This window comes from Linepithema humile, chromosome 1 (genome assembly GCF_040581485.1).
Source record: "Linepithema humile isolate Giens D197 chromosome 1, Lhum_UNIL_v1.0, whole genome shotgun sequence".
NCBI lineage: Eukaryota > Metazoa > Arthropoda > Insecta > Hymenoptera > Formicidae > Linepithema > Linepithema humile.
Window position 1 is genome coordinate 35,709,506 of NC_090128.1, and position 286,596 is coordinate 35,996,101.

A 286,596-nucleotide genomic window follows, 5' to 3' on the forward strand; every position below is an offset into this window, starting at 1 on the left:
GCCGTAAGATCCATTGTTCTAGTAAACCGTCTCTTCATGGAGTGTTGGATAAACACGTTATCGTCTTCCTCATCTCGTAATTTATGGTCACGACTTCTTCACGCATCACGTCCACCTCTCTTGTTCCATGTTCGACTTCTTTCATGAACAATCGAGTAGCTTTCCTCCGGAATGGATCAGCTGTAGTTTCGTTGATCGATGTCAATCCGTTGGGTCACCGTTGCGAACTCGTCATTCGTTGCGAATCAAGCGATTCTTAGAGCGCGAACGCACTTGCACACTATCAAAGAAAAAGTCGAAATTCTGTGGATTTTTTTACGAAAATGATATAACGATGATGATTTTCGCCATCGTTTGTTATAATGTGTGAAAATCACCATTGTGTGTTATATCGTTTTTATGTCGTCCATCAATGAATTAGATGTATCAATAACTACTTCATCTTTTTTCGTTTTCATGGTTATATAAAATAATCAAATAATTTTAAAAATATAGTATATTTTTTACTGCAAAATATAAGAAGATTTAGCATTACGTAATATTTATGTAACTGCGGCGAAATAGCAATCTCTCCCTCTCTCTCTTTTACTTAAAAAAAAATTTTGATTGTGTAATAATATTAGCGAGTCACTTAATGGATTGTTTTGAATATGGCAGATTTCTTTCAAATTAAAGATTACTTTGCTCGCCTGGGTTTATCACGACAAGCTATGACCTAACGCATAATAAATGAACTTATGTGATGATCGTCATTATTTTTCTTTTGAAATGCAAAAATCCCCGAAGACAGGAAATATATCTATTTGCGCCAATCGTTTTGAATTATAATGCTAGCAATTATAAGAAATTAGAAGATTGGCGTGAAATTACAGCTAGCAAGAATAGCTTTAAGTCGCTAATTTAACGTTTAAGTATTTTACTATTAAATACTTAAGTAAAATTTATAATACTTGCTATAATTTTGTAAAATTAATTAATAGTTATATAAAATTTAAAGTAAAATACTTAAATTTACATAAGTAAAAAGTTAAATTATAATTCTGGCTCTAATTATTATTCAATAATACTATAAAATAAAAGCTATTACTATTATTGGATATATATCCAATCATGAACTGTTGTGTAGATACAATTTTATTAATAAATGGAAAAGGAGCAATTGCCACCCAGCTCGGCTCGTAATAACTTAAATTTACATTTTAATAAATCTTCAATCGCTTTAATAGAAGAAATTGCGATCTCACAGGGAAATCGTTATATATTTCATAGCTTAAATTTGATTGATGTAATTTTAACGCGTCAGTGTCAAGGAGCTCAAACGAGTTCGACTGATGTTCTTATTGACTTATAGCAAATAACGAAAATATAATATTAATATTACATGTACGAACTACTGCTTGATGATTTGAAAAGGCGTAATATCTATTTACAGGAATGCGAATGACGCGCTCCGCCGAGGAGTGTTAGTCGCTGACGTAACAATGTCAAACAAATGTTCTCTTAATTAATTATTATCGTCTTCCAGAAACCGCGTTGTGTACTCTCAGGTGTCATTAAACCGTATTATCGATCGAATTGTACATATTAAGTCGAGTGACAACACTCGTTTAATGTCCGCCGAATTTTATCGATACAATAAATGCATATACTTTTGTTGCCGCAATATTATAAGACTTAGTTTATCAGCGTTATATTTTGACGAATTCTTCGTTGATCCTCGCATATTATCAGCATCTCGGTGAGAGATAATTGCAAGCTTGCCTGTGAACCTGCCTGGGAAAACCTCAAGAGAAAAAAATTGCCGGTAATTATTGCCACGGAAGAACATGATTATTTGCTACTGAATTAAACGAATTGCCGACATGGCACTAAGCTGAACGACTACTCGCGTAAATCACGTCAGTGATTTACAATGTGCAAAGAGTTAATTGTACCTATTTTATATTGAATAATGAACGTTGACGGGCTCGCAACGTCCGAGTCTGTTTTACAATTACCATCAATTATGGATATGTGTCGGAAAAAGTAAATTTTTGATGAGCAATTTTACACGAATTAATTTTTCGTACATAATAATGGCCAATACTGTGAAAAAATTAGCTGAATTTATTAACCAAATTTTATATTGTAATTCGTTCAATCTTTTCTCCTGTTTTTTATAAAATAAAATTAAGGCAGTTTCGGGTAAAAGAAATATCTTGTCTAACGATCAAGCGCTTCAGAAGTTGCTGCTTTGCTCTTGAAGAATATACTTTGCTATCGAAAGCGAGATAAAGAATATACAGAAATGATTTTCACAATCTTCGGGGAGTGATGGTACGTCACGCTGTGTGACAGCAAACACAAGTGTTAATTCGCCATGCACACTAAGAAGCGGCAGCAGATGCGAACGCACATGGACGCGCCCGGAACGCATACGTGCGCGTCAAACCGTCAAGGTCACGTATGTACCAGGAGTTATGCTCGAACGCACGTTCATACCACGTGTAGTCTTTTGCGCCGTCCTGCTTTCGATTGAAATTACAAAACCGGTTGTAACGCACAGGTATGTAAGCTGCTGGCGCGCGACCGACGAATTAAAGAAATAATCCGCCGTCGCGCGAAATAAAGATCTCAGAAATAATTCGCTTCATGAAAACATTATATCGGAAAACGCGGATTCAAGTAACGAGTAGATTTATCTCTTCGGATATCGTTGAAAGGATATTATATTGCTCTCGATATATTAACGATTCACACAATTTTTTTTTAACGGAACGGATTTATTTCTTTATGACTATTGATATGAATATATGCAGAATGCATTACGCAAGTGAGATAATGTATCATAAAAATGTCATTATAATGCCATTTACATGCATAGATAACACAATTCATACGAAAAGTCATCACAGCAAGAACGACAAACATACGGAAGACGTCAACAACGAAATATATGCCTCGCTTCTATTTGCCGTCTCTTTTGTTCAACTTTGTGGCGTTAACATCTTCAGTTATTCCCGGAAATTGCGATGACCAATTGTCCATGCGACCACTTAGAGAGTCATTATCTTTCACAATAGACTCGCGTCGAATTTGTGACTCATTCGCGGCTTCTGCGAGCGTCGATTTCTTCCACTGCTTGCCGGCATTCTCGTTCCAGGATTCCGTCCCAGACGCGATATCGATGGTTCAGGCCCGGTAGAGTGTGCAATACCGCTTTGGAGCCCAAAACTCCGACGCTCCGATTAGCCGTACCGTAAAAGATCCGCGTGACTCTCGAGTGCAGCAACGCCATAGCGCACAAAGGACATGGCTCCATTAGCAAGAACACCCAATAACCCGTGCAGAGATACGGTCCGCATTTCTCCGTGTCACTTCCGCATTCTTCCCTCTCAGATTTGGCGCCATTATTTCTTCGACCTTTCTGCACGACTTGCGTCTCGAGGGGCGTTTGAACCGGAAACGGTAGCGAGGCTAGAGATCGTGGATAACAAAGCGGCGTTTCCTCTTCGTATCTTCTCTTGATTCTTTTTAACCGTCCCTTCGAGTTCTCACCTTCAGTCGTAGCGCACGAGTCTGCCTTCTCGTCGCCGAGCGATTCCTTTTCGTGGATAACTGAGCTTTCCGTTTGCTTCTTCGTGGCACTATCGCCACCCTCGTCATTCAATTGCCATGCACCGCCGCCGTGAAGCCTGGCAACAAGATCCACCGCCAACATGGCAGCATGCCACATAGGATGTCGATCGATTCTCGCGGCGGACACCGCCAGGATTCTTCCATCCTCGGGATCGACGACCGCCGCGGCGCCGGTGCAACGTTCGTCGCCGATCGCCTCCAGCCTGGCAGCTTCTATTACTAGCAACATAATCCGCTCGATCGCGTCCAAGCAATTCTCATCAAAGATCGAGCCGTCAATCAGGCTTTCGATCGTCTGGTCGGGATGGAAATTTACCGACCAGATCTTGGCAGCTTCGCCGGCTTGCGACTTCGTTCTTGGCGCCTTGGCTGGAACTTTTGTCACCTGAAACTTGTCCTCCAATAAGGAGAGATCAAATCCTCTTTCTTTCAACTGGTTCTTAAGTTGATCTTCATCGAGAGGAATGCCATCGTCATTTGCTCGTGATGAATCGCTCGAGCAAAGGGGAGCTAGAAGCAGCTTGCCATTGGAACAACGCTTCAGATGAGCGAATCCTGGCAAGACAGCGGATATACTTTGGATCGCTGTGGAGGTGTCCTTCCGTTGCTTCAAGACGCCTACATAGACTTCTTGTAGCGCTAGGGCTTCCGTGAAATCCGAGCCCAATATTGGTCTCGCGGTCCAGCTTCTAGTTGTAGTCTCCATTCTGCTCTCCTTGATGTTCTTCGGCGATACCATCTTCCGGCCTGAAAAGACGCTGCCTTCACTTTTTGATAGAAGATTCCTCGGCGATGATGTTTTGCGACGCGTCGCTCTATCGTTATCACACACTGAGTAGAGACTTTTACTTATCTTTAACATTATTTCTTTATTTTTCAGGAATTATTTTTTTCTTTCTTACTTCATTACACGACGTTACTATTCGTAAATTCATTATTCAAGCATGATAAATATGTAGTTTAAATACTATACTAATTTTTTTATCTACAAATCATGCTGCTTCTTTGACATTTAAATAAAATTGTTTATATTGTGTAATAAAAATTATTGCACGCGTATACAAGTATAGCTTTACACATGAAATTGGCGCAACTGTTTTTATTTTATGTTTTAATATTCGGCACAGCTATTTAACGTTATGAAACTCTATTTTAAAGTTTAGTACATTTTTCTTGTCTGTGTGATTAGGTACAAGGATTTTCTGAGTATCTACATTTTAATTTGCTACACAATAGCTAAATCTTTGAACAGATTTCTGTATAAAAAATATAAAGAATCATAAATTTCGTCGCAAAACATGGCGAGAACAAGAATAATCGACATTGAAATGTTTCGAAATATCAAACGATTGCGAGAGTGTCTTAAGGACACTTTCACGGCCTTAAATATCAATGAGATTTCGACGAGAATAAAAAAGAGAGCGGAGATGATCCTCCGCCACCGGCGCGAAAATTTTAATATCATAATCGAAGCTACTCCGCAATGCATCTTCTAAGGAGAGTAGAAGCGATTTTAAATTGCTGTCAACGTGGGCCACGGCCGGATCGATTGTCAGAGTTAGACGCAATTATATGATATCGCCGTTTGCGCGCGAGAAATAAGCAAGGCGTCGCGTTAAGAAGTTCGAAGTTCGAGCCAAAGTTTCCTTTAATTTCGATTGTATGATAAACAAGCACAAAACTTGGCTGTTAATCACCAATCGCAGTGAACTTAGCAATTATCATTATATCATAAAAACACGAAATGCGCGATACATGGAAATCTTTGATTCTCATACAAACATTTTTGAATCCATTTTAAGAAATATAATATATAAATATATGAAGCGATAAATATATATAATTGAACAATAAATATTTATAAATAAGCATCAAGAATGCGCGAGCATAAAACTTATATAAAAAATGTCAAGATTGCTAAGAAGAGTGAATTATTTAAATTAATAAGCGAATTATAACCGCATAGAAAAATTCCTACGCAAAGGTCTTTGCTAGTTGTGTAATTCACTGTTCTTGTGTGTAGTTTATGAATTGCTATTGAAAACTGTTGATTCGCAACGTCCATCGCGTCATCAATCGATCATAAATAATATCCAGCAAATCTTTACGCAAAATCTTGATTTTCCGAGAAAACTACATCTGAATAAGCAGCGCATACTAACACGTTGCTGGTGATAGACCTACTTTGCACGTTATATCAGCTGTCTGATATCTCTTATGATACCGTAATATACATTTTTCATTAGCCAAACTAAGACTTGGATTTATTGCTTAAACTTGGAAAAACACAAATTGAAAAAAACTGTTGCGCATTTTTACGATAAATGTTTAAGTACGTTTTGTTTTTTAGCAAAGAATACTTGAATTCAATTTTTATCTTCTGACTTTTATGAAGTACGCTCTTTAATCATTTTTACGACGGTCTCTAATAACAATAGCCGTCATCATCATTTGTAGTTTAATCTGTTTTGCGTTCTTCAATAACAATGTTTTCTTCCGTCAATTATTGTAATGTGTATTAACACAATTTATGATAATGCTGTTTAAGCAAACATTTCGCGAAAAAGTAGAATACCGACACGCCAAGAAGGAAATATGCATAAATTATTTTTACTTGTCATTGCGATAACTAAAACGTGATAATTAACGTAAAATGTTTATTTACTGCAATACTTCAATTACAAGAGAAATTAAATCGACCGAAATTAATCGATGAGATGGGATTTTGTTTCTAATTGAAACACAATAAACTTTTGTCTATTTTTGCATTGTATTCGAATCGAAGTGATTCGAAAATTTTCGCAAATTTTCGCAAATGCAATATTCTGGCACCAATCGCACAAACGCATTACGTTTGTTAAGATGGCGTTCGATTGTATATTCACGAAGCGTGTTCCTTATATAACAGAAAACGAACAACAAGCGAAACCCGCTTGACATCTTAGCCGCGCCGTCAATGTACCATGCGTCGCGACGCGCATTATTTCCGCGGAAATTTTCCTTTTCTCTTTTCCTCTTTTCTTTCGCGTAAGATCCACTTGCTGTAGCTTATTCGAACGTAAGCGGGAAATCGCACACGGCGACTTCGAGGGATCGAGTTCGAACGGCAACATGTCCCCCGTTGGCCTTGAGCCGTGACGTGTCGCATGAACTTTGACCGTTAATTGTTAGCGTTGCGATGTCCATAAACGCTCTGAAGCGACGCAAAGCGTCGATCCGTCGCGTCTGCGACGCGCCGTCCCGACGCCACGTGTTCGTCGTGCGCGCGCACGTATCTCACTCGAGAAATTCTTACCTGCTGCTGCTGCTGCTACTGCGACACAAAATGTGCTCCAGTTTTTCCAAATTTTTCCTCAGTCTCGATGGTCGAATGTTCGTCGAAGTTCAATGAAAATCAAAATCTTCAAACGCTGCGATTTTGCGTTGCTGATCACGTCACGTAACGAGTGAAATGCACGTGAGAATTGCACGTCGAAGTGCTCCGTTTGCGTCGTCGCGACGGCTCGTGTCTCTTTGTGGTATGCAGCATGTAGCTGTTTATCAGCAGGTCTACGATAGCGACGCCTTCTGCCGGCGAGATGAAAGACTTCGCCAAAAACAAGGACAGTCGGCCTCGGTCGTCATCGTCAGTTTCGCAGATTTTTCTTTTTTGTGTGTGAACACCGAAATTCGTAGCGAGTCGCTCATGGTCGCTGAAATAGAATTTCGAAAAGGAGATTCATTCAATACAAATATCTGATTTGTAATGTGGCAGCACGGGTTGCATCCGCAACATTGCATTTTGAAGTTCTTATGAAGATAGAATATATCAGTAGTTTTTAACAGTTGATTTTTTTATTGTATTATTTTCTTTAATAGTTTTGAAACGCTTATTGATAACAAAATAAAAAAATTTTGCTTAATAATTAAAATTAACATTCATTATGAGAAATATATTTGATATATTGACTTATATTTAATATATTTGACATATACGTGACATTGTATATGTCATTATGAAAATTATTAAATGCAAATAACAATAATTTAAGGTTAATAATGATGTAGGTTTCTATAAAAAGTTTCTTATATAATTGACTAAACTATAATTGAGATTAATTAATTACAGTTAGTTACATTTTTCATGATTTAATTATAATTACATTAATATTATAACATAACATCATGCAGTTTTTATAAACTATATTTATTTAAATTTTAAATATTTTTTATATACGTTGAAAATCATATTTAATCATTTCTCTTGTAATACGTGTGATAAATCTTAACAATTTTATGGACTTCATGCGGATCATTTATTTTCTGCAAATAAATCTGATAACATGATAGTAACACTGCGGTATTTGCACTGCTGATGGACAAGCTGACTGCAAGCATGTCTACAAGAGGTTTGAACACGTGAACACACATTCACTTAAAAGAACTTTAACGTAATCGCGCGGTATGATAAACATTTACGCGTTGCGATATTTTAATGATGATATTGTCATCACGTAACCCATTTTGATTGCTATGATAAAAAAAAATATGAATTGAAGAAATTTATCACAGAATATTAGACGCGAAACAGTTTTGATTCATATTCATATATTTAATTGATGTATATTTTATTTATTATTTATTTTATTTATAAGTTACATAGTTTATATAAGAAAGTGTGATGATACATATTATTAATATAACTATAATTCACTAGCGGATCCTGATGTCGATAATAAGGGGGGTTTTGACCTGCTTTAATGTATTTTTTACCAAGATTTTTGAAACGGATCCAGCAAAATTGATTTTTTTTTAACTTGGAAGGGGGAGGTTTTAACCCCAAAAAACCCCGCCCCCAGAATCCGCCAGTGCTATAATTAAACGAAAAAAAATTAAATAAAAAAATAAAAATGATTGTAATTAATTTAACTTATTGAATATACATTATGAGTAATCCATTTTATTATACAAACTATTGTCGAATATATAGTGTCCTAAAAAGGAAACAGTATAAATTTAAGTCTAGACGATATATTTAAAAGGATTGCAGACAGTGCTTACTTAGATGTTCCTTTAATTTATTTTTAGAAAAAATATATTAGATTTATATATACTCTATATAATATACTATATACTTTAATAATTTTTTTAACATTAAATTTAATTATATGTGTGTATGTGCATTGTCAACGTAAAACATCGTGAGATCATCGTTGCACATATCACGATAATACATGCATAAGTATAAAAGTAGTTTACCTTGATCGTACAATAATAGTAAAACTAAGAAAAACGCAGAAATATTGCTATAAATTTTTACAATAATTTTACATGTTCCTTGTTAGAATAAAGTACAATATTTATTTCTATAATTGCAAGCGCAAATTAATATTTGATATAAATGTATAGCCATATACACGTATACAGCTATCGCACATTTGGCTTTCTATTATAATATAACTCTGTTGTATTATACAATATCACATTAGCAAGATTTCTATTTTACGAGAAATTTGCATAGGTTTCGAAGTACTTCAAATATGCTTCTGCGGCGTCATATAGATATTCCAGTTGTTCCTATAAATAAATTTAATAAAATAATTCTGACTCGACTTGAGCATATTTTAAAATTTTTTATAATATGTATATTTAAGTACATGATATTTAAAAATAATATTTTTAAATACACAATAGTATAATTGACTTTGGTTTTTATTGGAACTAAAAATTAATAAAACCTTACCAAAGATTGAACAAAATCTGATCTTGACCGTCTAACCGCTCGCACTGCTAAACAAACATCGCACTCCCTTTCGACGGCCATTCGCTCCAACAGAAAACTCAACGCTAGATAGAGACCGCATCCAGTTACTCCATCACTGTAAAATAATTTTTTTTGCTTTTCGACGAATGTTTTGCGGAATATTTTTTTAAAAACATAGATTTCATTAGTTGCTAAAGATTATTTTACATTGGATCGTTTATTGTTGAAGGATTATTTGTTTAGAAATAAGGAAATATAAAATATAAATACGTCATTTTTTAAGAAAGACATAAAACTTTAAATTATGAGAAATTTTAACATTTCTTTGAATTTTTGATAATAATTTAATAATAAAATTTTTACTGGCAAAGCGTGACAGTAGGTCCATCGCCTCTTGCGATTCTTTCCGTGGCTTGCCAAAAAGTTACCATCGACATAACTGATGGCAGTGGTTGATCCTTTCCAGGTTTCCACTCCGTTAAACACAATATAGTGACAAATTGTTCTCTCGGAGGTTTCTGCAACACGAAACGTTATCGTCTTCATTGAGTTGTCAATAACAAATGAATGAAAAATATCAAATAATCAAATCGAATCTACCTCAGAATTATCAACGAGTAACAATTTTTTTGATGTATAATATTCCAATTCCACAGTGTCCTTTGTTGTAATGTTTAAGTATGGCGTTGGTGTAAACTCGTCGCTCATAGGAACGATTGCACAACAAGTCTGAAAATTCAAAAATAGATATTTATATTTATCTCTACAGAATAATATTTTTAATTAATTAATTATTACGATCTCGATATATGTAACATAGAAATTAACTATTTCTTATCTCAGTTGATTTACTTCAACTAAATGATTAAACGCGAAAAAAAACAAATTTAAATAAAAATATTTTGTAAATTTCTGTTTATACCCTGCAAATATGTTCACACTGGATTGATAAAGATACATAGAGATATGTAGAAAATATTTGCATACAGGATCTTGAAGATCAGGCGGTTGTAACATAAGAATAAGTTCCACTTTGAATTCGGCAATCATCCGCCAGAAATCGTTAATCGTTGATGGCATAGGTAGCTGTGTGGCTATATACTGATTTTGAAGTTTCACTCCATCTACGTACACGGCAGATAGATAATCGCTGTCCTCATCCGATGTCGGATATCTTTTCAAATACACTCTGCTGACTTTATCTGCATAATAAAATTAATTTTTTCTTTATTTTTATTCTGACAGTTCCATCAAAAGGATAGCCTTGATAGCAAAATGTTAGCAATATTGGCAGATTGACAGCAAAGTTGATCAAATTTACGGTCAATCTGTCAATTTATTATTAATGTCAATTTATCGTTAATTACGAACACTTTAGGTTTGTTTTCTTTATTTTGTGGTTAAATAATATTGTATTTCTTATGTTATATTTGTTTGGACTTAAAGACTTCGTGAGATAATTTTCATGTAATTAGGATATTTTCGAACCTGAAATCAGTTCTGGAAATCTGTTTTTGGCACGATTACGCTCTGATAATGGATATGAAACCGTCACTTGCCGTAGAGCTTCGTTCTGCCACGCAGTATTTTGTAGTCTAAAAATTAGGTAGTTTTATGTTTTTGTTACATTATTAACACAAGGATCGAATGCTATAATAATTACGATATACCTTTGCTGTTGAACTAATAGTTGTTTCTTTAATTCATTGATTCGTGTTGGTAACATATTACATGGCAATGCGGTCGGAATGGAAAGCAAACATTCCACCAATGCTAAATGCGCCAAAAGATATTGCTGCTTATTATCTACCATGTTCGCTCTTTCGCTTCTAATGGATGCCGTTTCAGCGAAAACGTCGACGAACTAAACAATTGTATTTTTCGGTATTGTCAACTTCGTGTTAAGATAAATATCGAATTGAATTCATTGGTGTCAGAACATTAAAATGACGATGACATATCATTACCCCTTCGGCCGCTGCACGACGGAGACAAATGTCGCACAAAATGATGGTTCCAGTTCTTCCAATACCAGCACTGCAATGAACAACAACAGGCCCATTTCCAGGTGGTGTCGCCAATAGTTTCTTCAAATACGTTACTACAGAATGTGTGTACAATGGCACACCATGGTCCGGCCAGGCTGTATAATGCAGATGTTCTATCTGTTGTATATATATGGGATTTAGCAAAAGTTATTGCGTTCGATATTGATTGAAAATGTGGATACCTTTCGAGTTTCATCTCCGCAAGTGACTTGAAAAATTCTAAAGCAATAATCCGCGAAAACGTTGTGCTTTGCATTTAGTACAATGACATCACCGTATTTCTTCTTCTTGCCAATGTCGGGCCAATATTGCTCGCATTTTGTCTATAAAATTCATAAGAATAGAAATACTCGAGAAAGTGCGCATGCTTATTATCAATCAAAGTAAATATAATTAATAATGTTTTGTCTTCAATATTCTGTCAGATCTTATAATATGCAACTTTGCAAAAGTTATTGCGCGTTTTAAATTTGATCTAAAAATTATAATAATATTCAAAACATATAAAAGCACATACCTTTCCATTTTCGATCACATTAGCCAACATACAAATAATAAGAACACGTTCTTGCCAAATCATGCGCCAAAAATCAATGACTGTGTTGGGTTTGGGTCCTTGTGTCGCTATGTAATGTTTCTTTTTCTTATAACCCTTTTTGAATAATTATTAATATTAAGTATTTAGTACTTTAATTAAAGTCACAAAAAGTTTGTATCAAATTTTTTTAAATATTTAAATGCGTTAATATTTTATAGGATTTATATTTACTTAAAATGATAACTTTAATTTCATTTTTCGGATATTTTAATAACAATTTGGACAATATTCTTAAATTATTAAAACTTTTAATTTTTTAATTTCCATTACAATTGAAATATTTGTCATTGACTTACAGTGATGTAATTGGCGTTGATATAATCTGAGTAAGCGTCATCCGGAAGTTTATTCAGTATCACACGCGTTTTATCATCTATTATCATAAACCAGTATATTCATGCTGTATGTTATAATGCAAATATAACAAGTTTACGGTCGTTTTTGTACTTACATGCTATAAGATTTCCGTATCGATTTTTAGATTTGTTCTCTGGTAATTTGCCATAATCCCACGGTTGAGTTTGTCCTCTTGGAAACGTCTTGAAAAAGAATTGCGAAATAATATTATTGTATTGTTGCGTAACTATATCTTGCAATCAATATAGTTGTTTAGAGCAATAAAAGTAATATTTGGTAGATGGCAAAATGTTCTATATATTTATATTATGGAAATATTAAATTAGTTAACATAAACTTACTTCGTACTGTTTGTCTAACAATCCTGATTGTATTGCCTGTCTGACATAATCCTCAAAATCTTTCACTTTAATCAATGATGCCGTCTCTTTCTTCTCTTCGCTACTCTCGATTGCAATCAGTGACATTTCCGGAGTGGCTGCCCGCGATAAAGACTGTCTGTCGGAAGGCGTCGATGACTCCTGCTTTGAGGTTGATATCACGGAAGTTTCATGCTCGTAATTTTCAATGTTTTGCGACAAAATTATTTCATCCTGCGGCATTACCTGCTTATCTAATTGCTGCTTTCTTCTATGAAAATCAATATATTACAGCAAAAATATAGATAATCTATATGTAATCAACACTTTATTTAACAGATAATTCTATTTAAATCATTTACACTTTGATAAGTATTAATAAATATATGTAGTCGAGAATATAACACTCGAAGATTTTATAAAAAGAATATTTTATAAAAAGTAAAGAGAAGATCATTACCTTTGATAAAAATAAAAAATTGCGCCTACCAGAATCAGACATATTATTGGTATAAACCACACTTCGTGACGCATTGATGGATCAACAGAATCAACAGGATTATCAAGATTTGTTGTATCTTCACGTTTTAATATTGTAAACGCAGTCCTTATAACAGTTAAATTCCCTTCGATTAAGACAACTGTTATATTATACGATCCTTCAGGTTTTAGTGGGCAATTCGTAGCATTACCGTAAGTATTATTGTTGCCAACAATAAATTCCTGGTTAGCAAATTCGCTGATCTGTCGCCAATTGAAAAACAAACATTGAAGATATCTAATTTTCTAAATATACAAAACAATATCATTGCTACTAACATTGCAGTTATGTGTATGTTATAATAAACTTCATTCCTAAATATATTGAATAAATTATAGTTAAATATATCAAATAAATTCTTTTAATTTAATAACTGCACTTATATATATATATATATACCTAATTATTGAAAGTTTATTTCTTACAAAAATTTTTTATTAATATAAAAGTTATATATATTGTAATTCTATGACATGTACATACCGAACCTTCTGCAGCCTGCCAAGCACTTTCATCAATCTTTATTTTTATTTGCGTTCTTAAAATTGGAGGCACTTCTAAATGTTTGCAAGGTTCTTTAGGTCCTTTTACTATGATGTGTATTCTACTATGTTGCGTATCGTTTAGGACAGGCGGAATCTTTAATGATATCGTGGAATCAAATTTCTTTACGTCTGCCATCAGATTCCCATCAAAATCGATCGTGGTAGGTGTTTGCAATATTTTGGTATTAGTGCTGCTAGATTTGTTTGCTATTGTCACAGCTTGAATTTGAATATTATACAGCGTTGATGGAAACAAATATAATTCTTGTTTATAATAACGCGCGTAATTTTTAAGAACTTTTTTATCAGATACTATTGAAATGTTCTTCGTCAAATTTGAAGAAACTTTATGTATTTGAATAAGAAAATACTGCAGGTGTCTGCCTGTCTTCCAAGGATGATCCCATTTTACGTCAATTACACTATTGTTCTTGACTGTCAAAGTGAAATTCCCAGGTGCATCTGGTGCTAAAAAATTTTATGGTCACAATATTGTCTAATCGACACAATAATAAATTTAATTTAGTCATATTTTAATGTTTTTTTGATTCGTATAATATTAGCTATATAAATGATAAGCATATAATGCTTTTTTAGCATTTTCTGAATTATATAGCAAATAATCATGACATGGATTTGTTAATTATAGTAAGAAAATCGTAAAATATAATTATATACAAAAATTATAGTTTAACTATAATCTATGTTTAATTTAAAACGCATTTGAAATTTCACAATATACTAAGCTTTCAAGTTTTGTTGAATGATAAAGTCTTACTTGTATTATGTAGCATTGTTTCGGTAACATAAACGGGAACACTTGATTCAGTAACATTTATATTGTAGGCTAAAATCTGTAAAATTTGTTTCAATATGTATTAACTTTATATATATTTTTTCTTAGATAATTTTTGTTTATTACATCACATTTATGAAACACACGCGCGCGATTTTTTGTAGACACGCAAAAAATATTTTTTTTTTACCTGAATTTCTAAATGTGTAGAATCTATAGTAGCGCAGATGTAATCATCCCACAGGTCACAGGTGTTGTTAACATTAACTTTATAGTGGTTAAAGCAACTTAAATAAAGCAAATCACAGATTCGAATGACGTAATGACTCAACTTTCCATTCGTAGGTGGAACTGGACTTTTCCATCTCAAATGTATGATTTCACGGCGATGGCGGGTATCAATTTCCACAACATCCAGATTAGTTATCGGAGGTGGAGCTGTTATTTCCATCATATTATATTTGTGAAGCAAATTATAAAGCAATTTAATAATTAATTAATAAAAAATTTACCTGTTGGCGGAAGTGTAAACAAACGTTTTTGATAAGCGGAAGCATTTTCCGAACTGTTCTCATCTCTTACTACATAAACTCTTACCATGTATTGTTCAGCGCCATAAAGTTCTGATATCTTTTTTAAATCAAAATAATTTAATTGGTCTTGACTGGGCTGGGCTTGACTCACAAAACTGAAATTTTTGACAGCGTCGCTCACGCCGTCTATTTTTATTCTAGCCTTTAATCGTCCCGAAATCGTTTTGCAATCTTCAGGTTTACTCCACGACAATATCAATTTCGTAGATAAAGTCAATGGGCCAAATGTCTCCGTTGGTATCTCTATTGAATTGATGACTGTTATTGTTTAATGTGATAAACATATATACATATATTTTTACTTTTAATAAGATATATGTACATATTCTTTTGTGACAAGTAGATTCCTGCGATGTCATTGAAAATTAATAAATGATTAATTAAACAAATTAACTTTATTAAAATGATATTAACTATGATCATTGTTATTCGATATCGAGTATTAATATTTGTGATAAATGATACGAATGTGCTTATGTACCGGATTCCTTTGTCTCAAAAGTTATCTCTCTACTTGTGCCGCCATGTCGCGAATTGTGAGCTGTAACTTGTGCCCTGTAATTTGCATATGGCTGTAAATTAGATATTGTGATTGTTTTGTTTGTTGTCCATTTTTCAATAGTATGATTACTTGACTCAAATTCACCAACATCCATACAGCCGTAGTATTCTTGAATCTGGCATTAAAAAGTTATTTACGTAAGTAATGCAAGTTCGTTGCAAGTTGGCTGAATAAATATCAAATTAAAGTGGTCTTTTGGCTTATATTTATAAAAGCTATACTGTTATAAACTAAATGTGAAAAAAAATTATACTTACTTTTAACATTATATGATACTGTGTTATATTTCCATTTGGTTCTTTTGGAGCCCTCCAAGTTAGAGTTATGTTATTGTTGGATAGCAGAGTTGTGTGAAGATCTAATACTTCAGATGGAACTGTTGATATTTGTACAATGCATTTACAACGATTATATGTGCAAATGCATGTGAATAAATGCATTTTATATTTTGTATATATATGTTTTTTTTTAATATTATTAAACTCACCTCCTTCAAGTGTATGTATTTCCTTGAAAAATAATGTTTGATCTTTATAAAATATGGTTACGTTGTATAAAGTGTGTGATGTTAAAGATGATACTTTATAAGGAAAAGATGTAGCAGTTTCATTAACAATTTGCTCCAATTTATCAACACGGTTCACTATGAGGTGATATTTATTTGCTGGACATGGATATAATTGCTGGCATGGAAAAGCAGAAAACAAGTTAGATTCTGTTAAAAATATTTAAAAATCAAATATACTAAATGCAAGAACTGGTTAGTGAAATATCTACGTACTTGTTTGTCGATTCGCCAGTTAATCATCAGGCTTGTTTCTTCTGTCGTTACATTGAAGTCTCGAGTCGCTAAATAATTACAAAATACTTTAAACAATGTATGTAACAAAACTTTATAAAGAAGCTAGATTGGTATTATTATTAAAAATTTACTAATAATAGTGTTGTAAATCGTAATGATTCGGTCTTTACATATTTAGTTTGTGAACTTTTACACTTCTTTTTTTATGTCGTTATTTATTGAACCACACATACTTGAAGTAACTGATTATTTTACATCATTGTAATATAAAACAATAATAATCTTATTTCATAATTTGGAGTCTGTGGCATATTATATTGGACATAATAAAGTATATGTAAATTTTAAGTTTGAACGTGTATTGCACAAACTTATATACACTCACCCGAAAAAAAAGCGGTACACTGAAAATGTGGGAAAAATTCATCAAATTTCAACTGACGATAACTTCGTAAATAATAAAGATAGAAAGTTCTATAAAATATGGAAATGAAGCTAAAAATCTCTACTTTAAGAATCAATTTATTTCAATGTTGCAAAATAAATTTATTGAAAATGGCGGATGACAAAGCGCGAGCATGCAAAATTGAAAAATAATGGTTCGAGTTTGCGACGGTGCACGGTATAAACAAAAAATTGTAGCTTATTGGGATCAAAAGCGTACGAAAGTACAGAGTCTCCTCTTTAAAATGCTTTTTTATGCATCTCGATACGATGATTTTTCGCCGAGAGATTCGCATTTGAAGAAAAAGGCAGATTCTTACTTCAAATGCGAATCTCTCAGCGAAAAATCATCGTATCGAGATGCATAAAAAAGCATTTTAAAGAGGAGACTCTGTACTTTCGTACGCTTTTGATCCCAATAAGCTACAATTTTTTGTTTATACCGTGCACCGTCGCAAACTCGAACCATTATTTTTCAATCAATTGTTTTGCATCCGAAGGAGATGTCTGCAGATCTTTTGTGATTTCTCCGCCCTGACTTTTTGTTTATGCTCGACCGCACATTGCGAGAAAAGTGCTTGATTTCTGCGATGAAGTTGGCATAAATCGACTCGAATGGCCAGCAATGAGTCCAGATTTAAATCCCATTGAACACCTATGGGACAATATTAACAGAAAAGTACGAAATCATATACCTGCTCCTCAGTCATTGCCAGAACTTCGAAGAGTTCTTGAAATAGAGTGGAATGACATTACGCAGTCTGAAATTAGAACATTAATAAAGAGTATACCTCGTCGCATGAATGAGGTAATACGCGCACGAGGAGGTCATACCCATTATTAATATACGCGCGCGCACACGCAATTGTACACGCACCACCGGGAGGGTTTGGAGTCGTTAAATATCGTGGACCTGACGAGCCATGAGGTCCTTATCCCAGTGGTGCACGCACACACACACACACACGGGATCAGATTTCTGCCACGTCCACGCCGTTGATCCTGGGTAACGCTAAAAGCAGAATTGACACTTACAACCGTAAGAAGAGTTTGGAGTTTTAAAATACCGCGGAGCTGATGACCACGGAATTCTTATTCTTGCAATTCGGTCTGGTTCAAAATTGAATATCTCGGCACGTAATACAGCTAGCAGGATTTTTTAAAAACCATTTTAAAAGTTTGGATGTCTAGTGTTCGAAAATTCATAACGCAATAATGTGCAACAATTTTCTCCAAAATGGCGGATGACAAAGCAAAAGCATGCGAAATTGAAAAATAATGGTTCGAGTTTGCGACGGTGCACGGTATAAACAAAAAATTGTAGCTTATTGGGATCAAAAACGTACGAAAGTACAGAGTCTCCTCTTTAAAATGCTTTTTTATGCATCTTGATACGATGATTTTTCGCTGAGAGATTCGCATTTGAAGTAAGAATCTGCCTTTTTCTTCAAATGCGAATCTCTCGGCGAAAAATCATCGTATCGAGATGCATAAAAAAGCATTTTAAAGAGGAGACTCTGTACTTTCGTACGCTTTTGATCCCAATAAGCTACAATTTTTTGTTTATACCGTGCACCGTCGCAAACTCGAACCATTATTTTTCAATTTTGCATGCTCGCGCTTTGTCATCCGCCATTTTCAATAAATTTATTTTGCAACATTGAAATAAATTGATTCTTAAAGTAGAGATTTTTAGCTTCATTTCCATATTTTATAGAACTTTCTATCTTTATTATTTACGAAGTTATCGTCAGTTGAAATTTGATGAATTTTTCCCACATTTTCAGTGTACCGCTTTTTTTTCGGGTGAGTGTATATAATAAATATTAACTTACGATTGCAATCAGTCTCAGCTTCTTGCCAATTGCTTCTTACTGACAAATCTCCAACACGTATCACGTAGCAGACTTTATATTCAGTATTAGATTTTAAATTTTCAAAATTTCCTATTACATACGTCGTATTTGGGAGTATATTACTCCATTCTGAGTAATAACAAGAAATATTTCTACAATTTTGTTCATTTAATTGTTGCTGTAAAAAATAAATTGGAAAATTGTATATGGCCTTCTATTTTCTTTTAAATAATATTAGATAAAAAAACTTTTACAATTTTTAAATTGTTTTTGCTTTTTTTTAAATATTGTTTTTGAAATGCTAGTATTTATTTTAAATTTTGTTTAATTATTAAAGTCTAAAAAAATTTTATCGCTTAAAATATTAAAAGGTGTAATATTTACTTACTTTTTCTATAATGTAAAAGATATATTTAATTTCATCTTCCTTGTATTCATCTTTCCATGTTATAGGAACTGTGGCTCGGATATTTGTAGTGCTTCTATAGTTAATTACAGGCAAGACTGAAGCGTCTATGGCTTGAGAAAGTATATAGTATATTATGCATTAGAGCATTATAAATTATCTCAATAATAATAAATATTTTATCTCTAAATATAATTTGAAATTGGCATACTACATATCGAAAAATGTTACCAGTTTTACACAAAGGGCGTATGTATAATTTTTCGTTTTCTACTTTGCACCCTTTAAGACATGCGCCAGTTGTTTTGTCACATAGATTTGATTCCACAGAACTAATTGTAGACATAGGATTAATTTTTCTGCATGAACCGCACGATTTTTTGCAGTTATGTCCATATTTATTTGGTCCACAAGCTGAAAAAAGCAATTGATACCATTAAGTGTATACAAGCTTTGTGTAAATAACAAATAACAATACAAACAACACAGTATTATATGTTACTCACGATTAGAACATTTAGGTCCTAGAAAACCTGGAAGACATGTGCAACCGTTTTTGTAACAAATTGCATTTTCGTTGCAGTCAGCGCTACCAAACATGTAATATGTGCAAAAGAATAAGCATTGCGGTCCTAGTTTTCCGTTCTCACAATTTTCATCATCTGAGAGAAGATGTGATCTTATTTATTATAATATAATTTTACTTGTGTATTACGTTAGTTGCATAAATATTTTATCAATAATGATAATAACTTTATTTAAAAAATGTGTACATATTAAGACAAATGTTTAATTATTACCTAATGCAACACCTTCTTTAGCAAAATGTATAGCATTCACAACGGTATGTTCATTATAAAACAGTTTCTGACATGTTAGAGAATCTTTCAAATTATCTTGTTCTACTAAATCTTGATTAGTAACAACAGAATTCACTCTCCAAGATACTAAAAAGAAATAAATTAACAATATGTAACGAATATACAAAGCAAGAAATTGATGTTTATAAGTATAAAAGAACTAGATGTTAAAAGTTCGTACCAGTTGAAGGACATTGACGAACATTCGCTATGGCCCACAGCGGATTCGAGGTGATTGTGCTAAGTTCAGGAATCACTTGAACAACTAAGCTACTAGTCGATGTAAGATTTTTCTTGATTTTGACTGATTGCCACGTAGGCAAGCCATGAATTGCGGGCTTTAATGAGCCTTTTGCCGTTACCATCTCTAACACTTCATTACTTGTAGAATCACGTAAGAATACTTGTGCATCGCACTCTGCACAGAGACCGATAAACATTTGTATGCATACCGTTGTACTGTTGACTTTTAAGATGGGACTCGTTAAGTTTGCACCTGTAGTAGTCGTGTGCAGAAAATTGTCTAAAAGAGATATTCGTGGATAATTTTTTTTTCTTATCGCTGTATATGAAACTATTTTAATTAACTGAAAGTTTAGAATTTATTCACCCACATTGATGAAAGCGGAATAACATTTTATCAGTGCTTCGAATAAATACTTGATAATCCAATCTTTCAATTGTTCTGTTTTTTTTCAATTCTTCTTTGTCCACATATGTCATAATCATATTATCCGTATCATAAACGGTAATATTACGAGTCACAGAATTTAACGTAATGACGAATGATCGCCATTCGCTGGCAGATAATGGCGTGTGCTGTATTAATTATTAATTTTTAATTAGATGAGTGTATATAAAACTTAGAAATAAGTTAGTTGATTGTGTTCTATTTTTAAATCATTATTGTAACAATATATACAGATATATATATATATATATATATATATATATATATATATAACGTATAAGAAGCATTGATTAGTGTTTCTTTGAGAATATAATATATGCAAAAATATTTTAATTATGTAAAAGTGTGATTTTGATTATAAGAAATTTGTGTATCTTACATTAATTTGAGATAATATATCTGCACATGGTGGAACTGGCCATGATCTGCGAGTATCTTTCAGAAAATCCAATCCTTGTGAACATTTTCGGATGGCAGATCTTGTATTGCCCCAACCGCCTATTATGACCCAATAGCAAAGATTTTCCTTATAGTATTTGTCTTTGCAAAACAATATATGTAGATCTGTTTGTGCACGGATCGAAAACGAAAGTACTGCAGAAGTTTGTATAGAGCCAACATGTTCATACTGAGAACTAAATTCATATTCTTTAAATTCTGAAAATTTTTACAGTAATTTATTAGTGTTGTCATTTAGAACCAGGTATACTCGGGTATGTGGATAGTCGGGTATTACCCGAGTAATCCGATTATCTCTGGTAATATTTAGCTATCCGGGTTCCTAGGTACACAAAATATAATAATTACACACACATATTGCATTGCAATTGCATTGCTAATACAGAATTATTGCATATAATCGTATTACTCTTATTAAAATAATATAAATAGTAAATTATAAATTGTAAATTTTTATAATGTTATTTGTTACATGTAATACGATTATATGCGATAATTTTGTATTAGCAATGCAATTACAATGCAGTATGTATGTATAATTGTCATATTTCAAATACCCGGTTATCTCGGATACCCGGGTATTCGAAGATATTGACAGCACTATAAGTTATATACACTATCGGTCAAAAGTTTTTGGATTTTTTCCGTAAGTATTTTTTTGGATTCTATTTCCGTTAACCCGTTAAAGAGAATATATATCAATACATTTTTGAAAATATTTATTTTAAGTATGGTTACATGGATTAAAAAAAATTACACAGTATCAAGCAATAAATTCAACTATATTTTTTGTTTAAAAAACTTTTAACCGGCAGTATAGATACATATCTTTGATGTAAATAATTAATTAGTATTGGTATGTTTGATAAATCGACATGCATTTTGTAATATTACTGTCGTAAATATTGCGACTTTTTTCCAAGTAGAAATTTCTTACCTTCCCATCGTTGATCAAATACTAGGGCCATAGGCGTTGCAAAGGAATTTGTAATAGTCCAGTTTTTGCTTGACCATAATTTTAAACAACCTTCGGAATCGTTCATTTTGCAGTCTATTTTATTATTATTAAATGCATTTTTGCTAAAAGCCACTGAAATTATAGCGTATCTATAGTAAGTGTATTATATTGCAAATAATATAATAAAATTATTTTACGAATGAGTGTTTAATAGACATTAACAAAATTCTAATATTTAATCAAATATTAGATGCTTGCAATAAAAAAAAATTTGTTATTAAATTTGCAAATACTGTATCTACTTGATCACAAAAATGTAAAACCGATTGTTTTTGTTTTGACAACTTACGTATATTAGGTTTTACAGATTCTGCATTCCATATTAAATGATTCCATACAAGAGCGCTGCCATCATCTTCTGAGAGACATATTAATGTTCTTAATTGTGAGTTTGATTCTGGCGCACCGCGCAATACAATCACTTTTCCAAAAATGTGTAACACTTGACACGCGAGAAAAGTAAACATCAATACGGTTATCGTCGTTTCTTTCATTGTGAACAGATTATATGCGCCATTTAAAAATCGAACAATTATCAAAAACGATATTGATAAAATAATATAATAAAATAAAAACACACACACACACACACTATAACTTATCAACTTGTTTTATATTATCACAGCAAAGTCTGAATGTCACATTACTGCACGATTTTGTGTATCAAATATACTTGAAAAGATCAATTACGACTTTTTAAAGGAAAACGACTTGTGCTTTAGTCATGAATTTAATTTAAGTTAAACAAACAATATATTAATAAGAGATTTTGTGTCGAAGTAATGTGTCTTGTTTCCGTTTACTAGTCAGACTGTTGGACGACAGTGATTTGAAACGGCAAGTGGTTGAAAGGAACTTGACTTCCTTCTAGTGAATCCGCGATAACAAATCCTCTATCTACTAACGCAACTGACGAATCAGGAAATGACGATTCTACGGAACTTTTATATTTATATCATTTTATATTAAACTAACATGAATATTAAACAGTTTTATCATCAATTACACATATTACATGCTACTTATTTGTAAAATGGGGAAGGTTGATAAGTAAATGTTTATAATATTATATAACTGGATTACGTATGATCTTATTTTTATTTTTCGTAAAGTAATTTGTATTTTACAAAAATATGTCGTTAATCTATATTTATTCTACACAATATATTCAAATAATTGATAAGCGTCGTTTATATAACTCAAAGCAACATTTTAACTAGATTTTAAATCTCAAACTTATTATGCGGCAACTTTTCAATAGAAACGAGACAAACCAAAATTGTGAATGTCTCATGAATCATCACGTATCTTTATATCGTATATCACTTACTTCTTAAAGATTGCATATGTATTTAAACTATCAAACTTTTGAAACACAAACACGTTAATAGAATTATAACAAAATTTTAGAATGGCATAGAATTTAAGATTGTTTGACATTTGAGAGACATATTAATTTTCTTGAGACATTGCTATTACAACTATCTAAAAATAGTGAATCGCGCAATATGATTACTTTCCCGACATAAAGCATCTGACTCGCAAAAAGAGATAATGTTAACGCATCTATTCTAGCTTTCACACAAGCATTAATCTTTATACTAAGTTATTACATAAAATAATTACTTTCGCATATATTGAATATGTATGAATGAATTACAACATTTAAACGAATCGCAATCTATTTATTGTTTTTGAGAAATTTAATTTGCATTTTTTTATCTAATTTAAATTAAAAAAAAATAGTAACATGAAGCTTTCTATAGAAATATTTTGTGCTGTTTTCGTCTTAAACTATTGAAATTGTCAGAATATTTTCAAGTAACCACAAGTGGTAAAAGGCAAACACCACTTCCTTTTAGCGAACTTGCGATAACAGATTACTGATAAATGCAACTGATGCATCGAAAAGCAAAGATTCTATCAGAATTCTACATATATATTATATTTTATATAAAAATATCAATCAATGTATAATATATTTTGCATAAACTATCTAAAAAGAAATGTGAGAATAAAAATAGATTTTCTGGGAAATAATATTTAAAGAGCTATTATATTTAAAGAGCTATTCAATAAATGAGCGTATAATTTATTTTTGTCATAAGCGTAGAACTTAATAAAATTAAATTTTACGGTTATTTGTTGATTAATTTGATTAAGCAAAAATCAATGATTTTAGTGCATTTTACAAGTGTGCTTTATTGATCGCATGTTTTATTTATTTAAAAAACATTTATTTTGATGTATATTGCGAGCATCAATCATATTTTATTATTTTTTGTTTTATCCAAAATTATTCTATCTTAATATTGAATTGGAAAACATTTATTTTATTGCGAAAATAAATTATGATTCATAATTCTGTTCGGTAAATGGTCCGTTTTTGAAAACAAACGTCCTAAAAAATTAAAAGAAGACATCTTAAAAACCTGCAAGAAAATTAACAAAGGACGTCTCCATTCATGCTGCTTGCTACTTGCGTTTCAAAGCTGGCGTCACTGGTATTATTCGACAAATAAAGCGGTTCTTCTTTTGCAAGCACTCTGATTATGAAAATTTGATGATTAGAAGAACCACTTTATTTGTTCTTTCGGATAATAGCGTTCATAACGTTTGGCAGCGCTGATTTTTACTACTGCAGCGCGCGTGGTTAGAAGAGAAAATAGACGTTCACATACAATAATCGCTTAAAATGTACAACCAATTTCGAGCACTGAATTAGACCATGGGATCATAGATGGATAGGCTAGGAAAGATAATTCAGATAAAATTAATTCAAGCAAAAATAAATACATTCAATAATCGTGCAACATAAAGTCCACATATTTCAGGATTAAAGATGATGAATCATTTAATCTAAATCTTTTGCCTACTTATTTTAAGATAGTGAAACTATGAAATAATATAATTTTTATTTTTATTTGTAATATTTGTATTGCCACATTTAAACTTAATCATGCATATTAACGTCCATTTTTAAGTCATAGTAAAATTATCGTATCGCGATAATGCATAAGAATAAAGATGGTTTATTGTACAATTGAATAAAACTAAAAATCAGGCTGAAATACTAGCTTTTATTCTAGCTTTTATTCTTCACACGGCCGCATTTACCATAAGGCGTATTAGGCGCAAGCTGGAGCCTCATTTTAAAATATTACTCCTCACAAATGACAAAATTAAAAATATCCTAGTTATTGTTGCAAAATAAAATACTTACTTTTAAATATTAAATTCATAATATAAAAACTAGAGGCCACTGAAAAATTTGTAAGCGGTAATTGTTTATTAAATTTTGCCTTTTTACATCATGTAATGCATGTTAACTTTTATTTTCAATAAACACTTAAAAAAAAATGCGTATGAATTTGATTAACTAAAATAGACTTGTTCTTTTGAGGCCTCATAATCATGTTGCGCCTAGGGCCTCTAAAAGTATAAATGCGGCTCTGTGAGTTATAAAGGTTTGAGTAAAGAAAATCGAGAAGACTCAATACTTCTTGTAAGACTATTATGTGTGTGTGTGTGTGTGTGTGTGTGTGTGATTAAAGAATCTTGACAAGTTTAAAAGTTTTAAAAGTCTTAATGTCTTCAATATCTTGAATGATATCAATGTGAAATTATTTTCGTAAATTATCACACATTCATATACACAAACACACATGAATATACACTGAAAAAAAAAAATAGTTGAAATAATTATAATTTCACTAAAATTGATAGTAAAAAGTTTCATTATTTCTCGGAACCATGCGAATAAGGTTATATAACTAGTATTATAGTAGAATTTACTATAAAAATGAGTATTCCGACTATAATTTTTTTACCATGCAATTATAGTTTATTTTATCATCGATTTTTTTTTCAGTGTAAGGAAGGATGTTAAAAATAAATCGATTTTGGCCCATGGTGTGGAACCAAAACTACAAATGGTTTCTTATAGATTTTATACCGTAGAATCACGTGGTAAAGTCTGTTTTCCTCTAGACAGCGGGGAAAGTACGGAAAAATTGAAAAAAGACCATGAAAAATGCAGTTTCTCGAGCTGGTTGAAGTTTGAAACGTTCCTGGAGCGATTTTTTAAAAATGATTTGTCGCTCTTGTCCTTTTGCAGGGAGGAAGTTTCGAGACTAACAAACAAAGTACAAAAGAGACCGATCCGATACGTGCGTCGGAAGACATCCTCATATCCGAAAAACCACCCCTAAAATCACTCAAACAATTCTAGCCAAGCTAAAAATGATTTGTCGCTCTTTTCATTCCGCACGGAGAAAATTCCGAGGCCCTCACACGACATGCAAAAGAGACCGATCCGATACATGCGTCGGAAGACACCCTTACACTCGAAAAACCCTCCCCAAAATCACTTAAACGATTCTCGCCAAGCTAAAAGTGTCTTCCGACGCATGTATCGGATCGTACTTTTTTGCATGTCGTATGAGGGCCTCAGAACTTTCTGTATGCCAAAGGAGAAAAGCGACAAGTTATTTTTTGCTAGGCGAGAATTTTTTAGGCACTCTGGGGTGGTTTTTTGAGTATAAGGGTGTCTTCCGCATGTATCGAATCGGTTTTTTTTGTATGTCATGTGAGAGCCTCAGAACTTTCTCTACGCAAAAGGAGAAGAGCGACAAATCATTTTTAGCTTGGTGAGAATTGTTTAAGTAATTTTGGGGGTGGTTTTTCGGGTATAAGGGTGTCTTCCGACGCATATATCGAATCGGTCTCTTTTGCATGTCGTGTGAGAGCTTCGGAACTTTCTCCGTGCAGAATGAAAAGAGCGACAAATCATTTTTAGCTTGGCGAGAATTGTTTAAGTGATTTTGAGGGTGGTTTTTCGGGTATAAGGGTGTCTTCCGACGCATGTATCGGATCGGTCTCTTTTGTACTTTGTTTGTTAGTCTCGAAACTTTCTCTCTGCAAAAGAACAAGAGCGACAAATCATTTTAAAAAAATCGCTCTAGGAACGTTTCAAACTTCAATCAACTCGGGAAATTGCATTTTTCATGGTCTTTTTATCAATTTTTCCGTACTTTCTTCGCTGTCTAGAGGAAAACAGACTTTATCACGTGATTCTACGGTATAAAATCTATAAGAAATCATTTGTAGTTTTGGTTCCACATCATGGGCCAAAATCCTTCTTTAAGACTTTCATGCTTTCAAGATTTTTCAAACTTCTTAATTAAAACAGTCAGATGTTTTAAAATTTTTAATTTTTAGTTATTCTTGGCTTGATTAAAAATTTGCAAGTATGTCTTGAAATCACATTATTAAATAAATACATATATAATTTTGTGTTTTAAAATGTATACAAAAATAATAATATCGACGAAGATCGATAAATTATATGTATACTCGTCAAAGAATATAAAAAATTCAAAAGTTTTAAAATCGGTCATATCAGATATTTTTATATAAGTTACATTTTGTTGTTGTGAATGTTAAATATAATAAATTAATCATACCTTCTTAAATCCATATCAGCTATTATTTCAGCACATTCTGATGAACAAGCATAACATTTAAACCATGCATTGGAAATATTTTCTGATACATTAAATTTAACATTTAGCATTGAAACATACTTATAAAAATTTATGAAGCGTTTTTCATAATAACGAAAACATGGAGTTTCACATAAGAAGCAATATTTTTTATTATCCAAATATCTGACAAATACTTTACGTAATACGTTTGTGTAATTCCATCTATAATCGTCAAAATTATTAAAAATATTGAAATAATTTTGACTTATACAGTATTTTTCAAGAGTCAAATTAAATATAATTAAAAACATTTAAATAATAGCAGCAAACCCAGATTTTAGGATAATGTCAGCTGAACATTCCATAAGACTTAGCACTTCCAAATTCGTAGGCACCGTAGGCAAATCATCGTCACTATCGTCATCTAAATTAAATGGATTCCCATCAACATTTATATGCAACCGTAAATGTGCCACTGAGAGAGAGAGAGAGAGAGAGAGAGAGAGAGAGAGAGAGAGAGAGAAAGAGAGAGAGAGGGAGAAAGAAAGAGAGAAATTCTTTTATAGCGAATAAAAAAGTTTATCTTGTTATGCATTGCAGCGTGTTTCTCTTTTGATATTTCAACAAAAAAATTTATAAGAGTATCAAGCGCTGGCAATATAGAGATGATGTATCAAAAAAGTCATTTTCGTATATTAATACTTTATCTATGTTGCGCAAATCGTAAACAGTTTTGTATAGTTTAATTGTATGTCATAAAGTTGATCATTCAATCCACGATTAAAAAACATATTACAATAATTTGACTTCTTCACATAAATAATATTCAATAATTGACGAAATGTGTTATTTACTTAAATTAATAAATAATAAATAAATAAATAGTACGTTGGCATGTATAGAATCTAAATAGAATAAAAGTTAATTTGCCAAATATTCCACATAATATATGAATTATAATATTCCAGTGCATTTTTCTGCTGAGGAAACGGTGATTTTTCAAACTTCACTACAAGAATCACGCTGACGAAATGTTTTATTTTTTCAAATAATAATGTTATTATACTTAGTAAATATCATAATTTTTTAATATTGCATTGTTTAACGTACAAAATTGTGATTCATGTTTAAGCATAATAAATTATTTCTAATAGAGAATAGCTTGAGCCATTTCCAGATTCCATTTGTAGATCGAGTGAATTTTGCACAATAATTGAGCAAAAATAAAAGATAAAAATAAAAAATAAAAGACGGAAAGTGAGACAAAGTATCTAGCTCCTTTGGCAAAAAAAAGATGTTATTTCTCTTTAATGTTAAATTTATTAAATTTTGAACAGTTGCGACAATTGTGTAGCAATCGTAAATAGATTTTCTTACAGTTAGTATTTTTATTTCTTTTCTTAAAAACTGACTACATTTTTTATTTTTAATATTGTTATAATCATACCTTCATCTCGTACCACTGAGCTACTAATTTGAAGAAAAAGTTATAAACTCTGTTTGTTCAATGTTTGATATTCTTCTTTCTAGAATAAAAAAGATGTCAAGTTTTGCGAAAATTACAGAAAATATTAAAAATTGTTGATATTAATGTACTTTGTATAAAATAAATGTCCTATTTAACTCCCAATGCATTGAACAAAAATCTTATTTAATGTTATTTTAAATATTTAAATTATCCTGTTTCTTCTGTTGTATTTATAAAAAAATGTAGAGCGTTATTGCCAATAAACTTCTATCCAACTTACAACAAAACACAATTATCTGTTCAAAAGAAGTTTTAAATGTTTTAAAAGTACTGTTCCGTTGTCGACGTTAAAACTACAGTATAACCTCAATTAAATGTTTATTTGTTTCGCGAGATATTATTGACACAAGAATATACGATTGTACGAAAAGCAACTTTAATTTAAAAATTTTATCAAAGTGATAATGACATTATGCTACACCTGAGAAACTTTTTTACTCCATTCGATAATAATAATGGTACGTCCGTTGAGCATCTTCTAATTAATCCGACTATTTTCTCCAGATACATCGAGTATTACCAACGACAATATTTATTAATTTCTTCAATAAATATATAAAAAATTACAAAAAAAATTTTTTTTCCTATAAAAATATATTACTAATATTATAAGAAAAGACAGCAAAAAAAGACGGGAGAAAAACAGAGGCAGAGAGAGAGAGAGAGAGAGAGAGAGAGAGAGAGAGAAAGAAAGAGAAAGAGAGAAAGAGAGAGAGAAAGTGAGCATAATAAAAAACATGTAAACATAAGTATATGTTATGTAACATATTTATATGTAAAAAAAATTTATTAATTTTCTCCATTAGCACACTTGGTTTTGTTGAAGTGTACAAATTAAAATAACAAAATTATTATTTAGTTTTTTAAGAAATATATTCTTAATGTTACAAATCGATGCATATCATATGTACTTTAATTTCATGAAACATATTGCAGTTGATATTAAGGCTTAGAAATATGTCGATTACACGTATTAATATTTTATTTTTACTAATCACGCATGTTATAAAAAAAAAAAGATACATAAACTTAGTAATACAGCATAAAAATCATGTAAAAATATCTTGAGTTAAAGGCTTGAGTCAAAACAATCAAAAAGGTTCAATACATTTTGTAAGACTGACACAATAAAATAATCTTGAAAATCTTAAAAATTTTGATAGCTTTAATGTCTGGAATGCTTTGAGTGGTATAAATGTGTGATATATTTTACATAATTTAACACATATACATAACCCAAAGACATGTATATATACAATATACACGCACACACATATGTATATATATATATATATAAATATACACACACACACAAACATATGTATGCAAATTCAATACGTTAAAGCTATTAAGATTTTTCAAAATTTTCAATGAAAACAGTTTGCAAGATGTTTTAAGATTTTTGATTATTTTTGATTTGATTAAAAATTTGCAAGTACGAATCTATTTGTGGTAGTGATAGTATATCCTATCACTAAATATATATATAATTTTGTGTTTTAAAATATATACAAAAATAATAATATCCACAAATATCGATAAATTATATGTATATTCGTCAAAGAATGTATAAAATTCAAAAGTTTTGAAATTGGTCATATCAGATATTTTTATACAAGTTTCATTCTGTTGTAAATTTTAAATCTAATAATTTAATCATGTATTCTTAATTCCTTAACATTTCAGCACAATCTGATGAACAAACATAACATTCAAAACTTGCTGTCTGAATACTTGAAGATCCATAAAATTTAATATGTAATATTTCATGATACTCAGGATAATTTATGAAGCCTTTTTCATAATAACGAAAACATGGATTATTACAAAGGAGGCAATGTCTTTCATTATCCATATATCTGATCAATCCTTCAGGTAAACCATAATTTGCATAATCTAATCTATAATCGTCAAGATTTTAAAAAATATTGAAATAATTTTGATTTACACAGTATTTTTCAAGAGCCTAGTTAAATATAATTAAAAACGTCAAAATAATAGCAACAAACCCATATTTCAGGATAATTTCAGCTGAACAATCCACAAGACTTGGCACTTCCAAATTCGTAGTCAAATCATCACCACTATTATCATCACTATCGTCATCACTATCGTCATCTATCATCAAATTAAATGGATTCCCATCAACACATATATACGCCTTTAAATGTGACACACTTCCTGGTAAATATAACAAATCATTGTCGGACAAATCAAAAAGTCTTAAATTTTCGAGATTTGCGATACTTTCTGGTAAACATTTTAACTTATTGCCAGCAAGCCATAAAGTAAATAAAGCATTTAGTTTTCCAATTTGTGGCGGTAATTCCGTTAACTAGAAATAATTAATAATTATATAATTTATTGGTAGATAATAAATATAAACTAACGTTTTTATTTTTTTATAATAATTTTGGTTTTTTTTATGATGTTTTGATAAATAAATAGTGCAAGTCTTACCAGATTGTCCGACAGATATAATCTTAACAATTTATTTTTAACTTCAGTTTGCTCTAGCCATTCCCACGCTTTGCGATTATACTTTCCAAGGTGATTAGATGAAAGATCAAGATACATAAGATGCGGCAAAGTACCCAACTCTTTTGGTAAGAACTTGATCTTATTATTGAATAAGTATAAGAATTGTAAGTTTTCCACATTAATTAATTTGTAATGGTAATGTAGTGATATACATGGAGAAATTTTTATATCAGAAATTACTATGTACGGAAGTAGCCGCGGATCATGAAAGAATTATAAAAATGTTTACTATGTTTTTTACATGTGAAACATAGGACAAATTTTCGATCCGCGGTTATTGCCGTACATAATAATTTTTAATATAAAAATTTTTGCGTGTACAAATAAGATCAATTTATTAATATGGTTGACTTTTTATGCGTTGTCAATAAAAAGTATATGTAATTTAAATGTTTCATTTTTAAGAAAATTTTTCAAGATTAATTTCATTTTTGTTAGTTAACATCATAATATTTTAGTTTTCAATATTATAACTTACATAATTATGATTTAAGTTGAGTTCTCTTAAATTATTTCTAATAGGAGCTTGCATTAACCATTCCCATGCGAATTGTTCAGATCCTCGAAGATTATTATACGATAAATCAAGATGCAAAAGAGGCAAATTACCAAACTCCTTTGGTAAAGAACTGATTCTCAAACTTGTCATATATAAATTTGTGAGATTTTTCAAACATGTGATTTGTAAAGGTAATTCTGGTAGCTGTAAATAACAAAATAATTCAAGAACATAACGATAAATGGTGGAAAGGTAAAGTGACTTTTTCATTTTTTAAATAAAAACTTCTTTCTGTTAATTAGTAGTTAATATCATAATATCTGAGTAAATTGATAGTGTAACTTACGTCATAATGCATTATTTTCATTGATTTCAAATTATTTCTCATAAAATCTTGCTCTAACCATTCCCATGCAGATTGAATAGTATTCACGACGTAATTACTGGATAATGTAATCTCTTGTAGATGATGTAATGTACCAAACTCTTTTGGCAAGAAATTAAATTTACATTCATGTAAAGTTACATGTACTAGATTCCGAAAAGGTGTATGTATTGTCAAAGGATAGTACAAAGCATAGTACAAAGATTCTCTTGCAACCATCATCCTTATTTTTTTCTTCTTTAAAACTATATGAAATTTTATTTTACTTGATGTTTTCTGAAAAATACCTTTTGCATTTTGCATTACTGTAAAAATTTAATGCTATTCAAAATTGAAATGGGTTGGATATTATATGCATTTTTAAATATCAAGTGTTGTGTTATACTAGAACAATCATTCTGGAAAGTGTAGTTATAGATATTATTTGATCGAACAAAGTTATGTACTCTGAATTTTGCTTAAAGAAATTCTATTATTTTTGACAAATAAATAATTTATGTACATTTCTACCTGGTCTATTCATATTTTCAAAAGAATCATAAAGGAAATATTACTTTAATATGTGCTTTCAAGATGAAAAAGATCTACAAAGTATAAATGTCGCAATGATATAGAAAATGTTATAAAATGTATGTTGAAATTAATTTAACTCATATAAATTTGGTATTTTGTTCGCGCGCGATAAAAATAATTCTGAATTAAACGTGTGGTGAATATTACCTCGTTCCTTCTCTTATGTTAAAAGCGGTTTGTGAACGATAAAAATGCGAATTTTTAGACGTTGTTATATGCTTCATGTGACGGTTGCTAATTGTACTGCTCTGTTACATACGTCCAAGCTGCTATACATAAAGTCAATGATGTTTATTATTTCGTGCGTTGATGTGGGGAAAATCGTACGCGCTTTTGCCAAACGTTACATAAAATTGGAATCCGTCGAAGTAAACGATTTCTATATTGCAGAATTGACATATAATTTGTGAATTAGAAAGATTTATTATTTAATTGAAGAAAAATTTTTTTATGATAGCGAATAAAAGAGTTTATCTTGTTATGCATTGCGGTGTGTTTCTATTTTAATTTTCAACAGAAAAATTTCTAAGAGTATCAAGATGGCAATATAGAGATGATGTATCAAAAAAGTCATTTTTGTCTATTAATACTTTATCTATGTTGCGCAAATCATAAACAGTCTTGTATAGCTTAATTGTATGTCCACCTGTATGTATTACCAACGACAATATTTAATAATTTCTTCAATAAATATATAAAAAATTACAACAAAAATTTTTTCCTTATAAAAATATATTACAATAAGAAAAGACAAAAAAGGAGAAAGAAAGAGAAGAGAGAGAGAGAGAGAGAGAGAGAGAGAGAGAGAAAGAAAGCATAATAAAATACTTGTAAATATAAAAATTTGTTATGAAACATGTTTATATGTAAAAAAAATTTATTAATTTTCTCCATTAGCACACTTGGTTTTGTTGAAGTGTAAAAATTAAAATAACAAAATTATTATTCAGTTTTCTAAGTGTTCGCGATCGAAATGAGACTCCGATCGGAACAGAGAGGTGCCGGGTGCGCTCAGAGAGAGCGAAGGGTAAAGCCGAGAGCACAAGCTTTTACATAAAGCATAACGCATAAGCATAAGGAAATTGATTGGTCTATATATAAGCATAAGCAAATGCATAAGGAAATGGACCAATCAATTTCCTTATGCTTATGCGTTATGCTTTATGCAAAAGTCTGTGCTCCGGCCATAAGATTGGCGACAAGGAAAGAACGGAGCGAGCAGCGAAAGGAACGAGAAGGAGAGAGAACGCTGGCGGTCGCACGAACCGGCAACCGAGCGAGAGAGAGAGAGCTAAATGGAATTAAGTGAGCGAAAAGTGAGGACCCGCAGGCGCGGGGAAACGGATCAAATCGTATGAGCGCGATAAATGTTTGTAGAGCGATGATACTTGCAGAATAATGCACTTTATTGTCAATACTTAATCAAACGAAATTAACAAAAGTTCGCTGGCGATTAAGCCCGTCGATTACGTTCACGCGACAAGCGTCTAAATCTCGCAAAAAAGAAAAGATTCGAGAAACAGCTGATTTCGAAGCCCGAAACTAAGCTTTCGTACGCTTGAGACGAAAAATGAGAAAACTAATTAATAGCACTCAGCGAATTGAAGCGTCTTCTCACTCGGAATTGAAGAAAGCTTCTGGTTTTGCAAAAATGACCGAGTGAAACGCCTGTCCGGTTGACCGGCTTGCGACCGCCTTTTTCACATCGGAGAGAGGGCCAGATGATCGATGATGATTCGTACAGATCTAAACTCAAGCGCCAGAGAGGGGAACGCTATCTCTGATGATTTTGAAATTTTCGTCTTTTCAACGCTTCTCTCGTGGCCTTCGCTGTTAGAAGTAAAATTAAAAACAATAGCAGCGGCTCACTCGAGATTGTTTACCGAGGCATGTTTTTCCGCTGCGAACGCTAAACATGGTCATATTCTGCCCGTTAAGAGGATGCTGAAGTTATATTGTTACCGACCGAAACTTCAATTTTCTAAAAAGGGTGGCGTTTTTTATTGCTTTAATAGAATTACAAATTCTTTGGTGTAAATAAAGTACATATGCTAATCTTTCGGCAGGTGGTCAAATTTAAACCAAAAAATAAAAAAAATTTTTTAAAATTTACCGACAATGTCACCTCAAAGAATTATATCTTTTATATCAAAATTATACTGCTTCAATCTGCAAAACAAGACCATGTGCCGAAGAAGAGCGTATGAAACAATAATGGAAAACCAAAAAAATAGAGCTTAGAGACTTATTTTCAAAACGCCACCCTTTTCCAGATTTATGTAAAGCATGGTGCAATATAGAAAGAATAAGGTAAAAAAGAGCTATAGATTAGTTCCGAGATTTTGGGATAGAGGCGCTATACAGTTCTCAGTGCTATCTGTCATATACAGAATCTTTTAAGTTAGTTATGTGTGTGTTAGTTGTGCGTGTGTGTGTGTTTGTGTTATGTGCTACGAAACCCGGCTGAAAAAAATGGGTTGAAGGCACTCTGAAGGATAAAAAAGTGTATGTATTTTACATAAATTTTACAACATTTTTGCAAACATTTATATTATTTAATTACATACATTCATATTCTAATTTCTACAAAATACTTTTATTCATGTGCTTTATGTGTATATATTATGTATATTATGTGCTCCATATTATGTATATTCACATCAAAGTATCTATGTAAAAAGTTAATATCATTTTGTATATTGTATATATTTTTATAATAAATGTATATGTCATATAACTTATTTATAAAGCATGAAATATAAAGGTATTTTTAGTTTCTTGTATGTATCATTTGTAAAAAAATCTTGATAAAAAAAACATTAATTTTGTGACTTGCAATTATCTGTTTCAATATATACTTCTTTTAAATACTTACAACTAGTCTTATTTTATGCGTTTTTCTTGGTATCTAAAATACACATCAAAATATAAAATTAATTTCTAGTTCAGTAGAAAAAAAACATTGTAGTCTTACACCAGAAAGGAATGGTAAAATATCATGTATATGTAATAACAAATAAATCACTTTTCCACTGACATTATACACAACTTTGCAGAAATAAATTTATTCTGTGAATTTTGAATGTGTAGTGCAGTTTAAAACACACAGTCGAAATATATCTATATTTTTGAAATAATAATTCTGATTTTTCATGAATCACAGTGGTTTTATAAAATGTTCAATTTTAACAGTTTTTATTGGACTGTACTTTAGACAATATTATATTTTGCCATTTCTCTCTGTTGTAAGACAAGAATGTTTCGTTTCTACTGTAATAGAAATACATTTTCGATTTTGATACGTATTTTAAATACCAAGTTAATCACATAAAATAAGGCTAAGTGTAAGTATTTAAAAGAAGCATATAATGAAACAGATTATTGCAAGTCGCAAAATTAATGTTGTTTCTTTTATCAAAATTTTTTTACAAATGATAGACACAAAAAAATAAAAATATCTTTATATTTCATGCTTTAGAAATAAAAAATATGGCATATATCATATACATTTATTGTAAAAAGAGTATACAAAATGATGTCAATTTCTTAGAAAAATATTTTGATATAAATATAGATAATGTGGAGCATATAATATACATTATATATATATATATATATACATAAAGCATATGACGTAATAAAAGTATCTTACAATAAAGAATAAGACAAGCCAGAGGCGGTTTCCTCGTGGACTGGCAATATATAATAAGACAAGCCAGAGGCGGTTTTCTCGTGGACTGGCATTAGAAAACTCTTATTCTTGTCTTCAAGCCAGAGGCGGTTTCCTCGTGGACTGGCAATATAGAATAAGACAAGCCAGAGGCGGTTTTCTCGTGGACTGGCATTAGAAAATTCTTATTTTTGTCTTCAAGCCAGAGGCGGTTTCCTCGTGGACTGGCAATATATAATAAGACAAGCCAGAGGCGGTTTTCTCGTGGACTGGCATTAGAAAACTCTTATTCTTGTCTTCAAGCCAGAGGCGGTTTCCTCGTGGACTGGCAATATAGAATAAGACAAGCCAGAGGCGATTTTTCGTGAGCTGACAATTTTAAATAAATATAGTCAGAGGCGATCTAACGTCAGCTGACAGTTTAGAAGAAAGAGAGCTAAAGGCGATTTATTCGTGAACTGACAAATTGTAAGAAATATTGTCAGAGGCGATCTATCGTGAGCTGACAATTTTAAATAAATATTGTCACAGACGATCTAACGTCAGCTGACAGTTTAGAAAAAAGAGAGCTAAAGACGATTTATTCGTGAACTGGCAAATTGTAAGAAATATTGTCAGAGGCGATCTATCGTGAGCTGACAATTTTTAATAAATATAGTCAGAGGCGATCTAACGTCAGCTGACAGTTTAGAAAAAAGAGAGCTAAAGACAATTTATTCGTGAACTGGCAGATTTTAAGAAATATTGTCATAGGCGATCTAACGTCAGCTGACAGATTTGAAGAAATACGTATTTATTTTAGTTAGCAATTTACTGCACGTGTGGTCTGTTTATATTTTATCAGATAATTTATAAGGTCATTTAACCTTTTTTCTCGCAATTAAAATTCTATCGTATGGCTGAATGATGTACATACGAGACAAAATAGACTTATACAAGGTGTCTAATAGATATAAGTTAGATATGATAAAATATTTTATTTGAAAAATGTATGTATAATACTATATATCTAATTGGAAAAATATGTTATATGCTTTTCCTATTTTTATTCTTATGTAATAAATACAAAATAAATAAATAAGTTAATTAATTATTGAATACATACATATACATATTGAATATAGTTATCTTTATTTTGTATTTTATATAACTGAAATAATATATACTTTCATTATTTTAGTCATTATCATATAAAATACAAAATAAAGATAAATATTTATTGAATATATGTGTATATGTATATATTAATTAATTGATTAATTAGTTATTTAGTATTTACTACATAAGGATAAAAGTAAGAAAAGTATATGACATTTTTCTTCAATGATATATATAGTATTATATGTATATTTTTTATTTATTATTTTGTCATATTTAGTTTGTATTTATTTGACACCTTGTATACGCTTATGTTTTCTCGGACATTATATTGCAGCTTTGCGACGAAATTTCAGTCGAGGAAACAAGCGCAAGCATCGTTTGTTTACAAACTTCCGATGACACACGTACACAGACCACACGTCAGTGTAGTGAGTCACCACTACAAACAAATGCGTACACACGGACCTACGCGGCATAGGTCCGTAGGCTGCGCCGATAATGTCATTTCATTTTTAGTACCATCGAAATGATAGCGCTTTCGCGTCGGAGTTTGCCCGTCACTTCAGCATCCTCTTAATGTGAATTTGTTACAACGTATACGATAACGAATTATAAAGACAAAATTATAGAAATATATGACGAAAAAGAAATTATAAAAACGACATAACGCACGCAGCGCGAAGCTCGATCGTTAACACTAAGAAATATATTCTTAATGTCACAAAGCGATGCATATCATATGTACTTTAAATTCATGAAAAATATTGTAGTTAATATTAAGCCTTAGAAATATGCCGATTAAACGTATTAATATTTTATTTTTACTAATCACTCATGTGTATAAAAAAAAGGATACATATACTTAGTGATAAAGCATAAAAATCGTGCAAAAATATCTTGAATCAAAGGCTTGAGTCAAGAAAATCAAAAAGGTTCAAATACATTTTGTAAGACTGTTATAATAAAAAAAGTTTAAAAATCTTAAAAATTTTGATAGCCTTAATGTCTGGAATGCCTTGAGTGGTATAAATGTGTGATATATTTTACATAATTTAACACATATATGTACCAGAGACACATGTATATATACAATATTCATATACACATATGTATATATATATAAGTATATAAGAAATATTAATTAATTAAACATTTCTGATCCATTTTAAGGCTCCTAGGTAGTCACCGCAGCCATATTAGATTCGTGACGTCAGAAGCGAGAAATGACACGCCGAGAATTCTTGCGTGCCATTTCTAAATAAAATGATAATTTAACAAAGTAACACTCTGGATCGCTTTAAGACACCTGTAAAATTGTCCGAAAACTATGCTTTTTCCTTGACAGGTTATAAACAATTGTTAAATCAACAGTGAAACGAAGCCTAATTATGCGAGAAAACACACGGTTGACAGCTGTCTGTATGAGTAGAAAATTCTCCTTCTACGTTGGGCTTTCCCTGCTAATCTTAGTTTTCGGATAATTTTACAGGTTTCATGAACACGTCACATATCACAGTACTAACATTTAACGAATATTAATGAAATGGCACGCAAGAATAAATTGGGTAGTCAACATGTCATTTTTTCACGCCTAATAGTTCATCGATTCTCCACCTAAGACGCTGCATAAGAATTTCTGTCATATGGACATGTCGGTAACGGTACTAAGCTATATATATTCTGTATTTATCGCGTTTATTTTTTTGTAAACAAATTTTTAAATTATAAATTAACATTTTGTATGTTATTCAGTAATTTACTTTTATCGAATCAATTGATTAGGTCAAACTGTTACACTATTTATTTATACGATAAATCAACTGGGTAAATTCGACTAGGTTTTTATTCCTACCACAATTATGTCGCTACTGTCAACGCGGAGTTCACGGCTGCGGGACCAGGAGCCTTAACCGAAATTATCAGTTTATAGGAATGTGAAAATCCAAATTTTATAGTAATGGGACATTAATAAGAAACTGTTAATTAACAAAACGTTTTATTTGTGATTATTTGGTCTGATTTGACTTAAAAAATATAATAATAATAAGAGAGACATATGTACCTTTTCCATTTCTATTTTCTATAAAAAAAAATAACTTTTTATCACAATTGAATACAACTTTAAATTCAAAAGTAACACCTTTATATTAATTATAATATATAGTATATTAATATAATACGTAAATTATAGGCAGTCTTAAAGCATGGCCATCGAAAGGCTAAAAATATAAAACAAAATCAAAACGATAATACAGAAGATTTATTTTTCCGAATTACTATCTGAATTGTTGTTTTCTTCATTGGAATCCTCCCTTTCATTGTTTCTCTGGAAAACAATTTGTTGCCCTCTACCATATCTCTGTTCGATTTCACGTTCGATTTGCTGCCTTGGACCCAGTGGGAGCCTTTCCCGTCGTTTTTTGTCTCGACCTCGCTGTTTAGCAATGCGCAAAACCTCCTGCATTGTCTGCGCGAATTCACGACTCTCTACTCTCCTATTGCACAGTACTAGACCATCTGCAAATGATAAATAAAAGTGGTTTGTTCAATATTATTAAAAAGTGAAGAAAGAGACCCCGCGTAAATCTTATGGAAACGTTCTTTTGGTCAAATTCGCTAAAATTGAAATATGTTAAAATTCGGAAGTTCTTGAAGAAAAGTGTCAATAGACACAACCTCGTGGTATGGTTAGTTTCGGAAATATACGCGGTCAACGATCGCTACGTCATTGTGTCGATGCACCCATACACGTGATTATGAACTTTTTAAATCGTTATTGAGAATATATAAAAGTCCGTTCTATTTATAAATAATGTACACTTTCTATTAATAAAGGTTCACAAAATTTGAATACAAATACAGTTTATCATAATTTTTCGTACATATTTTGCCAACGGGAATACAATATGTAACTTAAAAAGAGTAGTACATACTACATTACCAAAATATATCTCTGCCATTTTAGAGTTGTACATAGAATGGGTTCCTTCAACTCTAATCCATGTAAAATTTGTCACCAACTCCTCATGAAGGGTTTCTTTCAGAAATTGGTTCAGCGTTTCCTTGACAGTTCCTCCGCCGACGGACGATAGATACAATTTCTGCATAACATATATTTCCATTAATATGTTACAATTGTAATAAATGTTTTTTTTTCGTGCATTTATTAATTATACACTCATGAAAAAAAATAAGAATCTCCTGTTTTTTTGTGAAAAAAGGCTCATTTTTCAGACGTCGTAACATTGGAATGGGAAGATGTAGAAAGACGTATAAAAATGGAATTTTAAACTTGAACTGTATACTTTACACTGCTTTACAAAGCTTACTAAATTTTCTATTTTGCCTGTTTTAAACATTTAAACAAAAAATGTCCACGTGCAAAGCATCAAGACAATAACTTCCAAATTTCGCCACTTATTTCAATGTTACATAACTTTAAGGCTAATCGTTTTAGACCTTGTCAGTTCAAATCAGTGTAAAGTAGACAGTTAAAGCTTTAAAGTCAATTTTTATACGTCTTTCTACGACTTCCCATTCCAATGTTACGACGTCTGAAAAAGTAGCCTTTTTTCACAAAAACAAAAACAGGTAATCCTTATTTTTTTCCATGAGTGTATTAATATTATTATATAAAACATTGACAAACACTGAAATACAACATTAACTATTCTATTTTATAATGACAAAATGTTTTTAACACAACTTTAATTGTATAGTAAAATCTGTTTACCAAGTTTTGTATTTGGTCAGCATTTTGAAGGAAGGCATCCAGCTGCTCCAACGTTCGCAAAGGAAGCCCATCCGGTGGTTTATAGGACTGATGTGGCTGTTGAGCATTACGATCAACCATTCGCCTAACAAAACACATTATTGTTTATGTAATTTTTAGTTAAAATTGTGAAATAATTGATAGAAAAATTAGAAAGGAGGTCATGTAAAAATTCAAAGAATATGAAACAAAAAAGAAACACTTACTGCAGTAGATCTTTCCGTAACTTATCGACATTCTCAAATATATGTTTTTTGAATCCATCGAGTCGTTTATTAATTTCGTCTCGGATTGCATATACTGCAGTGCCCACCTTCTCGATTGCATCCAACATTGTCTTTAGAAAGTCATCTATTTGTCCATTATTATTCGGACTTCCATGATGGTGATATGGAAATGGCGGTGCGTAACCGGATAGAGCAGGAACGGTGTTCATGTTGGTGTACTGCGGTGAGTGCATTGAGTTCGAATGTTGCTTTGGATTCGAGTACTGTATCGAGTTGTAATTGTGCAGCGGTTCAATATTTGAAGGGTAGGACACATTGCTTTGTGGTGGTGTTTCGGATGCGATGGTGCTTGGCGCTGACGACTCCGCCGAGTTAGTATATGCAGAAGGTGCACAATTTAACGACGAGACCATCTTGCCAATTTCGTATTCCATATTAATATTATCAGGTCTATCATTAATCATTTTCGTTGTAGTATTCTCCTCAAAAGAGCTGCAATATTTTGCCGGTATATATATATTCCGACCTTTCCGATCAGTTCCAGATATTTTCGATTTCTTCATTAATGCTCCTGTAAAACATAAAAATAAATGCGGTATCTTCTTGTCGTTCCTTACAAATAATGATTTAATTTATTAATATCAATATTATTTTTTATGTAACAAATTATTTTGATTTAAAAAAATTGTATCTTTGTTAATTCTAATTATTTTCTAAAACGGTTATGACAATTTGTGGCAAATTATTTGTAGAATACGTCGGAATTTTGACGATTGCGTTTGCATGAATAGCTTTGAAAATATCTTGCGCGCTGTAAGAAAACTATACTTTTTCAAATATTTGATTTCTGAAGTAAATTAGCATAATGTATTCAAAAATATAAGTGAAATGCATTGCATTCTATAGAAAAAAGTGATAAGTTATTTAAAACTTGTTCCAAAACTCTCAGAATATTCTCTTCACGTCTAGTCGCATATTCTTTCCGACCGCTTCAAAACGCATTAATTAGGTAGACAGCCCCCTTAAGTTTTGAACGGGAAGACACTGTTTCAATTCGTAAATAAAATAATTGTATGAAACAAAAAAATTATGTGCCATGGTGTAACAGTGTCATGATAATTAGCTCATCAGTTGATTTTTCAGTAATGTTATTCAGCGAATTTGTTCGTTTCTACAACGGCATTTTGTAACATTTGCCACAAACATCGGTAATGTCGATCATCGTGGACTCTGCACTAAATTGGGAGCATTTAAAAGTTCCAATTAATGTAGATGGAACGATATTGTCGTAAAAGTTTTCGACGACCACATATGTTCGTACTATAAAACAGTACGATTGACTTGTCTTTACAATACCCACAATTTTACATAATCTTCCGTCTTTTAATCTGCAATAACAATTTTTGTCATCAATACTGAAACGGAAATTATCATATTCAATACGTTTGTACTGAATAGAAGATTCTGGCAACCCGGAATGCCTGCACTGTCGCGTTGAAATACCTGAAACGATGATTCCATTACTGTCTGATCGTTTAGTCGATACGTGTTGGACGTTTCGTTCCAATAATCAAAGAGCAAATTGTTGCAAAGGGCGATGCTGATTTCGTACGTATTTTTGAAAAAATAACATATTATTTTCATATGGAAACGCGGAATAATCATCAAGTGGACCTAATTCTCTCACATCGTCGACAATATGCAGCAAACAATGAGTATTATAGCTCATAAACGAAGAACCATACAGATTGACAGCCTTGTCCACGAATAACTTTAAACAATCCTCGGCTAATTTGAGATCATTATCTGAACGTGTTGGCATTGTAAGAAGACGCATAGCTACGTGAAGAAGCATGAAATGTAGATAATAATTGTCATCCAGGATGCCATAGAGTACAACTGATATCCTGCATACAGTAAAAGATGTCGAAATTCGGTTGCTTTGTACTGCTGGAACTCTGACAGAGCTCGAGGTCGCCGAGTAAAGTTTCCAGAACAGGTATTGTCCAATTCTTTTAAACGAACGTCGATTGCCTCAATGTCGGCAGCACGTAACTTGCCATTTTTACAACCAAACTTTCCCAACACCCATGCTTCGATGCACTTTTTCATTATGCCAAGGCAAATGGAGTGCATATATTCAAATGGTACTCGTGTAACCATGCGTATATTTAAGTCTTCTAAAGGGCTTTTCATGTCCTTATGATGGTCAGTGTCAGTCCTAAAATTATAGTTTTCATCTGTCCGTTTTACGTGATTAACGCCAAGGAATACATTATGTCGAGTGCCCTCAATTACTGTACCCGTAACGTTGCGTTTTGAGCATGGCATCGAAGACATATGTCCTTTGTGTTGTAATACAAAGGCCCGGGCAGGGGCATCAGCAATAAAGCACTCAAACGTTACGGGAATAAGTTTATCCTTAAACCTAATTCCTCCACTATTAATCACGACTTTCATCTCTTCAACGAGCATTCGAAAAAAGCTATTAGGATCTTGTGGTTTCTTTTTCCCGCGGTATACACCTACAATTAAAGGTTTGCTGTTTTTCAAATTGACAATTCTGATTTGGAGAGGCCAATACTGAACAATGCCTTTTTTGTCCGCGGAAGCACCGTCTGTACTGATATGCAATTTTAAGACATCAGGAATATTGCATTCATGAGATAATTGTTGGATTACACAATGTATAAATCCCACATGCCAATACTGCCCAGGCTCAACATCTTACAACCTGCACGCGTGATTTAGGTGTGTGCACAAGTGTTCGCATATCTTTAGGTAAATATTCAAAACAAGGGTGTGAACGCAATAACTTCAGAATGGCATTACCTTGAACGGCCGTAAGATTGATAACAAGGAAGCATTTTGCCAAGTTTTTAGCGAACGTATTTTCCGATCCAAAAATATCATTGACTGTACTACTATCATCAGAACTGATTTCACATTCCTGTAAATCGGGAAACGTACTATTAGCATCAATAGTCTCATAGTCAGACGATGCAACTGATGACTCAGAATACGCGACGCTTTCGATAAAATCGTCAAAATTCGAACAAAAAGACGAAATATCATCGACGAGTTCAACACGAGGTAAAGAAGAATCAGATGAAGAAGTAATATCACCTTGACCTACTCGAATACGATTTCTCTTTTGCCTATTTGTTAAGTTTTCGAAACGTTTGTGATACACCCTTTTCATTGTTGCTAAGAAATGTGTATTTTAAGAAAAACAAAATACCCACGGTGGACAAATGAATTTTCAAGAGACGAAAAGCAATTTCAAGCGACACGAGAGAAAATTATATTTTTGAAATGGAATTAATGTCACAAATGTCAGAAGATCACAAAGTCGACTTTATCGTATATGAATAACTGCGTTATTTTTCGATTGAGCGAGGCACATATGAAAGGCAGACTAGTCGACGATGTGGAACAAAAATGAATTTCAACCGACGATGATTGTGAATAATATGTTACGCGCACTGAATTGAATAAATTGAATTTTAAAAGCAATAATTATAACTGGCAAAAATGAAATATAATACCCACGGTGGATATACGAAAAAGCAATTTCAAGCGACACGAGATAGACCATTCTATTTTTTAGAAAAAAGTGAAGTGCCTCAAATGTATCACGATGAAGTCGACTTCTTTCACACAAACTGAAAAAGACTTACTTTACTTACTTACTTACTTACTTACTTACGGTACTTTCTGGATTATGGTAAATAGCGTATCTAAACCGCTGCACCGGCCGTTGTTGCCACTGCTGCTGCTGCTGCACAAAGCACAATGGCGACCAGTGATGCAAGATCGAGCATCCTGCATCAAGCACTACATGAGGGGAAGAGCCCCCACCATGGCAGCACCAAACAAGCGAGCATCGCTGACGTCACGCGTCCGTGTGCGCTCGCCGTTCCAATAGCGTATGAGTCGTACGCTGTGGAATGGCGAGCGCACACGGACGCGTGACGTCAGCGATGCTCGCTTGTGTGGTGCCGTCATGGTGGGGACTCTTCCCCTCATGTGATGCTTGATGCAGGATACTCGATCTTGCATCACTGATGGCGACTAAGGCGAAGCATGCACGAAGCACGAAGGACAAGTCGCGCGCAGTGGACGATGGGAAAATTTTCACTCGAATCGAGCTCTCCTATTGGCTGAGGCGAGCGTACATATAAGTATCGCGGCAAGGACCGCGGTTTTTGACAGCTCGAATCTGCTGGAAATCTTGCAGCAGTCTTGCAACAGATCGCTGCTAGGGGAACAGATTCTGCATGAGATCTGCACAAGATCTGCACGTAACTTTTGCTGCATGAGCCTTTTAAAAATCTGCTGAGCAGATCTGTGCAAGATCTGCGCAGGATCTGTACAAGACTTTTGCTGAAAGAATATTGCGTATTTTACCTGTTGCGAATTGTATGTTGACTGCTGACAGAATCTTGCAATGATCTGCTGCGAATCTTGCAGCAATCTTGCAGCAGATCGCTGCTAGGGGAACAGATTCTGCACGAGATCTGCACAGGATCTGCACGTAACTTCTGTTGCATGAGCCTTTCAAAAATCTGATGAGCAGATCTGTGCAAGATCTGCGTAAGATCTGTACAAGACTTCTGCTTAAAGAATCTTACGACACACTGCTGACAGACTGCGTGTTACGGAAAGAATCTTCCTCAAATCTGCTCGATTTCTGCAGCAAATATCTGCAAACAGATTCATGCACTTCAAATGCATGAATCTTATAGCGGACTGCTGACAGACTGGCAGCACCGACCGTTATGGACAGAATCTGCTGCAAATTCCCTATCATTTCTGCTGCAAGTAAACTGATGCAAGGCTCTGCTTGGCAGAAAATGTTACAGGGGATTATCTAAAATATTGCAGGAAATACTACGGAAATATTGCAGAATTAAGCAGAAAAAACTAAATTATATTGCAATTATGTGCAAACATCTTTTATTATTGCAGTGATTGCAATACATCAATGTATAATAACATCGTTTAACATTTCGAAATGAAAATTAAACTACCAAGCCATTAAAACAAATAGTAATAATCCATCATTGTAATCATGTTATCAGTTGTCGTCAATCATCGTTTATCAATAATCTTCTATACGAAATATAGATAATTTGATTCCGTCTCGAGATCGTAGTAAAATATCATTTGTTAATTTGATATCTTTTACACTGCCAGTTGCTACAAAGCGAAACCGCCGCAATAAATTTACTATTGCTGCTCCCACGGACAGAAAAGCATATCGTTGACCTTAAGCAAAAATATAAACAAAGTATAAAAAAAAAGTATAAAAAAGTTGTTAAAACAACATACTACAATATCTATACGTAAGTATGAGTATACTAAATATTCAATCAAACTCTTTTATTATTTATTTCAAAATATTCAAAATCTAATAGTTTTAAAACATTAAAAATTTAAATTTAAAAAATTATAAACTTCAATAAAATAATAAACGTGTACGTTACGTGTCACGTGTATCACTGATGGTCCACGCTGCTTTCCACTCAGACTGTTTAATATATTAAGTATAAAATGACTACATTCTTATAAAACATTACACAACTTATTTCTTTTGTTCTACATTATTTTGATAATACATCAATATTAAATTTATTACAATACATATATTTTGAGCTCAAATAATAAATTTTAGAATTTTTTATGCCCATACATCGTGATTTAATAAGACACTGTCGCGCGTAATAAAAGAGTAATTATAAATTTTTATATTATTTTATTACCTTCTTGGAGTAATATACACTCACCCGAAAAAAAAGCGGTACACTGAAAATGTGGGAAAAATTCATCAAATTTCAACTGACGATAACTTCGTAAATAATAAAGATAGAAAGTTCTATAAAATATGGAAATGAAGCTAAAAATCTCTACTTTAAGAATCAATTTATTTCAATGTTGCAAAATAAATTTATTGAAAATGGCGGATGACAAAGCGCGAGCATGCAAAATTGAAAAATAATGGTTTGAGTTTGCGACGGTGCACGGTATAAACAAAAAATTGTAGCTTATTGGGATCAAAAGCGTACGAAAGTACAGAGTCTCCTCTTTAAAATGCTTTTTTATGCATCTTGATACGATGATTTTTCGCCGAGAGATTCGCATTTGAAGAAAAAGGCAGATTCTTACTTCAAATGCGAATCTCTCGGCGAAAAATCATCGTATCAAGATGCATAAAAAAGCATTTTAAAGAGGAGACTCTGTACTTTCGTACGCTTTTGATCCCAATAAGCTACAATTTTTTGTTTATACCGTGCACCGTCGCAAACTCGAACCATTATTTTTCAATTTTGCATGCTCGCGCTTTGTCATCCGCCATTTTCAATAAATTTATTTTGCAACATTGAAATAAATTGATTCTTAAAGTAGAGATTTTTAGCTTCATTTCCATATTTTATAGAACTTTCTATCTTTATTATTTACGAAGTTATCGTCAGTTGAAATTTGATGAATTTTTCCCACATTTTCAGTGTACCGCTTTTTTTTCGGGTGAGTGTATAATAAAATATCAATTATTATAAAAAGAACAAAGAAGAATCTAGCATCTCATTCCTATCAACATTTATCAGAAGACCAGAATTCTCTTTGCTAATCTTATTAAACGGTAAAAACATTAAATATGATATTCTTTTCATGCCTCCATATTTCTTTAACTTACATGCATATAAAATAACGCATTTTAATAATTTATAGGATAAAGAAATAATAAAATCATTATTTTATATGCGTATTAAATATGGATCAATATATTTAATTATTAAATACAGCTACGTCAAAATATCAGACTAACTGCACTCATAGTTTTTTTATGTTTCTATATAAATTGCATAATACAAAATACATTCAACATTTTTATATTAGTTTTATCTAAAAAAAGAAGTAGATATGGAAATTCCGTCGTTATTTCCTAATGTGTCAGACACGTGTAGCACAGATAGAAAATCTGTTATCGCGGTTTGAACAAAAGGAAACCAAGTTCCTTTCAACAACTTGTCGTTAAAAAACCACTGCCACCCAATAGACTGAATAGTGAGACGGATACAAGATAAATTACTTCAACGCAAATTTTCTTGTCATTATTGTATTCGCTCAACTTAGATTGTCATGACTAAAATACAAATTGTTTTTATCAATATAAAAAATCGTGATTTGACCGTTTAAATATATCTGATAAGCAAAACTGCTATCGCCTAATAACAAAGTATCAAGATTTTCTGTGACAAGATGAAACAACCTGATAAATTATAGTGTTTATTTTGCCATATTATTCCATTAATATCGTTTCTGATAATCGTTCGACTTTTAAAAAGCGCAAATGTGTTCGTTTACAATAAAAACAACGACAATAGCCGCGTTGGTGTTTTCTTTTCTTGCGGGTCAGGTGCTACATATTTTTGGAAATGTAACTGTATTACGCGGATCACCAAATTCCCTCAAAGTTAGATCCTTAAGCTGTATCACAGAAGATGATGGCAGCGCTTTAGTATGGAATAAACCAAATCAGAACTCTGAAAGACTTGAGCGTAAGTTGTAAAAAAAAATTTGTTTTACATTTTTGTAGCAAAATAGATATATTATTTGCAAATTTAATAAAAGATTTTTTATTATTATAAGCATACTAACATTTTACTAAATATTAAAATTTTATTAATGCCTTCTAAATATTCACTTACACACAAAACAATCTTATTATATTATTCGTAATAATATATTTACTGGTTTAGAAGTTAACTACTACTACTACTACTACAATATTTACTGTAAACACGCAATACACTTTCAGGATTACCTTTACCGTTATTGACAGAAACAGACATAAATTATCAACATATTAATAATCATGAAAACATAAACTGTAAAATGAACCGTTCGGAAAAATGTTTCAACTTATGGGGGACAAAACACTGGAGTTTTACCCATTCTTCAAAAACGCCAATGGCTCCAGTATTTGATCAACGATGGGAAGGTAAGAATCTTGTAGTTTGAAAAATGTTACAATATTTACGAAAAAAGTATCACAAAGTGTATTCACGTGCATCAAACATATTTATAAAATTATTTTAAAAACTTTCAGAATTTGAAGAACATGAAAATCCTTATAAATTTAAACATGTAGATGTTGGTTCTTTAGACACTTCCACAGTAGCGCTTTCATTTTCGGCTCGTGCACAAAAAGATGTGGATATATTGCTTTGCAAAGACAAAGAATATACGAAAAACTTTTGCTATTGGATTAAAATAGGCGGTTGGGACAATACAATATCTGTCATCCGAAAATGTCCACAAGGATTAGATTTTCTTACTCGCAAATTATCATGGCCAGATTCACCATGTGCAGATAGATTATCTCAAATTGATGTAAGACACACAAATTTCTTATAATCAAAATCACACTTTTACACAATTAAAATATTTTTGTATATGCTATATTCTCAAAGAAACACTAATCAATGCTTCTTATACGTCATATATATCTGTATATATTATTACGATAATAATTTAAAAATAGAACACAATCAACTAACTTATTACTAAGTTTCATATACACTCATCTAATTAAAAATTAATAATTAATACAGCACACTTCATTATCTGCCAGCGAATGGCGATCATTCGTCATTACGTCAAATTCTGTGACTCGTAATATTACCGTTTATGATACGGATAATATGATTATGACATATGCGGACAAAGAAGAATTGAAAAAAAACAGAATAATTGAAAGATTGGATTATCAAGTATTTATTGGAAGCACTGATAAAATGTTATTTCGCTTTCATCGATGTGGGTGAATAAATTTTAAACTTTCAGTTAATTAAAATAGTTTCATATACAGCGATAAAAAAAACAAAAAATTATCCACGAATACCTATTTCAGACGATTTTCTGCACACGACTACTACAGGTGCAAACTTAACGAGCCCTATCTTAAAAGTCAACGGTACAACGGTATGCATACAAATGTTTATCGGTCTCTGTGCAGAGTGCGATGCACAAGTATTCTTACGTGATTCTACAAGTAATGAAGTGTTAGAGATGGTAACAGCAAAAGGCTCATTAAAGCCCGCAATTCATGGTTTGCCTACGTGGCAATCAGTCATAATCAAGAAAAATCTTACATCGACTAGTAGCTTAGTTGTTCAAGTGATTCCTAAACTTAGCATAATCACCTCGAATCCACTGTGGGCCATAGCAAACATTCGTGAATGTCTTTCAACTGGTACAAACCTTTAACTTCTGGTTCTTTTATATTTATAAACACATCAATTTCTTGCTTTATATATTCGTTACATATTGCTAATTTATTTCTTTTTAGTATCTTGGAAAATGAGTTCTATTTTTATTAATCAAGATTTAGTGAAACAAGATAATTTGGAAGAGTTTCTAACATGTCAGAAACTGTTTTATAATGAACATACCGTTGTGAATGCTATACTTTTTGCTACAGAAGATGTTGCATTAGGTAATAATTAAACATTTGTCTTAATATATATACATTTTTTAAATAAAATTATCATCATTATTCATAAAATATTTGTGCAATTGACGTAGTACACAAATAAAATTATATTATAATAAATAAGATTACACTTTCTCTCTTTCAGATGATGAAAATTGTGAAAATAGAAAGCTAGAACCTCAATGCTTATTGGCTCACAAATATTATAATAATATGCTTGACTGCAAAGGAAACGCAATTTGTTATAAAAACGGTTGCACATGTCTTCCAGGTTTTTTAGGACCCACATGTTCTAATCGTGAGTAATGTATAATATTGTTGTTATTGTTATTTTTTTATTTACACAAAGCTTGTATACATTTAACAGTATCAATTGCTTTTTTCAGCTTGTGAACGAAATAAATATGGACATAACTGCAAAAAAACGTGCGGTGCATGCAATAAAATATTTATTTTTGGAAGGAGTCTGTGTGACCATGTAACTGGAGCTTGTTTTGCAGGATGCAATAATACAATAAAAGACAACAAAAAATTATACATACACCCTTTGTGTCAAACTGGTAACAATTTTTGATGATGCGTAGTATACCGTTTTCAAATTATACTTAGAGATCAGATATAAATTATTATTGAGATAATATGTAATACTATAATGCACAATGTACTATCTTCTTTTTTTCAAGCTATAAATGCTTCCGTCTTACTTAAAATTGACTATACGAGCAATACAAGTATTCAAGCCACAGTTCCTATAATATGGAAAGACGAATACAAAAATGCAATAATTCGTTATTTTTTCTCTATTCAGGTAAATGACGTTAATTTTACGCTTTATTAATATTCTAGATAATGAGAAAATTATTCTTTTAGTGGTTAATAATTGAATACAATTTGCAATCTTAATATTTTTCAAGTAATAATTTTTAAAAAATAAAAAAAAAAAATTATTTTACAAGATTCATCAAATTCATTATAAATAATTTTCAAATTTGTTTATTACAGAAGCAGTTAAGTAAAAATCATGAATCCCAAAACTGGAATATAATATTTCCAAATACAACGCATTTAATAGGTAATTTTAAAAATTTAGAACCTGGTACTATTTATCACATCAGATACAGCTTACAGATTGCGGATTCGATAGTACACAGCGACTGGCAAGAAGCTGAGACTGATTGCAATCGTAAGATCATTATTAATTTTGTATGCAATCCTTGATGAACACATTTAAATTATTTTTAATGTACTTACTATTTTCTCAATATAATAAAACATAATCTTTGGATCTTTTATTAAAGAAGATTATCATTGTTTGGTAATATAATGATGTAGAATATTCAGATACTTCATAAAATTTCATGCACTGCAATACATTTATTGTAAGACATAAAGAGAGACATAAAGTATATGTTAAAGTTTGTATACTAAAAAGAAAAAGTTAGTTTCTTTTCGTATACTAAATATGTAAAGATAAAGTCATTTACTGACAATTTTATTACTCGTAAACTCTTAATAATAACACTAGCATAGTTTTTTCAATAAATTTTTATATGTGTTGTTTAAAGTATTTTGTAATCATTTAGCGACTCGAGATTTCAATGTAACGACAGAAGAAACAAGCCTGATGATTAACTGCCAAATCGACAAACAAGTACGTAGATATTTCACTAACCAGTTCTTGCATTTGGTATATTTGATTTTTAAATATTTTTAACAGAATCTAACTTGTTTTCTGCTTTTCTATGCCAGCAATTATATCCATGTCCGGCAAACAAATATCATTTCATAATAAGAATGAAACAAGATGATAGTTTGGAGCAAATTCTTATTAAAACTGCTATATCTTTTCCTTGTGAAGTATCATCTTTAACATCACACACTTTATACAACGTAACCATATGTTATAAAGATCAAACATTATTTTTCAAGGAAATACATACGCTTGAAGGAGGTGAGTTTATTAATATTAAAAAAAAAAACATATATATACAAAATAAAAAATGCATTCGTTCTCATGCACATATAAATCTAATCGTTCTAAATGCACATATAAATTTAATCATTGCATTCTACAAAAATCAACAGTTCCATCTGAAGTATTAGATCTTCACACAACTCTGCTATCCAGCAATAACATAACTCTAACTTGGAGGGCCCCAAAAGAACCAAATGGAAAAATAGTACAGTATCATGTAATGTTAAAAGTAAGTATAATTTTTTTCACATTTAGTTTATAACAGTATAGCTTTTATAAATATAAGCCAAAAGACCACTTTAATTTGATATTTATTTAGCCAACTTGCAACGAGCTCGCATTACTCACGTAAATAACTTTTTAATGCCAGATTCAAGAATACTACGGCTGTACGGATGTTGGTGAATTTCAATCAAGTAATCATACTATTGAAAAATGGACAACTCACAGAACAATCACAATATCGAATTTACAGCCATATGCAAATTACAGGGCACAAGTCACAGCTCACAATTCGCGACATGGCGGCACAAGTACAAACATAACTTTTGAGACGAAGGAATCCGGTACATGAACACATTCGTATCATTTATCACAAATATTAATATCGAATAATAGTGACGATAGTTAATGTCATTAATGAAGTTAATTTGTTTAATTAATTATTTATTAATTTTCAATAACATCACAAATATATGATGGAAATAACAGCTCCACCTCCGATAACTAATCTGGATGTTGTGGAAATTGATACCCGCCATCGCCGTGAAATGATACATTTGAGATGGAAAAGTCTAGTTCCACCTACGAATGGAAGGTTGAGTCATTACGTCATTCGAATATGTAATTTAAGCTGCTTTAACCAATATGAAGTTAATGTTAACAACACCTGTGACTTGTGGAATGATTACATCTGCGCTACTATAAATTTTACACATTTAAAAATTCAGGTAAAAAAAAAATATTTTTTGCGTGTCTACAAAAAATCGCGCGTGTGTGTTTCATAAATGTGATGTAATAAACAAAAATTATCTAAGAAAAATATAAAGTTAATATAATTTGCATCAAATTTTATAGATTTTAGCCTACAATATAAATGTTACTGAATCAAGTGTTCCCGTTAATGTTACCAACACAATGCTAGATAATACAAGTAAGACTTCATCATTCAACAAAACTTGAAAGCTTAGTATATTGTAAAATTTCAAATGCGTTTTAAATTAAGCATAGACTATAGCTAAACTATAATTTTTGTACATAATTATAATTTACGATTTTCTTATTATAATTAACAAATCCATGTCATGATATAATTTGTTATATAATTCAGAAAATGCTAAAAAGCATTATGCTTATCATTTATATAGCTAATATTATGCTAATTAAAAAAACATTAAAATATGACTAACTTAAATTTATAATTGCCTTGATTAGACAATACTGTAACCGTATAATTTTTCAGCACCAGATACACCTGGGAATTTCACTTTGACAGTCAAGAACAATAATGTAATTGACGTAAAATGGGATCATCCTTGGAAGACAGGCAAACACCTGCAGTATTTTTTTATCCAAATACATAAAGTATCTTCAAATTTGACGAAGAACATTTCAATAGTATCTGATAAAAAAGTTCTTAAAAATTACGCGCGTTATTATAAACAAGAATTATATTTGTTTCCATCAACGCTGTATAATATTCAAATTCAAGCTGTGACAATAGCAAACAAATCTAGCAGCACTAATACCAAAATATTGCAAACACCTACCACGATCGATTTTGATGGGAATCTGATGGCAGACGTAAAGAAATTTGATTCCACGATATCATTAAAGATTCCGCCTGTTCTAAACGATACGCAACATAGTAGAATACACATCATAGTAAAAGGACCTAAAGAACCTTGCAAACATTTAGAAGTGCCTCCAATTTTAAGAACGCAAATAAACATAAAGATTGATGAAAGTGCTTGGGAGGCTGCAGAAGGTTCGGTATGTACATGTCATAGAATTACAATATACAGGGTGTCCCAAAGCACCCTTAACAACTCTCGTGAGGTGATAGAGGAGATCGAGACGAACAAAAAAGTCTAATACCATTTTGCGATATTTGCAATAATAACAGAGATATTTAATGTTAAAGTCAGGCGAATAAGAGCGCGCCGCGAGAAGCGCTCGAGCCGCCTGAGCCGTAGGACGGCCCAGTGTGTACCATTATAGGCCGTCGGCGCGCGGTAAGGGGAAGGCAGCGCGCCACTGCCCATGGTTACGTCGTCGTTCCCGCGTCTTACCGCGCCGCGCCAAAAGACTCGATAACCGATAGTACAAAATAATAAATAATGAAAATAATAATAAATAATAACAAATATAAATTAATAATTAAATAATAATATGTATAAAATGTTTGAGCACGTTTTCCGTAAAATATCGTATAGTATTTCAATACATGAGATAACGATTACAACTTGCATTCTGCTCTGCTTCACATAATTCTAGTGTCTACAGAATTGGCAAAACGCTCTACACTGAGAGAATTTTCTCTTAGACTTTATCCTGAAAATCCATACACATGTTTGATTAACTTTACTATATAAACTACATAGTAAAATTAATTAAACATATTTTATATTTTATTGTGATAGATATTTTTATTTTTTATTGTGATAAATATTAATCATAAAAATTCTTATAAAATTCTTTCCAAATTGTCCCACGATTATCATGATTTTTAAAGTATAAATTATAAGAGAAAATTCTCCCTGTGTACGAATTAAAAAAAATACTAAGAGTTCCAATAGCACTTTTAATAGTTTTTTGATAAAAATTAAAAGATTCTATGTACATACACATTTCTTATTAAAAGAATTAAAAAATTAATTTATTAAAAATTAAAATTAAAAAATATCGTTTTAACTTTGTAAATCTAACACGACATTCTCTTCCCTAATTACTAACACGCATTAAATATTATAATTTGTAGCAAGACTTCCTGATAGCTGTTCAACTGCCAAAATGCTTCTTGCCAAAAATGATAGTATTTAATGTGTTTTAGTGCTTAGAATTAGAGGAGAGGAGTACGACACTTCGCAAATTTAACACGACGTTAGATTTGCGAAGTTAAAATATTTTTCAATTTCGATTAATTTAAAATAAAGAATGCGGAACTTTATAATTTTTATCGAAAATTGTAGAACTATAAAAGTGATATTAGAACTCTTAAATTTTTTTTTAAATTTGTTAAACGTCGTGCTCTCTCTCTCTCTCTCTCTCTCTCTCTCTCTCTCTCTCTCTCTCTCTCTCTCTCTCTCTCTCTTTCTTTCTCTCTCTCTCCCTCTCTCTCTCCCTCTCTCTCTCTCTTTCTCTCTCTTTCCCCCTCTCTCCACAGATAAATTCTATTAATATTTTTTCGAAATAAAATTATTTCGTAGCAAAAAAACGCTATCGTTTTCACACCACTCTGAGGTAGATAGCTTGGCGCGTTTTTTTTATAGTGGTTTTTCCAGTAGACCTAATCCACTCTCAAAATTTAATTCAATAATTGTTCGAAGTGCCTTCCTCGTGCTTGTAAGCAGAGGTCGGCTCTTCGAACAATTTGTCGCGTTGCACGGTGCGCTATTTCGGGGGTAATAGTGTTGAAGGCTGCTATGATCGCCTCGCGTACCTCATCTTCGGTACCATTGCGACAATGTTCTACCGCAGCTTTTATGTATCCCCAAATAAAGTAGTCCAGTACGTTCAAATCTGGCGAACGTGCTGGCCAATTGATTGGGATATTCTGTCGCCGTATAATTCATTTTTAAAGCACTTTGATACAACCCGTACACAACGTGCAACCTATACGCCTACACGTATACGTGTAAAAACATGAAAAAACAATTGAAAATCGGCACATTGCCTGTGCTGCTCTCTCAACAAAACGTGCACTCGATGTACCGCGATCCACGATACATCGTATTTTAAAGGAGAATGGGTTGCATCCATTCCACTATCAACGGGTGCAACAACTTTTTCCAAGAGACGAAATACAACGCATCACCTTTTGCGAAGGTATTTTCATTATTATAATTTTAATTTTTCTTTTTTAATTAAATTTATTGTAGATTATTCAGTAATTATTAATAAAACATGCGCAGGATTTCTCGCACAATGTCGGCGAAATGATACATTTCCCGATTTTATTTTGTGGACAGACGAGGCCACATTTACGCCAAATGGCGTATTTAATTTGCAGAACTTTTTAATATGGCAAGAGGAGAATCCTCACGCCATTCGTCAGTGCGCCTTTCAATATCGATGGACGATAAATGTATAGGCAAGCGTAATTGCGAATAAAGTGGTAAATATATTTTTGTTAATTGAAAAATTTTTTTCGAGTAATGTCCTTGTATACAGTATCTCTATTGTCGATTTTGAGATTGGGCCATATTTCCTTCCGCCGCGTCTCAACGAACAGACGTACGCGCAGTTCATTGAAAATGAATTGCCCGTACTTCTGGAAGATATACCTTTACAAACGCGGCTAAGGCTGATTTATCAGCATGATGGAGCTCCCGCACATTATTCCCGTCGTACGCGGGAAATTTTAGATGCGCGATATCCTGACAGGTGGATAGGTCGTGGCGGCCCAATCAATTGGCCAGCACGTTCGCCAGATTTGAACGTACTGGACTACTTTATTTGGGGATACATAAAAGCTGCGGTAGAACATTGTCGCAATGGTACCGAAGATGAGGTACGCGAGGCGATCATAGCAGCCTTCAACACTATTACCCCCGATATAGCGCACCGTGCAACGCGACAAATTGTTCGAAGAGCCGACCTCTGCTTACAAGCACGAGGAAGGCACTTCGAACAATTATTGAATTAAATTTTGAGAGTGGATTAGGTCTACTGGAAAAACCACTATAAAAAAAACGCGCCAAGCTATCTACCTCAGAGTGGTGTGAAAACGATAGCGTTTTTTTGCTACGAAATAATTTTATTTCGAAAAAATATTAATAGAATTTATCTGTGGAGAGAGGGAAAGAGAGAGAAAGAGAGAGAGAGAGAGAGAGAGAGAGAGAGAGAGAGAGAGAGAGAGAGAGAGAGAGAGAGAGAGAGAGAGAGAGAGAGAGAGAGAGAGAGAGAGAGAGAGAGAGAGAGAGAGAGAGAGAGAGAGAGAGAGAGAGAGAGAGAGAGAGAGAGAGAGAGAGAGAGAGAGAGAGAGAGAGAGAGAGAGAGAGAGAAGGCACGACGTTTAACAAATTTAAAAAAAAATTTAAGAGTTCTAATATCACTTTTATAGTTCTACAATTTTCGATAAAAATTATAAAGTTCCGCATTCTTCATTTTAAATTAATCGAAATTGAAAAATATTCTAACTTCGCAAATCTAACGTCGTGTTAGATTTGCGAAGTGTCGTACTCCTCTCCTCTAATTCTAAGTACTAAAACACATTAAATACTATCATTTTTGGCAAGAAGCATTTTGGCAGTTGAACAGCTATCAGGAAGTCTTGCTACAAATTATAATATTTAATGCGTGTTAGTAATTAGGGAAGAGAATGTCGTGTTAGATTTACAAAGTTAAAACGATATTTTTTAATTTTAATTTTTAATAAATTAATTTTTTAATTCTTTTAATAAGAAATGTGTATGTACATAGAATCTTTTAATTTTTATCAAAAAACTATTAAAAGTGCTATTGGAACTCTTAGTATTTTTTTTAATTCGTACACAGGGAGAATTTTCTCTTATAATTTATACTTTAAAAATCATGATAATCGTGGGACAATTTGGAAAGAATTTTATAAGAATTTTTATGATTAATATTTATCACAATAAAAAATAAAAATATCTATCACAATAAAATATAAAATATGTTTAATTAATTTTACTATGTAGTTTATATAGTAAAGTTAATCAAACATGTGTATGGATTTTCAGGATAAAGTCTAAGAGAAAATTCTCTCAGTGTAGAGCGTTTTGCCAATTCTGTAGACACTAGAATTATGTGAAGCAGAGCAGAATGCAAGTTGTAATCGTTATCTCATGTATTGAAATACTATACGATATTTTACGGAAAACGTGCTCAAACATTTTATACATATTATTATTTAATTATTAATTTATATTTGTTATTATTTATTATTATTTTCATTATTTATTATTTTGTACTATCGGTTATCGAGTCTTTTGGCGCGGCGCGGTAAGACGCGGGAACGACGACGTAACCATGGGCAGTGGCGCGCTGCCTTCCCCTTACCGCGCGCCGACGGCCTATAATGGTACACACTGGGCCGTCCTACGGCTCAGGCGGCTCGAGCGCTTCTCGCGGCGCGCTCTTATTCGCCTGACTTTAACATTAAATATCTCTGTTATTATTGCAAATATCGCAAAATGGTATTAGACTTTTTTGTTCGTCTCGATCTCCTCTATCACCTCACGAGAGTTGTTAAGGGTGCTTTGGGACACCCTGTATATAACTATTATATTTATAAAAAATTTTAGTAAAAAATAAACTTTCAGTAATAATTAGGTAAGTGCAGTTATAAAATTAAGGGAATTTATTTGATATATTTAACTATAATTTATTTAATATATATTTAGGATTAAAGTTTATTATAACATACATATAACTGCAATGCTAGTAGCAATGATATTGTTTTGTTTATTTACAAAATTAGATATCTTCAATGTTTGTTTTTTAATTGGCGACAGATCAGCGAATTTGCTAACCAGGAATTTATTGTTGGCAACAATAAAACTTACGGTGATGCTACGAATTGCCCACTAAAACCTGAAGAATCGTATAATATAACAGTTGTCTTAATTGAAGGGAATTTAACTGTTATACGGACTGCGTTTACAATATTAAAACGTGAAAATACAACAAAGCTTGATAATCTTGTTGATCCTGTTGATCCTGTTGATCCTGTTGATCCACCGATGCGTCACGAAGTATGGTTTATACCAATAATATGCTTGATTTTAGTAGGCGCAACTTTTTATTTCTATCGAAGGTAATGATCTTTTCTTTACTTTTTATAAAACATTCGAGTATTATATTCTCGATGCATATTTTTATTAATACTTATTAAAGTGTAAGTGATTTAAATAAAATTATCTGTTAGATAAAGTGTTGATTACATACAGATTATCTATATTTTTGCTGTAATCTGTTGATTTTGATAGGAGAAAGCAGCAATTAACTAAGCGGTTAGTACTGCAAAATGAAATAATTTTGCCGCAAAACATTGAAAATTTCGTGCATGAAAACCGTGAAGGCGAAACAACATTTGTGATATCAACTTCAAAGCAAAATTTATCGATGCCTTCCAACTGGCAATCTTCGTCGTCGGTAACCGCTTCGGAAATATCATTGAATGCATTCGAGAATATCAAAGAGAAGATGAAAATGGCGTCCTTAATCAAAGTGAAAGATTTTGAAGATTACGTCAGAGAGGCGATACAATCCGCATTGCTGGATAAACAGTACAGAGTGAGTCTCAAATTTTGTTTACAAACTTTTAAGTATTTATTAAGTATTTTATTCCTGGAATTTTTCGAAAAATTTGATAATTGCATATGAAGTATACATTAACTATGTTGAAATCCTTATTATATAAAAATATAGAGCAAAATTTTGTCATTTAACAAATATTACTCTTATTCCTTTATAGCTGGTCATTACAATTTATAATTATAAGACAATATAATAATTCAATTTCGTAATTTTTCTTTAAGATGCTTCCGAAAGGTCAAACTCAGTCGTGGGATTACGGCCAATTGCCACAGAACAAATTGAAAAATCGATATGGGAATCTTATAGCATGTAAGAAATTAATGGTAGTTTTGCATTATAAAGTAACGAATAATATTCCACATATATAGTATTCTGATTTAAATAGATGATAAAACACGCGTGAAACTGAAGAAACTTCCAGATGATCCTTACTCCGATTATATCAATGCCAATTATATTACTGTAAGTCAGTGACAAATATATTTTAATTGTAATCTTAATCAAACAAAATTCATAAGTGTGTTGACTTCCAAAAATTTTCTATAAATTGCAATTAAAAACTTTTTGAGTTAAAAATTTAATTGCAATAAAAAAAGTAATTAACTATTCATAAATTCCTTCTTTCTTATTCATTCAATTTATTGATAAAATCATCAACTTGAAGTAATTATGGATGCTATACAAAATTCACTTATTTAGACAGTTTACAAAGTTCAATAATATATGTATATAAGTTTAATATACAAACATCTTAATTATTACGTACTTATCATCAAACATTATTTCAAAGGGTTACAAGACACAGAAACGTTACATAGCGACGCAAGGACCTCTACCTAACACGGTTATCGATTTTTGGCGCATGATTTGGCAAGAAAATGTTCTTATTATTTGCATGCTGGTTAACGTAAGCGAAGATGGAAAGGTATGTGCTTTTTGCTTGATACGATGTATTACAATCTACATAAAAATCATTGCATAAAAAATTTTGGAATATATAACAAAAACTGTTAAAATACGGAAGAAAAACCAGATTTAATCGTATTTATTTTCACCGCGCAACAATAAACACACGCTTTTTCAATTTTCATAAATTTTGCAGGTAAAATGTGAGCAATATTGGCCGGACATTGGCAAGAAGAAAACGTACGGCGATGTTATTGTACTGAACGCAAAGCATAATGTTTTTGCTGATTATTGCTTTAGAACTTTTCAAGTCACTTGTGGAGATGAAACTAGAAAGGTATCCATATTCTCAATCAATACCATAACCAATAACTTTTATTAAACTTCTGCTACACAGGGTGTCTGTCATAACGTGTCTCACCAAAAAGATACAAGTAGATCTCGTTATTCTGGACAAAAAAGTCTTATATCATTTTGCAAACAACCACGTAAAATTTCGAGTAATTAATTTAAAAAGATTGGCCAATAAGCGCGCGATCGGACAGTGAACTGACCGTAGCGGCGATGGCGATAACGCGCGCCGTTGTTGACACATCTGGTCGTACGGCCCATCCATTGAGTTCTATAACATACTGGAGCGAGCCTTTCAGGAGTGGGGATGTCTCCATCGGTCGAAAAAGACAGATAGATTTACGTGAGGCTAGTCTTCCTTGTCCAGCGTATGTTTTGAGCATAACGTAAAAAGAGACAGAAATCCTCACATTGCTATATGTGTCCTTTTCTAAATCGCGTACGCAGTTTTCTTTGTTCGGGATAGGAAGGCTCGCTCCAGTATGTTATAGGCCGGTATTCATAGTCCGTTCTTATATTCAAGATCGTCTTAAGCACGAACTTATATTCGCTCTCTTTGTCAGACACAATCTATGTGTAACGAAGAGAGCGAATATAAGTCCGTGCTTAAGACAATTTTGAATATAAGAACGGACTATGAATACCGCCCATAGAACTCAATGGGCCCATCGCCTGCCCGAAACGCGCGACTGTTGCTCGCGACGAATCGGGCGGAAGACGGCACAAAAAGGCGACGCATAAACAATAACTTTTCGTCTAGTGCGCTGTCGTGTCCGAGATCGCGCGCTTATTGGCCAATCTTTTTTAATTAATTACTCGAAATTTTACGTGGTTGTTTGCAAAATGGTATAGGACTTTTTTGTTCAGAATAACGAGATCTACTTGTATCTTTTCGGTGAGACACGTTATGACAGACACCCTGTATATATCAATAACAGATAGAACACTTGCATTACACGGCTTGGCCGGATTATGGCGTGCCATTGTATACACACTCCATAGTTATGTATTTAAAAAAATTATTGGCGACATCACCTGGAATTGGGCCCGTAGTGGTCCATTCTGGTGCTGGCGTTGGAAAAACTGGAACCATCATTCTGTGCGATGTTTGCCTCCGTCGAGCAGCAGCCGAAGGGGTAATTGTATTTCATTTCATCGTTATTTTATTTTTGCACCGATGCATCAGATTCAATATTTATTTGAAGAAATAATGATAAGAATAAAATTATTTAGTTCGTCAACGTTTTTGCTGAAATGGCATCCATTAGAAGCGAAAGAATCGACATGGTAAATAATAAGCAGCAATATTTATTAGCGCACTTGGCATTAGTGGAATGTTTGCTTTTTATCCCAATCACATTGCCGTGTAATGAGATGTTGCCGACACGAATCAACGAATTAAAAAAGTTACTTCCAATTCAACAGCAAAGGTATATCGTAATAACTTTGCTATTCGATCCTCGCGTCGATTGATAACGTAATAGAAACACAAATTATTTTTAGACTACAGAACACTGCATGGCAGAACGAAGCTCTACGACAAGTGACGACTTCACGTCCGTTATCAAAGAATAATCATGCCAAAAACAGATTTCCAGAACTAATTTCAGGTTTGTCAAAATAAATAAGCAAAACATCAGAAATATTTTTTGTACAACATCATGTTAAAAGAATTAAAATTTTTTAATTTTTGTGTAATATTTTTGATGCCATAAAAATGAAGAAGAAATTTATTTTATTCTGCAGATAAAATCGGCAGAATATATTTGAAGAAGTATCCGATATCGGACAAAAACAGCGATTATCTATCCGGTGTATATGTGGATGGAGTAAAACTTCGGGATCAATATGTAGCCACACAGCTTCCCATGTCATCAACGATTAACGATTTCTGGCGAATGATTGCCGAATTCAAAGTGGAACTTATTCTTATGTTACAATCGCCGGATCCTCAAGATCCTGTATGTGGGCATTTTTTACACATTTCAACGTATCGAGTTAATGAGAACGTAATCGCAAAGAGTAAAATTTACGAGATATTTTTTATTTATTTTTCTAATACATGTCCGAGTATTTAATAAAAGCCAATAAATTAAGATAAATTAAAAATATTTTATATCCATGTTATAAATTATGATAATTAATGAAATATATAGTTGTGTAGAGAGAAATGCAAATATCCGATTTTAATTTTTAAGACCTGCTGTGCAATTACTCCTACGAAAGGCGAGTTTAAACCAGTACCGTTCTTAAATATCACAATAAAAGAGACTGTGGAATTGGAATATTATATATCACAAAAATTGTTACTCGTTGACAATTCCGAGGTAGATTTGATTCGATTAATTGATATTTTTTGGTTGCTATTACATACTCATTCAATAAATGCATCGATGCTCTCTTTGTCTCTCGTGTAGAAACCTGCAAGAAAACAATCTGTCACAATATTGTGTTTGACGAAGTGGAAACCTGGAAGAAATCAACCACCGCCACCAATTATATCGATGGTGACTTTTTGGCAAGCCACGGAAAGAATCGCAAGAGGCGATGGGCCCATTGTTACGCTTTGCCAGTAAAAATTTAATATTATTATCAAAAATCCGAGAAAATGTTAAAATTTCTCATAATTCAAAGTTTTTCACGTCTCTTTTAGGACATAATTCATTTATATTTTATACTTCTTTACTTTTAAACAAATAACTCTCCAATAATAAAAAATTTAACGTAAAATAATCTCTTACTACCAATTAAATCTATTGTTTTTCAAAAAATATTTTTGATACATTTGTTAAAAGAGCAAAAAAAATTAATTTTTCAGTGATGGGGTAACTGGATGTGGTCTCTATCTTGCGTTGAGTTTCATGCTGGAGCGAATGGCCGTCGACAGAGAATGCGATGTTTGCTTGGCGGTGCGAGCAATTAGACGATCGAGACCAGATTTTGTGTTCAATCTTTGGTAATATATTAATTTTTTATTAATAGAGAAAACGAGAGTCAATTGTGTATTTATTGTGAAAAATATACTATAAATAATAATTAAAAAATATTAATTGTAAAAATAATTATAAAAAAGTTTATAATATGTTCAATACAGAAATATTTTATGTACATTTTAATTTATAGGAACATCTGGAATATCTATGTGATGCTGCAGTGACATATTTCAAGTGTTTTGAAACTTATGCAAATTTCTCTTAAAATATCAATCTTATACGCGAATGCGATATAATATAATATTATAATTATAAATATTACAATCAATATATACTCATGCTTACTAATATACAACTAAATATTTTATTGTTTTTGTAATCAGATGTATGTGAAATATTATAGTGAAGAATCAGGTCCGCATTTATACTTTTGGAGGCCCCAGGCGCAACATCATTATGAGGCCTCAATAGAACAAGTCTATTTCAATTAATCAAATTCATATGCATTTTTTTAAAGTGTTTATTGAAAATAAAAGTCGACATGCATTACATGATGCAAAAGGCGAAATTTAATAAACAATTACCGCTTACAAATTTTTCAGCGGCCTCTAGTTTTTATATTATAAATTTAATATTTAAAAGTAAATTTAAATTAAGTATTTTATTTTGCAACTATAAGTAGGCTGTTTTTCATATTGTCATTAGTGAGCAGTAAGATTTCAAAATGAGGCCCCAGCTTGCACGTAATGCGCCTTATGGTAAATGTGGCCGTGATAACTCAAGATATTTTTTAATGGTTTTAATCTTATTATTATGTATATTATTATATTTTTTATAATAGCAAGCAAGGTACACACCTTGCAAGTTCTTTTGCGCAAAAATATGAATAGATGTGATACAAGCTTGACAACTTGGAGATTAATTTCTCAATATTTTTGTCTATATTTATTGAGCACAATTAAGACTGTGTGTCTTTTTGAAAAAAAAATTAATACATTTTCTCAGTAACGCTAATAACATATATAACTTTCTTGTTGTTTAATTTTAAACGACATTCGAACTTTGTATTGGCTATTCTTGCACGATTGCAGTCTTACAAAATGTATTGAAATTTTTTGATTTCCTTAACTCAAGTCTTTAACTCAAGATATTTTTGCACAATTTTTATACTTTATCATTAAGTTTATGTATTTTTATTTTTAACACACATGTTTCGTAAAAATAAAATATTAATATACGTTTAATTGACATATTTTTAAGGCTTAATATTAAGTGCAATATTTTTCATGAAATTAAAATACATATGACATCGTTTTGTGACATGAAGAATATATTTCTTAGAAAATTGAATAATAATTTTGTTATTTTAATTTTTACACTTCAACAAAACCAAGTGTGCTAATGGAGAAAATTAATAAATTTTTTTACATATAAATATGTTTACATAACAAATTTTTATGTTTACAAGTTTTTTATTATGCTTTCTCTCTTTCTCTCTCTCTCTCTCTCTCTCTCTCTCTCTCTCTCTCTCTTTCTCTCTCCTTTTTTGTCTTTTCTTATTGTAATATATTTTTATAGGGAAAAAATTTTTGTTGTAATTTTTTATATATTTATTGAAGAAATTATTAAATATTGTCGTTGATAATACATACAGGTGGACATACAATTAAGCTATACAAGACTGTTTATGATTTGCGCAACATAGATAAAGTATTAATAGTCGAAAATGACTTTTTTGATACATCATCTCTATATTGCCATCTTGATACTCTTAGAAACTTTTCTGTTGAAAATTAAAATAGAAACGCACTGCAATGCATAACAAGATAAACTCTTTTATGCGCTATCATAAAAAAATTTTTCTTCAATTAAATAATAAATCTTTCTAATTCACAAATTATATGTCAATTCTGCAATATAGAAATCGTTTACTTCGACGGATTCCAATTTTATGTAACGTTTGGCAAAAGCGCGTACGATTTTCCCCACATCAACGCACGAAATAATAAACATTATTGACTTTATGTATAGCAGCTTGGACGTATGTAACAGAGCAGTACATTTAGCAACCGTCACATGAAACATATAACTACGTCTAAAAATTCGCATTTTTATCGTTCACAAACCGTTTTCAACATAAGAGAAGGAACGAGGTAATATTCACCACACGTTTAATTCAGAATTATTTTTATCGAATAAACTACCAAATTTATATGAGTTAAATTAATTTCAACATACATTTTATAACATTTTCTATATCATTGCGACATTTATACTTTGTAGATCTTTTTCATCTTGAAAGCACATATTAAAATAATATTTCCGTTATGATTCTTTTGAAAATATGAATAGACCAGGTAGAAATGTACATAAATTATTTATTTGTCAAAAATAATAGAATTTCTTTAAGCAAAATTTAGAGTACATAACTTTGTTCGATCAAATAATATCTATAACTACACTTTCCAGAATGATTGTTCTAGTATAACACAACACTTGATATTTAAAAATGCATATAATATCCAACCCATTTCAATTTTGAATAGCATTAGATTTTTACAGCGATGCAAAATGCAAAAGGTATTTTTCAGAAAGCATCAAGTAAAATAAAATTTCATATAGTTTTAAAGAAGAAAAAAATAAGGATGATGGTTGCAAGAGAATCTTTGTACTATGCTTTGTACTATCCTTTGACAATACATACACCTTTTCGGAATCTGGTACATGTAACTTTACATGAATGTAAATTTAATTTCTTGCCAAAAGAGTTCGGTACATTACATCATCTACAAGAGATTACATTATCCAGTAATTATGTCGTGAATACTATTCAATCTGCATGGGAATGGTTAGAGCAAGATTTTATGAGAAATAATTTAAAATCATTGAAAATAATGCATTATGACGTAAGTTACACTATCAATTTACTCAGATATTATGATATTAACTACTAATTAACAGAAAGAAGTTTTTATTTAAAAAATGAAAAAGTCACTTTACCTTTCCACCATTTATCGTTATGTTCTTGAATTATTTTGTTATTTACAGCTACCAGAATTACCTTTACAAATCACATGTTTGAAAAATCTCACAAATTTATATATGACAAGTTTGAGAATCAGTTCTTTACCAAAGGAGTTTGGTAATTTGCCTCTTTTGCATCTTGATTTATCGTATAATAATCTTCGAGGATCTGAACAATTCGCATGGGAATGGTTAATGCAAGCTCCTATTAGAAATAATTTAAGAGAACTCAACTTAAATCATAATTATGTAAGTTATAATATTGAAAACTAAAATATTATGATGTTAACTAACAAAAATGAAATTATTCTTAAAAAATTTTCTTAAAAATGAAACATTTAAATTACATATACTTTTTATTGACAACGCATAAAAAGTCAACCATATTAATAAATTGATCTTATTTGTACACGCAAAACTTTTTATATTAAAAATTATTATGTACGGCAATAACCGCGGATCGAAAATTTGTCCTATGTTTCACATGTAAAAAACATAGTAAACATTTTTATAATTCTTTCATGATCCGCGGCTACTTCCGTACATAGTAATTTCTGATATAAAAATTTCTCCATGTATATCACTACATTACCATTACAAATTAATTAATGTGGAAAACTTACAATTCTTATACTTATTCAATGATAAGATCAAGTTCTTACCAAAAGAGTTGGGTACTTTGCCGCATCTTATGTATCTTGATCTTTCATCTAATCACCTTGGAAAGTATAATCGCAAAGCGTGGGAATGGCTAGAGCAAACTGAAGTAAAAAATAAATTGTTAGGATTATATCTGTCGGACAATCTGGTAAGACTTGCACTATTTATTTATCAAAACATCATAAAAAAAACCAAAATTATTATAAAAAAATAAAAAGGTTAGTTTATATTTATTATCTACTAATAAATTATAAAATTATTAATTATTTCTAGTTAACGGAATTACCGCCACAAATTGGAAAACTAAATGCTTTATTTACTTTATGGCTTGCTGGCAATAAGTTAAAATGTTTACCACAAAGTATCGCAAATCTCGAAAATTTAAGACTTCTTGATTTGTCCGACAATGATTTGTTATATTTACCAGGAAGTGTGTCACATTTAAAGGCGTATATATATGTTGATGGGAATCCATTTAATTTGATGATAGATGACGATAGTGATGACGATAGTGATGATGATAGTGATAATAATAGTGGTGATGATTTGACTACGAATTTGGAAGTGCCAAGTCTTGTGGATTGTTCAGCTGAAATTATCCTGAAATATGGGTTTGTTGCTATTATTTCGACGTTTCTAATTATATTTAACTGGGCTCTTGAAAAATACTGTGTAAATCAAAATTATTTCAATATTTTTTAAAATCTTGACGATTATAGATTAGATTATGCAAATTATGGTTTACCTGAAGGATTGATCAGATATATGGATAATGAAAGACATTGCCTCCTTTGTAATAATCCATGTTTTCGTTATTATGAAAAGGGCTTCATAAATTATCCTGAGTATTATGAAATATTACATATTAAATTTTATGGATCTTCAAGTATTCAGACAGCAAGTTTTGAATGTTATGTTTGTTCATCAGATTGTGCTGAAATGTTAAGGAATTAAGAATACATGATTAAATTATTAGATTTAAAATTTACAACAGAATAAAACTTGTATAAAAATATCTGATATGACCGATTTCAAAACTTTTGAATTTTATACATTCTTTGACGAGTATACATATAATTTATCGATATTTGTGGATATTATTATTTTTGTATATATTTTAAAACACAAAATTATATATATATTTAGCGATAGGATATACTATCACTACCACAAATAGATTCGTACTTGCAAATTTTTAATCAAATCAAGAATAATCAAAAATCTTAAAACATCTTGCAAACTGTTTTCATTGAAAATTTTGAAAAATCTTAATAGCTTTAACGTATTGAATTTGCATACATATGTTTGTGTGTGTGTGTGTGTGTGTGGTGTGTGTGTGTATATTTATATATATATATATATATATATATATATATACATATGTGTGTGCGTGTATATTGTATATATACATTTCTCTGTGTTATGTATATGTGTTAAATTATGTAAAATATATCACACATTTATACCACTCAAAGCATTCCAGACATTAAAGCTATCAAAATTTTTAAGATTTTCAAGATTATTTTATCGTAACAGTCTTACAAAATGTATTGAACCTATTTGATTGTTTTGACTCAAGCCTTTAACTCAAGATATTTTTACATGATTTTTATGCTGTATTACTAAGTTTATGTATCTTTTTTTTTTATAACATGCGTGATTAGTAAAAATAAAATATTAATACGTGTAATCGACATATTTCTAAGCCTTAATATCAACTGCAATATGTTTCATGAAATTAAAGTACATATGATATGCATCGATTTGTAACATTAAGAATATATTTCTTAAAAAACTAAATAATAATTTTGTTATTTTAATTTGTACACTTCAACAAAACCAAGTGTGCTAATGGAGAAAATTAATAAATTTTTTTTACATATAAATATGTTACATAACATATACTTATGTTTACATGTTTTTTATTATGCTTACTTTCTCTCTCTCTCTCTCTCTCTCTCTCTCTTTCTCTTTCTCTCTCTCTCTCTCTCTCTCTCTCTCCCTGCCTCTGTTTTTCTCCCGTCTTTTTTTGCTGTCTTTTTTTATAATATTAGTAATATATTTTTATAGGAAAAAAAATTTTTTTTGTAATTTTTTATATATTTATTGAAGAAATTAATAAATATTGTCGTTGGTAATACTCGATGTATCTGGAAAAAATAGTCGGATTAATTAAAAGATGCTCAACGGATGTACCATTATTATTATCAAATGGAGTAAAAAAGTTTCTCAGGTGCAGCATAATGTCATTATCACTTTGATAAAATTTTTAAATTAAAGTTGCTTTTCATACAATCGTATATTCTTGTGTCAATAATATCACGCGAAACAAATAAACATTTAATTGAGGTTATACTGTAGTTTTAACGTCGACAACGGAACAGTACTTCTAAAACATTTAAAACTTCTTTTGAACAGATCATTGTGTTTTGTTGTAAGTTGAATAGAAGTTTATTGGCAATAACGCTCTACATTTTTTTATAAATACAACAGAAGAAACAGAAGAAACATAATTTAAATATTGAAAATAACATTAAATAAGATTTTTGTTCAATGCATTGGGAGTTAAATAGGACATTTATTTTATACAAAGTACATTAATATCAACAATTTTTAATATTTTCTGTAATTTTCGCAAAACTTGACATCTTTTTTATTCTAGAAAGAAGGATATCAAACATTGAACAAACAGAGTTTATAACTTTTTCTTCAAATTAGTAGCTCAGTGGTACGAGATGAAGGTATGATTATAACAATATTAAAAATAAAAAATGTAGTCAGTTTTTAAGAAAAGAAATAAAAATACTAACTGTAAGAAAATCTATTTACGATTGCTACACAATTGTCGCAACTGTTCAAAATTTAATAAATTTAACATTGGAGAGAAATAACATCTTTTTTTTGCCAAAGGAGCTAGATACTTTGTCTCACTTTCCGTCTTTTATTTTTTATTTTTATCTTTTATTTTTGCTCAATTATTGTGCAAAATTCACTCGATCTACAAATGGAATCTGGAAATGGCTCAAGCTATTCTCTATTAGAAATAATTTATTATGCTTAAACATGAATCACAATTTTGTACGTTAAACAATGCAATATTAAAAAATTATGATATTTACTAAGTATAATAACATTATTATTTGAAAAAATAAAACATTTCGTCAGCGTGATTCTTGTAGTGAAGTTTAAAAAATCACCGTTTCCTCAGCAGAAAAATGCACTGGAATATTATAATTCATATATTATGTGGAATATTTGGCACACACACACAAATTAACTTTTATTCTATTTAGATTCTATACATGCCAACGTACTATTTATTTATTCATTATTTATTAATTTAAGTAAATAACACATTTCGTCAATTATTGAATATTATTTATGTGAAGAAGTCAAATTATTGTAATATGTTTTTTAATCGTGGATTGAATAATCAACTTTATGACATACAATTAAACTATACAAAACTGTTTACGATTTGCGCAACATAGATAAAGTATTGATATACGAAAATGACTTTTTTGATACATCATCTCTATATTGCCAGCGCTTGATACTCTTATAAATTTTTTTGTTGAAATATCAAAAGAGAAACACGCTGCAATGCATAACAAGATAAACTTTTTTATTCGCTATAAAAGAATTTCTCTCTTTCTTTCTCCCTCTCTTTCTCTTTCTCTCTCTCTCTCTCTCTCTTTCTCTCTCTCTCAGTGGCACATTTACGGGTGCATATAAATGTTGATGGGAATCCATTTAATTTAGATGACGATAGTGACGATGATTTGCCTACGGTGCCTACGAATTTGGAAGTGCTAAGTCTTATGGAATGTTCAACTGACATTATCCTAAAATCTGGGTTTGCTGCTATTATTTAAATGTTTTTAATTATATTTAATTTGACTCTTGAAAAATACTGTATAAGTCAAAATTATTTCAATATTTTTAATAATTTTGACGATTATAGATGGAATTACACAAACGTATTACGTAAAGTATTTGTCAGATATTTGGATAATAAAAAATATTGCTTCTTATGTGAAACTCCATGTTTTCGTTATTATGAAAAACGCTTCAATTAAATTTTTATAAGTATGTTTCAATGCTGAATGTTAAATTTAATGTATCAGAAAATATTTCCAATGCATGGTTTAAATGTTATGCTTGTTCATCAGAATGTGCTGAAATAATAGCTGATATGGATTTAAGAAGGTATGATTAATTTATTATATTTAAAATTTACAACAACAAAATGTAACTTATATAAAAATATCTGATATGACCGATTTTAAAACTTTTGAATTTTTTATATTCTTTGACGAGTATACATATAATTTATCGATCTTCGTCGATATTATTATTTTTGTATACATTTTAAAACACAAAATTATATATGTATTTATTTAATAATGTGATTTCAAAACTTACTTGCAAATTTTTAATCAAGCCAAGAATAACTAAAAATTAAAAATTTTAAAACATCTGACTGTTTTAATTAAGAAGTTTGAAAAATCTTGAAAGCATGAAAGTCTTAAAGAAGGATTTTGGCCCATGATGTGGAACCAAAACTACAAATGATTTCTTATAGATTTTATACCGTAGAATCACGTGGTAAAGTCTGTTTTCCTCTAGACAGCGGAGAAAGTACGGAAAAATTGATAAAAAGACCATGAAAAATGCAATTTCCCGAGTTGATTGAAGTTTGAAACGTTCTTGGAGCGATTTTTTAAAAATGATTTGTCGCTCTTGTTCTTTTGCAGAGAGAAAGTTTCGAGACTAACAAACAAAGTACAAAAAAGACCGATCCGATACATGCGTCGGAAGACACCCTTATACCCGAAAAACCACCCTCAAAATTACTTAAACAATTCTCGCCAAGCTAAAAATGATTTGTCGCTCTTTTCATTCTGCACAGAAGAAGTTCCGAAGCTCTCACACGACATGCAAAAGAGACCGATTCGATATATGCGTCGAAAGACACCCTTATACCCGAAAAACCACCCCCAAAATTACTTAAACAATTCTCACCAAGCTAAAAATGATTTGTCGCTCTTCTCCTTTTGCGTAGAGAAAGTTCTGAGGCTCTCACATGACATACAAAAAAAACCGATTCGATACATGCGGAAGACACCCTTATACTCAAAAAACCACCCCAGAGTGCCTAAAAAATTCTCGCCTAGCAAAAAATAACTTGTCGCTTTTCTCCTTTGGCATACAGAAAGTTCTGAGGCCCTCATACGACATGCAAAAAAGTACGATCCGATACATGCGTCGGAAGACACTTTTAGCTTGGCGAGAATCGTTTAAGTGATTTTGGGGAGGGTTTTTCGAGTGTAAGGGTGTCTTCCGACGCATGTATCGGATCGGTCTCTTTTGCATGTCGTGTGAGGGCCTCGGAATTTTCTCCGTGCGGAATGAAAAGAGCGACAAATCATTTTTAGCTTGGCTAGAATTGTTTGAGTGATTTTAGGGGTGGTTTTTCGGATATGAGGATGTCTTCCGACGCACGTATCAGATTGGTCTTTTTTGTACTTTGTTTGTTAGTCTCGAAACTTCCTCCCTGCAAAAGGACAAAATCGACAAATCATTTTTAAAAAATCACTCCAGGAACGTTTTAAACTTCAATCAGCTCGAGAAATTGCATTTTTCATGGTCTTTTTTCAATTTTTCCGTACTTTCCCCGCTGTCTAGAGGAAAACAGACTTTACCACGTGATTCTACGGATAAAATCTATAAGAAACCATTTGTAGTTTTGGTTCCACACCATGGGCCAAAATCGACTAATTTTTAACATCCTTCTTTACACTGAAAAAAAAAATCAATGATAAAATAAACTATAATTGCATGGTAAAAAAATTATAGTCGGAATACTCATTTTTATAGTAAATTCTACTATAATACTAGTTATATAACCTTATTCGCATAGTTCCGAGAAATAATAAAACTTTTTACTATCAATTTTAGTGAAATTATAATTATTTCAACTATTTTTTTTTTTCAGTGTATATTCATGTGTGTTTGTGTATATGAATGTGTGATAATTTACGAAAATAATTTCACATTGATATCATTCAAGATATTGAAGACATTAAGATTTTTAAAACTTTTAAACTTGTCAAGATTCTTTAATCATAATAGTCTTACAAGAAGTATTGAGTCTTCTCGATTTTCTTTACTCAAACCTTTATAATTCACAGGGCCGCATTTATACTTTTAGAGGCCCTAGGCGCAACATGATTATGAGGCCTCAAAAGAACAAGTCTATTTTAGTTAATCAAATTCATACGCATTTTTTTTAAGTGTTTATTGAAAATAAAAGTCGACATGCATTACATAATGTAAAAAAGCAAAATTTAATAAACAATTACCGCTTACAAATTTTTCAGCGGCCTCTAGATTTTATATTATGAATTTAATATTTAAAAGTAAGTATTTTATTTTGCAACAATAACTAGGATATTTTTAATTTTGTCATTTGTGAGGAGTAATATTTTAAAATGAGGCTCCAGCTTGCGCCTAATACGCCTTATGGTAAATGCGGCCGTGTGAAGAATAAAAGCTAGAATAAAAGCTAGTATTTCAGCCTGATTTTTAGTTTTATTCAATTGTACAATAAACCATCTTTATTCTTATGCATTATCGCGATACGATAATTTTACTATTACTTAAAAATGGACGTTAATATGCATGATTAAGTTTAAATGTGGCAATACAAATATTACAAATAAAAATAAAAATTATATTATTTCATAGTTTCACTATCTTAAAATAAGTAGGCAAAAGATTTAGATTAAATGATTCATCATCTTTAATCCTGAAATATGTGGACTTTATGTTGCACGATTATTGAATGTATTTATTTTTGCTTGAATTAATTTTATCTGAATTATCTTTCCTAGCCTATCCATCTATGATCCCATGGTCTAATTCAGTGCTCGAAATTGGTTGTACATTTTAAGCGATTATTGTATGTGAACGTCTATTTTCTCTTCTAACCACGCGCGCTGCAGTAGTAAAAATCAGCGCTGCCAAACGTTATGAACGCTATTATCCGAAAGAACAAATAAAGTGGTTCTTCTAATCATCAAATTTTCATAATCAGAGTGCTTGCAAAAGAAGAACCGCTTTATTTGTCGAATAATACCAGTGACGCCAGCTTTGAAACGCAAGTAGCAAGCAGCATGAATGGAGACGTCCTTTGTTAATTTTCTTGCAGGTTTTTAAGATGTCTTCTTTTAATTTTTTAGGACGTTTGTTTTCAAAAACGGACCATTTACCGAACAGAATTATGAATCATAATTTATTTTCGCAATAAAATAAATGTTTTCCAATTCAATATTAAGATAGAATAATTTTGGATAAAACAAAAAATAATAAAATATGATTGATGCTCGCAATATACATCAAAATAAATGTTTTTTAAATAAATAAAACATGCGATCAATAAAGCACACTTGTAAAATGCACTAAAATCATTGATTTTTGCTTAATCAAATTAATCAACAAATAACCGTAAAATTTAATTTTATTAAGTTCTACGCTTATGACAAAAATAAATTATACGCTCATTTATTGAATAGCTCTTTAAATATAATAGCTCTTTAAATATTATTTCCCAGAAAATCTATTTTTATTCTCACATTCCTTTTTAGATAGTTTATGCAAAATATATTATACATTGATTGATATTTTTATATAAAATATAATATATATGTAGAATTCTGATAGAATCTTTGCTTTTCGATGCATCAGTTGCATTTATCAGTAATCTGTTATCGCAAGTTCGCTAAAAGGAAGTGGTGTTTGCCTTTTACCACTTGTGGTTACTTGAAAATATTCTGACAATTTCAATAGTTTAAGACGAAAACAGCACAAAATATTTCTATAGAAAGCTTCATGTTACTATTTTTTTTTAATTTAAATTAGATAAAAAAATGCAAATTAAATTTCTCAAAAACAATAAATAGATTGCGATTCGTTTAAATGTTGTAATTCATTCATACATATTCAATATATGCGAAAGTAATTATTTTATGTAATAACTTAGTATAAAGATTAATGCTTGTGTGAAAGCTAGAATAGATGCGTTAACATTATCTCTTTTTGCGAGTCAGATGCTTTATGTCGGGAAAGTAATCATATTGCGCGATTCACTATTTTTAGATAGTTGTAATAGCAATGTCTCAAGAAAATTAATATGTCTCTCAAATGTCAAACAATCTTAAATTCTATGCCATTCTAAAATTTTGTTATAATTCTATTAACGTGTTTGTGTTTCAAAAGTTTGATAGTTTAAATACATATGCAATCTTTAAGAAGTAAGTGATATACGATATAAAGATACGTGATGATTCATGAGACATTCACAATTTTGGTTTGTCTCGTTTCTATTGAAAAGTTGCCGCATAATAAGTTTGAGATTTAAAATCTAGTTAAAATGTTGCTTTGAGTTATATAAACGACGCTTATCAATTATTTGAATATATTGTGTAGAATAAATATAGATTAACGACATATTTTTGTAAAATACAAATTACTTTACGAAAAATAAAAATAAGATCATACGTAATCCAGTTATATAATATTATAAACATTTACTTATCAACCTTCCCCATTTTACAAATAAGTAGCATGTAATATGTGTAATTGATGATAAAACTGTTTAATATTCATGTTAGTTTAATATAAAATGATATAAATATAAAAGTTCCGTAGAATCGTCATTTCCTGATTCGTCAGTTGCGTTAGTAGATAGAGGATTTGTTATCGCGGATTCACTAGAAGGAAGTCAAGTTCCTTTCAACCACTTGCCGTTTCAAATCACTGTCGTCCAACAGTCTGACTAGTAAACGGAAACAAGACACATTACTTCGACACAAAATCTCTTATTAATATATTGTTTGTTTAACTTAAATTAAATTCATGACTAAAGCACAAGTCGTTTTCCTTTAAAAAGTCGTAATTGATCTTTTCAAGTATATTTGATACACAAAATCGTGCAGTAATGTGACATTCAGACTTTGCTGTGATAATATAAAACAAGTTGATAAGTTATAGTGTGTGTGTGTGTGTGTTTTTATTTTATTATATTATTTTATCAATATCGTTTTTGATAATTGTTCGATTTTTAAATGGCGCATATAATCTGTTCACAATGAAAGAAACGACGATAACCGTATTGATGTTTACTTTTCTCGCGTGTCAAGTGTTACACATTTTTGGAAAAGTGATTGTATTGCGCGGTGCGCCAGAATCAAACTCACAATTAAGAACATTAATATGTCTCTCAGAAGATGATGGCAGCGCTCTTGTATGGAATCATTTAATATGGAATGCAGAATCTGTAAAACCTAATATACGTAAGTTGTCAAAACAAAAACAATCGGTTTTACATTTTTGTGATCAAGTAGATACAGTATTTGCAAATTTAATAACAAATTTTTTTTATTGCAAGCATCTAATATTTGATTAAATATTAGAATTTTGTTAATGTCTATTAAACACTCATTCGTAAAATAATTTTATTATATTATTTGCAATATAATACACTTACTATAGATACGCTATAATTTCAGTGGCTTTTAGCAAAAATGCATTTAATAATAATAAAATAGACTGCAAAATGAACGATTCCGAAGGTTGTTTAAAATTATGGTCAAGCAAAAACTGGACTATTACAAATTCCTTTGCAACGCCTATGGCCCTAGTATTTGATCAACGATGGGAAGGTAAGAAATTTCTACTTGGAAAAAAGTCGCAATATTTACGACAGTAATATTACAAAATGCATGTCGATTTATCAAACATACCAATACTAATTAATTATTTACATCAAAGATATGTATCTATACTGCCGGTTAAAAGTTTTTTAAACAAAAAATATAGTTGAATTTATTGCTTGATACTGTGTAATTTTTTTTAATCCATGTAACCATACTTAAAATAAATATTTTCAAAAATGTATTGATATATATTCTCTTTAACGGGTTAACGGAAATAGAATCCAAAAAAATACTTACGGAAAAAATCCAAAAACTTTTGACCGATAGTGTATATAACTTATAGTGCTGTCAATATCTTCGAATACCCGGGTATCCGAGATAACCGGGTATTTGAAATATGACAATTATACATACATACTGCATTGTAATTGCATTGCTAATACAAAATTATCGCATATAATCGTATTACATGTAACAAATAACATTATAAAAATTTACAATTTATAATTTACTATTTATATTATTTTAATAAGAGTAATACGATTATATGCAATAATTCTGTATTAGCAATGCAATTGCAATGCAATATGTGTGTGTAATTATTATATTTTGTGTACCTAGGAACCCGGATAGCTAAATATTACCAGAGATAATCGGATTACTCGGGTAATACCCGACTATCCACATACCCGAGTATACCTGGTTCTAAATGACAACACTAATAAATTACTGTAAAAATTTTCAGAATTTAAAGAATATGAATTTAGTTCTCAGTATGAACATGTTGGCTCTATACAAACTTCTGCAGTACTTTCGTTTTCGATCCGTGCACAAACAGATCTACATATATTGTTTTGCAAAGACAAATACTATAAGGAAAATCTTTGCTATTGGGTCATAATAGGCGGTTGGGGCAATACAAGATCTGCCATCCGAAAATGTTCACAAGGATTGGATTTTCTGAAAGATACTCGCAGATCATGGCCAGTTCCACCATGTGCAGATATATTATCTCAAATTAATGTAAGATACACAAATTTCTTATAATCAAAATCACACTTTTACATAATTAAAATATTTTTGCATATATTATATTCTCAAAGAAACACTAATCAATGCTTCTTATACGTTATATATATATATATATATATATATATATATATATATATATATCTGTATATATTGTTACAATAATGATTTAAAAATAGAACACAATCAACTAACTTATTTCTAAGTTTTATATACACTCATCTAATTAAAAATTAATAATTAATACAGCACACGCCATTATCTGCCAGCGAATGGCGATCATTCGTCATTACGTTAAATTCTGTGACTCGTAATATTACCGTTTATGATACGGATAATATGATTATGACATATGTGGACAAAGAAGAATTGAAAAAAAACAGAACAATTGAAAGATTGGATTATCAAGTATTTATTCGAAGCACTGATAAAATGTTATTCCGCTTTCATCAATGTGGGTGAATAAATTCTAAACTTTCAGTTAATTAAAATAGTTTCATATACAGCGATAAGAAAAAAAAATTATCCACGAATATCTCTTTTAGACAATTTTCTGCACACGACTACTACAGGTGCAAACTTAACGAGTCCCATCTTAAAAGTCAACAGTACAACGGTATGCATACAAATGTTTATCGGTCTCTGTGCAGAGTGCGATGCACAAGTATTCTTACGTGATTCTACAAGTAATGAAGTGTTAGAGATGGTAACGGCAAAAGGTGGTAACGGCTCATTAAAACCCGCAATTCATGGCTTGCCTACGTGGCAATCAGTCAAAATCAAGAAAAATCTTACATCGACTAGTAGCTTAGTTGTTCAAGTGATTCCTAAACTTAGCACAATCACCTCGAATCCGCTGTGGGCCATAGCGAATGTTCGTCAATGTCCTTCAACTGGTACGAATCTTTAACTTCTAGTTTTTTTATACTTATAAACATCAATTTCTTGCTTTGTATATTCGTTACATATTGTTAATTTATTTCTTTTTAGTATCTTGGAGAGAGAGTTCCATTCCTACTAATCAAAAATTAGTGAAAGAAGATAATTTGGAAGAGTTTCTAACATGTCAGAAACTGTTTTATAATGAACATACCGTTGTGAATGCTATACTTTTTGCTACAGAAGATGTTGCATTAGGTAATAATTAAACATTTGTCTTAATATATATACATTTTTTAAATAAAATTATCATCATTATTCATAAAATATTTGTGCAATTGACGTAGTACACAAATAAAATTATATTATAATAAATAAGATTACACTTTCTTTCAGATGATGAAAATTGTGAAAATAGAAAGCTAGGACCGCTATGCTTATTTACTTGCAAATATAGTACGTTTAATCGCACTGACTGCAAGGAAAATGCAATTTGTTACAAAAACGGTTGCACATGTTTTCCAGGTTTTTCAGGACCCACATGTTCTAATCGTAAGTAATGTATAATATTCTGTTGTTTGTTATTGTTATTTTTTTATTTATACACGAAGCTTGTATACATTTAACAGTATTAATTGCTTTCTTCAGCTTGTGGACCAAATAAATATGGACATAACTGCAAAAAAACGTGCGGTTCATGCAAAAAAATTAATCCTATGTCTGCAATTAGTTCTGTGGAATCAAATCTATGTGACAAAACAACTGGCGCATGTCTTAAAGGGTGCAAAGTAGAAAACGAAAAATTATACATACGCCCTTTGTGTAAAACTGGTAACATTTTTCGATATGTAGTATGCCAATTTCAAATTATATTTAAAGATAAAATATTTATCATTATTGAGATAATTTATAATGCTGTAATGCATAATATACTATATACTTTCTCAAGCCATAGACGCTTCAGTCTTGCCTGTAATCAACTATACAAGCACTACGAATATCCGAGCCACAGTTCCTATAACATGGAAAGATGAATACAAGAAAGATGAAATTAAATATATCTTTTACATTATAGAAAAAGTAAGTAAATATTACACCTTTTAATATTTTAAGCGATAAAATTTTTTTAGACTTTAATAATTAAACAAAATTTAAAATAAATACTAGCATTTCAAAAACAATATTTAAAAAAAAGCAAAAACAATTTAAAAATTGTAAAAGTTTTTTTATCTAATATTATTTAAAAGAAAATAGAAGGCCATATACAATTTTCCAATTTATTTTTTACAGCAACAATTAAATAAACAAAATTGTATAAATATTTCTTGTTATTACTCAGAATGGAGTAATATACTCCCAAATACGACGTATGTAATAGGAAATTTTGAAAATTTAAAATCTAATACTGAATATAAAGTCCGCTACGTGATACGTGTTGGAGTTTTGTCAGTAGCAAGCAATTGGCAAGAAGCTGAGACTGATTGCAATCGTAAGTTAATATTTATTATTTATATAAGTTTGTGCAATACATGTTTAAACTAAAATTTGCATATACTTTGTTATGTCCAATATACTATGCCACATTCTTCAAAATTATTAAATAAGATTATTATTGTTTTATATTACAATGATGTAAAGTAATCAGTTATTTCAAGTATGTGTGGTTCAATAAATAACGACATAAAAAAAGGAATGTAAAAATTCACAAACTAAATATGTAAAAACCGAATCATTACGATTTACAACATTATTATTAGTAATTTTTTAATAATAATACCAATCTAGCTTCTTTATAAAGTTTTGTATACATTGTTTAAAGTATTTTGTAATTATTTAGCGACTCAAGACTTCAATGTAACGACAGAAGAAACAAGCCTGATGATTAACTGGCGAATCGACAAACAAGTACGTAGATACTTCACTAACCAGTTCTTGCATTTAGTATATTTGATTTTTAAATATTTTTAATAGAATCTAACTTGTTTTCTGCTTTTCTATGCCAGCAATTATATCCATGTCCGGCAAATAAATATCACCTCATAGTGAACCGTGTTGATAAATTGGAGCAAATTGTTAATGAAACTGCTACATCTTTTCCTTATAAAGTATCATCTTTAACATCACACACTTTATACAACGTAACCATATTTTATAAAGATCAAACATTATTTTTCAAGGAAATACATACACTTGAAGGAGGTGAGTTAAATAATATTAAAAAAAAACATATATATACAAAATATAAAATGCATTTATTCACATGCATTTGCACATATAATCGTTGTAAATGCATTGTACAAATATCAACAGTTCCATCTGAAGTATTAGATTTTCACACAACTCTGCTATCCAACAATAACATAACTCTAACTTGGAGGGCTTCAAAAGAACCAAATGGAAATATAACACAGTATCATATAATGTTAAAAGTAAGTATAATTTTTTTTCACATTTAGTTTATAACAGTATAGCTTTTATAAATATAAGCCAAAAGACCACTTTAATTTGATATTTATTCAGCCAACTTGCAACGAACTTGCATTACTCACGTAAATAACTTTTTAATGCCAGATTCAAGAATACTACGGCTGTACGGATGTCAGTGAATTTCAATCAAGTAATCATACTATTGAAAAATGGACAACTCACAGAACAATCACAATATCGAATTTACAGCCATATGCAAATTACAGGGCACAAGTTACAGCTCACAATTCGCGACATAGCGGCACAAGTACAAACATAACTTTTGAGACAAAGGAATCCGGTACATAAGCACATTCGTATTATTTATCACAAATATTAATACTCGATATCGAATAACAATGATCATAGTTAATATCATCAATAAAGTTAATTTGTTTAATTAATTATTTATTAATTTTCAATAACATCACAAAAATCTATTTGTAACAAAAGAATATGTACATATATCTTATTAAAAGTAAAAATATATGTATATATGTTTATCACATTAAACAATAACAGTCATCAATTCAATAGAGATACCAACGGAGACATTTGGCCCATTGACTTTATCTACGAAATCGATATTGTTGTGGAGTAAACCTGAAGATTGCAAAACGATTTCGGGACGATTAAAGGCGAGAATAAAAATAGACGGCGTGAGCGACGCTGTCAAAAATTTCAGTTTTGTGAGTCAAGCCCAGCCCAGTCAAGACCAATTAAATTATTTTGATTTAAAAAAGATATCAGAACTTTATGGCGCTGAACAATACATGGTAAGAGTTTATGTAGTAAGAGATGAGAACAGTTCGGAAAATGCTTCCGCTTATCAAAAACGTTTGTTTACACTTCCGCCAACAGGTAAATTTTTTATTAATTAATTATTAAATTGCTTTATAATTTGCTTCACAAATATAATATGATGGAAATAACAGCTCCACCTCCGATAACTAATCTGGATGTTGTGGAAATTGATACCCGCCATCGCCGTGAAATCATACATTTGAGATGGAAAAGTCCAGTTCCACCTACGAATGGAAGGTTGAGACATTACGTCATTCGAATCTGTAATTTGTTTTATTTAAGCTGCTTTAACCAATATGAAGTTAATGTTAACAACACCTGTGACCTGTGGGATGATTACATCTGCGCTACTATAGGTTCTACACATTTAGAAATTCAGGTAAAAAAAAAAATATTTTTTGCGTGCTACAAAAAATCGCGCGTGTGTGTTTCATAAATGTGATGTAATAAACAAAAATTATCTAAGAAAAAATATATATATATATAAAGTTAATACAATTTGAAACAAATTTTACAGATTTTAGCCTACAATATAAATGTTACTGAATCAAGTGTTCCCGTTTATGTTACCGAAACAATGCTACATAATACAAGTAAGACTTTATCATTCAACAAAACTTGAAAGCTTAGTATATTGTGAAATTTCAAATGCGTTTTAAATTAAACATAGACTATAGTTAAACTATAATTTTTGTATATAATTATATTTTACGATTTTCTTACTATAATTAACAAATCCATGTCATGATTATTTGCTATATAATTCAGAAAATGCTAAAAAAGCATTATGCTTATCATTTATATAGCTAATATTATACGAATCAAAAAAACATTAAAATATGACTAAATTAAATTTATTATTGTCTCGATTAGACAATATTGTGACCATATAATTTTTCAGCACCAGATACACCTGGGAATTTCACTTTGACAGTCAAGAACAATAGTATAATTGACGTAAAATGGGATCATCCTTGGAAGACAGGCAGACACTTGCAGTATTTTCTTATTCAAATACATAAAGTTTTTTCAAATTTGACGAACAACATTTCAATAGTATCTGATATAAAAGTCAAAGTTCTAGTCAAAAATTATGAGCGTTATTATAAACAAGAATTATATTTGTTTCCATCAACGCTGTATAATATTCACATTCAAGCTGTGACAATAGCAAACAAATCTAGCAGCACTAGTACCAAAATATTGCAAACACCTACCACGATCGATTTTGATGGCAATCTGATGGCAGACGTAAAGAAATTTGATTCCACGATATCATTAAAGATTCCGCCTGTCCTAAACGATACGCAATATAGCAGAATACACATCATAGTAAAAGGACCTAAAGAACCTTGCAAACATTTAGAAGTGCCTCCAATTTTAAAAACGCAAATAAACATAAAGATTAATGAAAGTGCTTGGCAAGCTGCAGAAGGTTCGGTATGTACATGTCATAGAATTACAATATATATAACTATTATATTTATAAAAAATTTTAGTAAAAAATAAACTTTCAGTAATAATTAGGTAAGTGCAGTTATAAAATTAAGGGAATTTATTTGATATATTTATAACTATAATTTATTTAATATATTTAGGATTAAAGTTTATTATAACATACATATAACTGCAATGCTAGTAGCAATGATATTGTTTTGTTTATTTACAAAATTAGATATTTTCAATGTTTGTTTTTTAATTGGCGACAGATCAGCGAATTCGCTAACCAGGAATTTATTGTTGGCAACAATAAAACTTACGGTGATGCTACGAATTGCCCACTAAAACCTGAAGGATCGTATAATATAACAGTTGTCTTAATTGAAGGGAATTTAACTGTTATACGGACTGCGTTTACAATATTAAAACGTGAAAATACAACAAAGCTTGATGATCCTGTTGATCCTGTTGATCCGATGCGTCACGAAGTGTGGTTTATACCAATAATATGCTTGATTCTAGTAGGCGCAACTTTTTATTTCTATCGAAGGTAATGATCTTTTCTTTACTTTTTATAAAACATTCGAGTATTATATTCTCGATGCATATATTTATTAATACTTATTAAAGTGTAAGTGATTTAAATAAAATTATCTGTTAGATAAAGTGTTGATTACATACAGATTATCTATATTTTTGCTGTAATCTGTTGATTTTGATAGGAGAAAGCAGCAATTAACTAAGCGGTTAGTACTGCAAAATGAGATAATTTTGCCGCAAAACATTGAAAATTTCGTGCATGAAAATCGTGAAGGCGAAACAACATTTGTGATATCAACTTCAAAGCCAAATTTATCGATGCCTTCCAACTGGCAATCTTCGTCATCGGTAACCGCTTCGGAAATATCATTGAATGCATTCGAGAATATCAAAGAGAAGATGAAAATGGCGTCCTTAATCAAATTGAAAGATTTTGAGGATTACGTCAGAGAGGCGATACAATCCGCATTGCTGGATAAACAGTACAGAGTGAGTCTCAAATTTTGTTTACAAACTTTTAAGTATTTATTAAGTATTTTATGCCGGAATTTTTTGAAAAATTTGATAATTGCATATGAAGTATACATTAACTATGTTGAAATCCTTATTATATAAAAATATAGAGCAAAATTTTGTCATTTAACAAATATTACTCTTATTCTTTTATAGCTGGTCATTACAATTTATAATTATAAGACAATATAATAATTAAATTTCGTAATTTTTCTTTAAGATGCTTCCGAAAGGTCAAACTCAGTCGTGGGATTACGGCCAATTGCCACAGAACAAATTGAAAAATCGATATGGGAATCTTATAGCATGTAAGAAATTAATGGTAGTTTTGCATTATAAAGTAACGAGTAATATTCCACATATATAGTATTCTGATTTAAATAGATGATAAAACACGCGTGAAACTGAAGAAACTTCCAGATGATCCTTACTCCGATTATATCAATGCCAATTATATTACTGTAAGTCAGTGACAAATATATTTTAATTGTAATCTTAATCAAACAAAATTCATAAGTGTGTTGACTTCCAAAAATTTTCTATAAATTGCAATTAAAAACTTTTTGAGTTAAAAATTTAATTGCAATAAAAAAAGTAATTAACTATTCATAAATTCCTTCTTTCTTATTCATTCAATTTATTGATAAAATCATCAACTTGAAGTAATTATAGATGCTATACAAAATTCACTTATTTAGACAGTTTACAAAGTTCAATAATATATGTATATAAGTTTAATATACAAACATCTTAATTATTACGTACTTATCATCAAACATTATTTCAAAGGGTTACAAGACACAGAAACGTTACATAGCGACGCAAGGACCTCTACCTAACACGGTTATCGATTTTTGGCGCATGATTTGGCAAGAAAATGTTCTTATTATTTGCATGCTGGATAACGTAAGCGAAGATGGAAAGGTATGTGCTTTTTGCTTGATACGATGTATTACAATCTACATAAAAATCATTGCATAAAAAATTTTGGAATATATAACAAAAACTGTTAAAATACGGAAGAAAAACCAGATTTAATCGTATTTATTTTCACCGCGCAACAATAAACACACGCTTTTTCAATTTTCATAAATTTTGCAGGTAAAATGTGAGCAATATTGGCCGGACATTGGCAAGAAGAAAACGTACGGCGATGTTATTGTACTGAACGCAAAGCATAATGTTTTTGCTGATTATTGCTTTAGAACTTTTCAAGTCACTTGTGGAGATGAAACTAGAAAGGTATCCATATTCTCAATCAATACCATAACCAATAACTTTTATTAAACTTTTGCTATACAGGGTGTCTGTCATAACGTGTCTCACCGAAAAGATACAAGTAGATCTCGTTATTCTGAACAAAAAAGTCCTATATCATTTTGCAAACAACCACGTAAAATTTCGAGTAATTAATTAAAAAAGATTGGCCAATAAGCGCGCAATCGGGCAGTAGGCTGACCGTAGCGGCGGTGGCGATAACGCGCGCCGTTGTTGACACATCTGGGCGTACGGCCCATCGCCTGCCCGAAACGCGCGATAGTTGCTCACGACGAATCGGGCGGAAGACGGCACAAAAAGGCAACGCATAAACAATAACTTTTCGTCTAGCGCGCTGTCGTGTCCGAGATCGCGCGCTTATTGGCCAATCTTTTTTAATTAATTACTCGAAAATTTACATGGTTGTTTGCAAAATGGTATGGGACTTTTTTATTCAGAATAACGAGATCTACTTGTATCTTTTCAGTGAGACACGTTATGACAGACACCCTGTATATATCAATAACAGATAGAACACCTGCATTACACGGTTTGGCCGGATTATGGCGTGCCATTGTATACACACTCCATAGTTATGTATTTAAAAAAATTATTGGCGACATCACCTGGAATTGGGCCCGTAGTAGTCCATTCTGGTGCTGGCGTTGGAAAAACTGGAACCATCATTCTGTGCGATGTTTGCCTCCGTCGAGCAGCAGCCGAAGAGGTAATTGTATTTCATTTCATCGTTATTTTATTTTTGCACCGATGCATCAGATTCAATATTTATTTGAAGAAATAATAATAAGAATAAAATTATTTAGTTCGTCAACGTTTTTGCTGAAATGGCATCCATTAGAAGCGAAAGAATCGACATGGTAAATAATAAGCAGCAATATTTATTAGCGCACTTGGCATTAGTGGAATGTTTGCTTTTTATCCCAATCACATTGCCGTGTAATGAGATGTTGCCGACACGAATCAACGAATTAAAAAAGTTACTTCCAATTCAACAGCAAAGGTATATCGTAATAACTTTGCTATTCGATCCTCGCGTCGATTGATAACGTAATAGAAACACAAATTATTTTTAGACTACAGAACACTGCATGGCAGAACGAAGCTCTACGACAAGTGACGACTTCACGTCCGTTATCAAAGAATAATCGTGCCAAAAACAGATTTCCAGAACTAATTTCAGGTTTGTCGAAATAAATAAGCAAAACATCAGAAATATTTTTTGTACAACATCATATTAAAAGAATTAAAATTTTTTAATTTTTGTGTAATATTTTTGACGCCATAAAAATGAAGAAGAAATTTATTTTATTCTGCAGATAAAATCGGCAGAATATATTTGAAGAAGTATCCGATATCGGACAAAAACAGCGATTATCTATCCGGTGTATATGTAGATGGAGTAAAACTTCGGGATCAATATGTAGCCACACAGCTTCCCATGTCATCAACAATTAACGATTTCTGGCGAATGATTGCCGAATTCAAAGTGGAACTTATTCTTATGTTACAATCGCCGGATCCTCAAGATCCTGTATGTGGGCATTTTTTACACATTTCAACGTATCGAGTTAATGAGAACATAATCGCAAAGAGTAAAATTTACGAAATATTTTTTATTTATTTTTCTAATACATGTCCGAGTATTTAATAAAAGCCAATAAATTAAGATAAATTAAAAATATTTTATATCCATGTTATAAATTATGATAATTAAAGAAATATATAGTTGTGTAGAGAGAAATGCAAATATCCGATTTTAATTTTTCAGACCTGCTGTGCAATTACTCCTACGAAAGGCGAGTTTAAACCAGTACCGTTCTTAAATATCACAATAAAAGAGACTGTGGAATTGGAATATTATATATCACAAAAATTGTTACTCGTTGACAATTCCGAGGTAGATTTGATTCGATTAATTGATATTTTTTGGTTGCTATTACATACTCATTCAATAAATGCATCGATGCTCTCTTTGTCTCTCGTGTAGAAACCTGCAAGAAAACAATCTGTCACAATATTGTGTTTGACGAAGTGGAAACCTGGAAGAAATCAACCACCGCCACCAATTATATCGATGGTGACTTTTTGGCAAGCCACGGAAAGAATCGCAAGAGGCGATGGGCCCATTGTTACGCTTTGCCAGTAAAAATTTAATATTATTATCAAAAATCCGAGGAAATGTTAAAATTTCTCATAATTCAAAGTTTTTCACGTCTCTTTTAGGACATAATTCATTTGTATTTTATACTTCTTTATTTTTAAACAAATAACTCTCCAATAATAAAAAATTTAACGTAAAATAATCTCTTACTACCAATTAAACCTATTGTTTTTCAAAAAATATTTTTGATACATTTGTTAAAAGAGCAAAAAAAATTAATTTTTCAGTGATGGGGTAACTGGATGTGGTCTCTATCTTGCGTTGAGTTTCATGCTGGAGCGAATGGCCGTCGACAGAGAATGCGATGTTTGCTTGGCGGTGCGAGCAATTAGACGATCGAGACCAGATTTTGTTCAATCTTTGGTAATATATTAATTTTTTATTAATAGAGAAAACGAGAGTCAATTGTGTATTTATTGTGAAAAATATACTATAAATAATAATTAAAAAATATTAATTGTAAAAATAATTATAAAAAAGTTTGTAATATGTTCAATACAGAAATATTTTATGTACATTTTAATTTATAGGAACATCTGGAATATCTATGTGATGCTGCAGTAACATATTTCAAGTGTTTTGAAACTTATGCTAACTTCTCTTAAAATATCAATCTTATACGCGAATGTGATATAATATAATATTATAATTATAAATATTACAGTTAATATATACTCATGCTTACTAATATACAACTAAATATTTTATTGTTTTTGTAATCAGATGTATGTGAAATATTATAGTGAAGAATCAGGTCCGCATTTATACTTTTGGAGGCCCCAGGCGCAACATCATTATGAGGCCTCAATAGAACAAGTCTATTTCAATTAATCAAATTCATATGCATTTTTTTTAAGTGTTTATTGAAAATAAAAGTCGATATGCATTACATGATGCAAAAGGCGAAATTTAATAAACAATTACCGCTTACAAATTTTTCAGCGGCCTCTAGTTTTTATATTATAAATTTAATATTTAAAAGTAAGTATTTTATTTTGCAACTATCAGTAGGCTGTTTTTCATATTGTCATTAGTGAGCAGTAAGATTTCAAAATGAGGCCCCAGCTTGCGCGTAATGCGCCTTATGGTAAATGTGGCCGTGATAACTCAAGATATTTTTTAATGGTTTTAATCTTATTATTATGTATATTATTATATTTTTTATAATAGCAAGCAAGGTACACACCTTGCAAGTTCTTTTGCGCAAAAATATGAATAGATGTGATACAAGCTTGACAACTTGGAGATTAATTTCTCAATATTTTTGTCTATATTTATTGAGCACAATTAAGACTGTGTGTCTTTTTGAAAAAAAAATTAATACATTTTCTCAGTAACGCTAATAACATATATAACTTTCTTGTTGTTTAATTTTAAACGACATTCGAACTTTGTATTGGCTATTCTTGCACGATTGCAGTCTTACAAAATGTATTGAAATTTTTTGATTTCCTTAACTCAAGTCTTTAACTCAAGATATTTTTGCACAATTTTTATACTTTATCATTAAGTTTATGTATTTTTATTTTTAACACACATGTTTCGTAAAAATAAAATATTAATATACGTTTAATTGACATATTTTTAAGGCTTAATATTAAGTGCAATATTTTTCATGAAATTAAAATACATATGACATCGTTTTGTGACATGAAGAATATATTTCTTAGAAAATTGAGTAATTGTTTTATTATTCTAATTTTTGCACTTTAACAAAGCCAAGTGTGCTAATTGAGTATATTAATAAATTTTTTTTACATGGTAAGTTCTGTGTAGAGTTTGAGAGTTCTGGACGCCCCCCGAAGAGTTCTAACGATAATTATTAATACTCGAAGCGCTCAGAGGCGAAATAAAAAAGTTCTCGGTGGTTGAAGATTCGGATTCGAAAAATTTCTAAGTCCTACAAAAAAAAAATTTTTTTCTCGGTAACCGGCAGTTCTGTTGAGAGTTCTGGACGCCCCCCGAAGAGTTCTAACGATAATTATTAACACTCGTAACGTTCAGAGGCAAAATAAAAAAGTTCTCGATGGTTGAATGTTCGGATTCGAAAAATTTCTAAGTCCTACAGGAAAAAAAATTTTTTCTCGGTAACCGGCAGTTCTGTTGAGAGTTCTGTATAGCCCCTCACGAGTTCTAACGATTATCCTTAAAGCTCGAAACGCTAAAATCAAAATTGAATGAGTTCTCGCTATTTTTCGTTTTCTAAGTCGAGAACTTCAAATATAATTTACGTAGTATTTCGTGCAGAACTACTTTTGAAACTTATCTAAAACTATAGAACTATTTGAAATCTACTCAGAACTATAAAAAAATTTGGATTTTTTACTTAATGGGGGGCGCCGTGAAGTTAGCCCCCCGATTTTTCAAATGGTGTTTTCTTTACTTAAAATGGCAGAACTCTTTCTAAAATGGTCTGAGAACTCTAGAACTCCTCGGGGGGCATCCAGAACTCTAATCATTTTTTTCAATTTTAAAAAATGGGGGGCCAACTTCACAGAGGTCAGAAAGTATGGAAGAGCTAGAGAAAGATATTGTCTCACAATTCGACTTTCACGTTCATGATAAAATTATTTTATTATAAATTAAAACCGAAGTGTCAAAGATAAAAAAAAATAAATAGGTAAACTAAGTCGAATGGTTAAGAAGGTAATGTGCAGACAAAATTCCAGTTCCGATTTTTTATGATACCTTTTGTAATATCTATTGCTAATGATTTCATCTCGATTGCTAGAAACTCGGATTTCAAATTAGCCTTTTCAATTCCGAAAAATCTTAAAAGATTCACTGTACAAAATTGCCTAAAAATTCAGACACATTTTTGTCTGAATTTTCAGATCTGGGTGCCTGAAAGTAATTTCAGACAATCTGTCTTAATTATCAGAGTAGTTTCTCTGAAATTTAGAATAGTGGCGCGTTTGTCCGAAATATTTAGAATTGGTGTCCAAAAAATTAGACAACATATTTGAAAACAGTTGCTTTGTACTGCTGGAATTCTGACAGAGCTCGAGGTCGCCGAGTAAAGTTTCCAGAACAGGTATTGTCCAATTCTTTTAAACGAACGTCGATTGCCTCAATGTCGGCAGCACGTAACTTGCCATTTTTACAACCAAACTTTCCCAACACCCATGCTTCGATGCACTTTTTCATTATGCCAAGGCAAATGGAGTGCATATATTCAAATGGTACTCGTGTAACCATGCGTATATTTAAGTCTTCTAAAGGGCTTTTCATGTCCTTATGATGGTCAGTGTCAGTCCTAAAATTATAGTTTTCATCTGTCCGTTTTACGTGATTAACGCCAAGGAATACATTATGTCGAGTGCCCTCAATTACTGTACCCGTAACGTTGCGTTTTGAGCATGGCATCGAAGACATATGTCCTTTGTGTTGTAATACAAAGGCCCGGGCAGGGGCATCAGCAATAAAGCACTCAAACGTTACGGGAATAAGTTTATCCTTAAACCTAATTCCTCCACTATTAATCACGACTTTCATCTCTTCAACGAGCATTCGAAAAAAGCTATTAGGATCTTGTGGTTTCTTTTTCCCGCGGTATACACCTACAATTAAAGGTTTGCTGTTTTTCAAATTGACAATTCTGATTTGGAGAGGCCAATACTGAACAATGCCTTTTTTGTCCGCGGAAGCACCGTCTGTACTGATATGCAATTTTAAGACATCAGGAATATTGCATTCATGAGATAATTGTTGGATTATACAATGTATAAATCCCACATGCCAATACTGCCCAGGCTCAACATCTTACAACCTGCACGCGTGATTTAGGTGTGTGCACAAGTGTTCGCATATCTTTAGGTAAATATTCAAAACAAGGGTGTGAACGCAATAACTTCAGAATGGCATTACCTTGAACGGCCGTAAGATTGATAACAAGGAAGCATTTTGCCAAGTTTTTAGCGAACGTATTTTCCGATCCAAAAATATCATTGACTGTACTACTATCATCAGAACTGATTTCACATTCCTGTAAATCGGGAAACGTACTATTAGCATCAATAGTCTCATAGTCAGACGATGCAACTGATGACTCAGAATACGCGACGCTTTCGATAAAATCGTCAAAATTCGAACAAAAAGACGAAATATCATCGACGAGTTCAACACGAGGTAAAGAAGAATCAGATGAAGAAGTAATATCACCTTGACCTACTCGAATACGATTTCTCTTTTGCCTATTTGTTAAGTTTTCGAAACGTTTGTGATACACCCTTTTCATTGTTGCTAAGAAATGTGTATTTTAAGAAAAACAAAATACCCACGGTGGACAAATGAATTTTCAAGAGACGAAAAGCAATTTCAAGCGACACGAGAGAAAATTATATTTTTGAAATGGAATTAATGTCACAAATGTCAGAAGATCACAAAGTCGACTTTATCGTATATGAATAACTGCGTTATTTTTCGATTGAGCGAGGCACATATGAAAGGCAGACTAGTCGACGATGTGGAACAAAAATGAATTTCAACCGACGATGATTGTGAATAATATGTTACGCGCACTGAATTGAATAAATTGAATTTTAAAAGCAATAATTATAACTGGCAAAAATGAAATATAATACCCACGGTGGATATACGAAAAAGCAATTTCAAGCGACACGAGATAGACCATTCTATTTTTTAGAAAAAAGTGAAGTGCCTCAAATGTATCACGATGAAGTCGACTTCTTTCACACAAACTGAAAAAGACTTACTTTACTTACTTACTTACTTACTTACTTACGGTACTTTCTGGATTATGGTAAATAGCGTATCTAAACCGCTGCACCGGCCGTTGTTGCCACTGCTGCTGCTGCTGCACAAAGCACAATGGCGACCAGTGATGCAAGATCGAGCATCCTGCATCAAGCACTACATGAGGGGAAGAGCCCCCACCATGGCAGCACCAAACAAGCGAGCATCGCTGACGTCACGCGTCCGTGTGCGCTCGCCGTTCCAATAGCGTATGAGTCGTACGCTGTGGAATGGCGAGCGCACACGGACGCGTGACGTCAGCGATGCTCGCTTGTGTGGTGCCGTCATGGTGGGGACTCTTCCCCTCATGTGATGCTTGATGCAGGATACTCGATCTTGCATCACTGATGGCGACTAAGGCGAAGCATGCACGAAGCACGAAGGACAAGTCGCGCGCAGTGGACGATGGGAAAATTTTCACTCGAATCGAGCTCTCCTATTGGCTGAGGCGAGCGTACATATAAGTATCGCGGCAAGGACCGCGGTTTTTGACAGTTCGAATCTGCTGGAAATCTTGCAGCAGTCTTGCAACAGATCGCTGCTAGGGGAACAGATTCTGCATGAGATCTGCACAAGATCTGCACGTAACTTTTGCTGCATGAGCCTTTTAAAAATCTGCTGAGCAGATCTGTGCAAGATCTGCGCAGGATCTGTACAAGACTTTTGCTGAAAGAATATTGCGTATTTTACCTGTTGCGAATTGTATGTTGACTGCTGACAGAATCTTGCAATGATCTGCTGCGAATCTTGCAGCAATCTTGCAGCAGATCGCTGCTAGGGGAACAGATTCTGCACGAGATCTGCACAGGATCTGCACGTAACTTCTGTTGCATGAGCCTTTCAAAAATCTGATGAGCAGATCTGTGCAAGATCTGCGTAAGATCTGTACAAGACTTCTGCTTAAAGAATCTTACGACACACTGCTGACAGACTGCGTGTTACGGAAAGAATCTTCCTCAAATCTGCTCGATTTCTGCAGCAAATATCTGCAAACAGATTCATGCACTTCAAATGCATGAATCTTATAGCAGACTGCTGACAGACTGGCAGCACCGACCGTTATGGACAGAATCTGCTGCAAATTCCCTATCATTTCTGCTGCAAGTAAACTGATGCAAGGCTCTGCTTGGCAGAAAATGTTACAGGGGATTATCTAAAATATTGCAGGAAATACTACGGAAATATTGCAGAATTAAGCAGAAAAAACTAAATTATATTGCAATTATGTGCAAACATCTTTTATTATTGCAGTGATTGCAATACATCAATGTATAATAACATCGTTTAACATTTCGAAATAAAAATTAAACTACCAAGCCATTAAAACAAATAGTAATAATCCATCATTGTAATCATGTTATCAGTTGTCGTCAATCATCGTTTATCAATAATCTTCTATACGAAATATAGATAATTTGATTCCGTCTCGAGATCGTAGTAAAATATCATTTGTTAATTTGATATCTTTTACACTGCCAGTTGCTACAAAGCGAAACCGCCGCAATAAATTTACTATTGCTGCTCCCACGGACAGAAAAGCATATCGTTGACCTTAAGCAAAAATATAAACAAAGTATAAAAAAAAAGTATAAAAAAGTTGTTAAAACAACATACTACAATATCTATACGTAAGTATGAGTATACTAAATATTCAATCAAACTCTTTTATTATTTATTTCAAAATATTCAAAATCTAATAGTTTTAAAACATTAAAAATTTAAATTTAAAAAATTATAAACTTCAATAAAATAATAAACGTGTACGTTACGTGTCACGTGTATCACTGATGGTCCACGCTGCTTTCCACTCAGACTGTTTAATATATTAAGTATAAAATGACTACATTCTTATAAAACATTACACAACTTATATATTTCTTTTGTTCTACATTATTTTGATAATACATCAATATTAAATTTATTACAATACATATATTTTGAGCTCAAATAATAAATTTTAGAATTTTTTATGCCCATACATCGTGATTTAATAAGACACTGTCGCGCGTAATAAAAGAGTAATTATAAATTTTTATATTATTTTATTACCTTCTTGGAGTAATATATATATTAATTCTAATTATCTAAAATATTGCAGGAAACACTACGAAAATACTGCACCAGCGTGGGCCATCAGTGGTCAAAACGGCGGAAAAACGGCTTGGAACGTGTTAAATGTGCAAATATTTAAATATGCTATTGGTGTAATATTGATATTTTTTTAATTTTTTAAAATTGATTTACATCATTTTCAAAGTAAAAAAACTTTAAAAAATTTACCTGGGCAATCTCTAAGACCTGTGCCAAATGGAATGTGCGTGTAACGTTGACGACTTGACGAGTTTTCGGGCGAGAATCGTTCAGGAATAAATTCCTCTGGTTTATTCCAATATGCAGGATTACGATGAATAGCAAACACTGGTATTAGAACGTAACACCCATTCGGCAAGACGCACGATTCTGAAATCAACGCGTCTTTGTAACTCACAAACTTGTTTTTCTTTATTGTGACTGTTGTGTTACAAAAAAATATTGCACTATACAAATACCCAGTTTAATATCTCCCGTAAGTTGTCGCGCAATTATAGGTGCTACAGGAAACAATCTTAGTGTTTCTTGAATCACCATATTAAGATATCGAATGCTCGTAAGACGCTTAGCATCAATCTTTTCGTTTCCGAATGTAAGCAATATTGCTTTTCGCAGCTTTTCCTAAATAATGAAATACATAATTAATAAAACAGACATCTAAAATAATATTTTAAAAATTAACTAACGTGTCTCATAAGAAATGTAAAAAATAAAATTAATAATTTTAATCTATATATTATATAATTATACATATATGTATACATATGTACAAAATAATTTATGATTATAGTGCAAAGACAAATACAATTTTTCTTGTTTTATGTTCTGCATATCACATTACAGTTTCACTAACTTGTATTTCTGTATGCATTCCCAACAATAGAAAAACAAAGGATGTCAATTCCATAACTGTATTTTGTATCTGTAAAAGATAAATTTATAGTAATCTAAATGTACTTGTACAATTTTTTACTATTTATACGATAAATGACATTACAGCCGCATACAGATTGCGAATATCGTCATTTACGTCTTCATCGCTCACTGCGCGGGATTCACCCGTAGCATCATCAGACAGTTGCTTTACATAGTTCAAATAATTGCTAGCAACGGATTTTGGCTTTTGGAGGATCTCATTATCATAATTTAGAGTATCGCGTTCCACTGATTTCTGCATTATCTACACATTAATGAAATAATATGGTATATTAATTAATAATATGTGTTGACAAAAATTGCTATTATATGTAATATCATTAGAATTATCATGTTTTAGTTAATAATGTTCAATGGCATACGTACGCATATTTTTTTCATCAAAATGAAAAATATGATAATGTAATAAAATAAGTTATATTGTAATTCACGAATCTTATTATCAACTTTTATATGTATTATTATATGCTTGTTGCATTGATAAAAAATAAAAATTTCAAAAATGTGGTATAATATTATAAAACAAAATATAACATAAAAAATTTTGATTAATACCAAATGCACTAAATGTTTTATATGATTAAACAATTAAACAAAAGAAATATTTGAAGCTTACTTTATGAACAAAATTTTGTATTATTTTTTGACCAAAGGATTGTTGTTTCGCGTTATCGCTCAGAGAAAAAATCCATTCCAATTGTAGCCATGGTGTTGCCACTTTTTTATACATATATTTCATCAATCTAAAAAAATAATATATTAATAATTGAAATATAAATCATACGTATTCAATAATACGAGATCTATATACCTTTCTTGCCAGTACAGTAGTTCATCATATTCACCTTCATACGCCGTTCCTTCTATACCTCCAATTGATGCTGTAATATTTTTTAACTTTTATATTTAATTACATCTATAGCATTAATTGTAATTGTATCTATAATAGCAACTTGTTACAAAAATTTGTTATAAATCAACATATGTCATGTTTGCACAATTTTCACCTAAATATATATCAGTCACGTATCGCCCTATGTACGGTTTCATGTCAAACGTATGACCACCAACTTCTTTTTCCAAATAATCCCCACAATAATTGCTATAATTATCAAAAAATTTTACGTAATCAGACACTGACTTGGCATTCAAAGAGGATTGTATTATTTTGCGCCGTAACCTATGAGTTGCACCTACAAATATTAATTATAGTATTCAATAGTAAAAAGTGTAATATTTTATCAATATATTATTATAACTATATAAACAAATATATAAACAAATTAAATAAACATTCGTTGTATTTGAACATAGGCGTAATACCTGAAACTCTGATAATTCCGTTCCCAAGAAGTGGGGAATACAGTTTCATAACTGAGCTTTTGTAATTGCCGTCCACGTTCGCAAGTACGACCTGCGTATTAAAATTCAATATATTATTACAATTAATATTAGGTTATTTCACTTTCTTATTAAACAAAATAATAGAGTTAACATAAAGCAAATAGAGCAAGAGCCGGATCGAGTTGCTCAAAAATTTATTTTTTATTACAAATTATTACATACGTTTCGGCCAATGGATGTGGCCATCTGTGATAAGAACCATTAAGCGTTCTTATCAACGCTTCTCTACTTATGTACTAAAAAATTTTTTTTGTTGTCAATTTTACACTGAAGATGGCCACATCCATTGGCCGAAACGTATGTAATAATTTGTAATAAAAAATAAATTTTTGAGCAACTCGATCCGGCTCTTACTCTATTTGCTTTATGTTAACTCTATTATTTTGTTCAATATATTATATCAGCGCTCGGAATTAGTTGCACATTTCGGGCCAATTCAAGAGACGACGCCTCCTGTTCCCCCACTACCGCCCGGCCGCTGGCGGTCGAGCCGCCAATAGCTCTGGCGCAGGAGCGTTTTATATAAGAAATAGGCTCGGTTGTTGAGGCACCTCTCAAAAAATAGTAATATTTTCTTTGCTACATAAATAATGTTTATTTTCATTAATAATTAAATATATATATTATGTATTAATGAAAATAAACATTATTTATGTAGTGAAGAAAATGTTACGATTTCCTGAGAGATGCCTAAACAATCTAGCCTATTTCTAATATAAAACGCTCCTGAACCAGAGCTATCGGCGGCTCGGCCGCCAGCGGTCGGGCGGTAGTGGGGGGGACAGGAGGCGTCGTCTCCAGAATCGGCCCGAAATGTGCAATTAATTCCGAGCGCTGTATTATATTATTAAAATAATTATTTTTTCTAAACTTACCTTATAATCCTCGGGTTTTGCGAGTAGTACAAATAAATCTGTTCCAAAACAAAAACGGCTAGGGCTTCCATATTTTTTGTTAAACGTTAACAAATAATTTACTAATTCTGCAACGTTATATTTTACATTTGATATTGTTTACACAAATGTGATTGTTATTGTTTGAACATAAATTATTTTTCCTTGTATTATAAAGTTACATTAATTAATTAAATAAATAAAAATATAATATTTAAATTATAAACATGAGAAAATATATTTTATGTTAAAATATTAATATTAAGTTTGGTTAATCTATTGTAACATTTTATAATTAAGAGCATTTTATTTACCTTCATATTTCCAAGCAATTTGCAGCGTTTTGACAAACACTGTCAATATAGATTCACCAGGCAACGAAAAGGCAAATTGCAAATTTCTTTTTAATTTGTAATATTTTTTCTTGTTAAGTTCGAAAAAATACACAAGCAACAATATTATGACTATTACGAAAAGCATATCTGTAAAGATGTGTCTGAAATAAATATTAAATATTAAATCTTTTTTAAACTTAACTTGTAATATTTGTAGTATAAATATGCAATAAATAAAAAATTAACAAATAATCTGGAGTAAAGGGCGAAAAGAGCCGTTGCTAGGTGTTTGTGCATAAAATTCAAATTATATTATGAGAATTACAAAGTTACAATCAAACGTTTATGCCTATGTTAGGCCTTCTTCAGTGTCATTACGAAAAAATATATAATAAAACGGTGTCTTGCTTGTCGAAACATTAAGAAAATAAATAAACAACGCAGAGAATTCTTCTTTGTAACTAAAATCCAATATAGGAAGATAGACAAATGGAACTGCAACAATATTGTCCTTGTGAACTGACATTTTTGGTATTATTTTATAAATAATTGTGCAAACAACAATACATACTTATAATCAACCTCTGTTCCGTATGTCCAGAAAGTATGGAAGAGCTAGAGAAAGATATTGTCTCACAATTCGACTTTCACATTCATGATAAAATTATTTTATTATAAATTAAAACCGAAGTGTCAAAGATAAAAAAAAATAAATAGGTAAACTAAGTCGAATGGTTAAGAAGGTAATGTGCAGACAAAATTCCAGTTCCGATTTTTTATGATACCTTTTGTAATATCTATTGCTAATGATTTCATCTCGATTGCTAGAAACTCGGATTTCAAATTAGCCTTTTCAATTCCGAAAAATCTTAAAAGATTCACTGTAAAAAATTGCCTAAAAATTCAGACACATTTTTGTCTGAATTTTCAGATCTGGGTGCCTGAAAGTAATTTCAGACAATCTGTCTTAATTATCAGAGTAGTTTCTCTGAAATTTAGAATAGTGGCGCGTTTGTCCGAAATATTTAGAATTGGTGTCCAAAAAATTAGACAAGATATTTGAAAACAGTTGCTTTGTACTGCTGGAACTCTGACAGAGCTCGAGGTCGCCGAGTAAAGTTTCCAGAACAGGTATTGTCCAATTCTTTTAAACGAACGTCGATTGCCTCAATGTCGGCAGCACGTAACTTGCCATTTTTACAACCAAATTTTCCCAACACCCATGCTTCGATGCACTTTTTCATTATGCCAAGGCAAATGGAGTGCATATATTCAAATGGTACTCGTGTAACCATGCGTATATTTAAGTCTTCTAAAGGGCTTTTCATGTCCTTATGATGGTCAGTGTCAGTCCTAAAATTATAGTTTTCATCTGTCCGTTTTACGTGATTAACGCCAAGGAATACATTATGTGTCGAGTGCCCTCAATTACTGTACCCGTAACGTTGCGTTTTGAGCATGGCATCGAAGACATATGTCCTTTGTGTTGTAATACAAAGGCCCGGGCAGGGGCATCAGCAATAAAGCACTCAAACGTTACGGGAATAAGTTTATCCTTAAACCTAATTCCTCCACTATTAATCACGACTTTCATCTCTTCAACGAGCATTCGAAAAAAGCTATTAGGATCTTGTGGTTTCTTTTTCCCGCGGTATACACCTACAATTAAAGGTTTGCTGTTTTTCAAATTGACAATTCTGATTTGGAGAGGCCAATACTGAACAATGCCTTTTTTGTCCGCGGAAGCACCGTCTGTACTGATATGCAATTTTAAGACATCAGGAATATTGCATTCATGAGATAATTGTTGGATTATACAATGTATAAATTCCACATGCCAATACTGCCCAGGCTCAACATCTTACAACCTGCACGCGTGATTTAGGTGTGTGCACAAGTGTTCGCATATCTTTAGGTAAATATTCAAAACAAGGGTGTGAACGCAATAACTTCAGAATGGCATTACCTTGAACGGCCGTAAGATTGATAACAAGGAAGCATTTTGCCAAGTTTTTAGCGAACGTATTTTCCGATCCAAAAATATCATTGACTGTACTACTATCATCAGAACTGATTTCACATTCCTGTAAATCGGGAAACGTACTATTAGCATCAATAGTCTCATAGTCAGACGATGCAACTGATGACTCAGAATACGCGACGCTTTCGATAAAATCGTCAAAATTCGAACGAAAAGACGAAATATCATCGACGAGTTCAACACGAGGTAAAGAAGAATCAGATGAAGAAGTAATATCACCTTGACCTACTCGAATACGATTTCTCTTTTGCCTATTTGTTAAGTTTTCGAAACGTTTGTGATACACCCTTTTTATTGTTGCTAAGAAATGTGTATTTTAAGAAAAACAAAATACCCACGGTGGACAAATGAATTTTCAAGAGACGAAAAGCAATTTCAAGCGACACGAGAGAAAATTATATTTTTGAAATGGAATTAATGTCACAAATGTCAGAAGATCACAAAGTCGACTTTATCGTATATGAATAACTGCGTTGTTTTTCGATTGAGCGAGGCACATATGAAAAGCAGACTAGTCGACGATGTGGAACAAAAATGAATTTCAACCGACGATGATTGTGAATAATATGTTACGCGCACTGAATTGAATAAATTAAATTTTAAAAGCAATAATTATAACTGGCAAAAATGAAATATAATACCCACGGTGGATATACGAAAAAGCAATTTCAAGCGACACGAGATAGACCATTCTATTTTTTAGAAAAAAGTGAAGTGCCTCAAATGTATCACGATGAAGTCGACTTCTTTCACACAAACTGAAAAAGACTTACTTTACTTACTTACTTACTTACGGTACTTTCTGGATTATGGTAAATAGCGTATCTAAACCGCTGCACCGGCCGTTGTTGCCACTGCTGCTGCTGCTGCACAAAGCACAATGGCGACCAGTGATGCAAGATCGAGCATCCTGCATCAAGCACTACATGAGGGGAAGAGCCCCCACCATGGCAGCACCAAACAAGCGAGCATCGCTGACGTCACGCGTCCGTGTGCGCTCGCCGTTCCAATAGCGTATGAGTCGTACGCTGTGGAATGGCGAGCGCACACGGACGCGTGACGTCAGCGATGCTCGCTTGTGTGGTGCCGTCATGGTGGGGACTCTTCCCCTCATGTGATGCTTGATGCAGGATACTCGATCTTGCATCACTGATGGCGACTAAGGCGAAGCATGCACGAAGCACGAAGGACGAGTCGCGCGCAGTGGACGATGGGAAAATTTTCACTCGAATCGAGCTCTCCTATTGGCTGAGGCGAGCGTACATATAAGTATCGCGGCAAGGACCGCGGTTTTTGACAGCTCGAATCTGCTGGAAATCTTGCAGCAGTCTTGCAACAGATCGCTGCTAGGGGAACAGATTCTGCATGAGATCTGCACAAGATCTGCACGTAACTTTTGCTGCATGAGCCTTTTAAAAATCTGCTGAGCAGATCTGTGCAAGATCTGCGCAGGATCTGTACAAGACTTTTGCTGAAAGAATATTGCGTATTTTACCTGTTGCGAATTGTATGTTGACTGCTGACAGAATCTTGCAATGATCTGCTGCGAATCTTGCAGCAATCTTGCAGCAGATCGCTGCTAGGGGAACAGATTCTGCACGAGATCTGCACAGGATCTGCACGTAACTTCTGTTGCATGAGCCTTTCAAAAATCTGATGAGCAGATCTGTGCAAGATCTGCGTAAGATCTGTACAAGACTTCTGCTTAAAGAATCTTACGACACACTGCTGACAGACTGCGTGTTACGGAAAGAATCTTCCTCAAATCTGCTCGATTTCTGCAGCAAATATCTGCAAACAGATTCATGCACTTCAAATGCATGAATCTTATAGCAGACTGCTGACAGACTGGCAGCACCGACCGTTATGGACAGAATCTGCTGCAAATTCCCTATCATTTCTGCTGCAAGTAAACTGATGCAAGGCTCTGCTTGGCAGAAAATGTTACAGGGGATTATCTAAAATATTGCAGGAAATACTACGGAAATATTGCAGAATTAAGCAGAAAAAACTAAATTATATTGCAATTATGTGCAAACATCTTTTATTATTGCAGTGATTGCAATACATCAATGTATAATAACATCGTTTAACATTTCGAAATGAAAATTAAACTACCAAGCCATTAAAACAAATAGTAATAATCCATCATTGTAATCATGTTATCAGTTGTCGTCAATCATCGTTTATCAATAATCTTCTATACGAAATATAGATAATTTGATTCCGTCTCGAGATCGTAGTAAAATATCATTTGTTAATTTGATATCTTTTACACTGCCAGTTGCTACAAAGCGAAACCGCCGCAATAAATTTACTATTGCTGCTCCCACGGACAGAAAAGCATATCGTTGACCTTAAGCAAAAATATAAACAAAGTATAAAAAAAAAGTATAAAAAAGTTGTTAAAACAACATACTACAATATCTATACGTAAGTATGAGTATACTAAATATTCAATCAAACTCTTTTATTATTTATTTCAAAATATTCAAAATCTAATAGTTTTAAAACATTAAAAATTTAAATTTAAAAAATTATAAACTTCAATAAAATAATAAACGTGTACGTTACGTGTCACGTGTATCACTGATGGTCCACGCTGCTTTCCACTCAGACTGTTTAATATATTAAGTATAAAATGACTACATTCTTATAAAACATTACACAACTTATTTCTTTTGTTCTACATTATTTTGATAATACATCAATATTAAATTTATTACAATACATATATTTTGAGCTCAAATAATAAATTTTAGAATTTTTTATGCCCATACATCGTGATTTAATAAGACACTGTCGCGCGTAATAAAAGAGTAATTATAAGATTTTAAATTATTATATTACCTTCTTGGAGTAATATATATATATTAATTCTAATTATCTAAAATATTGCAGGAAACACTACGAAAATACTGCACCAGCGTGGGCCATCAGTGGTCAAAACGGCGGAAAAACGGCTTGGAACGTGTTAAATGTGCAAATATTTAAATATGCTATTGGTGTAATATTGATATTTTTTTAATTTTTTAAAATTGATTTACATCATTTTCAAAGTAAAAAAACTTTAAAAAATTTACCTGGGCAATCTCTAAGACCTGTGCCAAATGGAATGTGCGTGTAACGTTGACGACTTGACGAGTTTTCGGGCGAGAATCGTTCAGGAATAAATTCCTCTGGTTTATTCCAATATGCAGGATTACGATGAATAGTAAACACTGGTATTAGAACGTAACACCCATTCGGCAAGACGCACGATTCTGAAATCAACGCGTCTTTGTAACTCACAAACTTGTTTTTCTTTATTGTGACTGTTGTGTTACAAAAAAATATTGCACTATACAAATACCCAGTTTAATATCTCCCGTAAGTTGTCGCGCAATTATAGGTGCTACAGGAAACAATCTTAGTGTTTCTTGAATCACCATATTAAGATATCGAATGCTCGTAAGACGCTTAGCATCAATCTTTTCGTTTCCGAATGTAAGCAATATTGCTTTTCGCAGCTTTTCCTAAATAATGAAATACATAATTAATAAAACAGACATCTAAAATAATATTTTAAAAATTAACTAACGTGTCTCATAAGAAATGTAAAAAATAAAATTAATAATTTTAATCTATATATTATATAATTATACATATATGTATACATATGTACAAAATAATTTATGATTATAGTGCAAAGACAAATACAATTTTTCTTGTTTTATGTTCTGCATATCACATTACAGTTTCACTAACTTGTATTTCTGTATGCATTCCCAACAATAGAAAAACAAAGGATGTCAATTCCATAACTGTATTTTGTATCTGTAAAAGATAAATTTATAGTAATCTAAATGTACTTGTACAATTTTTTACTATTTATACGATAAATGACATTACAGCCGCATACAGATTGCGAATATCGTCATTTACGTCTTCATCGCTCACTGCGCGGGATTCACCCGTAGCATCATCAGACAGTTGCTTTACATAGTTCAAATAATTGCTAGCAACGGATTTTGGCTTTTGGAGGATCTCATTATCATAATTTAGAGTATCGCGTTCCACTGATTTCTGCATTATCTACACATTAATGAAATAATATGGTATATTAATTAATAATATGTGTTGACAAAAATTGCTATTATATGTAATATCATTAGAATTATCATGTTTTAGTTAATAATGTTCAATGGCATACGTACGCATATTTTTTTCATCAAAATGAAAAATATGATAATGTAATAAAATAAGTTATATTGTAATTCACGAATCTTATTATCAACTTTTATATGTATTATTATATGCTTGTTGCATTGATAAAAAATAAAAATTTCAAAAATGTGGTATAATATTATAAAACAAAATATAACATAAAAAATTTTGATTAATACCAAATGCACTAAATGTTTTATATGATTAAACAATTAAACAAAAGAAATATTTGAAGCTTACTTTATGAACAAAATTTTGTATTATTTTTTGACCAAAGGATTGTTGTTTCGCGTTATCGCTCAGAGAAAAAATCCATTCCAATTGTAGCCATGGTGTTGCCACTTTTTTATACATATATTTCATCAATCTAAAAAAATAATATATTAATAATTGAAATATAAATCATACGTATTCAATAATACGAGATCTATATACCTTTCTTGCCAGTACAGTAGTTCATCATATTCACCTTCATACGCCGTTCCTTCTATACCTCCAATTGATGCTGTAATATTTTTTAACTTTTATATTTAATTACATCTATAGCATTAATTGTAATTGTATCTATAATAGCAACTTGTTACAAAAATTTGTTATAAATCAACATATGTCATGTTTGCACAATTTTCACCTAAATATATATCAGTCACGTATCGCCCTATGTACGGTTTCATGTCAAACGTATGACCACCAACTTCTTTTTCCAAATAATCCCCACAATAATTGCTATAATTATCAAAAAATTTTACGTAATCAGACACTGACTTGGCATTCAAAGAGGATTGTATTATTTTGCGCCGTAACCTATGAGTTGCACCTACAAATATTAATTATAGTATTCAATAGTAAAAAGTGTAATATTTTATCAATATATTATTATAACTATATAAACAAATATATAAACAAATTAAATAAACATTCGTTGTATTTGAACATAGGCGTAATACCTGAAACTCTGATAATTCCGTTCCCAAGAAGTGGGGAATACAGTTTCATAACTGAGCTTTTGTAATTGCCGTCCACGTTCGCAAGTACGACCTGCGTATTAAAATTCAATATATTATTACAATTAATATTAGGTTATTTCACTTTCTTATTAAACAAAATAATAGAGTTAACATAAAGCAAATAGAGCAAGAGCCGGATCGAGTTGCTCAAAAATTTATTTTTTATTACAAATTATTACATACGTTTCGGCCAATGGATGTGGCCATCTGTGATAAGAACCATTAAGCGTTCTTATCAACGCTTCTCTACTTATGTACTAAAAAATTTTTTTTTGTTGTCAATTTTACACTGAAGATGGCCACATCCATTGGCCGAAACGTATGTAATAATTTGTAATAAAAAATAAATTTTTGAGCAACTCGATCCGGCTCTTACTCTATTTGCTTTATGTTAACTCTATTATTTTGTTCAATATATTATATCAGCGCTCGGAATTAGTTGCACATTTCGGGCCAATTCAAGAGACGACGCCTCCTGTTCCCCCACTACCGCCCGGCCGCTGGCGGTCGAGCCGCCAATAGCTCTGGCGCAGGAGCGTTTTATATAAGAAATAGGCTCGGTTGTTGAGGCACCTCTCAAAAAATAGTAATATTTTCTTTGCTACATAAATAATGTTTATTTTCATTAATAATTAAATATATATATTATGTATTAATGAAAATAAACATTATTTATGTAGTGAAGAAAATGTTACGATTTCCTGAGAGATGCCTAAACAATCTAGCCTATTTCTAATATAAAACGCTCCTGAACCAGAGCTATCGGCGGCTCGGCCGCCAGCGGTCGGGCGGTAGTGGGGGGGGACAGGAGGCGTCGTCTCCAGAATCGGCCCGAAATGTGCAATTAATTCCGAGCGCTGTATTATATTATTAAAATAATTATTTTTTCTAAACTTACCTTATAATCCTCGGGTTTTGCGAGTAGTACAAATAAATCTGTTCCAAAACAAAAACGGCTAGGGCTTCCATATTTTTTGTTAAACGTTAACAAATAATTTACTAATTCTGCAACGTTATATTTTACATTTGATATTGTTTACACAAATGTGATTGTTATTGTTTGAACATAAATTATTTTTCCTTGTATTATAAAGTTACATTAATTAATTAAATAAATAAAAATATAATATTTAAATTATAAACATGAGAAAATATATTTTATGTTAAAATATTAATATTAAGTTTGGTTAATCTATTGTAACATTTTATAATTAAGAGCATTTTATTTACCTTCATATTTCCAAGCAATTTGCAGCGTTTTGACAAACACTGTCAATATAGATTCACCAGGCAACGAAAAGGCAAATTGCAAATTTCTTTTTAATTTGTAATATTTTTTCTTGTTAAGTTCGAAAAAATACACAAGCAACAATATTATGACTATTACGAAAAGCATATCTGTAAAGATGTGTCTGAAATAAATATTAAATATTAAATCTTTTTTAAACTTAACTTGTAATATTTGTAGTATAAATATGCAATAAATAAAAAATTAACAAATAATCTGGAGTAAAGGGCGAAAAGAGCCGTTGCTAGGTGTTTGTGCATAAAATTCAAATTATATTATGAGAATTACAAAGTTACAATCAAACGTTTCTGCCTATGTTAGGCCTTCTTCAGTGTCATTACGAAAAAATATATAATAAAACGGTGTCTTGCTTGTCGAAACATTAAGAAAATAAATAAACAACGCAGAGAATTCTTCTTTGTAACTAAAATCCAATATAGGAAGATAGACAAATGGAACTGCAACAATATTGTCCTTGTGAACTGACATTTTTGGTATTATTTTATAAATAATTGTGCAAACAACAATACATACTTATAATCAACCTCTGTTCCGTATGTCCAGAAAGTATGGAAGAGCTAGAGAAAGATATTGTCTCACAATTCGACTTTCACATTCATGATAAAATTATTTTATTATAAATTAAAACCGAAGTGTCAAAGATAAAAAAAAATAAATAGGTAAACTAAGTCGAATGGTTAAGAAGGTAATGTGCAGACAAAATTCCAGTTCCGATTTTTTATGATACCTTTTGTAATATCTATTGCTAATGATTTCATCTCGATTGCTAGAAACTCGGATTTCAAATTAGCCTTTTCAATTCCGAAAAATCTTAAAAGATTCACTGTAAAAAATTGCCTAAAAATTCAGACACATTTTTGTCTGAATTTTCAGATCTGGGTGCCTGAAAGTAATTTCAGACAATCTGTCTTAATTATCAGAGTAGTTTCTCTGAAATTTAGAATAGTGGCGCGTTTGTCCGAAATATTTAGAATTGGTGTCCAAAAAATTAGACAAGATATTTGAAAACAGTTGCTTTGTACTGCTGGAACTCTGACAGAGCTCGAGGTCGCCGAGTAAAGTTTCCAGAACAGGTATTGTCCAATTCTTTTAAACGAACGTCGATTGCCTCAATGTCGGCAGCACGTAACTTGCCATTTTTACAACCAAATTTTCCCAACACCCATGCTTCGATGCACTTTTTCATTATGCCAAGGCAAATGGAGTGCATATATTCAAATGGTACTCGTGTAACCATGCGTATATTTAAGTCTTCTAAAGGGCTTTTCATGTCCTTATGATGGTCAGTGTCAGTCCTAAAATTATAGTTTTCATCTGTCCGTTTTACGTGATTAACGCCAAGGAATACATTATGTGTCGAGTGCCCTCAATTACTGTACCCGTAACGTTGCGTTTTGAGCATGGCATCGAAGACATATGTCCTTTGTGTTGTAATACAAAGGCCCGGGCAGGGGCATCAGCAATAAAGCACTCAAACGTTACGGGAATAAGTTTATCCTTAAACCTAATTCCTCCACTATTAATCACGACTTTCATCTCTTCAACGAGCATTCGAAAAAAGCTATTAGGATCTTGTGGTTTCTTTTTCCCGCGGTATACACCTACAATTAAAGGTTTGCTGTTTTTCAAATTGACAATTCTGATTTGGAGAGGCCAATACTGAACAATGCCTTTTTTGTCCGCGGAAGCACCGTCTGTACTGATATGCAATTTTAAGACATCAGGAATATTGCATTCATGAGATAATTGTTGGATTATACAATGTATAAATTCCACATGCCAATACTGCCCAGGCTCAACATCTTACAACCTGCACGCGTGATTTAGGTGTGTGCACAAGTGTTCGCATATCTTTAGGTAAATATTCAAAACAAGGGTGTGAACGCAATAACTTCAGAATGGCATTACCTTGAACGGCCGTAAGATTGATAACAAGGAAGCATTTTGCCAAGTTTTTAGCGAACGTATTTTCCGATCCAAAAATATCATTGACTGTACTACTATCATCAGAACTGATTTCACATTCCTGTAAATCGGGAAACGTACTATTAGCATCAATAGTCTCATAGTCAGACGATGCAACTGATGACTCAGAATACGCGACGCTTTCGATAAAATCGTCAAAATTCGAACGAAAAGACGAAATATCATCGACGAGTTCAACACGAGGTAAAGAAGAATCAGATGAAGAAGTAATATCACCTTGACCTACTCGAATACGATTTCTCTTTTGCCTATTTGTTAAGTTTTCGAAACGTTTGTGATACACCCTTTTTATTGTTGCTAAGAAATGTGTATTTTAAGAAAAACAAAATACCCACGGTGGACAAATGAATTTTCAAGAGACGAAAAGCAATTTCAAGCGACACGAGAGAAAATTATATTTTTGAAATGGAATTAATGTCACAAATGTCAGAAGATCACAAAGTCGACTTTATCGTATATGAATAACTGCGTTGTTTTTCGATTGAGCGAGGCACATATGAAAAGCAGACTAGTCGACGATGTGGAACAAAAATGAATTTCAACCGACGATGATTGTGAATAATATGTTACGCGCACTGAATTGAATAAATTAAATTTTAAAAGCAATAATTATAACTGGCAAAAATGAAATATAATACCCACGGTGGATATACGAAAAAGCAATTTCAAGCGACACGAGATAGACCATTCTATTTTTTAGAAAAAAGTGAAGTGCCTCAAATGTATCACGATGAAGTCGACTTCTTTCACACAAACTGAAAAAGACTTACTTTACTTACTTACTTACTTACGGTACTTTCTGGATTATGGTAAATAGCGTATCTAAACCGCTGCACCGGCCGTTGTTGCCACTGCTGCTGCTGCTGCACAAAGCACAATGGCGACCAGTGATGCAAGATCGAGCATCCTGCATCAAGCACTACATGAGGGGAAGAGCCCCCACCATGGCAGCACCAAACAAGCGAGCATCGCTGACGTCACGCGTCCGTGTGCGCTCGCCGTTCCAATAGCGTATGAGTCGTACGCTGTGGAATGGCGAGCGCACACGGACGCGTGACGTCAGCGATGCTCGCTTGTGTGGTGCCGTCATGGTGGGGACTCTTCCCCTCATGTGATGCTTGATGCAGGATACTCGATCTTGCATCACTGATGGCGACTAAGGCGAAGCATGCACGAAGCACGAAGGACGAGTCGCGCGCAGTGGACGATGGGAAAATTTTCACTCGAATCGAGCTCTCCTATTGGCTGAGGCGAGCGTACATATAAGTATCGCGGCAAGGACCGCGGTTTTTGACAGCTCGAATCTGCTGGAAATCTTGCAGCAGTCTTGCAACAGATCGCTGCTAGGGGAACAGATTCTGCATGAGATCTGCACAAGATCTGCACGTAACTTTTGCTGCATGAGCCTTTTAAAAATCTGCTGAGCAGATCTGTGCAAGATCTGCGCAGGATCTGTACAAGACTTTTGCTGAAAGAATATTGCGTATTTTACCTGTTGCGAATTGTATGTTGACTGCTGACAGAATCTTGCAATGATCTGCTGCGAATCTTGCAGCAATCTTGCAGCAGATCGCTGCTAGGGGAACAGATTCTGCACGAGATCTGCACAGGATCTGCACGTAACTTCTGTTGCATGAGCCTTTCAAAAATCTGATGAGCAGATCTGTGCAAGATCTGCGTAAGATCTGTACAAGACTTCTGCTTAAAGAATCTTACGACACACTGCTGACAGACTGCGTGTTACGGAAAGAATCTTCCTCAAATCTGCTCGATTTCTGCAGCAAATATCTGCAAACAGATTCATGCACTTCAAATGCATGAATCTTATAGCAGACTGCTGACAGACTGGCAGCACCGACCGTTATGGACAGAATCTGCTGCAAATTCCCTATCATTTCTGCTGCAAGTAAACTGATGCAAGGCTCTGCTTGGCAGAAAATGTTACAGGGGATTATCTAAAATATTGCAGGAAATACTACGGAAATATTGCAGAATTAAGCAGAAAAAACTAAATTATATTGCAATTATGTGCAAACATCTTTTATTATTGCAGTGATTGCAATACATCAATGTATAATAACATCGTTTAACATTTCGAAATGAAAATTAAACTACCAAGCCATTAAAACAAATAGTAATAATCCATCATTGTAATCATGTTATCAGTTGTCGTCAATCATCGTTTATCAATAATCTTCTATACGAAATATAGATAATTTGATTCCGTCTCGAGATCGTAGTAAAATATCATTTGTTAATTTGATATCTTTTACACTGCCAGTTGCTACAAAGCGAAACCGCCGCAATAAATTTACTATTGCTGCTCCCACGGACAGAAAAGCATATCGTTGACCTTAAGCAAAAATATAAACAAAGTATAAAAAAAAGTATAAAAAAGTTGTTAAAACAACATACTACAATATCTATACGTAAGTATGAGTATACTAAATATTCAATCAAACTCTTTTATTATTTATTTCAAAATATTCAAAATCTAATAGTTTTAAAACATTAAAAATTTAAATTTAAAAAATTATAAACTTCAATAAAATAATAAACGTGTACGTTACGTGTCACGTGTATCACTGATGGTCCACGCTGCTTTCCACTCAGACTGTTTAATATATTAAGTATAAAATGACTACATTCTTATAAAACATTACACAACTTATTTCTTTTGTTCTACATTATTTTGATAATACATCAATATTAAATTTATTACAATACATATATTTTGAGCTCAAATAATAAATTTTAGAATTTTTTATGCCCATACATCGTGATTTAATAAGACACTGTCGCGCGTAATAAAAGAGTAATTATAAGATTTTAAATTATTATATTACCTTCTTGGAGTAATATATATATATTAATTCTAATTATCTAAAATATTGCAGGAAACACTACGAAAATACTGCACCAGCGTGGGCCATCAGTGGTCAAAACGGCGGAAAAACGGCTTGGAACGTGTTAAATGTGCAAATATTTAAATATGCTATTGGTGTAATATTGATATTTTTTTAATTTTTTAAAATTGATTTACATCATTTTCAAAGTAAAAAAACTTTAAAAAATTTACCTGGGCAATCTCTAAGACCTGTGCCAAATGGAATGTGCGTGTAACGTTGACGACTTGACGAGTTTTCGGGCGAGAATCGTTCAGGAATAAATTCCTCTGGTTTATTCCAATATGCAGGATTACGATGAATAGTAAACACTGGTATTAGAACGTAACACCCATTCGGCAAGACGCACGATTCTGAAATCAACGCGTCTTTGTAACTCACAAACTTGTTTTTCTTTATTGTGACTGTTGTGTTACAAAAAAATATTGCACTATACAAATACCCAGTTTAATATCTCCCGTAAGTTGTCGCGCAATTATAGGTGCTACAGGAAACAATCTTAGTGTTTCTTGAATCACCATATTAAGATATCGAATGCTCGTAAGACGCTTAGCATCAATCTTTTCGTTTCCGAATGTAAGCAATATTGCTTTTCGCAGCTTTTCCTAAATAATGAAATACATAATTAATAAAACAGACATCTAAAATAATATTTTAAAAATTAACTAACGTGTCTCATAAGAAATGTAAAAAATAAAATTAATAATTTTAATCTATATATTATATAATTATACATATATGTATACATATGTACAAAATAATTTATGATTATAGTGCAAAGACAAATACAATTTTTCTTGTTTTATGTTCTGCATATCACATTACAGTTTCACTAACTTGTATTTCTGTATGCATTCCCAACAATAGAAAAACAAAGGATGTCAATTCCATAACTGTATTTTGTATCTGTAAAAGATAAATTTATAGTAATCTAAATGTACTTGTACAATTTTTTACTATTTATACGATAAATGACATTACAGCCGCATACAGATTGCGAATATCGTCATTTACGTCTTCATCGCTCACTGCGCGGGATTCACCCGTAGCATCATCAGACAGTTGCTTTACATAGTTCAAATAATTGCTAGCAACGGATTTTGGCTTTTGGAGGATCTCATTATCATAATTTAGAGTATCGCGTTCCACTGATTTCTGCATTATCTACACATTAATGAAATAATATGGTATATTAATTAATAATATGTGTTGACAAAAATTGCTATTATATGTAATATCATTAGAATTATCATGTTTTAGTTAATAATGTTCAATGGCATACGTACGCATATTTTTTTCATCAAAATGAAAAATATGATAATGTAATAAAATAAGTTATATTGTAATTCACGAATCTTATTATCAACTTTTATATGTATTATTATATGCTTGTTGCATTGATAAAAAATAAAAATTTCAAAAATGTGGTATAATATTATAAAACAAAATATAACATAAAAAATTTTGATTAATACCAAATGCACTAAATGTTTTATATGATTAAACAATTAAACAAAAGAAATATTTGAAGCTTACTTTATGAACAAAATTTTGTATTATTTTTTGACCAAAGGATTGTTGTTTCGCGTTATCGCTCAGAGAAAAAATCCATTCCAATTGTAGCCATGGTGTTGCCACTTTTTTATACATATATTTCATCAATCTAAAAAAATAATATATTAATAATTGAAATATAAATCATACGTATTCAATAATACGAGATCTATATACCTTTCTTGCCAGTACAGTAGTTCATCATATTCACCTTCATACGCCGTTCCTTCTATACCTCCAATTGATGCTGTAATATTTTTTAACTTTTATATTTAATTACATCTATAGCATTAATTGTAATTGTATCTATAATAGCAACTTGTTACAAAAATTTGTTATAAATCAACATATGTCATGTTTGCACAATTTTCACCTAAATATATATCAGTCACGTATCGCCCTATGTACGGTTTCATGTCAAACGTATGACCACCAACTTCTTTTTCCAAATAATCCCCACAATAATTGCTATAATTATCAAAAAATTTTACGTAATCAGACACTGACTTGGCATTCAAAGAGGATTGTATTATTTTGCGCCGTAACCTATGAGTTGCACCTACAAATATTAATTATAGTATTCAATAGTAAAAAGTGTAATATTTTATCAATATATTATTATAACTATATAAACAAATATATAAACAAATTAAATAAACATTCGTTGTATTTGAACATAGGCGTAATACCTGAAACTCTGATAATTCCGTTCCCAAGAAGTGGGGAATACAGTTTCATAACTGAGCTTTTGTAATTGCCGTCCACGTTCGCAAGTACGACCTGCGTATTAAAATTCAATATATTATTACAATTAATATTAGGTTATTTCACTTTCTTATTAAACAAAATAATAGAGTTAACATAAAGCAAATAGAGCAAGAGCCGGATCGAGTTGCTCAAAAATTTATTTTTTATTACAAATTATTACATACGTTTCGGCCAATGGATGTGGCCATCTGTGATAAGAACCATTAAGCGTTCTTATCAACGCTTCTCTACTTATGTACTAAAAAATTTTTTTTTGTTGTCAATTTTACACTGAAGATGGCCACATCCATTGGCCGAAACGTATGTAATAATTTGTAATAAAAAATAAATTTTTGAGCAACTCGATCCGGCTCTTACTCTATTTGCTTTATGTTAACTCTATTATTTTGTTCAATATATTATATCAGCGCTCGGAATTAGTTGCACATTTCGGGCCAATTCAAGAGACGACGCCTCCTGTTCCCCCACTACCGCCCGGCCGCTGGCGGTCGAGCCGCCAATAGCTCTGGCGCAGGAGCGTTTTATATAAGAAATAGGCTCGGTTGTTGAGGCACCTCTCAAAAAATAGTAATATTTTCTTTGCTACATAAATAATGTTTATTTTCATTAATAATTAAATATATATATTATGTATTAATGAAAATAAACATTATTTATGTAGTGAAGAAAATGTTACGATTTCCTGAGAGATGCCTAAACAATCTAGCCTATTTCTAATATAAAACGCTCCTGAACCAGAGCTATCGGCGGCTCGGCCGCCAGCGGTCGGGCGGTAGTGGGGGGGGACAGGAGGCGTCGTCTCCAGAATCGGCCCGAAATGTGCAATTAATTCCGAGCGCTGTATTATATTATTAAAATAATTATTTTTTCTAAACTTACCTTATAATCCTCGGGTTTTGCGAGTAGTACAAATAAATCTGTTCCAAAACAAAAACGGCTAGGGCTTCCATATTTTTTGTTAAACGTTAACAAATAATTTACTAATTCTGCAACGTTATATTTTACATTTGATATTGTTTACACAAATGTGATTGTTATTGTTTGAACATAAATTATTTTTCCTTGTATTATAAAGTTACATTAATTAATTAAATAAATAAAAATATAATATTTAAATTATAAACATGAGAAAATATATTTTATGTTAAAATATTAATATTAAGTTTGGTTAATCTATTGTAACATTTTATAATTAAGAGCATTTTATTTACCTTCATATTTCCAAGCAATTTGCAGCGTTTTGACAAACACTGTCAATATAGATTCACCAGGCAACGAAAAGGCAAATTGCAAATTTCTTTTTAATTTGTAATATTTTTTCTTGTTAAGTTCGAAAAAATACACAAGCAACAATATTATGACTATTACGAAAAGCATATCTGTAAAGATGTGTCTGAAATAAATATTAAATATTAAATCTTTTTTAAACTTAACTTGTAATATTTGTAGTATAAATATGCAATAAATAAAAAATTAACAAATAATCTGGAGTAAAGGGCGAAAAGAGCCGTTGCTAGGTGTTTGTGCATAAAATTCAAATTATATTATGAGAATTACAAAGTTACAATCAAACGTTTCTGCCTATGTTAGGCCTTCTTCAGTGTCATTACGAAAAAATATATAATAAAACGGTGTCTTGCTTGTCGAAACATTAAGAAAATAAATAAACAACGCAGAGAATTCTTCTTTGTAACTAAAATCCAATATAGGAAGATAGACAAATGGAACTGCAACAATATTGTCCTTGTGAACTGACATTTTTGGTATTATTTTATAAATAATTGTGCAAACAACAATACATACTTATAATCAACCTCTGTTCCGTATGTCCAGAAAGTATGGAAGAGCTAGAGAAAGATATTGTCTCACAATTCGACTTTCACATTCATGATAAAATTATTTTATTATAAATTAAAACCGAAGTGTCAAAGATAAAAAAAAATAAATAGGTAAACTAAGTCGAATGGTTAAGAAGGTAATGTGCAGACAAAATTCCAGTTCCGATTTTTTATGATACCTTTTGTAATATCTATTGCTAATGATTTCATCTCGATTGCTAGAAACTCGGATTTCAAATTAGCCTTTTCAATTCCGAAAAATCTTAAAAGATTCACTGTAAAAAATTGCCTAAAAATTCAGACACATTTTTGTCTGAATTTTCAGATCTGGGTGCCTGAAAGTAATTTCAGACAATCTGTCTTAATTATCAGAGTAGTTTCTCTGAAATTTAGAATAGTGGCGCGTTTGTCCGAAATATTTAGAATTGGTGTCCAAAAAATTAGACAACATATTTGAAAACAGTTGCTTTGTACTGCTGGAACTCTGACAGAGCTCGAGGTCGCCGAGTAAAGTTTCCAGAACAGGTATTGTCCAATTCTTTTAAACGAACGTCGATTGCCTCAATGTCGGCAGCACGTAACTTGCCATTTTTACAACCAAATTTTCCCAACACCCATGCTTCGATGCACTTTTTCATTATGCCAAGGCAAATGGAGTGCATATATTCAAATGGTACTCGTGTAACCATGCGTATATTTAAGTCTTCTAAAGGGCTTTTCATGTCCTTATGATGGTCAGTGTCAGTCCTAAAATTATAGTTTTCATCTGTCCGTTTTACGTGATTAACGCCAAGGAATACATTATGTGTCGAGTGCCCTCAATTACTGTACCCGTAACGTTGCGTTTTGAGCATGGCATCGAAGACATATGTCCTTTGTGTTGTAATACAAAGGCCCGGGCAGGGGCATCAGCAATAAAGCACTCAAACGTTACGGGAATAAGTTTATCCTTAAACCTAATTCCTCCACTATTAATCACGACTTTCATCTCTTCAACGAGCATTCGAAAAAAGCTATTAGGATCTTGTGGTTTCTTTTTCCCGCGGTATACACCTACAATTAAAGGTTTGCTGTTTTTCAAATTGACAATTCTGATTTGGAGAGGCCAATACTGAACAATGCCTTTTTTGTCCGCGGAAGCACCGTCTGTACTGATATGCAATTTTAAGACATCAGGAATATTGCATTCATGAGATAATTGTTGGATTATACAATGTATAAATTCCACATGCCAATACTGCCCAGGCTCAACATCTTACAACCTGCACGCGTGATTTAGGTGTGTGCACAAGTGTTCGCATATCTTTAGGTAAATATTCAAAACAAGGGTGTGAACGCAATAACTTCAGAATGGCATTACCTTGAACGGCCGTAAGATTGATAACAAGGAAGCATTTTGCCAAGTTTTTAGCGAACGTATTTTCCGATCCAAAAATATCATTGACTGTACTACTATCATCAGAACTGATTTCACATTCCTGTAAATCGGGAAACGTACTATTAGCATCAATAGTCTCATAGTCAGACGATGCAACTGATGACTCAGAATACGCGACGCTTTCGATAAAATCGTCAAAATTCGAACGAAAAGACGAAATATCATCGACGAGTTCAACACGAGGTAAAGAAGAATCAGATGAAGAAGTAATATCACCTTGACCTACTCGAATACGATTTCTCTTTTGCCTATTTGTTAAGTTTTCGAAACGTTTGTGATACACCCTTTTTATTGTTGCTAAGAAATGTGTATTTTAAGAAAAACAAAATACCCACGGTGGACAAATGAATTTTCAAGAGACGAAAAGCAATTTCAAGCGACACGAGAGAAAATTATATTTTTGAAATGGAATTAATGTCACAAATGTCAGAAGATCACAAAGTCGACTTTATCGTATATGAATAACTGCGTTGTTTTTCGATTGAGCGAGGCACATATGAAAAGCAGACTAGTCGACGATGTGGAACAAAAATGAATTTCAACCGACGATGATTGTGAATAATATGTTACGCGCACTGAATTGAATAAATTAAATTTTAAAAGCAATAATTATAACTGGCAAAAATGAAATATAATACCCACGGTGGATATACGAAAAAGCAATTTCAAGCGACACGAGATAGACCATTCTATTTTTTAGAAAAAAGTGAAGTGCCTCAAATGTATCACGATGAAGTCGACTTCTTTCACACAAACTGAAAAAGACTTACTTTACTTACTTACTTACTTACGGTACTTTCTGGATTATGGTAAATAGCGTATCTAAACCGCTGCACCGGCCGTTGTTGCCACTGCTGCTGCTGCTGCACAAAGCACAATGGCGACCAGTGATGCAAGATCGAGCATCCTGCATCAAGCACTACATGAGGGGAAGAGCCCCCACCATGGCAGCACCAAACAAGCGAGCATCGCTGACGTCACGCGTCCGTGTGCGCTCGCCGTTCCAATAGCGTATGAGTCGTACGCTGTGGAATGGCGAGCGCACACGGACGCGTGACGTCAGCGATGCTCGCTTGTGTGGTGCCGTCATGGTGGGGACTCTTCCCCTCATGTGATGCTTGATGCAGGATACTCGATCTTGCATCACTGATGGCGACTAAGGCGAAGCATGCACGAAGCACGAAGGACGAGTCGCGCGCAGTGGACGATGGGAAAATTTTCACTCGAATCGAGCTCTCCTATTGGCTGAGGCGAGCGTACATATAAGTATCGCGGCAAGGACCGCGGTTTTTGACAGCTCGAATCTGCTGGAAATCTTGCAGCAGTCTTGCAACAGATCGCTGCTAGGGGAACAGATTCTGCATGAGATCTGCACAAGATCTGCACGTAACTTTTGCTGCATGAGCCTTTTAAAAATCTGCTGAGCAGATCTGTGCAAGATCTGCGCAGGATCTGTACAAGACTTTTGCTGAAAGAATATTGCGTATTTTACCTGTTGCGAATTGTATGTTGACTGCTGACAGAATCTTGCAATGATCTGCTGCGAATCTTGCAGCAATCTTGCAGCAGATCGCTGCTAGGGGAACAGATTCTGCACGAGATCTGCACAGGATCTGCACGTAACTTCTGTTGCATGAGCCTTTCAAAAATCTGATGAGCAGATCTGTGCAAGATCTGCGTAAGATCTGTACAAGACTTCTGCTTAAAGAATCTTACGACACACTGCTGACAGACTGCGTGTTACGGAAAGAATCTTCCTCAAATCTGCTCGATTTCTGCAGCAAATATCTGCAAACAGATTCATGCACTTCAAATGCATGAATCTTATAGCAGACTGCTGACAGACTGGCAGCACCGACCGTTATGGACAGAATCTGCTGCAAATTCCCTATCATTTCTGCTGCAAGTAAACTGATGCAAGGCTCTGCTTGGCAGAAAATGTTACAGGGGATTATCTAAAATATTGCAGGAAATACTACGGAAATATTGCAGAATTAAGCAGAAAAAACTAAATTATATTGCAATTATGTGCAAACATCTTTTATTATTGCAGTGATTGCAATACATCAATGTATAATAACATCGTTTAACATTTCGAAATGAAAATTAAACTACCAAGCCATTAAAACAAATAGTAATAATCCATCATTGTAATCATGTTATCAGTTGTCGTCAATCATCGTTTATCAATAATCTTCTATACGAAATATAGATAATTTGATTCCGTCTCGAGATCGTAGTAAAATATCATTTGTTAATTTGATATCTTTTACACTGCCAGTTGCTACAAAGCGAAACCGCCGCAATAAATTTACTATTGCTGCTCCCACGGACAGAAAAGCATATCGTTGACCTTAAGCAAAAATATAAACAAAGTATAAAAAAAAAGTATAAAAAAGTTGTTAAAACAACATACTACAATATCTATACGTAAGTATGAGTATACTAAATATTCAATCAAACTCTTTTATTATTTATTTCAAAATATTCAAAATCTAATAGTTTTAAAACATTAAAAATTTAAATTTAAAAAATTATAAACTTCAATAAAATAATAAACGTGTACGTTACGTGTCACGTGTATCACTGATGGTCCACGCTGCTTTCCACTCAGACTGTTTAATATATTAAGTATAAAATGACTACATTCTTATAAAACATTACACAACTTATTTCTTTTGTTCTACATTATTTTGATAATACATCAATATTAAATTTATTACAATACATATATTTTGAGCTCAAATAATAAATTTTAGAATTTTTTATGCCCATACATCGTGATTTAATAAGACACTGTCGCGCGTAATAAAAGAGTAATTATAAGATTTTAAATTATTATATTACCTTCTTGGAGTAATATATATATATTAATTCTAATTATCTAAAATATTGCAGGAAACACTACGAAAATACTGCACCAGCGTGGGCCATCAGTGGTCAAAACGGCGGAAAAACGGCTTGGAACGTGTTAAATGTGCAAATATTTAAATATGCTATTGGTGTAATATTGATATTTTTTTAATTTTTTAAAATTGATTTACATCATTTTCAAAGTAAAAAAACTTTAAAAAATTTACCTGGGCAATCTCTAAGACCTGTGCCAAATGGAATGTGCGTGTAACGTTGACGACTTGACGAGTTTTCGGGCGAGAATCGTTCAGGAATAAATTCCTCTGGTTTATTCCAATATGCAGGATTACGATGAATAGTAAACACTGGTATTAGAACGTAACACCCATTCGGCAAGACGCACGATTCTGAAATCAACGCGTCTTTGTAACTCACAAACTTGTTTTTCTTTATTGTGACTGTTGTGTTACAAAAAAATATTGCACTATACAAATACCCAGTTTAATATCTCCCGTAAGTTGTCGCGCAATTATAGGTGCTACAGGAAACAATCTTAGTGTTTCTTGAATCACCATATTAAGATATCGAATGCTCGTAAGACGCTTAGCATCAATCTTTTCGTTTCCGAATGTAAGCAATATTGCTTTTCGCAGCTTTTCCTAAATAATGAAATACATAATTAATAAAACAGACATCTAAAATAATATTTTAAAAATTAACTAACGTGTCTCATAAGAAATGTAAAAAATAAAATTAATAATTTTAATCTATATATTATATAATTATACATATATGTATACATATGTACAAAATAATTTATGATTATAGTGCAAAGACAAATACAATTTTTCTTGTTTTATGTTCTGCATATCACATTACAGTTTCACTAACTTGTATTTCTGTATGCATTCCCAACAATAGAAAAACAAAGGATGTCAATTCCATAACTGTATTTTGTATCTGTAAAAGATAAATTTATAGTAATCTAAATGTACTTGTACAATTTTTTACTATTTATACGATAAATGACATTACAGCCGCATACAGATTGCGAATATCGTCATTTACGTCTTCATCGCTCACTGCGCGGGATTCACCCGTAGCATCATCAGACAGTTGCTTTACATAGTTCAAATAATTGCTAGCAACGGATTTTGGCTTTTGGAGGATCTCATTATCATAATTTAGAGTATCGCGTTCCACTGATTTCTGCATTATCTACACATTAATGAAATAATATGGTATATTAATTAATAATATGTGTTGACAAAAATTGCTATTATATGTAATATCATTAGAATTATCATGTTTTAGTTAATAATGTTCAATGGCATACGTACGCATATTTTTTTCATCAAAATGAAAAATATGATAATGTAATAAAATAAGTTATATTGTAATTCACGAATCTTATTATCAACTTTTATATGTATTATTATATGCTTGTTGCATTGATAAAAAATAAAAATTTCAAAAATGTGGTATAATATTATAAAACAAAATATAACATAAAAAATTTTGATTAATACCAAATGCACTAAATGTTTTATATGATTAAACAATTAAACAAAAGAAATATTTGAAGCTTACTTTATGAACAAAATTTTGTATTATTTTTTGACCAAAGGATTGTTGTTTCGCGTTATCGCTCAGAGAAAAAATCCATTCCAATTGTAGCCATGGTGTTGCCACTTTTTTATACATATATTTCATCAATCTAAAAAAATAATATATTAATAATTGAAATATAAATCATACGTATTCAATAATACGAGATCTATATACCTTTCTTGCCAGTACAGTAGTTCATCATATTCACCTTCATACGCCGTTCCTTCTATACCTCCAATTGATGCTGTAATATTTTTTAACTTTTATATTTAATTACATCTATAGCATTAATTGTAATTGTATCTATAATAGCAACTTGTTACAAAAATTTGTTATAAATCAACATATGTCATGTTTGCACAATTTTCACCTAAATATATATCAGTCACGTATCGCCCTATGTACGGTTTCATGTCAAACGTATGACCACCAACTTCTTTTTCCAAATAATCCCCACAATAATTGCTATAATTATCAAAAAATTTTACGTAATCAGACACTGACTTGGCATTCAAAGAGGATTGTATTATTTTGCGCCGTAACCTATGAGTTGCACCTACAAATATTAATTATAGTATTCAATAGTAAAAAGTGTAATATTTTATCAATATATTATTATAACTATATAAACAAATATATAAACAAATTAAATAAACATTCGTTGTATTTGAACATAGGCGTAATACCTGAAACTCTGATAATTCCGTTCCCAAGAAGTGGGGAATACAGTTTCATAACTGAGCTTTTGTAATTGCCGTCCACGTTCGCAAGTACGACCTGCGTATTAAAATTCAATATATTATTACAATTAATATTAGGTTATTTCACTTTCTTATTAAACAAAATAATAGAGTTAACATAAAGCAAATAGAGCAAGAGCCGGATCGAGTTGCTCAAAAATTTATTTTTTATTACAAATTATTACATACGTTTCGGCCAATGGATGTGGCCATCTGTGATAAGAACCATTAAGCGTTCTTATCAACGCTTCTCTACTTATGTACTAAAAAATTTTTTTTTGTTGTCAATTTTACACTGAAGATGGCCACATCCATTGGCCGAAACGTATGTAATAATTTGTAATAAAAAATAAATTTTTGAGCAACTCGATCCGGCTCTTACTCTATTTGCTTTATGTTAACTCTATTATTTTGTTCAATATATTATATCAGCGCTCGGAATTAGTTGCACATTTCGGGCCAATTCAAGAGACGACGCCTCCTGTTCCCCCACTACCGCCCGGCCGCTGGCGGTCGAGCCGCCAATAGCTCTGGCGCAGGAGCGTTTTATATAAGAAATAGGCTCGGTTGTTGAGGCACCTCTCAAAAAATAGTAATATTTTCTTTGCTACATAAATAATGTTTATTTTCATTAATAATTAAATATATATATTATGTATTAATGAAAATAAACATTATTTATGTAGTGAAGAAAATGTTACGATTTCCTGAGAGATGCCTAAACAATCTAGCCTATTTCTAATATAAAACGCTCCTGAACCAGAGCTATCGGCGGCTCGGCCGCCAGCGGTCGGGCGGTAGTGGGGGGGGACAGGAGGCGTCGTCTCCAGAATCGGCCCGAAATGTGCAATTAATTCCGAGCGCTGTATTATATTATTAAAATAATTATTTTTTCTAAACTTACCTTATAATCCTCGGGTTTTGCGAGTAGTACAAATAAATCTGTTCCAAAACAAAAACGGCTAGGGCTTCCATATTTTTTGTTAAACGTTAACAAATAATTTACTAATTCTGCAACGTTATATTTTACATTTGATATTGTTTACACAAATGTGATTGTTATTGTTTGAACATAAATTATTTTTCCTTGTATTATAAAGTTACATTAATTAATTAAATAAATAAAAATATAATATTTAAATTATAAACATGAGAAAATATATTTTATGTTAAAATATTAATATTAAGTTTGGTTAATCTATTGTAACATTTTATAATTAAGAGCATTTTATTTACCTTCATATTTCCAAGCAATTTGCAGCGTTTTGACAAACACTGTCAATATAGATTCACCAGGCAACGAAAAGGCAAATTGCAAATTTCTTTTTAATTTGTAATATTTTTTCTTGTTAAGTTCGAAAAAATACACAAGCAACAATATTATGACTATTACGAAAAGCATATCTGTAAAGATGTGTCTGAAATAAATATTAAATATTAAATCTTTTTTAAACTTAACTTGTAATATTTGTAGTATAAATATGCAATAAATAAAAAATTAACAAATAATCTGGAGTAAAGGGCGAAAAGAGCCGTTGCTAGGTGTTTGTGCATAAAATTCAAATTATATTATGAGAATTACAAAGTTACAATCAAACGTTTCTGCCTATGTTAGGCCTTCTTCAGTGTCATTACGAAAAAATATATAATAAAACGGTGTCTTGCTTGTCGAAACATTAAGAAAATAAATAAACAACGCAGAGAATTCTTCTTTGTAACTAAAATCCAATATAGGAAGATAGACAAATGGAACTGCAACAATATTGTCCTTGTGAACTGACATTTTTGGTATTATTTTATAAATAATTGTGCAAACAACAATACATACTTATAATCAACCTCTGTTCCGTATGTCCAGAAAGTATGGAAGAGCTAGAGAAAGATATTGTCTCACAATTCGACTTTCACATTCATGATAAAATTATTTTATTATAAATTAAAACCGAAGTGTCAAAGATAAAAAAAAATAAATAGGTAAACTAAGTCGAATGGTTAAGAAGGTAATGTGCAGACAAAATTCCAGTTCCGATTTTTTATGATACCTTTTGTAATATCTATTGCTAATGATTTCATCTCGATTGCTAGAAACTCGGATTTCAAATTAGCCTTTTCAATTCCGAAAAATCTTAAAAGATTCACTGTAAAAAATTGCCTAAAAATTCAGACACATTTTTGTCTGAATTTTCAGATCTGGGTGCCTGAAAGTAATTTCAGACAATCTGTCTTAATTATCAGAGTAGTTTCTCTGAAATTTAGAATAGTGGCGCGTTTGTCCGAAATATTTAGAATTGGTGTCCAAAAAATTAGACAACATATTTGAAAACAGTTGCTTTGTACTGCTGGAACTCTGACAGAGCTCGAGGTCGCCGAGTAAAGTTTCCAGAACAGGTATTGTCCAATTCTTTTAAACGAACGTCGATTGCCTCAATGTCGGCAGCACGTAACTTGCCATTTTTACAACCAAATTTTCCCAACACCCATGCTTCGATGCACTTTTTCATTATGCCAAGGCAAATGGAGTGCATATATTCAAATGGTACTCGTGTAACCATGCGTATATTTAAGTCTTCTAAAGGGCTTTTCATGTCCTTATGATGGTCAGTGTCAGTCCTAAAATTATAGTTTTCATCTGTCCGTTTTACGTGATTAACGCCAAGGAATACATTATGTCGAGTGCCCTCAATTACTGTACCCGTAACGTTGCGTTTTGAGCATGGCATCGAAGACATATGTCCTTTGTGTTGTAATACAAAGGCCCGGGCAGGGGCATCAGCAATAAAGCACTCAAACGTTACGGGAATAAGTTTATCCTTAAACCTAATTCCTCCACTATTAATCACGACTTTCATCTCTTCAACGAGCATTCGAAAAAAGCTATTAGGATCTTGTGGTTTCTTTTTCCCGCGGTATACACCTACAATTAAAGGTTTGCTGTTTTTCAAATTGACAATTCTGATTTGGAGAGGCCAATACTGAACAATGCCTTTTTTGTCCGCGGAAGCACCGTCTGTACTGATATGCAATTTTAAGACATCAGGAATATTGCATTCATGAGATAATTGTTGGATTATACAATGTATAAATTCCACATGCCAATACTGCCCAGGCTCAACATCTTACAACCTGCACGCGTGATTTAGGTGTGTGCACAAGTGTTCGCATATCTTTAGGTAAATATTCAAAACAAGGGTGTGAACGCAATAACTTCAGAATGGCATTACCTTGAACGGCCGTAAGATTGATAACAAGGAAGCATTTTGCCAAGTTTTTAGCGAACGTATTTTCCGATCCAAAAATATCATTGACTGTACTACTATCATCAGAACTGATTTCACATTCCTGTAAATCGGGAAACGTACTATTAGCATCAATAGTCTCATAGTCAGACGATGCAACTGATGACTCAGAATACGCGACGCTTTCGATAAAATCGTCAAAATTCGAACGAAAAGACGAAATATCATCGACGAGTTCAACACGAGGTAAAGAAGAATCAGATGAAGAAGTAATATCACCTTGACCTACTCGAATACGATTTCTCTTTTGCCTATTTGTTAAGTTTTCGAAACGTTTGTGATACACCCTTTTTATTGTTGCTAAGAAATGTGTATTTTAAGAAAAACAAAATACCCACGGTGGACAAATGAATTTTCAAGAGACGAAAAGCAATTTCAAGCGACACGAGAGAAAATTATATTTTTGAAATGGAATTAATGTCACAAATGTCAGAAGATCACAAAGTCGACTTTATCGTATATGAATAACTGCGTTGTTTTTCGATTGAGCGAGGCACATATGAAAAGCAGACTAGTCGACGATGTGGAACAAAAATGAATTTCAACCGACGATGATTGTGAATAATATGTTACGCGCACTGAATTGAATAAATTAAATTTTAAAAGCAATAATTATAACTGGCAAAAATGAAATATAATACCCACGGTGGATATACGAAAAAGCAATTTCAAGCGACACGAGATAGACCATTCTATTTTTTAGAAAAAAGTGAAGTGCCTCAAATGTATCACGATGAAGTCGACTTCTTTCACACAAACTGAAAAAGACTTACTTTACTTACTTACTTACTTACGGTACTTTCTGGATTATGGTAAATAGCGTATCTAAACCGCTGCACCGGCCGTTGTTGCCACTGCTGCTGCTGCTGCACAAAGCACAATGGCGACCAGTGATGCAAGATCGAGCATCCTGCATCAAGCACTACATGAGGGGAAGAGCCCCCACCATGGCAGCACCAAACAAGCGAGCATCGCTGACGTCACGCGTCCGTGTGCGCTCGCCGTTCCAATAGCGTATGAGTCGTACGCTGTGGAATGGCGAGCGCACACGGACGCGTGACGTCAGCGATGCTCGCTTGTGTGGTGCCGTCATGGTGGGGACTCTTCCCCTCATGTGATGCTTGATGCAGGATACTCGATCTTGCATCACTGATGGCGACTAAGGCGAAGCATGCACGAAGCACGAAGGACGAGTCGCGCGCAGTGGACGATGGGAAAATTTTCACTCGAATCGAGCTCTCCTATTGGCTGAGGCGAGCGTACATATAAGTATCGCGGCAAGGACCGCGGTTTTTGACAGCTCGAATCTGCTGGAAATCTTGCAGCAGTCTTGCAACAGATCGCTGCTAGGGGAACAGATTCTGCATGAGATCTGCACAAGATCTGCACGTAACTTTTGCTGCATGAGCCTTTTAAAAATCTGCTGAGCAGATCTGTGCAAGATCTGCGCAGGATCTGTACAAGACTTTTGCTGAAAGAATATTGCGTATTTTACCTGTTGCGAATTGTATGTTGACTGCTGACAGAATCTTGCAATGATCTGCTGCGAATCTTGCAGCAATCTTGCAGCAGATCGCTGCTAGGGGAACAGATTCTGCACGAGATCTGCACAGGATCTGCACGTAACTTCTGTTGCATGAGCCTTTCAAAAATCTGATGAGCAGATCTGTGCAAGATCTGCGTAAGATCTGTACAAGACTTCTGCTTAAAGAATCTTACGACACACTGCTGACAGACTGCGTGTTACGGAAAGAATCTTCCTCAAATCTGCTCGATTTCTGCAGCAAATATCTGCAAACAGATTCATGCACTTCAAATGCATGAATCTTATAGCAGACTGCTGACAGACTGGCAGCACCGACCGTTATGGACAGAATCTGCTGCAAATTCCCTATCATTTCTGCTGCAAGTAAACTGATGCAAGGCTCTGCTTGGCAGAAAATGTTACAGGGGATTATCTAAAATATTGCAGGAAATACTACGGAAATATTGCAGAATTAAGCAGAAAAAACTAAATTATATTGCAATTATGTGCAAACATCTTTTATTATTGCAGTGATTGCAATACATCAATGTATAATAACATCGTTTAACATTTCGAAATGAAAATTAAACTACCAAGCCATTAAAACAAATAGTAATAATCCATCATTGTAATCATGTTATCAGTTGTCGTCAATCATCGTTTATCAATAATCTTCTATACGAAATATAGATAATTTGATTCCGTCTCGAGATCGTAGTAAAATATCATTTGTTAATTTGATATCTTTTACACTGCCAGTTGCTACAAAGCGAAACCGCCGCAATAAATTTACTATTGCTGCTCCCACGGACAGAAAAGCATATCGTTGACCTTAAGCAAAAATATAAACAAAGTATAAAAAAAAGTATAAAAAAGTTGTTAAAACAACATACTACAATATCTATACGTAAGTATGAGTATACTAAATATTCAATCAAACTCTTTTATTATTTATTTCAAAATATTCAAAATCTAATAGTTTTAAAACATTAAAAATTTAAATTTAAAAAATTATAAACTTCAATAAAATAATAAACGTGTACGTTACGTGTCACGTGTATCACTGATGGTCCACGCTGCTTTCCACTCAGACTGTTTAATATATTAAGTATAAAATGACTACATTCTTATAAAACATTACACAACTTATTTCTTTTGTTCTACATTATTTTGATAATACATCAATATTAAATTTATTACAATACATATATTTTGAGCTCAAATAATAAATTTTAGAATTTTTTATGCCCATACATCGTGATTTAATAAGACACTGTCGCGCGTAATAAAAGAGTAATTATAAGATTTTAAATTATTATATTACCTTCTTGGAGTAATATATATATATTAATTCTAATTATCTAAAATATTGCAGGAAACACTACGAAAATACTGCACCAGCGTGGGCCATCAGTGGTCAAAACGGCGGAAAAACGGCTTGGAACGTGTTAAATGTGCAAATATTTAAATATGCTATTGGTGTAATATTGATATTTTTTTAATTTTTTAAAATTGATTTACATCATTTTCAAAGTAAAAAAACTTTAAAAAATTTACCTGGGCAATCTCTAAGACCTGTGCCAAATGGAATGTGCGTGTAACGTTGACGACTTGACGAGTTTTCGGGCGAGAATCGTTCAGGAATAAATTCCTCTGGTTTATTCCAATATGCAGGATTACGATGAATAGTAAACACTGGTATTAGAACGTAACACCCATTCGGCAAGACGCACGATTCTGAAATCAACGCGTCTTTGTAACTCACAAACTTGTTTTTCTTTATTGTGACTGTTGTGTTACAAAAAAATATTGCACTATACAAATACCCAGTTTAATATCTCCCGTAAGTTGTCGCGCAATTATAGGTGCTACAGGAAACAATCTTAGTGTTTCTTGAATCACCATATTAAGATATCGAATGCTCGTAAGACGCTTAGCATCAATCTTTTCGTTTCCGAATGTAAGCAATATTGCTTTTCGCAGCTTTTCCTAAATAATGAAATACATAATTAATAAAACAGACATCTAAAATAATATTTTAAAAATTAACTAACGTGTCTCATAAGAAATGTAAAAAATAAAATTAATAATTTTAATCTATATATTATATAATTATACATATATGTATACATATGTACAAAATAATTTATGATTATAGTGCAAAGACAAATACAATTTTTCTTGTTTTATGTTCTGCATATCACATTACAGTTTCACTAACTTGTATTTCTGTATGCATTCCCAACAATAGAAAAACAAAGGATGTCAATTCCATAACTGTATTTTGTATCTGTAAAAGATAAATTTATAGTAATCTAAATGTACTTGTACAATTTTTTACTATTTATACGATAAATGACATTACAGCCGCATACAGATTGCGAATATCGTCATTTACGTCTTCATCGCTCACTGCGCGGGATTCACCCGTAGCATCATCAGACAGTTGCTTTACATAGTTCAAATAATTGCTAGCAACGGATTTTGGCTTTTGGAGGATCTCATTATCATAATTTAGAGTATCGCGTTCCACTGATTTCTGCATTATCTACACATTAATGAAATAATATGGTATATTAATTAATAATATGTGTTGACAAAAATTGCTATTATATGTAATATCATTAGAATTATCATGTTTTAGTTAATAATGTTCAATGGCATACGTACGCATATTTTTTTCATCAAAATGAAAAATATGATAATGTAATAAAATAAGTTATATTGTAATTCACGAATCTTATTATCAACTTTTATATGTATTATTATATGCTTGTTGCATTGATAAAAAATAAAAATTTCAAAAATGTGGTATAATATTATAAAACAAAATATAACATAAAAAATTTTGATTAATACCAAATGCACTAAATGTTTTATATGATTAAACAATTAAACAAAAGAAATATTTGAAGCTTACTTTATGAACAAAATTTTGTATTATTTTTTGACCAAAGGATTGTTGTTTCGCGTTATCGCTCAGAGAAAAAATCCATTCCAATTGTAGCCATGGTGTTGCCACTTTTTTATACATATATTTCATCAATCTAAAAAAATAATATATTAATAATTGAAATATAAATCATACGTATTCAATAATACGAGATCTATATACCTTTCTTGCCAGTACAGTAGTTCATCATATTCACCTTCATACGCCGTTCCTTCTATACCTCCAATTGATGCTGTAATATTTTTTAACTTTTATATTTAATTACATCTATAGCATTAATTGTAATTGTATCTATAATAGCAACTTGTTACAAAAATTTGTTATAAATCAACATATGTCATGTTTGCACAATTTTCACCTAAATATATATCAGTCACGTATCGCCCTATGTACGGTTTCATGTCAAACGTATGACCACCAACTTCTTTTTCCAAATAATCCCCACAATAATTGCTATAATTATCAAAAAATTTTACGTAATCAGACACTGACTTGGCATTCAAAGAGGATTGTATTATTTTGCGCCGTAACCTATGAGTTGCACCTACAAATATTAATTATAGTATTCAATAGTAAAAAGTGTAATATTTTATCAATATATTATTATAACTATATAAACAAATATATAAACAAATTAAATAAACATTCGTTGTATTTGAACATAGGCGTAATACCTGAAACTCTGATAATTCCGTTCCCAAGAAGTGGGGAATACAGTTTCATAACTGAGCTTTTGTAATTGCCGTCCACGTTCGCAAGTACGACCTGCGTATTAAAATTCAATATATTATTACAATTAATATTAGGTTATTTCACTTTCTTATTAAACAAAATAATAGAGTTAACATAAAGCAAATAGAGCAAGAGCCGGATCGAGTTGCTCAAAAATTTATTTTTTATTACAAATTATTACATACGTTTCGGCCAATGGATGTGGCCATCTGTGATAAGAACCATTAAGCGTTCTTATCAACGCTTCTCTACTTATGTACTAAAAAATTTTTTTTTGTTGTCAATTTTACACTGAAGATGGCCACATCCATTGGCCGAAACGTATGTAATAATTTGTAATAAAAAATAAATTTTTGAGCAACTCGATCCGGCTCTTACTCTATTTGCTTTATGTTAACTCTATTATTTTGTTCAATATATTATATCAGCGCTCGGAATTAGTTGCACATTTCGGGCCAATTCAAGAGACGACGCCTCCTGTTCCCCCACTACCGCCCGGCCGCTGGCGGTCGAGCCGCCAATAGCTCTGGCGCAGGAGCGTTTTATATAAGAAATAGGCTCGGTTGTTGAGGCACCTCTCAAAAAATAGTAATATTTTCTTTGCTACATAAATAATGTTTATTTTCATTAATAATTAAATATATATATTATGTATTAATGAAAATAAACATTATTTATGTAGTGAAGAAAATGTTACGATTTCCTGAGAGATGCCTAAACAATCTAGCCTATTTCTAATATAAAACGCTCCTGAACCAGAGCTATCGGCGGCTCGGCCGCCAGCGGTCGGGCGGTAGTGGGGGGGACAGGAGGCGTCGTCTCCAGAATCGGCCCGAAATGTGCAATTAATTCCGAGCGCTGTATTATATTATTAAAATAATTATTTTTTCTAAACTTACCTTATAATCCTCGGGTTTTGCGAGTAGTACAAATAAATCTGTTCCAAAACAAAAACGGCTAGGGCTTCCATATTTTTTGTTAAACGTTAACAAATAATTTACTAATTCTGCAACGTTATATTTTACATTTGATATTGTTTACACAAATGTGATTGTTATTGTTTGAACATAAATTATTTTTCCTTGTATTATAAAGTTACATTAATTAATTAAATAAATAAAAATATAATATTTAAATTATAAACATGAGAAAATATATTTTATGTTAAAATATTAATATTAAGTTTGGTTAATCTATTGTAACATTTTATAATTAAGAGCATTTTATTTACCTTCATATTTCCAAGCAATTTGCAGCGTTTTGACAAACACTGTCAATATAGATTCACCAGGCAACGAAAAGGCAAATTGCAAATTTCTTTTTAATTTGTAATATTTTTTCTTGTTAAGTTCGAAAAAATACACAAGCAACAATATTATGACTATTACGAAAAGCATATCTGTAAAGATGTGTCTGAAATAAATATTAAATATTAAATCTTTTTTAAACTTAACTTGTAATATTTGTAGTATAAATATGCAATAAATAAAAAATTAACAAATAATCTGGAGTAAAGGGCGAAAAGAGCCGTTGCTAGGTGTTTGTGCATAAAATTCAAATTATATTATGAGAATTACAAAGTTACAATCAAACGTTTCTGCCTATGTTAGGCCTTCTTCAGTGTCATTACGAAAAAATATATAATAAAACGGTGTCTTGCTTGTCGAAACATTAAGAAAATAAATAAACAACGCAGAGAATTCTTCTTTGTAACTAAAATCCAATATAGGAAGATAGACAAATGGAACTGCAACAATATTGTCCTTGTGAACTGACATTTTTGGTATTATTTTATAAATAATTGTGCAAACAACAATACATACTTATAATCAACCTCTGTTCCGTATGTCCAGAAAGTATGGAAGAGCTAGAGAAAGATATTGTCTCACAATTCGACTTTCACGTTCATGATAAAATTATTTTATTATAAATTAAAACCGAAGTGTCAAAGATAAAAAAAAATAAATAGGTAAACTAAGTCGAATGGTTAAGAAGGTAATGTGCAGACAAAATTCCAGTTCCGATTTTTTATGATACCTTTTGTAATATCTATTGCTAATGATTTCATCTCGATTGCTAGAAACTCGGATTTCAAATTAGCCTTTTCAATTCCGAAAAATCTTAAAAGATTCACTGTAAAAAATTGCCTAAAAATTCAGACACATTTTTGTCTGAATTTTCAGATCTGGGTGCCTGAAAGTAATTTCAGACAATCTGTCTTAATTATCAGAGTAGTTTCTCTGAAATTTAGAATAGTGGCGCGTTTGTCCGAAATATTTAGAATTGGTGTCCAAAAAATTAGACAACATATTTGAAAACAGTTGCTTTGTACTGCTGGAACTCTGACAGAGCTCGAGGTCGCCGAGTAAAGTTTCCAGAACAGGTATTGTCCAATTCTTTTAAACGAACGTCGATTGCCTCAATGTCGGCAGCACGTAACTTGCCATTTTTACAACCAAATTTTCCCAACACCCATGCTTCGATGCACTTTTTCATTATGCCAAGGCAAATGGAGTGCATATATTCAAATGGTACTCGTGTAACCATGCGTATATTTAAGTCTTCTAAAGGGCTTTTCATGTCCTTATGATGGTCAGTGTCAGTCCTAAAATTATAGTTTTCATCTGTCCGTTTTACGTGATTAACGCCAAGGAATACATTATGTCGAGTGCCCTCAATTACTGTACCCGTAACGTTGCGTTTTGAGCATGGCATCGAAGACATATGTCCTTTGTGTTGTAATACAAAGGCCCGGGCAGGGGCATCAGCAATAAAGCACTCAAACGTTACGGGAATAAGTTTATCCTTAAACCTAATTCCTCCACTATTAATCACGACTTTCATCTCTTCAACGAGCATTCGAAAAAAGCTATTAGGATCTTGTGGTTTCTTTTTCCCGCGGTATACACCTACAATTAAAGGTTTGCTGTTTTTCAAATTGACAATTCTGATTTGGAGAGGCCAATACTGAACAATGCCTTTTTTGTCCGCGGAAGCACCGTCTGTACTGATATGCAATTTTAAGACATCAGGAATATTGCATTCATGAGATAATTGTTGGATTATACAATGTATAAATTCCACATGCCAATACTGCCCAGGCTCAACATCTTACAACCTGCACGCGTGATTTAGGTGTGTGCACAAGTGTTCGCATATCTTTAGGTAAATATTCAAAACAAGGGTGTGAACGCAATAACTTCAGAATGGCATTACCTTGAACGGCCGTAAGATTGATAACAAGGAAGCATTTTGCCAAGTTTTTAGCGAACGTATTTTCCGATCCAAAAATATCATTGACTGTACTACTATCATCAGAACTGATTTCACATTCCTGTAAATCGGGAAACGTACTATTAGCATCAATAGTCTCATAGTCAGACGATGCAACTGATGACTCAGAATACGCGACGCTTTCGATAAAATCGTCAAAATTCGAACGAAAAGACGAAATATCATCGACGAGTTCAACACGAGGTAAAGAAGAATCAGATGAAGAAGTAATATCACCTTGACCTACTCGAATACGATTTCTCTTTTGCCTATTTGTTAAGTTTTCGAAACGTTTGTGATACACCCTTTTTATTGTTGCTAAGAAATGTGTATTTTAAGAAAAACAAAATACCCACGGTGGACAAATGAATTTTCAAGAGACGAAAAGCAATTTCAAGCGACACGAGAGAAAATTATATTTTTGAAATGGAATTAATGTCACAAATGTCAGAAGATCACAAAGTCGACTTTATCGTATATGAATAACTGCGTTGTTTTTCGATTGAGCGAGGCACATATGAAAAGCAGACTAGTCGACGATGTGGAACAAAAATGAATTTCAACCGACGATGATTGTGAATAATATGTTACGCGCACTGAATTGAATAAATTAAATTTTAAAAGCAATAATTATAACTGGCAAAAATGAAATATAATACCCACGGTGGATATACGAAAAAGCAATTTCAAGCGACACGAGATAGACCATTCTATTTTTTAGAAAAAAGTGAAGTGCCTCAAATGTATCACGATGAAGTCGACTTCTTTCACACAAACTGAAAAAGACTTACTTTACTTACTTACTTACTTACGGTACTTTCTGGATTATGGTAAATAGCGTATCTAAACCGCTGCACCGGCCGTTGTTGCCACTGCTGCTGCTGCTGCACAAAGCACAATGGCGACCAGTGATGCAAGATCGAGCATCCTGCATCAAGCACTACATGAGGGGAAGAGCCCCCACCATGGCAGCACCAAACAAGCGAGCATCGCTGACGTCACGCGTCCGTGTGCGCTCGCCGTTCCAATAGCGTATGAGTCGTACGCTGTGGAATGGCGAGCGCACACGGACGCGTGACGTCAGCGATGCTCGCTTGTGTGGTGCCGTCATGGTGGGGACTCTTCCCCTCATGTGATGCTTGATGCAGGATACTCGATCTTGCATCACTGATGGCGACTAAGGCGAAGCATGCACGAAGCACGAAGGACGAGTCGCGCGCAGTGGACGATGGGAAAATTTTCACTCGAATCGAGCTCTCCTATTGGCTGAGGCGAGCGTACATATAAGTATCGCGGCAAGGACCGCGGTTTTTGACAGCTCGAATCTGCTGGAAATCTTGCAGCAGTCTTGCAACAGATCGCTGCTAGGGGAACAGATTCTGCATGAGATCTGCACAAGATCTGCACGTAACTTTTGCTGCATGAGCCTTTTAAAAATCTGCTGAGCAGATCTGTGCAAGATCTGCGCAGGATCTGTACAAGACTTTTGCTGAAAGAATATTGCGTATTTTACCTGTTGCGAATTGTATGTTGACTGCTGACAGAATCTTGCAATGATCTGCTGCGAATCTTGCAGCAATCTTGCAGCAGATCGCTGCTAGGGGAACAGATTCTGCACGAGATCTGCACAGGATCTGCACGTAACTTCTGTTGCATGAGCCTTTCAAAAATCTGATGAGCAGATCTGTGCAAGATCTGCGTAAGATCTGTACAAGACTTCTGCTTAAAGAATCTTACGACACACTGCTGACAGACTGCGTGTTACGGAAAGAATCTTCCTCAAATCTGCTCGATTTCTGCAGCAAATATCTGCAAACAGATTCATGCACTTCAAATGCATGAATCTTATAGCAGACTGCTGACAGACTGGCAGCACCGACCGTTATGGACAGAATCTGCTGCAAATTCCCTATCATTTCTGCTGCAAGTAAACTGATGCAAGGCTCTGCTTGGCAGAAAATGTTACAGGGGATTATCTAAAATATTGCAGGAAATACTACGGAAATATTGCAGAATTAAGCAGAAAAAACTAAATTATATTGCAATTATGTGCAAACATCTTTTATTATTGCAGTGATTGCAATACATCAATGTATAATAACATCGTTTAACATTTCGAAATGAAAATTAAACTACCAAGCCATTAAAACAAATAGTAATAATCCATCATTGTAATCATGTTATCAGTTGTCGTCAATCATCGTTTATCAATAATCTTCTATACGAAATATAGATAATTTGATTCCGTCTCGAGATCGTAGTAAAATATCATTTGTTAATTTGATATCTTTTACACTGCCAGTTGCTACAAAGCGAAACCGCCGCAATAAATTTACTATTGCTGCTCCCACGGACAGAAAAGCATATCGTTGACCTTAAGCAAAAATATAAACAAAGTATAAAAAAAAAGTATAAAAAAGTTGTTAAAACAACATACTACAATATCTATACGTAAGTATGAGTATACTAAATATTCAATCAAACTCTTTTATTATTTATTTCAAAATATTCAAAATCTAATAGTTTTAAAACATTAAAAATTTAAATTTAAAAAATTATAAACTTCAATAAAATAATAAACGTGTACGTTACGTGTCACGTGTATCACTGATGGTCCACGCTGCTTTCCACTCAGACTGTTTAATATATTAAGTATAAAATGACTACATTCTTATAAAACATTACACAACTTATTTCTTTTGTTCTACATTATTTTGATAATACATCAATATTAAATTTATTACAATACATATATTTTGAGCTCAAATAATAAATTTTAGAATTTTTTATGCCCATACATCGTGATTTAATAAGACACTGTCGCGCGTAATAAAAGAGTAATTATAAGATTTTAAATTATTATATTACCTTCTTGGAGTAATATATATATATTAATTCTAATTATCTAAAATATTGCAGGAAACACTACGAAAATACTGCACCAGCGTGGGCCATCAGTGGTCAAAACGGCGGAAAAACGGCTTGGAACGTGTTAAATGTGCAAATATTTAAATATGCTATTGGTGTAATATTGATATTTTTTTAATTTTTTAAAATTGATTTACATCATTTTCAAAGTAAAAAAACTTTAAAAAATTTACCTGGGCAATCTCTAAGACCTGTGCCAAATGGAATGTGCGTGTAACGTTGACGACTTGACGAGTTTTCGGGCGAGAATCGTTCAGGAATAAATTCCTCTGGTTTATTCCAATATGCAGGATTACGATGAATAGTAAACACTGGTATTAGAACGTAACACCCATTCGGCAAGACGCACGATTCTGAAATCAACGCGTCTTTGTAACTCACAAACTTGTTTTTCTTTATTGTGACTGTTGTGTTACAAAAAAATATTGCACTATACAAATACCCAGTTTAATATCTCCCGTAAGTTGTCGCGCAATTATAGGTGCTACAGGAAACAATCTTAGTGTTTCTTGAATCACCATATTAAGATATCGAATGCTCGTAAGACGCTTAGCATCAATCTTTTCGTTTCCGAATGTAAGCAATATTGCTTTTCGCAGCTTTTCCTAAATAATGAAATACATAATTAATAAAACAGACATCTAAAATAATATTTTAAAAATTAACTAACGTGTCTCATAAGAAATGTAAAAAATAAAATTAATAATTTTAATCTATATATTATATAATTATACATATATGTATACATATGTACAAAATAATTTATGATTATAGTGCAAAGACAAATACAATTTTTCTTGTTTTATGTTCTGCATATCACATTACAGTTTCACTAACTTGTATTTCTGTATGCATTCCCAACAATAGAAAAACAAAGGATGTCAATTCCATAACTGTATTTTGTATCTGTAAAAGATAAATTTATAGTAATCTAAATGTACTTGTACAATTTTTTACTATTTATACGATAAATGACATTACAGCCGCATACAGATTGCGAATATCGTCATTTACGTCTTCATCGCTCACTGCGCGGGATTCACCCGTAGCATCATCAGACAGTTGCTTTACATAGTTCAAATAATTGCTAGCAACGGATTTTGGCTTTTGGAGGATCTCATTATCATAATTTAGAGTATCGCGTTCCACTGATTTCTGCATTATCTACACATTAATGAAATAATATGGTATATTAATTAATAATATGTGTTGACAAAAATTGCTATTATATGTAATATCATTAGAATTATCATGTTTTAGTTAATAATGTTCAATGGCATACGTACGCATATTTTTTTCATCAAAATGAAAAATATGATAATGTAATAAAATAAGTTATATTGTAATTCACGAATCTTATTATCAACTTTTATATGTATTATTATATGCTTGTTGCATTGATAAAAAATAAAAATTTCAAAAATGTGGTATAATATTATAAAACAAAATATAACATAAAAAATTTTGATTAATACCAAATGCACTAAATGTTTTATATGATTAAACAATTAAACAAAAGAAATATTTGAAGCTTACTTTATGAACAAAATTTTGTATTATTTTTTGACCAAAGGATTGTTGTTTCGCGTTATCGCTCAGAGAAAAAATCCATTCCAATTGTAGCCATGGTGTTGCCACTTTTTTATACATATATTTCATCAATCTAAAAAAATAATATATTAATAATTGAAATATAAATCATACGTATTCAATAATACGAGATCTATATACCTTTCTTGCCAGTACAGTAGTTCATCATATTCACCTTCATACGCCGTTCCTTCTATACCTCCAATTGATGCTGTAATATTTTTTAACTTTTATATTTAATTACATCTATAGCATTAATTGTAATTGTATCTATAATAGCAACTTGTTACAAAAATTTGTTATAAATCAACATATGTCATGTTTGCACAATTTTCACCTAAATATATATCAGTCACGTATCGCCCTATGTACGGTTTCATGTCAAACGTATGACCACCAACTTCTTTTTCCAAATAATCCCCACAATAATTGCTATAATTATCAAAAAATTTTACGTAATCAGACACTGACTTGGCATTCAAAGAGGATTGTATTATTTTGCGCCGTAACCTATGAGTTGCACCTACAAATATTAATTATAGTATTCAATAGTAAAAAGTGTAATATTTTATCAATATATTATTATAACTATATAAACAAATATATAAACAAATTAAATAAACATTCGTTGTATTTGAACATAGGCGTAATACCTGAAACTCTGATAATTCCGTTCCCAAGAAGTGGGGAATACAGTTTCATAACTGAGCTTTTGTAATTGCCGTCCACGTTCGCAAGTACGACCTGCGTATTAAAATTCAATATATTATTACAATTAATATTAGGTTATTTCACTTTCTTATTAAACAAAATAATAGAGTTAACATAAAGCAAATAGAGCAAGAGCCGGATCGAGTTGCTCAAAAATTTATTTTTTATTACAAATTATTACATACGTTTCGGCCAATGGATGTGGCCATCTGTGATAAGAACCATTAAGCGTTCTTATCAACGCTTCTCTACTTATGTACTAAAAAATTTTTTTTTGTTGTCAATTTTACACTGAAGATGGCCACATCCATTGGCCGAAACGTATGTAATAATTTGTAATAAAAAATAAATTTTTGAGCAACTCGATCCGGCTCTTACTCTATTTGCTTTATGTTAACTCTATTATTTTGTTCAATATATTATATCAGCGCTCGGAATTAGTTGCACATTTCGGGCCAATTCAAGAGACGACGCCTCCTGTTCCCCCACTACCGCCCGGCCGCTGGCGGTCGAGCCGCCAATAGCTCTGGCGCAGGAGCGTTTTATATAAGAAATAGGCTCGGTTGTTGAGGCACCTCTCAAAAAATAGTAATATTTTCTTTGCTACATAAATAATGTTTATTTTCATTAATAATTAAATATATATATTATGTATTAATGAAAATAAACATTATTTATGTAGTGAAGAAAATGTTACGATTTCCTGAGAGATGCCTAAACAATCTAGCCTATTTCTAATATAAAACGCTCCTGAACCAGAGCTATCGGCGGCTCGGCCGCCAGCGGTCGGGCGGTAGTGGGGGGGGACAGGAGGCGTCGTCTCCAGAATCGGCCCGAAATGTGCAATTAATTCCGAGCGCTGTATTATATTATTAAAATAATTATTTTTTCTAAACTTACCTTATAATCCTCGGGTTTTGCGAGTAGTACAAATAAATCTGTTCCAAAACAAAAACGGCTAGGGCTTCCATATTTTTTGTTAAACGTTAACAAATAATTTACTAATTCTGCAACGTTATATTTTACATTTGATATTGTTTACACAAATGTGATTGTTATTGTTTGAACATAAATTATTTTTCCTTGTATTATAAAGTTACATTAATTAATTAAATAAATAAAAATATAATATTTAAATTATAAACATGAGAAAATATATTTTATGTTAAAATATTAATATTAAGTTTGGTTAATCTATTGTAACATTTTATAATTAAGAGCATTTTATTTACCTTCATATTTCCAAGCAATTTGCAGCGTTTTGACAAACACTGTCAATATAGATTCACCAGGCAACGAAAAGGCAAATTGCAAATTTCTTTTTAATTTGTAATATTTTTTCTTGTTAAGTTCGAAAAAATACACAAGCAACAATATTATGACTATTACGAAAAGCATATCTGTAAAGATGTGTCTGAAATAAATATTAAATATTAAATCTTTTTTAAACTTAACTTGTAATATTTGTAGTATAAATATGCAATAAATAAAAAATTAACAAATAATCTGGAGTAAAGGGCGAAAAGAGCCGTTGCTAGGTGTTTGTGCATAAAATTCAAATTATATTATGAGAATTACAAAGTTACAATCAAACGTTTCTGCCTATGTTAGGCCTTCTTCAGTGTCATTACGAAAAAATATATAATAAAACGGTGTCTTGCTTGTCGAAACATTAAGAAAATAAATAAACAACGCAGAGAATTCTTCTTTGTAACTAAAATCCAATATAGGAAGATAGACAAATGGAACTGCAACAATATTGTCCTTGTGAACTGACATTTTTGGTATTATTTTATAAATAATTGTGCAAACAACAATACATACTTATAATCAACCTCTGTTCCGTATGTCCAGAAAGTATGGAAGAGCTAGAGAAAGATATTGTCTCACAATTCGACTTTCACATTCATGATAAAATTATTTTATTATAAATTAAAACCGAAGTGTCAAAGATAAAAAAAAATAAATAGGTAAACTAAGTCGAATGGTTAAGAAGGTAATGTGCAGACAAAATTCCAGTTCCGATTTTTTATGATACCTTTTGTAATATCTATTGCTAATGATTTCATCTCGATTGCTAGAAACTCGGATTTCAAATTAGCCTTTTCAATTCCGAAAAATCTTAAAAGATTCACTGTAAAAAATTGCCTAAAAATTCAGACACATTTTTGTCTGAATTTTCAGATCTGGGTGCCTGAAAGTAATTTCAGACAATCTGTCTTAATTATCAGAGTAGTTTCTCTGAAATTTAGAATAGTGGCGCGTTTGTCCGAAATATTTAGAATTGGTGTCCAAAAAATTAGACAAGATATTTGAAAACAGTTGCTTTGTACTGCTGGAACTCTGACAGAGCTCGAGGTCGCCGAGTAAAGTTTCCAGAACAGGTATTGTCCAATTCTTTTAAACGAACGTCGATTGCCTCAATGTCGGCAGCACGTAACTTGCCATTTTTACAACCAAATTTTCCCAACACCCATGCTTCGATGCACTTTTTCATTATGCCAAGGCAAATGGAGTGCATATATTCAAATGGTACTCGTGTAACCATGCGTATATTTAAGTCTTCTAAAGGGCTTTTCATGTCCTTATGATGGTCAGTGTCAGTCCTAAAATTATAGTTTTCATCTGTCCGTTTTACGTGATTAACGCCAAGGAATACATTATGTGTCGAGTGCCCTCAATTACTGTACCCGTAACGTTGCGTTTTGAGCATGGCATCGAAGACATATGTCCTTTGTGTTGTAATACAAAGGCCCGGGCAGGGGCATCAGCAATAAAGCACTCAAACGTTACGGGAATAAGTTTATCCTTAAACCTAATTCCTCCACTATTAATCACGACTTTCATCTCTTCAACGAGCATTCGAAAAAAGCTATTAGGATCTTGTGGTTTCTTTTTCCCGCGGTATACACCTACAATTAAAGGTTTGCTGTTTTTCAAATTGACAATTCTGATTTGGAGAGGCCAATACTGAACAATGCCTTTTTTGTCCGCGGAAGCACCGTCTGTACTGATATGCAATTTTAAGACATCAGGAATATTGCATTCATGAGATAATTGTTGGATTATACAATGTATAAATTCCACATGCCAATACTGCCCAGGCTCAACATCTTACAACCTGCACGCGTGATTTAGGTGTGTGCACAAGTGTTCGCATATCTTTAGGTAAATATTCAAAACAAGGGTGTGAACGCAATAACTTCAGAATGGCATTACCTTGAACGGCCGTAAGATTGATAACAAGGAAGCATTTTGCCAAGTTTTTAGCGAACGTATTTTCCGATCCAAAAATATCATTGACTGTACTACTATCATCAGAACTGATTTCACATTCCTGTAAATCGGGAAACGTACTATTAGCATCAATAGTCTCATAGTCAGACGATGCAACTGATGACTCAGAATACGCGACGCTTTCGATAAAATCGTCAAAATTCGAACGAAAAGACGAAATATCATCGACGAGTTCAACACGAGGTAAAGAAGAATCAGATGAAGAAGTAATATCACCTTGACCTACTCGAATACGATTTCTCTTTTGCCTATTTGTTAAGTTTTCGAAACGTTTGTGATACACCCTTTTTATTGTTGCTAAGAAATGTGTATTTTAAGAAAAACAAAATACCCACGGTGGACAAATGAATTTTCAAGAGACGAAAAGCAATTTCAAGCGACACGAGAGAAAATTATATTTTTGAAATGGAATTAATGTCACAAATGTCAGAAGATCACAAAGTCGACTTTATCGTATATGAATAACTGCGTTGTTTTTCGATTGAGCGAGGCACATATGAAAAGCAGACTAGTCGACGATGTGGAACAAAAATGAATTTCAACCGACGATGATTGTGAATAATATGTTACGCGCACTGAATTGAATAAATTAAATTTTAAAAGCAATAATTATAACTGGCAAAAATGAAATATAATACCCACGGTGGATATACGAAAAAGCAATTTCAAGCGACACGAGATAGACCATTCTATTTTTTAGAAAAAAGTGAAGTGCCTCAAATGTATCACGATGAAGTCGACTTCTTTCACACAAACTGAAAAAGACTTACTTTACTTACTTACTTACTTACGGTACTTTCTGGATTATGGTAAATAGCGTATCTAAACCGCTGCACCGGCCGTTGTTGCCACTGCTGCTGCTGCTGCACAAAGCACAATGGCGACCAGTGATGCAAGATCGAGCATCCTGCATCAAGCACTACATGAGGGGAAGAGCCCCCACCATGGCAGCACCAAACAAGCGAGCATCGCTGACGTCACGCGTCCGTGTGCGCTCGCCGTTCCAATAGCGTATGAGTCGTACGCTGTGGAATGGCGAGCGCACACGGACGCGTGACGTCAGCGATGCTCGCTTGTGTGGTGCCGTCATGGTGGGGACTCTTCCCCTCATGTGATGCTTGATGCAGGATACTCGATCTTGCATCACTGATGGCGACTAAGGCGAAGCATGCACGAAGCACGAAGGACGAGTCGCGCGCAGTGGACGATGGGAAAATTTTCACTCGAATCGAGCTCTCCTATTGGCTGAGGCGAGCGTACATATAAGTATCGCGGCAAGGACCGCGGTTTTTGACAGCTCGAATCTGCTGGAAATCTTGCAGCAGTCTTGCAACAGATCGCTGCTAGGGGAACAGATTCTGCATGAGATCTGCACAAGATCTGCACGTAACTTTTGCTGCATGAGCCTTTTAAAAATCTGCTGAGCAGATCTGTGCAAGATCTGCGCAGGATCTGTACAAGACTTTTGCTGAAAGAATATTGCGTATTTTACCTGTTGCGAATTGTATGTTGACTGCTGACAGAATCTTGCAATGATCTGCTGCGAATCTTGCAGCAATCTTGCAGCAGATCGCTGCTAGGGGAACAGATTCTGCACGAGATCTGCACAGGATCTGCACGTAACTTCTGTTGCATGAGCCTTTCAAAAATCTGATGAGCAGATCTGTGCAAGATCTGCGTAAGATCTGTACAAGACTTCTGCTTAAAGAATCTTACGACACACTGCTGACAGACTGCGTGTTACGGAAAGAATCTTCCTCAAATCTGCTCGATTTCTGCAGCAAATATCTGCAAACAGATTCATGCACTTCAAATGCATGAATCTTATAGCAGACTGCTGACAGACTGGCAGCACCGACCGTTATGGACAGAATCTGCTGCAAATTCCCTATCATTTCTGCTGCAAGTAAACTGATGCAAGGCTCTGCTTGGCAGAAAATGTTACAGGGGATTATCTAAAATATTGCAGGAAATACTACGGAAATATTGCAGAATTAAGCAGAAAAAACTAAATTATATTGCAATTATGTGCAAACATCTTTTATTATTGCAGTGATTGCAATACATCAATGTATAATAACATCGTTTAACATTTCGAAATGAAAATTAAACTACCAAGCCATTAAAACAAATAGTAATAATCCATCATTGTAATCATGTTATCAGTTGTCGTCAATCATCGTTTATCAATAATCTTCTATACGAAATATAGATAATTTGATTCCGTCTCGAGATCGTAGTAAAATATCATTTGTTAATTTGATATCTTTTACACTGCCAGTTGCTACAAAGCGAAACCGCCGCAATAAATTTACTATTGCTGCTCCCACGGACAGAAAAGCATATCGTTGACCTTAAGCAAAAATATAAACAAAGTATAAAAAAAAGTATAAAAAAGTTGTTAAAACAACATACTACAATATCTATACGTAAGTATGAGTATACTAAATATTCAATCAAACTCTTTTATTATTTATTTCAAAATATTCAAAATCTAATAGTTTTAAAACATTAAAAATTTAAATTTAAAAAATTATAAACTTCAATAAAATAATAAACGTGTACGTTACGTGTCACGTGTATCACTGATGGTCCACGCTGCTTTCCACTCAGACTGTTTAATATATTAAGTATAAAATGACTACATTCTTATAAAACATTACACAACTTATTTCTTTTGTTCTACATTATTTTGATAATACATCAATATTAAATTTATTACAATACATATATTTTGAGCTCAAATAATAAATTTTAGAATTTTTTATGCCCATACATCGTGATTTAATAAGACACTGTCGCGCGTAATAAAAGAGTAATTATAAGATTTTAAATTATTATATTACCTTCTTGGAGTAATATATATATATTAATTCTAATTATCTAAAATATTGCAGGAAACACTACGAAAATACTGCACCAGCGTGGGCCATCAGTGGTCAAAACGGCGGAAAAACGGCTTGGAACGTGTTAAATGTGCAAATATTTAAATATGCTATTGGTGTAATATTGATATTTTTTTAATTTTTTAAAATTGATTTACATCATTTTCAAAGTAAAAAAACTTTAAAAAATTTACCTGGGCAATCTCTAAGACCTGTGCCAAATGGAATGTGCGTGTAACGTTGACGACTTGACGAGTTTTCGGGCGAGAATCGTTCAGGAATAAATTCCTCTGGTTTATTCCAATATGCAGGATTACGATGAATAGTAAACACTGGTATTAGAACGTAACACCCATTCGGCAAGACGCACGATTCTGAAATCAACGCGTCTTTGTAACTCACAAACTTGTTTTTCTTTATTGTGACTGTTGTGTTACAAAAAAATATTGCACTATACAAATACCCAGTTTAATATCTCCCGTAAGTTGTCGCGCAATTATAGGTGCTACAGGAAACAATCTTAGTGTTTCTTGAATCACCATATTAAGATATCGAATGCTCGTAAGACGCTTAGCATCAATCTTTTCGTTTCCGAATGTAAGCAATATTGCTTTTCGCAGCTTTTCCTAAATAATGAAATACATAATTAATAAAACAGACATCTAAAATAATATTTTAAAAATTAACTAACGTGTCTCATAAGAAATGTAAAAAATAAAATTAATAATTTTAATCTATATATTATATAATTATACATATATGTATACATATGTACAAAATAATTTATGATTATAGTGCAAAGACAAATACAATTTTTCTTGTTTTATGTTCTGCATATCACATTACAGTTTCACTAACTTGTATTTCTGTATGCATTCCCAACAATAGAAAAACAAAGGATGTCAATTCCATAACTGTATTTTGTATCTGTAAAAGATAAATTTATAGTAATCTAAATGTACTTGTACAATTTTTTACTATTTATACGATAAATGACATTACAGCCGCATACAGATTGCGAATATCGTCATTTACGTCTTCATCGCTCACTGCGCGGGATTCACCCGTAGCATCATCAGACAGTTGCTTTACATAGTTCAAATAATTGCTAGCAACGGATTTTGGCTTTTGGAGGATCTCATTATCATAATTTAGAGTATCGCGTTCCACTGATTTCTGCATTATCTACACATTAATGAAATAATATGGTATATTAATTAATAATATGTGTTGACAAAAATTGCTATTATATGTAATATCATTAGAATTATCATGTTTTAGTTAATAATGTTCAATGGCATACGTACGCATATTTTTTTCATCAAAATGAAAAATATGATAATGTAATAAAATAAGTTATATTGTAATTCACGAATCTTATTATCAACTTTTATATGTATTATTATATGCTTGTTGCATTGATAAAAAATAAAAATTTCAAAAATGTGGTATAATATTATAAAACAAAATATAACATAAAAAATTTTGATTAATACCAAATGCACTAAATGTTTTATATGATTAAACAATTAAACAAAAGAAATATTTGAAGCTTACTTTATGAACAAAATTTTGTATTATTTTTTGACCAAAGGATTGTTGTTTCGCGTTATCGCTCAGAGAAAAAATCCATTCCAATTGTAGCCATGGTGTTGCCACTTTTTTATACATATATTTCATCAATCTAAAAAAATAATATATTAATAATTGAAATATAAATCATACGTATTCAATAATACGAGATCTATATACCTTTCTTGCCAGTACAGTAGTTCATCATATTCACCTTCATACGCCGTTCCTTCTATACCTCCAATTGATGCTGTAATATTTTTTAACTTTTATATTTAATTACATCTATAGCATTAATTGTAATTGTATCTATAATAGCAACTTGTTACAAAAATTTGTTATAAATCAACATATGTCATGTTTGCACAATTTTCACCTAAATATATATCAGTCACGTATCGCCCTATGTACGGTTTCATGTCAAACGTATGACCACCAACTTCTTTTTCCAAATAATCCCCACAATAATTGCTATAATTATCAAAAAATTTTACGTAATCAGACACTGACTTGGCATTCAAAGAGGATTGTATTATTTTGCGCCGTAACCTATGAGTTGCACCTACAAATATTAATTATAGTATTCAATAGTAAAAAGTGTAATATTTTATCAATATATTATTATAACTATATAAACAAATATATAAACAAATTAAATAAACATTCGTTGTATTTGAACATAGGCGTAATACCTGAAACTCTGATAATTCCGTTCCCAAGAAGTGGGGAATACAGTTTCATAACTGAGCTTTTGTAATTGCCGTCCACGTTCGCAAGTACGACCTGCGTATTAAAATTCAATATATTATTACAATTAATATTAGGTTATTTCACTTTCTTATTAAACAAAATAATAGAGTTAACATAAAGCAAATAGAGCAAGAGCCGGATCGAGTTGCTCAAAAATTTATTTTTTATTACAAATTATTACATACGTTTCGGCCAATGGATGTGGCCATCTGTGATAAGAACCATTAAGCGTTCTTATCAACGCTTCTCTACTTATGTACTAAAAAATTTTTTTTTGTTGTCAATTTTACACTGAAGATGGCCACATCCATTGGCCGAAACGTATGTAATAATTTGTAATAAAAAATAAATTTTTGAGCAACTCGATCCGGCTCTTACTCTATTTGCTTTATGTTAACTCTATTATTTTGTTCAATATATTATATCAGCGCTCGGAATTAGTTGCACATTTCGGGCCAATTCAAGAGACGACGCCTCCTGTTCCCCCACTACCGCCCGGCCGCTGGCGGTCGAGCCGCCAATAGCTCTGGCGCAGGAGCGTTTTATATAAGAAATAGGCTCGGTTGTTGAGGCACCTCTCAAAAAATAGTAATATTTTCTTTGCTACATAAATAATGTTTATTTTCATTAATAATTAAATATATATATTATGTATTAATGAAAATAAACATTATTTATGTAGTGAAGAAAATGTTACGATTTCCTGAGAGATGCCTAAACAATCTAGCCTATTTCTAATATAAAACGCTCCTGAACCAGAGCTATCGGCGGCTCGGCCGCCAGCGGTCGGGCGGTAGTGGGGGGGGACAGGAGGCGTCGTCTCCAGAATCGGCCCGAAATGTGCAATTAATTCCGAGCGCTGTATTATATTATTAAAATAATTATTTTTTCTAAACTTACCTTATAATCCTCGGGTTTTGCGAGTAGTACAAATAAATCTGTTCCAAAACAAAAACGGCTAGGGCTTCCATATTTTTTGTTAAACGTTAACAAATAATTTACTAATTCTGCAACGTTATATTTTACATTTGATATTGTTTACACAAATGTGATTGTTATTGTTTGAACATAAATTATTTTTCCTTGTATTATAAAGTTACATTAATTAATTAAATAAATAAAAATATAATATTTAAATTATAAACATGAGAAAATATATTTTATGTTAAAATATTAATATTAAGTTTGGTTAATCTATTGTAACATTTTATAATTAAGAGCATTTTATTTACCTTCATATTTCCAAGCAATTTGCAGCGTTTTGACAAACACTGTCAATATAGATTCACCAGGCAACGAAAAGGCAAATTGCAAATTTCTTTTTAATTTGTAATATTTTTTCTTGTTAAGTTCGAAAAAATACACAAGCAACAATATTATGACTATTACGAAAAGCATATCTGTAAAGATGTGTCTGAAATAAATATTAAATATTAAATCTTTTTTAAACTTAACTTGTAATATTTGTAGTATAAATATGCAATAAATAAAAAATTAACAAATAATCTGGAGTAAAGGGCGAAAAGAGCCGTTGCTAGGTGTTTGTGCATAAAATTCAAATTATATTATGAGAATTACAAAGTTACAATCAAACGTTTCTGCCTATGTTAGGCCTTCTTCAGTGTCATTACGAAAAAATATATAATAAAACGGTGTCTTGCTTGTCGAAACATTAAGAAAATAAATAAACAACGCAGAGAATTCTTCTTTGTAACTAAAATCCAATATAGGAAGATAGACAAATGGAACTGCAACAATATTGTCCTTGTGAACTGACATTTTTGGTATTATTTTATAAATAATTGTGCAAACAACAATACATACTTATAATCAACCTCTGTTCCGTATGTCCAGAAAGTATGGAAGAGCTAGAGAAAGATATTGTCTCACAATTCGACTTTCACATTCATGATAAAATTATTTTATTATAAATTAAAACCGAAGTGTCAAAGATAAAAAAAAATAAATAGGTAAACTAAGTCGAATGGTTAAGAAGGTAATGTGCAGACAAAATTCCAGTTCCGATTTTTTATGATACCTTTTGTAATATCTATTGCTAATGATTTCATCTCGATTGCTAGAAACTCGGATTTCAAATTAGCCTTTTCAATTCCGAAAAATCTTAAAAGATTCACTGTAAAAAATTGCCTAAAAATTCAGACACATTTTTGTCTGAATTTTCAGATCTGGGTGCCTGAAAGTAATTTCAGACAATCTGTCTTAATTATCAGAGTAGTTTCTCTGAAATTTAGAATAGTGGCGCGTTTGTCCGAAATATTTAGAATTGGTGTCCAAAAAATTAGACAAGATATTTGAAAACAGTTGCTTTGTACTGCTGGAACTCTGACAGAGCTCGAGGTCGCCGAGTAAAGTTTCCAGAACAGGTATTGTCCAATTCTTTTAAACGAACGTCGATTGCCTCAATGTCGGCAGCACGTAACTTGCCATTTTTACAACCAAATTTTCCCAACACCCATGCTTCGATGCACTTTTTCATTATGCCAAGGCAAATGGAGTGCATATATTCAAATGGTACTCGTGTAACCATGCGTATATTTAAGTCTTCTAAAGGGCTTTTCATGTCCTTATGATGGTCAGTGTCAGTCCTAAAATTATAGTTTTCATCTGTCCGTTTTACGTGATTAACGCCAAGGAATACATTATGTGTCGAGTGCCCTCAATTACTGTACCCGTAACGTTGCGTTTTGAGCATGGCATCGAAGACATATGTCCTTTGTGTTGTAATACAAAGGCCCGGGCAGGGGCATCAGCAATAAAGCACTCAAACGTTACGGGAATAAGTTTATCCTTAAACCTAATTCCTCCACTATTAATCACGACTTTCATCTCTTCAACGAGCATTCGAAAAAAGCTATTAGGATCTTGTGGTTTCTTTTTCCCGCGGTATACACCTACAATTAAAGGTTTGCTGTTTTTCAAATTGACAATTCTGATTTGGAGAGGCCAATACTGAACAATGCCTTTTTTGTCCGCGGAAGCACCGTCTGTACTGATATGCAATTTTAAGACATCAGGAATATTGCATTCATGAGATAATTGTTGGATTATACAATGTATAAATTCCACATGCCAATACTGCCCAGGCTCAACATCTTACAACCTGCACGCGTGATTTAGGTGTGTGCACAAGTGTTCGCATATCTTTAGGTAAATATTCAAAACAAGGGTGTGAACGCAATAACTTCAGAATGGCATTACCTTGAACGGCCGTAAGATTGATAACAAGGAAGCATTTTGCCAAGTTTTTAGCGAACGTATTTTCCGATCCAAAAATATCATTGACTGTACTACTATCATCAGAACTGATTTCACATTCCTGTAAATCGGGAAACGTACTATTAGCATCAATAGTCTCATAGTCAGACGATGCAACTGATGACTCAGAATACGCGACGCTTTCGATAAAATCGTCAAAATTCGAACGAAAAGACGAAATATCATCGACGAGTTCAACACGAGGTAAAGAAGAATCAGATGAAGAAGTAATATCACCTTGACCTACTCGAATACGATTTCTCTTTTGCCTATTTGTTAAGTTTTCGAAACGTTTGTGATACACCCTTTTTATTGTTGCTAAGAAATGTGTATTTTAAGAAAAACAAAATACCCACGGTGGACAAATGAATTTTCAAGAGACGAAAAGCAATTTCAAGCGACACGAGAGAAAATTATATTTTTGAAATGGAATTAATGTCACAAATGTCAGAAGATCACAAAGTCGACTTTATCGTATATGAATAACTGCGTTGTTTTTCGATTGAGCGAGGCACATATGAAAAGCAGACTAGTCGACGATGTGGAACAAAAATGAATTTCAACCGACGATGATTGTGAATAATATGTTACGCGCACTGAATTGAATAAATTAAATTTTAAAAGCAATAATTATAACTGGCAAAAATGAAATATAATACCCACGGTGGATATACGAAAAAGCAATTTCAAGCGACACGAGATAGACCATTCTATTTTTTAGAAAAAAGTGAAGTGCCTCAAATGTATCACGATGAAGTCGACTTCTTTCACACAAACTGAAAAAGACTTACTTTACTTACTTACTTACTTACGGTACTTTCTGGATTATGGTAAATAGCGTATCTAAACCGCTGCACCGGCCGTTGTTGCCACTGCTGCTGCTGCTGCACAAAGCACAATGGCGACCAGTGATGCAAGATCGAGCATCCTGCATCAAGCACTACATGAGGGGAAGAGCCCCCACCATGGCAGCACCAAACAAGCGAGCATCGCTGACGTCACGCGTCCGTGTGCGCTCGCCGTTCCAATAGCGTATGAGTCGTACGCTGTGGAATGGCGAGCGCACACGGACGCGTGACGTCAGCGATGCTCGCTTGTGTGGTGCCGTCATGGTGGGGACTCTTCCCCTCATGTGATGCTTGATGCAGGATACTCGATCTTGCATCACTGATGGCGACTAAGGCGAAGCATGCACGAAGCACGAAGGACGAGTCGCGCGCAGTGGACGATGGGAAAATTTTCACTCGAATCGAGCTCTCCTATTGGCTGAGGCGAGCGTACATATAAGTATCGCGGCAAGGACCGCGGTTTTTGACAGCTCGAATCTGCTGGAAATCTTGCAGCAGTCTTGCAACAGATCGCTGCTAGGGGAACAGATTCTGCATGAGATCTGCACAAGATCTGCACGTAACTTTTGCTGCATGAGCCTTTTAAAAATCTGCTGAGCAGATCTGTGCAAGATCTGCGCAGGATCTGTACAAGACTTTTGCTGAAAGAATATTGCGTATTTTACCTGTTGCGAATTGTATGTTGACTGCTGACAGAATCTTGCAATGATCTGCTGCGAATCTTGCAGCAATCTTGCAGCAGATCGCTGCTAGGGGAACAGATTCTGCACGAGATCTGCACAGGATCTGCACGTAACTTCTGTTGCATGAGCCTTTCAAAAATCTGATGAGCAGATCTGTGCAAGATCTGCGTAAGATCTGTACAAGACTTCTGCTTAAAGAATCTTACGACACACTGCTGACAGACTGCGTGTTACGGAAAGAATCTTCCTCAAATCTGCTCGATTTCTGCAGCAAATATCTGCAAACAGATTCATGCACTTCAAATGCATGAATCTTATAGCAGACTGCTGACAGACTGGCAGCACCGACCGTTATGGACAGAATCTGCTGCAAATTCCCTATCATTTCTGCTGCAAGTAAACTGATGCAAGGCTCTGCTTGGCAGAAAATGTTACAGGGGATTATCTAAAATATTGCAGGAAATACTACGGAAATATTGCAGAATTAAGCAGAAAAAACTAAATTATATTGCAATTATGTGCAAACATCTTTTATTATTGCAGTGATTGCAATACATCAATGTATAATAACATCGTTTAACATTTCGAAATGAAAATTAAACTACCAAGCCATTAAAACAAATAGTAATAATCCATCATTGTAATCATGTTATCAGTTGTCGTCAATCATCGTTTATCAATAATCTTCTATACGAAATATAGATAATTTGATTCCGTCTCGAGATCGTAGTAAAATATCATTTGTTAATTTGATATCTTTTACACTGCCAGTTGCTACAAAGCGAAACCGCCGCAATAAATTTACTATTGCTGCTCCCACGGACAGAAAAGCATATCGTTGACCTTAAGCAAAAATATAAACAAAGTATAAAAAAAAAGTATAAAAAAGTTGTTAAAACAACATACTACAATATCTATACGTAAGTATGAGTATACTAAATATTCAATCAAACTCTTTTATTATTTATTTCAAAATATTCAAAATCTAATAGTTTTAAAACATTAAAAATTTAAATTTAAAAAATTATAAACTTCAATAAAATAATAAACGTGTACGTTACGTGTCACGTGTATCACTGATGGTCCACGCTGCTTTCCACTCAGACTGTTTAATATATTAAGTATAAAATGACTACATTCTTATAAAACATTACACAACTTATTTCTTTTGTTCTACATTATTTTGATAATACATCAATATTAAATTTATTACAATACATATATTTTGAGCTCAAATAATAAATTTTAGAATTTTTTATGCCCATACATCGTGATTTAATAAGACACTGTCGCGCGTAATAAAAGAGTAATTATAAGATTTTAAATTATTATATTACCTTCTTGGAGTAATATATATATATTAATTCTAATTATCTAAAATATTGCAGGAAACACTACGAAAATACTGCACCAGCGTGGGCCATCAGTGGTCAAAACGGCGGAAAAACGGCTTGGAACGTGTTAAATGTGCAAATATTTAAATATGCTATTGGTGTAATATTGATATTTTTTTAATTTTTTAAAATTGATTTACATCATTTTCAAAGTAAAAAAACTTTAAAAAATTTACCTGGGCAATCTCTAAGACCTGTGCCAAATGGAATGTGCGTGTAACGTTGACGACTTGACGAGTTTTCGGGCGAGAATCGTTCAGGAATAAATTCCTCTGGTTTATTCCAATATGCAGGATTACGATGAATAGTAAACACTGGTATTAGAACGTAACACCCATTCGGCAAGACGCACGATTCTGAAATCAACGCGTCTTTGTAACTCACAAACTTGTTTTTCTTTATTGTGACTGTTGTGTTACAAAAAAATATTGCACTATACAAATACCCAGTTTAATATCTCCCGTAAGTTGTCGCGCAATTATAGGTGCTACAGGAAACAATCTTAGTGTTTCTTGAATCACCATATTAAGATATCGAATGCTCGTAAGACGCTTAGCATCAATCTTTTCGTTTCCGAATGTAAGCAATATTGCTTTTCGCAGCTTTTCCTAAATAATGAAATACATAATTAATAAAACAGACATCTAAAATAATATTTTAAAAATTAACTAACGTGTCTCATAAGAAATGTAAAAAATAAAATTAATAATTTTAATCTATATATTATATAATTATACATATATGTATACATATGTACAAAATAATTTATGATTATAGTGCAAAGACAAATACAATTTTTCTTGTTTTATGTTCTGCATATCACATTACAGTTTCACTAACTTGTATTTCTGTATGCATTCCCAACAATAGAAAAACAAAGGATGTCAATTCCATAACTGTATTTTGTATCTGTAAAAGATAAATTTATAGTAATCTAAATGTACTTGTACAATTTTTTACTATTTATACGATAAATGACATTACAGCCGCATACAGATTGCGAATATCGTCATTTACGTCTTCATCGCTCACTGCGCGGGATTCACCCGTAGCATCATCAGACAGTTGCTTTACATAGTTCAAATAATTGCTAGCAACGGATTTTGGCTTTTGGAGGATCTCATTATCATAATTTAGAGTATCGCGTTCCACTGATTTCTGCATTATCTACACATTAATGAAATAATATGGTATATTAATTAATAATATGTGTTGACAAAAATTGCTATTATATGTAATATCATTAGAATTATCATGTTTTAGTTAATAATGTTCAATGGCATACGTACGCATATTTTTTTCATCAAAATGAAAAATATGATAATGTAATAAAATAAGTTATATTGTAATTCACGAATCTTATTATCAACTTTTATATGTATTATTATATGCTTGTTGCATTGATAAAAAATAAAAATTTCAAAAATGTGGTATAATATTATAAAACAAAATATAACATAAAAAATTTTGATTAATACCAAATGCACTAAATGTTTTATATGATTAAACAATTAAACAAAAGAAATATTTGAAGCTTACTTTATGAACAAAATTTTGTATTATTTTTTGACCAAAGGATTGTTGTTTCGCGTTATCGCTCAGAGAAAAAATCCATTCCAATTGTAGCCATGGTGTTGCCACTTTTTTATACATATATTTCATCAATCTAAAAAAATAATATATTAATAATTGAAATATAAATCATACGTATTCAATAATACGAGATCTATATACCTTTCTTGCCAGTACAGTAGTTCATCATATTCACCTTCATACGCCGTTCCTTCTATACCTCCAATTGATGCTGTAATATTTTTTAACTTTTATATTTAATTACATCTATAGCATTAATTGTAATTGTATCTATAATAGCAACTTGTTACAAAAATTTGTTATAAATCAACATATGTCATGTTTGCACAATTTTCACCTAAATATATATCAGTCACGTATCGCCCTATGTACGGTTTCATGTCAAACGTATGACCACCAACTTCTTTTTCCAAATAATCCCCACAATAATTGCTATAATTATCAAAAAATTTTACGTAATCAGACACTGACTTGGCATTCAAAGAGGATTGTATTATTTTGCGCCGTAACCTATGAGTTGCACCTACAAATATTAATTATAGTATTCAATAGTAAAAAGTGTAATATTTTATCAATATATTATTATAACTATATAAACAAATATATAAACAAATTAAATAAACATTCGTTGTATTTGAACATAGGCGTAATACCTGAAACTCTGATAATTCCGTTCCCAAGAAGTGGGGAATACAGTTTCATAACTGAGCTTTTGTAATTGCCGTCCACGTTCGCAAGTACGACCTGCGTATTAAAATTCAATATATTATTACAATTAATATTAGGTTATTTCACTTTCTTATTAAACAAAATAATAGAGTTAACATAAAGCAAATAGAGCAAGAGCCGGATCGAGTTGCTCAAAAATTTATTTTTTATTACAAATTATTACATACGTTTCGGCCAATGGATGTGGCCATCTGTGATAAGAACCATTAAGCGTTCTTATCAACGCTTCTCTACTTATGTACTAAAAAATTTTTTTTTGTTGTCAATTTTACACTGAAGATGGCCACATCCATTGGCCGAAACGTATGTAATAATTTGTAATAAAAAATAAATTTTTGAGCAACTCGATCCGGCTCTTACTCTATTTGCTTTATGTTAACTCTATTATTTTGTTCAATATATTATATCAGCGCTCGGAATTAGTTGCACATTTCGGGCCAATTCAAGAGACGACGCCTCCTGTTCCCCCACTACCGCCCGGCCGCTGGCGGTCGAGCCGCCAATAGCTCTGGCGCAGGAGCGTTTTATATAAGAAATAGGCTCGGTTGTTGAGGCACCTCTCAAAAAATAGTAATATTTTCTTTGCTACATAAATAATGTTTATTTTCATTAATAATTAAATATATATATTATGTATTAATGAAAATAAACATTATTTATGTAGTGAAGAAAATGTTACGATTTCCTGAGAGATGCCTAAACAATCTAGCCTATTTCTAATATAAAACGCTCCTGAACCAGAGCTATCGGCGGCTCGGCCGCCAGCGGTCGGGCGGTAGTGGGGGGGACAGGAGGCGTCGTCTCCAGAATCGGCCCGAAATGTGCAATTAATTCCGAGCGCTGTATTATATTATTAAAATAATTATTTTTTCTAAACTTACCTTATAATCCTCGGGTTTTGCGAGTAGTACAAATAAATCTGTTCCAAAACAAAAACGGCTAGGGCTTCCATATTTTTTGTTAAACGTTAACAAATAATTTACTAATTCTGCAACGTTATATTTTACATTTGATATTGTTTACACAAATGTGATTGTTATTGTTTGAACATAAATTATTTTTCCTTGTATTATAAAGTTACATTAATTAATTAAATAAATAAAAATATAATATTTAAATTATAAACATGAGAAAATATATTTTATGTTAAAATATTAATATTAAGTTTGGTTAATCTATTGTAACATTTTATAATTAAGAGCATTTTATTTACCTTCATATTTCCAAGCAATTTGCAGCGTTTTGACAAACACTGTCAATATAGATTCACCAGGCAACGAAAAGGCAAATTGCAAATTTCTTTTTAATTTGTAATATTTTTTCTTGTTAAGTTCGAAAAAATACACAAGCAACAATATTATGACTATTACGAAAAGCATATCTGTAAAGATGTGTCTGAAATAAATATTAAATATTAAATCTTTTTTAAACTTAACTTGTAATATTTGTAGTATAAATATGCAATAAATAAAAAATTAACAAATAATCTGGAGTAAAGGGCGAAAAGAGCCGTTGCTAGGTGTTTGTGCATAAAATTCAAATTATATTATGAGAATTACAAAGTTACAATCAAACGTTTCTGCCTATGTTAGGCCTTCTTCAGTGTCATTACGAAAAAATATATAATAAAACGGTGTCTTGCTTGTCGAAACATTAAGAAAATAAATAAACAACGCAGAGAATTCTTCTTTGTAACTAAAATCCAATATAGGAAGATAGACAAATGGAACTGCAACAATATTGTCCTTGTGAACTGACATTTTTGGTATTATTTTATAAATAATTGTGCAAACAACAATACATACTTATAATCAACCTCTGTTCCGTATGTCCAGAAAGTATGGAAGAGCTAGAGAAAGATATTGTCTCACAATTCGACTTTCACGTTCATGATAAAATTATTTTATTATAAATTAAAACCGAAGTGTCAAAGATAAAAAAAAATAAATAGGTAAACTAAGTCGAATGGTTAAGAAGGTAATGTGCAGACAAAATTCCAGTTCCGATTTTTTATGATACCTTTTGTAATATCTATTGCTAATGATTTCATCTCGATTGCTAGAAACTCGGATTTCAAATTAGCCTTTTCAATTCCGAAAAATCTTAAAAGATTCACTGTAAAAAATTGCCTAAAAATTCAGACACATTTTTGTCTGAATTTTCAGATCTGGGTGCCTGAAAGTAATTTCAGACAATCTGTCTTAATTATCAGAGTAGTTTCTCTGAAATTTAGAATAGTGGCGCGTTTGTCCGAAATATTTAGAATTGGTGTCCAAAAAATTAGACAACATATTTGAAAACAGTTGCTTTGTACTGCTGGAACTCTGACAGAGCTCGAGGTCGCCGAGTAAAGTTTCCAGAACAGGTATTGTCCAATTCTTTTAAACGAACGTCGATTGCCTCAATGTCGGCAGCACGTAACTTGCCATTTTTACAACCAAATTTTCCCAACACCCATGCTTCGATGCACTTTTTCATTATGCCAAGGCAAATGGAGTGCATATATTCAAATGGTACTCGTGTAACCATGCGTATATTTAAGTCTTCTAAAGGGCTTTTCATGTCCTTATGATGGTCAGTGTCAGTCCTAAAATTATAGTTTTCATCTGTCCGTTTTACGTGATTAACGCCAAGGAATACATTATGTCGAGTGCCCTCAATTACTGTACCCGTAACGTTGCGTTTTGAGCATGGCATCGAAGACATATGTCCTTTGTGTTGTAATACAAAGGCCCGGGCAGGGGCATCAGCAATAAAGCACTCAAACGTTACGGGAATAAGTTTATCCTTAAACCTAATTCCTCCACTATTAATCACGACTTTCATCTCTTCAACGAGCATTCGAAAAAAGCTATTAGGATCTTGTGGTTTCTTTTTCCCGCGGTATACACCTACAATTAAAGGTTTGCTGTTTTTCAAATTGACAATTCTGATTTGGAGAGGCCAATACTGAACAATGCCTTTTTTGTCCGCGGAAGCACCGTCTGTACTGATATGCAATTTTAAGACATCAGGAATATTGCATTCATGAGATAATTGTTGGATTATACAATGTATAAATTCCACATGCCAATACTGCCCAGGCTCAACATCTTACAACCTGCACGCGTGATTTAGGTGTGTGCACAAGTGTTCGCATATCTTTAGGTAAATATTCAAAACAAGGGTGTGAACGCAATAACTTCAGAATGGCATTACCTTGAACGGCCGTAAGATTGATAACAAGGAAGCATTTTGCCAAGTTTTTAGCGAACGTATTTTCCGATCCAAAAATATCATTGACTGTACTACTATCATCAGAACTGATTTCACATTCCTGTAAATCGGGAAACGTACTATTAGCATCAATAGTCTCATAGTCAGACGATGCAACTGATGACTCAGAATACGCGACGCTTTCGATAAAATCGTCAAAATTCGAACGAAAAGACGAAATATCATCGACGAGTTCAACACGAGGTAAAGAAGAATCAGATGAAGAAGTAATATCACCTTGACCTACTCGAATACGATTTCTCTTTTGCCTATTTGTTAAGTTTTCGAAACGTTTGTGATACACCCTTTTTATTGTTGCTAAGAAATGTGTATTTTAAGAAAAACAAAATACCCACGGTGGACAAATGAATTTTCAAGAGACGAAAAGCAATTTCAAGCGACACGAGAGAAAATTATATTTTTGAAATGGAATTAATGTCACAAATGTCAGAAGATCACAAAGTCGACTTTATCGTATATGAATAACTGCGTTGTTTTTCGATTGAGCGAGGCACATATGAAAAGCAGACTAGTCGACGATGTGGAACAAAAATGAATTTCAACCGACGATGATTGTGAATAATATGTTACGCGCACTGAATTGAATAAATTAAATTTTAAAAGCAATAATTATAACTGGCAAAAATGAAATATAATACCCACGGTGGATATACGAAAAAGCAATTTCAAGCGACACGAGATAGACCATTCTATTTTTTAGAAAAAAGTGAAGTGCCTCAAATGTATCACGATGAAGTCGACTTCTTTCACACAAACTGAAAAAGACTTACTTTACTTACTTACTTACTTACGGTACTTTCTGGATTATGGTAAATAGCGTATCTAAACCGCTGCACCGGCCGTTGTTGCCACTGCTGCTGCTGCTGCACAAAGCACAATGGCGACCAGTGATGCAAGATCGAGCATCCTGCATCAAGCACTACATGAGGGGAAGAGCCCCCACCATGGCAGCACCAAACAAGCGAGCATCGCTGACGTCACGCGTCCGTGTGCGCTCGCCGTTCCAATAGCGTATGAGTCGTACGCTGTGGAATGGCGAGCGCACACGGACGCGTGACGTCAGCGATGCTCGCTTGTGTGGTGCCGTCATGGTGGGGACTCTTCCCCTCATGTGATGCTTGATGCAGGATACTCGATCTTGCATCACTGATGGCGACTAAGGCGAAGCATGCACGAAGCACGAAGGACGAGTCGCGCGCAGTGGACGATGGGAAAATTTTCACTCGAATCGAGCTCTCCTATTGGCTGAGGCGAGCGTACATATAAGTATCGCGGCAAGGACCGCGGTTTTTGACAGCTCGAATCTGCTGGAAATCTTGCAGCAGTCTTGCAACAGATCGCTGCTAGGGGAACAGATTCTGCATGAGATCTGCACAAGATCTGCACGTAACTTTTGCTGCATGAGCCTTTTAAAAATCTGCTGAGCAGATCTGTGCAAGATCTGCGCAGGATCTGTACAAGACTTTTGCTGAAAGAATATTGCGTATTTTACCTGTTGCGAATTGTATGTTGACTGCTGACAGAATCTTGCAATGATCTGCTGCGAATCTTGCAGCAATCTTGCAGCAGATCGCTGCTAGGGGAACAGATTCTGCACGAGATCTGCACAGGATCTGCACGTAACTTCTGTTGCATGAGCCTTTCAAAAATCTGATGAGCAGATCTGTGCAAGATCTGCGTAAGATCTGTACAAGACTTCTGCTTAAAGAATCTTACGACACACTGCTGACAGACTGCGTGTTACGGAAAGAATCTTCCTCAAATCTGCTCGATTTCTGCAGCAAATATCTGCAAACAGATTCATGCACTTCAAATGCATGAATCTTATAGCAGACTGCTGACAGACTGGCAGCACCGACCGTTATGGACAGAATCTGCTGCAAATTCCCTATCATTTCTGCTGCAAGTAAACTGATGCAAGGCTCTGCTTGGCAGAAAATGTTACAGGGGATTATCTAAAATATTGCAGGAAATACTACGGAAATATTGCAGAATTAAGCAGAAAAAACTAAATTATATTGCAATTATGTGCAAACATCTTTTATTATTGCAGTGATTGCAATACATCAATGTATAATAACATCGTTTAACATTTCGAAATGAAAATTAAACTACCAAGCCATTAAAACAAATAGTAATAATCCATCATTGTAATCATGTTATCAGTTGTCGTCAATCATCGTTTATCAATAATCTTCTATACGAAATATAGATAATTTGATTCCGTCTCGAGATCGTAGTAAAATATCATTTGTTAATTTGATATCTTTTACACTGCCAGTTGCTACAAAGCGAAACCGCCGCAATAAATTTACTATTGCTGCTCCCACGGACAGAAAAGCATATCGTTGACCTTAAGCAAAAATATAAACAAAGTATAAAAAAAAGTATAAAAAAGTTGTTAAAACAACATACTACAATATCTATACGTAAGTATGAGTATACTAAATATTCAATCAAACTCTTTTATTATTTATTTCAAAATATTCAAAATCTAATAGTTTTAAAACATTAAAAATTTAAATTTAAAAAATTATAAACTTCAATAAAATAATAAACGTGTACGTTACGTGTCACGTGTATCACTGATGGTCCACGCTGCTTTCCACTCAGACTGTTTAATATATTAAGTATAAAATGACTACATTCTTATAAAACATTACACAACTTATATTTCTTTTGTTCTACATTATTTTGATAATACATCAATATTAAATTTATTACAATACATATATTTTGAGCTCAAATAATAAATTTTAGAATTTTTTATGCCCATACATCGTGATTTAATAAGACACTGTCGCGCGTAATAAAAGAGTAATTATAAGATTTTAAATTATTATATTACCTTCTTGGAGTAATATATACTTTTTGAAAAGTTTTTTATGATATATACAACTTTTTTTGGAAAGGTTTTTTGTGAGAAAAACTTTTTTTTAATATAATATATTTTTGAAAGTACAGTTCTTTGAAAAGGTTTTTTATGAGGAAAACTTTTTAAAAAAAAAACAATTTTTTGGAAAGGTTTTTTTATGAGGATTTTTTTTACTTGGATATTTTTTTGCTAAAAACTAAAGATGGGCATAAAATGAAGAGGCCGGCATTTATAGTCTCCGACTACTTTGCTGACTTAGCTGTTTTCATGTGCAAAGTAATGCGCGAAGTTTCACCCGTTGACTAACGAATGATAGTTACAATAAAAGGAATGAAAGCAAAGAATATTGCGTTATCTTCTTTTCTTCCTTTTTACAGAGACAGGTGTGTTGTATAATATCGTGCATTTATCATATCAAAAATAAAAATAAGTTATGGCTAATAAAATCGAGAATATTTTTTCCACGATAAAATTACTTGCTAAAATTAAAATTAAATGGCTATTCCAACATACACGACTTGCACAATTGGTAAGTTAAAATATCTCCATTTTATGTAAAAACTGGCAAGAGAAATTTAGTTGACCGAATATAGCGATAATGCGATTTACATAGCGCACTAAAATATAACAAAAGTAAAGTGACAACTTTAATTACATTTATCTGCTTAAACGAACCAAAAATTCTATCATACGCAATATAGAAGCATCCAAATATTTCCTCTTGTTTGATATACATCGATTTCAAATATTCGTGTGAGAAATTTTGTTCTCAAATATTATAGTGCTTAATTAAACAGAAACGTAATAATAAGATCTAATTAAAGTAAAAGCTGAATTTTGCTAAAGTTTATTAATAGAAAATATTCCACGACGTGCAAATATAGCAATCCGCGCTACTTCGCTCAATTCCGAGAAGAGGCGTGTTATTACGATGTTGTATATACACTCACAATCAGTTACTCGCAATCACTGCGGTGATAAACGGGTGCAACGAAGTACGCTACACTCACGGTTTCGAGGCACGTTTCATCAGTTACTGCTACGTTGAGTTAACGCGACTAATTGTACGTATAATGATGCGCGAGCGTCGTTGTAAGTTTACATTACACGGTGCTTATGCGACTTACGTAACTGCTTATGTCTGAAGTTTCAGTCTTATTCGATCGCGTTCACATCCGAGAACTCTCTCTCGGCGTGGCCCTTGCAATTCTCGAAAACGACTAAATTACTCCATGACTTGTTAACTACATCAGGAAACTCAAAACTATTACAATAATTTTCAGTTTTCTTCAACAAATATTGCGAAATTCTTAACGTTTACAAAAAATATAAAATAACCATTAAAAAACAGTTATAATAATTTTTTACCGCATTTTCTGTCTCTTGTAAGAAACCAAAATAAATCACCGAAAAATTATGTCGTAATTTTTAGTTCAAAGTACAATAATATTCTTAAGAATCTACTTTTATGTTTTATTACCAGCGATATTAGAGTATTTATCTTTGTTCATACAAGCGGCAGCACACAAGACACATGACGGTTCAGCGTCTTTTGCCGGTAGTTGGGATAATTATAGGCGCGGATGCATAATTCCGCGCGTGCTTTAAGCTTACATTCATCTGTCACGCTCCGAAAAGGTTCACTGCACTCGGATCTACTGTGGCACCGACTGATACCATGGTGTGCGATCCGACGTTTTAATATAGTTATAACAAGAATAGTGACATTCTTGCCTTCAATTATATCTGTGACAATGATATCGATAATTAATAAGAATTATCTTATTATGACAACCTTGCAAAGATAGCGTGCATAAAATATGACACATATTTATTATCTATAAAATTAAAAATTAAAAAGTTATTTATAATATTTGATAATTTATTCTTGGATAATTATATTTTAATATTAATTGAATCATATAAATTTACTATATTTGAATATTTTATACTTTTTCTAAAAAAACATCATATCTCGGTATCTGCTTTATATTTTTGCCTTTTCGACTCGTGGACAAATTATTTGAATGGATTTACTTCAGAAAAAAAACATTTCATTTGCTAAAATATCCAACTTTACGAGAAAAATATTTTTATACCTTTCTTTTTTCGTTGCTGTACAAGATGTAGTAACAGAATCTAAATAAACTTATACCTACGTTTAGTAAACATTTCTCTCTGACTGGTATGCTGATATATTTTTAGTAAAAATATTAGTCAAAAATATAAGTTTAACTTGTCAACAAATTTTAGAAAATTGTTCAAAACGGTTTAAAAAGTACGTAAATAAAAACTTCAATTTTTGAAATTCTTTTTTAATTTTTTATCTGCAATGATTTTTCACCGAATTTCAAGTTTAAAAATTACTCAATTTTGTACGTCTAAAAAGTGTTCCCTATTTTTTTATCAAGTAGTGTAATGAATTATTTCAGTACATAAACTTTGATAATATAGATATTAAACAATTTTTTAAAAGAATTAATATAAAACTTTTATAAAAATTGCAAATAACAATTTGTTACGCGAACATCTTTTTATATTACAGACTATTACAGACAGATTAAAAATAAATCAAATTTAATTAATGTAAAAATTAAATTATGTAATACTATTGTTCTTAAAAATAAAACTTTTTTCAATATCATTCTATGTATATCATAGTTTATTGATTGCTTATTGATAGCTTATTGATTTACACGCAAGCTGAATGAGCTATTCAACCCATAATAACTACATATCATTAGCGTAAATATTTCAAAGTTTGCGGATTAGTGACAGATCGTTTTTATCGCACACGTGACGGTACTCATTTGCAAACTAGTTCGAGAGCCCGGGCTGTCAAGCCGACGCAAAGAGCGAGAGAAGTGCTTCTGCGAGCGAGGCGCGTGTGCCGGAAGCTCTCGCCTTTTTGAGGATCGTAGACGCAGTTAAATAGCCAATTCGCTGTTTTGTCGTGAACGAGATCCACGCCACAAGGCGTGTTTCAAATGCAAATACTGAGTCTGCTGCGCGCACAAACCGACCGGCTTAACTGTTCCGTTGGCGGCAGTTAAAGTTTGAGCCCCAATAAAAAAGCAAAAGGTAATTTCCTACTCGTTCGCGCGCGGAACTCGCGAAAGCGAAATTTCATCAACATGGGAAAAAAATGAAGAAAACATAAACCAGCGGAGTACACAAATGCATACGAGACAGAATTATGACGCTCGGCGAAACATCGAGCTCGCGTGTATGACAAATTTTGAAGCACAGAAATCTCGAGAATAATTCGAAAGAATAAAAAAAATTTATGCAAAAATGAGATAATGATAATTCCCGCTTTATTTTTTGTCTTTCAAAAATTTCTTTATTGTATCTAGTAATCGAAAGCAATAATTATCGAATTCTAAAATTCAAAATTTTAAAAAAGTTTATATTATTTTAAGTATAATATATTACATTCAAAACAGTAATTTTGACACCGTTTAAATAATCTCACAAAAAAACCTTTTTTTTTAAAAAAGGTAAAAAAAGGGCGCCAAGTACACGCCTTGTTATATTTAAAAAAAGTTTTTCTCATAAAAAAACCTTTCCAAAAAATTGTTTTTTTTTTAAAAGTTTTCCTCATAAAAAACCTTTTCAAAGAACTGTACTTTCAAAAATATATTATATTAAAAAAAAGTTTTTCTCACAAAAACCTTTCCAAAAAAAGTTGTATATATCATAAAAAACTTTTCAAAAAGATTGTATTTCCAAAAATATATTATAAAAAAATCTTTTTAAAAAAATTATATATATTTATTATAAAAAACCTTTCCAAAAAATTGTACTTTTAAAAAAGTTGTATATATTAAATAAAAATTTGCTACATATTCTGTCTATAAAAGAGGTGATATCAGAAAATGACGCCAAGTTTAAATAAAGAACCTTTCAAAAAAAGTTGCATGTATATCTAATTATTTATTTAAAAATGATATTTATGTTTATATCTAGTTAATTCTTTTTAAGTATACTTTTTAAAATAATTGCATTTGTATCTAGTTATTTTTTTTATATCTGTATCTAGTTAAATAAAAAAATTTTTCAAATTTAATCAAAATAAAAAAATATTACAAAATTTTGCAAAAAACTTGGCGCTGCTATAAAATAGCCTTAAAATATTATTATACATCTTAAAATATTATAGAGCAATGAAGGCTATTTTATAGCAGCGCCAAGTTTTTTGCGAAATTTTGTAATATTTTTTTATTTTGATTAAATTTGAAAAATTTTTTTATTTAACTAGATACAGATATAAAAAAAATAACTAGATACAAATGCAATTATTTTAAAAAGTATACTTAAAAAGAATTAACTAGATATAAACATAAATATCATTTTTAAATAAATAATTAGATATACATGCAACTTTTTTTGAAAGGTTCTTTATTTAAACTTGGCGTCATTTTCTGATATCACCTCTTTTATAGACAGAATATGTAGCAAATTTTTATTTAATATATACAACTTTTTTTAAAAGTACAATTTTTTTGGAAAGGTTTTTTATAATAAATATATATAATTTTTTTAAAAAGATTTTTTTATAATATATTTTTGGAAATACAATCTTTTTGAAAAGTTTTTTATGATATATACAACTTTTTTTGGAAAGGTTTTTTGTGAGAAAAACTTTTTTTTAATATAATATATTTTTGAAAGTACAGTTCTTTGAAAAGGTTTTTTATGAGGAAAACTTTTTAAAAAAAAAACAATTTTTTGGAAAGGTTTTTTTATGAGGAAAACTTTTTTTAAATATAACAAGGCGTGTACTTGGCGCCCTTTTTTTACCTTTTTTAAAAAAAGGTTTTTTTGTGAGATATCATTTCTTTTTTTAGTAAAAATAATTTTAATAAATATGATTCTTTTTTTTTAGTAAAAATAATGGTAATAATATCCCACCATCACTCCCGTCATATTTTCAATACGACAATCCTCTTTTTGATTATAGAAATCTTAATTTATACAAACCTAATAATTTTTTTTTATATTTTACAACATGTTTTATAAGAAAATTATTAGTGATCATAAAAAGGGTATAAAAAACCATTTGTATTTCTAAGTTATTGCGTTTTTTCATATATAAAAACAGATTACTTTTGATCAAATTTCTGTAAGAATGACAAAAACATCTTTAGCACCTCTAGGCCATTGTCTTTTTTTAATTAGCGTATCGTCAGCTTCAATCCAAGTGTTAGACATTTCTTCTCTATAAACATTACATACCTGCCGATTCCACCAATGTGCACAAAGTACACTTTCTGTCCACTAACTACAAAATACTAACAAGGGAACGTTCACAAGTGTCCCCTCCCCCGATTTGATTTTCCTTGAAATATGTTGTAAAACATACAATTTGAGGAGACACGTATTTTTTTATAGCGGCCCTAACTCAAATTTAAGGGATCAAACACTCCTTTGAAAAAAAAACGATTTTTTTCTTTGTGTGTAACTATCGCCAAAACCGTAGGAGATAAAAAAATATTTCAAATAGAAGTTGTATGGCTTGTAATGGACTTTATAACTGTGTAGTAAAATTTTCAAAAAATGAAATTTTTTTTAATTTACCCCCACCCCTTGTTATTATTTTTTCAAATTTCAAACTTTTTGTAATGACAAAAGTTGTAGCATTTTTTACGCTGAATTCAACCATATATGATTTTATTATGTTTCGAAATCACATCTTTCAAAAATGAGTCATCAGTATCACATTATATGCGTCGCGCTGCATGACCGTTTATACCGCACTTGTGTTGTGCATAGTCGCAAAACAAATATAAAAATGACATGTTATTATATATTTGAGAAAGAAAAGTTAACTAAAATTGTTGCTAAAGCATCTCTTTCACATTACACTCTTATAGATAATCGCTGCATTTCGTGCGCAGCGCGTTGTTATATGCAAGTTAGCTATCAGCGCATATTACACTTTGAAGTTTTGCTTGCAGTGACCACGGGAAAATAATTTATGAAACGAAAACAGTGAATGAATCAATCTATTCAACATATATCTACCCTGACTCTACCTTCTTGGCCCGACTTGACTGAGAATGAAATAAAATATAAAATTCTGTACAGTTTACTCTTTTTCAATAATTTTAATATACTGTGATTCTACATGCTATTACATTCCACTAAATTACTACGATTTTTTTAAACTATGGTATATAAAATGTATATTATAAGTATAATTATAATATATATAAATAAGCTTATATATATATAAAAGCTTATTTATTGTATCAATATATTATAATTATACTTATAATATACATTTTATATTTCAAGATTTTATATACCATAGTTTAAAAAAATCGTAATAATTTAATAGAATGTAATAGTATGTAGAATATATCGCAGTATATTAAAATTATTGAAAAAGAGTATGTACAGAATTTCATTCATTGTCAGTCAAGTCGGGCCAAGAGAGTAGAGTCAGGGTGGATATATGTTGAATAGATTGATTCATTCACTGTTTTCGTTTCATAAATTATTTTCCCGTGGTCACTGCAAGCAAAACTTCAAAGTGTAATATGCGCTGATAGCTAACTTGTATATGACAACGCGCTGCATACGAAATGCAGCGATTATCTATAAGAGTGTAATGTGGAAGGGATGCTTTAGCAACAATTTTAGTTAACTTTTCTTCCTTAAATATATGATAACATGTCATTTTTATATTTATTTAACGACTATTGCGCAACACAAGTGCGGTATAAACAATGCGTCATGCAGCGCGACGCATATAATATGATACTGATGACTTATTTTTGAAAGATGCGATTTCGGAACATAATAAAATCATATATGGTTGAATTTAGCGTAAAAAATGCTACAACTTTTGTCATTACAAAAATTTTGAAATTCGAAAAAATAATACCAAGGGGTAAGAGTAAATTAAAAAAAATTACATTTTTGAAAATCCAACTACACAGTTATAAAGCCCATTACAAGCCATACAACTTCTACTTGAAACATTTTTTTATATCTCCTACGGTTTTGGCGATAGTTACACACAAAGAAAAAACTCGTTTTTTTCAAAAGGGTGTTTCACCCTTTAAATTTGAGTTAGGGCCGCTATAAAAAAATACGTGTCTTCTCAAATTGTATGTTTTACAACATATTTCAAGGAGAATCAAATCGGGAGGGGACACTTGTGAACGTTCCCTTTAAGAGTGTTGTCAGCATGTGTGTTGCTACACTTCTGCACTTCAAGACGAGAAAAATTTTTTTTATAAAGAATACTATTATTTTGATATACACTATCTCTATTCGTCTCCACAACACGTTACATATACATTTTACGACCGATATTAATTATATCAATGTGATTAGTGTCATCAAAGCTGCGAGCTGACAGGTCTGAGCGCCGCCATGTTGAAAAAGGACAGACATCTTTTAGAAAAAGAAAGGAAAGAAAAAAGACGCTCTTATGCGGGAATTGACATTTCACGGGATGTAGAAAAGGACAACCATGTTGCATTTTGATGCTTCTAGTTGACAAAGGAAAAACTTATATATTAGAGAAGGATGACGAACAGACGACGACGACCAAGCTTACATAGATTTCGGCATATTTCGACTTTGGCAAACTTTGGCAAACTTTGGCAATTAATATAGTTTTTTAGAAAGCATGTACAAAAAAAGTAAAGATACTTTTATTATGTAAATCGCATGTGCTCTATCGATTGAGCCTATTATAAATTCGATCGGTCCACGCATTATTGAGATATGAAAATCTCGACTCCTATCAGCTCATGTGCTCGCGTAAAGATACACGGTCGGTCTTGCGCTGCGCGTGAACTTGGCGCGAGACACTACCGTGTCTCTTGATAAATAAATGCAAATGCCAACGTAAGCGCGCGCCGCGCGGCTTCTCAGCGCCATCAGCGCACCTAACGTCAGAAATCGGAACATGGACATTTTAGCTGGACATTTTTATCGTACTATTTTAGACATTTCGACTTTGGACTATTATAACTTTTTTTCTACAGCACCTACAGTAAAAACAAGCATACTTTTCTTATGTAATTTGGGTATGCGCTATCGATTGAGCCTAACAACAACTCAATCGGCCCAGCCGTTATTGAGATCCGATAATCTCGGCTCGTCTCAACTTTCGGGCTCGCGTAAAGATACACGGTCGGTCTTGCGCTGCGCGTGAACTTGGCGCGAGACACTACCGTGTCTCTTGATATATTAATTCTAATTATCTAAAATATTGCAGGAAACACTACGAAAATACTGCACCAGCGTGGGCCATCAGTGGTCAAAACGGCGGAAAAACGGCTTGGAACGTGTTAAATGTGCAAATATTTAAATATGCTATTGGTGTAATATTGATATTTTTTTAATTTTTTAAAATTGATTTACATCATTTTCAAAGTAAAAAAACTTTAAAAAATTTACCTGGGCAATCTCTAAGACCTGTGCCAAATGGAATGTGCGTGTAACGTTGACGACTTGACGAGTTTTCGGGCGAGAATCGTTCAGGAATAAATTCCTCTGGTTTATTCCAATATGCAGGATTACGATGAATAGTAAACACTGGTATTAGAACGTAACACCCATTCGGCAAGACGCACGATTCTGAAATCAACGCGTCTTTGTAACTCACAAACTTGTTTTTCTTTATTGTGACTGTTGTGTTACAAAAAAATATTGCACTATACAAATACCCAGTTTAATATCTCCCGTAAGTTGTCGCGCAATTATAGGTGCTACAGGAAACAATCTTAGTGTTTCTTGAATCACCATATTAAGATATCGAATGCTCGTAAGACGCTTAGCATCAATCTTTTCGTTTCCGAATGTAAGCAATATTGCTTTTCGCAGCTTTTCCTAAATAATGAAATACATAATTAATAAAACAGACATCTAAAATAATATTTTAAAAATTAACTAACGTGTCTCATAAGAAATGTAAAAAATAAAATTAATAATTTTAATCTATATATTATATAATTATACATATATGTATACATATGTACAAAATAATTTATGATTATAGTGCAAAGACAAATACAATTTTTCTTGTTTTATGTTCTGCATATCACATTACAGTTTCACTAACTTGTATTTCTGTATGCATTCCCAACAATAGAAAAACAAAGGATGTCAATTCCATAACTGTATTTTGTATCTGTAAAAGATAAATTTATAGTAATCTAAATGTACTTGTACAATTTTTTACTATTTATACGATAAATGACATTACAGCCGCATACAGATTGCGAATATCGTCATTTACGTCTTCATCGCTCACTGCGCGGGATTCACCCGTAGCATCATCAGACAGTTGCTTTACATAGTTCAAATAATTGCTAGCAACGGATTTTGGCTTTTGGAGGATCTCATTATCATAATTTAGAGTATCGCGTTCCACTGATTTCTGCATTATCTACACATTAATGAAATAATATGGTATATTAATTAATAATATGTGTTGACAAAAATTGCTATTATATGTAATATCATTAGAATTATCATGTTTTAGTTAATAATGTTCAATGGCATACGTACGCATATTTTTTTCATCAAAATGAAAAATATGATAATGTAATAAAATAAGTTATATTGTAATTCACGAATCTTATTATCAACTTTTATATGTATTATTATATGCTTGTTGCATTGATAAAAAATAAAAATTTCAAAAATGTGGTATAATATTATAAAACAAAATATAACATAAAAAATTTTGATTAATACCAAATGCACTAAATGTTTTATATGATTAAACAATTAAACAAAAGAAATATTTGAAGCTTACTTTATGAACAAAATTTTGTATTATTTTTTGACCAAAGGATTGTTGTTTCGCGTTATCGCTCAGAGAAAAAATCCATTCCAATTGTAGCCATGGTGTTGCCACTTTTTTATACATATATTTCATCAATCTAAAAAAATAATATATTAATAATTGAAATATAAATCATACGTATTCAATAATACGAGATCTATATACCTTTCTTGCCAGTACAGTAGTTCATCATATTCACCTTCATACGCCGTTCCTTCTATACCTCCAATTGATGCTGTAATATTTTTTAACTTTTATATTTAATTACATCTATAGCATTAATTGTAATTGTATCTATAATAGCAACTTGTTACAAAAATTTGTTATAAATCAACATATGTCATGTTTGCACAATTTTCACCTAAATATATATCAGTCACGTATCGCCCTATGTACGGTTTCATGTCAAACGTATGACCACCAACTTCTTTTTCCAAATAATCCCCACAATAATTGCTATAATTATCAAAAAATTTTACGTAATCAGACACTGACTTGGCATTCAAAGAGGATTGTATTATTTTGCGCCGTAACCTATGAGTTGCACCTACAAATATTAATTATAGTATTCAATAGTAAAAAGTGTAATATTTTATCAATATATTATTATAACTATATAAACAAATATATAAACAAATTAAATAAACATTCGTTGTATTTGAACATAGGCGTAATACCTGAAACTCTGATAATTCCGTTCCCAAGAAGTGGGGAATACAGTTTCATAACTGAGCTTTTGTAATTGCCGTCCACGTTCGCAAGTACGACCTGCGTATTAAAATTCAATATATTATTACAATTAATATTAGGTTATTTCACTTTCTTATTAAACAAAATAATAGAGTTAACATAAAGCAAATAGAGCAAGAGCCGGATCGAGTTGCTCAAAAATTTATTTTTTATTACAAATTATTACATACGTTTCGGCCAATGGATGTGGCCATCTGTGATAAGAACCATTAAGCGTTCTTATCAACGCTTCTCTACTTATGTACTAAAAAATTTTTTTTTGTTGTCAATTTTACACTGAAGATGGCCACATCCATTGGCCGAAACGTATGTAATAATTTGTAATAAAAAATAAATTTTTGAGCAACTCGATCCGGCTCTTACTCTATTTGCTTTATGTTAACTCTATTATTTTGTTCAATATATTATATCAGCGCTCGGAATTAGTTGCACATTTCGGGCCAATTCAAGAGACGACGCCTCCTGTTCCCCCACTACCGCCCGGCCGCTGGCGGTCGAGCCGCCAATAGCTCTGGCGCAGGAGCGTTTTATATAAGAAATAGGCTCGGTTGTTGAGGCACCTCTCAAAAAATAGTAATATTTTCTTTGCTACATAAATAATGTTTATTTTCATTAATAATTAAATATATATATTATGTATTAATGAAAATAAACATTATTTATGTAGTGAAGAAAATGTTACGATTTCCTGAGAGATGCCTAAACAATCTAGCCTATTTCTAATATAAAACGCTCCTGAACCAGAGCTATCGGCGGCTCGGCCGCCAGCGGTCGGGCGGTAGTGGGGGGGGACAGGAGGCGTCGTCTCCAGAATCGGCCCGAAATGTGCAATTAATTCCGAGCGCTGTATTATATTATTAAAATAATTATTTTTTCTAAACTTACCTTATAATCCTCGGGTTTTGCGAGTAGTACAAATAAATCTGTTCCAAAACAAAAACGGCTAGGGCTTCCATATTTTTTGTTAAACGTTAACAAATAATTTACTAATTCTGCAACGTTATATTTTACATTTGATATTGTTTACACAAATGTGATTGTTATTGTTTGAACATAAATTATTTTTCCTTGTATTATAAAGTTACATTAATTAATTAAATAAATAAAAATATAATATTTAAATTATAAACATGAGAAAATATATTTTATGTTAAAATATTAATATTAAGTTTGGTTAATCTATTGTAACATTTTATAATTAAGAGCATTTTATTTACCTTCATATTTCCAAGCAATTTGCAGCGTTTTGACAAACACTGTCAATATAGATTCACCAGGCAACGAAAAGGCAAATTGCAAATTTCTTTTTAATTTGTAATATTTTTTCTTGTTAAGTTCGAAAAAATACACAAGCAACAATATTATGACTATTACGAAAAGCATATCTGTAAAGATGTGTCTGAAATAAATATTAAATATTAAATCTTTTTTAAACTTAACTTGTAATATTTGTAGTATAAATATGCAATAAATAAAAAATTAACAAATAATCTGGAGTAAAGGGCGAAAAGAGCCGTTGCTAGGTGTTTGTGCATAAAATTCAAATTATATTATGAGAATTACAAAGTTACAATCAAACGTTTCTGCCTATGTTAGGCCTTCTTCAGTGTCATTACGAAAAAATATATAATAAAACGGTGTCTTGCTTGTCGAAACATTAAGAAAATAAATAAACAACGCAGAGAATTCTTCTTTGTAACTAAAATCCAATATAGGAAGATAGACAAATGGAACTGCAACAATATTGTCCTTGTGAACTGACATTTTTGGTATTATTTTATAAATAATTGTGCAAACAACAATACATACTTATAATCAACCTCTGTTCCGTATGTCCAGAAAGTATGGAAGAGCTAGAGAAAGATATTGTCTCACAATTCGACTTTCACATTCATGATAAAATTATTTTATTATAAATTAAAACCGAAGTGTCAAAGATAAAAAAAAATAAATAGGTAAACTAAGTCGAATGGTTAAGAAGGTAATGTGCAGACAAAATTCCAGTTCCGATTTTTTATGATACCTTTTGTAATATCTATTGCTAATGATTTCATCTCGATTGCTAGAAACTCGGATTTCAAATTAGCCTTTTCAATTCCGAAAAATCTTAAAAGATTCACTGTAAAAAATTGCCTAAAAATTCAGACACATTTTTGTCTGAATTTTCAGATCTGGGTGCCTGAAAGTAATTTCAGACAATCTGTCTTAATTATCAGAGTAGTTTCTCTGAAATTTAGAATAGTGGCGCGTTTGTCCGAAATATTTAGAATTGGTGTCCAAAAAATTAGACAACATATTTGAAAACAGTTGCTTTGTACTGCTGGAACTCTGACAGAGCTCGAGGTCGCCGAGTAAAGTTTCCAGAACAGGTATTGTCCAATTCTTTTAAACGAACGTCGATTGCCTCAATGTCGGCAGCACGTAACTTGCCATTTTTACAACCAAATTTTCCCAACACCCATGCTTCGATGCACTTTTTCATTATGCCAAGGCAAATGGAGTGCATATATTCAAATGGTACTCGTGTAACCATGCGTATATTTAAGTCTTCTAAAGGGCTTTTCATGTCCTTATGATGGTCAGTGTCAGTCCTAAAATTATAGTTTTCATCTGTCCGTTTTACGTGATTAACGCCAAGGAATACATTATGTCGAGTGCCCTCAATTACTGTACCCGTAACGTTGCGTTTTGAGCATGGCATCGAAGACATATGTCCTTTGTGTTGTAATACAAAGGCCCGGGCAGGGGCATCAGCAATAAAGCACTCAAACGTTACGGGAATAAGTTTATCCTTAAACCTAATTCCTCCACTATTAATCACGACTTTCATCTCTTCAACGAGCATTCGAAAAAAGCTATTAGGATCTTGTGGTTTCTTTTTCCCGCGGTATACACCTACAATTAAAGGTTTGCTGTTTTTCAAATTGACAATTCTGATTTGGAGAGGCCAATACTGAACAATGCCTTTTTTGTCCGCGGAAGCACCGTCTGTACTGATATGCAATTTTAAGACATCAGGAATATTGCATTCATGAGATAATTGTTGGATTATACAATGTATAAATTCCACATGCCAATACTGCCCAGGCTCAACATCTTACAACCTGCACGCGTGATTTAGGTGTGTGCACAAGTGTTCGCATATCTTTAGGTAAATATTCAAAACAAGGGTGTGAACGCAATAACTTCAGAATGGCATTACCTTGAACGGCCGTAAGATTGATAACAAGGAAGCATTTTGCCAAGTTTTTAGCGAACGTATTTTCCGATCCAAAAATATCATTGACTGTACTACTATCATCAGAACTGATTTCACATTCCTGTAAATCGGGAAACGTACTATTAGCATCAATAGTCTCATAGTCAGACGATGCAACTGATGACTCAGAATACGCGACGCTTTCGATAAAATCGTCAAAATTCGAACGAAAAGACGAAATATCATCGACGAGTTCAACACGAGGTAAAGAAGAATCAGATGAAGAAGTAATATCACCTTGACCTACTCGAATACGATTTCTCTTTTGCCTATTTGTTAAGTTTTCGAAACGTTTGTGATACACCCTTTTTATTGTTGCTAAGAAATGTGTATTTTAAGAAAAACAAAATACCCACGGTGGACAAATGAATTTTCAAGAGACGAAAAGCAATTTCAAGCGACACGAGAGAAAATTATATTTTTGAAATGGAATTAATGTCACAAATGTCAGAAGATCACAAAGTCGACTTTATCGTATATGAATAACTGCGTTGTTTTTCGATTGAGCGAGGCACATATGAAAAGCAGACTAGTCGACGATGTGGAACAAAAATGAATTTCAACCGACGATGATTGTGAATAATATGTTACGCGCACTGAATTGAATAAATTAAATTTTAAAAGCAATAATTATAACTGGCAAAAATGAAATATAATACCCACGGTGGATATACGAAAAAGCAATTTCAAGCGACACGAGATAGACCATTCTATTTTTTAGAAAAAAGTGAAGTGCCTCAAATGTATCACGATGAAGTCGACTTCTTTCACACAAACTGAAAAAGACTTACTTTACTTACTTACTTACTTACGGTACTTTCTGGATTATGGTAAATAGCGTATCTAAACCGCTGCACCGGCCGTTGTTGCCACTGCTGCTGCTGCTGCACAAAGCACAATGGCGACCAGTGATGCAAGATCGAGCATCCTGCATCAAGCACTACATGAGGGGAAGAGCCCCCACCATGGCAGCACCAAACAAGCGAGCATCGCTGACGTCACGCGTCCGTGTGCGCTCGCCGTTCCAATAGCGTATGAGTCGTACGCTGTGGAATGGCGAGCGCACACGGACGCGTGACGTCAGCGATGCTCGCTTGTGTGGTGCCGTCATGGTGGGGACTCTTCCCCTCATGTGATGCTTGATGCAGGATACTCGATCTTGCATCACTGATGGCGACTAAGGCGAAGCATGCACGAAGCACGAAGGACGAGTCGCGCGCAGTGGACGATGGGAAAATTTTCACTCGAATCGAGCTCTCCTATTGGCTGAGGCGAGCGTACATATAAGTATCGCGGCAAGGACCGCGGTTTTTGACAGCTCGAATCTGCTGGAAATCTTGCAGCAGTCTTGCAACAGATCGCTGCTAGGGGAACAGATTCTGCATGAGATCTGCACAAGATCTGCACGTAACTTTTGCTGCATGAGCCTTTTAAAAATCTGCTGAGCAGATCTGTGCAAGATCTGCGCAGGATCTGTACAAGACTTTTGCTGAAAGAATATTGCGTATTTTACCTGTTGCGAATTGTATGTTGACTGCTGACAGAATCTTGCAATGATCTGCTGCGAATCTTGCAGCAATCTTGCAGCAGATCGCTGCTAGGGGAACAGATTCTGCACGAGATCTGCACAGGATCTGCACGTAACTTCTGTTGCATGAGCCTTTCAAAAATCTGATGAGCAGATCTGTGCAAGATCTGCGTAAGATCTGTACAAGACTTCTGCTTAAAGAATCTTACGACACACTGCTGACAGACTGCGTGTTACGGAAAGAATCTTCCTCAAATCTGCTCGATTTCTGCAGCAAATATCTGCAAACAGATTCATGCACTTCAAATGCATGAATCTTATAGCAGACTGCTGACAGACTGGCAGCACCGACCGTTATGGACAGAATCTGCTGCAAATTCCCTATCATTTCTGCTGCAAGTAAACTGATGCAAGGCTCTGCTTGGCAGAAAATGTTACAGGGGATTATCTAAAATATTGCAGGAAATACTACGGAAATATTGCAGAATTAAGCAGAAAAAACTAAATTATATTGCAATTATGTGCAAACATCTTTTATTATTGCAGTGATTGCAATACATCAATGTATAATAACATCGTTTAACATTTCGAAATGAAAATTAAACTACCAAGCCATTAAAACAAATAGTAATAATCCATCATTGTAATCATGTTATCAGTTGTCGTCAATCATCGTTTATCAATAATCTTCTATACGAAATATAGATAATTTGATTCCGTCTCGAGATCGTAGTAAAATATCATTTGTTAATTTGATATCTTTTACACTGCCAGTTGCTACAAAGCGAAACCGCCGCAATAAATTTACTATTGCTGCTCCCACGGACAGAAAAGCATATCGTTGACCTTAAGCAAAAATATAAACAAAGTATAAAAAAAAAGTATAAAAAAGTTGTTAAAACAACATACTACAATATCTATACGTAAGTATGAGTATACTAAATATTCAATCAAACTCTTTTATTATTTATTTCAAAATATTCAAAATCTAATAGTTTTAAAACATTAAAAATTTAAATTTAAAAAATTATAAACTTCAATAAAATAATAAACGTGTACGTTACGTGTCACGTGTATCACTGATGGTCCACGCTGCTTTCCACTCAGACTGTTTAATATATTAAGTATAAAATGACTACATTCTTATAAAACATTACACAACTTATTTCTTTTGTTCTACATTATTTTGATAATACATCAATATTAAATTTATTACAATACATATATTTTGAGCTCAAATAATAAATTTTAGAATTTTTTATGCCCATACATCGTGATTTAATAAGACACTGTCGCGCGTAATAAAAGAGTAATTATAAGATTTTAAATTATTATATTACCTTCTTGGAGTAATATATATATATTAATTCTAATTATCTAAAATATTGCAGGAAACACTACGAAAATACTGCACCAGCGTGGGCCATCAGTGGTCAAAACGGCGGAAAAACGGCTTGGAACGTGTTAAATGTGCAAATATTTAAATATGCTATTGGTGTAATATTGATATTTTTTTAATTTTTTAAAATTGATTTACATCATTTTCAAAGTAAAAAAACTTTAAAAAATTTACCTGGGCAATCTCTAAGACCTGTGCCAAATGGAATGTGCGTGTAACGTTGACGACTTGACGAGTTTTCGGGCGAGAATCGTTCAGGAATAAATTCCTCTGGTTTATTCCAATATGCAGGATTACGATGAATAGTAAACACTGGTATTAGAACGTAACACCCATTCGGCAAGACGCACGATTCTGAAATCAACGCGTCTTTGTAACTCACAAACTTGTTTTTCTTTATTGTGACTGTTGTGTTACAAAAAAATATTGCACTATACAAATACCCAGTTTAATATCTCCCGTAAGTTGTCGCGCAATTATAGGTGCTACAGGAAACAATCTTAGTGTTTCTTGAATCACCATATTAAGATATCGAATGCTCGTAAGACGCTTAGCATCAATCTTTTCGTTTCCGAATGTAAGCAATATTGCTTTTCGCAGCTTTTCCTAAATAATGAAATACATAATTAATAAAACAGACATCTAAAATAATATTTTAAAAATTAACTAACGTGTCTCATAAGAAATGTAAAAAATAAAATTAATAATTTTAATCTATATATTATATAATTATACATATATGTATACATATGTACAAAATAATTTATGATTATAGTGCAAAGACAAATACAATTTTTCTTGTTTTATGTTCTGCATATCACATTACAGTTTCACTAACTTGTATTTCTGTATGCATTCCCAACAATAGAAAAACAAAGGATGTCAATTCCATAACTGTATTTTGTATCTGTAAAAGATAAATTTATAGTAATCTAAATGTACTTGTACAATTTTTTACTATTTATACGATAAATGACATTACAGCCGCATACAGATTGCGAATATCGTCATTTACGTCTTCATCGCTCACTGCGCGGGATTCACCCGTAGCATCATCAGACAGTTGCTTTACATAGTTCAAATAATTGCTAGCAACGGATTTTGGCTTTTGGAGGATCTCATTATCATAATTTAGAGTATCGCGTTCCACTGATTTCTGCATTATCTACACATTAATGAAATAATATGGTATATTAATTAATAATATGTGTTGACAAAAATTGCTATTATATGTAATATCATTAGAATTATCATGTTTTAGTTAATAATGTTCAATGGCATACGTACGCATATTTTTTTCATCAAAATGAAAAATATGATAATGTAATAAAATAAGTTATATTGTAATTCACGAATCTTATTATCAACTTTTATATGTATTATTATATGCTTGTTGCATTGATAAAAAATAAAAATTTCAAAAATGTGGTATAATATTATAAAACAAAATATAACATAAAAAATTTTGATTAATACCAAATGCACTAAATGTTTTATATGATTAAACAATTAAACAAAAGAAATATTTGAAGCTTACTTTATGAACAAAATTTTGTATTATTTTTTGACCAAAGGATTGTTGTTTCGCGTTATCGCTCAGAGAAAAAATCCATTCCAATTGTAGCCATGGTGTTGCCACTTTTTTATACATATATTTCATCAATCTAAAAAAATAATATATTAATAATTGAAATATAAATCATACGTATTCAATAATACGAGATCTATATACCTTTCTTGCCAGTACAGTAGTTCATCATATTCACCTTCATACGCCGTTCCTTCTATACCTCCAATTGATGCTGTAATATTTTTTAACTTTTATATTTAATTACATCTATAGCATTAATTGTAATTGTATCTATAATAGCAACTTGTTACAAAAATTTGTTATAAATCAACATATGTCATGTTTGCACAATTTTCACCTAAATATATATCAGTCACGTATCGCCCTATGTACGGTTTCATGTCAAACGTATGACCACCAACTTCTTTTTCCAAATAATCCCCACAATAATTGCTATAATTATCAAAAAATTTTACGTAATCAGACACTGACTTGGCATTCAAAGAGGATTGTATTATTTTGCGCCGTAACCTATGAGTTGCACCTACAAATATTAATTATAGTATTCAATAGTAAAAAGTGTAATATTTTATCAATATATTATTATAACTATATAAACAAATATATAAACAAATTAAATAAACATTCGTTGTATTTGAACATAGGCGTAATACCTGAAACTCTGATAATTCCGTTCCCAAGAAGTGGGGAATACAGTTTCATAACTGAGCTTTTGTAATTGCCGTCCACGTTCGCAAGTACGACCTGCGTATTAAAATTCAATATATTATTACAATTAATATTAGGTTATTTCACTTTCTTATTAAACAAAATAATAGAGTTAACATAAAGCAAATAGAGCAAGAGCCGGATCGAGTTGCTCAAAAATTTATTTTTTATTACAAATTATTACATACGTTTCGGCCAATGGATGTGGCCATCTGTGATAAGAACCATTAAGCGTTCTTATCAACGCTTCTCTACTTATGTACTAAAAAATTTTTTTTTGTTGTCAATTTTACACTGAAGATGGCCACATCCATTGGCCGAAACGTATGTAATAATTTGTAATAAAAAATAAATTTTTGAGCAACTCGATCCGGCTCTTACTCTATTTGCTTTATGTTAACTCTATTATTTTGTTCAATATATTATATCAGCGCTCGGAATTAGTTGCACATTTCGGGCCAATTCAAGAGACGACGCCTCCTGTTCCCCCACTACCGCCCGGCCGCTGGCGGTCGAGCCGCCAATAGCTCTGGCGCAGGAGCGTTTTATATAAGAAATAGGCTCGGTTGTTGAGGCACCTCTCAAAAAATAGTAATATTTTCTTTGCTACATAAATAATGTTTATTTTCATTAATAATTAAATATATATATTATGTATTAATGAAAATAAACATTATTTATGTAGTGAAGAAAATGTTACGATTTCCTGAGAGATGCCTAAACAATCTAGCCTATTTCTAATATAAAACGCTCCTGAACCAGAGCTATCGGCGGCTCGGCCGCCAGCGGTCGGGCGGTAGTGGGGGGGGACAGGAGGCGTCGTCTCCAGAATCGGCCCGAAATGTGCAATTAATTCCGAGCGCTGTATTATATTATTAAAATAATTATTTTTTCTAAACTTACCTTATAATCCTCGGGTTTTGCGAGTAGTACAAATAAATCTGTTCCAAAACAAAAACGGCTAGGGCTTCCATATTTTTTGTTAAACGTTAACAAATAATTTACTAATTCTGCAACGTTATATTTTACATTTGATATTGTTTACACAAATGTGATTGTTATTGTTTGAACATAAATTATTTTTCCTTGTATTATAAAGTTACATTAATTAATTAAATAAATAAAAATATAATATTTAAATTATAAACATGAGAAAATATATTTTATGTTAAAATATTAATATTAAGTTTGGTTAATCTATTGTAACATTTTATAATTAAGAGCATTTTATTTACCTTCATATTTCCAAGCAATTTGCAGCGTTTTGACAAACACTGTCAATATAGATTCACCAGGCAACGAAAAGGCAAATTGCAAATTTCTTTTTAATTTGTAATATTTTTTCTTGTTAAGTTCGAAAAAATACACAAGCAACAATATTATGACTATTACGAAAAGCATATCTGTAAAGATGTGTCTGAAATAAATATTAAATATTAAATCTTTTTTAAACTTAACTTGTAATATTTGTAGTATAAATATGCAATAAATAAAAAATTAACAAATAATCTGGAGTAAAGGGCGAAAAGAGCCGTTGCTAGGTGTTTGTGCATAAAATTCAAATTATATTATGAGAATTACAAAGTTACAATCAAACGTTTCTGCCTATGTTAGGCCTTCTTCAGTGTCATTACGAAAAAATATATAATAAAACGGTGTCTTGCTTGTCGAAACATTAAGAAAATAAATAAACAACGCAGAGAATTCTTCTTTGTAACTAAAATCCAATATAGGAAGATAGACAAATGGAACTGCAACAATATTGTCCTTGTGAACTGACATTTTTGGTATTATTTTATAAATAATTGTGCAAACAACAATACATACTTATAATCAACCTCTGTTCCGTATGTCCAGAAAGTATGGAAGAGCTAGAGAAAGATATTGTCTCACAATTCGACTTTCACGTTCATGATAAAATTATTTTATTATAAATTAAAACCGAAGTGTCAAAGATAAAAAAAAATAAATAGGTAAACTAAGTCGAATGGTTAAGAAGGTAATGTGCAGACAAAATTCCAGTTCCGATTTTTTATGATACCTTTTGTAATATCTATTGCTAATGATTTCATCTCGATTGCTAGAAACTCGGATTTCAAATTAGCCTTTTCAATTCCGAAAAATCTTAAAAGATTCACTGTAAAAAATTGCCTAAAAATTCAGACACATTTTTGTCTGAATTTTCAGATCTGGGTGCCTGAAAGTAATTTCAGACAATCTGTCTTAATTATCAGAGTAGTTTCTCTGAAATTTAGAATAGTGGCGCGTTTGTCCGAAATATTTAGAATTGGTGTCCAAAAAATTAGACAACATATTTGAAAACAGTTGCTTTGTACTGCTGGAACTCTGACAGAGCTCGAGGTCGCCGAGTAAAGTTTCCAGAACAGGTATTGTCCAATTCTTTTAAACGAACGTCGATTGCCTCAATGTCGGCAGCACGTAACTTGCCATTTTTACAACCAAATTTTCCCAACACCCATGCTTCGATGCACTTTTTCATTATGCCAAGGCAAATGGAGTGCATATATTCAAATGGTACTCGTGTAACCATGCGTATATTTAAGTCTTCTAAAGGGCTTTTCATGTCCTTATGATGGTCAGTGTCAGTCCTAAAATTATAGTTTTCATCTGTCCGTTTTACGTGATTAACGCCAAGGAATACATTATGTCGAGTGCCCTCAATTACTGTACCCGTAACGTTGCGTTTTGAGCATGGCATCGAAGACATATGTCCTTTGTGTTGTAATACAAAGGCCCGGGCAGGGGCATCAGCAATAAAGCACTCAAACGTTACGGGAATAAGTTTATCCTTAAACCTAATTCCTCCACTATTAATCACGACTTTCATCTCTTCAACGAGCATTCGAAAAAAGCTATTAGGATCTTGTGGTTTCTTTTTCCCGCGGTATACACCTACAATTAAAGGTTTGCTGTTTTTCAAATTGACAATTCTGATTTGGAGAGGCCAATACTGAACAATGCCTTTTTTGTCCGCGGAAGCACCGTCTGTACTGATATGCAATTTTAAGACATCAGGAATATTGCATTCATGAGATAATTGTTGGATTATACAATGTATAAATTCCACATGCCAATACTGCCCAGGCTCAACATCTTACAACCTGCACGCGTGATTTAGGTGTGTGCACAAGTGTTCGCATATCTTTAGGTAAATATTCAAAACAAGGGTGTGAACGCAATAACTTCAGAATGGCATTACCTTGAACGGCCGTAAGATTGATAACAAGGAAGCATTTTGCCAAGTTTTTAGCGAACGTATTTTCCGATCCAAAAATATCATTGACTGTACTACTATCATCAGAACTGATTTCACATTCCTGTAAATCGGGAAACGTACTATTAGCATCAATAGTCTCATAGTCAGACGATGCAACTGATGACTCAGAATACGCGACGCTTTCGATAAAATCGTCAAAATTCGAACGAAAAGACGAAATATCATCGACGAGTTCAACACGAGGTAAAGAAGAATCAGATGAAGAAGTAATATCACCTTGACCTACTCGAATACGATTTCTCTTTTGCCTATTTGTTAAGTTTTCGAAACGTTTGTGATACACCCTTTTTATTGTTGCTAAGAAATGTGTATTTTAAGAAAAACAAAATACCCACGGTGGACAAATGAATTTTCAAGAGACGAAAAGCAATTTCAAGCGACACGAGAGAAAATTATATTTTTGAAATGGAATTAATGTCACAAATGTCAGAAGATCACAAAGTCGACTTTATCGTATATGAATAACTGCGTTGTTTTTCGATTGAGCGAGGCACATATGAAAAGCAGACTAGTCGACGATGTGGAACAAAAATGAATTTCAACCGACGATGATTGTGAATAATATGTTACGCGCACTGAATTGAATAAATTAAATTTTAAAAGCAATAATTATAACTGGCAAAAATGAAATATAATACCCACGGTGGATATACGAAAAAGCAATTTCAAGCGACACGAGATAGACCATTCTATTTTTTAGAAAAAAGTGAAGTGCCTCAAATGTATCACGATGAAGTCGACTTCTTTCACACAAACTGAAAAAGACTTACTTTACTTACTTACTTACTTACGGTACTTTCTGGATTATGGTAAATAGCGTATCTAAACCGCTGCACCGGCCGTTGTTGCCACTGCTGCTGCTGCTGCACAAAGCACAATGGCGACCAGTGATGCAAGATCGAGCATCCTGCATCAAGCACTACATGAGGGGAAGAGCCCCCACCATGGCAGCACCAAACAAGCGAGCATCGCTGACGTCACGCGTCCGTGTGCGCTCGCCGTTCCAATAGCGTATGAGTCGTACGCTGTGGAATGGCGAGCGCACACGGACGCGTGACGTCAGCGATGCTCGCTTGTGTGGTGCCGTCATGGTGGGGACTCTTCCCCTCATGTGATGCTTGATGCAGGATACTCGATCTTGCATCACTGATGGCGACTAAGGCGAAGCATGCACGAAGCACGAAGGACGAGTCGCGCGCAGTGGACGATGGGAAAATTTTCACTCGAATCGAGCTCTCCTATTGGCTGAGGCGAGCGTACATATAAGTATCGCGGCAAGGACCGCGGTTTTTGACAGCTCGAATCTGCTGGAAATCTTGCAGCAGTCTTGCAACAGATCGCTGCTAGGGGAACAGATTCTGCATGAGATCTGCACAAGATCTGCACGTAACTTTTGCTGCATGAGCCTTTTAAAAATCTGCTGAGCAGATCTGTGCAAGATCTGCGCAGGATCTGTACAAGACTTTTGCTGAAAGAATATTGCGTATTTTACCTGTTGCGAATTGTATGTTGACTGCTGACAGAATCTTGCAATGATCTGCTGCGAATCTTGCAGCAATCTTGCAGCAGATCGCTGCTAGGGGAACAGATTCTGCACGAGATCTGCACAGGATCTGCACGTAACTTCTGTTGCATGAGCCTTTCAAAAATCTGATGAGCAGATCTGTGCAAGATCTGCGTAAGATCTGTACAAGACTTCTGCTTAAAGAATCTTACGACACACTGCTGACAGACTGCGTGTTACGGAAAGAATCTTCCTCAAATCTGCTCGATTTCTGCAGCAAATATCTGCAAACAGATTCATGCACTTCAAATGCATGAATCTTATAGCAGACTGCTGACAGACTGGCAGCACCGACCGTTATGGACAGAATCTGCTGCAAATTCCCTATCATTTCTGCTGCAAGTAAACTGATGCAAGGCTCTGCTTGGCAGAAAATGTTACAGGGGATTATCTAAAATATTGCAGGAAATACTACGGAAATATTGCAGAATTAAGCAGAAAAAACTAAATTATATTGCAATTATGTGCAAACATCTTTTATTATTGCAGTGATTGCAATACATCAATGTATAATAACATCGTTTAACATTTCGAAATGAAAATTAAACTACCAAGCCATTAAAACAAATAGTAATAATCCATCATTGTAATCATGTTATCAGTTGTCGTCAATCATCGTTTATCAATAATCTTCTATACGAAATATAGATAATTTGATTCCGTCTCGAGATCGTAGTAAAATATCATTTGTTAATTTGATATCTTTTACACTGCCAGTTGCTACAAAGCGAAACCGCCGCAATAAATTTACTATTGCTGCTCCCACGGACAGAAAAGCATATCGTTGACCTTAAGCAAAAATATAAACAAAGTATAAAAAAAAGTATAAAAAAGTTGTTAAAACAACATACTACAATATCTATACGTAAGTATGAGTATACTAAATATTCAATCAAACTCTTTTATTATTTATTTCAAAATATTCAAAATCTAATAGTTTTAAAACATTAAAAATTTAAATTTAAAAAATTATAAACTTCAATAAAATAATAAACGTGTACGTTACGTGTCACGTGTATCACTGATGGTCCACGCTGCTTTCCACTCAGACTGTTTAATATATTAAGTATAAAATGACTACATTCTTATAAAACATTACACAACTTATATTTCTTTTGTTCTACATTATTTTGATAATACATCAATATTAAATTTATTACAATACATATATTTTGAGCTCAAATAATAAATTTTAGAATTTTTTATGCCCATACATCGTGATTTAATAAGACACTGTCGCGCGTAATAAAAGAGTAATTATAAGATTTTAAATTATTATATTACCTTCTTGGAGTAATATATATATATTAATTCTAATTATCTAAAATATTGCAGGAAACACTACGAAAATACTGCACCAGCGTGGGCCATCAGTGGTCAAAACGGCGGAAAAACGGCTTGGAACGTGTTAAATGTGCAAATATTTAAATATGCTATTGGTGTAATATTGATATTTTTTTAATTTTTTAAAATTGATTTACATCATTTTCAAAGTAAAAAAACTTTAAAAAATTTACCTGGGCAATCTCTAAGACCTGTGCCAAATGGAATGTGCGTGTAACGTTGACGACTTGACGAGTTTTCGGGCGAGAATCGTTCAGGAATAAATTCCTCTGGTTTATTCCAATATGCAGGATTACGATGAATAGTAAACACTGGTATTAGAACGTAACACCCATTCGGCAAGACGCACGATTCTGAAATCAACGCGTCTTTGTAACTCACAAACTTGTTTTTCTTTATTGTGACTGTTGTGTTACAAAAAAATATTGCACTATACAAATACCCAGTTTAATATCTCCCGTAAGTTGTCGCGCAATTATAGGTGCTACAGGAAACAATCTTAGTGTTTCTTGAATCACCATATTAAGATATCGAATGCTCGTAAGACGCTTAGCATCAATCTTTTCGTTTCCGAATGTAAGCAATATTGCTTTTCGCAGCTTTTCCTAAATAATGAAATACATAATTAATAAAACAGACATCTAAAATAATATTTTAAAAATTAACTAACGTGTCTCATAAGAAATGTAAAAAATAAAATTAATAATTTTAATCTATATATTATATAATTATACATATATGTATACATATGTACAAAATAATTTATGATTATAGTGCAAAGACAAATACAATTTTTCTTGTTTTATGTTCTGCATATCACATTACAGTTTCACTAACTTGTATTTCTGTATGCATTCCCAACAATAGAAAAACAAAGGATGTCAATTCCATAACTGTATTTTGTATCTGTAAAAGATAAATTTATAGTAATCTAAATGTACTTGTACAATTTTTTACTATTTATACGATAAATGACATTACAGCCGCATACAGATTGCGAATATCGTCATTTACGTCTTCATCGCTCACTGCGCGGGATTCACCCGTAGCATCATCAGACAGTTGCTTTACATAGTTCAAATAATTGCTAGCAACGGATTTTGGCTTTTGGAGGATCTCATTATCATAATTTAGAGTATCGCGTTCCACTGATTTCTGCATTATCTACACATTAATGAAATAATATGGTATATTAATTAATAATATGTGTTGACAAAAATTGCTATTATATGTAATATCATTAGAATTATCATGTTTTAGTTAATAATGTTCAATGGCATACGTACGCATATTTTTTTCATCAAAATGAAAAATATGATAATGTAATAAAATAAGTTATATTGTAATTCACGAATCTTATTATCAACTTTTATATGTATTATTATATGCTTGTTGCATTGATAAAAAATAAAAATTTCAAAAATGTGGTATAATATTATAAAACAAAATATAACATAAAAAATTTTGATTAATACCAAATGCACTAAATGTTTTATATGATTAAACAATTAAACAAAAGAAATATTTGAAGCTTACTTTATGAACAAAATTTTGTATTATTTTTTGACCAAAGGATTGTTGTTTCGCGTTATCGCTCAGAGAAAAAATCCATTCCAATTGTAGCCATGGTGTTGCCACTTTTTTATACATATATTTCATCAATCTAAAAAAATAATATATTAATAATTGAAATATAAATCATACGTATTCAATAATACGAGATCTATATACCTTTCTTGCCAGTACAGTAGTTCATCATATTCACCTTCATACGCCGTTCCTTCTATACCTCCAATTGATGCTGTAATATTTTTTAACTTTTATATTTAATTACATCTATAGCATTAATTGTAATTGTATCTATAATAGCAACTTGTTACAAAAATTTGTTATAAATCAACATATGTCATGTTTGCACAATTTTCACCTAAATATATATCAGTCACGTATCGCCCTATGTACGGTTTCATGTCAAACGTATGACCACCAACTTCTTTTTCCAAATAATCCCCACAATAATTGCTATAATTATCAAAAAATTTTACGTAATCAGACACTGACTTGGCATTCAAAGAGGATTGTATTATTTTGCGCCGTAACCTATGAGTTGCACCTACAAATATTAATTATAGTATTCAATAGTAAAAAGTGTAATATTTTATCAATATATTATTATAACTATATAAACAAATATATAAACAAATTAAATAAACATTCGTTGTATTTGAACATAGGCGTAATACCTGAAACTCTGATAATTCCGTTCCCAAGAAGTGGGGAATACAGTTTCATAACTGAGCTTTTGTAATTGCCGTCCACGTTCGCAAGTACGACCTGCGTATTAAAATTCAATATATTATTACAATTAATATTAGGTTATTTCACTTTCTTATTAAACAAAATAATAGAGTTAACATAAAGCAAATAGAGCAAGAGCCGGATCGAGTTGCTCAAAAATTTATTTTTTATTACAAATTATTACATACGTTTCGGCCAATGGATGTGGCCATCTGTGATAAGAACCATTAAGCGTTCTTATCAACGCTTCTCTACTTATGTACTAAAAAATTTTTTTTTGTTGTCAATTTTACACTGAAGATGGCCACATCCATTGGCCGAAACGTATGTAATAATTTGTAATAAAAAATAAATTTTTGAGCAACTCGATCCGGCTCTTACTCTATTTGCTTTATGTTAACTCTATTATTTTGTTCAATATATTATATCAGCGCTCGGAATTAGTTGCACATTTCGGGCCAATTCAAGAGACGACGCCTCCTGTTCCCCCACTACCGCCCGGCCGCTGGCGGTCGAGCCGCCAATAGCTCTGGCGCAGGAGCGTTTTATATAAGAAATAGGCTCGGTTGTTGAGGCACCTCTCAAAAAATAGTAATATTTTCTTTGCTACATAAATAATGTTTATTTTCATTAATAATTAAATATATATATTATGTATTAATGAAAATAAACATTATTTATGTAGTGAAGAAAATGTTACGATTTCCTGAGAGATGCCTAAACAATCTAGCCTATTTCTAATATAAAACGCTCCTGAACCAGAGCTATCGGCGGCTCGGCCGCCAGCGGTCGGGCGGTAGTGGGGGGGGACAGGAGGCGTCGTCTCCAGAATCGGCCCGAAATGTGCAATTAATTCCGAGCGCTGTATTATATTATTAAAATAATTATTTTTTCTAAACTTACCTTATAATCCTCGGGTTTTGCGAGTAGTACAAATAAATCTGTTCCAAAACAAAAACGGCTAGGGCTTCCATATTTTTTGTTAAACGTTAACAAATAATTTACTAATTCTGCAACGTTATATTTTACATTTGATATTGTTTACACAAATGTGATTGTTATTGTTTGAACATAAATTATTTTTCCTTGTATTATAAAGTTACATTAATTAATTAAATAAATAAAAATATAATATTTAAATTATAAACATGAGAAAATATATTTTATGTTAAAATATTAATATTAAGTTTGGTTAATCTATTGTAACATTTTATAATTAAGAGCATTTTATTTACCTTCATATTTCCAAGCAATTTGCAGCGTTTTGACAAACACTGTCAATATAGATTCACCAGGCAACGAAAAGGCAAATTGCAAATTTCTTTTTAATTTGTAATATTTTTTCTTGTTAAGTTCGAAAAAATACACAAGCAACAATATTATGACTATTACGAAAAGCATATCTGTAAAGATGTGTCTGAAATAAATATTAAATATTAAATCTTTTTTAAACTTAACTTGTAATATTTGTAGTATAAATATGCAATAAATAAAAAATTAACAAATAATCTGGAGTAAAGGGCGAAAAGAGCCGTTGCTAGGTGTTTGTGCATAAAATTCAAATTATATTATGAGAATTACAAAGTTACAATCAAACGTTTCTGCCTATGTTAGGCCTTCTTCAGTGTCATTACGAAAAAATATATAATAAAACGGTGTCTTGCTTGTCGAAACATTAAGAAAATAAATAAACAACGCAGAGAATTCTTCTTTGTAACTAAAATCCAATATAGGAAGATAGACAAATGGAACTGCAACAATATTGTCCTTGTGAACTGACATTTTTGGTATTATTTTATAAATAATTGTGCAAACAACAATACATACTTATAATCAACCTCTGTTCCGTATGTCCAGAAAGTATGGAAGAGCTAGAGAAAGATATTGTCTCACAATTCGACTTTCACATTCATGATAAAATTATTTTATTATAAATTAAAACCGAAGTGTCAAAGATAAAAAAAAATAAATAGGTAAACTAAGTCGAATGGTTAAGAAGGTAATGTGCAGACAAAATTCCAGTTCCGATTTTTTATGATACCTTTTGTAATATCTATTGCTAATGATTTCATCTCGATTGCTAGAAACTCGGATTTCAAATTAGCCTTTTCAATTCCGAAAAATCTTAAAAGATTCACTGTAAAAAATTGCCTAAAAATTCAGACACATTTTTGTCTGAATTTTCAGATCTGGGTGCCTGAAAAGTAATTTCAGACAATCTGTCTTAATTATCAGAGTAGTTTCTCTGAAATTTAGAATAGTGGCGCGTTTGTCCGAAATATTTAGAATTGGTGTCCAAAAAATTAGACAACATATTTGAAAACAGTTGCTTTGTACTGCTGGAACTCTGACAGAGCTCGAGGTCGCCGAGTAAAGTTTCCAGAACAGGTATTGTCCAATTCTTTTAAACGAACGTCGATTGCCTCAATGTCGGCAGCACGTAACTTGCCATTTTTACAACCAAATTTTCCCAACACCCATGCTTCGATGCACTTTTTCATTATGCCAAGGCAAATGGAGTGCATATATTCAAATGGTACTCGTGTAACCATGCGTATATTTAAGTCTTCTAAAGGGCTTTTCATGTCCTTATGATGGTCAGTGTCAGTCCTAAAATTATAGTTTTCATCTGTCCGTTTTACGTGATTAACGCCAAGGAATACATTATGTCGAGTGCCCTCAATTACTGTACCCGTAACGTTGCGTTTTGAGCATGGCATCGAAGACATATGTCCTTTGTGTTGTAATACAAAGGCCCGGGCAGGGGCATCAGCAATAAAGCACTCAAACGTTACGGGAATAAGTTTATCCTTAAACCTGAACATATATCTTTAGGTATATTTTTACTATACAATCAAGAATTAAAGAAAATAATAAAGGTTCGAGCGGCTCACCAATGTCGTACACCAAAATATTTGATTAAATTAATACTTCCAATTTATTCGTTTCTTCTTCTTTAGATTTCACCTGTCGGAATATTATGTTAGGTTATGAGTATTCCTCTGTGTTTTATGACCTGAAAGGAAAAGAAACAAAACATGGCCTTTCGACAGAATGATTAAACAAAAGCCGCTTTGTGTCGTAAGCGTGATGAAATCGCACGATGCCACGTTGGCCTTGACCGATAATACAATGCCACTTTGGCTGGACGATAGTTCAATGCCACTTTGACCTTGACCGATAATACAATGCCACTTTGGCTGGACGATAGTCTAATGCCACTTTGGCCTTGACCGATAATACAATGTCACTTTGGCTGGACGATAGTCTAATGCCACTTTGGCCTTGACCACGCGGTGACTCGATAAATGTCTCGGACCGTCCCGATGTTTGTTGAGAAACAACGGGATGGAATCTGGGCTCAAGTCCGAGAAATAGGTTCCCACGCCATTAAGGACTTTCTGTCGAGATCACCTTGATAACTTTGCCCATTTACGCATCGAGGACACTTCGTCCGTTTTTCGTACCGAGGACACGTTGCCCTTTTACGCAGAGATCTCAGACGCACGCAGAAAAACAATAGAATAAACAACTGCTTCTTTTTCGGAAGCGAGACATCGGACGTTCGCGTCACGCCGGTGCCACTCGCTGTCGCACACAGCGCCGCAGTACCGAGCGCCGCCTACATCCTTTTTTATTTCTAACATTCTGCCCGCCTTCGTAAACCTGGTTGACGAACGAAGAAGGCTAATCCTTATCAGTTGGAAGTAGGCAGAGTTTCGTAATTGGTCTCTTCATCTCGGAGGTTTGTGTCTTGACTGTAACTACTCTCACTAATCCGTCCGAGCCAGGGTGAATCTTGACGACCCGTCCCATAGGCCACTTTGCAGGTGGGTATCTCTCATCTACGACCAGCACCATTGACCCTTCAGTGATGGAGCGAGTAGCCTGATTCCACTTATAAATGGAGTGATAACGTTGGAGGTACTCAGTGGACCATCGTGTCCATAATGAGTCAAGCATCTTTCTAAGGAGTTGCCATCTTGATAGGCGAGAGGTTTTTTCGTTGTCAAGAGATGGTTCAGGGATCACGGTAGGTGCGCAACCCATCAAAAAATGGCCAAGTGTCAGGACTGTTAGATCGTCCGGATCGTCTGTCAACGCACTCAATGGCCTGGAGTTTAGGATCGCTTCGACTTGTATTAAAAGGGTATTCATTTCCTCATACGTGAGTAGGGTGTTTCCAACTACCCTTTTTAGATGGTACTTCATAGATTTGACTCCCGCTTCCCATTTGCCTCCAAAATGAGGAGCTGATGGAGGGTTAAATTTCCAGAGTGTTCCGTCCTTTGATAATAACGTTGCCAAATTTTGTGCTTCCTTAGACGCTGAGGAAAAGAGTCGTTGAAGTTCTGCGTTTGCTCCCTTGAGATTGGTGCCGCAATCACTGGTAAGAGTGGCGCAGACTCCCCGTCTACTTGTGAAGCGCTTGTACGCCGCTATGAAAGCGTCAGCTGTATAGTCAGTGACTAACTCCAAATGCACCGCCGAGGTAGAGAAGCATACGAAAAGAGCTACGTAGGCCTTGTATGTACGAGCGTTCTTTGCCCTCCATGTCTTAATGATGACAGGGCCTGCATAGTCCACTCCCGAGTGTAGAAACGGTCGTGATGGAGTGACTCGCTCAGGAGGCAATTGCCCCATCAGCTGTTGCGCCTTTTTTTGTCTGAATCTGGCACAGATGACGCATTTGATGATGTGACGTCTTACTGAGGCTCGACCTCCGATAATCCAGAATTCCTCTCTAATGAAGGACGTTGTAAGCTGAGTTCCTCCGTGAAATGATCGAAGGTGGGATTCGGCTATCACAAGAGATGAGAGCCTTGAGTTCCGTGGTAGTAGTGCAGGATGCTTGGCATTATCAGACAAGTTTGATGAGCGAAGACGTCCTCCGACCCGAAGTATTCCAACGGCATCAATATAAGGTGTGAACCGAATTAGAGAGTTGGATTTGGGTAGCACCTTACCTTCAGACAGTAACTTCAATTCACGTTGGAATGTGGCACGCTGTACTTCTCTGATCCAAAACTGTTTAGCTAAATGGAGTTCCGTTGGGGATATCGGAGTATGAGTCGGCGTGTTAGGTAGTAGTTTAAACCTTGCTACCGCTCTCTGGCATATGACAGTAATACGCAACAGTCTGCTTAGGTCTGAATACCGATCTAAAAGGTCCCATGGCTGGGGTGATGCTATATGAGCATTATTGACCCTAATGGGTCGCTCTTCAAGCTGTTCTCCGGTAAAATTTCTCTCTGGAGCTGAAGGCCAAAAAGGTGATGACTGAGAGAGCCATGTCGGACCATGCCACCACATGGTCATGTGTGCAAGTTGAATGGGTGTCATTCCTCTAGTGGCAAGGTCGGCTGGATTCTCGTTGCCGGGAACAAAACTCCATTTTGCCTGAGGCAATGTATCCTGTATGAAGTATGTTCGATTCTGTATAAACTCCTTCCAACGTGATGGACAACCTTTAATCCAAGTGAGCGTTATGGACGAATCTGTCCATAAATAGACCTTAATTTCTTTCCTGTTGAGCACTCGTAGTACTTGAGAGACCAGTTTTACTAACAGGACAGCTCCTGAGAGTTCTAAGCGAGTTATGGTTAGCTTTTTCAAAGGAGCTACTTTGGTTTTAGAACACACGAATTGAATTGCGACTTGTCCTTCTGAAGAGGTGGATCTGCTATAGACCACGGCGGCCATAGCGTCAGATGATGCGTCACAAAACCCATGAATTTCTAACAGAGAAGACGCATCGGTACCAATCCATCTTGGAAACCTGAGTTTGTTCATATCTTGACAACTAGTGATGAATTTAGTCCACTTGCTATTTGCGATAGGTGGTAAAGGATCATCCCAGTCAATTTTCATTGACCACGTTTCTTGAATTAATATTTTCGCGGTTATGATGACGGGTGAGAGAAATCCGAGTGGATCAAATATTCTTGCAGTTGTTGAGAGCATGATTCGTTTTGTGATGGTGTCCGTGGGGACCAGATCTAAATGAAAATAAAAGATATCCTTGCTTGGATCCCACATTGAACCAAGGGAATATATCATGAGATTGTCGTCAGTCTTAATTTTGTGAGAATCAAGGTGATTCTCAGGTGAAATTTCCTCCAAAATGTTAGGATTATTACTAATCCACTTTCGTAATGGGAAACCGCCCGCCATGCAGAGCTGATTTACTTGTTTCACGCATTCTTTAGCCTCAGTGATTGAATCAGCGCCTCCGAATAGATCATCTACGTAGCGACCTTTGGTCATAGTGAATATTGCTTGAGGAAATCGTGTACCTTCATCTTTGGTGAGCTGTTGAATAACTCGTAGCGCTTGGAAAGGTGCACAGACCAATCCGTAAGTAACAGTTGTAAGTTCAAAGGGAACTAATTGATGGTTCTGATCCTCCCAGATAATACGTTGATATTTCCAATCATCAGGATGTACGTTAATCTGTCTGAACATTTTTTCAATGTCAGCCGAGAAGACGTAACGAAATTGTCTGAACCACAACAACACGTCGAATATATCCACTTGTAATTTCGCACCTGAGTGTAAGATATCATTCAAGGAGTACCCTGATGTCGTTGATTTCGATCCGTTGAAGACAACTCGTAATTTGGTGGTGTTACTAGTCTCCTTCCAGACACCATGATGAGGTAGATAGTAGGCATGTGGGGGAACGTATGTCGAGTCCGATACTTGTCTCATGTGTCCTAGTTTCTGATATTCCGTCAAAAATTCGACGTATGCTTGTGCATACTTAAGATCTGTAGCACAACGTCGAAGTAACTTGTTACAGAGAAGGTTAGCCCTCTGTCTAGAGTCACCTAGCTTCTCGACTGAGTTCTTGAATGGTAGTCTAACGATGTATCTTCCAGTGGAGTTTCGAGAATGTGTTGTTTTAAAATGTGTCTCACACTCTTGTTCCTCAGGTGTCAATGATGAACGATGTATTGCTGGAACGGACTCTAGCTCCCAAAATCTTTGCAAGATTATACAAAGATTTTTATCCGGAGAAACATGATAGCTTGAAAAGGACGATTGAGAGAGACCTGTGCCTGTTGGGCCTGAAACGATCTAGCCTAATGTGGTAGATTGGGCTATAGGAGTGTTTGCCTGACCTCTAATGATTCCTTCATTTAGAATCTGAGCGTATACCTCTGCTCCCAGCAAGAGATCTATCGGACCTGGTGATGAGAAGTGAGGATCGGCCAACTGTAGTCCTTTTAGATGAGTCCATGAATCTTGATGACTTTCCATGGTAGGAATTGAGGAAGTGAGGCTGGGCAATATATGTGCGGAAATGGTAGTCTCAAAATTTGAGTCAAAGTGTGGCTTAATCCTGAAGTGAACGAGCCCTTTGGTCTTGTTAGAAGATTGAGCTCCAATTCCGACCAACGGAACCGAAGAGCGCTGGCGTGATATTTTAAGTCGTTGGACTAATCGTTCCGTTACCAATGAAACCTCAGAGCCTTGGTCTAACAATACCCTTGCTTTAGTAGTGTGTCCATCAAGACTTATGATCCGAATTTGAGCCGTTGCTAACAGTGTTTGCGCTTGAAGCGATCCATGACAAATATTGGAATGTAAAACTCTCGCTTCCGTTGTTCGTTCAGTGCTATCTGATGACTTAGTAGGTTTTTCATCCTTATCTCCTGATGCAGTTGCTTGCGAAGGATCATTGTGTATTGAGGTGTGATGCTTTTTGCCACATTTCCTACATCGTCTAGTAGAAGGGCAGTTAGCGATTCGATGGGATCCTAAGCAGTTATAGCACAGTCGATATCTCGCAATTAAAGAAAGCTTTTGAGTTCGAGACTTGCTGGTAAATTCATTGCACATAGCAGTTTGATGTTTGCCGGTGCAGATGTTACATCCGAGAGTATTGTCTGATTTATTCTCCTTTTGCTTCCCTTGGAAATGAGTTTTAAGGCCTTGAGAATGTGAGTCAGATTTCCCAATTTTTGATTTCTCAAATGCTTGTAGTGTTCGTAGCCGGGTGATCAGGAATCCCATGAACTGAGTCCACGTGGGTGGATCCGTAGTATTTTCTAGATACTGTTCCCATGCCTTTATTGACTCGTTGTCAAGTTTCTGGGTGGCAATAAAGACTAAAAAATCGTCACAAGCCGAAACCGGTCTGCCCAGGAGTTCCAAAGAGCTGTAGACTTGCAATATATTAGTATACAATTGTTCCAGCTCCCTTGCTGACTCTTTTATGATCTTCTTCAAATTTAGAAATGCATGTAAAGCTGCATTGACCAGAAGACGCTTGTTCTCATAGAACGATGTCAGATTCTGCCATGCTTTCTCAAAGTTGTCTCCACTAATCGAAACATTTTTGAGATGACGAGCAGCAGATCCAACTAGACTCGTTTTCAAGTATTGCAATTTCTCGACTGCTGTAAGCGTGGGATGATTCAAGACCAGTGATTGAAATAAATCCTTGAAAGAGAACCAGTCAGATGGTGTTCCGTTGAATTTCGGAATGTCTATCCGTGGTAATCTCGCTTGATAAGATACCACTATAGGATTAGAAGATGTCGTGCATAACGATTGAGAGGGTGTACTCTCCTTGCCGATTATTTGATCAGATTCCAATAGAGATTGTAGTCTTCCACAGTTGGTTATGTAATTCTTCCGTGTTGTGGTGAACAAGTTGTCGGAAAAATAGATGTGCTCCCTTATTTGATTTTCTTCCTCTAATTTCAACTTTGTTATTGCAATATTTATCGCGTCATGTATCGTGGCAAATTTCTGCCAATCTTCTCTTAATACATTTAAACGTAGAAGTATTTCATGATATGAAGTATGAGTTATGTCATGTTCAATCAAATCATCATAAGTATCGGATATTAACTTTGTCAACTCAATTTGCTGCTCTATACGAGCTTCGATGTGAGAAAGTCTCATTTTTAAAAACTATTTAATGTCGAATCAAAAGAATCCGGCTCGAAGGACCAAAATATGTATAGACATGAGCTAGTGCGCTTAATGACCATCAGAAAAAAGGGTGAGAAATGCAGAATGGAATTATACCGAATGATCTGATAACTCGTCGAAGCAAAAGAAAACCATTCATATACTATAATCAAGATAATTATTATTTTAAGATTGAGTTGACAAAATTACAAATGCACAGATTAGCATATATCATAAATTACAATGCAAAACATAAAAATGATAACGCATGGTATTGAACAATCAAAGACAATGAAAATCTTGTTATTGTTTTTAAGAAAGTATAAAATTATAGATACTTTATGGCGCCATGGCAAAACTAGCATTTGAATGCGTAACAATTGTAATATAACTAAGTAGGAGAACGAAAGCGCCTGCAATCGGCTATTATTTATAATCAGTTATGTATCAAAATTAAGAAACTAACATTTAATTAAAAGGATGTGAGAATTCTGTCTCAGAGATACGTTAATAAAGCAAGTGACAATGCGTTATCCACCAATGAACATATATCTTTAGGTATATTTTTACTATACAATCAAGAATTAAAGGAAATAATAAAGGTTCGAGCGGCTCACCAATGTCGTACACCAAAATATTTGATTAAATTAATACTTCCAATTTATTCGTTTCTTCTTCTTTAGATTTCACCTGTCGGAATATTATGTTAGGTTATGAGTATTCCTCTGTGTTTTATGACCTGAAAGGAAAAGAAACAAAACATGGCCTTTCGACAGAATGATTAAACAAAAGCCGCTTTGTGTCGTAAGCGTGATGAAATCGCACGATGCCACGTTGGCCTTGACCGATAATACAATGCCACTTTGGCTGGACGATAGTTCAATGCCACTTTGACCTTGACCGATAATACAATGCCACTTTGGCTGGACGAAAGTTCAATGCCACTTTGACCTTGACCGATAATACAATGTCACTTTGGCTGGACGATAGTCTAATGCCACTTTGGCCTTGACCGATAATACAATGCCACTTTGGTTGGACGATAGTCTAATGCCACTTTGGCCTTGACCACGCGGTGACTCGATAAATGTCTCGGACCGTCCCGATGTTTGTTGAGAAACAACGGGATGGAATCTGGGCTCAAGTCCGAGAAATAGGTTCCCACGCCATTAAGGACTTTCTGTCGAGATCACCTTGATAACTTTGCCCATTTACGCATCGAGGACACTTCGTCCGTTTTTCGTACCGAGGACACGTTGCCCTTTTACGCAGAGATCTCAGACGCACGCAGAAAAACAATAGAATGAACAACTGCTTCTTTTTCGAAAGCGAGACATCGGACGCTCGCGTCACGCCGGTGCCACTCGCTGTCGCACACAGCGCTGCAGTACCGAGCGCCGCCTACATCCTTTTCTATTTCTAACATAACTAAAATCCAATATAGGAAGATAGACAAATGGAACTGCAACAATATTGTCCTTGTGAACTAACATTTTTGGTATTATTTTATAAATAATTGTGCAAACAACAATACATACTTATAATCAACCTCTGTTCCGTATGTCCAGAAAGTATGGAAGAGCTAGAGAAAGATATTGTCTCACAATTCGACTTCCACGTTCATGATAAAATTATTTTATTATAAATTAAAACCGAAGTGTCAAAGATAAAAAAAAATAAATAGGTAAACTAAGTCGAATGGTTAAGAAAGAATGTGCAGACAAAATTCCAGTTCCGATTTTTTATGATACCTTTTGTAATATCTATTGCTAATGATTTCATCTCGATTGCTAGAAACTTGGATTTCAAATTAGCCTTTTCAATTCCGAAAAATCTTAAAAGATTCACTGTAAAAAATTGCCTAAAAATTCAGACACATTTTTGTCTGAATTTTCAGATCTGGGTGCCTGAAAGTAATTTCAGACAATCTGTTTTAATTATCAAAGTAGTTTCTCTGAAATTTAGAATAGTGGCGCGTTTGTCCGAAATATTTAGAATTGGTGTCCAAAAAATTAGACAACATATTTGAAAACAGCATCTGTCTAAAATTTCAGACATGCTGTGGTTTTATAACCCGATGCGTAAATGTTTGCGCAGTAGCAGTGTAACAAATGCAGTTGAAGCAGTCTTAACTGACGTCGCGTCGTGGAATCCAGTACGGAATATTAATTAGGCTGATGGCACAGAACGAGATGTAAGGCGTAGTCGTGGACGTATGGTAAGGCAGAGAAAAACGTAAGTCGTGAAAAGTTATTGTGTAAATACGTTTCACGACTTACGTTTTTCTCTGCCTTGCCATACGTCCACGACTACGACTTACATCTCGTTCTCTGTTGTAGGCGTCAAAGAATTAAAAAGCCGACCGGGTTTTGAACTCGGGATCCCTCGTACCACAATCTAGCACTTAGCTTGCTGCCCCACAACAGCTCCACTACTTTCCTATTTAATTCAACCGCCTACCAAATATCTAAACAAGTCTTACTAGACTTTATACTCCTACACTGTCATCAGTCTTACATCCAAAAAGTTTTATGATCACGTGGTGTTTGTGTTTTTTAATGAAATATATGTATACCAGTGAAAAACAAGTTTGATTATAAGTATGTATTGTTGTTTGCACAATTATTTATAAAATAATACCAAAAATGTCAGTTCACAAGGACAATATTGTTGCAGTTCCATTTGTCTATCTTCCTATATTGGATTTTAGTTACAAAGAAGAATTCTCTGCGTTGTTTATTTATTTTCTTAATGTTTCGACAAGCAAGACACCGTTTTATTATATATTTTTTCGTAATGACACTGAAGAAGGCCTAACATAGGCAGAAACGTTTGATTGTAACTTTGTAATTCTCATAATATAATTTGAATTTTATGCACAAACACCTAGCAACGGCTCTTTTCGCCCTTTACTCCAGATTATTTGTTAATTTTTCGGAGTCTTAATATTATTATTAAAATAAAAAATGGTTATTAAATACTCATTTTTCTTGTAAATTGTTCGATAATTCCTTATTTTTAAATTTTTAATAGACTAAAATATTCGTGTAGACTAATTTTCTAAACTATTATGTAATTAATTTAATAAATTAAAACTAATTTAATTATTACATAGGTTTTATACGATTATTGCTTTTTAAAATTTACTGTTTGAAATGATAGACAGTTTAAATGTGACAAGCAGATAGTGCACACCGCGGTAGTTACATTGCAACTGAAAATCCAGTTGTAGAACCAGTCTTTTATAAATACTGGAACAATATAGGCGCGCGCACTTATTTATTCATCATAACTCTCTAGTAGAGAATTCTAGTAGAGAGATCTATAGTATAGATCTTGACCGTCTCTCTATAGATCTTGGTGTGAATGTGCGTGTGGGCTGGCGCAAAAGATGCATGCGATCAGCTGATTGGGCCAGCTGGCTGACCGTGCGGACGGGGGACTACCGATAGAGAGGAAGTACAGAACTACTTCGGAATCCGACGAATAAAGAATAAGAAAAGGAATCTCTGTCTAGTTTGTTCGTGTCCTGACAATCCACCTACATATGTATATGTATATACATATATATATATATTGTATATATATATATATATATATATATATATACACACACAAACACAAACATATGTATACAAATTCAATACTTTAAAGCTATTAAGATTTTTCAAAATTTTTAATAAAAACAGTTTGCAGGATGTTTTAAGATTTTTGATCATTCTTGATTTGATTAAAAATTTGCAAGTACGAATCTATTTGTGGTAGTGATAGTATATCCTATCACTAAATATATACATAATTTTGTGTTTTAAAATATATGCAAAAATAATAATATCGACAAATATTGATAAATTATATGTATACTCATCAAAGAATGTATAAAATTAAAAAGTTTTGAAATCGGTCATATCAGATATTTTTATATAAGTTACATTCTGTTGTAAATTGTAAGTCTAATAATTTAACCATGTATTCTTAATTCCTTAACATTTCAGCACAATTTGATGAACAAACATAACATTCAAAACTTGCTCTCTGAATACTTGAAGATACTTGGAATTTAAAATGTAATATTTTATAATACTTAGGATAATTTATGAAGCGCTTTTCATAATAACGAAAACATGGATTATTACAAAGGAAGCAATGTCTTTCATTATCCATATATCTGATCAATCCTTCAGGTGAACCATAATTTGTATAATCTAATCTAAAATCGTCAAGATTATTAAAAATATTGAAATAATTTTGATTTACACAGTATTTTTCAAGAGCCCAGTTAAATATAATTAAAAACATCGAAATAATAGCAACAAACCCATATTTCAGGATAACTTAAGCTGAACAATCCACAAGACTTGGCACTTCCAAATTTGTAGTCAAATCATCACCACTATCATCATCACTATCATCATCAGTATCGTCATCACTATCGTCATCTATCATCAAATTAAATGGAATTCCATCAACATATATATACGGCTTTAAATGTGACACACTTCCTGGTAAATATAACAAATCATTGTTGGACAAATCAAGAAATATTAAATTTTTTAGATTTGCGAGACTTTGTGGTAAACATTTTAACTTATTGCCACCAAGCCATAATGTAATTAAAGCATTTAGTTTTCCAATTTGTGGCGGTAATTCCTTTAACTAAAAATAATTAATATTTTTATAATTTATTAGTAGATAATAAATATAAACCAACCTTTTTATTTTCTTATAATAATTTTGGTTCTTTTTATGATGTTTTGATAAATAAATAGTGCAAGTCTTACCAGATTGTCCGATAGATATAATATTATCAATTTATTTCTGACTTCAGTTTGCTCTAGCCATTCCCACGCTTTGCGATTATACTTTCCAAGGTGATTAGATGAAAGATCAAGATACATAAGATGCGGCAAAGTATCCAACTCTTTTGGTAAAAAATTAATTTTGTTTCTGCTTATGTTTAACGACTGTAGATTTTTCAAACACGTAATTTGTAATGGAAATTCAGTCAACTATGTATAATAGTACATTGTTAGTGTCTCAATAAACGGTCTCAGTAAATTCTATTAGAGTTATACCCTTTATTTTTAAATAGCAATTTATTTAACCAGTTGAAATAATAAAATGCCAGTAATTAAACAGCGCAACTTACAAAATTGCCACATATGTTTAAGTGTCTAACAAGGAAAGGGACCCAAGTGTCCCCCTCCGATTTTAACGAGCTTTAAATATGTTGTAAAGTAGCTCAAAATAAGAGACACGTATTTTTTTTTATGTGCTTTCTCGCACGTTTAGGGTTGAAACAACCCCTACGAGTTAAAACGGTTTTTTTGGTTTTGACTGAATATCGTCAAAACTGTAAGAGATATCAAAAAATGTTTCGAATAAAAGTTGCATGGTCTTTTATGAGCTTTATAACCGCGTAGCTCGATTTTTAAAAAATTTTATACTTTTTAATTTATCCTCACCCCTTCTAATTATTTTTACGAATTTCAAAATTTTTGCTATGACAAAAGTTGTAGCATTTTTTACGCTGAATACAACCATATATGATTTTATTATGTTTCAAAATTGCATCTTTCAAAAATGAGCTGTCAATGTCGCACTATATGCGTCGCGCTGCGATATATGCATATATATGCATAACGCATCGTTTGTGCCGCTTGTGTAATCGATGTTTGTCGCGCATGTGTAATTGATAAGATGAATAAAATTAGAAATAAAGATTAGCATGTTATGAAGTATTCGGAAAAATGTTCTGATCAAAGAACAAAGTTCACTAAAGTTGTTGCCAAGGCATCTCCTCTATATTACACTTTTATAGTTATACTAGAACAATACAAGCGCGCGCTGCGCCCGTGCACTTATTATAATAATTTAATAATTATGAAATCTAAATATTTTAATAAAATTTTTAAAATTTTAAATAACCGTCAAAATAATCTTTGCTCTTAAACTGTCAGAATAATCGAGATAACCAATCAGCGTCGCGGATAAGCGTCAACAATACTTTTGATACATTCAAGTATCGATTTTTCATGCCTTTTTTAAGAGTGGATTATATCGAAAGAGAAATAAATAAATAAAAATCTTACAATTAAAATGCAATTTATTGTTTTTCAATGGTAATGCAAAAAAATCCAATTAATTTCAGGTTTTTCTATTAATCAATACTAGAAACATTTGTTTGTTTATTATTTTATTTCTTTTATAATAATATATGTCGAAACAATTACAACTTTACCTTCAACAATAACATACTACATATATTGAATATAATACATATATTAACATATATTAAAAACAGATGAATTTATGGAACAAACGTATCACAAAGGTGATGTTCGTGAAAAAAGTGATTTATACAAAGTAACTTTTTGCACCATGCGCAAGTAATTATTGCAGGTGCGCTACAAATATCGCATGTTGGTTTTGACTGTTTATGAAAACAAAATTCCACTGGTGTTTCGAATTCTTCGGGCTTATTTATTACGTACCCGCTTTTATACCATGCGTATTTCAATAAATTTCTGAATCTTGGCGATGAAAATTGATTATGAGTCAATGACTGTAATTTTAAAATGGTGTTTCTTACATGCAGATTGACTTCCAGACCTAAAAGCATTACAGTATCAGAAAAGTGTCTAATAAAATTCTTCCACAAACGAAAACCATATACATCCAATGGTTGTATTTTTCCTGTTGTTCCAGCTGGTATAGTCAACAAAATAATATCTTCTGTGGATTCTGGTTTAGATTCTTGAATAATATTTGGACAATGACCAAAGTTTAGTCCATGAATCTAGTAGTAAAACAGATTTTGGACCTACATTTGGAAAAAGTACGTCTTGCAACCAAATTTTAAATAATGCGCTGTTAATTTTCCGGATTTCGAAGCCGTAACAAAAATATTAGGTGCCTTAAACATTGTTTCTTGCACTCTGGGACCAAATGTTCCACTAACTTCTTTCAGTACAATAAAAAGAGGCGATAATAATCTACCATCGGCTGAAACAGTAGGTTATATAGTATAGCTATGCGTAGTTGCCGATACGGATTGTACTGCAGATTCAATCTTTTTTGTTCCTTTATATGCCAATGTACAACCAGCATGAAGTTCTAATTGGAATCCGCTTTGATCACTGTTGTAAATATTTTCAACTCCATATTCTATTATTTGATATTTAACGTTTTCAATAAATGTGTTACATTTTTCTTCAAAATCGACGTTAGGCATTATAGATGTTTTTCTTATAAATTTTGTTATTTTACGAGATACAATATTATGTATTATTTTAAATTTTTGTATCCATCGCGATAAAGCTGTAAATTCTGGTACATTTAAATTTTCCTGTGCCCGAATAGCCCATCGAGCTAAATCAGCGTCGTGAACAATAATTCTATTTTCAAGAGCTGTATGAAAATTATTTAATGTATATTCCGAAATTTGTTTTAATTTTTCGAATCTACTGCCACCTTGATTCACTTGAATTTCTCATCGTCGTAATTGACATAATGAATATTGTTGGAAAGACTTGCGAAAAGATTTTTATTTGTTTTTCCCGCGCCGTAGCCTAATAGTAAGCAAACGCCTATCCGATGGCGCTTTTGTATGTTTTCCGTTTCCGACAATAAAGCTCTCTCTTAGATTGACCGCAAGTGAGTGCACACGTTTTCTTTGTACCTTTGATAAATCATAACAGGTTATGGGCTTAGTACACTCATTGTCAGTTATATTCAGTATTAATTAAAATCGAGTTTTTCAAAGTCGAGCTTCTAGAACACAACAAAAAAAAAGGAAGGAAAAGCGTGGGTTAAGCGACAAACGCGAGAGACAGGTTAACCTGAACCTGAACACGTGGCAAACATGGCAGAAGCAAGCACACAAAATTTAGGTCTAATTGAAAAGTTAATAGGCCGAGAAAATTACAGTACGTGGAAGTTTGCTATGCGAGCGTGCCTAGAAGCCGAAGATCTCTGGGGCTGTATACTCGGTGAAGAAGCGTACACAACGGACACAAAGAAAATGTCTAAGGCAAGAGCAAAAATCGTCCTATCGGTACAAAAGCAAAACTATGGCCACATACAGAACGCGGAAACCCCAAGACAAGCGTGGGAAAATCTGAAAAACGCATTCGAAGATAAGGGACTTACGTGAAAGGTAGGCTTATTACGTACCTTAACCTCAACTAAACTACAAGATTGTAATACTATAGAAGAATACGTTAACATAATAACGACGACAGCTCATACACTAAAAGAGCTTGATTTTGAGGTTAAAGAAGAAATGATAGGCGCATTATTATGCGACGACTTTTCCGTCGGGCAGAAGTAGACCCGCCGGTAAGCGTATCAAACCTCGTTGCTTTATTTACTGGATGTTAACAATTTCGACAAGTCTTATGATTGGGCGCCAGGCGCGGATTAACGCGCCGCACGAACAAATTACGTCAAACAATATTTTATTTATTTGAAAGCAACGGCGATAAGCGCGACTAGCCCACTCTACAAATGGCAGAGGGGCGAGGTTCTTTAGAGATGCTAACCCGGTTTGGAGAGAGGAGTCTGAAATAGACGGTTATTAAGAACACACTAATCAGTAATAAATAACATGTATTTCCAGTAATGAGGTGATATAGATAATTGAGTAATCAAGTGAGTTTGACGCCGGGTGATCGACGCCTTAACAATTCCGTGGAGCGGAGACATAAATTACCTCGGAGAGAGGCTCTATGATTTTGGATATTCGACTCGCGGAAGTCCGCGTACTTCCGTCTCACGCGGTATAATATTTTCGACGTACCAGTTCTATACTTCTCATTGGGTACGGTCGTTGCTATTCACTCTACGTTAATCTCTCTTGATAATAGTCAGCGTGCAACGCAATTCTTTCCTTACGCGATTCTTAATGGTTCTTAGTATTAACGCTCAACAGAAGGTCAAGATGAGAAATACACGACAGGCTAACTTCAATAAGTTCTTACGCTCGGTACACTATTACGAGAATTGACGCGAAATTATTACTTATACAAAAGACATTATACTATACAAAGCGACCGTCGGCTCGGCAGCCCCGAGGGGAATAGCATGGTGGAATCTTATTCTATAGAAGCGGTAGTCAGCGGGGCCCGGCCTAAATCTAACCTCGCACCATATCGCGAGACATTTCGATACTCTTAATACTCTTTCACGAAAACCAGGCGGGTTCTTATTTCCGCGAGGCTCGGGCCGCCTACTGATACCGCTCTTACCGCGAAGTCGAAGTGGTGGCCTTACAAAACGTCGGTACGCCCGTTGTGGTCCTTGAGGTTCCTCTCAGGTTGCCGACTCGCCGAACAGTGACGACAGCGAGGCTCGCCGGACAGCGGTGACATTCCGCGCATCGTCCTGCGCATGTAGATCCGCGCTATCGATTAGCGCTACTTGATCCTTCGATATATTTAGCGATCTCGATCCTCGCGTCGCTCCTCGATATTTCGGCCCTCCGTGACGCTTTTCCGAGGTGACCCCGGTCTCTTTCTTTTGGCAGCTGCCGTTAACGCCCTTCGTGGCCTTCTCCGTTTCCAGATCCGAACCTTCTTTGAATCGGTCGGGAACTGGCCAGGTTCCGACCGGATTCTTCTTTCCTGGCTCGTTACAACAGCTCCTTGTTCGGGTACTCCACCCCGGGTCTTCGGCGTGTGAGAGCGCGCTTCCCTCTCGGGCGTCATCTCTCTCGGTGCGTTCACCGGCCTCGATATGCTCCGTATCTGAAATCGTAACTGCGGTAGCGACTGTGTCTGGAATCGAATGATATTTGCAAGGGTGTTTTTACTTGCCCTTATCCTGGATCCGTCTGCACGCCGTCCGGGCCTCCGTCGTCCTGCCTGCTGAGTCCCTCGCAGGTCCCACGAAGGCTGCTCCACGGTAATTCACAATATGGGAGTTTGGCCACTCACCACGACTCGCTTAATTCGCTACAACGCAAAATCTAAAATCTCCAAAAGAGAATTAAGAGGGAGAGGCCGTCGCCCCCCGCGGTGGGGTCTCCGACCTCAAATTTCCCTCCTCAATCGGGCTTTCTCGCCCTTGTGACGGACGTCAAAAATGTCACGTCACAATTATTATCCGGATTACCCGATGAGTATAGGCCAATGATTATGGGTCTAGAGAGCTCTGGCACAGCCATTACGTCGGACGCAATAAAAGTAAAGTTGCTTCAAGAGGTAAAATACAGTGGAAAACATACAGGAGAAACGGAAGCGGCATTATACTCGAAGACAAAGGCAATACGTAAAAAGGGGCAAGAAAAGACGAAAAGCAAGTGTTACTCATGCGGCAAGATCGGACACTATGCAGCCAAGTGTCGTAATAAAACAAAAGATGAACCCAAGGAGAAGGATAGTTTGACACACAAGGTATTCACAACATTTGAAGCCCAAGCAAGCACGAAATGTGACGAGTGGCATCTAGACTCCGGGGCATCTACCCACATGACGGGATGGGCCAGCTGTTTGAAAGAAATGAAGAAGTGCGATAAAATTATAACAGCAGCCAACCAAGGACAACTAAAGGCTGTAGCTCGTGGAACAGCAGAAGTCAAAGTCACGGTAAACGAAAACGAAAAGATTATTTGCGTTGAAAATGTATTATATGTTCCAGGTCTAGCTGCAAACTTGCTCTCAGTAGATACTATAGTACAAAAAGATTACAAAATTTACATTACCAAGAGCGGATGCACCATACGTGACGCAAACGGAGAACTGGTTGCAACGGCCAAACCAAACGAAGGAGTGTATGTACTCTATAAGGCATCAGAAACTGCCTTGGCTACAATGGAAACAGAACCTCGAGGAGGCCTATGGCATAGGCGCATGGGGCACCTAAGCAGAGGAGGAATGCACCAACTAATCAAGGGTCCCGCCAAAACAATAAGAGGTTTCGAAACGACTAAAGAAGAATGTAATGTATGTATTCGAGGCAAGCAAAGTAGGAAACCTTTTAAGTATAGCGGTAAACGAGCGCGCGTTCCTTTAGAGCTAATACATTCGGACGTGTGCGGACCAATGTCCACCGAATCGTTAGGCGGCGCCAAATATTTTTTAACCTTTATAGACGATTTTAGCCGTAAAAAGTTCGTTTACTTTCTAAAACATAAAAGCGAAGCGATCGAAGCATTCAAAAGGTTTAAGGTATACGCGGAAAATAAACTAGATAAAAAAATAAAAACGATTCGAACAGATAACGGTCGCGAGTATATAAATAAAGAATTTAAAGAATTATTACAATTCTCAGGAATAGCCCATCAGACAACGGTTCTGTATAGTCCACAGCAAAACGGTTTAGCCGAACGCGCAAACCGTTCTATAGTAGAGCGAGCCAGATGCATGCTGATAGACGCAAATTTGCCAAAAGGGTACTGGGCTGAAGCGACGTCCACGGCGGTCTATTTATTAAACAGAAGCCCTGCTAGTGCACTACAAGGAAAATCACCGGAAGAACTCTGGAGCAAAAGAGAACCCAGCATAAGGCACCTACGAGTTTTTGGAAGCAAGGCTCTGGTATATGTACCACAAGAAAAAAGAGATAAATGGGATCCGAAGGCGCAAGAACTGATATTTATCGGATACGACGAGAATATCAAAGGATATCGACTAATTAATCCAAAAACAAAGAAAATAATCGTGAGCAGGGACGTTATATTTCGAGAAGATGGTTACAACGAAACTGCTAAAGAGGATAAAAGGACACAAAAAGAAACAGTCTATCAATTAGAAAGAAATTTGCAAGAAGAGCGTGAACGAGACGAAAATCTTAGTTTAGATTTCTTAGACGAAGAAAACACCGATGAGAGCCAAAGTGACGTTTTCTTAGAAGCAAATGAAGACGCGGAAGAATCTGAAGAACCCGCACGGGAAGGCCAAGCCGATCAAACACGCGAACGCCGAAGGCAACAAGGCGAAGCTACACCTAGAAGATCCGAACAAAAATGGAAGCCAGTAACCAGACCAGGATACGTAACATATATGGCAACGGAAGAACCTGCAGAAGACCCAAATACAATGGAGAAAGCATTGGCAAGCCCAGAAAATCAGAACTGGAAAAGGGCAATGCAAGAAGAAATTTACTCGTTGCAAAAAAACGACACATGGGAAGAGGTGGACCGACCACACAAAATAAAACCATTAGCGGTTAAATGGGTCTACAAAAGAAAACAAACGGAATCAGGAGAAATGCGGTATAAAGCGAGATTGGTGGCAAAGGGCTGTGCACAAATAGAAGGAAGAGACTACAATGAAGTTTTTTCGCCAGTGATAAGGTACGAGACAATAAGGTACCTCTTAGCCCTCGCAGCAAAACGTGGATGGACGGTAAGTCACACAGACGTAGTGACAGCCTACTTGAATAGCGAATTGAAAGAGGAAATCTACATCACACCACCAAAAGGTATTCCTGAAACAGATAATACAAAAAGAGTCTGGAAACTAAAGAAAGCAATATATGGATTAAAACAGAGCAGACGAGCTTGGAACGATACAATTGACAAGAGACTAAAAGAATATGGAATGTATAGACTAAAAGCAGACCCATGTGTGTATCTAAAAAGAGAAGAGAACAAAATTCTAATAATCGCCATATACTATACGTAGATGACTTACTGATCCTGAGTAATTACAAAGGCGAACAAAGAAAATTAAATAATTTCTTGAACCAATTTTTCGAAATAAAAGATTTGGGAGAAGCCAAATATTTCCTAGGTTTGGAAATATGCCAAGATAGACCGAAAGGTGAAATAAGAGTTAAACAAGAAAAGTATATACAACGGACGCTCAAGAAACACGGCATGGACAATTGTAAGCCAATCGGTACACCAGCTGATCCAAATGTCAAACTAACAGAAAGCAACGAAGAATGCGATGAACCGAGTGACGACGACGACTTCAAATCCCAGTACCTCGAGGCAATAGGCTCATTACTATATATAAGTCAAATCAGTCGTCCGGACATAGCACAAGCTGTAAACGCGGTTAGCAGCTTCTGTCAGAATCCTAAGAAAATTCATTGGACAGCCGTAAAACGAATTTTTAGATACCTAAAGAGTACTGCGAGTTGTTATCTTAAATACAGTAAAGAAAATAACGACAATGTTATAGGCTATAGCGATGCCGATTGGGGCAACGACAAACGGGATAGAAAGTCTATAAGCGGTTGTGTATTTACGTTGAATGGAGGAGCTATCATATGGCATAGTAAAAAACAACACACGGTAGCTCTATCCACGGTAGAGGCCGAGTACATTGCACTTGCATTTACTAGCCAAGAAGCTATATGGTTAAGAAACCTTATGTACGAAGTTACAGGAATCGCTAACGAAGCAATAGAAATTAAGTGCGATAACAGCGGAGCTATAAGCTTATCAAAGAACAACTGTAATCATCAGCGAACCAAACACATAGATATCCGCCATCACTTCATACGGGAAATACTTACCCAAAAATACATAAAGATATCTCACATACCCAGCGATGAGATGACGGCCGATATCTTAACTAAGCCTTTGCCGAAACCGCAGCACATAAGATTAGTGAGTAAGTTAGGTTTAAGTGATTTATAAACGAAACATAAAATACTTTCGAGAGGAGGTGTTGGAAAGACTTGCGAAAAGATTTTTATTTGTTTTTCCCGCGCCGTAGCCTAATAGTAAGCAAACGCCTATCCGATGGCGCTTTTGTATGTTTTCCGTTTCCGACAATAAAGCTCTCTCTTAGATTGACCGCAAGTGAGTGCACACGTTTTCTTTGTACCTTCGATAAATCATAACAAATATACTTTCCGAAATCTTTGTTTTACTCCTTCTAATGTTCTTGGCCTTGTTGTACTGCTTTTCCAAAATTCGACTGCATTTTTTTTATATTCATACGGAATACGTCCATCTGTAGTACATATAACTTTAGGATTTGCGTCCATAGCTCACCTTCTTCCTCTTTATCTCCTAGTTCGAATTGCTCTGCTGTTGGAATATTGTTATCGTTTTCATAATCTAAAGATTCTTCTACTTCCATTTTGTATCTCTCATCGCGCATTTCTTTCAGCATAGATTTTATTTTATGTGCCATTTCTCGTTCTTCAGATGTTATCGGACTTGTTGATAGATTAAGGGCCGAAAAAGTTACGTATACTAACATTATTACGTTAAATGGATTTAATTGAACCATTCTGAAAAATATAACAATTAAATATTTCTCCTTATTTGTGTACAAAAAAATAATACTTACTTTATAGTGAATTTGCTGTTCTTTCTTTGATGCTGTTTTATATATTGTTTTTTCGTAATCACTAACAAGCGCACAACTTTAAAGCGTAATATGCACTGACGGGATATGACAACGCGCTGCGCTATAAATGCACTCGAAATGCGAATAGAAAAGTGTAAAAGAGAGGGGATGTTTTGGCAACAACTTTAGTGAACTTTGTTCTTTGATGAGAACATTTTTCCGAATGTTTCATAACATGCTAATCTTTATTTCTAATTTTATTTGTCTTATCAATTACACATGCACGACAAACATCGATTACACAAGCGGCACAAACGATGCGTTATGCATATATATGCATATATCGCAGCGCGACGCATATAGTGCGACATTGACAGCTCATTTCTAAAAGATGCGATTTTGAAATATAATAAAATCATATATGGTTGTATTCAGCGTAAAAAATGCTACAACTTTTGTCATAACAAAAATTTTGAAATTTGTAAAAATAATAAAAAAGGGTAAAGGTAAATTAAAAAATATAAAATTTTTTAAAAATCGAGCTACGCGGTTATAAAGCTCATAAAAGACCATGCAACTTTTATTCGAAACATTTTTTGATATCTCTTACAGTTTTGACGATATTCAGTCAAAACCAAAAAAACCGTTTTAGCTTGTAGGGGTTGTTTCAACCTTAAACGTGCGAGAAAGCACATAAAAAAAAATACGTGTCTCTTATTTTGAGCTACTTTACAACATATTTAAAGCTCGTCGAAATTGGAGGGGGACACTTGGGTCCCTTTCCTTGTAAGTGATAAATTATCTCTAATGGGCATTTCTAACCATTCCCATGTAGAATGTTGACATGTTCCGAGCAAATTATCCATTAAATTAAGTACTGTCAGTTGAGATAAAATACCAAATTCTTTTGGTATGAACTTGATCTTATTTTTGAATAAGTATAAGAAGTGTAAATTTTTCAAACAAATAATTTGTAATGGTATTGCAGTGATCTATAAACAATGTTAATTTATTAATAACAGTTAATAGTAACTGTAATTTTATTAAATACAATATAATAAAAGAACATTAAGAGTTGTTGCAGGATGTTAGTGCAAAACTTTTAATTTTTCTTAAAAAAATTAATTAGTCTACATGAGACAGTTAAATTGTACACCGATCTCAGATCGAGATACATAAAGCGTACGAAAAGTGAAGTACATTGTTCTCACATATGGAGAATCATAATGTACTGATAGGAATTATTGGAAAGAAAGGAAGAGAGAGAAAAGAGATCAGGGTGCGAGTGGCTGTAATTGTATTGTTTTTGTTTTTTAAAAAAAAATTTTGTTTTTGTTAGTTAATATCATGATATTTTAGTAATTCGATATTATAACTTACATAATTATGACTTAAGTTGAGTTCTCTTAAACTATTTCTAATGGGAGCTTGCATTAACCATTCCCATGCAGATTGATTAGATCTTCCAAGATCATTATTCGATAGATCAAGTTCCAAAAGAGGCAAATTACCAAACTCTTTTGGTAAGAAACTGATTCTCAAACTTGTCATATATAATATTGTGAGATTTTTCAAACATGTGATTTGTAAAGGTAATTCAGGTAGCTGTAAATAACAAAATAATTCAAGAACATAACGATAAATGGTGGGAACGTAAAGTGACTTTTTCATTTTCTGTTAATTTGTGGTTAATATCATAACATCTGAGTAAATAGATAGTGTAACTTACGTCATAATGCATTATTTTCAATGATTTCAAATTATTTCTCATAGAATCTTGCTCTAACCATTCCCATGCAGATTGAGTAGTATTCACGACATAATTACTGGATAATGTAATCTCTTGTAGATGATGTAATGTACCGAACTCTTTTGGCAAGAAATTAAATTTACATTCATGTAAAGTTACATGTACTAGATTCCGAAAAGGTGTATGCATTGTCAATGGATAGTACAAAGCATAGTACAAAGATTCTTTTGCAACCATCATCCTTATTTTTTTCTTCTTTAAAACTATATGAAATTTTATTTTATTTGATGTTTTCTGAAAAATACTTTTTACATTTTGCATCGCTGTAAAAATCTAATGCTATTCAAAATTGAAATGGGTTGGATATTATATGCATTTTTAAATATCAAGTGTTGTGTTATACTAGAACAATCATTCTGGAAAGTGTAGTTATAGATATTATTTGATCGAACAAAGTTATGTACTCTGAATTTTGCTTAAAGAAATTCTATTATTTTTGACAAATAAATAATTTATGTACATTTCTACCTGGTCTATTCATATTTTCAAAAGAATCATAAAGGAAATGTTACTTTAATATGTGCTTTCAAGATGAAAAACATCTACAAAGTATAAAAGTCACAATGATATAGAAAATGTTATAAAATGTATGTTGAAATTAATTTAACTCATATAAATTTGGTATTTTATTCGATAAAAATAATTCTGAATTAAACGTGTGGTGAATATTACCTCGTTCCTTCTCTTATGTTGAAAACGGTTTGTTAACGATAAAAATGCGAATTTTTAGACGTAGTTATATGTTTTATGTGACGGTTGCTAAATGTACTGCTCTGTTACATACATCCAAGCTGCTATACATAAAGTCAATGATGTTTATTATTTCGTGCGTTGATGTGGGGAAAATCGTACGCGCTTTTGCCAAACGTTACATAAAATTGGAATCTGTCGAAGTAAACGATTTCTATATTGCAGAATTGACATATAATTTGTGAATTAGAAAGATTTATTATTTAATTGAAGAAAAATTTTTTTATGATAGCGAATAAAAGAGTTTATCTTGTTATGCATTGCGGTGCGTTTCTATTTTAATTTTCAACAGAAAAATTTCTAAGAGTATCAAGATGGCAATATAGAGATGATGTATCAAAGAAGTTATTTTCGACTATTAATACTTTATCTATGTTGCGCAAATCATAAACAGTCTTGTATAGCTTAATTGTATGTCCACCTGTATGTATTACCAACGACAATATTTAATAATTTCTTCAATAAATATATAAAAAATTACAACAAAAATTTTTTCCCTATAAAAATATATTACAATAAGAAAAGACAAAAAAGGAGAGAAAAAGAGAGAGAGAAAGAGAAAGAGAGAGAGAGAGAGAGAGAGAGAGAAAGCATAATAAAAAACTTGTAAACATAAAAATTTGTTATGTAAACATATTTATATGTAAAAAAAATTTATTAATTTTCTCCATTAGCACACTTGGTTTTGTTGAAGTGTAAAAATTAAAATAACAAAATTATTATTCAGTTTTCTAAGAAATATATTCTTTATGTCACATAACGATATCATATGTATTTTAATTTTATGAAAAATATTGCACTTAATATTAAGCCTTAAAAATATGTCGATTAAACGTATTAATATTTTATTTTTACTAATCACTCATGTGTATAAAAAAAAAGATACATATACTGTGACGTGACGCTTTTCGAGCGCCGTCACAAGGGCGATAGCCCGGCCGAGGGAGCAAGGAGCCCTGGTGTTGCTCCTCGCGTGGAGAGAGCAACCCGCGAGACTCCACAATTTTTGCGCGTCGTTTGTATCGTAATTCCTGTTTTTGTACCGTAATACCGTTTTTGAATTGTAAGGCAAGACCCCGTGCGGGCGGCGTTGCGTGTTTTGTGCCTCAGGGCGAAGATAGCATCGCCAGGGAAGCCGGACACCGGGGGATCATCCGCAGGGGCCACGCATTAGTGACCCCACGAAAAAGGTCAGGTACCGCGATTCCGTCGCCTCCGCCATCCAAGCCCTATCTAACTCCGCTTTGGTTTCAGCCACAAAGTCAAAAGCAACACAAAGACACGCAGCAGCGGACCTCGCCCGGCTGCAGACGGCTTCGAGGACCCCGAAGATGCTGCACCCGGAAGGACCGGAGTATGGCCCGGCCAGCCTAACCAGTCTCTTCCGGGAACATCGACTTACCGACACGTTATCAGCCGAAAGACTTGAGGAAACCACAGTGAGCGGAAGGGGGCGCCCTGGATGAACTGTGGGCGGTTCTCAGGGACCCCCCTTTTCGGAAAATCGGCAGGATGCGCAGGAAGGCGACGCGAATCTGGAAGGACCTAGAGGCAGAGCCGAGAAGAGTCACTGTTCGGTGTGACACAAGTGCGCGAGGACGACATCAGGGACTCAGCCCGACGACACCGAAGACGCCAAGGACGTCCAATCGTTGTAAGCCGCCTCTCGTGTAGCCGTAGAGTTCCGTCCGGTGATAGCTGGTAGCGTGAGTTCGTTTAATATGTAGTGTCTCTCACATTAACCGTAGTGTTTGATATCGTGAGCGCTCAATTACGCTCAATTACCGCATGTCCAGCCGGCCCCGGATATCGCGTAACAGTCTCTCTGTCTTGTGGGAATTCAGCGCCGACAGTCTTTTCTCGTTGCCGTTTCGTTACCGTTCGTTTAGTTACCGTACCGTCCTGCCGTTACCGTCTTTTAAAAGAAAAGAAAAACCGATTGCTACCGTTTTCTTGCGATACCGCTCCGTTACCGTTTGCCGCGTTATCACCGTACCGGAAGTACCGTGAATGTCTGCGGGCGGATTTTGATCCGGGAACGTTCTCCGCGAGATTGCGGTTACCGCCAAGTTCGCGTCTCGGCGAGAAACGGGAAAGCCCGCGAAAAATAGCCGTTCCGCGACATCTCAGTCCTGGCCGTTAGGCCCCCGTCGCTTAAAGTCTGTTTATTTGGCCTTCACCGGCCGTATCGAATGATCAGAGTATAAGTCCCGTGTTTACCGGATAGAGTCGGATCAGCGGCGAACTATCGTGATCGCATCTCCGTGATTTCGCGTATTTGTCTAACTTTATTCTTGTTATCGAGTAATTGGGCGAACGGCCCTGCTACCGCATTGAACCGTCTCCGCCGTATCGGCTCAGGCCGAACGCTGCACATCTTTAACCTTGTAAGCCAAATTATGGAAATACATTATTGTTAACTATTAAGTATTGAGTTGTCCTTGTGTTCGCCTCTCACTCCAGATATCTACGTTAAGTAAAAGAACTGCGCCCCTCTGCCATACTGAGCGGGGAGCGGCCGAGCAAATTTTGAGAACTATTAAAGTTACCGATACCGCGGTGCGATTATTCGCACCTGGCGCCCATTTCCGGTTTCCGTTATCGCGTGAGTTACCTTGCTCCCGAATTGTGTGGAGTACCGCGAGTTACCGAATTAAGCATCTGTTTCTGATACCGTAAGTTACCGAGTCGAGCAGTTATTGCCGATGCCTCGAGTACCGATTTCCATTGGGCGTGCTCCCTCGGATCTGGCGTGATTCCGAGGCTAGTTCACGTCGCAATACTTAGTGATAAAGCATAAAAATTGTACAAAAATATCTTGAGTTAAAGGCTTGAGTCAAGAAAATCAAAAAGGTTCAAATACATTTTGTAAGACTGTTATAATAAAAAAATTTTGAAAATCTTAAAAATTTTGATAGCTTCAATGTCTGGAATGCTTTGAGTGGTATAAATGTGTGACATATTTTACATAATTTAACACATATACATACCACAGACACATGTATATACAGGGTGTCTGGCAATAATTGCCCCACCGGTCATATACAGGTAGAGGAGGTCAAATCGAGTAGAAAAGTCCTTTACCATTTTTTAATTTTCATAATAAGTACTGAGTAATTAACGAAAAAAGATCGGCGAATCCGCGCAAGTAAAGCGCGCGCGGTGAGAAGGACATCCCACTGCTACGCGATCACTAGGACACAAGGATCTAGCGTTACGCTCGTATGTTGCCATTGTCATTTGTAGAGCGCTCCTCCCAACGCTTCATCGCGCGCCTAGTGATCGCATAGCAGTGGGATGTCCTTCTCGCTGCGCGCGCTTTACTTGCACGGATTTACCAATCTTTTTTCGTTAATTACTTAGTACTTATTTCAAAAATCAAAAAATGGTAAAGGACTTTTCTACTCGATTTGACCTCCTCTACCTGTATATGACCGGTGGGGCGATTATTGCCAGACACCCTGTATAATTGATGAATACAGAATCTAAATGTACAATGTAATCAGCGTAATGTGTAATAATAGTAATAAAGTACTTTTTTCACATAAAGAAGACAAATGCAACAAATGAAACTTTGAATTATTGACGTTGATTTTTTTAAATTGTAATACTAATATCTTACAGTGTTCAGCTCGATGGCGTCTTTTAATTTCGTATCGAAGCGAGTAGATGCAGCGCAATGAAATACCACATGTACTTCGTTTATCAGACGTTCTCGCTGCTCTTCAGTGAGACCCAAATTGTCCGAAGTTATGTCGCCGTTTAACGGTATCACTTTTTGAAGGACATTAGGTTTCTCGATTTTAATTCTTTGAAACAACTATAGAAATATCAATAATTATTACCATTATTTGTTATTAATTTACATAATGTGTACTTTTATTTGTAAAAGTTTCATACCTGATTTAAAAAATCATGAATTATTTAAGATTAAAATTAAGTAATGGAATTCCCACAATATCTTACAGGTAAATCAAATATGTTGCTGAGTCGAGTATCGATGTTGTGACCTTTCTTGCTTCGTATAATGATGTAAATTTTGTCAATTTCCGAGCAAGAATACAGCAACTTTTCCAAGAGAACCTTGCCCATAAAGCCGGAAGCGCTGGTGAAAAAAATGGTCTTGTTTTTGTAATAGGATTGAATTTCGCTCTTTTTCTTGTCCATTATCGCTGAAACACAAAAATTTGACCGTTATAACATTACATACAACATAGGATACAACATATAAGCATATATAAAGAATAGAGAGGGGTTCAACTGCCTACATTCCCATTTGCCAACAGCTTCGTTTGCCCACAACATTTTGCCGACAGCTTCAATTGCCGACATTCCCGATTGCCTACAGAGCGATTGCCTACAAGCATTATTGCGCACATTTAAAAATTAAAAATACAAACGTACGTTTGCACACAAGATATTATTGCACACATACACATTGCACACATGATATTATTGCGCATATACACATTGCACACATGACATTATTGCGCACATACACATTGCACACATGACATTATTGCGCACATACACATTGCACACATGACATTATTGCGCACATACACATTGCACACATGACATTATTGCGCACATACACATTGCACACATAATATTATTGCGCACATTTAAAAATTAAAAATACAAATGTACGTTTGCACACAAGACATTATTGCACACATACACATTGCGCACATGACATTATTGCGTTTTGTGTAGAAACTCGTAAACCCATGTTGAACCTCGCTTTGTTTGAAATTTCACGCGTAGGCGGCGGAGGACTTCGCCCCTACGGGGCGAAACCTCTCCCCCGCGTAAAACAAATAACAAATTCTACTCAGGTTATACCTAACAAGGTAAACCTAACAAGGTTAACCAAAGTTCACAAACAGAGTAGTAAACCCATGTTGAACCTCGTTTCGCATGGAAAGAATATGCGCAATAATATTATGTGTGCAATGTGTATGTGCGCAATAATGTCATTTGTGCAATGTGTATGTGTGCAATAATGTCTTGTGTGAAACGTACGTTTGTATTTTTAATTTTTAAATGTGCGCAATAATATTATGTGTGCAATGTGTATGTGCGCAATAATATTATGTGTGCAATGTGTATGTGCGCAATAATATTATGTGTGCAATGTGTATGTGCGCAATAATGTCATGTGTGCAATGTGTATGTGCGCAATAATGTCATGTGTGCAATGTGTATGTGCGCAATAATGACATGTGTGCAATGTGTATGTGTGCAATAATGTCTTGTGTGCAAACGTACGTTTGTATTTTTAATTTTTAAATGTGCGCAATAATATTATGTGTGCAATGTGTATGTGCGCAATAATGTCATGTGTGCATTGTGTATGTGCGCAATAATGTTATGTGTGCAATGTGTATGTGCGCAATAATGTCATGTGTGCAATGTGTATGTGCGCAATAATGTCATGTGTGCAATGTGTATGTGCGCAATAATGACATGTGTGCAATGTGTATGTGTGCAATAATGTCTTGTGTGCAAACGTACGTTTGTATTTTTAATTTTTAAATGTGCGCAATAATATTATGTGTGCAATGTGTATGTGCGCAATAATGTCATGTGTGCATTGTGTATGTGCGCAATAATATTATGTGTGCAATGTGTATGTGCGCAATAATGTCATGTGTGCATTGTGTATGTGCGCAATAATGTTATGTGTGCAATGTGTATGTGCGCAATAATGTCATGTGTGCAATGTGTATGTGCGCAATAATGTCATGTGTGCAATGTGTATGTGCGCAATAATGTCATGTGTGCATTGTGTATGTGCGCAATAATGTCATGTGTGCATTGTGTATGTGCGCAATAATGTCATGTGTGCAATGTGTATGTGCGCAATAATGTCATGTGTGCATTGTGTATGTGCGCAATAATGTCATGTGTGCAATGTGTATGTGCGCAATAATGTCATGTGTGCATTGTGTATGTGCGCAATAATGTCATGTGTGCAATGTGTATGTGCGCAATAATGTCATGTGTGCAATGTGTATGTGTGCAATAATGTCTTGTGTGCAAACGTACGTTTGTATTTTTAATTTTTAAATGTGCGCAATAATGCTTGTAGGCAATCGCTCTGTAGACAATCGGGAATGTCGACAATTGAAGCTGTCGGCAAAATGTTGTGGGCAAACGAAGCTGTTGGCAAATAGGAATGTAGGCAGTTGAGACCCTCCCAATTCAACTATAGGATATGATTTTATGTTTCGAAACCGCATCTTTCAGAAATGATCCGTGAATATCGCACTATATGCTCCGTGCTGCATGATGCATCGTTGATGCTGCGCTTGCGTTGCGCAATCATCGTAAAAAAGTAAAAATAAAAATGTCACGTTAATGTCGTCAAGTATTTAAAAAGCAAAGTTCTAATCAAATGACAAAGCTTACTAAAGTTATTGCAAAGATACCTCTTTTACATTACACCCTTATAAATAATTGTTACAACGCGCCACAACATATACACATATATATGTTGTAACCGATAACAAACACGAAAAAATTAAATGATTAAAAAAGAAGACAAATTAAAAGACAAACAAATAAATAAAAATCTCGAAATTTTAAATGCTATCTATTATTTTATATTAGTAACACAGACGATTCAAATTAATTACAGGATCTTCTATTTTTCAATAGTAAAACTATTTGCTCGTTTATTGTATTTCTATCATTCTTTTCACATTTATAATAATATATATATATATGTCGATACAATTAAAACTTTAATTTCAACAACGACATATAACATAACATATTGTTGTGCCCGTACTATTTCGCCGCTGATGCTGTGTGTGTGTTACAGCTGACGGACCGATCGATAATATCGATCGGTCATTAGAGAGTTGAAGCCATATGGCATTTATTAATAATCTTTCTTATATTCGTTGTCAAGACAACGTTGTCAAGACAACGAATATTGATTAACAGTTTAAAGGGTCTCTATGACAGTTATAAACAAACTGTCATATGTCAGATCTGAGATAGCTGTCTGCTCGGGCGGACGTATACGACAGTTACGGTCTTTAAATCATATTTCCGGTTTCTTATTGTAAAGTTCTGTGTTGTTTATTAAAGTGTTCTCTGTTTATTCGAAGTGTTGTGTTGTGTTGTTTGATTTCGTGAGTTTCGTTGTCGTGCGTGAAATACCGGTTCGCGGACGCAACAATATAACATACAACATATATAAAATATATAAAGAATACATGAATTTTAACGGAATGAACGTATCACAAAGATAAGGTGTATGTGCACATCACAAAAATTCATGTATTCTTTGGGAGGGTCTCAACTGCCTACATTCCCATTTGCCAACAGCTTCGTTTGCCCACAACATTTTGCCGACAGCTTCAATTGCCGACATTCCCGATTGCCTACAGAGCGATTGCCTACAAGCATTATTGCGCACATTTAAAAATTAAAAATACAAACGTACGTTTGCACATGACATTATTGCGCACATTTAAAAATTAAAAATACAAACGTACGTTTCACACAAGACATTATTGCACACATACACATTGCACAAATGACATTATTGCGCACATACACATTGCACACATAATATTATTGCGCATATTCTTTCCATGCGAAACGAGGTTCAACATGGGTTTACAACTCTGTTTGTGAACCTTGGTTAACCTTGTTAGGTTTACCTTGTTGAATCTACCTGAGTAGAATTTGTTATTTGTTTTACGCGGGGGAGAGGCTTCGCCCCGTAGGGGCGAAGTCCTCCGCCGCCTACGCGTGAAATTTCAAACAAAGCGAGGTTCAACATGGGTTTACGAGTTTCTACACAAAACGCAATAATGTCATGTGCGCAATGTGTATGTGTGCAATAATGTCTTGTGTGCAAACGTACATTTGTATTTTTAATTTTTAAATGTGAACAATAATATTATGTGTGCAATGTGTATGTGCGCAATAATGTCATGTGTGCAATGTGTATGTGCGCAATAATGTCATGTGTGCAATGTGTATGTGCGCAATAATATCATGTGTGCAATGTGTATGTGTGCAATAATGTCTTGTGTGCAAACGTACGTTTGTATTTTTAATTTTTAAATGTGCGCAATAATGCTTGTAGGCAATTGCTCTGTAGGCAATCGGGAATGTCGGCAATTGAAGCTGTCGGCAAAATGTTGTGGGCAAACGAAGCTGTTGGCAAATGGGAATGTAGGCAGTTGAACCCCTCTCGTTGAATTTAGCGTAAAAAATCCAATAACTTTTGTTATTACACAAAAATCTTGAAATTCGTAAAAATAATAACAAGAAGGTAAATTAAAAAATATAAAATTTTTATAAAAATCCAGCTGCGCGGTTATAAAGCCCGTATAATACCATAAAATTTTTATTTAAAACATTTTTTTATACTTTTTACAGTTTTAACGATATTTTGTCAAAACCAAATAGAATAGACCGCTTCAGCTTGTAAAAATTGTTTCAACCCCTAAACGTGCGAGAACACAAAAAAATATACGTGTCTTTTATTTTGAGATACTCTACAACATATTCAAAACTGATTAAAATTGAAGGGGGACAATTCTGTCACTTTCTCGTTAGCAAAAGGTTACGCAAAAATCGGCAATAATTTGAATGCCAAATAATGATATAATACAAAAATATACTGGATACCTGTTGGTGTTGCACACGTTCGATTGAATCCTATGGTTTAATTCTGTTATCACTTGCAATTAATGTAATGTTTTGTTTCACTTTTGCTATTTTGTGAGAATAGATCCTGTGTACTCCGTGCTCACGAACTTAATGAGCTTCGTTGTAATCCGTGATGAAATATGTTCTGTTGTAGAATGACTTGTCAATGTTTTTTTCTTTTCTTCTTTTTCTCTCTGTTCCTTTTCCCACATAGTGTACACTACAACAAAAAATCTTATGCGTTTCGTTCTTGCTAGAGGCAAAAAGCTCGCTTCTAACCGCAAGACAAATTGGTTTTTTTTTCATTTTCACGTTCCTAAAAACAATTCATGAACATTTCATGAACGTCATCGTTCTTAGATGCGCGTAAAACTATCGAAGGACGCTGTATGCCATTACATCTCGACTGTTGATGAATCCGGAATATGCAAAATCTGGTTAAATTTTATCTACTTGTCGATTTTGTAGGATATTTAGAAATAGTATCAAAATACTAAACTTTCTAAAACTTTGTTTTTTTTTGTAAAAGTTTGATGGATTGAATTTGTATAAATCTTGTTTTTTACGCAAAAAGTAACTAAAAAATAGATATAATAAAAATGTTAGTGTTCACTTTGTCTTGAACAAATAAATAAGAGGAAAGAAATATTACGTTGTTCTAATTGTTTTATTATAATTATAATTATAATTTATATAATTTATATAATTTAATTTATTATAATTATAATTATAATTATAATTATTATAAATGTAAAAAAATATAAAAATTATTTATTTATTTTCACTTATTTTATTTTCTCATATATTCTTTTAGATTTATATAAGAATAATATTATTTTAAAGAAAAGCGTTTGAGCTAGTGAATAGAAAATAATAAAATAAAGTAGTCATGCATAATGTATTGATGATAATCTATCTTGATATCTATGATATTTATCTTATGTTGTCATTTTCTTGGAAAATACGAGGAGTCCGTAATAAATGCAATTATTACATCATTACACAATATAAAGAAAGAAAAATATTTAAACTTATGCACTTGCACACGCTTATTAGTATTATTTAACCTTTGATTCTTGCGTCAGTCTTCTATTTACGACGTAGAATGTACTTCACATTTACTATAATAAATTATATTTAATCGATATTTTTAATGACGTTTCTTTCTTTCTTATAACATAAAGATAGTGCGCATTAACAAAGTATAATCTTGCTTTGCAACAAATAGATGAATGTTAAAATGTAAAAACTTTTAAAGAATTGAGTCTTACGTCAAAATAAAGAATTACCTTGTTTGCTCTATTTCAAGGACTTATATCTATGTTTAGCAAGCAGATTGTAGTTATTGTTTTAAAAATATTATATTTGTGTTATTTTGCGTGTAAACTTAACTTTTTTCTCATATTTTCAATAAATAGTTTGACGTAGAAATCTGAAATATAAATCTACTTATTGTTTTATTAATCTTAATAGTTTATTTTTAATTTTTAAATAGAATCCACTATTAAAATGCATATCAAATATCACCTTTATAATTAAAAAATCATTTTTTCTTTTTATGTAATAATTCTTTTACGTAAAACATATTCTTAATAATATGAAGAAAAATCTTTTACTAGCGCTTTGTGTCACACTGTTGCATTTATCACGGCATTTGTCACAGCTTCATTTATTTCTCCGTGATAATGTAACAAGTGTATATAAAAGTTAGTTTTATTGATAAGTCATTATTGTGCTGCGTTATTCTTACTATCGTAGTTTGCAATTAATCACCAAAAGAGATCTAATGTAAGCTGACAATTTTTAATATGTCTTCTTTTTGTTAGTAATTTACTACACGTGTGGCCTGAGTATGTTTTTTCGTATGGTTTGCATTCTTTTTCTCAAACAAAATTCTATTCCACGTCTATGACCCAAGACAAAACAGGCATATATAAGATGTTTAATAGATTATATAAGCTATATATGAGTCAGATATAAACTAAAATATTTAATTTAAAAATACACATATTGTTTATAACACCATACATCTAACTGGAAGAAAATGTCATATACTTTTTTCGTTTTTATCCTTATGTATTTATAAATCGCGACAAAACATGTGACAGAATTTTATTTACTTCTTTCTGCGCCGCATAATGTAGAAAAGGTAGAGAAAAGAATCAGGACGAAGTACACAATATACAGAATCCTGGCCCGAATCATATAGATCGTTTAAAATAAAATTTTTTATATACGTTTTACAAAATGATAAATTTTACTGACAATCTCAGCAATACCAAGGAAAAATTGTGAGGCATATTTTTATTAATTTTACAAAAAAGATTGAAATTTCGTTTCTGGATTCTGACCATACTGTTAGAAAGAACGAAAAGAAAGAAAATAACAATTAAAATAGATCACATAATATTATGTCATTATATAAAACATTATGTAATGAGTAATGATTAATGGATAAACATTTTCATAAAGAGTACTCAGAACTTACAATCTTTTTTGTCAGAATATCAGCATCAAGAAGTCGATAAGGTATGCGGGTATAATGTGGAAAAAGAAGACGAATAAATTGTGCACAAATTTGTTGCTACGTATATTGCCGTCAGGATACCAAATCTGTCCTTCAAAAGGATATTTGTAAAAAACACGCCTACCCATTTCAAGTATCTCACCGAATTTGGCCTCTGTTATTCTGCCTTGCGTTACGTTGAACACGAGTATACTTTTTGATCTATAAATGGATTAACAATTGTAAGCTGGCAAAAGAGAAATTTAAACGTTACGAATTTTTTCAAAATTAATAATAACATTATTTTATATTAAATATTATAAGAAATAGTAGTAGAAAAGAAATAGTTTATAAATTATAGACATATTGCATATTAAATTTACTTCAGACAATTAATTTGCAACAAAATTTGAGATAGATATCTACTTATAATTTTACGTAACATAAAAACATTTAAAAACTAGAAATACGCACAAAATGAATAATTCTTACATGTGTATATATTGATTTTTTAATTTTTTTTTATATTTTAAGCACATAAAATAATAAATAAAATGTTATCTCATATTGTGTTGCAATTGTTCAAAGCGAGCTTTGAATAACATACTCTGATTTGAATATTTTTTCGGTATGTTTAATAATGCAAAAAAAAAAATTGCACATTGCGGAATTACATACTTTTCCTGCTTGGTACCGACTCTGTATGCAATTACAATTAGATTATTAATCGCAATGTCAACCGGTATAATTTCAGCATGATAACTGCCATTGCAGTGCATTGATCTGACGACACCTTTGCCCGCAGCGACGAGCAATCCTACAGGACTATTCAGATTGTCCACCCAACCTGGTAACGGCTCTTTTATAGCTGGTAATACTAAACAAATTTAAATTATTTTTTTTTTTATTTTAATGTATTCTATATTGTACTGGCTTATTCAAGCAAATTGCATGCAGACGTGAACAGAAATTCTGTATTTTTCCCGAGTTTTTCAGTGCATTGAAAAAAAAAACAGTGCAGATCTGTTAAAATTTGTGTGTATATCGCGCCGAGAGATTTTTTCTTATGATTTCTGAATGTTGGAAGTTTTTAATTTTTATCATATGAGTGGATTTATTCAATGAAACACTTATCGGGTAAAAAAGAAAAGTATATTTCTAACAAAAAGTTAATATACAGTTCTTACACGTTTCACACAATTTTAATTCTTCCCTCGCTAAAAAGTGATTTTGCCTATCACTTTTACTCTAGGAACGCTCACAGACGTTAGGCCGACGTCCTACACGTCACCGCAACTATAAATGTACACACGTCAGTGTATACACATGCACCCTATTTCTTTTAGAAGAGGTAAAACTCTCAGCGCTTTATTTAAAAATAAGATTACCAAATTCAACACTGAAAAATTATAAAATATACCAATAATTACCGAGTGATGGTCTCACAATGCAGCAAGGCAGATTAGGATACTCGTTTACCACCAATGTTTCAGCTAGACACTTCGAATACGTGTAGCTATTTGGATGCGGATGCATCAATCTAGAATTATAACAATAAACAAATACGTTATTGCACAGACATTTTTTATTATTGGATAATTCAATGAGTTATTTAATAAACAATTATTTAGTGTTTTTGAGTCTTTATAATTTTTTTAATATTTAATTAAATCACTAAAGAAATAATTATTTTATAATTTTATTTTATAATTAGTTTTATAATAAATATACTTATCAATATGTTATCATTAATGATTAATAAGATCGTTAATTTAATTACTTTGGTGTAAGAAGATCGATAGCTTCTTCGTCCAGCCATTGAACGATTTTCATAACATCGTGGGGATTATGAGGGGAATCATATATACGTTCGGCAAGTTCCTCTTGTTCGACGTGACTAAAAGTCGTGCTTACGTGTAGGAAACATTCCAGTTGCTTCATTTGCTTTGCCAAGTCCAGTACTCTTTTTGTACTTATCTGCAGGATTAAATCAGATATCATGCATTTTAGATATTGTGTAAAATATTATGCATAAATTTAGGTTTGGAAAATAGATTCGCGAAATTAAGTAAGTTTTATTTGCTTTGGCATTTAAATGTCAACACGTTTTTTATATAACGTTAAGTATATAATTCATGAATACAAAATCTAAATGTAAGTACAGTGTAATCAGCGCAACGTAAAGACATTTTTTCAGATAAAAAAAAAAAACAAATGTAACCTTAAGTTATTGACGTTGATTTTTTTTAAATTGTAGAGCTAATATCTTACAGTGTTCATTTCGATGGCGTCTTTTAATTTCAAATCGAAGCGAGTAGATGCAGCGCAATGAAATACCACATGTACTTCGTTTATCAGACGTTCTCGCTGCTCTTCAGTGAGACCCAAATTGTCCGAAGTTATGTCGCCGTTTAACGGTATCACTTTTTGAAGGACATTAGGTTTCTCCATTTTGATTCTTTGAAACAACTATAGAAATATCAATAATTATCACCATTATTTGTTATTAATTTACATAATGTGTACTATCATTCGTAAAAGTTTCATACCTGATTTAAAAAAACATGAATTATTTATGATAAAAATTAAGTAATAAATTTTTATGGTAGCAAAAATTATAGTTGTAATTAAAAGATTATTATAGAATAATATAAACATAAACATTATTATAAATATGTTAAACTTAAGTGTCTTTAAAAATTAAAAAAAGGGAATACTAAATTAATAAAATCATGTAAATAAAATCACTAAATTTTGTAAACTAATTATGATTATTGCAAATCTTTTTTTGTTGTTTTAATATTATTGTGTAATAATTAATAATTGATTACTAAGTAGATATAAAATTTAATTAAGTGTTAAAAAATATAACAAATGTAGCTAAAGGTACAAATATATTGCAACATTTGCAAATATTCGAAATACATATCATGATATTTTGTTACGCGACATTAGATAAAAAAGAGTTAACGGGATTTCCACAATATCTTACAGGTAAATCGAATATGTTGCTGAGTCGAATATCGATGTTGTGACCTTTTTTGCTCCGTATAAGGATGTAAATTTTGTCGATTTCTGAGCAACAGTACAGCAGCTTTTCCAATAGGACTTTGCCCATAAAGCCGGAAGCGCCGGTGACAAAAATGGTCTTGTCTCTGTAATAAGATTGAATTTCGCTCCTTTTTGTATCCATTATCGCTGAAACATCACAAAAATTTAAACGTTATAACGTTACATACAGCATAAAATACAACATATGAGCATATATAAAGAATACATGAATTTTTGTGATACCTTATCTTTGTGATACCTTCATTCTGTTAAAATTCATGTATTCTTTATATATTTTATGTATGTTGTATGTTATATGTTATGTTATATGTTGTTGTTGAAATTAAAGTTTTAATTGTATCAACATATATACATATTATTATAAATGTAAAAAGAATAATAAAATACAATAAACGAGCAAATAGTTTTAGTATTGAAAAATAGAAGATTCTATAATTAATTTGAATTGTCTGTGTTAATATTGTAGGATTATTTCAGTAGAAAACAATTTTATATTATATAAAAAGGATATTAATAGCGCGTGTCTTACGACTATATCTCACTAACTACTAAACTAACTCATTCGCCACCTCGCAGGGTCCCGTAGGTACTAGAGTGGGGAGGCAAGAACGGTTCCCAACGCGATTCAAGGCGCGCAATACAAATAAACAAATAAATAGAATATTGCCATGACTAATCGAGATCAGTCCCCCTACACTCGGCCGTCCTGAATAATCATTTGGCCCAAGTGATTACAATACGTTAGCCCATGGCTTCATGTACTCGGCACATGTGCTGGTTTTCATGGGTCCTTCCCCAGGCATTTCGCGTTTAACATCATAAGAGTTGTTAGATTTAACCCTTACAACCTTATAAGGACCAAGATATTTGGCACAAAGTTTTTTGCCAGGTCCCATCTGTACTCTCTTAATCGCAACTAAATCGCTAATTTTGTACTTAGTCGGTTCACGTCTTCTTAAATTGTAGGTCTTACGATTTTTGTTTTGTACTTTTAGAATCTGATTCTTAGCTTGAAGTCTCAGTTGGTTACGATCCTGCTCGAAATGCGACTGGAATTCTCTTTCGAGGGCATCTTTAACTGCTAAATCGTCTTTTTGTTTCATTTTAACTCCAATTAGTAACTCGAACGGGGTCATACCAATGCTTCTCTGATAAGTAGTGTTTAATGTTTGTTGAACTCTAGATACGTGTTTATACCACTTGGTAGGATCATTCATTGATAATTTTGTTAAGACCGGAATAATAGTTCTGTTAACTCTTTCAATCTGACCATTTGCTCGTGGTAGACCGGTGGTAATCATTGAATGTTTAATTCCCTCATCTTTACAATAATCTTGAAATTCTGAAGAAGAGAATGCAGTACCTCTATCAGTGATAATGCTAGATGGATTACCAAAAACCTGACTCTGTAGTTGTAATTTCGCAATTACTTCTTTGGACGTCGTCGACTTAGTCGGATACAACCAGATAAATTTGGTGAAACTATCAATAACAGCTAAAATATGATTATAATTCTTATTAGTTGAATCTAATGGTCCCAGATGATCTAAGTGATAAGTATACAACGGGACATCGCTCTTAACCAATGGGTTCAGAAAACCTTCCTGTTTACCCGCTTTCTTATTACCTAAAATACAAGGTACGCAATTGGCGATTACATTTTCAATCTTCTTTGTTAACATAGAAATATAAAATTCCTGTTTAATAATTTCCTCTGTACGCTTTACTGAAAAATGACCTTTGCCATGAGCCATCTGGATAATTTTGTTTTGCATGTCTTGTGGTATAACAAGCAATTCGCGGCCATCTTTGTACTTATACAATACGTTATTACGTAAAAAGTAATCATCGTAATTCTTTTGCTTCAATATTTCCATAATAGCTCGTAACTCTGGATCATTTTTTTGTACATTTGTAACTCTAGTTACAATGCTGTCCTCTTTACTGATGGCCATAATCGGATAACGACTAAGAGTATCTACATGTTTCATTCTAGAACCAGCTCTATGCTCAACGATTGCGTCAAATTCTTCAATTAACAGGGCCCATCTTGCAACTTTAGCAGATAACTTAACTTTATTCATAGTCTGTTTAAAAGCTACGCAGTCCGTGATGATTTTAAATTTCATGCCCAATAAGTAGTGGCGAAATTTCTCTAAAGCTCTTATCACGGCTAAAATTTCAAGCTCATAACTGGTATACTTAGATTCTGTTTCTGACGTCTTACGACTCATGTAATATACGGGATGCAATTTATCATCATCAGGACTTCTTTGCAATAAAATTGCTCCGAAACCGTCTTTACACGCGTCAGTGTGCAACTCTGTGTCGAATTTCTCATTGAAGATCTTCAATACCGGGCTGTGACTTAAATCCGATTTTAATTGTTCGAAAGACTCCCTTTCTTTAAAGCTAAACTGAAATGTATTTTCTTTTCTTAGCATGTCACTCAAAGGTCTTGCTTTAATTGCATAAGACTCAATAAATTTTCTAAAATAGCCCGAGAGTCCGAGAAAACTTTGGACATCTTTCAATGAACGTGGTTCAGGGAAATTCAAAACAGCTTGCACTTTACTAGGAGACGGATGTACCTCTCCATTTTCTATGATATGTCCGAGATATTCTATTCTTAATTGCAACAGCTGACATTTACTTTTATTTATATCTAATCCGTAATCACTTGCGACTTGGAGTACTTTTTGTAAGTGTATAATACCTTCTTTGATATTAGGCGCAATTATAATCAAATCGTCTAGATAAATCAACAGAATACCGTCATTGACCAAAGGTCGAAAAACATGATTTATGTGTCTTTGAAAAACAGGTGGTGAATTACACAAACCAAAGGGTACTTTTAAGAACTGATATTGGCCTCGATGGGTAACAAAAGCAGTATATTTGCGACTTTGCTCTGCTACGTTCACATGAAAAAATCCATTCCTAAGATCAATTGTACTGAATACACGAGCTTCTGCTAATCGGTCGATTTGGTCCTCAATTACCGGTAACGGATATTTGTCTTTGATCATTACTTTATTTAATCTTCTATAATCAATGCAAAATCGCGGTGAACCATCTTTCTTTTTAGCAACTACCACGGGGCTTGCATATTCGGATGAACATGGCTCAACAATTCCTTCGTTTATCCAATCATTCACCTGCTTTTCAACGATGTCTCTTTCTTTCGGCGGTAATCGTCGTGGAGTTTGATAAATAGGCGTCTCATCTTTCAACATTACACTTAATTCAATATTGGTCGTCTTAACCTTATTGGGCTTATACGTCAGCATCATGTTTTTTACAGTGCTTCTAGATTCCTTGTCAATCATCAAATCCGTGTAAATTGTTTCATTCTTTTCTGGCTGCAACTTGATCTGTGAAAGGAAAACTAAAGCGCTAGGTTTATTAACTGTAATACCATTCTGATCAATTATTACTTCAGCCTGGTTAATAAAATCAGTACCTAAAATTATAGCAACGTCCAAGGCTTTTGAAGGAATCACATAAAATGTTAACGGAAAATTAAAACTATCTACTACGATTGTCGTTTGAAAATGTCCGAGCGTCTTAACTTGACCTTGAGCAATACCGGTCAAAAGCACTTTTGACTCACACAGCCTTGAGGCATTAATAGACATAAAAATATCCTCGCGCATCAAAGAGAGATGACTACCTGTGTCTAATAGTGCATAGAAACTTCTGCCTTCAATCACAATTTCTTTAAACATTCGGCTTACATTGACAGATTTTAGAAGAACGTTAGTTGTTACCTGCGTATTTTTTTAATCGTCTTTATCCGGACAATTCTTAGACTCATGACCAAAGCTATTGCACTTAAAACATTTTTTCACTTGGTTCTTAAATTTACACATGTTCGCTTTATGTCCACTCTCGCCGCAGTTATAACGATATGTCGCCCTCGTCTGCTTTTTTTGGTCATCCTTTGTCGGCTTAACGTCGTCCTTGGCTGGCTTACCTGCTAATTCTTTCTTTTGATTGCTTCTGCTGCTGATGGCACCTCGTTCCTGTATTCTTTCGTACGTACGCAGGCGAGCTCTAAATTCGTTATAGTCTCGAGCCCCGTACAACACTACTTTGCTGCTATTCTCCGGGATACCATCGACAATGTACTGGATAACTGACTCGACATCGATATTTCCTTGAGAAGCCAATTCCCTCATGGCCAGATAATATTCTTGGAGATTCTCATCTTTCTTTAACTTCCTTTTGGCCAGTTTCCGGTGTATATCGGCACTACTCACTTTGCGACTGAACTCCTCTTTTAACGCAGCTTTCAATTTTTCCCAGGACTGCGTGATACTCAGCCCACGAACAAATACTTTAGCAACACCCTTGAGAGACTTGCGGGCAAACACTAACTTTTGTATATTATTCCACTCAAACAAAGCTGCCAACTCCTCGAAATCTAAAATCCACTTTTCGATAGGATAGTGGTCGCTCCCATCAAATGCACGAATAGTGTCCTTTACATCTTTAAAGTTAAAAGTGATCCTTGAGCTATTTTGCCCTCTATGTCTCGGTATGTTTTGGTCACTGCCCTCGGAATCATTGCCGCTAAGCGAAGAAAGATCATCGTTCGTTCGTCGACTGCCTACGTTACCAATTCGCTCGACTCTTACTTGTTGTCGTTGTTGCGGCTCTTCTAGTGCTTCTGGTTCGTCAAATTCATCTTCGGCTTCAGCATCATCGTCGTCTTCTTGTAATGTTAACGATTGAATGTCCATTAGCGCCCGTATAATTTTCTGTCGCAACTCTTCCTTGGTACCGGCGTAATCCAAGCCCAGAATATTGCACATGGACGTCAAATCACCTATCGAAAAAGCAGCGGAATACTCAAGTTTTGTTCGGAATCTATCCGATGCATCGTCAAAGTCAAAGCCGCGGAAACTACGCAACTGTTTACGGCTGGTGCGGTCACCATCCTTTTCGAACACGAGCCGATAAAGCGCGTATATAGCTAGGCGTGGCGATGTTCTTATTTTGTCAGCCACTGGCTTGATTTGTCCAAGCGTTTCCATTACTTCTTGATTATAGTTCATGTCGTGTATAAGCGATCGTCGTCCTGTCTTGTTATCGCTAAACAATGGCTAATGCTTGCACTCGCGCACACGTCTTTTTGCAAATATGTCGGTTATATGTCTTTCGTAATCTTTCGGCGTAACGTAGATCAACCGGCGTTTTTGTCGTTTCTGGCGTCGTACCTCGTTGTTCCTGACGTCGTATCTCGTCGTTCCTGGCGTCGTACCTCGTCGTTCCTGGCGTACCTCGTCGTTCCTGGCGTCGTACCTCGTCGTTTCTGGCGTCGTACCTCGTCGTCTTAGGCACAACCAGCTTCTTTCTATCTTTTTAGCCACAGCGTCGTTAATCGTCGCGAAGCGTCGTATTCGTCGTAAGTCGTCGTAATCGTCTTAAATCGTTGTAATCGTCGTAAATCGTCGTAATCGTCGTAATTGTCTTCAAGCACGCGGCTCTCTGCGAGAGGTCTGGTTACATCGCGGCTGAGCCCCCAACTTATGTAGGATTATTTCAGTAGAAAACAATTTTATATTATATAAAAAGGATATTAATAGCGCGTGTCTTACGACTATATCTCACTAACTAACTACTAAATTAACTCATTCGCCACCTCGCAGGGTCCCGTAGGTACTAGAGTGGGGAGGCAAGGGCGGTTCCCAACGCGATTCAAGGCGCGCAATACAAATAAACAAATAAATAGAATATTGCCATGACTAATCGAGATCAGTCCCCCTACAATATTATAAAAAAATAGATTGAATTTAAAATTTCAAGATTTTTATTTATTTGTTTGTCTTTTAATTTGTCTCCTTTTTTAATTGTATAATTTTTACGTGTTTGTTATCGGTTACAACATATATACGTGTATATGTTGTGGCGCGTTGTGGCAATTATTTATACGGGTGTAATGTGAAGCGAATATCTTAATAATAACTTTAGTAAACTTTGTTTTTCAATTAGAATCTGCTTTTGAAATACGTGACGACAATAACGTGACATTTTTATTTTCACTTTTTTACGACGATTGCACGATGATTGCAACGCAAGCGCGGCATCAACGATGCATCATGCAGCGCGGTGCATATAGTGCGATATTCACGGATTATTTCTGAAAGATGCAATTCGAAACATAAAATCATATATAATTGAATTTAGCGGAAAACTATAATTTTTATCATTACAAAAATCTTGAAATTCGTAAAAATAATAACAATGAGATAAATTAAAAAATGTTTTAAAAACCCAGTGCGCAATTATAAAGCCTGTTAAATACCATAAAACTTTTATTTGAAGCATTATTTTATACTTTTTACAGTTTTAACGACATTTTGTCAAAACCAAATAGAATAGACAGCTTCAGCAGGAATTGTTTCAACCCATAAACGTGCGAGATCACAGAAAAAAATACGTGTTTCTTATTTTGAGCTACTCTACAACATATTCAAAACCCATCAAAAGCGGTGAGGGACAACTCTGTCACTTTCCTTGTTAGCAAAAGGTTACGCAAAAATCGACAATATTTTTGATGCAAAATAATGATATAATATCAAAATATACTGCATACCTGTTGGTGTTACACACGTTCGATTGAATCCTATGGTTTAATTTTGTTATTACTTACAATTCATGTAATGTTTTGTTTCACTTTTGCTGTTTTGTGGGAATAGAGATCCTGTGTACTCCGTGCTCATGAACTTAATGAGCTTCCTTGTAATCCATGATAAAATATATATTGTTGTTGAATAACTCGTCCATCTTTTTTCTTCTTCTTCTGTTTGTCTCTGTTTCTCCTTTTACATGTTTGCAAATATAGTTGCAACTAGGGAAAGGTGGGGTAAGACGGACCGCGGGGTAAAATGGTCCATTTGCTAGATCTTATTAGTACGTACCTCTATCTGCTGAATAAACATAAAATTAATTTCCTTTTTGATGCTTTTTAACTGTTTAAAAATTACGTCATTATATCATAAGACTATCGTAAGTTATTTATAAAGAAACGTCAAATTCTTGCAAATAGATCTCGTGATCTAATTTCTTAGTATTACATTTTAAGTGACTAAGATTGCAAAACTTAAAATTTTTAAATTTTTCTACAAGTTCCATATTTCTGGTTATTTAGAAGTAATATTTCATCAGTTACATTTAAAAAATAATTTTGATACAGGTAAATAAAAATAAGATAATATTAATGTTGTTATGTGGGGTAAAATGGACCAATTTAAATGGGGTAAAACGGACCAATTTATATATTTGTTCTACTTATATTTTCTACTTATACTTTCTACTTATAGTTTTTTGCTTATATATTTGCTCTGATTTGAGAAATATTTTACATTTCATTTTTTTTTTTACTGGAAAAAGCTATGAAAAATAAAAAACGCACTGTTAAAAGTAGAAGAAACTTGAAATTTATTGAAAATAATGTCTCCAAATAAAAACAGATTTTATAATAATTATTTATTTTATTTACATGCTTTATTTTAAAATGTTATATTTAATGTTATATTTAATATAAACGTTAAAAATTATAAAGATTATAATTATTTTAAAGATTTGTGTGTATAATACAATGATTAATGTTAAATTAATTTCTATTCTTATTCAAAAATATTTAATAAATAATATATAGTTTTGATTTTGAGTTAATCAGTTAAATTATTTCTTGGTCCATATTATCTCGGCTTGGTCCGTTTTACCCCATGGGTGGGGTAAAATGGACCAAAATTAAGTTTTTAAAAATCTTAATAATAATTCAAACTTTTGCAAATTTTGAAAATTTAACATTATAATCTTATAATAAACATTCTACAGTTTCTTCATGCTAAATTTCAGTTATTTTTTGTCATTAATATAAAAAATATAGCCATTTTCGCTTAGGGGATCCGTCTTACCCCACCTTCCCCTACAACAAAAAATCTTGTGCGTTTCGTTCTTGCAAGAGGCAAGAAGCCCGCTTCTAATCGCAAAACAAATTGGTTTTTTTTTATTTTCACGTCCCTGTAAACAATTATGAATAGTTCATGAATGTCATCGTTTTTATATGCGTGTAATACTATCAAAGGACGCTGTATGTCATTACATTTCGACTGTTGATGAATTCGAAATATGCAAAAGCTGGTCTCTCTCTCTCTTTTATTTTCTCATATATTCTTTTAGATTTATATAAGAATAATATTATTTTAGAGAAAAGTGTTTGAGGTAGTTAGAATAGAAAATAATAAAATAAAGTAATTAAGCATAAAGTATTGATGATAATCTGTCGCTTATGTCGTCATTTTCTTGAAAAATACGAGGAGTCCGTAATAAATGCAATTATTACATCATTACACAATATAAAGAAAGAAAAATATTTAAACTTATGCACTTGCACACGCTTATTAGTATTATTTAACCTTTGATTCTTGCGTCAGTCTACTAGTAATAATGTGGAACTCCACATTTACTATAGTAAATAATATCTAATCGACATTCTTAATGACGTTTTTTTCTTCCTTATAACATAAAGATAGTGCGCATTTACAATGCAAATTCTTGTTTTGCAACAAATAGATGAATGTTGAAATGTAAAAACTTTTAAAGAATTGAGTCTTACGTCAAAATAAAGAATTACTTTGTTTGCTCTATTTCAAGGACTTATATCTATGTTTAGCAAGCAGATTGTAGTTATTGTTTTAAAAATATTATATTTGTGTTATCTTGCGTGTAAACTTAACTTTTTTCTCATATTTTCAATAAATAGTTTGACGTAGAAATCTGAAATATAAATCTACTTATTGTTTTATTAATCTTAATAGTTTATTTTTAATTTATAAATAGAATCCTCTATTAAAATACATATTGTTACGTCCCTACGGTGTTCTCGATTGTTCATCGAGTCAGCATGGAAATTTATTAAAAGAAAATCGAACGTCTCGTTGTCATGTTGTTGTCACATTGTTGATAACAACGACAGGAGTCTCGCGACAGCTGTCGTTTCGTACAGATGTGTTTATACGACGGCTATTATTATTGTAATTATTTTTGTTCTGAGTTTATATATTCGTTGAGTTACATTAAAGTTATAGTTATTTTATTAAAAAGTGTCTCTTATTTCGGAGTGAAAGCGTGAGTCAACGGTTGTGTTACGTGCTTTAATATAAATCGAACTGGTGAACGTAACAATATCAAATATCTCCTTTATAATTAAAAAATCAGTTTTTCCATTTATGTAAAATACATATTCTTAATAATATGAAGAAAAATCCTTTACTAGCATTTTGTGTCACACTGTTGCATTTATTACGGCATTTGTCACAGCTGCATTTATTTTTGTTTGTGATAATGTAATAATGTGAAAATTATTTTAGCAATAATTCATAATATACTCGATGGACAAGTGTATATAAAAGTTAGTTTTATTGATAAGTCATTATCGTGCTGCGTTATTCTCACTATCGTAGTTTGTAATTAATCACCAAAGGTGATCTAATGTAAGCCGACAATTTTTAATACGTCTTTTTTTTGTTAGTATTTTACTACACTTGTGGCCTGAGTATGTTTTTTCGTATGGTTTGCATTCTTTTTCTCAAACAAAATTCTATTCCACGTTTATGACCCAAGACGAAACAGACATATATAAAATGTTTAATAGATTATATAAGCTAAATATGAGCCAGATATAAGCTAAAATATTTAATTTAAAAAATACATATATATATATAACATTATACATCTAACTGGAGAAAAATGTCATATATTTTTTTCATTTTTATCCTTATGTATTTATAATTTGCGACAAAACAGAATTCTATCACTGAGAAAAATATCCAGCGACTCTAATCGGAAAAAAACCGTTTGAACATCTTATCCGATTGATTTTGATTGGATTTGGGGCTATCCGATGAAATGATGGATGCCTTTATCCGATGAAATAAAATTTCCAATGAAATATGAACGGATAATGAGCTGCGATTTACTTATCCGTTTAAATTGATATATAATATGATCGGACATTGCACTTGATCGGATAAAAATAAGGTATTTTTTCCGATCAAGCTGAATGTCCGATCTAATGTACTACATTCGATTAAAATATTATCCGATAAAGTGTAATATCCGATGAAATACAATTTATCTGTTCAGAAGTCCGATGAAATACATGTGTACACATTTCGAAGTCGCACTGGTAACTCGATTGTGATTGGTCGTGCTAACAGTCGTACCGATGGGCCCAGCGTGCATGAGCCTGTACTCTATTGTCTCGTGTTCGTCATCGAAGCAGCGTGAAGGCAGTGTGACGCAATATTGTGTGCAATATTTTGTATATAATAGTGTATTACGTGTCAATTATTAAGAAGTGAAAGAAATGAATTGTAATACAGTTAGAACTGTTCTTGAAGAACTCAAAGTAGAAGAAGAAGTGATACAAATTAATATTAATATTAATTGGTATATTTAAGGGGAAAATTCCGATCAGATTCCGATCAGATTCCGATTAGATCTATTGATCGGACATAATATAATCGGACTATTCGTTCAAAAAGTAACAAACGGATATTTTCTAATCGGATATTTTTGATCGGTTATTTCAGTCTTCATCGGTTATTTTTTCCGATTGAAGGGATCGATAATATCCGTTTGTTACTTTTTGAATGGATTTTCCGATCAATTTTAACCGGATTTTTCTCTCAGTGTATTTATCTCTTTCTGCGGTGTGTAATGTAGAAAAGATGTGAAAAAGGAATCAGCACTTACGTGCATCGAAGTACACAATATACAGGATTTTGGCCCAAATCATATAGATCGTTTAAAGTAAATTTTTTTATATACGTTTTACAAAATAATAAATTTAACTGAAAATATCGGGAATATCAAGGAAAAATTGTGATGCATATTTTTATTAATTTTACAAAAAAATTAAAATATTTATAAAATATACATATATTCTTATTTGTATATTTAACGAATTAATATAATATATACTTAATTAATAAATATCATATAATGGATTTGGAATATAATAAATTCTTCATTCCCAAGCAACATACATTTCTATGTATGTATATCATGACTGCAGTGAATATATTCATAAATATGTATATGCGTACTATATAAAATGCAGTAATACATTTTTATTGAATTACAAATAAACTTGTACACATATGTTTCACCAATTAAAGTCAGTAATCTTTTTAAAAAAGCACACCTTTACTTTTTGGTTGAATAACTAATATAGATCATTCAATTTTATAATTTTTACGACCTAGTCTTTGTCTCTATTTTGAAATTATATCTAATATCAACAGTCACAATAAAGTATTTATATTGATAATATATTAAGACTATCTTCCACCCTGTAATATGTGCTCTATGGAATAGAATTACAAGTAGCTCAAAAAACTCTAAACAAATTATTGGATAATAAAGTCAAAGGGAGTGTCAAACGGATTATCCTTCTGCTCTTTGTTAGTTGCGTTGTAAATTATATATGTATGGTGCGGTAAACGTGAAAAGAATGCATTCTTATAAATGCGCCTTCTCCACAAATCCGCCTATAATCGGCAGCAATTTCAATTTCTCCGTGATGTAATCCAGACTGATTTTCATTATCTCAAAGTTGTTGTAAATGTAATATAATATGCCGAAGTAAAATAGGTACACTGTTGTAATATGAAGAACGTACATTCTGAAACATACACATTTCACATATACGATGAATTATATGATATCAAGTTTTCGACAAGTTGCATACAAATCGAAAAAAGATAAAAAATTAAAATATATAAAATTTAAGTCAATTTTAGTTAAATTTTAATATTATTGATGCAAATTTAATTTAATGTAAATAAATTTTAATTAAACTTTGCAAATTTAATTTTTAATGAGATTTAATTTTTAGTAAATCTATGAATTTTGTAAATAATTTCCTAAAATTTTTAGTAAATCATATTTGATTGCTACTGTATTGCGATTATACGTAAAAATTCAATGCAAGCTGAAATAAAAAATAGAAATGTATGTGCAGCGTCAGAAGGGAACATTTAAACGAGAGAAATATTTAAACAACGTTAGTTTCTTTTACTATTTTCTTTCATCCTAACTTTCACATATTACGCTTATATTAATGATCTTATCTCACAATGAAAATTCAGTTTCTTTTGAGAATACGCAATTGTCGTTCAAAAAATGTAGAAACTTCTTACGAGTGTTAAGATTATGCAAAGTATGTTTAACTGTATTTACCTTCCCTCTATTTATTGAAACCTTCAAACATTGTTTCGCATTTTAAACATTTCTAAACTGCGACTAAATAAATTTTGTAGAACTGTCTTCTTTGCACAGAAATATACAACATGGAATATAATTTATGCAAAATATACTCACATCTTTTGATTCCGACGGGCTCTCGGCAAGGAAGATAAATCTTCTTTCATGCAATATTGTCGAGTACCCAGAACAACATTTTTCAAATATTCCATTTTGTCAACATTAGCTTCGACATAAGTGCGAAACCTTTTTTTATCCGCTGGCAACAATTCGTCGAACATAGTTAATATTTTACGGTTATGAAATACCCATTCCCTCGTGGTAAAATATTGCAGTACTTCGAGCCCAACTGAAATTCGTTTCTGGATTCTGACCATACTGTTAGAAAGAACGAAAAGAAAGAAGATAACAATTAAAATAGATTACATAATATTATGTCATTATATAAATACATTATAAAAACATTATGTAATGAGTAATGATTAATGGATAAACATTTTCATAAAGAGTACTCAGAACTTACAATCTTTTTTGTCGGAATATCAGCATCAAGAAGTCGATAAGGTATGCAGGTATAATGTGGAAAAAGAAGACGAATAAATTGTGCACAAATTTACTGCTGCGCATATCGTCATCAGGATACCAAACTTGTCCATCAAAGGGATTGTCATGAATAATACCCCTTCCCATGTCCAATACTTCCCTCCATGTGATCGGTGTTATATTGCTTTGCGTTACGTTGAATACGGGTATGCTCTTTGATCTATAAGAATGCAGAGAAATAGAGACAGAAAACTTGTTATTTCTAATGCATTTATAATGTGTTTATGTAATAAGTAAAGTAATTCCGCAAAAAAATATTTAAAAAAAAGATAATGAGTTCTAGGATAAAATATAATACGGATATGCTCTTTGATCTATAAGAATGCAGAGAAATAGAGACGGAATGCTTATTATTTCTAGTGCATTTACAATGTGTTTATATAATAAGTAAAGTAATCGCGCAAAATAATATTTAAAAAAAAGATAATAAATTATAAGAAAAGATATAAATTACAACAAAGTCCGTATTTATAAATCTATCAGTTGTAAGTTTATCAGAGAAATCAAGATGTTACAAATTTTTTAAAAATAAATGCTATAATTATTTTAAATACTACATTAAATATTATAAGACAGCGCTCGGAATTAGTTGCACATTTTGGGCCAATTCAAGAGACAACCTGTTCCCCCACTACCGCTCGGCCGCTGGCGGTCGAGCCGCCGATAGCTCTGACGCAGGAGTGTTTTATATAAGAAATAGGCTCGGTTGTTGAGGCACCTCTCAAAAACTAGTAATATTTTCTTTGCTACATAAATAATGTTTATTTTCATTAATAATTAAATATACAGGGTGTCTGGCAATAATCGCCCCACCGGTCATATACAGGTAGAGGAGGTCAAATCGAGTAGAACAGTCCTTTACCATTTTTTTATTTTTGTAATAAGTACTAAGTAATTAAGAGGATGCTGGAGTGCCTGACGAACTCCGACGCGAAAGCGCCATCATTTCGATGGAACTAAAAATTAGAGTGATATTATCGGCATAAGTCATAATCTAAGTATGAATGTATTGTGTATGCGTATGTGTGGTGCGTGTATATATTCGCATATTATTGTATAGCGCCTCTCTGATATTATCCTGGAACTAATCTTCTGTTATTTTTCATCTGTTATACCGATATTGGACGCACACGTATGTAAAAATAGTCGGACAAGAATATTTTTTACATTAGACTTTTCAGCCCAATTTTAATGGTTCCATAACATTTTATTATGCAGTGCGCAATTCGCGCTGCTCTTATTCGGTGTATTAAAATCGTTAAACTTTTATAAAAAGCTAAAATTGATAGCTCTAAAAGACATGTTATCCTAAGAGTATGTCAATAAAAATTAATGTTATAAATAACTTTATTTTTCCGAATTTTTTCGACCAACGCGAATTCCCTTTTTGTGTGCTCTTTAATTCTGCAAAAGGATTTTTAATTCTATGCAGGCAGAAAAAAGCTGTATTTGTTAGAAAAAAGTCAGGAAAAATACAGCATTCATGTGGTAAAACAGAACTCCAGCATCCTCTTAAAAATAGAAAAACAAAATCATGCTCGCGAGCAGCCTTCAGAAACCGCTGGATGGGGACTCGGCCCCCACTATCTCGCCGTCCCCACTTATGTTTGTTCGCTATCTTTTGTTCTAAGGCTTGGCTAGGCCTGGCATAACGCATTGTCTGTACAGCAGATCTCGATGTTAGCCTCACCACGCGTTTAGTGTTTTCGATAATTCTCAAGCTTTGGTGTCCGCAGTTTTAATGATTTTGTTTTTCTATTTTTTAAATACGATCGTACAAAAGTATTGATTGGACGTATGCATTTACATTATAGCTTAATCTTAGGGATACTTAACATATAATATTTCAAAATCTTAATACCGAAAACAAAATGCCATATGACAAGGAAAAACTGCAAAACATTTTGCTCCAAAGCGATTGCCGAACACTTGATAACAATGGGAAAATATTACCTCCGTCACATCAAACGTTTATTCGCATTGCCAACCGCATGGCATTGTGTGGCTCGCATATAGAACCACGTCACGTTTACACGATTGTAAATGAGGATCGTAACGGATTTAGAACCCTTGTCGCAAAAACATACAACATTGACAAAAAGGAAACCAAAGCAATCAACATTAGTGATTTTTCTTTGGATATTGATTTATCTGACGAAAGTCACATTGCATCGGATAATCATTTTGCTAAAAAAATTAAGTTAGTTTTATCTTCACAGAACTGGCAAGCTATTGCCCCGAAAAAAAAGATTTCTTCTGATAGAGTGTACTGGAAATTTCAAGAAGGATGGGCTGATATCATAGCCGAAAAAATATGCTTGCAACATAAAACAATAAATTGTGTTTTTGCGTTTAAAAACAACCTAACAACTCCGTCTGCGACTGCAGCAAACTATTCGACATTCACTGATTATTGTACACAGTGCAAAGCCCAAATAACTGGTCGATTAGAGAAAGCCCCGATGAAAGACGTTGACGTAATTTTCTCATGCAGAATAGACGGTATCCAACCTAATAAGCATACTGATATTGAAGTAAGACAATTGAGAGGTAAACGTCGAGAAAAGATTGCTACTCAAATGATCGATCAAAAAAAGAGTGCTGTCGTTATTAGGCGAGAAATGGCGAGAAAATACAAAGATTTTGGAGGAAAAAATCCGTCGATAATCCCAAAAGCTAACGTCCTCCGTAAGGCAAAGGAGCAACAATTGTTGAAAATGTATGGGCTGGAGTTTGCGCTTCGTCCTCTCAATTTGTTGAAAGAGTCAACAGTTGGAGATCATGCGGGCGCTATACATAATATCGGTCTGCTGAAATTCCACTGCATATACTGGACACCAGAGCAAGAACAGATTTATACCGCTCGGTGCAAAAACAATCCAAATGCCATTATGACGATTGATGCTACCGGAAGTATTGCAAAAAATGATCACAAAGATGACCCTCATATTTTTCTTTTTCAATGCATGATAGTTACCAATGAAGGCAGTGTACCGGTGTTTCAAATGGTAACCAGTGACCAACGGTCATTTCAAATCGCTAACTTTCTTCGCATTATTCTATCGAAACGTTTACCTCGTCCTCCTATTGTTGTATGCGATTTTGGACGAGCATTGGTTAATGCTGTAGCAGAAATCTTAGGTAGTTGCAGCAGTTTAGCCGACTACTTAGAAAGATGCTATGCAGCTATTAAGCAGATTCCTACAAATATACCGACAACATACATTCGACTAGATGTAAGTCACATATCTGCTATGGTATCACGATGGAGTTGTATTAAATCGACAGGTAATGCAGGACGACAATTATACTTACGGTGTATTACACAAGCTTATCAAATGAGTGATTTTAAGAATGTAGCTTATTTTCTCGAATCAGTCCTAATAGTATGCTTAAGTGAGTTTATCGGAAATGGGAAAGATGGTTTACCATTGCGGTCAGAAATACGCATGCAAGTACTTGATGAAGCTATTGAAGGAGATAATTCTGATTTCTCTGAGGTAAAGGATAATGCAGAACCCAAGATAACGGACGAGGATAATAAAGAAGTCCTCTCAGAGGACGCGTGTATAGACAGCGTGAACTGGAAGCAATGGGCTGACGATTTATACAATTCTGCTGAAAGAATTGCAAAAACATGCATGGAAGAAAATCGTCCAAACGGATGTTATAATCCGGCCTTCGCTCTTCGTCTATCAAAACAATTGCTACCGTTTATTCCACTTTGGACTGGCATAATGCGATCATATTTTGGAACAGGTTCAAACATAGCAACATCTTCATCAGTCGAAGCAGAATTTAATGATCTCAAGAATCGTTCATTTGCAAATCAACTTCCAATGCGGATTGATTTGTTTGTATTGCAACATTTGAATCATCTTGATGGCAAAATAAAATTGGCCTCAAATCCCTGCGATGTAGCGATTCCTAATTACGTGGATTTCTCTAGAAATAATGACCAGTCCATAAATCATCACACTAAATACGACAAGTTCTCCTTAAAAGACACGAATATAGAATCTAATGACAACTCAATTATGCAATCTAGTGTTTTGAGCGACTCTCATACACAGGACTTCGAAACGCTTCCTGTTTGCGGTCAGCAAATGATAGGAAAGTATGGGGAACTTGCATCAATAGAAGTCAACGGCAAAATTGGCACAAATAGCCAAAACGATCAAACTCCACAAATGGATTATGTACATAAAAATGATCAAGGTCATATAACTGATAACGAAGAGCAGACAGCTGAAACGAATATTTTTGAAAGTTTCAATATGGACAGCTCATCGATAGATTCGTTTAAAGGTAAAGATATTCTATCAAGCACTCTCGATGAATGTGATAATTGGAATATATGCGAGAACTGGCGCGGAAAAGCTGCCAAAGAATCGTGGGCGGAATCAAAAGAAAATGAAAATAAGGTAAAAGCTGATCCGAAAATACATTCACTTAAGAGATCAGGTGATTCTATTAAATGTTCGGCTGTAAAAAGACGTAAGCCCACAAAGTTGGACAAATGCCCGGAATGGAAATACATAAAAAATGTTAAGTTCTGTAAGCTTCCAAGCTTAAAAAATGGTAATTTTTGTCCTCCTGTGAATATGGGAAAATATTTGCTAAACGTAAAAAATACATGTGCATTCGATTCAATATTGCAGGTTATTTTAAGTGCAATCGCTTCAAATACATTTTATTTAGAAAAACTTAAGGATACTGCAAATCGCACAATAATGTTTGTTCGGAGCCTTGTTCAAGATAAGCAACGAATAACGATGGCCAGTTACAAAGAAAGAGCTGAAATTCTTTCTACATTATCAATATTTAATATTGAACAATTTACGAGGACAATAAAACGCTTAGATACAAATTGCAATGCAGCACACTTAGCGCAATATCTATTTGTCGATGTTCCCAGTCATAAAACGAGAGTTATCTGCTCATGCGGATATCACATAGAAACCAAAAATGTTGCGCTTAGCATTAATGTTAATGTATTATTGTGCGAGGGATTCAATTTTATGCAAAAGGCTATAGATGAGGGTCGAACATCACAACGTTTATGTCGAAAGTGCCATAGTATCATCGATGACGAAATAGAATATGGACCACACATAATAATTGATACCACGATTTTAACTGACAATAATTACAAAATCAGAAATGAAGGTCTTATCCACGCTTTAAAATCAATTGCTGAAACTATCGAAATAAAAAATAAAACCTACCGATTAGCTGGTCTCGTTCACTACTATCCTGGACACTACGTAGCTTACGTAAAATTAGGTATATATTGGTACAAGTATGACGATCTAGCCAAAGGTCGTCAAAGCGTGCAACCAAGCACGGAAGTGAAACCTCATCTGATAGTATACACGCAGGCTTCTTAATAAAATTTTATGAGGTTTATTTTGTTAAAATTAGTATTTAGAATAAAGATTTATAATCGTTAAATAAAAAGGAACAGATTATTTCACAAAAATATAAAAAGAAAACAAAAAAATAAACAAAAATTTAAAAAAACCAAAAAAAATTTTTAAATAAAAAAAATTAAAAAAAAACTAAAAAACAAAAAATAAAAAAAAACAAAAAGTGGATCCAAATCTTACCACGTCCTCGTCGTTGGATCTGGATAACGCCAAGAGTAAGAGTTCAATTATACGCAAAAGAAAGACAATGCATCAGAAATCATTATCCATTCATAAAAAAAAGTGATAACTCTAAAAAAGTGTAAACTCTAAATCTGAGTTACAGATAAGTATATCCCATTGATAAAATCTCATGATTCTAATTAATATTAATAAAATTGTATGTATAAAATATACAAAATGTACGTATATAATGCCGCAAAACACTTGTATAAAACGTGTATAGCTACACACTTTTTTTAAACCTTACGTTATAATTAATTTTAATAAAAGAATTACATTTAAAAAAATTACAAATATGATGGCGACAATTTGAAAATTATCATATATGCCCAGAATTATACGAGAACACGAGAATTGTTTTAGAATAAGCGGAACTCTCGAAAGCTGACCGGCATCTCACCTCGATACTCGAAAATATGCGTTTTTCGGGCAAAATAATAGTTAAAAAAATTTCTAATTGTTTTAATTGCCAGAACTCTTTGGAAAGGCAATGTACATGCTCAGAACTATACGAGAACTGTTTTAGAATAAGCAGAACTCTCGAAAACTGACCGGCATCTCACCTCGATACTCGAAAATATGCGTTTTTCGGGCAAAATAATTGTTAAAAAAAATTTCTAATTGTTTTAATTGCCAGAACTCTTTGGAAAGGCAATGTACATGCTCAGAACTATACGAGAACTGTTTTAGAATAAGCAGAACTCTCGAAAACTGACCGGCATCTCACCTCGATACTCGAAAATATGCGTTTTTCGGGCAAAATAATTGTTAAAAAAAATTTCTAATTGTTTTAATTGCCAGAACTCTTTGGAAAGGCAATGTACATGCTCAGAACTATACGAGAACTGTTTTAGAATAAGCAGAACTCTCGGAAACTGACCGGCATCTCACCTCGATACTCGAAAATATGCGTTTTTCGGGCAAAATAATTGTTAAAAAAAATTTCTAATTGTTTTAATTGCCAGAACTCTTTGGAAAGGCAATGTACATGCTCAGAACTATACGAGAACTGTTTTAGAATAAGCAGAACTCTCGAAAACTGACCGGCATCTCACCTCGATACTCGAAAATATGCGTTTTTCGGGCAAAATAATTGTTAAAAAAAATTTCTAATTGTTTTAATTGCCAGAACTCTTTGGAAAGGCAATGTACATGCTCAGAACTATACGAGAACTGTTTTAGAATAAGCAGAACTCTCGAAAACTGACTGGCATCTCACCTCGATACTCGAAAATATGCGTTTTTCGGGCAAAATAATTGTTAAAAAAAATTTCTAATTGTTTTAATTGCCAGAACTCTTTGGAAAGGCAATGTACATGCTCAGAACTATACGAGAACTGTTTTAGAATAAGCAGAACTCTCGAAAACTGACTGGCATCTCACCTCGATACTCGAAAATATGCGTTTTTCGGACAAAATAATAGTTAAAAAAATTTCTAATTGTTTTAATTGCCAGAACTCTTTGGAAAGGCAATGTACATGCTCAGAACTATACGAGAACTGTTTTAGAATAAGCAGAACTCTCGAAAACTGACTGGCATCTCACCTCGATACTCGAAAATATGCGTTTTTCGGGCAAAATAATTGTTAAAAAAAATTTCTAATTGTTTTAATTGCCAGAACTCTTTGGAAAGGCAATGTACATGCTCAGAACTATACGAGAACTGTTTTAGAATAAGCAGAACTCTCGAAAACTGACTGGCATCTCACCTCGATACTCGAAAATATGCGTTTTTCGGGCAAAATAATTGTTAAAAAAAATTTCTAATTGTTTTAATTGCCAGAACTCTTTGGAAAGGCAATGTACATGCTCAGAACTATACGAGAACTGTTTTAGAATAAGCAGAACTCTCGAAAACTGACCGGTATCTCACCTCGATACTCGAAAATATGCGTTTTTCGGACAAAATAATAGTTAAAAAAATTTCTAATTGTTTTAATTGCCAGAACTCTTTGGAAAGGCAATGTACATGCTCAGAACTATACGAGAACTGTTTTAGAATAAGCAGAACTCTCGAAAACTGACCGGCATCTCACCTCGATACTCGAAAATATGCGTTTTTTGGGCAAAATAATAGTTTTAAAAAAATTTATTAAAATTTATTTATTAAAAATAAATTTAAAAATAAAAAATTTATTTTTAATAAATTTCAATAAATTTTTTTAAATTTTAATAAATAGGGAGAAGAACCCACTTATAATCGGATAGTGCCGCTCCTAACGCTCGGCGGCGCTGGCCCAAGCGGCTGCGGCGCGCGCGGTAAAGAGAGAAAAGGAGACGTATATCACGGAAATCGGCTGAAATGTTCAGACTAATTCCGAGCACTGCTGTAAATAACAAAATAATTCAAGAACATAACGATAAATGGTGGAAACGTAAAGTAACTTTTTCATTTTTTAAATAAAAACTTTATTCTGTTAATTAGTAGTATAATATCTGAGTAAGTAGATAGTGTAACTTACGTCATAATGCATTATATTCAATGATTTTAAATTATTTCTCATAGAATCTTGCTCTAACCATTCCCATGCAGATTGAGTAATATTCACGACATAATTACTGGATAATGTAATCTTTTGTAGATGATGTAATGTACCGAACTCTTTCGGCAAAAAATTAAACTTACATTCATGTAAAGTTACATGTACTAGATTCCGAAAAGGTGTATGCATTGTCAAAGAATAGTACAAAGCATAGTTCAAAGATTCTCTTGCAACCATCATCCTTATTTTTTTCTTCTTTAAAACTATATGAAATTTTATTTTACTTGATGTTTTCTGAAAAATACCTTTTGCATTTTGCATCATTGTAAAAATCTAATGCAGTTCAAAATTGAAATAGGTTTGATATTATATGCATTTTTAAATATCAAGTGTTGTGTTATACTAAAACAATCATTCTGGAAAGTGTAGTTATAGATATTATTTGATCGAACAAAGTTATGTACTCTGAACTTTGTTTAAAGAAATTCTATTATTCTTGACATATAAATAATTTATGTTCATTTCTACCTGGTCTATTCATAATCTCAAAAGAATCATAAAGAAAATATTACTTTAATATGTGTTTTAAAAATGAAAAAGATCTACAAAATATAAATGTCGCAATGATATAGAAAATGTTATAAAATGTATGTTGAAATTAATTTAAATCATATAAATTTGGTATTTTATTCGATAAAAATAATTCTGAATTAAACGTATGGTGAATATTACCTCGTTCCTTCTCTTATGTTGAAAACGGTTTGTGAACGATAAAAATGCGAATTTTTAGACGTAGTTATATGTTTTATGTGACGGTTGCTAAATGTACTGCTCTGTTACATACATCCAAGCTGCTATACATAAAGTCAATGATGTTTATTATTTCGTGCGTTGATGTGGGGAAAATCGTACGCGCTTTTGCCAAACGTTACATAAAATTGGAATCTGTCGAAGTAAACGATTTCTATATTGCAGAATTGACATATAATTTGTGAATTAGAAAGATTTATTATTTAATTGAAGAAAAATTTTTTTATGATAGCGAATAAAAGAGTTTATCTTGTTATGCATTGCGGTGCGTTTCTATTTTAATTTTCAACAGAAAAATTTCTAAGAATATCAAGATGGCAATATAGAGATGATGTATCAAAGAAGTTATTTTCGACTATTAATACTTTATCTATGTTGCGCAAATCATAAACAGTCTTGTATAGCTTAATTGTATGTCCACCTGTATGTATTACCAACGACAATATTTAATAATTTCTTCAATAAATATATAAAAAATTACAACAAAAATTTTTTCCCTATAAAAATATATTACAATAAGAAAAGACAAAAAAGGAGAGAGAAAGAGAGAGAGAAAGAGAGAGAAAGAGAGAAAGCATAATAAAAAACTTGTAAACATAAAAATTTGTTATGTAAACATATTTATATGTAAAAAAAATTTATTAATTTTCTCCATTAGCACACTTGGTTTTGTTGAAGTGTAAAAATTAAAATAACAAAATTATTATTCAGTTTTCTAAGAAATATATTCTTCATGTCACATAACGATATCATATGTATTTTAATTTTATGAAAAATATTGCACTTAATATTAAGCCTTAAAAATATGTCGATTAAACGTATATTAATATTTTATTTTTACGAAACATGTGTGTTAAAAATTAAAATACATAAACTTAATGATAAAGTATAAAAATTGTGCAAAAATATCTTGAGTTAAAAGCTTGAGTTAAGGAAATCAAAAAATTTCAATACATTTTGTAAGACTGCAATCGTGCAAGAATAGCCAATACAAAGTTCGAATGTCGTTTAAAATTAAACAACAAGAAAATTGTATATGTTATTAGCGTTACTAAGAAAATGTATTAATTTTTTTTTCAAAAAGACACACAGTCTTAATTGTGCTCAATAAATATAGACAAAAATATTGAGAAATTAATCTCCAAGTTGTCAAGCCTGTATCACATCTATTCATATTTTTGAGCAAAAGAACTTGCAAGGTGTGTACCTTGCTTGCTATTATAAAAAATATAATAATATACATAATAATAAGATTAAAACCATTAAAAAATATCTTGAGTTATCACGGCCACATTTACCATAAGGCGCATTACGCGCAAGCCTGGGCCTCATTTTGAAATCATACTGCTCACTAATGACAATATGAAAAACAGCCTACTTATAGTTGCAAAATAAAATACTTACTTTTAAATATTAAATTTATAATATAAAAACTAGAGGCCGCTGAAAAATTTGTAAGCGGTAATTGTTTATTAAATTTCGCCTTTTGCATCACGTAATGCATGTCGACTTTTATTTTCAATAAACACTTTAAAAAAATGCATATGAATTTGATTAATTGAAATAGACTTGTTCTATTGAGGACTCATAATGATGTTGCGCCTGGGGCCTCCAAAAGTATAAATGCGGATCTGATTCTTCACTATAATATTTCACATACATCTGATTACAAAAACAATAAAATATTTAGTTGTATATTAGTAAGCATGAGTATATATTGATTGTAATATTTATAATTATAATATTATATTATATCGCATTCGCGTATAAGATTGATATTTTAAGAGAAATTTGCATAAGTTTCAAAACACTTGAAATATGTCACTGCAGCATCACATAGATATTCCAGATGTTCCTATAAATTAAAATGTACATAAAATATTTCTGTATTGAACATATTATAAACTTTTTTATAATTATTTTTACAATTAATATTTTTTAATTATTATTTATAGTATATTTTTCACAATAAATACACAATTGACTCTCGTTTTCTCTATTGATAAAAAATTAATATATTACCAAAGATTGAATAAAATCTGGTCTCGATCGTCTAATCGCTCGCACCGCCAAGCAAACATCGCATTCTCTGTCGACGGCCATTCGCTCCAGCATGAAACTCAACGCAAGATAGAGACCACATCCAGTTACCCCATCACTGAGAAATTAATTTTTTTTGCTCTTTTAACAAATGTATCAAAAATATTTTTTGAAAAACAATAGGTTTAATTGGTAGTAAGAGATTATTTTACGTTAAATTTTTTATTATTGGAGAGTTATTTGTTTAAAAATAAAGAAGTATAAAATACAAATGAATTATGTCCTAAAAGAGACGTGAAAAACTTTGAATTATGAGAAATTTTAACATTTCCTCGGATTTTTGATAATAATATTAAATTTTTACTGGCAAAGCGTAACAATGGGCCCATCGCCTCTTGCGATTCTTTCCGTGGCTTGCCAAAAAGTCACCATCGATATAATTGGTGGCGGTGGTTGATTTCTTCCAGGTTTCCACTTCGTCAAACACAATATTGTGACAGATTGTTTTCTTGCAGGTTTCTACACGAGAGACAAAGAGAGCATCGATGCATTTATTGAATGAGTATGTAATAGCAACCAAAAAATATCAATTAATCGAATCAAATCTACCTCGGAATTGTCAACGAGTAACAATTTTTGTGATATATAATATTCCAATTCCACAGTCTCTTTTATTGTGATATTTAAGAACGGTACTGGTTTAAACTCGCCTTTCGTAGGAGTAATTGCACAGCAGGTCTGAAAAATTAAAATCGGATATTTGCATTTCTCTCTACACAACTATATATTTCTTTAATTATCATAATTTATAACATGGATATAAAATATTTTTAATTTATCTTAATTTATTGGCTTTTATTAAATACTCGGACATGTATTAGAAAAATAAATAAAAAATATTTCGTAAATTTTACTCTTTGCGATTATGTTCTCATTAACTCGATACGTTGAAATGTGTAAAAAATGCCCACATACAGGATCTTGAGGATCCGGCGATTGTAACATAAGAATAAGTTCCACTTTGAATTCGGCAATCATTCGCCAGAAATCGTTAATTGTTGATGACATGGGAAGCTGTGTGGCTACATATTGATCCCGAAGTTTTACTCCATCTACATATACACCGGATAGATAATCGCTGTTTTTGTCCGATATCGGATACTTCTTCAAATATATTCTGCCGATTTTATCTGCAGAATAAAATAAATTTCTTCTTCATTTTTATGGCGTCAAAAATATTACACAAAAATTAAAAAATTTTAATTCTTTTAATATGATGTTGTACAAAAAATATTTGTGATGTTTTGCTTATTTATTTCGACAAACCTGAAATTAGTTCTGGAAATCTGTTTTTGGCACGATTATTCTTTGATAACGGACGTGAAGTCGTCACTTGTCGTAGAGCTTCGTTCTGCCATGCAGTGTTCTGTAGTCTAAAAATAATTTGTGTTTCTATTACGTTATCAATCGACGCGAGGATCGAATAGCAAAGTTATTACGATATACCTTTGCTGTTGAATTGGAAGTAACTTTTTTAATTCGTTGATTCGTGTCGGCAACATCTCATTACACGGCAATGTGATTGGGATAAAAAGCAAACATTCCACTAATACCAAGTGCGCTAATAAATATTGCTGCTTATTATTTACCATGTCGATTCTTTCGCTTCTAATGGATGCCATTTCAGCAAAAACGTTGACGAACTAAATAATTTTATTCTTATTATTATTTCTTCAAATAAATATTGAATCTGATGCATCGGTGCAAAAATAAAATAACGATGAAATGAAATACAATTACCCCTTCGGCTGCTGCTCGACGGAGGCAAACATCGCACAGAATGATGGTTCCAGTTTTTCCAACGCCAGCACCAGAATGGACCACTACGGGCCCAATTCCAGGTGATGTCGCCAATAATTTTTTTAAATACATAACTATGGAGTGTGTATACAATGGCACGCCATAATCCGGCCAAACCGTGTAATGCAGGTGTTCTATCTGTTATTGATATATACAGGGTGTCTGTCATAACGTGTCTCACCGAAAAGATACAAGTAGATCTCGTTATTCTGAATAAAAAAGTCCCATACCATTTTGCAAACAACCACGTAAATTTTCGAGTAATTAATTAAAAAAGATTGGCCAATAAGCGCGCGATCTCGGACACGACAGCGCGCTAGACGAAAAGTTATTGTTTATGCGTTGCCTTTTTGTGCCGTCTTCCGCCCGATTCGTCGTGAGCAACTATCGCGCGTTTCGGGCAGGCGATGGGCCGTACGCCCAGATGTGTCAACAACGGCGCGCGTTATCGCCACCGCCGCTACGGTCAGCCTACTGCCCGATCGCGCGCTTATTGGCCAATCTTTTTTAATTACTTACTCCAAATTTTACGTGGTTGTTTGCAAAATGATATAGGACTTTTTTGTTCAGAATAACGAAATCTACTTGTATCTTTTCGGTGAGACACGTTATGACAGACACCCTGTATAGCAAAAGTTCAATAAAAGTTATTGGTTATGGTATTGATTGAGAATATGGATACCTTTCTAGTTTCATCTCCACAAGTGACTTGAAAAGTTCTAAAGCAATAATCAGCGAAAACATTATGCTTTGCGTTCAGTACAATAACATCGCCGTACGTTTTCTTCTTGCCAATGTCCGGCCAATATTGCTCACATTTTACCTGCAAAATTTATGAAAATTGAAAAAGCGTGTGTTTATTGTTGCGCGGTGAAAATAAATACGATTAAATCTGGTTTTTCTTCCGTATTTTGACAGTTTTTGTTATATATTCAAAAATTTTTTATGCAATGATTTTTATGTAGATTGTAATACATCGTATCAAGCAAAAAGCACATACCTTTCCATCTTCGCTTACGTTAACCAGCATGCAAATAATAAGAACATTTTCTTGCCAAATCATGCGCCAAAAATCGATAACCGTGTTAGGTAGAGGTCCTTGCGTAGCTATGTAACGTTTCTGTGTCTTGTAACCCTTTGAAATAATGTTTGATGATAAGTACGTAATAATTAAGATGTTTGTATATTATACTTATATACACATATTATTGAACTTTGTAAACTGTCTAAATAAGTGAATTTTGTATAGCATCCATAATTACTTCAAGTTGATGATTTTATCAATAAATTGAATGAATAAGAAAGAAGGAATTTATGAATAGTTAATTACTTTTTTTATTGCAATTAAATTTTTAACTCAAAAAGTTTTTAATTGCAATTTATAGAAAATTTTTGGAAGTCAACACACTTATGAATTTTGTTTGATTAAGATTACAATTAAAATATATTTGTCACTGACTTACAGTAATATAATTGGCATTGATATAATCGGAGTAAGGATCATCTGGAAGTTTCTTCAGTTTCACGCGTGTTTTATCATCTATTTAAATCAGAATACTATATATGTGGAATATTATTCGTTACTTTATAATGCAAAACTACCATTAATTTCTTACATGCTATAAGATTCCCATATCGATTTTTCAATTTGTTCTGTGGCAATTGGCCGTAATCCCACGACTGAGTTTGACCTTTCGGAAGCATCTTAAAGAAAAATTACGAAATTGAATAATTATATTGTCTTATAATTATAAATTGTAATGACCAGCTATAAAAGAATAAGAGTAATATTTGTTAAATGACAAAATTTTGCTTTATATTTTTATATAATAAGGATTTCAACATAGTTAATGTATACTTCATATGCAATTATCAAATTTTTCAAAAAATTCCGGCATAAAATACTTAATAAATACTTAAAAGTTTGTAAACAAAATTTGAGACTCACTCTGTACTGTTTATCCAGCAATGCGGATTGTATCGCCTCTCTGACGTAATCCTCAAAATCTTTCACTTTAATTAAGGACGCCATTTTCATCTTCTCTTTGATATTCTCGAATGCATTCAATGATATTTCCGAAGCGGTTACCGACGACGAAGATTGCCAGTTGGAAGGCATCGATAAATTTTGCTTTGAAGTTGATATCACAAATGTTGTTTCGCCTTCACGGTTTTCATGCACGAAATTTTCAATGTTTTGCGGCAAAATTATCTCATTTTGCAGTACTAACCGCTTAGTTAATTGCTGCTTTCTCCTATCAAAATCAACAGATTACAGCAAAAATATAGATAATCTGTATGTAATCAACACTTTATCTAACAGATAATTTTATTTAAATCACTTACACTTTAATAAGTATTAATAAAAATATGCATCGAGAATATAATACTCGAATGTTTTATAAAAAGTAAAGAAAAGATCATTACCTTCGATAGAAATAAAAAGTTGCGCCTACTAAAATCAAGCATATTATTGGTATAAACCATACTTCGTGACGCATCGGTGGATCAACAGGATCAACAGGATCAACAGGATCAACAAGATTATCAAGCTTTGTTGTATTTTCACGTTTTAATATTGTAAACGCAGTCCGTATAACAGTTAAATTCCCTTCAATTAAGACAACTGTTATATTATACGATTCTTCAGGTTTTAGTGGGCAATTCGTAGCATCACCGTAAGTTTTATTGTTGCCAACAATAAATTCCTGGTTAGCAAATTCGCTGATCTGTCGCCAATTAAAAAACAAACATTGAAGATATCTAATTTTGTAAATAAACAAAACAATATCATTGCTACTAGCATTGCAGTTATATGTATGTTATAATAAACTTTAATCCTAAATATATATTAAATAAATTATAGTTAAATATATCAAATAAATTCCCTTAATTTTATAACTGCACTTACCTAATTATTACTGAAAGTTTATTTTTTACTAAAATTTTTTATAAATATAATAGTTATATATATTGTAATTCTATGACATGTACATACCGAACCTTCTGCAGCTTGCCAAGCACTTTCATTAATCTTTATGTTTATTTGCGTTTTTAAAATTGGAGGCACTTCTAAATGTTTGCAAGGTTCTTTAGGTCCTTTTACTATGATGTGTATTCTGCTATATTGCGTATCGTTTAGGACAGGCGGAATCTTTAATGATATCGTGGAATCAAATTTCTTTACGTCTGCCATCAGATTCCCATCAAAATCGATCGTGGTAGGTGTTTGCAATATTTTGGTATTAGTGCTGCTAGATTTGTTTGCTATTGTCACAGCTTGAATTTGAATATTATACAGCGTTGATGGAAACAAATATAATTCTTGTTTATAATAACGCGCGTAATTTTTAAGAACTTTTTTATCAGATACTATTGAAATGTTCTTCGTCAAATTTGAAGAAACTTTATGTATTTGAATAAGAAAATACTGCAGGTGTCTGCCTGTCTTCCAAGGATGATCCCATTTTACGTCAATTACACTATTGTTCTTGACTGTCAAAGTGAAATTCCCAGGTGCATCTGGTGCTGAAAAATTTTATGGTCACAATATTGTCTAATCGACACAATAATAAATTTAATTTAGTCATATTTTAATGTTTTTTTGATTCGTATAATATTAGCTATATAAATGATAAGCATAATGCTTTTTTAGCATTTTCTAAATTATATAGCAAATAATCATGACATAGATTTGTTAATTATAGTAAGAAAATCGTAAAATATAATTATATACAAAAATTATAGTTTAACTATAGTCTATGTTTAATTTAAAACGCATTTGAAATTTCACAATATACTAAGCTTTCAAGTTTTGTTGAATGATAAAGTCTTACTTGTATTATGTAGCATTGTTTCGGTAACATAAACGGGAACACTTGATTCAGTAACATTTATATTGTAGGCTAAAATCTGTAAAATCTGTTTCAAATTGTATTAACTTTATATTTTTTCTTAGATAATTTTTGTTTATTACATCACATTTATGAAACACACGCGCGCGATTTTTTGTAGACACGCAAGAAATATTTTTTTTTTACCTGAATTTCTAAATGTGTAGAATTTATAGTAGCGCAGATGTAATCATCCCACAGGTCACAGGTGATGTTAACATTATCTTTATATTGGTTAAAGCAACTTAAATAATGCAAATCACAGATTTGAATGACGTAATGACTCAACCTTCCATTCGTAGGTGGAACTGGACTTTTCCATCTCAAATGTATGATTTCACGGCGATGGCGGGTATCAATTTCCACAACATCCAGATTAGTTATCGGAGGTGGAGCTGTTATTTCCATCATATTATATTTGTGAAGCAAATTATAAAGCAATTTAATAATTAATTAATAAAAAATTTACCTGTTGGCGGAAGTGTAAACAAACGTTTTTGATAAGCGGAAGCATTTTCCGAACTGTTCTCATCTCTTACTACATAAACTCTTACCATGTATTGTTCAGCGCCATAAAGTTCTGATATCTTTTTTAAATCAAAATAATTTAATTGGTCTTGACTGGGCTGGGCTTGACTCACAAAACTGAAATTTTTGACAGCGTCGCTCATGCCGTCTATTTTTATTCTAGCCTTTAATCGTCCCGAAATCGTTTTGCAATTTTCAGGTTTACTCCACGACAATATCAATTTCGTAGATAAAGTCAATGGGCCAAATGTCTCCGTTGGTATCTCTATTGAATTGATGACTGTTATTGTTTAATGTGATAAACATATATACATATATTTTTACTTTTAATAAGATATATGTACATATTCTTTTGTGACAAGTAGATTCCTGCGATGTCATTGAAAATTAATAAATGATTAATTAAACAAATTAACTTTATTAATGATATTAACTATGATCATTGTTATTCGATATCGAGTATTAATATTTGTGATAAATGATACGAATGTGCTTATGTACCGGATTCCTTTGTCTCAAAAGTTATCTCTCTACTTGTGCCGCCATGTCGCGAATTGTGAGCTGTAACTTGTGCCCTGTAATTTGCATATGGCTGTAAATTAGATATTGTGATTGTTTTGTTTGTTGTCCATTTTTCAATAGTATGATTACTTGACTCAAATTCACCAACATCCATACAGCCGTAGTATTCTTGAATCTGGCATTAAAAAGTTATTTACGTAAGTAATGCAAGTTCGTTGCAAGTTGGCTGAATAAATATCAAATTAAAGTGGTCTTTTGGCTTATATTTATAAAAGCTATACTGTTATAAACTAAATGTGAAAAAAAATTATACTTACTTTTAACATTATATGATACTGTGTTTTATTTCCATTTGGTTCTTTTGGAGCCCTCCAAGTTAGAGTTATGTTATTGTTGGATAGCAGAGTTGTGTGAAGATCTAATACTTCAGATGGAACTGTTGATATTTGTACAATGCATTTACAACGATTATATGTGCAAATGCATGTGAATAAATGCATTTTATATTTTGTATATATATGTTTTTTTTAATATTATTAAACTCACCTCCTTCAAGTGTATGTATTTCCTTGAAAAATAATGTTTGATCTTTATAAAATATGGTTACGTTGTATAAAGTGTGTGATGTTAAAGATGATACTTTATAAGGAAAAGATGTAGCAGTTTCATTAACAATTTGCTCCAATTTATCAACACGGTTCACTATGAGGTGATATTTATTTGCCGGACATGGATATAATTGCTGGCATGGAAAAGCAGAAAACAAGTTAGATTCTGTTAAAAATATTTAAAAATCAAATATACTAAATGCAAGAACTGGTTAGTGAAATATCTACGTACTTGTTTGTCAATTCGCCAGTTAATCATCAGGCTTGTTTCTTCTGTCGTTACATTGAAGTCTTGAGTCGCTAAATAATTACAAAATACTTTAAACAATGTATGTAACAAAACTTTATAAAGAAACTAGATTGGTATTATTATTAAAAATTTACTAATAATAATGTTGTAAATCGTAATGATTCGGTTTTTACATATTTAGTTTGTGAACTTTTACACTTCTTTTTTTATGTCGTTATTTATTGAACCACACATACTTGAAGTAACTGATTACTTTACATCATTGTAATATAAAACAATAATAATCTTATTTCATAATTTGGAGTCTGTGGCATATTATATTGGACATAATAAAGTATATGTAAATTTTAGTTTGAACGTGTATTGCACAAACTTATATATATAATAAATATTAACTTACGATTGCAATCAGTCTCAGCTTCTTGCCAATTGCTTCTTACTGACAAATCTCCAACAAGTATCACGTAGCGGACTTTATATTTAGTATTAGATTTTAAATTTTCAAAATTTCCTATTACATACGTCGTATTTGGGAGTATATTACTCCATTCTGAGTAATAACAAGAAATATTTATACAATTTTGTTCATTTAATTGTTGCTGTAAAAAATAAATTGGAAAATTGTATATGGCCTTCTATTTTCTTTTAAATAATATTAGATAAAAAAACTTTTACAATTTTTAAATTGTTTTTGCTTTTTTTTAAATATTGTTTTTGAAATGCTAGTATTTATTTTAAATTTTGTTTAATTATTAAAGTCTAAAAAAATTTTATCGCTTAAAATATTAAAAGGTGTAATATTTACTTACTTTTTCTATAATGTAAAAGATATATTTAATTTCATCTTCCTTGTATTCATCTTTCCATGTTATAGGAACTGTGGCTCGGATATTTGTAGTGCTTCTATAGTTAATTACAGGCAAGACTGAAGCGTCTATGGCTTGAGAAAGTATATAGTATATTATGCATTAGAGCATTATAAATTATCTCAATAATGATAAATATTTTATCTCTAAATATAATTTGAAATTGGCATACTACATATCGAAAAATGTTACCAGTTTTACATAAAGGACGTATGTATAATTTTTTGTTTTCTACTTTGCACCCTTTAAGACATGCGCCAGTTGTTTTGTCACATACATTTGATTCCACAGAACTAATTGTAGACATAGGATTAATTTTTCTGCATGAACCGCACGATTTTTTGCAGTTATGTCCATATTTATTTGGTCCACAAGCTGAAAAAAGCAATTGATACCATTAAGTGTATACAAGCTTTGTGTAAATAACAAATAACAATACAAACAACACAGTATTATATGTTACTCACGATTAGAACATTTAGGTCCTAGAAAACCTGGAAGACATGTGCAACCGTTTTTGTAACAAATTGCATTTTCGTTGCAGTCAGCGCTACCAAACATGTAATATGTGCAAAAGAATAAGCATTGCGGTCTTAGTTTTCCGTTCTCACAATTTTCATCATCTGAGAGAAGATGTGATCTTATTTATTATAATATAATTTTACTTGTGTATTACGTTAGTTGCATAAATATTTTATCAATAATGATAATAACTTTATTTAAAAAATGTGTACATATCAAGACAAATGTTTAATTATTACCTAATGCAACACCTTCTTTAGCAAAATGTATAGCATTCACAACGGTATGTTCATTATAAAACAGTTTCTGACATGTTAGAGAATCTTTCAAATTATCTTGTTCTACTAAATCTTGATTAGTAACAACAGAACTCACTCTCCAAGATACTAAAAAGAAATAAATTAACAATATGTAACGAATATACAAAGCAAGAAATTGATGTTTATAAGTATAAAAGAACTAGATGTTAAAAGTTCGTACCAGTTGAAGGACATTGACGAACATTCGCTATGGCCCACAGCGGATTCGAGGTGATTGTGCTAAGTTCAGGAATCACTTGAACAACTAAGCTACTAGTCGATGTAAGATTTTTCTTGATTTTGACTGATTGCCACGTAGGCAAGCCATGAATTGCGGGCTTTAATGAGCCTTTTGCCGTTACCATCTCTAACACTTCATTACTTGTAGAATCACGTAAGAATACTTGTGCATCGCACTTTGCACAAAGACCGATAAACATTTGTATGCATACCGTTGTACCGTTGACTTTTAAGATGGGACTCGTTAAGTTTGCACCTGTAGTAGTCGTGTGCAGAAAATTGTCTGAAAGAGATATTATTCGTGGGTAATTTTTTTTTCTTATCGCTGTATATGAAACTATTTTAATTAACTGAAAGTTTAGAATTTATTCACCCACATCGATGAAAGCGGATTAACATTTTATCAGTGCTTCGAATAAATACTTGATAATCCAATCTTTCAATTGTTCTGTTTTTTTTCAATTCTTCTTTGTCCACATATGTCATAATCATATTATCCGTATCATAAACGGTAATATTACGAGTCACAGAATTTGACGTAATGACGAATGATCGCCATTCGCTGGCAGATAATGGCGTGTGCTGTATTAATTATTAATTTTTAATTAGATGAGTGTATATGAAACTTAGAAATAAGTTAGTTGATTGTGTTCTATTTTTAAATCATTATTGTAACAATATATACAGATATATATATATATATATATATATATATATATATATATATATATATATATAACGTATAAAAAGCATTGATTAGTGTTTCTTTGAGAATATAATAAATACAAAAATATTTTAATTATGTAAAAGTGTGATTTTGGTTATAAGAAATTTGTGTATTTTACATTATATTGAGATAATTTATCTGCACATGGTGAAACTGGCCATGATTTGCTAGTATCTTTCAGAAAATCCAATCCTTGTGAACATTTTTGGATGGCAGATATTGTATTGCCCCAACCGCCTATTATGACCCAATAGCAAAGATTTTCCTTATAGTATTTGTCTTTGCAAAACAATATATGTAGATCTGTTTGTGCACGGATCGAAAACGAAAGTACTGCAGAAGTTTGTATAGAGCCAACATGTTCATATTGAGAACTAAATTCATATTCTTTAAATTCTGAAAATTTTTACAGTAATTTATTAGTGTTGTCATTTAGAACCAGGTATACTCGGGTATGTGGATAGTCTGGTATTACCCGAGTAATCCGATTATCTCTGGTAATATTTAGCTATCCGGGTTCCTAGGTACACAAAATATAATAATTACACACACATATTGCATTGCAATTGCATTGCTAATACAGAATTATTGCATATAATCGTATTACTCTTATTAAAATAATATAAATAGTAAATTATAAATTGTAAATTTTTATAATGTTATTTGTTACATGTAATACGATTATATGCGATAATTTTGTATTAGCAATGCAATTACAATGCAGTATGTATGTATAATTGTCATATTTCAAATACCCGGTTATCTCGGATACCCGGGTATTCGAAGATATTGACAGCACTATAAGTTATATACACTATCGGTCAAAAGTTTTTGGATTTTTTTCCGTAAGTATTTTTTTGGATTCTATTTTCGTTAACCCGTTAAAGAGAATATATATCAATACATTTTTGAAAATATTTATTTTAAGTATGGTTACATGGATTAAAAAAAATTACACAGTATCAAGCAATAAATTCAACTATATTTTTTGTTTAAAAAACTTTTAACCGGCAGTATAGATACATATCTTTGATGTAAATAATTAATTAGTATTGGTATGTTTGATAAATCGACATGCATTTTGTAATATTACTGTCGTAAATATTGCGACTTTTTTCCAAGTAGAAATTTCTTACCTTCCCATCGTTGATCAAATACTAGGGCCATAGGCGTTGCAGAGGAATTTGTAATAGTCCAGTTTTTGCTTGACCATAATTTTAAACAACCTTCGGAATCGTTCATTTTGCAGTCTATTTTATTATTATTAAATGCATTTTTGCTAAAAGCCACTGAAATTATAGCGTATCTATAGTAAGTGTATTATATTGCAAATAATATAATAAAATTATTTTACGAATGAGTGTTTAATAGACATTAACAAAATTCTAATATTTAATCAAATATTAGATGCTTGCAATAAAAAAAATTTGTTATTAAATTTGCAAATACTGTATCTACTTGGTCACAAAAATGTAAAACCGATTGTTTTTGTTTTGACAACTTACGTATATTAGGTTTTACAGATTCTGCATTCCATATTAAATGATTCCATACAAGAGCGCTGCCATCATCTTCTGAGAGACATATTAATGTTCTTAATTGTGAGTTTGATTCTGGCGCACCGCGCAATACAATCACTTTTCCAAAAATGTGTAACACTTGACACGCGAGAAAAGTAAACATCAATACGGTTATCGTCGTTTCTTTCATTGTGAACAGATTATATGCGCCATTTAAAAATCGAACAATTATCAAAAACGATATTGATAAAATAATATAATAAAATAAAAACACACACACACACACTATAACTTATCAACTTGTTTTATATTATCACAGCAAAGTCTGAATGTCACATTACTGCACGATTTTGTGTATCAAATATACTTGAAAGGATCAATTACGACTTTTTAAAGGAAAACGACTTGTGCTTTAGTCATGAATTTAATTTAAGTTAAACAAACAATATATTAATAAGAGATTTTGTGTCGAAGTAATGTGTCTTGTTTCCGTTTACTAGTCAGACTGTTGGACGACAGTGATTTGAAACGGCAAGTGGTTGAAAGGAACTTGACTTCCTTCTAGTGAATCCGCGATAACAAATCCTCTATCTACTAACGCAACTGACGAATCAGGAAATGACGATTCTACGGAACTTTTATATTTATATCATTTTATATTAAACTAACATAAATATTAAACAGTTTTATCATCAATTACACATATTACATGCTACTTATTTGTAAAATGGGGAAGGTTGATAAGTAAATGTTTATAATATTATATAACTGGATTACGTATGATCTTATTTTTATTTTTCGTAAAGTAATTTGTATTTTACAAAAATATGTCGTTAATCTATATTTATTCTACACAATATATTCAAATAATTGATAAGCGTCGTTTATATAACTCAAAGCAACATTTTAACTAGATTTTAAATCTCAAACTTATTATGCGGCAACTTTTCAATAGAAACGAGACAACCAAAATTGTGAATGTCTCATGAATCATCACGTATCTTTATATCGTATATCACTTACTTCTTAAAGATTGCATATGTATTTAAACTATCAAACTTTTGAAACACAAACACGTTAATAGAATTATAACAAAATTTTAGAATGGCATAGAATTTAAGATTGTTTGACATTTGAGAGACATATTAATTTTCTTGAGACATTGCTATTACAACTATCTAAAAATGGTGAATCGCGCAATATGATTACTTTCCCGACATAAAGCATCTGACTCGCAAAAAGAGATAATGTTAACGCATCTATTCTAGCTTTCACACAAGCATTAATCTTTATACTAAGTTATTACATAAAATAATTACTTTCGCATATATTGAATATGTATGAATGAATTACAACATTTAAACGAATCGCAATCTATTTATTGTTTTTGAGAAATTTAATTTGCATTTTTTTATCTAATTTAAATTTAAAAAAAATAGTAACATGAAGCTTTCTATAGAAATATTTTGTGCTGTTTTCGTCTTAAACTATTGAAATTGTCAGAATATTTTCAAGTAACCACAAGTGGTAAAAGGCAAACACCACTTCCTTTTAGCGAACTTGCGATAACAGATTACTGATAAATGCAACTGATGCATCGAAAAGCAAAGATTCTATCAGAATTCTACATATATATTATATTTTATATAAAAATATCAATCAATGTATAATATATTTTGCATAAACTATCTAAAAAGGAATGTGAGAATAAAAATAGATTTTCTGGGAAATAATATTTAAAGAGCTATTATATTTAAAGAGCTATTCAATAAATGCGCGTATAATTTATTTTTGTCATAAGCGTAGAACTTAATAAAATTAAATTTTACGGTTATTTGTTGATTAATTTGATTAAGCAAAAATCAATGGTTTTAGTGCATTTTACAAGTGTGCTTTATTGATCGCATGTTTTATTTATTTAAAAAACATTTATTTTGATGTATATTGCGAGCATCAATCATATTTTATTATTTTTTGTTTTATCCAAAATTATTCTATCTTAATATTGAATTGGAAAACATTTATTTTATTGCGAAAATAAATTATGATTCATAATTCTGTTCGGTAAATGGTCTGTTTTTGAAAACAAACGTCCTAAAAAATTAAAAGAAGACGTCTTAAAAACCTGCAAGAAAATTAATAAAGGACGTCTCCATTCATGCTGCTTGCTACTTGCGTTTCAAAGCTGGCGTCACTGGTACTATTCGACAAATGAAGCGGTTCTTCTTTTAAAAGAACTCTGATTATGAAAATTTGATGATTAGAAGAACCACTTTATTTGTTCTTTCGGATAGTAGCGTTCATAACGTTTGGCAGCGCTGATCTTTACTACTGCAGCGCGCATGGTTAGAAGAGAAAATAGACGTTCACATACGATAATCGCTTAAAATGTACAACCAATTTCGAGCACTGAATTAGACCATGGGATCATAAATGGATAGGCTAGGAAAGAAAATTCAGATAAAATTAATTCAAGCAAAAATAAATACATTCAATAATCGTGCAACATAAAGTCCACATATTTCAGGATTAAAGATGATGAATCATTTAATCTAAATCTTTTGCCCACTCATTTTAAGATAGTGAAACTATGAAATAATATAATTTTTATTTTTATTTGTAATATTTGTATTGCCACATTTAAACTTAATCATGTATATTAACGTCCATTTTTAAGTCATAGTAAAATTATCGTATCGCGATAATGCATAAGAATAAAGATGGTTTATCGTACAATTGAATAAAACTAAAAATCAGGCTGAAATACTAGCTTTTATTCTAGCTTTTATTCTTCACACGGCCGCATTTACCATAAGGCGTATTAGGCGCAAACTGGAGCCTCATTTTAAAATATTACTCCTCACAAATGACAAAATTAAAAATATCCTAGTTATTGTTGCAAAATAAAATACTTACTTTTAAATATTAAATTCATAATATAAAAACTAGAGGCCACTGAAAAATTTGTAAGCGGTAATTGTTTATTAAATTTTGCCTTTTTACATCATGTAATGCATGTCGACTTTTATTTTCAATAAACACTTAAAAAAAAAAGCGTATGAATTTGATTAACTAAAATAGACTTGTTCTTTTGAGGCCTCATAATCATGTTGCGTCTAGGGCCTCTAAAAGTATAAATGCGGCCCTGTGAGTTATAAAGGTTTGAGTAAAGAAAATCGAGAAGACTCAATACTTCTTGTAAGACTATTATGATTAAAGAATCTTGACAAGTTTAAAAGTTTTAAAAGTCTTAATGTCTTCAATATATTGAATGATATCAATGTGAAATTATTTTCGTAAATTATCACACATTCATATACACAAACACACATGAATATACACTGAAAAAAAAATAGTTGAAATAATTATAATTTCACTAAAATTGATAGTAATAAGTTTCATTATTTCTCGAAACCATGCGAATAAGGTTATATAACTAGTATTATAGTAAAATTTACTATAAAAATGAGTATTCCGACTATAATTTTTTTACCATGCAATTATAGTTCATTTTATCATCGATTTTTTTTTTTCAGTGTAAAGGAGGATGTTAAAAATAAGTCGATTTTGGCCCATGGTGTGGAACCAAAACTACAAATGGTTTCTTATAGATTTTATCCGTAGAATCACGTGGTAAAGTCTGTTTTCCTCTAGACAGCGGGGAAAGTACGGAAAAATTGAAAAAAGACCATGAAAAATGCAATTTCTCGAGCTGGTTGAAGTTTAAAACGTTCCTGGAGTGATTTTTTAAAAATGATTTGTCGCTTTTGTCCTTTTGCAGGGAGGAAGTTTCGAGACTAACAAACAAAGTACAAAAAAGACCAATCTGATACGTGCGTCGGAAGACATCCTCATATCCGAAAAACCACCCCTAAAATCACTCAAACAATTCTAGCCAAGCTAAAAATGATTTGTCGCTCTTTTCATTCCGCACGGAAAAAATTCCGAGGCCCTCACACGACATGCAAAAGAGACCGATCCGATACATGCGTCGGAAGACACCCTTACACTCGAAAAACCATTCCCAAAATCACTTAAACGATTCTCGCCAAGCTAAAAGTGTCTTCCGACGCATGTATCGGATCGTACTTTTTTGCATGTCGTATGAGGGCCTCAGAACTTTCTGTATGCCAAAGGAGAAAAGCGACAAGTTATTTTTTGCTAGGCGAGAATTTTTTAGGCACTCTGGGGTGGTTTTTTGAGTATAAGGGTGTCTTCCGCATGTATCGAATCGGTCTTTTTTGTATGTCATGTGAGAGCCTCAGAACTTTCTCTACGCAAAAGGAGAAGAGCGACAAATCATTTTTAGCTTGGTGAGAATTGTTTAAGTAATTTTTGGGGTGGTTTTTCGGGTATAAGGGTGTCTTCCGACGCATATATCGAATCGGTCTCTTTTGCATGTCGTGTGAGAGCTTCGGAACTTTCTCCGTGCAGAATGAAAAGAGCGACAAATCATTTTTAGCTTGGCGAGAATTGTTTAAGTGATTTTGAGGGTGGTTTTTCGGGTATAAGGGTGTCTTCCGACGCATGTATCGGATCGGTCTCTTTTGTACTTTGTTTGTTAGTCTCGAAACTTTCTCTCTGCAAAAGAACAAGAGCGACAAATCATTTTAAAAAAATCGCTCTAGGAACGTTTCAAACTTCAATCAACTCGGGAAATTGCATTTTTCATGGTCTTTTTATCAATTTTTCCGTACTTTCTCCGCTGTCTAGAGGAAAACAGACTTTACCACGTGATTCTACGGTATAAAATCTATAAGAAATCATTTGTAGTTTTGGTTCCACATCATGGGCCAAAATCCTTCTTTAAGACTTTCATGCTTTCAAGATTTTTCAAACTTCTTAATTAAAACAGTCAGATGTTTTAAAATTTTTAATTTTTAGTTATTCTTGGCTTGATTAAAAATTTGCAAGTAAGTCTTGAAATCACATTATTAAATAAATACATATATAATTTTGTGTTTTAAAATGTATACAAAAATAATAATATTGACGAAGATCGATAAATTATATGTATACTCGTCAAAGAATATAAAAAATTCAAAAGTTTTAAAATCGGTCATATCAGATATTTTTATATAAGTTACATTTTGTTGTTGTGAATTTTAAATATAATAAATTAATCATACCTTCTTAAATCCATATCAGCTATTATTTCAGCACATTCTGATGAACAAGCATAACATTTAAACCATGCATTGGAAATATTTTCTGATACATTAAATTTAACATTCAGCATTGAAACATACTCATAAAAATTTATGAAGCGTTTTTCATAATAACGAAAACATGGAGTTTCACATAAGAAGCAATATTTTTTATTATCCAAATATCTGACAAATACTTTACGTAATACGTTTGTGTAATTCCATCTATAATCGTCAAAATTATTAAAATTATTGAAATAGTTTTGACTTATACAGTATTTTTCAAGAGTCAAATTAAATATAATTAAAAACATCTAAATAATAGCAGCAAACCCAGATTTTAGGATAATGTCAGCTGAACATTCCATAAGACTTAGCACTTCCAAATTCGTAGGCACCGTAGGCAAATCATCGTCACTATCGTCATCTAAATTAAATGGATTCCCATCAACATTTATATGCACCCGTAAATGTGCCACTGAGAGAGAGAGAGAGAGAGAGAGAGAGAGAGAGAGAAAAAAAGAAAGAGAAAGAGAGGGAGAAAGAAAGAGAGAAATTCTTTTATAGCGAATAAAAGAGTTTATCTTGTTATGCATTGCAGCGTGTTTCTCTTTTGATATTTCAACAAAAAAATTTATAAGAGTATCAAGCTGGCAATATAGAGATGATGTATCAAAAAAGTCATTTTCGTATATTAATACTTTATCTATGTTGCGCAAATCGTAAACAGTTTTGTATAGCTTAATTGTATGTCATAAAGTTGATCATTCAATCCACGATTAAAAAACATATTACAATAATTTGACTTCTTCACATAAATAATATTCAATAATTGACGAAATGTGTTATTTACTTAAATTAATAAATAATAAATAAATAAATAGTACGTTGGCATGTATAGAATCTAAATAGAATAAAAGTTAATTTGCCAAATATTCCACATAATATATGAATTATAATATTCCAGTGCATTTTTCTGCTGAGGAAACGGTGATTTTTCAAACTTCACTACAAGAATCACGCTGACGAAATGTTTTATTTTTTCAAATAATAATGTTATTATACTTAGTAAATATCATAATTTTTTAATATTGCATTGTTTAACGTACAAAATTGTGATTCATGTTTAAGCATAATAAATTATTTCTAATAGAGAATAGCTTGAGCCATTTCCAGATTCCATTTGTAGATCGAGTGAATTTTGCACAATAATTGAGCAAAAATAAAAGATAAAAATAAAAAATAAAAGACGGAAAGTGAGACAAAGTATCTAGCTCCTTTGGCAAAAAAAAGATGTTATTTCTCTTCAATGTTAAATTTATTAAATTTTGAACAGTTGCGACAATTGTGTAGCAATCGTAAATAGATTTTCTTACAGTTAGTATTTTTATTTCTTTTCTTAAAAACTGACTACATTTTTTATTTTTAATATTGTTATAATTATACCTTCATCTCGTACCACTGAGCTACTAATTTGAAGAAAAAGTTATAAACTCTGTTTGTTCAATGTTTGATATCCTTCTTTCTAGAATAAAAAAGATGTCAAGTTTTGCGAAAATTACAGAAAATATTAAAAATTGTTGATATTAATGTACTTTGTATAAAATAAATGTCCTATTTAACTCCCAATGCATTGAACAAAAATCTTATTTAATGTTATTTTCAATATTTAAATTATGTTTCTTCTGTTTCTTCTGTTGTATTTATAAAAAAATGTAGAGCGTTATTGCCAATAAACTTCTATTCAACTTACAACAAAACACAATGATCTGTTCAAAAGAAGTTTTAAATGTTTTAAAAGTACTGTTCCGTTGTCGACGTTAAAACTACAGTATAACCTCAATTAAATGTTTATTTGTTTCGCGTGATATTATTGACACAAGAATATACGATTGTATGAAAAGCAACTTTAATTTAAAAATTTTATCAAAGTGATAATGACATTATGCTGCACCTGAGAAACTTTTTTACTCCATTTGATAATAATAATGGTACATCCGTTGAGCATCTTTTAATTAATCCGACTATTTTCTCCAGATACATCGAGTATTACCAACGACAATATTTATTAATTTCTTCAATAAATATATAAAAAATTACAAAAAAAATTTTTTTTCCTATAAAAATATATTACTAATATTATAAGAAAAGACAGCAAAAAAAGACGGGAGAAAAACAGAGGCAGGGAGAGAGAGAGAGAGAGAGAGAGAGAGAGAAAGAGAAAGAGAGAGAGAGAGAGAGAGAGAGAAAGTAAGCATAATAAAAAACATGTAAACATAAGTATATGTTATGTAACATATTTATATGTAAAAAAAATTTATTAATTTTCTCCATTAGCACACTTGGTTTTGTTGAAGTGTACAAATTAAAATAACAAAATTATTATTTAGTTTTTTAAGAAATATATTCTTAATGTTACAAATCGATGCATATCATATGTACTTTAATTTCATGAAACATATTGCAGTTGATATTAAGGCTTAGAAATATGTCGATTACACGTATTAATATTTTATTTTTACTAATCACGCATGTTATAAAAAAAAAAGATACATAAACTTAGTAATACAGCATAAAAATCATGTAAAAATATCTTGAGTTAAAGGCTTGAGTCAAAACAATCAAAAAGGTTCAATACATTTTGTAAGACTGTTACGATAAAATAATCTTGAAAATCTTAAAAATTTTGATAGCTTTAATGTCTGGAATGCTTTGAGTGGTATAAATGTGTGATATATTTTACATAATTTAACACATATACATAACCCAGAGACATGTATATATACAATATACACGCACACACATATGTATATATATATATATATATATATATATATATATATATAAATATACACACGCACACACAAACATATGTATGCAAATTCAATACGTTAAAGCTATTAAGATTTTTCGAAATTTTCAATGAAAACAGTTTGCAAGATGTTTTAAGATTTTTGATTATTTTTGATTTGATTAAAAATTTGCAAGTACGAATCTATTTGTGGTAGTGATAGTATATCCTATCACTAAATATATATATAATTTTGTGTTTTAAAATATATACAAAAATAATAATATCCACAAATATCGATAAATTATATGTATATTCGTCAAAGAATGTATAAAATTCAAAAGTTTTGAAATCGGTCATATCAGATATTTTTATACAAGTTTCATTCTGTTGTAAATTTTAAATCTAATAATTTAATCATGTATTCTTAATTCCTTAACATTTCAGCACAATCTGATGAACAAACATAACATTCAAAACTTGCTGTCTGAATACTTGAAGATCCATAAAATTTAATATGTAATATTTCATAATACTCAGGATAATTTATGAAGCCTTTTTCATAATAACGAAAACATGGATTATTACAAAGGAGGCAATGTCTTTCATTATCCATATATCTGATCAATCCTTCAGGTAAACCGTAATTTGCGTAATCTAATCTATAATCGTCAAGATTTTAAAAAATATTGAAATAATTTTGATTTACACAGTATTTGTCAAGAGCCCAGTTAAATATAATTAAAAACGTCAAAATAATAGCAACAAACCCACATTTCAGGATAATTTCAGCTGAACAATCCACAAGACTTGGCACTTCCAAATTCGTAGTCAAATCATCACCACTATTATCATCACTATCATCATCACTATCGTCATCACTATCGTCATCTATCATCAAATTAAATGGATTCCCATCAACACATATATACGCCTTTAAATGTGACACACTTCCTGGTAAATATAACAAATCATTGTCGGACAAATCAAGAAGTCTTAAATTTTCGAGATTTGCGATACTTTGTGGTAAACGTTTTAACTTATTGCCAGCAAGCCATAAAGTAAATAAAGCATTTAGTTTTCCAATTTGTGGCGGTAATTCCGTTAACTAGAAATAATTAATAATTTTATAATTTATTAGTAGATAATAAATATAAACTAACCTTTTTATTTTTTTATAATAATTTTGGTTTTTTTTATGATGTTTTGATAAATAAATAGTGCAAGTCTTACCAGATTGTCCGACAGATATAATTCTAACAATTTATTTTTTACTTCAGTTTGCTCTAGCCATTCCCACGCTTTGCGATTATACTTTCCAAGGTGATTAGATGAAAGATCAAGATACATAAGATGCGGCAAAGTACCCAACTCTTTTGGTAAGAACTTGATCTTATCATTGAATAAGTATAAGAATTGTAAGTTTTCCACATTAATTAATTTGTAATGGTAATGTAGTGATATACATGGAGAAATTTTTATATCAGAAATTACTATGTACGGAAGTAGCCGCGGATCATGAAAGAATTATAAAAATGTTTACTATGCTTTTTACATGTGAAACATAGGACAAATTTTCGATCCGCGGTTATTGCCGTACATAATAATTTTTAATATAAAAAGTTTTGCGTGTACAAATAAGATCAATTTATTAATATGGTTGACTTTTTATGCGTTGTCAATAAAAAGTATATGTAATTTAAATGTTTCATTTTTAAGAAAATTTTTTAAGAATAATTTCATTTTTGTTAGTTAACATCATAATATTTTAGTTTTCAATATTATAACTTACATAATTATGATTTAAGTTGAGTTCTCTTAAATTATTTCTAATAGGAGCTTGCATTAACCATTCCCATGCGAATTGTTCAGATCCTCGAAGATTATTATACGATAAATCAAGATGCAAAAGAGGCAAATTACCAAACTCCTTTGGTAAAGAACTGATTCTCAAACTTGTCATATATAAATTTGTGAGATTTTTCAAACATGTGATTTGTAAAGGTAATTCTGGTAGCTGTAAATAACAAAATAATTCAAGAACATAACGATAAATGGTGGAAAGGTAAAGTGACTTTTTCATTTTTTAAATAAAAACTTCTTTCTGTTAATTAGTAGTTAATATCATAATATCTGAGTAAATTGATAGTGTAACTTACGTCATAATGCATTATTTTCAATGATTTTAAATTATTTCTCATAAAATCTTGCTCTAACCATTCCCATGCAGATTGAATAGTATTCACGACATAATTACTGGATAATGTAATCTCTTGTAGATGATGTAATGTACCGAACTCTTTTGGCAAGAAATTAAATTTACATTCATGTAAAGTTACATGTACCAGATTCCGAAAAGGTGTATGTATTGTCAAAGGATAGTACAAAGCATAGTACAAAGATTCTCTTGCAACCATCATCCTTATTTTTTTCTTCTTTAAAACTATATGAAATTTTATTTTACTTGATGTTTTCTGAAAAATACCTTTTGCATTTTGCATTGCTGTAAAAATTTAATGCTATTCAAAATTGAAATGGGTTGGATATTATATGCATTTTTAAATATCAAGTGTTGTGTTATACTAGAACAATCATTCTGGAAAGTGTAGTTATTGATATTATTTGATCGAACAAAGTTATGTACTCTGAAATTTGCTTAAAGAAATTCTATTATTTTTGACAAATAAATAATTTATGTACATTTCTACCTGGTCTATTCATATTTTCAATAGAATCATAAAGGAAATATTACTTTAATATGTGCTTTCAAGATGAAAAAGATCTACAAAGTATAAATGTCGCAATGATATAGAAAATGTTATAAAATGTATGTTGAAATTAATTTAACTTATATAAATTTGGTATTTTATTCGATAAAAATAATTCTGAATTAAACGTGTGGTGAATATTACCTCATTCCTTCTCTTATGTTAAAAGCGGTTTGTGAACGATAAAAATGCGAATTTTTAGACGTAGTTATATGCTTCATGTGACGGTTGCTAATTGTACTGCTCTGTTACATACGTCCAAGCTGCTATACATAAAGCCAATGATGTTTATTATTTCGTGCGTTGATGTGGGGAAAATCGTACGCGCTTTTGCCAAACGTTACATAAAATTGGAATCCGTCGAAGTAAACGATTTCTATATTGCAGAATTGACATATAATTTGTAAATTAGAAAGATTTATTATTTAATTAAAGAAAAATTTTTTTATGATAGCGAATAAAAGAGTTTATCTTATTATGCATTGCGGTGTGTTTCTATTTTAATTTTCAACAGAAAAATTTCTAAGAGTATCAAGATGGCAATATAGAGATGATGTATCAAAAAAGTTATTTTCGTCTATTAATACTTTATCTATGTTGCGCAAATCATAAACAGTCTTGTATAGCTTAATTGTATGTCCACTTGTATGTATTACCAACGACAATATTTAATAATTTCTTCAATAAATATATAAAAAATTACAACAAAAATTTTTTCCCTATAAAAATATATTACAATAAGAAAAGACAAAAAAGGAGAGAGAAAGAGAAAGAGAGAGAGAGAGAGAGAGAGAGAGAGAAAGCATAATAAAAAACTTGTAAACAGAAAAATTTGTTATGTAAACATATTTATATGTAAAAAAAATTTATTAATTTTCTCCATTAGCACACTTGGTTTTGTTGAAGTGTAAAAATTAAAATAACAAAATTATTATTCAGTTTTCTAAGAAATATATTCTTAATGTCACAAAGCGATGCATATCATATGTACTTTAAATTCATGAAAAATATTGTAGTTAATATTAAGCCTTAGAAATATGCCGATTAAACGTATTAATATTTTATTTTTACTAATCACTCATGTGTATAAAAAAAAGGATACATATACTTAGTGATAAAGCATAAAAATCGTGCAAAAATATCTTGAGTCAAAGGCTTGAGTCAAGAAAATTAAAAAGGTTCAAATACATTTTGTAAGACTGTTATAACAAAAAAATTTTGAAAATCTTAAAAATTTTGATAGCCTCAATGTCTGGAATGCTTTGAGTGGTATAAATGTGTGACATATTTTACATAATTTAACACATATATATACCAGAGACACATGTATATATACAATCTACATATGCACATATGTGTATATATATATATATATATATATATATATATATATATACACACACACACATACAAACATATGTATACAAATTCAATACTTTAAAGCTATTAAGATTTTTCAAAATTTTCAATGAAAACAGTTTGCAGGATGTTTTAAGATTTTTGATCATTCTTGATTTGATTAAAAATTTGCAAGTACGAATCTATTTGTGGTAGTAATAGTATATCCTATCACTAAATATATATATAATTTTGTGTTTTAAAATATATGCAAAAATAATAATATCGACAAATATCGATAAATTATATGTATACTCATCAAAGAATGTATAAAATTAAAAAGTTTTGAAATCGGTCAGATATTTTTATATAAGTTACATTCTGTTGTAAATTGTAAGTCTAATAATTTAACCATGTATTCTTAATTCTTTAACATTTCAGCACAATTTGATGAACAAACATAACATTCAAAACTTGCTTTCTGAATACTTGAAGATCCTTGGAATTTAAAATGTAATATTTCATAATACTCAGGATAATTTATGAAGCGCTTTTCATAATAACGAAAACATGGATTATTACAAAGGAAGCAATGTCTTTCATTATCCATATATCTGATCAATCCTTCAGGTAAACCATAATTTGTATAATCTAATCTAAAATCGTCAAGATTATTAAAAATATTGAAATAATTTTGATTTACACAGTATTTTTCAAGAGCCCAGTTAAATATAATTAAAAACATCGAAATAATAGCAACAAACCCATATTTTAGGATAACTTCAGCTGAACAATCCACAAGACTTGGCACTTTCAAATTCGTAGTCAAATCATCACCACTATCATCATCACTATCATCATCAGTATCGTCATCACTATCGTCATCTATCATCAAATTAAATGGATTTCCATCAACATATATATACGGATTTAAATGTGACACACTTCCTGGTAAATATAACAAATCATTGTTGGACAAATCAAGAAATATTAAATTTTTTAGATTTGCGAGACTTTGTGGTAAACATTTTAACTTATTGCCACCAAGCCATAATGTAATTAAAGCATTTAGTTTTCCAATTTGTGGCGGTAATACCGTTAACTAAAAATAATTAATATTTTTATAATTTATTAGTAGATAATAAATATAAACCAACCTTTTTATTTTCTTATAATAATTTTGGTTTTTTTTATGATGTTTTGATAAATAAATAGTGCAAGTCTTACCAGATTGTCCGATAGATATAATATTATCAATTTATTTCTGACTTCAGTTTGCTCTAGCCATTCCCACGCTTTGCAATTATACTTTCCAAGGTAATTAGATGTAAGATCAAGATACAAAAGATGCGGCAAAGTACCCAACTCTTTTGGTAAAAAATTAATTTTGTTTCTGCTTATGTTTAACGACTGTAGATTTTTCAAACACGTAATTTGTAATGGAAATTCAGTCAACTATGTATAATAGTACATTGTTAGTGTCTCAATAAACGGTCTCAGTAAATTTTATTAGAGTTATACCCTTTATTTTTAAATAGCAATTTATTTAACCAGTTGAAATAATAAAATGCCAGTAATTAAACAGCGCAACTTACAAAATTGCCACATATGTTTAAGTGTCTAAGTGATAAATTATCTCTAATGGGCATTTCTAACCATTCCCATGTAGAATGTTGACATGTTCCGAGCAAATTATCCATTAAATTAAGTACTATCAGTTGAGATAAAATACCAAATTCTTTTGGTATGAACTTGATCTTATTTTTGAATAAGTATAAGAAGTGTAAATTTTTCAAACAAATGATTTGTAATGGTATTGCAGTGATCTATAAACAATGTTAATTTATTAATAACAGTTAATAGTAACTGTAATTTTATTAAATACAATATAATAAAAGAACATTAAGAGTTGTTGCAGGATGTTACAAAAATGTTGCAAAACTTTTAATTTTTCTTAAAAAAATTAATTAGTCTACATGAGACTGTTAAATTGTACACCGATCTCAGATCGAGATACATAAAGCGTACGAAAAGTGAAGTACATTGTTCTCACATATGGAGAATCATAATGTACTGATAGGAATTATTGAAAAGAAAGGAAGAGAGAGAAAAGATATCAGGGTGCGAGTGGCTGTAATTGTATTGCTTTTGTTTCTAAAAAAAAAATTTTGTTTTTGTTAGTTAATATCATGATATTTTAGTAATTCGATATTATAACTTACATAATTATGACTTAAGTTGAGTTCTCTTAAACTATTTCTAATGGGAGCTTGCATTAACCATTCCCACGCAGATTGATTAGATCTTCCAAGATCATTATTCGATAGATCAAGTTCCAAAAGAGGCAAATTACCAAACTCTTTTGGTAAGGAACTGATTCTCAAACTTGTCATATATAATACTGTGAGATTTTTCAAACATGTGATTTGTAAAGGTAATTCAGGTAGCTGTAAATAACAAAATAATTCAAGAACATAACGATAAATGGTGGGAACGTAAAGTGACTTTTTCATTTTCTGTTAATTTGTGGTTAATATCATAACATCTGAGTAAATAGATAGTGTAACTTACGTCATAATGCATTATTTTCAATGATTTCAAATTATTTCTCATAGAATCTTGCTCTAACCATTCCCATGCAGATTGAGTAGTATTCACGACATAATTACTGGATAATGTAATCTCTTGTAGATGATGTAATGTACCGAACTCTTTTGGCAAAAAATTAAATTTACATTCATGTAAAGTTACATGTACTAGATTCCGAAAAGGTGTATGCATTGTCAAAGGATAGTACAAAGCATAGTACAAAGATTCTCTTGCAACCATCATCCTTATTTTTTTCTTCTTTAAAACTATATGAAATTTTATTTTACTTGATGCTTTCTGAAAAATACCTTTTGCATTTTGCATCGCTGTAAAAATCTAATGCTATTCAAAATTGAAATGGGTTGGATATTATATGCATTTTTTAATATCAAGTGTTGTGTTATACTAGAACAATCATTCTGGAAAGTGTAGTTATAGATATTATTTGATCGAACAAAGTTATGTACTCTAAATTTTGCTTAAAGAAATTCTATTATTTTTGACAAATAAATAATTTATGTACATTTCTACCTGGTCTATTCATATTTTCAAAAGAATCATAAAGGAAATATTACTTTAATGTGTGCTTTCAAGATGAAAAAGATCTACAAAGTATAAATGTCGCAATGATATAGAAAATGTTATAAAATGTATGTTGAAATTAATTTAACTCATATAAATTTGGTAGTTTATTCGATAAAAATAATTCTGAATTAAACGTGTGGTGAATATTACCTCGTTCCTTCTCTTATGTTGAAAACGGTTTGTGAACGATAAAAATGCGAATTTTTAGACGTAGTTATATGTTTCATGTGACGGTTGCTAAATGTACTGCTCTGTTACATACGTCCAAGCTGCTATACATAAAGTCAATGATGTTTATTATTTCGTGCGTTGATGTGGGGAAAATCGTACGCGCTTTTGCCAAACGTTACATAAAATTGGAATCCGTCGAAGTAAACGATTTCTATATTGCAGAATTGACATATAATTTGTGAATTAGAAAGATTTATTATTTAATTGAAGAAAAATTTTTTTATGATAGCGCATAAAAGAGTTTATCTTGTTATGCATTGCGGTGCGTTTCTATTTTAATTTTCAACAGAAAAATTTCTAAGAGTATCAAGATGGCAATATAGAGATGATGTATCAAAAAAGTCATTTTCGACTATTAATACTTTATCTATGTTGCGCAAATCATAAACAGTCTTGTATAGCTTAATTGTATGTCCACCTGTATGTATTATCAACGACAATATTTAATAATTTCTTCAATAAATATATAAAAAATTACAACAAAAATTTTTTCCCTATAAAAATATATTACAATAAGAAAAGACAAAAAAGGAGAGAGAAAGAGAGAGAGAGAGAGAGAAAGAGAGAAAGCATAATAAAAAACTTGTAAACATAAAAATTTGTTATGTAAACATATTTATATGTAAAAAAAATTTATTAATTTTCTCCATTAGCACACTTGGTTTTGTTGAAGTGTAAAAATTAAAATAACAAAATTATTATTCAGTTTTCTAAGAAATATATTCTTCATGTCACAAAACGATATCATATGTATTTTAATTTCATGAAAAATATTGCACTTAATATTAAGCCTTAAAAATATGTCGATTAAACGTATATTAATATTTTATTTTTACGAAACATGTGTGTTAAAAATTAAAATACATAAACTTAATGATAAAGTATAAAAATTGTGCAAAAATATCTTGAGTTAAAAGCTTGAGTTAAGGAAATCAAAAAATTTCAATACATTTTGTAAGACTGCAATCGTGCAAGAATAGCCAATACAAAGTTCGAATGTCGTTTAAAATTAAACAACAAGAAAATTATATATGTTATTAGCGTTACTAAGAAAATGTATTAATTTTCTTTTCAAAAAGACACACAGTCTTAATTGTGCTCAATAAATATAGACAAATATATTGAGAAATTAATCTCCAAGTTGTCAAGCTTGTATCATATCTATTCATATTTTTGCGCAAAAAAACTTGCAAGGTGTGTACCTTGCTTGCTATTATAAAAAATATAATAATATACATAATAATAAGATTAAAACGATTAAAAAATATCTTGAGTTATCACGGCCACATTTACCATAAGGCGCATTACGTGCAAGCTGGGGCCTCATTTTGAAATCTTACTGCTCACTAATGACAATATGAAAAACAGCCTACTTATAGTTGCAAAATAAAATACTTACTTTTAAATATTAAATTTATAATATAAAAACTAGAGGCCGCTGAAAAATTTGTAAGCGGTAATTGTTTATTAAATTTCGCCTTTTGCATCATGTAATGCATGTCGACTTTTATTTTCAATAAACACTTTAAAAAAATGCATATGAATTTGATTAATTGAAATAGACTTGTTCTATTGAGGCCTCATAATGATGTTGCGCCTGGGGCCTCCAAAAGTATAAATGCGGATCTGATTCTTCACTATAATATTTCACATACATCTGATTACAAAAACAATAAAATATTTAGTTGTATATTAATAAGCATGAGTATATATTGATTGTAATATTTATAATTATAATATTATATTATATCGCATTCGCGTATAAGATTGATATTTTAAGAGAAATTTGCATAAGTTTCAAAACACTTGAAATATGTCACTGCAGCATCACATAGATATTCCAGATGTTCCTATAAATTAAAATGTACATAAAATATTTCTGTATTGAACATATTATAAACTTTTTTATAATTATTTTTACAATTAATATTTTTTAATTATTATTTATAGTATATTTTTCACAATAAATACACAATTGACTCTCGTTTTCTCTATTAATAAAAAATTAATATATTACCAAAGATTGAACAAAATCTGGTCTCGATCGTCTAATTGCTCGCACCGCCAAGCAAACATCGCATTCTCTGTCGACGGCCATTCGCTCCAGCATGAAACTCAACGCAAGATAGAGACCACATCCAGTTACCCCATCACTGAAAAATTAATTTTTTTTGCTCTTTTAACAAATGTATCAAAAATATTTTTTGAAAAACAATAGATTTAATTGGTAGTAAGAGATTATTTTACGTTAAATTTTTTATTATTGGAGAGTTATTTGTTTAAAAGTAAAGAAGTATAAAATATAAATGAATTATGTCCTAAAAGAGACGTGAAAAACTTTGAATTATGAGAAATTTTAACATTTCCTCGGATTTTTGATAATAATATTAAATTTTTACTGGCAAAGCGTAACAATGGGCCCATCGCCTCTTGCGATTCTTTCCGTGGCTTGCCAAAAAGTCACCATCGATATAATTGGTGGCGGTGGTTGATTTCTTCCAGGTTTCCACTTCGTCAAACACAATATTGTGACAGATTGTTTTCTTGCAGGTTTCTACACGAGAGACAAAGAGAGCATCGATGCATTTATTGAATGAGTATGTAATAGCAACCAAAAAATATCAATTAATCGAATCAAATCTACCTCGGAATTGTCAACGAGTAACAATTTTTGTGATATATAATATTCCAATTCCACAGTCTCTTTTATTGTGATATTTAAGAACGGTACTGGTTTAAACTCGCCTTTCGTAGGAGTAATTGCACAGCAGGTCTGAAAAATTAAAATCGGATATTTGCATTTCTCTCTACACAACTATATATTTCTTTAATTATCATAATTTATAACATGGATATAAAATATTTTTAATTTATCTTAATTTATTGGCTTTTATTAAATACTCGGACATGTATTAGAAAAATAAATAAAAAATATTTCGTAAATTTTACTCTTTGCGATTATGTTCTCATTAACTCGATACGTTGAAATGTGTAAAAAATGCCCACATACAGGATCTTGAGGATCCGGCGATTGTAACATAAGAATAAGTTCCACTTTGAATTCGGCAATCATTCGCCAGAAATCGTTAATTGTTGATGACATGGGAAGCTGTGTGGCTACATATTGATCCCGAAGTTTTACTCCATCTACATATACACCGGATAGATAATCGCTGTTTTTGTCCGATATCGGATACTTCTTCAAATATATTCTGCCGATTTTATCTGCAGAATAAAATAAATTTCTTCTTCATTTTTATGGCGTCAAAAATATTACACA

General features: G+C 32.4%; 26 protein-coding genes and 1 pseudogene across 157 annotated transcripts in view; 4 read left to right on the forward strand and 23 right to left on the reverse strand.

Moving 5' to 3' along the window:
* Window positions 1-288: 288 nt before the first annotated feature.
* Window positions 289-7,172, reverse strand: LOC105672705 (probable inactive tRNA-specific adenosine deaminase-like protein 3). The gene is made up of 2 exons (XM_012367808.2): window positions 6,914-7,172; window positions 289-4,365 (listed from the first exon to the last, which is right to left on the reverse strand). Exon 2 carries the CDS (start codon window positions 4,355-4,357, stop codon window positions 3,083-3,085), a length of 1,275 nt encoding a protein of 424 aa, XP_012223231.1. The 5' UTR covers window positions 4,358-4,365; window positions 6,914-7,172; the 3' UTR covers window positions 289-3,082.
* Window positions 7,173-8,219: 1,047 nt separating this feature from the next.
* LOC105672704 (receptor-type tyrosine-protein phosphatase S-like) lies at window positions 8,220-24,878 on the reverse strand. 2 transcript variants are annotated; one of them, XM_067354947.1, is made up of 32 exons: window positions 22,586-24,875; window positions 22,216-22,368; window positions 21,199-21,476; window positions 20,743-20,947; window positions 20,310-20,651; window positions 20,069-20,215; window positions 19,775-19,930; window positions 19,500-19,682; window positions 19,251-19,381; window positions 18,842-19,040; window positions 16,542-16,609; window positions 16,248-16,443; window positions 16,018-16,136; window positions 15,680-15,875; window positions 15,118-15,441; window positions 14,796-15,043; window positions 14,588-14,663; window positions 13,748-14,277; window positions 13,184-13,467; window positions 12,706-12,994; window positions 12,459-12,546; window positions 12,304-12,380; window positions 11,927-12,061; window positions 11,592-11,732; window positions 11,329-11,526; window positions 11,032-11,225; window positions 10,850-10,956; window positions 10,349-10,563; window positions 9,962-10,090; window positions 9,725-9,879; window positions 9,341-9,476; window positions 8,220-9,174 (listed from the first exon to the last, which is right to left on the reverse strand). In XM_067354947.1, the coding sequence occupies exons 1-32, from the start codon at window positions 22,788-22,790 to the stop codon at window positions 9,100-9,102; spliced, it is 5,979 nt and encodes a 1,992-aa protein (XP_067211048.1). In that variant the 5' UTR covers window positions 22,791-24,875; the 3' UTR covers window positions 8,220-9,099. The 2 variants fall into 2 exon arrangements, with proteins under 2 accessions (XP_067211048.1, XP_067211050.1); XM_067354949.1 differs by lacking the exon at window positions 8,220-9,174 and having other exon boundaries at window positions 9,340-9,476; window positions 9,725-9,901; window positions 22,586-24,878.
* Window positions 24,879-30,102: 5,224 nt separating this feature from the next.
* Window positions 30,103-33,597, reverse strand: LOC105672701 (leucine-rich repeat-containing protein 39-like). 2 transcript variants are annotated; one of them, XM_067355132.1, is made up of 6 exons: window positions 33,456-33,597; window positions 32,697-33,022; window positions 32,330-32,554; window positions 31,771-31,929; window positions 31,320-31,645; window positions 30,103-31,211 (listed from the first exon to the last, which is right to left on the reverse strand). In XM_067355132.1, the coding sequence occupies exons 2-6, from the start codon at window positions 32,955-32,957 to the stop codon at window positions 30,977-30,979; spliced, it is 1,206 nt and encodes a 401-aa protein (XP_067211233.1). In that variant the 5' UTR covers window positions 32,958-33,022; window positions 33,456-33,597; the 3' UTR covers window positions 30,103-30,976. The 2 variants fall into 2 exon arrangements, with proteins under 2 accessions (XP_067211233.1, XP_067211244.1); XM_067355143.1 differs by having other exon boundaries at window positions 32,697-33,011; window positions 33,456-33,578.
* Window positions 33,598-39,375: 5,778 nt separating this feature from the next.
* Window positions 39,376-46,891, reverse strand: LOC136997382 (uncharacterized). Its single transcript, XM_067348095.1, has 9 exons — window positions 46,741-46,891; window positions 46,518-46,681; window positions 46,279-46,464; window positions 45,788-45,967; window positions 44,911-45,028; window positions 42,058-42,649; window positions 41,813-41,936; window positions 41,021-41,180; window positions 39,376-40,596 (listed from the first exon to the last, which is right to left on the reverse strand). The coding sequence occupies exons 1-9, from the start codon at window positions 46,889-46,891 to the stop codon at window positions 40,340-40,342; spliced, it is 1,932 nt and encodes a 643-aa protein (XP_067204196.1). The 3' UTR covers window positions 39,376-40,339.
* A 2,275-nt stretch (window positions 46,892-49,166) lies between these two features.
* Window positions 49,167-65,973, forward strand: LOC137001083 (receptor-type tyrosine-protein phosphatase T-like). The gene is made up of 31 exons (XM_067359091.1): window positions 49,167-49,640; window positions 49,901-50,083; window positions 50,192-50,475; window positions 50,697-50,901; window positions 50,996-51,337; window positions 51,434-51,580; window positions 51,723-51,875; window positions 51,964-52,137; window positions 52,261-52,385; window positions 52,580-52,760; window positions 53,161-53,228; window positions 53,327-53,528; window positions 53,663-53,781; window positions 53,923-54,118; window positions 54,264-54,502; window positions 54,630-54,705; window positions 55,015-55,544; window positions 60,251-60,552; window positions 60,725-61,031; window positions 61,277-61,364; window positions 61,441-61,517; window positions 61,846-61,980; window positions 62,158-62,298; window positions 63,251-63,448; window positions 63,546-63,742; window positions 63,816-63,922; window positions 64,059-64,273; window positions 64,511-64,639; window positions 64,730-64,884; window positions 65,131-65,268; window positions 65,436-65,973. Exons 1-31 carry the CDS (start codon window positions 49,433-49,435, stop codon window positions 65,467-65,469), a joined length of 5,655 nt encoding a protein of 1,884 aa, XP_067215192.1. The 5' UTR covers window positions 49,167-49,432; the 3' UTR covers window positions 65,470-65,973.
* Window positions 57,433-59,384, forward strand: LOC136997199 (uncharacterized; annotated as a pseudogene).
* A 1,124-nt stretch (window positions 65,974-67,097) lies between the features above and the next one.
* Window positions 67,098-70,799, forward strand: LOC137001243 (leucine-rich repeat-containing protein 39-like). Of its 3 annotated transcripts, none has more exons than XM_067359762.1 (6): window positions 67,098-67,398; window positions 67,837-68,151; window positions 68,294-68,518; window positions 68,919-69,077; window positions 69,203-69,540; window positions 69,649-70,799. In XM_067359762.1, exons 2-6 carry the CDS (start codon window positions 67,891-67,893, stop codon window positions 69,881-69,883), a joined length of 1,218 nt encoding a protein of 405 aa, XP_067215863.1. In that variant the 5' UTR covers window positions 67,098-67,398; window positions 67,837-67,890; the 3' UTR covers window positions 69,884-70,799. The 3 variants fall into 3 exon arrangements, with proteins under 3 accessions (XP_067215863.1, XP_067215861.1, XP_067215858.1); XM_067359760.1 differs by having other exon boundaries at window positions 67,099-67,398; window positions 67,826-68,151; window positions 69,649-70,798; XM_067359757.1 differs by lacking the exon at window positions 67,098-67,398 and having other exon boundaries at window positions 67,459-68,151; window positions 69,649-70,798.
* A 5,833-nt stretch (window positions 70,800-76,632) lies between these two features.
* Window positions 76,633-90,647, forward strand: LOC105667985 (receptor-type tyrosine-protein phosphatase mu-like). The gene is made up of 32 exons (XM_067359083.1): window positions 76,633-78,285; window positions 78,502-78,654; window positions 79,394-79,671; window positions 79,927-80,131; window positions 80,223-80,573; window positions 80,668-80,814; window positions 80,953-81,108; window positions 81,205-81,387; window positions 81,506-81,636; window positions 81,847-82,045; window positions 82,394-82,461; window positions 82,560-82,755; window positions 82,867-82,985; window positions 83,128-83,323; window positions 83,560-83,883; window positions 83,958-84,205; window positions 84,344-84,419; window positions 84,728-85,266; window positions 85,536-85,816; window positions 85,989-86,295; window positions 86,540-86,627; window positions 86,704-86,780; window positions 87,109-87,243; window positions 87,421-87,561; window positions 88,106-88,303; window positions 88,401-88,597; window positions 88,671-88,777; window positions 88,914-89,128; window positions 89,366-89,494; window positions 89,585-89,739; window positions 89,986-90,121; window positions 90,289-90,647. Exons 1-32 carry the CDS (start codon window positions 78,081-78,083, stop codon window positions 90,361-90,363), a joined length of 6,015 nt encoding a protein of 2,004 aa, XP_067215184.1. The 5' UTR covers window positions 76,633-78,080; the 3' UTR covers window positions 90,364-90,647.
* A 1,647-nt stretch (window positions 90,648-92,294) lies between these two features.
* Window positions 92,295-104,091, reverse strand: LOC105667638 (cytochrome P450 4c3-like). Of its 16 annotated transcripts, none has more exons than XR_010891309.1 (14): window positions 102,139-103,151; window positions 100,744-100,787; window positions 100,152-100,333; window positions 99,820-99,926; window positions 98,864-98,954; window positions 98,548-98,733; window positions 98,352-98,421; window positions 98,157-98,283; window positions 97,602-97,784; window positions 97,458-97,526; window positions 97,063-97,225; window positions 96,794-96,973; window positions 94,503-96,064; window positions 92,295-93,743 (listed from the first exon to the last, which is right to left on the reverse strand). XR_010891309.1 is itself a non-coding variant. In XM_067359613.1 (14 exons), the coding sequence occupies exons 1-14, from the start codon at window positions 103,127-103,129 to the stop codon at window positions 95,898-95,900; spliced, it is 1,809 nt and encodes a 602-aa protein (XP_067215714.1). In that variant the 5' UTR covers window positions 103,130-104,091; the 3' UTR covers window positions 92,295-95,897. The 16 variants fall into 16 exon arrangements, 11 of the variants coding, with proteins under 11 accessions (XP_067215714.1, XP_067215718.1, XP_067215700.1 ...); XR_010891305.1 differs by having other exon boundaries at window positions 94,499-96,064; XR_010891306.1 differs by having other exon boundaries at window positions 94,495-96,064.
* Window positions 104,092-104,240: 149 nt separating this feature from the next.
* LOC137001178 (cytochrome P450 4c3-like) lies at window positions 104,241-112,596 on the reverse strand. 12 transcript variants are annotated; one of them, XM_067359550.1, is made up of 14 exons: window positions 111,513-112,596; window positions 110,644-110,761; window positions 109,249-109,292; window positions 108,657-108,838; window positions 108,325-108,431; window positions 107,367-107,457; window positions 107,051-107,236; window positions 106,855-106,924; window positions 106,660-106,786; window positions 106,105-106,287; window positions 105,961-106,029; window positions 105,566-105,728; window positions 105,297-105,476; window positions 104,241-104,569 (listed from the first exon to the last, which is right to left on the reverse strand). In XM_067359550.1, exons 1-14 carry the CDS (start codon window positions 111,632-111,634, stop codon window positions 104,403-104,405), a joined length of 1,809 nt encoding a protein of 602 aa, XP_067215651.1. In that variant the 5' UTR covers window positions 111,635-112,596; the 3' UTR covers window positions 104,241-104,402. The 12 variants fall into 12 exon arrangements, with proteins under 12 accessions (XP_067215651.1, XP_067215655.1, XP_067215644.1 ...); XM_067359554.1 differs by having other exon boundaries at window positions 111,505-111,647; XM_067359543.1 differs by having other exon boundaries at window positions 110,644-111,652.
* Window positions 112,597-112,745: 149 nt separating this feature from the next.
* LOC137001127 (cytochrome P450 4c3-like) lies at window positions 112,746-121,100 on the reverse strand. Of its 12 annotated transcripts, none has more exons than XM_067359399.1 (14): window positions 120,017-121,100; window positions 119,148-119,265; window positions 117,753-117,796; window positions 117,161-117,342; window positions 116,829-116,935; window positions 115,871-115,961; window positions 115,555-115,740; window positions 115,359-115,428; window positions 115,164-115,290; window positions 114,609-114,791; window positions 114,465-114,533; window positions 114,070-114,232; window positions 113,801-113,980; window positions 112,746-113,074 (listed from the first exon to the last, which is right to left on the reverse strand). In XM_067359399.1, the coding sequence occupies exons 1-14, from the start codon at window positions 120,136-120,138 to the stop codon at window positions 112,908-112,910; spliced, it is 1,809 nt and encodes a 602-aa protein (XP_067215500.1). In that variant the 5' UTR covers window positions 120,139-121,100; the 3' UTR covers window positions 112,746-112,907. The 12 variants fall into 12 exon arrangements, with proteins under 12 accessions (XP_067215500.1, XP_067215505.1, XP_067215494.1 ...); XM_067359404.1 differs by having other exon boundaries at window positions 120,009-120,151; XM_067359393.1 differs by having other exon boundaries at window positions 119,148-120,156.
* Window positions 121,101-121,249: 149 nt separating this feature from the next.
* Window positions 121,250-129,603, reverse strand: LOC137001121 (cytochrome P450 4c3-like). Of its 12 annotated transcripts, none has more exons than XM_067359333.1 (14): window positions 128,520-129,603; window positions 127,651-127,768; window positions 126,258-126,301; window positions 125,666-125,847; window positions 125,334-125,440; window positions 124,376-124,466; window positions 124,060-124,245; window positions 123,864-123,933; window positions 123,669-123,795; window positions 123,114-123,296; window positions 122,970-123,038; window positions 122,575-122,737; window positions 122,306-122,485; window positions 121,250-121,578 (listed from the first exon to the last, which is right to left on the reverse strand). In XM_067359333.1, exons 1-14 carry the CDS (start codon window positions 128,639-128,641, stop codon window positions 121,412-121,414), a joined length of 1,809 nt encoding a protein of 602 aa, XP_067215434.1. In that variant the 5' UTR covers window positions 128,642-129,603; the 3' UTR covers window positions 121,250-121,411. The 12 variants fall into 12 exon arrangements, with proteins under 12 accessions (XP_067215434.1, XP_067215442.1, XP_067215426.1 ...); XM_067359341.1 differs by having other exon boundaries at window positions 128,512-128,654; XM_067359325.1 differs by having other exon boundaries at window positions 127,651-128,659.
* Window positions 129,604-129,752: 149 nt separating this feature from the next.
* Window positions 129,753-138,104, reverse strand: LOC137001105 (cytochrome P450 4c3-like). 12 transcript variants are annotated; one of them, XM_067359219.1, is made up of 14 exons: window positions 137,021-138,104; window positions 136,152-136,269; window positions 134,759-134,802; window positions 134,167-134,348; window positions 133,835-133,941; window positions 132,878-132,968; window positions 132,562-132,747; window positions 132,366-132,435; window positions 132,171-132,297; window positions 131,616-131,798; window positions 131,472-131,540; window positions 131,077-131,239; window positions 130,808-130,987; window positions 129,753-130,081 (listed from the first exon to the last, which is right to left on the reverse strand). In XM_067359219.1, the coding sequence occupies exons 1-14, from the start codon at window positions 137,140-137,142 to the stop codon at window positions 129,915-129,917; spliced, it is 1,809 nt and encodes a 602-aa protein (XP_067215320.1). In that variant the 5' UTR covers window positions 137,143-138,104; the 3' UTR covers window positions 129,753-129,914. The 12 variants fall into 12 exon arrangements, with proteins under 12 accessions (XP_067215320.1, XP_067215327.1, XP_067215309.1 ...); XM_067359226.1 differs by having other exon boundaries at window positions 137,013-137,155; XM_067359208.1 differs by having other exon boundaries at window positions 136,152-137,160.
* Window positions 138,105-138,253: 149 nt separating this feature from the next.
* On the reverse strand, window positions 138,254-146,609 carry LOC137001111 (cytochrome P450 4c3-like). 12 transcript variants are annotated; one of them, XM_067359276.1, is made up of 14 exons: window positions 145,526-146,609; window positions 144,657-144,774; window positions 143,262-143,305; window positions 142,670-142,851; window positions 142,338-142,444; window positions 141,380-141,470; window positions 141,064-141,249; window positions 140,868-140,937; window positions 140,673-140,799; window positions 140,118-140,300; window positions 139,974-140,042; window positions 139,579-139,741; window positions 139,310-139,489; window positions 138,254-138,582 (listed from the first exon to the last, which is right to left on the reverse strand). In XM_067359276.1, the coding sequence occupies exons 1-14, from the start codon at window positions 145,645-145,647 to the stop codon at window positions 138,416-138,418; spliced, it is 1,809 nt and encodes a 602-aa protein (XP_067215377.1). In that variant the 5' UTR covers window positions 145,648-146,609; the 3' UTR covers window positions 138,254-138,415. The 12 variants fall into 12 exon arrangements, with proteins under 12 accessions (XP_067215377.1, XP_067215380.1, XP_067215374.1 ...); XM_067359279.1 differs by having other exon boundaries at window positions 145,518-145,660; XM_067359273.1 differs by having other exon boundaries at window positions 144,657-145,665.
* Window positions 146,610-146,758: 149 nt separating this feature from the next.
* Window positions 146,759-155,113, reverse strand: LOC137001144 (cytochrome P450 4c3-like). Of its 12 annotated transcripts, none has more exons than XM_067359447.1 (14): window positions 154,030-155,113; window positions 153,161-153,278; window positions 151,766-151,809; window positions 151,174-151,355; window positions 150,842-150,948; window positions 149,884-149,974; window positions 149,568-149,753; window positions 149,372-149,441; window positions 149,177-149,303; window positions 148,622-148,804; window positions 148,478-148,546; window positions 148,083-148,245; window positions 147,814-147,993; window positions 146,759-147,087 (listed from the first exon to the last, which is right to left on the reverse strand). In XM_067359447.1, the coding sequence occupies exons 1-14, from the start codon at window positions 154,149-154,151 to the stop codon at window positions 146,921-146,923; spliced, it is 1,809 nt and encodes a 602-aa protein (XP_067215548.1). In that variant the 5' UTR covers window positions 154,152-155,113; the 3' UTR covers window positions 146,759-146,920. The 12 variants fall into 12 exon arrangements, with proteins under 12 accessions (XP_067215548.1, XP_067215551.1, XP_067215542.1 ...); XM_067359450.1 differs by having other exon boundaries at window positions 154,022-154,164; XM_067359441.1 differs by having other exon boundaries at window positions 153,161-154,169.
* A 149-nt stretch (window positions 155,114-155,262) lies between these two features.
* Window positions 155,263-164,130, reverse strand: LOC137001149 (cytochrome P450 4c3-like). 13 transcript variants are annotated; one of them, XM_067359497.1, is made up of 14 exons: window positions 162,532-164,130; window positions 161,663-161,780; window positions 160,270-160,313; window positions 159,678-159,859; window positions 159,346-159,452; window positions 158,389-158,479; window positions 158,073-158,258; window positions 157,877-157,946; window positions 157,682-157,808; window positions 157,127-157,309; window positions 156,983-157,051; window positions 156,588-156,750; window positions 156,319-156,498; window positions 155,263-155,591 (listed from the first exon to the last, which is right to left on the reverse strand). In XM_067359497.1, exons 1-14 carry the CDS (start codon window positions 162,651-162,653, stop codon window positions 155,425-155,427), a joined length of 1,809 nt encoding a protein of 602 aa, XP_067215598.1. In that variant the 5' UTR covers window positions 162,654-164,130; the 3' UTR covers window positions 155,263-155,424. The 13 variants fall into 13 exon arrangements, with proteins under 13 accessions (XP_067215598.1, XP_067215602.1, XP_067215593.1 ...); XM_067359501.1 differs by having other exon boundaries at window positions 162,524-162,666; XM_067359492.1 differs by having other exon boundaries at window positions 161,663-162,671.
* An 8,235-nt stretch (window positions 164,131-172,365) lies between these two features.
* LOC137001231 (cytochrome P450 4C1-like) lies at window positions 172,366-180,334 on the reverse strand. 10 transcript variants are annotated; one of them, XM_067359695.1, is made up of 14 exons: window positions 179,251-180,334; window positions 178,382-178,499; window positions 176,989-177,032; window positions 176,397-176,578; window positions 176,065-176,171; window positions 175,107-175,197; window positions 174,791-174,976; window positions 174,595-174,664; window positions 174,400-174,526; window positions 173,845-174,027; window positions 173,701-173,769; window positions 173,306-173,468; window positions 173,037-173,216; window positions 172,366-172,952 (listed from the first exon to the last, which is right to left on the reverse strand). In XM_067359695.1, exons 1-14 carry the CDS (start codon window positions 179,370-179,372, stop codon window positions 172,897-172,899), a joined length of 1,698 nt encoding a protein of 565 aa, XP_067215796.1. In that variant the 5' UTR covers window positions 179,373-180,334; the 3' UTR covers window positions 172,366-172,896. The 10 variants fall into 10 exon arrangements, with proteins under 10 accessions (XP_067215796.1, XP_067215799.1, XP_067215787.1 ...); XM_067359698.1 differs by having other exon boundaries at window positions 172,366-172,916; window positions 178,382-179,395; XM_067359686.1 differs by having other exon boundaries at window positions 178,382-179,395.
* Window positions 180,335-180,483: 149 nt separating this feature from the next.
* On the reverse strand, window positions 180,484-188,837 carry LOC137001087 (cytochrome P450 4c3-like). 13 transcript variants are annotated; one of them, XM_067359151.1, is made up of 14 exons: window positions 187,754-188,837; window positions 186,885-187,002; window positions 185,492-185,535; window positions 184,900-185,081; window positions 184,568-184,674; window positions 183,610-183,700; window positions 183,294-183,479; window positions 183,098-183,167; window positions 182,903-183,029; window positions 182,348-182,530; window positions 182,204-182,272; window positions 181,809-181,971; window positions 181,540-181,719; window positions 180,484-180,812 (listed from the first exon to the last, which is right to left on the reverse strand). In XM_067359151.1, exons 1-14 carry the CDS (start codon window positions 187,873-187,875, stop codon window positions 180,646-180,648), a joined length of 1,809 nt encoding a protein of 602 aa, XP_067215252.1. In that variant the 5' UTR covers window positions 187,876-188,837; the 3' UTR covers window positions 180,484-180,645. The 13 variants fall into 13 exon arrangements, with proteins under 13 accessions (XP_067215252.1, XP_067215254.1, XP_067215250.1 ...); XM_067359153.1 differs by having other exon boundaries at window positions 187,746-187,888; XM_067359149.1 differs by having other exon boundaries at window positions 186,885-187,892.
* A 149-nt stretch (window positions 188,838-188,986) lies between these two features.
* Window positions 188,987-221,658, reverse strand: LOC137001233 (cytochrome P450 4c3-like). Of its 6 annotated transcripts, none has more exons than XM_067359748.1 (12): window positions 221,528-221,658; window positions 193,404-193,585; window positions 193,072-193,178; window positions 192,114-192,204; window positions 191,798-191,983; window positions 191,602-191,671; window positions 191,407-191,533; window positions 190,852-191,034; window positions 190,708-190,776; window positions 190,313-190,475; window positions 190,044-190,223; window positions 188,987-189,315 (listed from the first exon to the last, which is right to left on the reverse strand). In XM_067359748.1, exons 2-12 carry the CDS (start codon window positions 193,567-193,569, stop codon window positions 189,149-189,151), a joined length of 1,509 nt encoding a protein of 502 aa, XP_067215849.1. In that variant the 5' UTR covers window positions 193,570-193,585; window positions 221,528-221,658; the 3' UTR covers window positions 188,987-189,148. The 6 variants fall into 6 exon arrangements, with proteins under 6 accessions (XP_067215849.1, XP_067215845.1, XP_067215838.1 ...); XM_067359744.1 differs by lacking the exon at window positions 221,528-221,658 and adding an exon at window positions 204,241-204,322; XM_067359737.1 differs by lacking the exon at window positions 221,528-221,658 and adding an exon at window positions 204,205-204,311.
* On the reverse strand, window positions 194,376-199,242 carry LOC137001084 (uncharacterized). The gene is made up of 2 exons (XM_067359124.1): window positions 195,063-199,242; window positions 194,376-194,985 (listed from the first exon to the last, which is right to left on the reverse strand). The coding sequence occupies exon 1, from the start codon at window positions 198,877-198,879 to the stop codon at window positions 195,856-195,858; it is 3,024 nt and encodes a 1,007-aa protein (XP_067215225.1). The 5' UTR covers window positions 198,880-199,242; the 3' UTR covers window positions 194,376-194,985; window positions 195,063-195,855.
* LOC136997386 (uncharacterized) lies at window positions 199,249-201,084 on the reverse strand. The gene has a single exon (XM_067348102.1). The coding sequence runs from the start codon at window positions 201,082-201,084 to the stop codon at window positions 199,249-199,251; it is 1,836 nt and encodes a 611-aa protein (XP_067204203.1).
* A 4,928-nt stretch (window positions 221,659-226,586) lies between the features above and the next one.
* Window positions 226,587-237,378, reverse strand: LOC105668505 (putative fatty acyl-CoA reductase CG8306). 5 transcript variants are annotated; one of them, XM_067359134.1, is made up of 8 exons: window positions 236,139-237,378; window positions 232,083-232,288; window positions 231,362-231,559; window positions 230,871-231,067; window positions 230,521-230,630; window positions 229,769-229,967; window positions 229,073-229,312; window positions 226,587-226,804 (listed from the first exon to the last, which is right to left on the reverse strand). In XM_067359134.1, exons 1-7 carry the CDS (start codon window positions 237,220-237,222, stop codon window positions 229,084-229,086), a joined length of 2,223 nt encoding a protein of 740 aa, XP_067215235.1. In that variant the 5' UTR covers window positions 237,223-237,378; the 3' UTR covers window positions 226,587-226,804; window positions 229,073-229,083. The 5 variants fall into 5 exon arrangements, 4 of the variants coding, with proteins under 4 accessions (XP_067215235.1, XP_067215238.1, XP_067215243.1 ...); XM_067359137.1 differs by lacking the exon at window positions 226,587-226,804 and adding an exon at window positions 227,616-228,939; XR_010891221.1 differs by lacking the exons at window positions 226,587-226,804; window positions 229,073-229,312 and adding an exon at window positions 230,278-230,386 and having other exon boundaries at window positions 229,888-229,967.
* A 5,681-nt stretch (window positions 237,379-243,059) lies between these two features.
* Window positions 243,060-253,181, reverse strand: LOC137001248 (putative fatty acyl-CoA reductase CG8306). The gene is made up of 4 exons (XM_067359793.1): window positions 253,162-253,181; window positions 244,968-245,207; window positions 244,562-244,822; window positions 243,060-243,863 (listed from the first exon to the last, which is right to left on the reverse strand). Exons 1-4 carry the CDS (start codon window positions 253,164-253,166, stop codon window positions 243,701-243,703), a joined length of 669 nt encoding a protein of 222 aa, XP_067215894.1. The 5' UTR covers window positions 253,167-253,181; the 3' UTR covers window positions 243,060-243,700.
* A 2,443-nt stretch (window positions 253,182-255,624) lies between these two features.
* Window positions 255,625-268,412, reverse strand: LOC137001071 (receptor-type tyrosine-protein phosphatase mu-like). 2 transcript variants are annotated; one of them, XM_067359077.1, is made up of 32 exons: window positions 267,853-268,412; window positions 267,484-267,636; window positions 266,466-266,743; window positions 265,998-266,202; window positions 265,562-265,903; window positions 265,321-265,467; window positions 265,027-265,182; window positions 264,752-264,934; window positions 264,503-264,633; window positions 264,094-264,292; window positions 263,676-263,743; window positions 263,382-263,577; window positions 263,153-263,271; window positions 262,815-263,010; window positions 262,255-262,578; window positions 261,933-262,180; window positions 261,729-261,804; window positions 260,891-261,420; window positions 260,320-260,621; window positions 259,841-260,147; window positions 259,509-259,596; window positions 259,356-259,432; window positions 258,893-259,027; window positions 258,575-258,715; window positions 257,833-258,030; window positions 257,539-257,735; window positions 257,359-257,465; window positions 257,008-257,222; window positions 256,642-256,770; window positions 256,397-256,551; window positions 256,015-256,150; window positions 255,625-255,847 (listed from the first exon to the last, which is right to left on the reverse strand). In XM_067359077.1, exons 1-32 carry the CDS (start codon window positions 268,055-268,057, stop codon window positions 255,773-255,775), a joined length of 6,018 nt encoding a protein of 2,005 aa, XP_067215178.1. In that variant the 5' UTR covers window positions 268,058-268,412; the 3' UTR covers window positions 255,625-255,772. The 2 variants fall into 2 exon arrangements, with proteins under 2 accessions (XP_067215178.1, XP_067215172.1); XM_067359071.1 differs by having other exon boundaries at window positions 261,729-261,813.
* Window positions 268,413-275,329: 6,917 nt separating this feature from the next.
* On the reverse strand, window positions 275,330-279,052 carry LOC137001247 (leucine-rich repeat-containing protein 1-like). The gene is made up of 6 exons (XM_067359786.1): window positions 278,718-279,052; window positions 277,965-278,290; window positions 277,598-277,822; window positions 277,039-277,197; window positions 276,580-276,913; window positions 275,330-276,467 (listed from the first exon to the last, which is right to left on the reverse strand). Exons 2-6 carry the CDS (start codon window positions 278,223-278,225, stop codon window positions 276,463-276,465), a joined length of 984 nt encoding a protein of 327 aa, XP_067215887.1. The 5' UTR covers window positions 278,226-278,290; window positions 278,718-279,052; the 3' UTR covers window positions 275,330-276,462.
* Window positions 279,053-279,392: 340 nt separating this feature from the next.
* LOC105672699 (leucine-rich repeat-containing protein 40-like) lies at window positions 279,393-283,531 on the reverse strand. Of its 4 annotated transcripts, none has more exons than XR_010891319.1 (7): window positions 283,236-283,531; window positions 282,483-282,808; window positions 282,134-282,358; window positions 281,507-281,737; window positions 281,139-281,366; window positions 280,676-280,859; window positions 279,393-280,567 (listed from the first exon to the last, which is right to left on the reverse strand). XR_010891319.1 is itself a non-coding variant. In XM_067359733.1 (7 exons), the coding sequence occupies exons 2-7, from the start codon at window positions 282,741-282,743 to the stop codon at window positions 280,333-280,335; spliced, it is 1,518 nt and encodes a 505-aa protein (XP_067215834.1). In that variant the 5' UTR covers window positions 282,744-282,797; window positions 283,236-283,531; the 3' UTR covers window positions 279,396-280,332. The 4 variants fall into 4 exon arrangements, 3 of the variants coding, with proteins under 3 accessions (XP_067215834.1, XP_012223220.2, XP_067215836.1); XM_067359733.1 differs by having other exon boundaries at window positions 279,396-280,567; window positions 280,676-281,013; window positions 282,483-282,797; XM_012367797.2 differs by having other exon boundaries at window positions 279,396-280,567; window positions 280,676-281,013.
* A 1,412-nt stretch (window positions 283,532-284,943) lies between these two features.
* LOC137001077 (receptor-type tyrosine-protein phosphatase mu-like) overlaps window positions 284,944-286,596 on the reverse strand; it is a 12,872-nt gene continuing 11,219 nt past the window's right edge. Inside the window, exons 28-32 of the mRNA XM_067359080.1 lie at window positions 286,327-286,541; window positions 285,961-286,089; window positions 285,716-285,870; window positions 285,334-285,469; window positions 284,944-285,166 (exon numbers count right to left, since the gene is read on the reverse strand). Of these exons, the coding sequence (XP_067215181.1) occupies window positions 285,092-285,166; window positions 285,334-285,469; window positions 285,716-285,870; window positions 285,961-286,089; window positions 286,327-286,541 (710 nt within the window). The 3' untranslated portion in view covers window positions 284,944-285,091. The remainder of the gene's footprint in view (window positions 285,167-285,333; window positions 285,470-285,715; window positions 285,871-285,960; window positions 286,090-286,326; window positions 286,542-286,596) is intronic.

Bases quoted from the DNA above. Each gene is read 5' to 3' on its own strand.
- LOC105672704 (XM_067354947.1), bottom strand. From the start codon at position 22,790: ATGAAAGAAACGACGATAACCGTATTGATGTTTACTTTTCTCGCGTGT. The intron at 19,041-19,250 runs GTAAGTAAATAT...TATTTTTTACAG, and splicing joins TCTTTTACATTATAGAAAAA to CAACAATTAAATGAACAAAA. The intron at 16,137-16,247 runs GTGAGTTTAATA...AAATATCAACAG, and splicing joins AATACATACACTTGAAGGAG to TTCCATCTGAAGTATTAGAT.
- LOC105667985 (XM_067359083.1), top strand. From the start codon at position 78,081: ATGAAAGAAACGACGATAACCGTATTGATGTTTACTTTTCTCGCGTGT. The intron at 82,986-83,127 runs GTAAGTATAATT...TTTTAATGCCAG, and splicing joins AGTATCATATAATGTTAAAA to ATTCAAGAATACTACGGCTG. The intron at 84,420-84,727 runs GTAAGACTTTAT...ATAATTTTTCAG, and splicing joins AACAATGCTACATAATACAA to CACCAGATACACCTGGGAAT.
- LOC105672699 (XM_067359733.1), bottom strand. From the start codon at position 282,743: ATGATGGTTGCAAGAGAATCTTTGTACTATGCTTTGTACTATCCTTTG. The intron at 282,359-282,482 runs GTAAGTTACACT...TGTTATTTACAG, and splicing joins TGAAAATAATGCATTATGAC to CTACCTGAATTACCTTTACA. The intron at 281,014-281,138 runs GTAAGACTTGCA...AATTATTTTTAG, and splicing joins TATATCTATCGGACAATCTG to TTAACGGTATTACCGCCACA.
- LOC137001087 (XM_067359149.1), bottom strand. From the start codon at position 187,127: ATGATATTTCGTCTTTTCGTTCGAATTTTGACGATTTTATCGAAAGCG. The intron at 184,675-184,899 runs GTAAATAAAATG...ATAACGTTGCAG, and splicing joins AATTGCTTGGAAATATGAAG to AATTAGTAAATTATTTGTTA. The intron at 183,168-183,293 runs GTGAAAATTGTG...AAAATATTACAG, and splicing joins CGTGACTGATATATATTTAG to CATCAATTGGAGGTATAGAA.
- LOC137001084 (XM_067359124.1), bottom strand. From the start codon at position 198,879: ATGAGACAAGTATCGGACTCGACATACGTTCCCCCACATGCCTACTAT.
- LOC137001121 (XM_067359325.1), bottom strand. From the start codon at position 127,893: ATGATATTTCGTCTTTTCGTTCGAATTTTGACGATTTTATCGAAAGCG. The intron at 123,297-123,668 runs GTAAGCTTCAAA...ATTAATGTGTAG, and splicing joins TACAAAATTTTGTTCATAAA to ATAATGCAGAAATCAGTGGA. The intron at 122,486-122,574 runs GTATTTGTATAG...CGTTGATTTCAG, and splicing joins TACGGGAGATATTAAACTGG to AATCGTGCGTCTTGCCGAAT.
- LOC136997386 (XM_067348102.1), bottom strand. From the start codon at position 201,084: ATGAGACTTTCTCACATCGAAGCTCGTATAGAGCAGCAAATTGAGTTG.
- LOC137001105 (XM_067359208.1), bottom strand. From the start codon at position 136,394: ATGATATTTCGTCTTTTCGTTCGAATTTTGACGATTTTATCGAAAGCG. The intron at 133,942-134,166 runs GTAAATAAAATG...ATAACGTTGCAG, and splicing joins AATTGCTTGGAAATATGAAG to AATTAGTAAATTATTTGTTA. The intron at 132,436-132,561 runs GTGAAAATTGTG...AAAATATTACAG, and splicing joins CGTGACTGATATATATTTAG to CATCAATTGGAGGTATAGAA.
- LOC137001243 (XM_067359757.1), top strand. From the start codon at position 67,810: ATGCAAAATGCAAAAGGTATTTTTCAGAAAGCATCAAGTAAAATAAAA. The intron at 68,152-68,293 runs GTAAGTTACACT...TGTTATTTACAG, and splicing joins TGAAAATAATGCATTATGAC to CTACCAGAATTACCTTTACA. The intron at 68,519-68,918 runs GTAAGTTATAAT...TTCAATGATAAG, and splicing joins TCAACTTAAATCATAATTAT to ATCAAGTTCTTACCAAAAGA.
- LOC137001247 (XM_067359786.1), bottom strand. From the start codon at position 278,225: ATGATGGTTGCAAGAGAATCTTTGTACTATGCTTTGTACTATCCTTTG. The intron at 277,198-277,597 runs GTAAGTTATAAT...TTCAATGATAAG, and splicing joins TCAACTTAAATCATAATTAT to ATCAAGTTCTTACCAAAAGA. The intron at 276,914-277,038 runs GTAAGACTTGCA...AATTATTTCTAG, and splicing joins TATATCTGTCGGACAATCTG to TTAACGGAATTACCGCCACA.
- LOC137001111 (XM_067359273.1), bottom strand. From the start codon at position 144,899: ATGATATTTCGTCTTTTCGTTCGAATTTTGACGATTTTATCGAAAGCG. The intron at 140,043-140,117 runs GTAATGTCATTT...TATCTTTTACAG, and splicing joins TTCGCAATCTGTATGCGGCT to ATACAAAATACAGTTATGGA. The intron at 139,490-139,578 runs GTATTTGTATAG...CGTTGATTTCAG, and splicing joins TACGGGAGATATTAAACTGG to AATCGTGCGTCTTGCCGAAT.
- LOC105672705 (XM_012367808.2), bottom strand. From the start codon at position 4,357: ATGGTATCGCCGAAGAACATCAAGGAGAGCAGAATGGAGACTACAACT.
- LOC136997382 (XM_067348095.1), bottom strand. From the start codon at position 46,891: ATGATAGGGAATTTGCAGCAGATTCTGTCCATAACGGTCGGTGCTGCC. The intron at 45,968-46,278 runs GTCCTTGCCGCG...GCGTGACGTCAG, and splicing joins TCGAGCTGTCAAAAACCGCG to CGATGCTCGCTTGTTTGGTG. The intron at 40,597-41,020 runs GTAATGTAGTAT...TATCATTTGCAG, and splicing joins AATGGCAGAGATATATTTTG to ATGGTCTAGTACTGTGCAAT.
- LOC105667638 (XM_067359599.1), bottom strand. From the start codon at position 102,381: ATGATATTTCGTCTTTTCGTTCGAATTTTGACGATTTTATCGAAAGCG. The intron at 98,422-98,547 runs GTGAAAATTGTG...AAAATATTACAG, and splicing joins CGTGACTGATATATATTTAG to CATCAATTGGAGGTATAGAA. The intron at 98,284-98,351 runs GTATATAGATCT...TTATTTTTTTAG, and splicing joins CTACTGTACTGGCAAGAAAG to ATTGATGAAATATATGTATA.
- LOC137001144 (XM_067359441.1), bottom strand. From the start codon at position 153,403: ATGATATTTCGTCTTTTCGTTCGAATTTTGACGATTTTATCGAAAGCG. The intron at 149,975-150,841 runs GTAAGTTTAGAA...TTTAATACGCAG, and splicing joins CAAAACCCGAGGATTATAAG to GTCGTACTTGCGAACGTGGA. The intron at 148,805-149,176 runs GTAAGCTTCAAA...ATTAATGTGTAG, and splicing joins TACAAAATTTTGTTCATAAA to ATAATGCAGAAATCAGTGGA.
- LOC105668505 (XM_067359134.1), bottom strand. From the start codon at position 237,222: ATGAACTATAATCAAGAAGTAATGGAAACGCTTGGACAAATCAAGCCA. The intron at 231,068-231,361 runs GTAAGATATTAG...TTAATCCTGCAG, and splicing joins ACGCCATCGAAATGAACACT to ATAAGTACAAAAAGAGTACT. The intron at 230,631-230,870 runs GTAATTAAATTA...TTATAATTCTAG, and splicing joins ATCGATCTTCTTACACCAAA to ATTGATGCATCCGCATCCAA.
- LOC137001248 (XM_067359793.1), bottom strand. The intron at 244,823-244,967 runs GTAAGTTCTGAG...TCTTTCTAACAG, and splicing joins ATATTCCGACAAAAAAGATT to TATGGTCAGAATCCAGAAAC. The intron at 243,864-244,561 runs GTGAGTATATTT...TGTATGTTTCAG, and splicing joins GCCCGTCGGAATCAAAAGAT to AATGTACGTTCTTCATATTA.
- LOC137001233 (XM_067359748.1), bottom strand. From the start codon at position 193,569: ATGCTTTTCGTAATAGTCATAATATTGTTGCTTGTGTATTTTTTCGAA. The intron at 191,984-192,113 runs GTATTACGCCTA...TAATATTTGTAG, and splicing joins CGGAATTATCAGAGTTTCAG to GTGCAACTCATAGGTTACGG. The intron at 189,316-190,043 runs GTAAATTTTTTA...TTTTTGCTTAAG, and splicing joins AGGTCTTAGAGATTGCCCAG to GTCAACGATATGCTTTTCTG.
- LOC137001178 (XM_067359543.1), bottom strand. From the start codon at position 110,886: ATGATATTTCGTCTTTTCGTTCGAATTTTGACGATTTTATCGAAAGCG. The intron at 106,288-106,659 runs GTAAGCTTCAAA...ATTAATGTGTAG, and splicing joins TACAAAATTTTGTTCATAAA to ATAATGCAGAAATCAGTGGA. The intron at 106,030-106,104 runs GTAATGTCATTT...TATCTTTTACAG, and splicing joins TTCGCAATCTGTATGCGGCT to ATACAAAATACAGTTATGGA.
- LOC137001231 (XM_067359686.1), bottom strand. From the start codon at position 178,624: ATGATATTTCGTCTTTTCGTTCGAATTTTGACGATTTTATCGAAAGCG. The intron at 174,665-174,790 runs GTGAAAATTGTG...AAAATATTACAG, and splicing joins CGTGACTGATATATATTTAG to CATCAATTGGAGGTATAGAA. The intron at 172,953-173,036 runs GTAAATTTTTTA...TTACACCAATAG, and splicing joins AGGTCTTAGAGATTGCCCAG to CATATTTAAATATTTGCACA.
- LOC137001149 (XM_067359492.1), bottom strand. From the start codon at position 161,905: ATGATATTTCGTCTTTTCGTTCGAATTTTGACGATTTTATCGAAAGCG. The intron at 158,259-158,388 runs GTATTACGCCTA...TAATATTTGTAG, and splicing joins CGGAATTATCAGAGTTTCAG to GTGCAACTCATAGGTTACGG. The intron at 157,947-158,072 runs GTGAAAATTGTG...AAAATATTACAG, and splicing joins CGTGACTGATATATATTTAG to CATCAATTGGAGGTATAGAA.
- LOC137001083 (XM_067359091.1), top strand. From the start codon at position 49,433: ATGTGTTCGTTTACAATAAAAACAACGACAATAGCCGCGTTGGTGTTT. The intron at 51,581-51,722 runs GTAATAATTAAA...TCTCTCTTTCAG, and splicing joins TACAGAAGATGTTGCATTAG to ATGATGAAAATTGTGAAAAT. The intron at 63,743-63,815 runs GTATATCGTAAT...AATTATTTTTAG, and splicing joins CTTCCAATTCAACAGCAAAG to ACTACAGAACACTGCATGGC.
- LOC137001071 (XM_067359071.1), bottom strand. From the start codon at position 268,057: ATGAAAGAAACGACGATAACCGTATTGATGTTTACTTTTCTCGCGTGT. The intron at 261,421-261,728 runs GTAAGACTTTAT...AAAATTTTTCAG, and splicing joins AACAATGCTACATAATACAA to CACCAGATGCACCTGGGAAT. The intron at 257,466-257,538 runs GTATATCGTAAT...AATTATTTTTAG, and splicing joins CTTCCAATTCAACAGCAAAG to ACTACAGAACACTGCATGGC.
- LOC137001127 (XM_067359393.1), bottom strand. From the start codon at position 119,390: ATGATATTTCGTCTTTTCGTTCGAATTTTGACGATTTTATCGAAAGCG. The intron at 115,962-116,828 runs GTAAGTTTAGAA...TTTAATACGCAG, and splicing joins CAAAACCCGAGGATTATAAG to GTCGTACTTGCGAACGTGGA. The intron at 113,981-114,069 runs GTATTTGTATAG...CGTTGATTTCAG, and splicing joins TACGGGAGATATTAAACTGG to AATCGTGCGTCTTGCCGAAT.
- LOC105672701 (XM_067355132.1), bottom strand. From the start codon at position 32,957: ATGATGGTTGCAAGAGAATCTTTGTACTATGCTTTGTACTATCCTTTG. The intron at 32,555-32,696 runs GTAAGTTACACT...TGTTATTTACAG, and splicing joins TGAAAATAATGCATTATGAC to CTACCAGAATTACCTTTACA. The intron at 31,212-31,319 runs GTTTGTTGCTAT...TGACGATTATAG, and splicing joins GAAATTATCCTGAAATATGG to ATTAGATTATGCAAATTATG.